Source organism: Phodopus roborovskii, unplaced genomic scaffold, assembly GCF_943737965.1.
Source record: "Phodopus roborovskii unplaced genomic scaffold, PHOROB, whole genome shotgun sequence".
Taxonomy (NCBI): Eukaryota; Metazoa; Chordata; class Mammalia; order Rodentia; family Cricetidae; genus Phodopus; species Phodopus roborovskii.
The window spans coordinates 20849155-21137512 of record NW_026126485.1 but is presented as its reverse complement, the minus strand read 5'-3'; the positions used below and the strand labels follow the sequence as shown (position 1 = coordinate 21137512).

General features: G+C 43.8%; 3 protein-coding genes across 4 annotated transcripts; 2 read left to right on the top strand and 1 right to left on the bottom strand.

Annotated features, from left to right (window-relative positions):
- The first annotated feature begins 69160 nt into the window (after window positions 1–69160).
- On the top strand, window positions 69161–91932 carry Siah1 (siah E3 ubiquitin protein ligase 1). 2 transcript variants are annotated; one of them, XM_051195049.1, is made up of 2 exons: window positions 69161–69255; window positions 90104–91932. In XM_051195049.1, the coding sequence occupies exon 2, from the start codon at window positions 90106–90108 to the stop codon at window positions 90952–90954; it is 849 nt and encodes a 282-aa protein (XP_051051006.1). In that variant the 5' UTR covers window positions 69161–69255; window positions 90104–90105; the 3' UTR covers window positions 90955–91932. The 2 variants fall into 2 exon arrangements, with proteins under 2 accessions (XP_051051006.1, XP_051051007.1); XM_051195050.1 differs by lacking the exon at window positions 69161–69255 and adding an exon at window positions 87160–87409.
- A 6755-nt stretch (window positions 91933–98687) lies between these two features.
- On the bottom strand, window positions 98688–181956 carry Lonp2 (lon peptidase 2, peroxisomal). The gene is made up of 15 exons (XM_051195048.1): window positions 181616–181956; window positions 165250–165484; window positions 163181–163312; window positions 161061–161183; window positions 159396–159559; window positions 157896–157990; window positions 154230–154488; window positions 145193–145334; window positions 135709–135859; window positions 134030–134156; window positions 129548–129681; window positions 107539–107681; window positions 102357–102564; window positions 101660–101850; window positions 98688–99099 (listed from the first exon to the last, which is right to left on the bottom strand). Exons 1-15 carry the CDS (start codon window positions 181846–181848, stop codon window positions 98878–98880), a joined length of 2559 nt encoding a protein of 852 aa, XP_051051005.1. The 5' UTR covers window positions 181849–181956; the 3' UTR covers window positions 98688–98877.
- Window positions 181957–223806: 41850 nt separating this feature from the next.
- Window positions 223807–287083, top strand: Abcc12 (ATP binding cassette subfamily C member 12). The gene is made up of 30 exons (XM_051195051.1): window positions 223807–223914; window positions 224873–225041; window positions 228574–228729; window positions 231677–231824; window positions 232110–232346; window positions 234079–234252; window positions 234690–234837; window positions 239300–239448; window positions 241795–241902; window positions 243737–244015; window positions 247669–247740; window positions 250029–250153; window positions 252419–252491; window positions 253966–254169; window positions 257253–257387; window positions 257496–257571; window positions 257668–257736; window positions 260885–260974; window positions 261986–262089; window positions 264242–264439; window positions 265132–265358; window positions 267338–267475; window positions 275310–275496; window positions 279963–280052; window positions 281967–282156; window positions 282603–282762; window positions 283901–283979; window positions 284843–284956; window positions 286660–286824; window positions 286936–287083. Exons 2-30 carry the CDS (start codon window positions 224923–224925, stop codon window positions 287020–287022), a joined length of 4101 nt encoding a protein of 1366 aa, XP_051051008.1. The 5' UTR covers window positions 223807–223914; window positions 224873–224922; the 3' UTR covers window positions 287023–287083.
- Window positions 287084–288358: the final 1275 nt, after the last annotated feature.

The following is a 288358-nucleotide window of genomic DNA, read 5'->3' as shown; positions in this document are numbered from 1 at the left end:
TTAGTATATGTATATATGAGTTTCGTGTGTGTGTGTGTGTGTGTTTGTGTTTATGTGTGTGTGTGCTCAGAGGGAGGGGAAGGAGAGAGGGAGGAGAGACATGCATACTAGAGAACATGTGTAGAGGTCAGAAGACAGCTGTCAGTATTGACCCTTGTCTTCCATCTGTTGGAGACTGCATCTCTTGGTTTTTCCCCCTGATTAAGCCAGGTTAGCTGGCAGTGAGCTTTGGGGCTTGTATTACCTTCACCTCCTGTTTTTGCTGTGGGAGTGATGTGGGATTTATGTGGGCTCTGAACTCAGGTACTCACACTTGGGTGGCAAGCGATTTACCCACTGAGCCATCACCTCAGCCCCTGGGTACATTTAAAAAAAAAAAAAAACTTTTAAGATGTATTTACTTAGCATGGATGCTCTTTTTTAGTGGGGGTAGGGACTGTTTTTGAAATGTTCAGGCTTCCTGGGGCTGAGAAGTAAGCCCTTGAACACATGAACACATGGACATAGCGAGATGGGAACACACCATGATCTCTGTCACTGATATTCTGTGGCAGTTTAAGTGACTGTGATGTGCTTCTCAGAGCTGACAGAGCACAGCAGACTGAGGACCTGGCCCCACCAACCAGTCCTGCTGGCAAAAAAGATCACATTTCCACAGATTCAGAGCTTTTCCTTTGTTCTCTGTCTCTCTTGATCAGCTGCTGTTTTCCTTTCTGTTTTAGAATGTGGAACTTCTCATGTCACCTCTGCCCAGGGGCCACACTGATCAAACTGTTCAGGCTTTAGGGACTGTGCTGCCAACTCAAGCACTGATTGGCCAGTTTTTAACTGAGGTAAAATGTTGTGAAATGATATGGATCTTAAGTACAACCCAAAGAGTCCTCACAAACAATGCACTTGTACAATTGACATTGTAGTTGCTTCATTTTCTCTACGGGAAGGAGGCGTAAATATTAATTTGGGATAATTCCCATACATTCCTGACTCTTTTCCCTTTTGATCTCTAGGAAAACGTGTGTAAAATATATATCACAGAGAATATGCCATTGCTGGCATCTAGCTCTTGCTCATGCAGTCACTGCCAAGCTCTAGAATATTCTCACCAGCTAGAAAGCAAGCCACACACATAAGCAGCCAGTTCCCCATCCCTCAACTTTTTGTTTAGCTTTTCCTGTTGATGGCATTTCACGTGAATAAGTAGAGGATGCAATACTGTCCCTTTGCGGTTAGCCTTCATTTTCCACCCAGCACAATGATCTAGGTAGCATGTATTAGAACATCACTTCTTTATGTAACACCTCCATGGATGGATGGAGATGCCTCATTTTATTTATCCACTCACTGATAGGTATTTGAACTGTTTCTACCTCTTAGCTATTGGGAAAGTTCACGTGTGAATTCCATTTGGCCATTTATTTTCAATTCTGAAAAGGGTATTATTTCATTTGAGTGGCTCCAGTGGGACGTGTCATCAAGGTAACTGGTGTTGGGGCCCACTGGTCGGTCCATTCCTGTCATTCGTGAAACAGTCAAGGAAAACACACAGTGCTGATGCTGTGCTGGATCAGCCAGACAGCTTGGCTGGGTGCCCAGGAAGGGGAAATACATACGAACGGAGAACAGGAAGGGGGGCCGTGCCGTTCTAGTTATCAGAATCACAGACTTCGCTAGCATTGTGTGTAAGAGGCTTTAGTTCTGTGCTTATGTCCAAAGCTCTGGCCATTTGAAGCACAGCAGCTTCTTAATTGCTGGTTACATTTTAGGCTGGAATGCGCAACAGTTATAAAGTGACAGCTGCCCACTGAGCAGCCTGGTGACAGCTGATACCACACTGACTACAGTGAGAAAACTGTAGGAGGGGATAGAAGGAGCTAGAGGGGAAGTCTGGCCTCACCAGGGGAAGTTCTGCCTAGAGTGTGTGTGTCTGGTGGCTGGGAGTCCCACTACCTCTCTGTCTTTAGACTTTCAAAATAGTCCCTTCCCCAAGCCTCAGGAGTCAGCAATTCAAGAGCTCCAAGAAGGGGCGATCTGGCTTCCCACTCACTCTGAGAAATCCTATTTGCTCAGAACACAGCTAGGGGTAGGACCTGGGATATGTGCATGGGGAGCTAGCAGCCTCCTAGCTCAGCAGGTATGTTTCAAGTCTCTCTCTGTCCTGCCAGCCAGCTCCAAAATCATGACATGGAGATTCATTTTTAATTGTGGAAGCTTGGCTGATAGCTTGGGTTTGTTTCTAACTATCCCTTATAACTTAAATTAACCCATTTCTTTTCATCTACTTCTTTTACATGGCTCAGGAACTTTTACTCTGCAATGCCCATGCTGCTTGCTCTGTATCTCCTCCCTTCTTCCCAGCATCCTCTGTGCCTGGAAATACTGCCTCACTATTGGCTGTTCAGTTTTTGTTTTTAAAACCAATCCAAGTGCCACATCTTCACAGCGTACAAAAAAGATTATTCCACATCAGGTGTGTTGGTCAGCAGGGGCTGACTGTGAAAACAACCTCCTCCATTCCTGTGACTTTAGGTCTCCACAAACAGCTTCTTTGCCCATTGGCCACCTCAGGACAGAGTCACTGGAAAGTCACTTTGTTTCCCCAACTTAAAAACAGACAAAGATAAAATGAAAAAAAAATAGACAAAGAAACATTATTAAAGGCAAGGCTCCACTGTTTAGGCTAAAGAGACAATTAGTCTGTCTCAAGTACTTAGGAGATAACCTTCCATCAATAAAAAGAAAGGAAAGTATTCTTCTGCTGATAGAATGGGGACAGACACAGCCCTACTACAGATATAGTAACTTCCTAGGCAGGGCTAGATGGAACCCAGTGGTAAAGTCCTTGCCTAACATGTCTAAGACCCTGGGTTTCATCTCAGCACAGTGCATTAAAAAAAAAAATAATTAGCTAGGCATTGGTGGCCTTTAGTCCCAGCACTTGAGAGGTAGAGGCAGGTGGATCTCTGTGAGTTCAAGGGCAGCCTGGTTACAGAGAGAGTTCAGGACAGACTCCAAAGCAATACAGAGAAACTCTTTCTTGAAAAACCAATAATAATAATAATAACAATAACAACAACAACAACTTCCTGGACATCCTCAGGTTCCTCTGGAGGCTCATAAATGGGAGAGATGTAAGAAGGAACAATGTCCCCAGATGCTCATGGGCCACCTTGGATAGAAGCTTGCCTCTATATCCTAGTGACTTTGAGTACACATGGCCTGTGGCTCACCTGGGGACATCCCAACACTGAGTCCCTAGGCTGAAATCATTGCATAAGCGAGAGATCATGCAATCATTCATTCATGCACTGATCAGGAATAATTTATGGGTCATCTCTGTGTTTTTTAACCTCTTTATACCTCAGCTTACCAGGTGTGAAATGGTAGTAATGATGGCAGTGATGATAGGATCATCACGAGTTTTTAATGAATTGCTGTCATCTCGTATTTAGAAGAGTACACAATAGGCCTGAGGAGATAGTTGAAGGTGCCAGTCATGCAAGCCTGGAGACCTGAGTTCAAACCCTGGAACCCACGTATAGATGGAAGGAGTAAGTTGTCCTTTTGACTTCCATATGTACATCTTGGCATGTGGGCACAGCACACACATGCACACAACTAATAATATGTGAGTATTGGGGTCTCTTTCTCTTTTAAGTGGAGGGAGGAAAAAGAGGAGGAGGCACAGTACTGCATCAGCACTGACTCTTCTGGGTTGGAAAAGGCTGACTGGGAAGAGAAACTGTGTTGAGGAAAGAGATCAAGGACTTCCCTCTGGAGTAGAAGGTTTCCATTTCAAGTGTCTATTAAACATCAAAGTCGAGATTGTGGGTCAGGAACTCTCATACACATGCCTGGAAGCCAAGGGCTGGTCTATATTGGAGATGGAATCTGTGGGCAAGTAGTATTTAAGGCCAGTTGCTATTTAAAGGGCTGGAGAGATGGCTCAGCAGTTAAGAACATTAACTGCTTTTCCAGAGGACCTGAGTTCGATTCCCAGCATCCACATGGCAGCTCGCAGCTCCAGTTCCAATGCACATGAAATAAAATAAGTACATTTTTTTAAAAGCATGAGACTGATTGTGATTTCCAGTGGAGTGGACATGTAAAGTAGACACATCCCAGAGAGCAAGCTCTGGTATAGTCTGAGGCTTGGGTATTGCACATCTCAAAGGAGTCTGATCAGGGACAGAAGGGAACAAACTCTGTGGAGCCAGTGTCCTGGAAGTTCAGGAAGGAAGGCTACAAGAATTGGGAAAGACGCCTGTCATGGGATGTGGAGACAGCAGACTCAGGAGTTCGAGATCAGCCTCAGCATTATAACAAACTCAGCCTGGGTTCCATGCAATGCTGTCTGAAACAAGACCATAGAAGGAAGGAAGGAAATAAGGAAGAAGCCAATGGTGCATGCTCCCCACAGCCAAGTGAGTGCAGGAAGGCTAAGTAGTGACCACAGTAAGGTCACTGGTTCTCTGGGAATGGTGAAGACCAGTGATGTATTGGAGTGTGTTCAATAGAGAAAGGGAAGTCAGGTGGTGGTGGTGGTGGTGGTGGCACACGCCTTTAATCCCAGCACTCCTGAGGGAGAGGCAGGCAGATCTCTGTGAATTCAAGGCCAGCCTGGTCTACAAAGTGATCCAGGACAGCCAGGATTGTTACACAGAGAAACCCTGTCTCAAAAATCCTAGTTGGAGCCTGACGTTGGTGGTGCATGCCTTTAATCCCAGCATTCGGGAGGCAGGGGCAGGAGGATCTCTTTGAGTTCAAGACCAGCCTGGTCTACAAGAGTTAGTTCCTGGACAGCCTCCAAAGTTACATACAGAAACCCTGTCTCGAAAAACAAAAAACAAAACAAAACAAAAAACCCTCACTGGGAGTGGGGGGGAGGCAGAGGAGAGCAGGGAAGAGAGACAGAGAGTCAGAGAGAGAAAGACAGACAAGGGGGGGGGAGAGAGATAGAGACAGAGAGGGGATCCTTGAATTGAAGATTGCAGTACATATGTCTCTTTTGAAGATATTGCTGTAAAGGAGCTCAAAGAACTGGAAATTCTTCTGCTTGGGTGTCCCGAGTGCTGGGATCACAGGTGTGTGTCACTCCCTCTGGAATCATTTTTGAAGTATTGAGTAAAGCTAATTCAAGCGGCTCAGCATTCAGGCTACTAGTGTTCAATAGTTGATGTTACAGGATCATTGATGAGCCCTGCCCATGGATATATATGCATGCAATTGGTATGTTCTATATCATACTTGACAGAAACAATGTATGAGTTATGGGCTGGACAGATCACTCAGCAGTTAAAAGCACTGGCAGCTCTTCCAGAAGACCTGGATTCAATTCCAGAACCTACATAGTGGCTCACAACTGTTAGAAATTCTAGTTCCAAGGGACTGGGCACCCTCTTCTGACTTTCCTGGGCACCAGGCACACACAGACTTGCAGGCAGAACATCCCACACACAAAAAAATTAAATTAAAAAAATGATTAAAAACACTGACAGTGTTTATCATCATTATTGTCTGAGCAGGTGGTACACGGCGAAAGCTGTACACACACACACACACACACACACACACACACACACACACCAGAAAGCTGGTCACTCAATTTAAAACTCCTACATGAAGAATGATGGGGACAATGTGCTTCACAGAAGCCCCTGACTATCAACTGAGTAGCCTCCCAAGACTCCTGTGCTAAAGACTCCTTAGCCTCTAGCTTGTTTAGTCTCTGGCTGGTGGACCATGTGGATGCTGACCCCCTCCATGATGACCCATTGGTGACATCACAGTGACCGGGCCATTAGGACATCGGTCCTAGTTAGAGGAAGTGGGTGTTTGGACCGTTCCTATGAAGGGTTCATCTTCAGCGTTCCTCTTCCACTCCTTTTGCCAGGTGGTCCTTGCTTTGTTACAGGCCTAACAATGGTGGGACCATTGTAATGAAGGTTCCTCCTATAAGCTGAATTCATGGATGGAAAATAACACCAGATCTCTGTTCACCATTCACCAAAAAGAAACCAAAACTCTGACAGGTGGAGTGGTACTCCTGGGAGGGCAAGCAGAGGGACCTGAGGCAGCCTACAGCCAGGGAGCCAGGGAGCCAGGGAGCCAGGGAGCCAGGGCATTCTTAAACAGGTTCCTCTGAAAATAAGGAGACCCGCCCATGGGAAACTCCTACTGGGAGTTAAAGAAAGTCCTTCTCAGCAAGTTTTTGATTTTTTGTTAGATTTATTCATTTTATTTTATGTGTGAGTGTTTTATCTGCATGTGTGTATGTATGTGCACAACATACATGATTAACGCCCATGGAAGTCAGGAGATGGTATCAGTTCCAGAGAGGGTGGTCTATATGGGGGATTCCTGGTGCAGGGGCTACCTGAGCTCTAGTTCCAGATCCCTTGGAGCTTGAGTTACAGATAGTTATGAGCCACCATGTGGTGCTGGGAATTGAACCTGGGTTCTCTGAAAGAGCAGCCAATGCTTTTAACTTTTGAGCCATCTCTCCAGCCCCATTTCAGTAGTTTTGTAGGACTTGAATCAGAAAAATTCTCAAGTCCTATAGAGAGAATGTTATTCAGCACTATTTATGTCTTAGTCAGGGTTTCTATTGCTACGACTACACGGCATGACCAAAGAGCAGGTTGTGGAGGAAAGGGTTTATTAGGATTATACTTCAGCATTGCTGTTCATCACTGAAGGAACTCAGGACAGGAACTCAAACAGGGCAGGATCCTGGAGGCAGGAGCTGATGCAGAGGCCATGGAGGGTGCTGCTCAATAGTTTGCTCCTCATGGCTTGCTCAGCCTGCTTTCTTTCTTCCTTCCTTCCTTCCTTCCTTTCTTTCTTTCTTCCTTCCTTTCTTTCTTTCTTCTTTTTGTGTGTGTGTGTGTGTGTGTGTGTGTGTGTGTGTGTGTGTGTGTGTATGTGTGTGTGTGTGTTTTGTTTTTCGAGACAAGGTTTCTCTGTATTGCTTTGGAGCCTGACCTGAAACTACCTCTGTAGAGCAGCCTGGCCTCAAACTCACAGAGATCAGCCTGCCTCTGCCTCCTGAGTGCTGGGATTAAAGGCTTGTACTACCAATGTCTGGCTTCAACCTGCTTTCTTATAGAACCAAGGACCATCAGCCCAGGGATGGCATCACCCACAATGATCCTGACCCTCCTCCATTGATCACTAAATGACAAAACGCCTTACAGCTGGATCTCAAGGAGGCCTTGCCTCTCACCTCAGCTAGATCCCAGAGGCCAAGGGCTTGTCCTGCATTCTTCCTGCTGCATGATTCCCACAAACACTGACCTGGCCACCAGTGTTTGTTTACTACACTCAAAGAAATGACTTCTCGTGTTTAGGCTGACTAGCAGGCAGCTGGGATCTTTCTGGAGAAACTAGAAATGACATGAATAAAGATTCATACACTGAAGTTAGGACTCAAGGCACACGGATGGACCTCAGGCCTGCCACGCTGCCTCTTCTGGCAGACTGAGGAATAGCTCTGTGGTAGAGTGCTTGCCTCAAGCATGTGAAGTGAAGCCCTGAATTCAACCCTTTGCCCTTCAATCAGTCTATCAATCAATGAGTGGTCTTCAGCTCAGGTCCTTGGCATGTGACTCCTAAAGCCATTTGGCTCTCTGGCATTGCTGACAGTGCCCCTTACTTACAAGCAGCTGGGACCCAAAATTGAAAAGAAAAAAATTGAATGGAGAAGTGGAAAAATTGCATGGATAAGGACATATTAAGTTACAGGATGTGATGGTGCAAGCCTGTGATCACATCACACAGAAGACAAAGACAGTAAGGTCACAAGTTCAAGGCTAGCCTGGGCTACATAGCAAGATACTCAATAAATGAATAAAGAAATATATAATAGACATTGACAGTTGCTGTTTCTTATTTCCTACAAACTTGTATGAGGAAAAGCAAACTCCCACATCCCAAAGGGAAAAGTGAGAGCAAATACAAGCCAGAGCTGGTCACTAGCAGCCAGGACACAGCCTGGTCTAAGGAAACAAAGACCTCACATACTTCTGAGGCCACATGTCTGCAGCACATGTCTGTGACACAAGCTTTGTGACCAAGCATCACAGGCTCAGGCTTATTGACCATGTTCAATGTTCAGTTAACATTCAGTTTTCCTTTCATCTTGCAGCCTGAAGACAGGCATAGAAAGAAGCCTGAAGCCCAGGGACCTACAAAGATGGGAGATGCAGCAGGTCCATGAGGGGCTACTAAGATGAGAAACTGCATAATCTAATCTAACCCACACCTTAATATGAGAACACATTACATTCTGCCATGGTTGCTGCTGTCTCTGTTGACTTGCAGGTTCTAATACATCTCAGCCATACACAGTTAGTCTCTGTGATGGACACAAAGCAAGTGCCCAGTGAGTTAACAGCAAACATGCTCCAGCGTTGTTCATGCTTCTTCGAAACAAGATGTCTTGTGTTGATGTGGGTGCAGCAGCAGTTATCCCTGAATTTGCTGAGTTCAAGTGTGTCAGCATTCTCAGACAACTCTGCCTGCTCCCCTCCAGGTACAGGGTAACCCCAGACCCTCAGGGGACCAGGCCTGATCTCTGAATAAGAGAGACAGCACTGGGACTGAAGAGTGTAGTCTGGTTTGTTTATTTGAGAAGAAGGAGAAGAAGGAGGAGAACAAGATCAACAAGGACAAGATGAGAAGGAGAAGAAGCTGATGATACAGAAGGGGGGTGGTAAGAAAACAGCTCTTCAGGGCCAGGACTTGTTCTTGCTTCTGTTGCTGGAGTTACTTGTCTCACCAGGTCCCGCCGCTTCAGCCCCAAATGAACACACAGAGATACTATATTAATTATTAAATTGTTGCCCAATGGCTAGGGCTTCTTATTGACTATCTGTGTCTTAATTTTTAACCCATTTCTATAAATCTATATTTCCATGTGCTCTTGGCTTACAAGAGAATGCCTGGACCTATTACTCCTTTGCCCACTACATGGTATCCCTTCGAGGTCTTTTTCTGCCCACCTTTCCCAGAATTCTCTTTGTCTCCTAGTCCTGACTATCTTCCTGCCTCTATTGGCCAAACAGTGTTTTATTCATCAACTAATAAGAGAAACATATATATAGAAGGACATCTCTCATCATGCTTCTGTTATTTTACTTACATACTTAGAAATACTTAGGCAAGGACTGGAGAGATGACTCTGTGTTAAGAGCACTGGCTGCTCTTACAGAGGACCCGGGTTCAATCCCCAGCACCCTATGATGGCTCACAATAATCTAATTGCAGTTCCAAAGGATCTGACACCCTCTTCTGGTTTCCATGGATACCAGGTACACATGTGGTACACAGACATACATGCAAGCAAAATATCCACACACATAATAAAAAAATGATTTTAAAAAATGCTTAGTCATAGAAAGGCAAACTATTTCTTAGCAACCAAATTTATTGACAAACTTAGATCTGAAAGATCAATGACAGCACGGGGGGGGGGCTCTGGGGGAGACACGAGGAAGGAAATGACAAAGTTCATGCTGGCTCTTCTCAACCAATTCAACCCCTCCTAGAAATCGAGTCACTATAAACTGAACCCTGTGTGAGAGAGTCTGTGCCATATATAAAACACCCATTATCTCATTTACTCTCAGTACTGTCCCTCAGAGCGAACATGACAATTACCCAGACTTTCTAAGAAGAAAACCAACACTAAAGAGGTGCAGCCGTCCGCTGTTTTCAGTGTGAAGGACACCCTCACGCTTGGTTTCTCGTTGTATAGTTAGACTTTATGTCATACTGAGAAAAGCAGGATCAAGGTTGTAATGGTTAATATTGCCAACCTGACAGGACCTAGAGCAGTGGTTCTCAGCCTTCCTAATGCTGTGACCCTTTAATACAGTTCCTCATGTTGTGGTGACCCCCAGCCATAAAATTATTTTTGTTGTTACTTCATAACTATTGTTATTGTAATTAATATAAACATCTGCTTTCACAGGTGACCCCTGTGAAAGGGTTATTTGACCCCTGCCTGTAAGGAGTAAGGTTTCCCCCCACCCCCCTACCCCCCCACCCCCCCCACTCCCCCACCCCCCCCACTCCCCCCACCCCCCCGCCGCTGGTCTGGTCCCGCCCATCCCACTGCTACGCCAGCCCCAATTAACACACAGAGACTCTATATTAAATATAACGCTGTTGGCCAGTTACTAGTTTCTTATCGGCTAGCTCTGTCTTACTTATTAACCCATTTCTATTAATCTAAGTATTTCCACGTGGTCTCATCTTACCAGGGAATGGGGCCGCATCTGCTCTCCCCAGTCTCTCCATGTTGACCCTCTTACTACTTCCTCCAATCCTCCTTATCTCCTAGTTCCGCCTATCTTGCTTTCCTATTGGCCAACAGTGCTTTATTCATTAACCAGTATGAGAAAATTATTTACAGAATGACATCTCCCATCACCTGCCCCCAAAGGGGTCACTACCTACAGGTTGAGAATCACTGATCTAGAGTCACGTGGAGGCAAGCCTACAGTCCTGTCTGTGAGGGAGTTTCTAGATAGAGCTAATTAAGGATAAGACTCACCCTAAATATGGACGGGGGTCCTGACTAAAAAGAAAGTGTGCTGCTCCCTAGTGCTCATCTGTGTCTGCTTCCTGACTACGGATGCAATATGACCAGCTGCCGCAGTTCCCACTGGCATGACTCATGACTCCCTGGCACGATTTATGTGTACTCTCAAATTGTGAACCAAAATAAACTCTCTTCCTTAAGTTTTTTTTCATCAGTTATTTTGTCATGGCAGTGAAAATAGTCCCTAATACAGGGAGAATTTATTTTGGTTCACGGTTTCAGGAGGTTGAGTCAATCTTTGTTTGGTCCTGTGTGCTCAGGCAGACTATTGTGGTGGCAGGAAAATGTGATGGAGGAAGCTGTCCCCCTGTGACGAGAAGCAGAGCACAGGGAGAGACTCAGGACAAGATACAGGCTCAAGGCTAGGGAGATGGCTCAGTGGGTAAGAGCACTTGTGCAATGCAAGCAATGAGGACCTCAGTTTGAATGCCCAGCATCCACTTAAAAAGCTGAGCGAGACGTGAACGCTTCATACAGGATCGCTTTCCCTGTGTGCTATCAGCCCCTAGGAGAAAGAGAGCATCTTTTCCAGGCCCCGATTCGAGAACAGGATTTTTTTTTTTTTTTTTTTTCCTTCTTCTAGCCTACTGTCCACAAGGAGGGAAGTCAGGGCAGAAACAGAAACTCAAGGCAGAAACCTGGAGGCAGGAGCTGATAAAAAGGCCGACAAGAAATGCTGCTTACTGGCTTTTTTCCCATGGCTTGCTCAACCTGCTTTCTTATGAACCCCAGAACCACCAGTCCAGAGAGAGGTCGCACAGCTCACAATAGGCTAGGTCTTCCCAAATCAGTTATTAATCAAGGAAATGCCCAATAGGCTTGCCTTCAGGCCAATCTTACAGAGGCATTTTCTCAATTAAGTTTTCTTTTCACATGACTCTAACTTGTGTCAAGTTGACAAACAATAACATTTACTGGACCCTAAGAAGTCTGTTTGCTTTCCCATAAGTCTCAGCCCCTTTCTGGAAGGTCTGACGCAAGGAAAGATGGACAGCTTCCATCTTGGGTGACAGGTGCCTGTAATGGGACCTTTAAGTCTGGATGATGGATGGCTTTACAGACACATCCAAGCTCTGAGTTCAGCCCCCCCCCCCCCCCCGATAGTAGAGACTTGTTACATGCCATCATACATGGTGGATCAGAATGCAGGAGCTCCAACCCTGCTTTTGGAGAACTGTGAGGATGATTGTGGGAGCACACTGTCTGTGTGTTCAGAGCTCAGGCCTAGGGATAGGACAGGGTCCACTAAGCAGGGAAGTGGGGAGCGGTGGCAAAGTCCAGTACCTGCCTGTGCTCCACACAGCCCACCCTGGGCTCAAGGGCATCTCCTGGCAAGAGAAAAGGCTAATCTCTTATGAAGACTGTACGAGCTCTGAAATGCTATCCACCCTTGCTCTCAAAACCCCTTTATTGTTGATGCCACCAACAGTTGCTAAGAGACCAAGCAGGCTCACCGGCGCCACGGAAGGGGATCCCCAGGGTGCTGTGCAGAAACAGCCCTGGCAGCTGCCTGGGGCTCTGCCCACATCCTTGCCTGTCTTCTGGAGCCAGAGGTCTCAGCCAGCAGCCAGTGGCTGTTCTGAGAAACCACTTGCTTAGAGTGTTCCAACAGTGCCCCACAGTCCCCAGGGAGCAGAGGAAGGCTAGGGGAGAACCTCTGTGAATCTCACCTTCTTCTCAATAAAATGAGGATAACTGAACATCAACTGGCCTCCCAGTGTGATGGTTAGGAATTAAAGTGACAATGGGCCTGGGAGATAGCTCAGCATGTAATGGTGTTTGCCATTCAAACCTGGAGACCTAGGTTTGATCCTGGAAGCCAACATAAAGGTGGAAGAGAGAACCAATACCACAACATCGTCAGCTCACTACCACACATGTGCCATGACACATTCACAACCCCCTACAATATATATATACATATATTAATAACAAGCCAGGCATTGGTGACGCACACTTTTAATCCCAGTGCTCAGGAGGCAGAGGCAAGTGACCTCTGTAAATTCAAGACCATCCTGGCTGACAAAGCAAGTTTCAGGACAGCTAGGGCTACACAAAGAAACCATGTCTTGAAAAAAACAACAACAACAAAACTTTTTTTAAAAGTAGGAATGGCTGAAGAGACCTTATTAGTGGGCCATTTGGGACTTCCCCATGCCACTGCCATAATCAGTAAAACAACTAGAGAGTCAGACATGACTGCACATCTGCAATCCCAGCTTTTGGATCAAAAGTTCCAGGCCTGCCCGGGATACACTGTCAAGCCCCATTTCAAAAGGCAAAATAAATACATGGAATGAAGTTATAGCACCTAAGATAGGGGAAGACACACCCACCTGGCCAAACAAGACTTACAAATTATGTCTAGTATGTATCCTTATGACATTCTTGCATATAAGTGTATATACTAGCAAATTGTAACCCAACAGAGAATATGTTATTTTCATAATATACATTCTATTAAATACAGTCAGCACAAACATAAACCGTGTGAGTAAATTTGTTTCTAATACAATTTGCTGCTATTCATAATTTGTTAATTCATCAGTAGAAGATTATGGGTAGGTAGTTTTTTAAACAGAAATTAACTTTATTAACATACACTGATTATAGAAAACAATTGGCTTCATCATATTTGATGCATGTATGTAATGATACATATAATATACTTTTATTGAAAATAGATTTATTTACACAATATATTTGATGGTTCCCCTCCCTCAGCTACTCCAAGCTCCTTCCCACCTCCAAATCCACACCCTTTCTTGCTTTCTTTCATTAAAAAATAGGCATCTAAAAAATGAATTACTATCCAGGTGTAGTGGTGTATGCCGTTAATCCCAGCACTTGAGAGAAAGAGCCAGGTGGATCTCCATAAATTCAAGGTCAGTCTGGTCTACAGAGTTCTAGGACAGCCAAAGCTACACAGTGAGATTCTGTCTCAAAAAATTAGTTAATAAGTTAAACTAAACAAACAAACAAACCAAAGTAGGGCAAACAAAAATAGCCAAAGAAAAACCACAAGAAACGCATACAAATACAGAGACACGCAATCATACACACAGAAATCTGATTTAAAAATGAACTCAGAAACAATAATACATAAGCAAAAAAACCTGTAAGGTACAATAACAACAAAAAGCCCAGACAAAGCCCAGACAGAGAACATCCTCCAAAAACATGGAGCCTGCCCTTAAGAGTGGACTCTATACCCCATGAGACTCCTTGGGAGAAAACTGATTTTTCCTTCCCAGGCAGCTATCAGTTGGAGAGAGCTTCTGGGTTAGGGATGGGGCTTGTGTCCACTTTCCCTCTCTGCACTAGGACCCCATGTGTCTTAGACACACGCAGGCCCTGTGTGTGCTGCCATTTGTCAGTCTCTCGTGTCTTCCATCCCCACTGGCTCCAACATTCTTTCCACCTCCTCTTCCACAGTGGTCCCCAAGCCCTGAGGGGGAGATTTGATGGAGACATCCCATTGAGGACTGTGAGATGCTTAGACTCTGAGGTGTACTCCCAGGGAGAGGATCATGCGGCAGTTCAGAAATTTTTAGTTTTTTGAGAAGCCTCCATATGGTTCCCTATAGTGGCTACAGCAGGTTTTTGTTGTTGTTGTTGTTGTGTTTGTTTGTTTGTTTGTTTGTTTTTGCTTATCAGCATTTTCCCTCTTTCTTGAAATTGTTGATTGCTTGGGTCTTTTTTGTGGATCATTCTGGCAGGCTGCCCTGTGGAGGTTACTCAACTCTAGTCTTAGCCAAACTCTGCTGGCCAATGACTCAGGCCCTGCTGAGGTGGCCTCCCTCAGGCTGTGGCTTCCCAGCAAAATCCCTTTTCAAAGAAATCGCCCAAGGAAAGTGCACTGTGGTGTGAACAGGTGGAGGCAGCTGGGCCTCCGGTTCAGAAGGAGAAGCCTGCGGCCTCCAGCTTCAGAAGATGGCTTTCAGTCTTCACTTTATCTGTGGGATGGGATACTGGTTGTTGGTCATGGGAGTCTGGTGTGCTCTCTACAGAGAGGCACCACACAAGCACACGAGCGGTGCCTTGTGCATAGTAAATGCCCCCCACATGCTTATTACTCAATGTTTTTTAAACAAAATAATAGCAGAACTGCTATGGCTAGAACTGTAGAGAGCTCCCTTGATATTTGACAGAGGCCTTGAGGGACAGGGGTACCACTGAGCCCCACAGAATAGAGCTGGCCAAGGTGGGCACTGAGCTGGGGTTCAGGTGTTGGACAGTTGCCTTCGGGAGGCAGGGTGCTTTCTCTGCCCCAGCTTCTGCACAAGCTATCCATCTGCAGGCATGTTGAAATGCTGTCGAGAAGCAGGGACAGATTTTGGCTTTGTCACAGTGATACAGTTTTGTCTGCATTCTGCCGTGTCATGGCTGTTAGGCAAGCACCCTTTCAGCTGCACTCCAGCCCTACAGGTTTATTGAAAGATTTCTTCCTGTCAGACTTCCCACTGCTTTTAACAGCCTCAGATCATGCACTTCTTACTAGTTACTTTTGATGATACAATTTGTATAATTCTGTGTTACATATAAACACCAAATTTTTCTTTAAAACAGGGTATATTCCAGCCTCACCCTGAACAAGCCTGCACCACCACACTCTGCTCGTTTCGAATGAAGAACTATGGACACAGAGGGCCACTATATTTCACTGTCAAATTTTAGAAGATTAAAGCAAAGGAAGCAACGTAGCTTGTGGTGATTTTTGTTGTTGTGTTGTTGTTGTGGGTTTTTGTTTTTGTTTTTGTTTAGTTTTTGACACAGGGACTCATATAGCCCAAGCTGGTTTGGAACTTGCTGTTAAGCCAAGGTTGCCCTTAAATTCTTGATCTTCCTGCCTCTGCCTTTTAGGTGTTGGGATGACGGGTATACACCACCACACTGGGCTTGAAAGACCCGCAGAATGTGGACCTTCATGCTCACACTCAGGGAAGGCAACACACCCCAATCATTCACGAGAAGCGGTCTTGATGTAAAAGCATGAGGTTTTTTTTTTATATTCCAAGTGCACTGGGGCCCACAGTCATACGCCAGGCAGGGGTAGAGGACTGAGGACCCTGAGTACAGAACTGAGACAGCTTTTATAGGGTTACAACAAAGCCCACGATTGTAAACCAATCATCTCATAGCACCCAGAGCCCATGTGGTGCGGGCCAATCAATTTAAACCATCCAAGCCCGCTCTTTATAGACCAATCAGTTTTCTATAGCTCTGGAGGTCTGCATTTGTACGGGCTCCTAGGTGGGGTGACAAATGGCAGTTAGGTTAGGTCACTGGGGCGGGGGGGTTCACAAGCAGTTTACAAAGTCAGGTAAGCGGCAAGGAGTGTGACCTTTCAGCCTATTTACTGGCTGAGGGCAGAGTCTGGAATTTAAGGTATTGAGTATTTTTAAACTTCTAGCTTCCTAGGGTCATTGGAGAGTTAGGCTGTATTTTTCCATCCTTACAGGCTCAGCTCATTATATTTGACTTATCATCAGGTCACAGGCTGAGATAAATAGATAGATAGATAGATAGATAGATAGATAGATAGATAGAAGATAGATAGATAGATAGATAGAAGGATTCCCAAGAGTTCAAAGCTAACTTAAGCTATGTATCAAGACCCTGCTTCAAATAAGAAAGAAAAGAATCCTGTTACAACAAAAAAGAAATGTGAGGTAATATACATGTTAGTTATCTAGATTTATAAGTGCCAAGGTATATATATTGAAATACACTGTACATGACAAACATAAGTAATTTTTATTTTCCAGTTAAAAAAAATAATTTTAAAAGAAGCTAGGCTAGGGTGGGTGCACAGAAATGTAATCCCAGCACTTTGTAGCCTGAAGCAGGAGGACCAGGAACTCAGGGTCCTGAGTGCTAAGCAAGTTCCATGCCAGTCATCTGTACACAACAAGATCTTACCTCAGAAGGGCAAAAAGAATTAACAGAAAAGAAAGAAAAAGAAAATAACAGGGGCTGGAGAGATGGCTCGGCAGTTAAGAGCACTGACTGTTTTTCCAGGAGGACCAGGGTTCAAGTCCCAGGACCCACATGGCAGCTCACAACTGTCTGTAACTCCAGTTCCAGGGGACCTGAAATCCATGGCAAAACAAATGCATGTAAAATTTATTTCTAATCACTTAACAAAAGAACACAGACATTTAGAATAACCCCACCGAGATACAAGCACTGACTCCTTTGATTTCAGTAATATAATACTGTTGGGCCAGGACATTTACATATTTAAAACATGCTACTTTGTGTCATGTTATTATGGCTTTCTTTTATGTCTGCATGAGACTATGAAATTTCGATCAGGTCTTCCAACTCCCTGGTATGCTCCTGGCAAGGGAGAGTGGTAAGCCTCATTTCATTTTAGTTTTTAGTTTTTGAGTTGGCCCTGTGCTGAGAGCCTTTGCATATAGCTTCAGGATAGGAGGGGTCACCTGAAGAGCTAAGTGTGATGGAGTTTAGGACTTTAAACCTTGAGGGACAGGGAGGAGCTGGAGTAGAGCCGTTCACCAGGGCCAACACCATAAGCAGTTAGCTCACACACATGAGCATCCATAAACCCCTAACAGGATGGGACTGATGGCTCATCAATAAAGTGAAATCCAAGTCTGAGTAAAATCCCAGAGACCCACATGGTGGAAGGAGAGAGAAAACTCTTGTAAGTTGTCCTCTGACCTTCACACAACCTACCCATACACATATAGATAAGTGTTATTAATTTTTTTAAAAACCCTGTAACAGAGTAGGTTGGGATTGCCAAGCACATGGAAGCCTTTAAGGATGATTGTTTTTGAAGGCCTGGAAGCGATGTGTCCCTCGCCTGTGCCTTGCACTGGGCATTTCTTCACCCATCTTCTTTATAATAAAACACTAGAAGTGTCTCCCTGGGTCTGAAAGCTGTACAAGCAAAGTGATTAGCTCTGAGGAAGGATGTGGGAATGAATTTTGTAGACTTTTCATCAAAGGGGGCTTGTGGCCTTGGTAGCAGGAGGTGGGGGCATTAAGTACTGAGCTCTGCACTTGTGAGACCTGTCCCCATCTCCAGGTGAATGGTACCAGAACTAACTGGGCTCCAGAAGCTTGGAGTAGGAAGAAATCCTACCTTTGTTGTAGTGTTGGAGATTGAACCCAGGGCCTTGTTCTACCACTGGACTTCATCCCAGGCCACACGGCTTGGGACTTACAGAAGTCTTTGTGTTCATTGTGATTTCAGAGGGAAAATAGGTTTACTTCTTGTCTTGCTTAGGGTTTCTTTTGCTGCGAAGAGACACATGACCACGCCTTTGAAGAAAAACATTTAATTGGGATAGCTTAGAGTTCAGAGGTTTAGTCCACTATAATCACCGTGGGACAAGTCGATGTATAGACACGGTGCTGTAGAAGGAGCTAGAGTTCTGCATCTTGATCCTCAGGCCACAGAAGGAGTCTGTCACACAGTGGGTGTGGCTTGATTTCTGAGACCTCAAAGCCCTCCCCCACTGTGACACATTTCCTACAACAAGGTCACACCCCCTAACAGTGTCATTCCCTACTAGCTAGCATGTGGGGGCCAATTACATTCAAACTACTACACTTCTCCAGTTATGTGGACATTTGACTTTGGAACAATAAAGGAATTTTCAAAATCTTCATTATACAGTGGGGTCTTGTAAACAACTATGTCAAGCTGTGGGAGGAGGTGGTGTGGGGACATGGGTTGAAAGCTTGTACAGATAGGCAGAGAGAGACAGCATTTCAAATGGGAACCCTAATCCTACCTTCCCTGGCCCTTAAATGAGAATCAGAAGCCCTCCCTCCCACAAACTTTGAGCCAAGCCTGCAAAGGCCACATTAGAGCCAAAGACCGCTCCCAGGAGCTTCTCAAAAATGAGGCTTCGAAACCCAGTGGGATTTACCAGCTGAGAAAACCTGGTGTTAAACTGGAGCAAGCACTGCACACAGGGAGTCTCCTGATGATGCTATTAGCTTCAAATGGCTTCCGGGAGGGACTCCGCTCAAACCAGGGAGGGTAAGCATGTGCAGTAAGTCCCTGGGGTTCTGATTGCCACGGCAACTGTGGCTACTGGAGTGTGATCTCAAAGGCCACCAGGCATCCCTGCTGGATCAGATCCTACAGCAAAGAATCTTAAAAGTTGGTTCCCTGGCTGGAGTTAGTGGTGTACACTGTGATCCCTGAAACCCAGAGGTAGTGACAAGAGAATTGTAAGTCAGAAGCCACTGAGGTTATAAAGTAAGATCTCCACGTCCCCAGGAATTCAGACAATCTGTATTTAAAAGTAAAATCTGATAAAAATCCCTTTCTTTGAAGAGCCATCTTCAGCACTGATATCACGACCCGTCCACAAACACTCATCTCATAGCAAAGTGGTTAGCAGTCCTCTCCTGTCCCAAACCTGAAAGTCTTGTGGTGGATGGAAAAGACATGAAAACAGGCAAGTTTCGCAGTGATGCAGGCACAATGGTAACTATCTGAATGTGGCAGTGACAAAACTCTACCTGGAGAACTTCGCAAAAGAGCTGACACTTCAGCTAAGCCTTGACCAGTCAGGCGTACATGTGGGAGGCAGGGGGGAGCTGGAGGATGAAGATGGGTGTGAGGGAAGGGTGTGCCAGCACAGCCATTTTTGAAAAGCTGATGTCAGAGTGCCTCCTGGCAGGCAGTGTTGTGGGAGCACCTGAAGGCCAGATAACGAATGATGACCCATGTGTTCCACACGCCGGAACTGATGTCCTCAGCTGGGATGTGACACTCCAAACCGCACACAGGGAGGCAGGCAAATCATGGGGCTGTAAGTTGGGAGTCATTTCAGGGGAGGCTGCGGAGACTCTGTGAGGAAGCCCGCCTGTACTGGGTGGACATGGGCTGGGATCTTTTCTAGACTGCAGGATTATTCTGAGTCTCCACAGGTTCCTCAAAGCATGTGCCCTAGAGAAACACCACCCATGCTGGGTGACAGTGAGCAAGGAAGGCTCTTTGCCTGCAAACCTGGTGTCTGGAAGAAAGATGCCTGCCTTCCTAGCACACGTTCCTTTCTCTTCTCATCTTTTGATCATGTTGACACAAATACAGCTCTCATTTATTCCTAGCTGAGTATGAGTGACTATGGCCCAGGAACCTAGACTCAGGACCTCTCAAATAGCAAGTTTGATGTAAACACGGTTATGTGAGCTTTTACTAGTTACTAAAGAGAAAGTCCTAAGACTGATGAGTGTGGCAGGTAGGCAGGATATAACAGAGTGGGAAATCTCAGCTTTGGTCTCAGATGCTATCTGATAACATCCTTAGCTTCGGAGTTGGTGGGAGCTAGTGATCCATAGGTTAGTACAGGTCACAGATTTTTAACTGATAATAGAAGGATGTTAACTCAAACACAAAGGTCAGTAATGAACAGCTATGAGTAAGACAAAAAAGATAATTTGGTCCTGGATCTGCAACATTCCAACTTTCCAGCCAGGAAGTTCTTCTAGTCTATAAGTCTGCCTGTGGAATCTTCAGCACAGGTGTGAGGTTTTGTTTTGTTTCTCTGGAAAGGTTATTTTATGCTACATGAAAAGAACATCATGTCAGGCAACTTTGGGTAATCACCTCTTTCTCAGGGTTGCCTACAGATATCTGGGGGGAATGTTAGCTAATGATTGTTATCAAGGACCCAATTGTCCTCACAGCTTGTTGTTGGGGATCTCCCTCCAGGTTCTATAGCCAGAGCTCTCCTAGTTGAGGTGGCCAGAGTGCCCAGCAGCACAGCTCTGCTGGGATTGCTTCTGACCTGAGGCTTGGCTGGGTTAAAGGGGTCAAAGGTCTCCTCTCTGACAGTCCTCTATTCCAGGGGTTCAAAGACCCCATGTTAAACAAGAGAATAATCCTCGATGCTTGCATAAGAGCACAAGCTTAAATGCAAAAGCTGAGAAAAGAGACCTTTCTCTTTCAAGTTCATCACTTCCCCTGAGGAATTCCAGGGCTTAGCAGCTTGAATGAGGTCAAAGGTCAAAAACAGGCAGCTGGGTCTGGATATTCCCTGATGACAAAAACAAAGCCAAATAAGCAAACTCAACTCCCTCTAACAAAAACAAACAAGCAGCTCAAAGCACAAACTCTACAAGGCTGCCCTTGAAGCCAGTGTGGCTGCCCTAGGGATCTCCCCCTGTGGCCTGGCTGCCCTGTGACTGGAGAGGGGCCACTGCAGGGACAGGGCAGGGCTCTCAGGTCAGTCTCTCTTCTCTCACACTCCTTCCTGGTTCCAGGAATTGTGTTTCCTTGGCCACACCCTGGCTTCCGGGGACCAGGGATGATGGGAAATTACGAGCAGGAACAGCTCTCTTGCTTGTGTTTGGAGCCCAAAATGAAGTTGTTCTTCAGGTTCATTGTTGACACTAAAACAACACAAAACCACTTTCTGCAGCCGCTGTCAGCCATTGCATCCCATAGTCAGCCACCACCCACATGCCAATAGCTTCCTCATCTTTCCATCCAGCACTCAGAAACATGAGCTGCATCCTGAGCCCTCTGCCTGCGGCTCAAGGCCGGGCTCTGCTTTTTATGCCCCTATACTGAACAACTTTGGAGAGGAGATTAACATGTGCCATGTTTTAACTTTCTCATCTGCAAAGCTGGGAGGACAAGGCGGGCTTGAGAGGCTTGAGAGGACGTAACAAGACAAGAAAGAATTGGGTGGCAGCACTTGGCCCTGCACCGTCAGCCCCATAGATGTTGCCTTGAATTAGTAGGTGGCTGAGTGAATTGCAAGTATGAAGCCAGCCCAGCTGTTTGGTATGTTCGAGGCTAGCCTGCACTACAGAGTCCAAAATAAAAATTGAATTGTTAGGTGACATGGTTACTACTTCTCAGTGGGCCCTTTGGATTTCTGGGGAACCTGGCACTAAGGAACTCCATACTTCATTGTTAAAACAACAACAGCAGGAATGATGGCATACATCTTTAGTCCTAGCACTTGGGAGCCAGAGAGAAACAGACCAACACCAGCTTGGGTTACATTGTAAGACCCTGTCTCAAAAACAAACAGACAGATTAAAAAAAAAAAAAAAAAAAAACAGAAAAATAACAAACAAATAACAAGGCTGGAGAGGTGACTCAGCAGTTAAGAGCACTTGCTGCTCTCCCAGAGGACTCAGGTTTGATTCCTGGCATTCACGTGGTAGCTCAAAACTTTCTGTAATGTCAGTTCCAGAGGACCTGACACAGGCACCGGGCATGTATATTGTATGAATTCATACATGTAGGCAAATACTCATACGCATAAAATAAAATAAAAATAAATAAAATTTTAAAGCAAAACCCACAAAACCAAACAACATCTGTGCCTGGGAAGGAATGGGGGTGGGTGTCTGGAGACTTAACTAGAAGGGAGCTCTGGGGATTTCAGGCTGTAGGAAGGAAGCAGAGTGACAGCACTTAATCTATAAATAACAGTGTTGCCGTCACGTCACATCCCCCTATCTTGCAAAACAATAAAATCTTCCCCTCTGCCAGAGAAGGATGCTGGAGTCTCATCCTATGTCTCCACCCACCCAGTACAGCCACAGGGAAGTAATCAGAGCCATGTCCACCATCAGAGGGACCAGGAGAGGGTACTGAGGCCCTAGCTTGGTAATAGAGCATCTTCAGTACTCCTATAGTCTTCCTTGGCCACCCAGAAAAAGACCCCATGCACAACTAGGCTTTCAGGATTGGGTCTTTAGATCCCCAGCCTCCAGCTACTCTGACAGGGAAAAGAGGGAAATATCCCCTCAAAAGTTCAGAGCTGGCCCCAGATTTTGTCTTCAGACGGCCCAGCTCTTTAGCCTCAGCAGGAGCAGCGTATACCGCCACCCCGCTGCCACTCTGATGTTTCTACTGAGTAGTTATCTCACCTGGCAGTTTGCTAACTGCTAATACCTTGTTGTGTCAGCACCAAAGTCCCTGAGACTTCCTCCAAAGCCACCCCAAGGCCATGTCTCCAGAAAGCCTCTGTGGTTTTCAGGCTGCTGTTGCGTGCCTATTCTGTGCTGGGCACTGTTCTGAACGGTACATGCTGTCAATGCCACTGAACATTGCAAACTGGTTGGCGGTGAGCAAGAGAAGGTGCAAGCCGACACAGAGAAGACAGCACATTTCAATGCTTAGTTGCTCCTCTTTCTCTTTTGTTTGTCTGTGTTTGTTTTTGTGACAAGGTCTTATTATATAATCCAGACAGGCTTCCAACTTGCGGTGCCCCTGCCTTAGCCTCCCAAGCTCTGGCATTTACAGGCATGTGCCACCATAGCTGGCAGCTGCTCCATTTTCTTGGCCATTTTAGCCCATCAACAGATGGCCCATTGTTACTGGTGGGCAGACAGTTGAATGACTTACTGGGGACAGGGCTGTGGATGGATTCTGGGTGTGTACAGGTTCCAAAGACCTTGAGGACAAGGGTGGGCCACACACCTGCATCCAGAAGTAGACATTCAGACTTGACAAGACTGATTCTGGACACTGCCTGGGTCTTTCTTCAAAAGCAACACTGCAGAGGGTCTAGGCCACTTTCCAACCCCACCCCCAGCCTGTACTCCAATCTCATGGGCTCAGATGGAAATATACTGAGTAAATAGCCAAGAAAGCTATCGTGGTAGTGCAGACAGGGAGGGGATATATGCTCTGTACATGTTTGACAATACATTGAAGAATAACTTACAGGCCCTTGTGCATTCAACCTAGAAAGTCTCCAGAAGCACATTGCCCATTACTTTCATTAGTATTTACTAATGAGAGCAGAACGTAAGTCAGTACTGCAGAACTTCTGAGCACACGCAAGGCTGTGGGCTCAAACCCTAGTACCGGAAAGAAAGGAAATAAGCCTCTCAGGGATGTTTACCAGTGGTAGGCTTTCTACAACCACACCATTGTTCGCTCTCTATTCTTGAACTTAAACAGGCCACAGAGGGAAAAGGTGGGTAGAGCCTCACCCAGACACTTCTCATGTGAGCAGCCAAATAGACTGTAGAGCCTGTTGGTGTCTTCAGCAGAGGCAGGGGCAGCTGGAGTAAGGGGCGGGGACCAGAAAGAAAGCAGCTCAAGAATACAGTGGCCTCAGCCATCTGCTCCCTGGGATTTACTCTTTTCTGTTGCCAACATCATTGTCCAATTTCCTTATTGGTTCACAAGACTCGAAACAAACATGCAGAAGGGCACTTCGTTTTGTGAAGGCTCTTACCCTGATGCACTTGGGTGGGTGGGGTCTGGAGAAGTGACTTCATGGTCACAGGATACAGGAACAAGCTCCTTTGAAGGCTTTGTTTCAGCATCCCATCTGTTCCCAGCCTCACCCTCCACCAAAGGGTCAGAGACAGAAATGTGAGCCAGAGAAACTTGGAGTTGAAAGCCCCAAGCAGAGAAAGACTCTGGGCTGAGTGCTCTTGGGGGGCTTTGCCTTGGCTACCTGTCCCTCTGCTGTCATCTGACCTGCCCCTTCCCCTTAGAAATGCTCAGGAGAAGATATTTATCTGCCACCTACCCTAGTAACTTCTGCCTTTCTACGCTCCCCTTTGCCAGAGATTGTGTGTGTGTGTGTGTGTGTGTGTGTTGTTTTTTGTAAGGCCAGAGTTGGTCAGGTGGCTCAGTAGTTAAGAGTATGTGTTGTGAAATCATAAGGACCAATATTCATATCCCAGTACCCAATTAACAAGCTGATAGTCATGTACCTCTATCTCTGAGGGATCTGATATGACCTGTGGCCTCTGGGCATGCACACATGCACACACACACACTAATAATAATAATAATAAATATCATTATTATTCTTTAAAATTAAATATGTTTTGGGGGTGAAATCTCAGTGATTAAGAATACTGTTCTCAGTCAGGCATTGGTGGCACATGCTTTTAATCCCAGCACTCAGGAGGCAGAGGCAGGCGGATCTCTGTGAGTTCAAGGCTAGCCTAGTCTACAGAACTAGTTCCAGGACAGGCTCCAAAGCAATACAGAGAAACCCTATCTCAAAAAAAAAAAGAAGAAGAAGAAGAAAAAGAAAAAGAAAAGAAGGAGGAGGAGGAGAAGGAAAAGGAGGAGAAGGAGGAAGAAGAAGAAGAAGAAGAAGAAGAAGAAGAAGAAGAAGAAGAAGAAGAAGAAGAAGAAGAAGAAGACTGTTCTCCCAGAGGACTCAGGCTCAATTCCCAGCAACTCCATAGTGGCTCACAACAGACATCTCTTCTGACCCCAGAGAGATGGATCTTGTACTCTACTCAGGTGGTGCACATACATGCACTCAGACACACAAAAACATACAATAAAGCAAATAAAGCTGGGCAGTGGTGGTGCTCGCCTTTAATCCCAGCACCTGAGAAACAGAGGCACGAGGACCTCTGTGAGTTCACGGCTAGCCTGGTTTACAGAGTGAGTTCCAGGACAGCCAGGACTTCACAGAGAAACCTTGTCTCAAAAAAAAAAACAATAACAATAGCAGCAGCAGTAGTAAATAGTAGTAATAGTAAATATTTATTTAAACTAAGTAACCAAACAAATAGGAAGGAAGGGTTTTGTTCTGCCTACAGTTTTGGAGACTGAAAGTCCCAGTGCAGATATTATAGCTGCAATTCTCCTGATAATCAGAGTAGTATGAGCAAGGAAGGCACCTTCTCAAAGCACGGGTCTTCGAGGCTCATGGCCTTTTATAGGTCATTTTCTTAGCACCCTCCTCTTGGGTGCTGTATACTGTGCCCACCCTGGTAGTTACACAGAGTTAGTTTCCCTGAGTGGGAAGATATTTTCATTCTTTTGCCAACAGGTTTCTTACCCTACTCTTCTGGCACCCAGGTGGGCCCTTCACATCTAGTCAGGGTTCCCTTGGTTGTGCACACATGGACGAGCAGAGTGGCTCTGCTGCCTAACAAGCTGCCGACACCAGAACAAGCTTACTGTGCGATGCTAGCCCTTCAAGTCTCAGAGCAATGTCCTTGTCTCCTCATTACTGGTGCTAGCCCTACACCTTGATTTGTCTACCACCCCAGCACAGTTACACCAGGAATTAAGCTTCCAGCAATGGGCCTTTGGGGACAAGCAAGCAATTGTCACTTTCTCCTGAGGCAACAGAGGAGCAGAAAAAATTGCCAAGTGGCTGGCCGGTCACTCGCAGGTGAACCATTACTCAGTGTTCTTTCTGGTCTGTTTGCCACTGTTCTCAATGCCTCTTGGACAGATCAGCCATGTGTTCAGTGCCTTGGGACTTGATGCTGTGGGGTCACCAGGCTATCCACCCAACCCCGCTTATAAAGGAAGGACTCTATTTCCCAGCAATTTCGTCTAGTAGCCTTACTTTGTTGGAGAGGCATGGGATTTAGCTCTCTGTCCTAATGCTCTGTTCTGAACCTCAAAGGCTGCATTTCCAGATTTCCCAAAAGAGATTCTACATACCTTTCCATAACGGAGAACCAGACTGAAGGATGAGGGGGAGAATCGGGGCCTTTCCTCTGCTGCTTCTTCAGGGTGTACCAGCTTCTTTCCCATTGCTGTGATAAAATATCATGGCCAACAGCAGCTTATAGAAGGGAGAGTTTATTTTAGTTTATGCTTGCACAGGACAAGAGTCCATCATGACAGGTAGGCATGGCAGATGTAGCAGGGGTATCACATCTTCAACTACAAACACGTCTCTCTAGCAAGCCTCCACCTCCTAAGGTTCTGTAACCTACTCCCAAACAGCACCACCAGCTGGGGACCAAGTGTTCAAATATTTAAGAGTCTGAGAGGACATTCTCATTCAAATCTCCGCATGGTAGCACATTCTACAATGGTCACTCCTGTGGCCTAACTCTTGAAGACCATTCAGTCAAACTTGCCATCTCGTCCATTGTCTGCATAACCAATTTTCCATGTTCAATTTCCTCTGTTGATAGATCAGAAACCTAGAGTTCTTTCTTCACTACTGACTTGGACAAGAAGCAAGCTACAGCTGAGTGTGGTAGCATGAGCCTGTAACCCCTGCTCTCAGAGGGTCCAAATTCAAGACCAGCCTAGGCCATAAAGTGGGTTGCAGGCTAGCTTGGGCTGCACAGAAAGATCTCTCTCAAACAAGCAACAAACTAACAATGAGGTAGCGCATGTATGGTATACAATGTTACCTCTAAGAAGTCCTGTACACATCTATGAAAAATCCAATGATTTGTCTGCAAAAGTCACCCAAAGCCAAGACCCCATTGTCCCTGCTTAAATCCTAGATATAATCAGGTAGAGTTGGGAAAATCAACTCTTCACAGGCCTCTTGGAAACCCAGGGATGAGTTCACAGTTCCAGTCTTGACCTTGCCCATTCCCTTCTTCTCTCCCTGCTGTTGTTAGTTGGGACCAATGCCTTTCTGATAACATTATCAGTTCATAACCCTCTTGGCACAAGTGAAGATATTCTAAGAGACACATGTGTTCCTGTTTGTCTATCAAACTACAGAAATGCTGGACCCTAAGAAATTGAAATTTCCTCCGGACATTCATGCTGAGAGAAGGAGAGAGATGGGAGCCTGCCATCAGCCATGGCAAGGACTAGATCTTCCAGGAAAAGATTTCACACAGTTCTGACAATCTTGCAGTGGAGACAATGATAGGTCAGTGGGTAGAGCCACATCTTGACCAGGGTTGCTTGGTTATTCTGTGGTGGTTTAAAAAAGGATGGCCCCCAAAGGGGGCCACACTCTTAGGAGGTGTGGCCTTGTTGGAGGAAGTGTGGTCTTATCTGAGAGTGTGTGTCACTACGGGGGCAAGTTTTGAGGTCTCTTTTTCTCAAGCTTCACTCAGTATGACAATCAGTCAGCTTTCTGTTGCCTGCACATTGCCATGCTTCCCTTCATGATCATAATGGACTGAACTGAAACTTTATGTGAGCCACCCAATTAAATGTTTTCTTTATAAGAGTTATTGTGGTCATGGTGCTTCCTCACAGCAATGGTAAACCCTAACCAAGACATACACATACCCTTGCCATCCACTTGCTAAATCCCATGTCTCAACCCTGAAACAGACTTGCAGGTGTCACTGGACACTTTCCAGTGTGGCCACACTGCACAAATCTCCATTCCCTGCTTGTCTTTGTCTGTCTAATTGACCTGTAGGGTGGGTAACCAAGCCAACTTGTCAGGGCTGCTGGGGCCTGGGCTCTGAACCTGAAGTTCCTTCTTTCACTGCTGTAAGAAAGCTCCCAAGAACCTCTTTAAAGAGGAAGGTCTTATTGTAGCTCCTGGGTCCAGAGAACTCAGTCCATGACCCAAGCACTTGGGAGAGCATCATGGGAGTGGGAACATGTCAGGATCAAGGAGCTGGACAAAGTACTGCTGATGTCCCATGTCCTGAACATTCCAGAACCTCTAAAATATCATTACCAGCTGAGGACCATGCCTTCAACATACTGGCCTTTGGGGGCACAATATTCATACCATAGCATCTTGCTATTAAAAAAAACAAACAAACAAAAAAACCAACAATAATTTCTCACTTGCCTCACCTAGCTTCTCATTAACAACCAGGATGCAAACAGAGAAAATACAGTAGGACGTAATCTGAAACCACTTGAGTAGATGGTGTTATAAAGCCCTGTTCCCTCACACTGTTTCTGAGGGTACCAACGAAAAAATTCTAAAGATGTATTTATTTTTATTTTGTGCACATGAGCCTATGAATCATGAGTGTGCAATGCCTATGGAGGCCAGGAAAGGGTATTGGATTCCCTGGAACTTGAGTGACAGATGTTTGTAACATGTTCATGGGGGTGCTAGAAACTGAATCTGTGTCCTCTGCAAGAGCAGCAAGTAATCTTAACCGGTGAGCCATCTCTCCCCTAACCTCTGAGATATCTCTCCAGCCCCATCAGTGAGAATTTCATGGAGAATCTCCCTTTAACTTTATGCGTGCTCTGGGTGGGAGAGTTGGGAGGAGAAAGAGAAGAGAGGTTAACATTGAGGGTGGGATCCTGATGCTGGTATTCAGGCACCTGTACTGTCCTGCCCTTGGGGTTCTGACAGGATATGTCCTCAGCTGCAGCCATTAAGAGCATCTTCTGTGCATATTCACTATGTTCCCACCTTCCCTGCCCGCCTTCCATCTTTCTTTCTCTTTCTGCTTTTCTGCCTGCCTCTCCCTTCCTCCCTCCCTCCCCCTTCCCTTCCACCTTACTCCCCCTCTTCTCTTCTCTTCTCTTCTCTTCTCTTCTCTTCTCTTCTCTTCTCTTCTCTTCTCTTGCCACTCCTGTCCCCAGAGGCCAGTCTCCCCTCTCCCCCTTTTCCATTCACTTTCTCCCAATAAAAACCCTCCCACCCGAGGTCTGCCACATGCTGTATTTCTCTAGAGTCGCTTTTTAAAATTACAACAGCTGTGCCTGCTGGGAAGTAGATGCTGCCTTTTCACTGAAAATGGGCTAAGATTAGAGTGAACCAGAAGGGAGTTCTAAGGAGGCAGGCCTGGGAGCAGAGGAACCTCACACTGGGGCAGCCTAGGTGCCTGATTCAAGTGTCTGTCTCCCTAGACTGACCCCAAGGCAGGCACATATAAGAGTTTCCCAGAGAGTGAGAGCTGCTCCCCTCAGAGTGGCCTCAGTTGTGGCATGTACTTTGTTTGAAAAGTGTTGTGAAATATTACTTTAACTGTGTAAAGGTGCGATTCATTTGTTTATGCTGTATTTGTTTAACTGTATAAAAGGTGTGTATAAAAGGCATTTGTTTTACCTTACCCACCTAAGGCACCTGATTGGTCTAATAAAAAGCAGAATGGCCAATAGCTAGGCAGTAGAGGGACAGACATGGCTGGCAGGCAGAGAGAATAAATGGGAGGAAGAATCTAGACTTGAGAGAAGAAAATGAGAGAAAGACAGGGAGGGTCCCTGGGCCAGCCGGCCAAGCAGCCACTAGCCAAACACGGAGGAATCAGGAAAAGTATGACATACAGAATGAAAAAATGGTAAAAAGTCTCAAAGCAAAATGTAGGTGGAGAGAAATTAGTTAAGTTATAAGAGCTAGTGAGGTGAGCATAAGACAAGACTGAACATTCATAACTAATAATAAATCTCCATGTCATGATTTGGGAGCTAGCTGGTGGCCAAAAGAAAGCCTGCTACAAAAAAAAAAAAAAAAAAAAAAAAAAAAAAAAGAATAAATACTTTGTGGACCTATTACTCTGTGTATTGTACCCACTGTCTGGACAGAGATACTGTGATGACTGTGGGTTTAGGGTCCCGCTGATGCCCAATCCTTTCCAAGTCCTAGTTTTTTCCAGAGACATATTGATGAAGGATGAGGGATACTGAGGCTTCTGCTACCAGGGACATCTGTAAAATTACTCCAAGCAGGACTCATCAAACAGGGAAATGGAGAAAATGGCCTGGCACCAGCCTTGACAGCGTAGAAAGCATTAAATGGACCACTGGGTTTATCCCTTTCTACTTTGTGACACCCACTGTGTGTGTGTGTGTGTGTGTGTGTGTGTGTGTGTGTGTGTGTTAGTCTCTATTTACATTATCCTTTTTTTGTTTTATTCAGCTTATGAGGTTATAAGAGCCTGGATGTCTATCAACAGATGAATAAACTCAGAAAGTCTTTCTCTGTCTCTATTTCTCTCTGTCTCTCTCTCTCTTTCTCTCTCTCTCTCTCTCTCTCTCTCTCTCTCTCTCACACACACACACACACACACAGGGAGGAGGTTTATTCAGGAATGAAATCATGTTACTCTCAGGGGAGTGATGGAACTGGAGATCATATGTTAAGAAAATCAACAGCTTTAGAAAGACAAATATCAGATGTGCAGAATTATGAGGTGTGAGGGTGTGGGTAATGGAGTGAATATGTGTGAAGTACCACATGCATATATGAATGAGTACATCATAATAAGGCTCATGTTTTCACAAACTCATTTTTAAAAAGAAAGTAATGTTTTAAAATAGGCCAAATCAGAGAGTAGAGTTATCTTCTGGGCCAGCAGCCTCCCCCAGATCATGTCAAGGTGACAAGCCTGAGCCACAGACTCCATCATTCTCCCTAATCCTCACTGGAAGCACAGCCGGAGGACACAATTACCAACCTTGTCATACTACCTCAAGAGCCCTCTTTTCAGTCTGTTGTAAAGGAAAGGGATGCTTCATGCCCACTCCTGGTGGCCATAATTTCCACTAAGCTAGGGCCCTCCAGCTCCAGTTTCACAGCGTTCCTGGTTTCAGAGGAACCTAATAAACATTGCTTCAAAAGATTACACTGGTGTGCAGTGATCTGAGGCAAACCTGAAAAGAAGGAACATTTATTGTAAAGAAATGTGGGTCTCAGGCTGGAGAGATGGCTTAGAGGTTAAGAGCAATGGCTGCTCTTCCAGAGGTCCTGAGTTCAATTCCCAGCAACCACATGGTGGCCCAAAACCTTCTATTTGGTGTTCTCTTCTGGCGTGCAGGCACACATGCAGGCAGAACACTGTACATAATAAATAAACCTTTAAAAAAAATGTGCCAGCACTCGGGAGGCAGAGAGAGGCAGGAAGATCTCTGTGAGTTGAGACCAGCCTGGTCTACAAGAGCTAGTTCCAGGACAGCCTCCAAAGCCATAGAGAAACCCTGTCTCTAAAAATCAAAAATTAAATTAAATTAATTAATACAGGGTCTCACGTGGCCCTGTAGGCAGGCAGGGAAGCAGAAGCAACAAGACAGGGCCAACTCTACCCTCAGGCTACTGTAGTAAGTGACAGTAAGTGACACAGCATTTCTAGTCTCAAATACTGATTCTTATGGAAGAAACAATTCACCCAGCTTGGGGCCTGGCTGGGCATGAGGTCATGAGGTACATATATGGCTCCCAGGGGCATGCTCCCACGTGGGAGTAGATGATGTGTGGACAGATCATTTAGAAAGAACAATGTTTTCCGCATTAGGCAAGTGTCTTTCTAACTGCCCACTGTGGTGGGGACCAAATAATTAATGAAATAAGAAATAACCTTGTATGGGAACAATATCTGATGAAATGTTTAAGCCAACAGTGTAAATACGCAGCTTTCCAAATATTTCTACATACAATGATGTTGATTTAACTGTTTATTCTTTTGTGGTCTATCTATGTGCCCCAGATCTCCTGCATAAGAGTTGAAGGTGGCAAAAAGCACTCATATCAACAAAGTCGAAAGCAAACAATAGATGAATGTATTTAACCAAAATGAAGAGCTTTTGTGCTCCAACAAACATTATTAAGAAGGTGAAAAGATAACCTAGAGAATGAAAATAATACATAGAAAATTATGGAAAAAAATATATAGATTTCAAACTCTGAGGTCTGGGATTCAGAATACCTAAAGAACTCAATAAAGAAAAAAAAAAAAAAAAACCAAGCCAATTAAAAGTGGGCTGAGGGGCCCACCCTGGAGGCAGAGGCAGGCGGATCTATGTGAGTTCAGGGCCAGCCTGGTCTACATAGTGAGTGCCAGGACAGAGGATGGGTGAACAGAGACACATGGGTCTTGGGGTCTTGTTGACCTGCCAGTCTTAACCAAGACAGTAAGCTCCAGTTTCTGTAGAGAGGCAAAGAGCAATAGAAGAAGACACCCCAGTTGACCTCTGTCCCCACACATGTATGCATAGGTGTGTGGACCCATTCACACATATAGACATAAGCACACTCGAACATTCCCACACATACACACACACACACACACACACACACACACACACACGGTACAGAGTGTTGAAGTGAGAACAAGGTCTTGAACCGATGTTTGTTCAAAGGTATAGGAATGGCTGGCCACAGGCACGTGAAAGTGCACAGCAAAGTCAGTCTCCAGGAAAAGGCAAAACAACCCACAGTGCACACCATCTCAAGCTCCCTGGAATAAGAGTATTTCAGTTGGGCCTGGTGGTGCACTTTTTTAACCCCAGCACTGAAGAGGCAGAGGCAGGTGGATCTCTGAGTGTGAGGCCAGCCTGGTCTACAGAACCAGTCCCTGAACAGCCAAGGCTTCACAAAGAAAAACCTGTCTAAAAACAAAAACAAAAAACCCAAACAGTTGGGTGATGGTGGCACATACCTTTAATCCCAGCACTTGGGAGGCAAAGGCAGGTGGATCTCTTTAAGTTTGAGGCCAGCCTGGTCTACAAAGCAAGTTCCAAGACAGCCGAAATGGTTACACAGAGAAACCTGTCTGGAAGGGGGGGAAAAAATGAAGGCAAAGTATATATCTTGTTGTTGTATAGATTTTGCCAACAATGTTTGAAGAAAGAGTCGAGTGGTAGGGAACTTGGATACACTGTGGGGCACCCTCTGCAGGCGCCATGCCCTGCTACAGTGATTGTGTCTATGGTTGTGAGAAGCAAGCAAGCATGCGTGTAGAGAGGGAGGAAGGACATGCTCACCTGCACCCCTCTCATCCTGTAATCATTATGAAATGGAATGAAAAGCTAAAAGGAGATCATTTGAGTTGTGCTGATGAGCTGGGTGTGGTGGCAAGGGGATGTAATCCTGGCTACTCAGAGGTTGAGGCCCAGCAGTCACACAATTAAGACCAGCCTAGGCAACTTAGAAAAACCATGAGTCAAACTAAAAATTAAAATCAGAAGGGGTGAGAGCCAGGCATGGTGGCACATACCTATAATAGAGGACCACAGCAGAGAATCTGGAATTCAAGGTCAGCCTTGACCTCAGTTCAAGACCAACCTGAAGCACGTGACACTCTTCTACCATGTAAGTTCTGTAAGTCTCAAATCCTGGACAGATGGATAATTGAGGTGGCTCTTTAACCTATCAAAGTGGGCCTGGCTGCCAGGTTCTTCCTGCATCCCTCAGTCCTTACCTGTTACAGTCTGTAGCTGGTATACCCTGCCCCATAACCTAAACTTCTCCAGCCCAGGAACTGGGCTGCTCTTCCCCCCACTGCCCTTCCCTATATAATCCAGCCATTTGGTTACCTGGTCTGCTTTTGTCTACTCTTTACTCTCCTGGCCTCTTGGTCTGGCTCGTCCTTCTCCCCTCCCTCTCTACTCACATGGCACAGCTCAGGGTCATGTTCACGCTGGACTCCCCCAGATATCCCCGCCTTTGGCTATGTACTCCCTCAGATCTACAATGAACCGTCTCCTCCATCACACCTAGAAGCAGTCATGGCCTTCCTTTATTCTTTTCTCCAATCGGGACCCAGGGATGGAACCCAGATTGTCAGGCAGGCTCTCTCTCCAGCCTCACCCACTGAGTCACCTCTCTGGCCTGAACTAGTTTTTAAAAAGTGATTGTTGGAATAGTATTCCTAAGATAAAAACATATGCATCAAATTAAATGAAATTAACAAGACACAAAAATCCAAATTACAAAATTCTGCATGTATTTTACAACCAAAAGATGACTGGTTTCAGTGATTTATTTAGGGAGATGCCAAGAGAAAATTGCAGAGCTTGAGTTACATTCATGTAATCTTGTTAAACAGCTGTATGAGACCTGAGTCACACATTACACGTTTCACCAACTCAGGATGTACAGTTGACAAAATTCTGAGACCATCACCACATCCAACTCTAAAACTTTTTATTTGCCCCCATAAGAAACTCCAGACACTTTAGCAGTTGCCCCTCAACACTCCTCCAGCAGCCTAGGCAGCCACTAATCTTTCTGTCTGTTGTAGATCTGCTGACTTGGGGCTTTTCACCTAGCAGAGTCATGACTCTGGTATTTTGTGACCAGCTTCTTTCCTTAGCACGGTGTCTCTGGGGTTTATCTGTGCCTCTGAGAGTGACAGCGCTGTATTCTTTCTGGGTGATGGATAATATTCCATTGTGTGGGTAAACCGAATTTTACTTTTCTCTACTTTTGGCCACCATGAACAATGCTTCCACAAGCATCCACAAACATGTGCACATGTGCCCTCCATTCTCTTGGTTCATACTTAAGGAGCGGATTGCTAGATCATGTACCAATCTAGAACGATTTCCAGAGTGGCTGCACCATCACCCACTCCCCACAGCAGTGAAGGGGGCTTCCAATTATCTGTACCCTAGCCAGCACCTGCTACTTATCTTTTTAATAATAACCTATAGGCAAAGTTTTTCTGACTCCAGGCAGTTGCTCCCAAATAACCACAAGAGACTTAATATTTCTTATAAATGCATGGTCCATAGTTCAGGCTTGTTACTAGCTAATTCTTACATTTAAGTTTAACCCACACTTCTTATCTGCCCTCTGCCAAATGGTGGTATATTCCTTCTTTCAACACTGAGCATTCACCTTGCTTCTCCCTCTGCATCTGCTCTCAACTCTCAGAACTCCACCCTTCTTCCCAGGATTCACTCTGCCCTCAAAGTCTTGCCTAGCTATCAGCCGATCAACGTTTTATTAACTGTGGGAGCAACACATTTTCACAGTGTGCAGAAGGACTATTCCACAGCAGTAACCAACCCCAGTGGGTATGATGTGGCAACTCGAGGTCATCTTGACTGACACTTCTCTAGTGGTTGGTAATGCTTAGCTTCTTCCATTTTTTCTCCTTTCTAACTCTCCACCCTCATTGGCTAGGTCCTCACCATTTCTCCACTGCTTGTTGTAACAGGTCTCTCCATCCTCTACTCTGTTCCCTGCAGTGCAGTCTCAGGTGGTCACACAGCCTCAGATAGCTCCCTACTGCCCACAGGGCAGAATCCATGCTTCTGAGAATAAGATATGAGATCCTCAACTCCAGGCCTTTGCCTGTCCAGCTCCCTCTAGCAATGATCCCTTCCTTGAGATGTCTACCCGGTTGACATTTACTCTTTAAATCTTAGTGCAAAAAGAATCTTCTAGCTGGGCGTGGTGGCACATGCCTGTAATCCTAGCAGCCAGAGGCTAAAGCAAGATGATATCAAGTTTGAAGCCAGCCTGGACCACAGAGCTAGACAGAGTCTCAGATAACTAAAGTGAAACCAATCATCTGAAGAAGCCAATCTAATGTCACCCCCAGGCATGGCCTGAGTTATGCATGACCCCAGGAGACCATTTCCATAACACAATGTCAGGGTCACCCAAGGACAGTGCAAGGGCCAAACCCTTGTTTACATATTGTGTGTGGTTGTTTGTGCAATGAGAAAAGATCTGAGTGATTACAATAGAGCCAGGCCTGGCAGCTGAACATAGATTTCTTCCTACCTAGTTCTTGGCAGAAAGTCTGCTGACCTTTGTGTGTTGGTCAGCTGACAGAATTCCCAACATAAACAACTTAAAATGAGGAAGGGTTTATTTGCTATATTGGAAAATTGATGTTTTGGAGCATTCAGTCCATGATCATCTGGTTCCATTGATTCTGGGCCTGGGATGAGGGACAGCATCACAGCAGAAGGGTGTGGCGGAACAGACCTGTGCACCACACAACCAGGAAGCAGAGAAGATGATAAAAACTATCCCTCTAAAACATGCTCCTCCCTCCAACCAGGACACCTCTGAAAGTCTCTCCCTCCTCCCGACAAAGCTATCAAATTAATTCAAAGACTGGGACAAGTCCTTCGTGAGCTCCTGACCTCTGAATGGTTGGCCTCACCATCGAGGGACTAAGCCTTCCATCCCTGAGCCCTTTGGAGGCCACTTCATGTCTGTAACACTTTGGTCTTTGTGAACAGTGCCCTGATGTTGTACAGTGAATGGCCTGTGTCCATGTCCTCCAGTAGCCCTGCCTAACAGGCTCTTCCAGGGTGTTTTTCTAGTATTTGCCATATGGACTTCAGCTTATTGGTTTCAGCTTATCAAGACTTCCCCACAGACGCCATGCTCTGAGTCCTCCTACCATCTTTGTCCTGGGATGGCCTAGGCCTGGCCCAGAGAAGGGCCTCAATGTTTGAATCACTGCACTGAGTTAAAATTTTCCTGGATCCTGATGATAAATCCATGAGGCACCAACTAGTTCAGGATTAATACAACCCCTAGGTAAAAACAACATTGCATCGCTGGCAGACTTCTAGATCCGCTCTTCTGCTGAGAGCATTCCACACTGGTGCTTGACTGGTTTGGCTCCACCCATCCCTCCTCAGGGGGTTTCACTAATTGGGACTTTTCACTGATGCTAATGTAACCCCTGGGGTTACACTGGAAGATGCTGAGGATACCAAAGCACCCCCTAAGGGACAGGACACTGAAGTAAAGCTGACAGCCTGACTCTCAGATGAGGTGGGGTTTATTGAGCATAATCTCAGAGCTCTTGGTGGAGAAGGAGCCTGGCTGAGTTTGGAGGAGGCTGCTGGGAAAGAATGGTGAAGCCACTGAATATGGGGAGAATTGTTGAGTGTAAGAGACAGGCACCAGTAGAAATTGGCCCGTGCTGGGTACCATGAGACCTCTGACCTCCCTCATCTCATTCAAAGCTGCAACAATCTAATTCAGCGATCTACTCAAAGGCTCTTTAGCTGCAGTCTGTTCTAGGTCTCAATGAATGCTCACCAATCAACAGGGATTTCCATGGCCCTTGTGGCTCTGTAGTCTTGGGGATGGAGCTCAGGACCTTGTGAATATGCTAAGCAGGCACTAAGCTAAAGGTCTCTCTCTCTCTCTCTCTCTCTCTCTCTCTCTCTCTCTCTCTCTCTCTCTCTCTGTCAGGTAGGCTGACCTCAAACTCCTCTTGCCTCAGCCTCCTAAGTGCTTGGATAACAGACATATGCCACCACAGCTGGCTCTGTAGTTTCTTAATATACCCTCTACTTTTCCTGACTAATTGGAGTTGCCTCCTCCAGGAAGCCTTTCTGGGTTCCTGGGCCTCTTTGTCATGGCTGTTGTGGCACAGTATCCTCTGAGGACTGTTCTGTAGCACCTCCCACAGCTGATGAACAGAGTGGTTAGTTGCCTAGCCCCCACCAGGCTGCCAGCTCTGGGAAGCCTGGGAACATGTAGGGTAGGTTTGTGTGTGCTGTGTTGCCTTGTTCCCATACTCAGCCTGTCCCAGATGAGAGTCTTATGGTCTGGTTGTCTCCATAAGACCCCTTGGGGTTATCCTGGATGGTGAGAATCCAGTCAGGTTTTTTATGTGCTTGAGGGAGGTAAAGAAAGCTGAGGGCCCTAGATTGTTGGTGCTACCCACAAACTCATTCTTTCCTCTGCTTCTGAAAAACACCCAGAGAACTCACACGCCTTCAGTGAGGAATGTAAATCACACTCCCCACCCCCCTACGTGACCAATAGCTGCCTGGAGTTCCTGTCCAAGCTGCTAAGATCATAACTATGAGAGACCAAATCCTCACTCAGAGTACCACAGAGCAGCAAGTGACTCAGCCTTTGCTGCTTGTGGGGGAGAAGGAGAAGATAGCCTGAAAGGCATGGCACCCTCATGACAGAGTCATGGAGCAGAGTGGGAGGGTCAGAGGTAAGACATACCTGCATTGCTGTGCTTCTGGAGGGAATCAGGCCTTTTCCCAACAGCCCTGGGACACGGGGTGACAGGCATAGAAGAATTCATTTTTCTTGAAGATGTTTTGAATAAGTTTTATTTATTTGTATTTTTTTCATGGGTATGATTGTCTAATCATGACAGAGATGTTGGCTTTTAGAAAGGATTTTTTTTTTACATTTGTGTATTTTTTGTTTGTGAGTGTATGTACACATGTGCCACAATGCATAGGTGGAGGTCAGAGGACAACTTTTCTCCTGTGATGTGGGGTCCAGAGACCAAACACAGATCTCTGGCTTTAACCACTGAACTATCTTGCTGGCCGAGATTTGTTTTTTTTTTTTTTTAATTTATTTTTATTTACCATTTTAATATGGATCTTACCATTGAGGCTCAACTGGCCTATAACTCACTATGGAGCCTAGAATGAATCCTCCACCCTCTTACCTTATACAGCTAGGTATTAGGATTACAGGCACATGCCACGGCATCTGGCTGGTGTGTGTGTGTGCGTGTGCGCGTGCGCATGCACGTGTGTGTGTGTGTGTGTGTGTGTGTGTGTGTGTGTGTGTGAACGCATCTGCACTTTACTAGGCAGCCCAGATTAGCATGGATCTCATAGCAACCCTGCTGCCTAATTTTTCACCTGTGGGGATTACACGTGTGAACCACTAAATCCTGCTGGCTTTCAGAAATCAAAATAAAGATACAGGGTAGCTGCAGTCTCCTTACCCAGCTCTGGCTCTGCCCTGAGCCCTGGAGGCGGCCCTGGCTGATAGCCCAGCACTGTGGGCCTGGCTGATCGGCTGGGGCAAGCTCCTCTCTCCTGAAGTGTGGCTTCTTTACCATCTTGGAATTTCAGATCATCTTAATTTTCTCCTAAGTGACTCATGAGTGTTTCCCAGCTAAGTAGTTTTCTGGCAACCTATAGCCATCATTAGGGAAAGACACATAACTCCAGGATCCCAGATATGGTCAATAATACCACCTTGTTTAGAAGCCTGTCAGTGGAAGGGCCTCTGGCTTCTGTTTTAGTGCTTTCTTTTAGGAAGTTATTGTTATTTTTATATTTCTGATTTTGAACTTTTACTATGTATAAATATTTATTTTTCAAACAAAAATGTAAAGTTATGAATAGCCTAAAAATCTATGTGGGGCCGGTTCACTGGGACTGGCTCTGCACAAATCTTGTAGTAGCCCTGGGCCTTATGTTATAGGCTGTGTAGGAGGCATCCTGGGGTCCAGGAACACAGCTAGTTAAAACCAGCACTATGGGCAACAGGCATTCTTGGGAGGCACTGAGTCAGAATACACAGATCTGCCATGCACTCCCAAGTTCTTGGAGCTTTCCATTAGTGTACGAGTTCCACAAACTTCTTCAAAGCATTTTCCAACTCCATCTAGGTTTTACTCTGTCTCTTACTTTGGATTGCTATGGCAAAGAGCCATGAAGCAGGTGGTCTATGAAGGACAGATTTATTTATCACAATTCTTGAAAGCAAAAGCCCATGGTCAGGGCGCTGGCAGGACTGGAGTTCTGGTTAGGTCCCTCTTCTGGGTAGCAGTTGACTGACAACTTACTGCTGTGTCCTCACATATGAGAAAGAGGGATGATGAGAGCTTTCTGAGCCTCTTCTAAGGGGGACTCCACAATTGTGACCGAGTAGTCACTTCCCAAATAGTCCATCTCTGCCTCTCCTTCTCTCCCTATCCCCACCCCCATCTTCCTGTCTCTCTTTTCTGGGACAGGGTTTCTTAGTGTAACCACACTGAGTGTCCTGGAACTCCCTCTGTAGACTGTGCTGACCTTGAACTCACAGAGATCCTCCTGCCTCTGCCTCCTGAGTACTGGGATTAAAGACATATGTCACCACCACCCAACTGATTCCCCCTCTTAATGTCTCATAAGAATTAGGTTTTAGTGCTATGCAGTGGTGGCATACACATTAATCCCAGCACTCTGGAGGCAAAAGTAGGCAGGTCTCTTAGTTCAAGGCCACCCTGGTTTACACAGCAAGTTCCAGGACAGTCAGGGCTATACAGAGAAACCCTGCCTCAAAAAACAAAACAACAAACAAAAACAAAACATCAAAGAAGAAATAGAATTTCAGCTTATACATTTGCAGAAGGGACATAATTAGTTCATTATACCTTGCCAATGAATGGCATTCAGCTAGTGCTCCAGCAAGACATTTATGTTGCATGTGTGTGTGTGTGTGTGTGTGTAAGGTGGTGTGTGTGTTCACACATGTGTGTGTATCTACATGTGAGGAGTACATACATGTGTATATGTGTAGGAATGCATGCATGTGAGCATGTGTGTGAGTATATATGTGCAAGTATGAGCTTAGCATGTGCAAGTCAGAGGATAGCCTCAGGTACACTCTACCTTTTGTGTGAGACTGGGCTTCTATGGTCTGAAACTCCACCAGGTAGGTCAGGCTAGCTGGGTAGTGAGCTCCAGGATCCTCAAGTCTCAACATTGGAGAGACCACAGCACAAGTTACTGCCTCTCCCTCCCTCCCGCTCTCCTTCCCTCCCTTGTTTCTTCCTTCCTTCCTTCCTTCCTTTCTTTTTCTCTTTTCTCTCCCTCCCTCTCTCTTTTCTCCCACCCCCCTACAAGAGCCTCAGATGTTTACATCTGGCTTCAGCTCTTACCTCCACAGTTTGGCCCATAGATCTCTTTTCTTACTTACCCTTCTTTCCAAGCCCAGATCGTGACCAAAACAAAGACTGTCTTATGTCTGAGTCACTGAAACAGCCCTTCCCTGGTTCCCTGAAGCCTCTTTGGCCTCTCCCCATCCCTCCAGAACTTTGTGACTAGAATGGTCTTGCCCAGACACAGACCCAGCTACTTGTTTGCTTAGACTCTTTTTGGCAAGAGCTATACACTAAAATGGAAACTCTGTAGCATGGTGTAGAGGATTGTCTGGTCATGCTGTCTCCCATGTCATCTCTCACACCTCCCAGTGGTCTCACCAAACACTTCATACTCATATATCTTACCCATCTCACCTGGGCTGGGTTCTCTCTGGACTTCTTCACTGCAATCAGTTTCTTTTCTATTTCCTTACCTGCTCCCCAAATGGCACCACCAACTCTGTCTACAGCTCCCAGCAGAAAGGAAAGCATAGAGTCCATCTTCATCAAAGCCTCCTCTACTTATTATCCAGTCTCTCAAGTAAGTGAATCAGTTTAATTTTTGTCTATACTGGCAATTGAGCCCAGGACCCTGCAAATGCTAAGGAGGTAATCTATCACTGAGCTACATCCTCAGCTACCTACCTATCTATCTATCTATCTATCTATCTATCTATCTATCTATCATCTACCTGCTATCAGCTACCTATCAATCAGCTATCAGCTATGAATCACTTATCTATCAGCCAGCTATTTATAATATCTATTAACTACCTATCAATCAGCTATCTACTATCTATCATCTACCAATCAGCTATATATCAGCTATTTACCTATTATCTATCAGCTATCAATCAACTATCAACTATCATCAGCTATCTATCAATCATCTTTCTATCAGCTATCTATCTGCTGTCTATCATCTATCTATCAGCTATCTGTCTGTCTATCATCTGTCTATCAGCTATCTACCTATGTATCTATCTGTCTATCTATCTACCATCTATTAGCTATCTATCTATCTATCTTTATAGAGACAAAAAAAAATGAAAAAATAGAAAGTAAAAAAACAGAGTAATAAAAAAGCCACGTAAAGATGGAAAGCACAGAAAAACTGTGGATACTATATGCTATTCTGTTGTCTTCAAATTGTTTGACTGCTGAGAAAATAACAACAACTGATAAAAGAAATGCTACTGGACTAATTCAATTTATATATTTTAAAAATGCTTTGACTCCAACATTTAAGTTCAAGGACAAGTTACTGGGGAAAAGGATTCCATCCAGACTAACGTGGTTTGAGCAAGCCAGACCCCCTGAAAGAGACTACCAGGTGATCCTACATTCAAAACAGCTGAACAAAGCAGCCTTACAGACTACAGCCAGGATTTCTGCATCTTCTTAGAATCACCCATGACAGCGCCCTTTACCAGCAGGAAGTAGTTTGGAAAGAACGACACCCAAATTCCCAAATATTGTTTATAAATGTTTGTTTTCATTTAAATGGGGTTGGTTATAAATGGTTAATGATCACAACCAATATCTTTTTAAAGGTAAAAAGGGGATTATAGTATAGATATGAATACTTTGTTTTGGAATGGATTTTCATTTATTGATACAATTTAAGGTCAATTTTGTGATGTGTATATTTCTCCTTTTGTTTAGGTACTGTATTTATATAGCTCATTTAGAAATGTAATGTATAATTTAGTACAGATTATAGATAGTTACCTATAATAGTCAAAACTTTAGTTAGGTGAGTAAGATTTTTCTAGATATTCAGAGATGTATTTGAGAGGAACAGGCATTCTTCATACCTTTCAAAGACCTACAGAATATGGCATTTAAAATGGTTCAGGGTTTTTCTTGACAAGGAGGCACAATTGCTCCTGGCAACACCACCTGCGTCAGAAAGGAAGATGGACATTGAAGAAACTCGTTATAGTGTTTGCTTCCAATATGGCAAGACTAGCCATTTGGACAAGGCACTGCTCTTGTCTGGACTGTTTGACTTTATGCTGTATAAACTGGACATGCAGGACCCACAGAAAAGTGACTGCTCATTCAAGATGGACATTGCCACAGAGTTCCTGCTTCATGGAAGAGTCTGCCAGACAGTCTACAGGACTGACAAACTGCCAATACAAGAAGACAGTTTAAAGTTTCCTGCTCTGCTGAAGAGTCTACCAGACACACTATGGCCTATGGGCTGAAGATGGAAGATTACAAAAGAACTTCAGGTGACTGACCAGGCAGTGACTTATCTCTGTCATTTCTAGAGTTTATATATTATCCTTCTGTGGTCTTTGAAGGAGTTGAAGACAGATAGTTATAGTTTTCCTTAGTTAGGATTGAAGATAAGTTACATATAGGATTTTAGACTCACAAAGATAGAATAGATGATGGAATATTTTCTTAAATCTTACTAAATGTTAATAGACTAAATATTGTTAACTGCGATTCTTATTTGATAATGGTTGTATGATATATTTTGCTATGTTAAAACCCTTCTTTTTATTTAGACAGAAAAGAGGAGATGATGGGAGATGTCATTCTGTAAATATGTTTCTCATACTGGTTAATGAATAAAGCACTGTTGGCCAATAGGAAAGCAAGATAGGCGGGACTAGGAGACAAGGAGGAAAGAAGAAGTAGTAAGGAGGAGTCAACATGGAGAGTCTGGAGAGAGCAAGACACCAACTGGCTCTCCAGTAAGATAAGACCACGTGAAAATACATAGATTAACAGAAATAGGCTAATACTTAAAGACAGAGCTAGCTGATAAGAAACAAGTAACTGGCCAACAGCATTATATCAAATACAGAGTCTCAATGTGTTATTTGGGGCTGGTGCGGTGGCAGGACAAGATCAGCGGAGGAAAAACCTTACTCCCTACAGTTCTCCTGTAACCTACCTGACCTCAAATTAATGTAGTAGAATGACTTTGAGTTTCTGATCTTTTGCCTGGGCAGTAGAACTACAAGCCTGTGCTACCGTGCTTTGTTTTTTGTGGTGCTGAGACCCGAGCTAGGGTTTGTGAATGTTAGGCCAGCACTCTACCAAATGAACTACTCCCTCAACTCCACACTACACTTGTATTATTTTTAATCAGGATCCTTCTAAGTTGTCTAGGCAGGCTTTGAATTCACAATCAGAATCTTCTTCCCACTTCAATCTCCTAAGAATCTGAGAGTACACTACCACACTGGCACCTAGTTAGAAATTAAGTTCAAAACCAAATAGGGGCTTGTCATTCAACAATGCTCAAAGAGATGTGAGAAATGGCTCCAGTCAGGATGGGTACTGTGGGGAAGCCCTGAAGCATTCTCAAAGGCTGCCCAAATAAACTGCTACATCTGTTTGTTTTTGTTTTTTTCTGCTCTGTCCTGGAACTCCCTCTGCAGACCAGGCTTGCCTCAAACTCATAGAGATCCACCTGCCTCTGCTTCCTGAGTGCTGGGATTAAAGGTGTGCACCACCATTGCCTGGCTATCTGCTATCTCTGGAGGACATAGCCATGACCTCAAGGCCAACACTGGGTGGAGGGAGAAGTGTGAATTGTTGCCCCTGAGTTGATCACTTCTCTGATCAAGGGCTTTTTGATTAGCAAATAGGGCTTGGAAATGAGGAATGACGTTTAGCTGGCACTTAGAATGTCTGAGACACCTTTGACAACCAGCTCCTTTCATTAGTCAACAATACACTTTTCATCTGTTTGTTGCCTAATCCCATCTTTACAAAATTGTCAACAAATACATGCAATTCTGAATTCTAATGAACCCACTTTCAAATCCCTTCACAAAAAACTGGTGAGTATGTAGGGTATCCTAGTGTACTATTTAGAGATGGATAAATTTTTGAGCTGGGCCAAATTGCTTTGGTTGCTAAGTAACAATTGGTTTTTAGTGGAAAAATTGGCTGAGGCAAGGATTGTGCAATGATATCCTTGCCCTGGTTACCTCAAGGTATTTCCATTAGCGGAGGCTGCTGCAGAGCTGGCTGAGGAGGTTGGTCACGTGTGGACAAACCTCTGTAATTAGTTGTGGAGAGTTGTCACAGCATTCTTGTGTGAGTTCAAGGTGGGACAGGACTACGATCCAGTCAGGAAAGCTGGTTCACTCTATGATTCCAAGGGCAAAGCCCCCTTCCTGGAAGTCACCCACCCTTGAACTCTAAAAGACCCCAGGGCACCTCACAGGTGCCTGATGAGAACCTGAGTCAGGAATGCTGAGGTCAGAGACCACTACCCTCCCCTCAGGATTGCTCAAGAGTGTGCACCATGACCCTTGGCCTCCTTCTGATGAGTTGTTGCTTGTCAGGGACTTAAGAGGTGGAGCCGATTGTCAAAGGGGACAGAAGCCCCCTTGCAACAAGTATGGACTCAGGACAAGTGTCACCTTTGAGAGAGTGGAATGTGAAGTCTGCTTGGAGTATTGCAGGACATTACAAAGGGCTGTCTGGTAAGGTTGGAAAAAGTTTCACCTAGCAAACAGATTTGTCTATTTGGTTTTTTTTTTTTAATTAAAAGAAGGAAGAGGGCTGGAGAGATGGCTCACTGGTTAAGGGTACTTACTGCTCTTCCAGAGGACCCAGGTTCCATTCCTAGCACCCAAATGGCAGCTCACAACTGTCTGTAACTCCGGTTCCATGGGATCCCATACACTTTACTGGCCTGTGCACATACATACAGGCAAAACACTCATATACATTTTTTAAAAGAAGAAAGAGCCATGTGTGGTAGTGGACACCTGTAATCACAGCCCATGAGGAATGGACGCAGGAAGAGCATGAAGAGCATAGGTTCTAGACCATCCTGGACTGATTACATAGTGAGACGCTGCCTTAAAAAAATAAAATAAAGTAGTATTTTTTAAAGAGAAGGGGAAAGGTAGAGGGAGCTGGAAGATGTGGGCTTTTATTTTTCTCTTATGGGATAGAAAAATTCAAGGTGCCCAATCTGGAAATCCCTCAGATTCTAATAGTCAGCTATTAAAGTGAGATCGCATTAGACCCACGAACACAATGCTTCCTGAATCTAACATTTTAAACTTTCATGACTCAGGTGTGTTCCGAAAGCAGGACGAAGTGTGACTTCAGGTGGAGGCTGTCCCTTGTTGAGCTAGTGTTCTGAAAGAAGATGGCAGAGGTCTCCTGGCACTCCCTCTGCCTGGAAGCACGAGTCTCAGCGTCTCCCCCACCCCCTCTCTCTCTCCAGCCAGGGCAAAGGGGGACTAACTCCATTTCCCCGGTGGGTGGATTCCCTGTGGCCTCTTTCCTTTTCCCTGCACTGTGACTTTCAGCCCTCTAACACTCCCCTGTCCTTCACTGTCACCTTGTGTGACCCGCCTCCTCTAGCTGGTACCTGGAGCCCTCATTCCCATAGTACACACCAGTTACTCACTTAGTCCAAAGTTCTCACACATCCCTATTTTACTCCAGGTCATGGATCCAATTCCAGCTCCACCCTCCCCAGATGCATCCACTTCTCTGTGTCCCCAAAACAAATCCCTCAGACCATTCTGTTCCCCACCTTCTCCAGCCTTCTGTGTCCAGGTCAAAGGCAATGTGGCCCCGCCTTAAATCCCACTCCTCCCATGGACTCACCTCTGCTTTTATTCCATTTTTGTAGCCAGCTGCCTTCTCAGCAAGGTGCCAGAGTTCATATGCTTTCCTACTTCACTGGGTAAGTGCTCTAGCCTAGAACTACTCCTGTACACCATTTATATGTGTGTGTATGTTTATATATAGGTAACATTAAAGATAGGTAGGTAGGTAGATAGACAGGTGGATAGAAGGAGTGAATGAATTTGTTTGCTTTTAATAGTGCTGAGGATGGCACATGTTAAATATAAAATCCTACCACTGAGCTGCACTCCCCTTCCCTGATTGAATTTTTAAAGAACTTCTCTTTTCTCTTTATCTCAGGCCAATTATCGCTTCCCCCCAGAATAAAATGCCCCAGCAATAGCGATCTCTTTATAAAACAGGGGAAAGGGAATATGATAATAGAATTTATTTTTGACATTATAATGAATTGCATTTTATTTTTAGTGTTTGAAATTGCTTTACCATACAACTAAGTACTAACAATTATTACATTTTGTCCCCTGAGAACAGAAATCCCCTCCATGGTGCCAGGCTGCTCTGTGGAAGAGAATTCATGTGTATCAGAGCACCATGGAGTGGGCATCAATGTAGGATACAACAAAGGGCAGGACAAGGCTCCGGACGGTCCTCACTCTTGTAAGGATGAAGGGAAATCGATGAGATCTTTCTACTGCAGAGCTTATGCAACTCAATGCTAATGGGTCTGTCAGCTGTGCCACTGAATAGTCTTGTGACAGTCTCTGAGTCCACTTCCTGGCAATGCACAGCCCACGAGCAGCATGGATATCAGGGTTGCTGGAACTTGTGCTGGCCCTGGATGCTGGCAGGTGAATGCACAAAAGTGGTCACTGGAACTGAGTGTGGGGTGGCTTGTTGGGAAGTGTGGAAGGCTTGGCATATGACCTCACCTGCAGGCTAACTGGCTAGTGTATAAATTCATGGAAGACGTGAGCACCAGATTTTTATAAGGCTAGCAATGGTAGAACATCAGGACTTCCCTATCAGTTCCCTAAGACCAAGGGACAAATGATACCCACATTTGCAGCAGGTTATACTACAGGGGAAGCCCCCCAGAGTGAGGAATCTGAGGCCCTTCCCTTTGCTGGACAGTGAGATGCATTTTCCATCTTCTGATGTTTTGAGCAGCCCTGCTGTTTGAAGGAGGCACCATCTCTGTCTTCTCTTTTTTTTAAATTTTATTTATGTATTTTTGGTTTTTCAAGGCAGGGTTTCTCTGTATTTCTTTGGAGCCTGTCCTGGAACTAGCTCTGTAGACCAGGCTGGCCTCAAACTCACAGAGATCCACCTGTCTCTGCCTCCCAAGTGCTAGGATTAAAGGTGTGCACCACCAATGCCCGGCTACCATCTCTGTCTTCTAAGGCTGCTCACCATACAGACCCTTGAGAAGGATCTGGAACAAGGCAGGCACAGCCTCTCTTTCAGTGGAGAACTGTTCTCAGAGGAGAATTGTGTTTGTGCTGATATTTTCTGCTGAGAACCAGTGGGAGGGGTCAAGGGAACAGGATAATTAAGGCGTGGCTGTGAGCAAAGTGCAGTGCATTATGAAAATGTCATAATAAAACTCATTACATTGAATAGTAAATAAAAATAAAGAGGACACCTAGGAGTGGCAACAACTTCAGAGAGTGCTTTTGGTTGGGGAGGGGTGAAAAGTATTTTAAGAAGACTAGAGGCAGGGATGTCTGAATGCCAGGCTAGAATTCTACCACTAAGCTGCATTCCTAGCTCCAAGAACAAAATTAATAAATAAACATAACAAATAAATCCAAGTTAGAATTATCTGGCTACATAAAAATCTGACAAGAGGCCAGATCACCTAAGGCAAAATCCTGGACTTTATTTAGGTGTGTGGCAATCCACTGGAAGGGTTAAATAGGTCTAGGTCACAAGATATAAACTGAAATACACCTGCCAAAGGGTTACCTACCTCCCTGTCCTCATGTTGTAGGCCTTGGGTCATCATAGGAGTGGTCATATCCAGCCAGTCTTCTTAAAGTGTGATCATAGACTGGACCTGAAAGCAGGTGTGGCCCCAACATTGGCAGGATGGGCATGTAGAAAAGAGTTATGGAAAGGAATAAATTAGACTGACATTGCATTCTTGATTTCTGAAGTGTGAATAATTCATAGCTGATACTGCTTGTGTGATGAAGAATGTGTCAGCCTCTGGGAAGCATGAATCGACCTCTGGAAAGCATGCATCTGCCTCTGGGATCATGCATCAACCTCTGGGAATGATCATTTTCTTTAAAGGGAAGCCGTTTGTCCTAATGTAGGAGACAGTCAGCCTCCTATCCCAACCTGCTTGAACAGTCCCTGCTGAGTTCTGAGGTGAACACTCTGGGTCTGAAGTATGAACCACATGGTGCTCACCTCAAAGACAGGTACTGAGAGTCAAAAAAATCACTAGAAGAGCCCTGCACAGCTCCTTTCCCAAAACAAGGTTTCAGCCTATACTCACCATCACCAAGATGGAGTGGGCAAGACTGTGAGCCCTAAATAAAAGACAGAGGCTCAGAGGGCCCCAGGGAGAGCAATGGGGGTTTTGGATGGTATCTTTCGTCAGAGGTTTGTCAGAGTCTGGGACTTATAACCAAAAGTGATTGGGAAGGAGCACAGAAAGGCTGACACAGACCTCAATGTGAAGGGCAGCCCTATGACTATGTAACCACAATGGTGGAGCATGCCATTTCCTGAAGCACATTTCCTTACTTATGAAATGGGGAGAACAATCCAGAAACTGCATTGTCATGACTATGGTGACACAAGGTGGCTTGCTTTTAATCTTCCTAGACCTCCCACCCCATGAAGAAGGGCAGAAAAGTTCCTTCATTTCGTAGACAAGAGAAACTCAAAAGTGAGGTATTTGCCCTGTCCAGCTCTTTCTGCCAGACCCAGACCCCACTTGGCTCTCATCTCTGTGGGTCCTTGTGACCCACTTGCTGAACATGGAAGAAATGCTTTGTGAGAGTCTCGTCTGGGGAGGATTGAGAAAAACTGTACCCCACTGAGAGTTTGTGAGCACCCCAGCTGGGCCTGTGTCGACTGGTTTAATGGACTCTTGTACTGGTCCAGCCAAGGGATCCAGAGGGCACAGCAGTGATTGTCTTTTCCATCCACCACAGGGTTTTGTCCATGCACATCCTTGCATTGAGTTCAAGGCCCTAGATGTCTTTCTTGCTATTCCAAAGTCCTGAAAGAGTGCCAGGTATCTTATGTCCTGCCTTGTCTCTTAATACCCAGGGGGAAATAGGGACTCTTTAGAACTTTCACTCTCTTTGGAGTGAGGTGGGAGGGCTCTAGGCTGGGCTAGAATTCGGTGGTAGGGTCTCCCATAGCAAGCACAAGGACCTAGTTGAAGCTTTAGCATTGAAAGAAATGGAGCTGAACTGAAGACCTTTCATAACAAGATTTTTACCTACTCTGGGCTTTTAAAACCTTCATGCCCCAGGCCTGAATGCACCTTGTATGGTTTTCAGGCCTTACCACACTGCCCATGCTAGCAAAGGACTTCTATGAATCTTCCAGACCTGCCTAGACAGTCCTCTCTTCCAGCACTAAATGTCAGGGGTTGGTGGCAAGGGTTGTTCTTCACTGTACGCTTTGCTTTTGCTCTTGAGACAGTCTCAAGTAGCCAGGCTAACCTCAAACTCCATCTGTAGTTGAGGTTAGACTTAACTTTTGATCCTCATGCTTCAACTTCCCAGGTCCTGGGATCGCAGGCATGTACCACCACAGCTGGCTTCTGCTTCTGCTTCTTTTTACGTTTATTTTTATTCTTTATTTGTTTACTTATTTGTCTGCATATGTGTGTGTATGTGTACCATGTGCATGCAGAACCTACAGAGAGTCAGAAGAGGATGTCAGACTCCCTGGAACTGAGCTACAGGTGATTGTAAACCAGTTTTATAAGCTCTGGGAACCAAACCTGAGTCCTCTGCAAGGACCCCTCCTCTTTGCCACTGAGCCATCTCTCCAGGCCCTCATAGTTGGCTTCTTTGCTAGGAGTACCTTGTTTCCTTTGGCCAAAAACGTGTTATGTCAGGGTGATGAAAAACAGTTCCATCTGCCCATGTAAGCATCTGCTTTTCTACTAAATTTTATTCTATTGGGTAGAAGTAAACAGGAGGAAGTTACACTACTGATGAAAGATGGGAACATGTAGACCTGGCATGGGGACCCACTAAATTCTCTGTATTTAGAAAAGCATTTTGCTGCCAGGTGGTAGTGGTGCATGCCTTTAATCCCAGCACTCAGGAGGCAGAGGCAGAACTCTGAGTTCCAGGCCAGCTTGGTCTACAGAGCAAGTTTTAGGACATAGGAAGACTTTCTCTTTCCCTCAAAAAAAGAAAAGAAAAGGAAGGAAGGGAGAAAGAAAGGAAGGAAGGAAAGAAGGAAGGAAGGGAGAAAAGGAGAAAGAAAGAAGAGGAGGAGGAAAAGAAAAAAAAAAAGAAGGAGGGACTGGAGAGATGGCTCATTTGGTTAAGAACTGACTGTTCTTCCAGAGGACCTGGGTTCAAGTCCCAGCACCCACAGAGCAGCTCAAGACTGTAATTCCAGTTCCAGGGGATCTGACACTCTCACACAGATATACATGCAGGCAAAAAAAAATATCAATGTACATAAAAATAAAAATACATTTTTAAAAAAGAAGGAAAGACAGGAAAACAATAAAATTCTGGCTTCTTGGGCTAAAGACATAGCTCAGTAGAGTCTGCACAGTGTGAGTGAGGCTATGGATTCAAGCCACAGCACTACAAACACATGAACAAACAAATAAAACCTTGACTCATAGATATCCCCAACACAATGACATCTGGGGTTCCATTTCTAGTCTATCTTTATCCTGCAGCCCTCTTTAAGGATTAGGGGTGGGGAAAAGAGATTTGAAGTGGCAAGAAATGGAAACACATTCCAAAGTAATTGCTCAAGTCAAAATGAAAAGGCAGAATATTGTCTCTGAAGGAACAGGTAACCATCCTTGAGCAGTGTCTGTCCACACAGCTGTGGTCAAATTGGGGGCTTTCTGTGTGTCTTAACCCCAGCCATATCACAAACAAAGCAGGCACATTGTGCATATCCTTAGGCAATTTGAAATCTCTGGAGCCTTGGAGTGAATGAAGTCTGTTCATTCTCCTGGCCCTCCTCCACACCTTACTGCTTTCCTTTTTCTTGGTGAATACACTATGCTGAAATCATAGGCCCCATGCCATTCAGGTATAGAGACAAGATGTGTAGAGAAGCAATCCCTAGATGTAGGGTACATGCCTGTGATCACAATACTTGGAGGCTAAGGGTGGTGGCTGTTCTAAGTCAGCCTGGGGTTATATAAGGAATATGTAAGAAGTTCTTATCTCAAAACTAAAAGCAAATATAATAAGAATAAAAATGAGGGGCTGGAGAGATGGCTCTGAGGTTAAGAGCACTGTCTGCTCTTCCAGAGGTTCTGAGTTCAATTCCCAGCAACCACATGGTGGCTCACAACCATCTATAAGATCTGGTGCCTTCTAGAACACTGTATACATTTAAAAAAAAATAAAATAAAATAAAAAATAAAAGTGAGGTGATGCTGGCCAAATTGTGTTCCTCATATCAATCTAAAAATAAAAAGGACACACACACAAAAAAAAAAAAAAAAATAAGAAGGAGACATTAGTACAAGGTCTACCATTCATGAGCAGGGGAAATTGTTTGAAAATGTTTTTTAGATTGGATCTAAAAAGAGAAAGAGAAAGAGTGGGTGTGAAGAAAGTCAACTTTTCTGACAAATCAATTGTCTTAATATTACTTGACAAAAGCAAGTTGATGGAAGATTTTTGTTGCTTGGTTTGGGTTTTTGTTTGTTTGTTTTCTTGAGACAGAGTCTTGCCATGTAGCCTAAGCCAGCCTGAAATCCCTACCCCTCCCCAGACAGGGTTTCTCTGTGTATGTAGCCCTGGCTGTCCTGGAACTCACTCTGTAGACCAGGCTGTCATTGAAGTCATAGAGACCCACCTCACCTGTCTCTACCTCCTGAGTGCTGGGATCAAAGATGTGTGCCACCACCATCTGGCTGGAATTCTTTTTCTAATACAGGCCAGCCTTGAACTTGTGGCCTTTCTTCCTCAGCCCCCTAAGTGCTGGGATTGCTGATATAGGAATGATAGGGGAAAAGAATAGATTATTGAATCTAGTTTAATCCAAGAAACAACTATTAATCTCAAAGTATTTTACTTTGATATGGATTTTGGTTTATTGATACAAATTAAAAGTTATTTTTTTTAATACTGCCTGTATGTTTCTATGTTTTGAGTATTGTGCTTGTATAGCTCATTTAGAAATATAATGTATAATCAAGAAATACAAGTTAGCAGTTAGTCATCTATAATAATCTTGTAGTCATATTAGGTATATTTTCAAGGTTAAACATATATACTCAGCTAGATAGTCTTCAAACACTTCAAAGACCTATAGAATATGGTATTTAAAATGTCTTAGTGACATAAGACTTTTCCTGATAGTAAGACAGGTCTGCTCCTGACAGTACTGATTTGCTTTAAAAGAGGATGATGGGCATCGAAGAAACTCTGTATGGAGTTTGTTTTCTTTATGGCAAAAGCTAGCTAGTTGGGCAAAGGAACTGCCCTTGCCTCAACTGCTGACAGCATGCCGTCCAAACTGGACCAGCAGGATACAAAAATGGTAACTGCCAAACTTTGTCAAAATTTCCTGGTTCTCAAAATTGTCTGTCAGATATGCTAGTCCTGTTGGCCAAAGTTGCATGCCCCAACATGGCAGAAGAACTTTGTGTGGCAATCCAGGCAGCCAGATGTCCCTATTGCTAGGTAACATTACACCCTTCTGAGGTCTTTGGTGGAGTTAAAGACTAAGTAATTACACTTAAAGTTTTCCTTAGTTATGATAAAAGGTAAATTAGGTATAAAACTTTAGACTCACCAAGTTAAGATAGATGATAGAGTGTTTTCTCTAATTTTGCCAAATACAAGTGGACTGGATATTGTAACTGTTAATTCTTACTTGGTAACTGTTTTTGTTGTGTATAATTTTACTTTGTTAAAGTTAAAACCTTCTTTTTTATTTAGACAAAAAGGGAAAATGCTGTGGAATAATCCTTCTGTACACTGTGACATGTGTTGTACTCATCATTAATAAAAAGTTGATTGGTTGGTAGCTAGGCAGGATTTTAGGGGCAGAGAGAATGCTGGGAAGAAGAAGGTGGAGTTGGAGGAGTAGTGAGCAGACACAGAGAAAGCAAGATGAAAGTGCTGGTGTTGAAAGAAGGTACCACCACATGGCAGAAATATGGGTTAATTTCAAATGTAAGAGTTAGCTAGTAACAAGCCTGAGCTATCAGCCGAGCACTCACAATTAATATTAACTCTCTGTAAAATTATTTTGGAGCCAGTTGTCCCAACAAAAACTCTGCCTGCAGATTGCAGGCTTGTATACTCTACCTGGCTTTTAAGCATGTTCTAAAGCATTCCATGATCAGGAAAGGCCAGCCTTGCAAACGCTTAGTAAGGCCTTGCTGCTCCTTTACCACCTCCTCTGGCTTCTCTTGGGCTTTGGGTTTTCTGTCACTCTCTCCACCCTGCTCCCCCATCCCCTGTGTCCTTAGAAATGCACAGACCCCAGCATCTTAGAAGTTCCCGCTTATGCCTGCTCGCTGTTCCGCTGTTCCTCTCGTTCTGTGATCTGAACCCCACCTCCTCCTGCTCTCCTCACCCCTCGGCTAACTGGCTAACTCCCCTCTTTCCACTCTGTTGCTCTTGTTCCACTCTCTACCTCTTGCCTTGTAATTCCCACTGGCTCTCGGGTAAGCTTTCTGTTCTGATAGCAAATACCTGAGGCTGTGGACCTATAGAAAGGTTCTTTTTGTTCACAGTTTTGGAAGCTTCCATCTGTAGTTGGTTTAGCATTGGGTCTTGTGGTGAGTCAGCACACAACAGCAAAGGTGGCTGAGGTGCTTCTCTTGTGGCAGAAAGGAAAAGAGATCAAGAAGAGGTGCCCTATGCCCTTCAAGGACACACTCAATAACCTGAAGACCCCTCACTAGACTCCTCATGGTAAAGATTTCACGACCTCCTGGCAAGCTATGCTGGACACTAAGCATTTCTAACATGGACTTGGGGACACTCAGCATGAAAAGCTTCTGCTGTGGCTTCAAACACCGCTCTAGGTAGATGATACCCTGAAGCATATTATTCTCTCAGCTTCCATTCTGCAGTTCCCTCCTGTCTGCTGCTGCAGTTCTCCTGAACACCCCACAGAACACTCAGGAGTCACATCTCTGTTGCCTTCCCCAACCTCATCACCATTGTTCTCTTCCTATACATCTGTTCTGTTGTGCTTGAGGTTAAACCCATGTCCTCACTAATTCTACGCAAGCACTTTACCATAAGGTTGAATCCTCAGTGCCTCCCCTATGTGTCTGTTTTATTAAATAAGCACTTTATTTCATGCCACCATGGCTGGGATAATTTACCTGGTCTTCTGCTTATCTATGATGTTCAGCTGGATCAGCTCGCCTTCCTGAGTTATGATTCAGAAGGATGTAACAATTCCCTTTCTTCTTTTTGTTTTTGATGCTGGCCAGAACCTACATACTCTTTAAAACTCCACAACTAGCCCTTTGGAGGCTTTGGTCTGTGATTGGTTGAGTGCTGGGCCAATGTTGAGTCAGTGCTTATGGTGGAGGTGTATCTGTGGGCACCCTTGTGCTGTCTCATGGGCTCCAGTCCTGGCTGTGTGGCTGCCTGAAACCATGTGGCTGCTCTGTGTGCTGGCTTAGCTTCTCCATACTCCCCTGCAGCTGTGAGAGCTTGCCTGCCTTGGGGTTTTCCTCTTAAACTCTCATAAACTGTTCTCAGGCTTCTGTTTGAGTCTATATTCTCTCTCTTTCTCTCTCTCATTAATGAGATGGAAAACCCTGAGAGGGGATCTCATTTCCCCCACTATCATAGACTCTGCTGAGACTCCCCAAGATTTAATTCTTTAATTGGAGGAGAAAACAAACTTGTTCCTGCACCCCTAGATGGCATCATAACTTTTCTGCTTGGCTTGCACAGAGAATCACAATACATCAGGACTCTGTATGTACAACACTCCCTGCCCAGAACCTGCCAATGGATTTTTCTGAGGACAGATTGAGGGATGATGGCCTTTCTAGCTTGGTACCATACTGGCACTATGGTGTGTCAATTTACAGTAGGTCCATGTTTAAGTTGCAGTAGCCTTGAGATACCAAAGCCTGGTAAAAATCCTGAAGGTGTCTTTTTCTGCTGGTGTGACTCTGGGTAAGCTGCTTCACCTCTATGAGCCTTTGCCTTCTTATGTCATTCAAGTGTCTGGAGGACAGAACAGCACTTTAGATGTAAAGTCCTTAACCTTGTTCGCATTAGACCATGAACTACTTTGCTACTGCTCTCACCAGCCCATATAAAAAAGTTTACCTAGCCAAAGTGCTGGTGGGAGGAGCAACATTGTTTCCCAAGGCCTCACTGGAGGATAGATCTCTGGGTTACTTTCCTTTTAAAATTTTCTTTTCTAGTTTACTATAGATTTGTAACAAACGATAAGATTTTCAAAGGCTTGTATCCATGAGTTTACTCTAGCAGAGGTTGGCAGGCTTTCTATAAAGAGCAAGAGAGTAAATATTTAGCTAAGACAAGCTGTGTGGTCCTGGAAGCCAGTATTCAATTCCTCTATTGTAGCCATCTGGAGAGTGAGTGGACAGTATGTAAATGAAAGGGTGTGGCCATGTCATAGTAAACTTTACTAATGAACATTAAAAATTGTACCTTAAGGTAATTTTCATGTGTCATGACTATTTTTTCCTAATCAATTAAAAATGTAAAACCCCTTCTTGGCTAGTGGGTTGTATAGCCATGAGGGGCTCTTGCTAACTTCTGCTTTCAGGAGTTTTCATTTGAACACAAAGCAGCAAAATGACTTAAGAATCAATCTTGTGAAGTTGCTGGGCAGTGATGGCGCATGCCTGTAATCCCAGCACTTGGGAAGCAGAGGCAAGTGGATCTCAGTGAGTTCGAGGCCAGCATGGTCTACATAGTGAGTTTCAGGGCAGCCAGGGCTGTTGTTACACAGAGAAATGGTCTCAAAAGATAACAAACAAGCATACAAACAAAGGATCATGTGAAGTGAGGAACAGTGCAGACAATCCGTGGCTCTGCAGAATTTTCTGACAGTGATGACAGTAATGAAAAAGACCAAAATTGGCTATGGAATGCCCGTCCACAGTAGAGTGCTTGTCTAGCATTGCAAGGCCTTGGGTTTGATCTCTTATATGGAAAACCAAAGCAGAAACACATAGGACTATGGTTCCTTCCTGCTCCTGATGAACAGCACATTCCATTCTTGGCCCCTTTTCCTGTGCGGCTCCTCTCTGTGGTGGCTGGCTGGTGCCTCCACCACTCAGTTTGCAGTGTAGTTATTTTCTGAAAATGAAGGCACTTGAGGCCTGGGCCTTTCCCAGATCTAGGATTCCACAAATGCCTGACATGTAACAAATACTCAGTAAGCATTTCTTAAGCTTAAGATATAGCTCAGAATTTAAGAGCACATGTTATACAAGTTACAGAGGACCTGAATTTGATTCCTAGCATGGCACTGTGGTTTGCAACTACCTGTAACTTCAATTCCAGGGGATCTGACACCCTATTCCAATCTCTAACTGCACCAGGCACACACATACATTTAGTGAGCAAAAAAAACTCCTACATACTAGTGTCTTTTAAACATTTCTGAAGTTGGGTTTGGTGACACAAGCCTTTAAGTATAGAACTCGAGGTTGAGGCAGGAGGATTGCCAAGAGTTCAAGGTCAGTCTGGACTATTCAGGGAGTTTCAAAACCAGCCTGGATTATGTATCAAGATAAATAATAATGATATTTGATGTCATTCCTGCCATTGTGTAAGAGATCAGGTGGTGGGAATTTTAAGAACTGAACCAGGTTTTGATGGGGGTGGGGAGGCTGTGAGAAGGCCGCCACTCCTGAACTGGGTCCCCCAGGCATGGCTGCTCTATTTTCGTTGTACCTTCCGCAGGAAGCAAGTTTGAATAGAGAGAAAAGTGTGGCCTGAAGCTTCCCACGCACAGGAGGCCTGCTGCCGGTGCTCAGGGCCTCAGGAGAGCAGAATTCTGAGAAGAGCTGGGTTACCACCGTGCCCCAGTTCCAAGGAGTCAATTGGACGCTGATGCAATCGGCTCAATCACGCGCCTTTCTTGCAGGTTCCTTACAGATGCGCTTTGTATTCCTGCTCTCCAGGGAATCAGTGCCCTTTCTCTTCCATGCTTTCAGCAGCTCCCCTTGCCCCCCTTCACCCCCCCCGCCCCCGCCAGAGTCCAAGGAGACAGCAATTCGAACCGCTCGGATTACCAGGTTTCATTAGGTAAGGGCAACTGATGCTTAGGTGGCCTAAATAACTCTCGTGGGACAGACAAAGCTTTTCGAAGCCAGCAGAAGGCTCGCCAAATTGAAGAATGTCAGGATGAAGTTCTGTGAATTTGTGTCTTTCTCTTTGGCACCAGAGAGGACTAATTAAGTGCTCGCGAAGTGCTTTGAAGTTTTTAGCTGTTAGGAGTTATTATTCTGGGTAATAGGGGGGAAATAGAATTTTTGGCTCATTGAAACCATAATGATGTAATCCTGAGCAGTATTTTTTTTAACACACCCTTAAAGCCTACATTTTTATTAATAAAAGGGGCAAAGACAAGAAATGCAATAACTACTGAAAAGTCAGGTTAGTTAAGCCCTCCCATTTTATACTGGAAGTTGAACCCAGAGTCACACAGATCAGGCAATTGCTCTACTGCTTTCCTTCACCCTCATATTTATTTTCTTGGACTCTTGCTCTGTTATAGTTCAGGCTGGTCTCAAAAATCCCCACCAGAATGCCTCAGGCTGCTGTTTGTTGGTACTGGGATTAGAACCCATTCAGCTGGGCTGGAGCCCACTCAAGGGGTCTGAAGAGATGGCTCAGTGGTTAAGAGCTGGCTGTTCTTCCTGAGGACAATGTTTAATTCCCAGCACCCACATCAGGCAGGCAGGAAATCTGACACTTTCTTCTGGTCTCTGCAGATACCTGCACCAACATGCACGCATCTACATATGATTAAAAATAAAAATGTCTTTTAAAAATGGCTTCTGTACTTATGTTCTTAGTCAGTAATCACACAGACTTTACTTTGTCCTTATTATCTTTAATTATAAGAACAGCACAATATAAAAGTAGGCATGATAGAGGAGGGTCTGTAATCCCTTCGCCAGCACTGGAAAGACTGAGGATTGCCGTAAATTCTTGGCTAGCCTGTGCTGTTAGTGGATTCCAATCCAGCTTGGACAACAGAGAAAGGACTCCCCCAACCAAACACACACACACACACACACACACACACACACACACACACACACACACACACACACACCAAAAAAGGGGAAAAAACCCCCACCAAACCTGCAGTATTCAGCTGTATCATGGGATACATTCTTAAGACATTCTGCAGGTCCCAGGATGGGAAAGTATTCATGCAGAAAGTCTACTAGCATTTGATCTGTGCACATTCTCCTCTGCATTCATTTAAGTACCATGCTAGGGATGGAGTCAAGGACCTTAGGCTAGCACAGCATCACTGGCCTACAGCCATAGCCCTTTTTAATTTTCAGGCTTTACTCCCTCCATCTTCTTTCTTACCCTCCCTACAGTTGAGATTACTTCCCTAATTTTTGTGGCACTGAGAGCTGACTGAGGGTCTAGGTGTCCTAGGTGCTCTGCCACCCACCAATTTGAAATCATCTCTAATTTTAAATGCTTAATACAATGAAAATGCATGTAAGTAGTGTCATACTTTATGATTTAGCAGATAACAACAAGAAAAGCATCCAAGCTAGGTATGGTAGTGCACACCTTTAGTCCCAGCACTTAAGAGGCAATGTCAGGTGCATCAAAAGAAATTGAGGCTGTCTAAGTGTACAGAGTGAAAGCCTATCTCACACACATTTTTTATAGAATCATAGATATAAACATAGATATAAAGATAGATATAAAGATATAAAGAGAACATAGATATAAAGACTCAATTACATGTGCTTAAAATAATTCAAATGAAAGTAGGAGGCAAGGACATAGCTCAGCTGATAGAGTGTCTGTCTGGATTGCAAAAGCTCTAAACTCCATTTCCTGTCCCACATAATACATGCATGGTGGTGCAAGTCTGTAACACAGAGGTTCTCAATGCAACCTTTTAATTCAGTTCCTCATGTTGTGACCCCCAACCATAAAATTATTCTCATTCCTACTTCATAACTGTAGTTTAGCTACTATTATAAATCATAATATAAAATATCTGTGTTTTCTGATGGTCTTAAGTGACCCTCTAAAAGGGTAGTTGGATAGTGAAAAAAATAGAATTTGGAAGGAAATAGTCCACATGGAAAGACAGTGCTTCCAAAGGCCATAGGTTATTAAACAAAAGTTCCAATGTGGTGTATAGGATACCTCCTTATGAGGCATTAAGGAGGTTCCAGAAACCACACAGGCTATTTCCATTGCTCGTGGTTACCCACCAGAACTAGAAGATAAAACCCCAGTACTAAAGATACCTATCCTAGGGTTTCTATTGCTGTGAAGAGACCATGACCACAGCAACTGTTATAAAGGAAAACATTTAATTGGGGTGTGTTGTGTCTAGCTAAGTTGTTCTGTTAGCAATAAAGACTCAGAAGTCAGATATTGGGGTGAAAACCTGATAGATCAATGGGGGGGGGGCGACGATGACAACCAACTAACCTTCTCTCCATACTTCCTAGACCTCAAAAGGAAGGACAAAAAGCTCTCAAATCTCCAAGTCCTTCCCTATTCCTTCCTGTGCCACTCTATACACATATCTTAGGTCCTCCATATTCTCTGTGACTAAATTTTGTTACCTAGTCACTGGCTCTGTAACCCCACCCCCATTCAAAGTTAACTTTATTAACACAGTCTGGGAGTTTTACAGTGCAATCAAATATCCTGCAACAGGGGTGGCTTACAGTTTCAGAGGTTTAGTCCATTATCATCATGGCTGGACATGGCAGCATGCAGGCAGACATGGTGCTAGAGAAGGAGCTGAGAGTTCTACATCTTGAGCTATAGGGGACAGGACATTAACTGTGTGACTGGGTACAGCTTGAGCATAGGAGACCTCAAAGTCCACCCCCACAGTGGCACACTTCCACTAACACCAGACCATACCTACTCCAACAAAGTCATACCTCTTAATAGTACCACTCCCCATGAGCTTATGGGAGTCAATTACATTCAGACTCTGCAGGACATAGAGAAAATGAGCTGGAGTTCAGCTAGCGGCATCCTCCCTGCTGGCTAGCTTTCATAATGCTATATAGACTGTTAGGGGAGAAGTCAGTAACAATCTGATCTAGCTGTGAACCCTATGAGCTACAGTAGCAACTTGCCAGGCAAGATGCAATAGTAGCATAGCTATTCCATGGGTTTGTTTGAAAAAAAAAAAAAATGACTCCCAAAGGGAGTGGCAATAATGAGAGATGTGGCCTTGTTGGAGTATGTCACTGTGCGGATGGGCTTTGAGGTATCTTGTGCTCAAACTACACCCTGTGAGACAGATCACTTCCTGTTGCCTGCAGGATCAAGATGAAACTCCTCCACTCAGCTCCTCCTCCAGCAGGTCTGCCTGCATGCCACCATGCCCCATCATGATGATAATGGGCTAACCCGCTGAAACTGTAAGCTACTCCAATGAAATGCTTTCCTCCATAAGATTTGCCATGCCATGGTGTCTCCTCACAGCAATAGGATTTTTTTTCTTTCTTCGAGACAGGGTTTCTAACTAGATCTGTAGACCAGGCTGGCCTCAAACTCACAGAGATCTGCCTGCCTCTGCTTCCAGAGTACTGGTATTAAAGGTGTGTACCACCAACACCCAGCTTGCAATAGAAATCTTAAGATAGTAACCAACTGCTTTTTCCCCATTAGATTTGAGGCCTGTTCCATAAAAGCCTGGTACTATAAACCTGGTCAAAATCTCCCTATTTGGAGAGGTCACATTACTGTTATTTGCTATATGGTCATGATGCCAAACTGCCTTCTAAATATTTATGTTTCATTGAGCATACTTGAGAGAAACTTCTGTTTGGAGTGGGCAATGGTTAAGTCATGACCAATGACAGTCCTGAGGATAGGTGACTTTGGGTTTTTTTGCTCTAAATCATCACCTACATCACTCCCTTCAAGGGCAGGAAACATTGTGGGAGGGGGTGGGAAGAATCTCAGAGCTAAAGGATAGAAAGAAATGCTGTTGTATTCATTAACTTGCTACAAAACAAGATTAGGTTCATCAAGATTCTTTAATGGATGGGGAAAAGTTTCACAAGACCTCACCCATTTCTAGAGAGCTATGAGCAGTTCAGGGCTGCTGGTACAGCCTCCTGTAAGTTGCCCTTTCTCCAGCCCCATTTATTGTCATGTGATTGACTCTAATTAAATGGGACACAAACCAACTATGGTAGTTTTAATGAGGATGGCCTCATAGGTTCAAGCATTTGACTTGGCTCTCGGTGGAAGTGCTTGGGAAGGACTAAGAGGTTTGGTCTTGTTGGAATAGGTGTCTCACTGGATGTAACCTTCATGCTCCAAAAGCCTCCCCTATCCCCTGTTCTATTATTACAGATCAAGATACGAGCTCTCCAACTGTTACAGCTGCCTGCTGCCTTGCCTTTTTCAATCCATAATCATTGACTCTAGCCCTATGGAATTGTAAGCCCCAAATAAACCCTTTTATAGTTTGTTTTGGTTGTGGTGTTTTATCACAGTAATATAAAAGTAACTAAGACACTAACCAAGCAACCAACAAATATGAAAGTAGGAGGAAGATTTGATGGGAAGATGAAGGGGCTGGATGGGAGGGGGAGATAATGAGAGGGGAATATATAATCAAGGTACATAATATGTAATCACAAAATTATAAAAGAGTGAAAATTTCAAAACTGAGATGAACTTGTCTCCTCCCCACCCCCAACCAAAAAAAAAAAAGACATTTGGAAAGCAATTGTCAGTGCCATGTGCCTGCCTGGGACAACCAAAATGACAAAATGACAAAATGTAAAGGAGTCACTATTTGAGGTTCTTAAGATTTTTTGTTCTATTTTATATGTATCATTGTTTTACCTACATGTAAGTGTATGCACCATGCGCATGCCTGGTGCCTGCAGAGACCCGAAGAGGGTGTCAGATCCCCTAGAATTGGAGTTCTAGGTGGTTGTAAGCTATCATTTGGGTACTGGGAATTGAACCTGGATCTCCTGTAAGAGCAACAAGTGCTCTAAACCACTGAACCATCTTTCTAGTCCCCAGTAAATGGTTTTCTAACTTCTTGAAAAATGCAGTGGTCAACACATAACCATTTTTCTGAAGACATAGGATGATACGGAAGACTACAGTCACTTATAGTTGTGGGCTCATGCATTTTCTGACCATTCAGGAACTTCTTTTGTAGGTAGTTCCATTCTTGAATACCTCAGTTCTCCCAACTTCCCACGCTCTTTTTTTTTTTTTTTTTCTGCATGCTCTTTAATGAATTCTCCAACTCCAGACAGTGAATGGATGGAGACAGGTGTGTCTGATAAAGAACAATGTTTTTGCTCTGATTTAGGCATGTCTGACATGCCTGGGATCTGCTTTCCTTTGCAGAGCTGATAGGAATCTGGGAGGGAGGAGCACTTCCAAGTTTCAGGCCAAGAAAGGCTCTGTGTCTGGCTAACAGCAGAGCCGAGTGTTGAGAGGAATGTGATTATGTCTCTAGGGCTGTCCATGTGAACCCACAGCCATACATAATAAGAGATAATGTAGCTGGGCCCTTACCTCCATAATTCTAGCACTTACAAGGTGGAGGCAGGAAGGTGGCTGCAAATAGGTCATTCTGGGCTACATGCCAGGACAGCCAGGGCTAGAGAATAAAATCCTGTCTCAAAAGAAAAAATCCAGCCACTGAGGTGGCCCAATAGGAAAAGGCATTTGCCATCAAGCTGAGGATCTGAGCTCAGTCTCTCGAATCTACATGGTGAATGGAGACAGCTGATTTCAGCAGGTTGTCCTCTGACTTGCACACATACAGCTTGCCAAGTACACTCATACACAAACACAAGAAATACATTTAAAAATCAAAACAAAAATAAGGAGAAAAGGAAAATTTCCAGGGTGAAAGATGCTATAATTGCCAGGAAACAGTGCAGGTAGGAGACCAAAGAAGGAAGATGTCCTTGTGAGGTGGTCTGCTGAGGTCACATGGAATTTGGAGAGCAGCAGGAAAGTCTTGATTTAGCCAATCTGGCACCATTAGAGGGCTTGGTTCTTTTGTTTTTCTTACATGCTGAAACATACAGTCTTGCCGTGTAGCCCAGGCTGGCTTCCAGCTTAATAATCTTCAGTCTTAGCCTCTTAAATGTTGGGAGGACAGGTGTGACATAGACTGATTTTTAGTGCATGCAGAGGGCACCATGCATCAACGGTAGAGAGGCCAGTCAGCTAGTGATATATTCATTTCTCATAGAGTGAGTCAGTGAACCTTAATGGCTTGATGGAGGAGAGATTTAATAGGTTTACTAAAAATGGAGGGACCTGAAGAAACCCTGGAAAGCTGTTCAAGAGTGTAGTAGCAAACAGATGAAATCAAGGCCGCATCTGTGCTTTGGATTGGGGTATTGCAGACTGCTAGATGAGGGTCATACTGGCTGAGGCATTTTGAAAGTTACTGTGGCATCACATACCGGAGGGGTGAGTTTTTGAGTATCTGAGCTGTATACATACATGAAGCTTGAATTCACCTTGGTGTATGCTTTCACTGTCTGAGGCAGGGTCTCATGTTTCCCAGGTAGTCCTTGAACTTGCTTTATAGTCCAAGGGGATTAAGAGTTCTTAGCATGCTTATCTAGCCAGGTTTACAGGCATCCAGAGTACTTGAAACCTAAATTTAAGCCAGGTGTCTTAGCATACACCTATAATTCCAGCACTCCGGAGGACTGAAAGTTGGAAACAAGTGTGAGTTATAAAGAAGACATAATCTCAGAGGAAAGGCAAGCAACATAAGACTCATTCTGCTTATCCTACTTCATTTTTTTTTTTTTTTTTTTTTTAAGACAACCACCAGGCATCAAAGACTTCTTGTTGAGACAATGCCAGGAACTGTGTATCTGAACTATATTAACTACCCCAATAAAGATACAGTCATGGATGCCTGCTTTGTTCCTAAAAGGAAAGTGAGTCATTTCTGTCGCTGGAGCCCTTATAAACGGTCATTACAGGACAGGTGCTTTATATCCAGTTGGAGCTGTGATTGCCACTCCAGGCTCCCCAGGCACTCTTATTCTGGTCTTTTCTGCACAGGACCTGAAATCCCCTCATTTACAGCATTATTGTTTACAAAGTGACTTCCTGATCTACAGATGAGGCTTAGTGATGTAGTTGGTTATTTTTGTTTTGTTTTTTCTTTTTTCCTCTTTACTCTTTGTGGGGCCCACCACCCAACTCCCAAATAATTGGAGACTTACTCTTATAAATGCCAGGCCTTATCTTGGCTTAATTCTAGCCAGCTTTTCTTAAATTATCCTATCTATCTTTTGCCTTTGGCCTTTGCCTTTCTCTATTTGTGTATCTTTTCATTCTTTCCTTCTTATTTTGTGTCTGGCTGTGTCAGGCCCTCTCCATCCTCCCTTCCTCTTTTTCTCATTCCTCCTTCTTATTTATTCTCTTTGCCTGGAAGCCCCACCTATTTCTATTTCCTGCCTAGCTATTGGCTGTTCAGCTCTTTATAAAACCAATCATGTTTTAGACAGGCAAAATAACACAGCTTTACAGAGTTAAACAAATGCAACATTAAAGAATGCAACACATTTTTGCATAATTAAACAAGTGTTCCACAGCATAAACCAATGTAACACATCTTCAACTGATATTCCCCAACATAGTGGTACAGTGCTTCTGTAGCAAGCAAGGGGTTCAGAGTTTGATCCCTAACAGGGCAAGTAGTAAAACAGTGCTTTTCTACAGTATCAGGCAAATGCCACCATCCACGTTCTACTATTTGACTTTAAAATGGGCAGTACATTTACTTTATGACAGTGAGGTTCATGTCCTACCGATACCTGTCACCCGGACTTAGCCAATCAGGTTTTTTAATCTCATTAAAACTGAGATGAACTTAATCTGAAGAGATTAGCATAATATAAAAAGGGTTCAGAAAAAGAAGAGACTTTTGGTTTCTGGAAGAGAGGAGGCTTGAAACAATCGAAGGGAAAAGCAACGAGTCAAGAGGAAAAGTTCTAGAGGCCCCATTTGGGTGCTGATGTAAAAATGCCAACACCTCGAGGCCTGCCTTTCTTTGGCATCTCTGGGAACACTCTGTCCTGGGTACCCAGCAACTTCAAAGACTCCAGAGATTTACAAAGTTCTTGGCTGTCTGTCAGCATCAGTCCAGACAGATGCTGTCATTTTCAGATGAACAAATGCTATTGGGACAAAGGAGGGGTAAGGTGTGAGGGGCAGAGATGCCTGTGTTTCTGCCAACAGTGTGTTAACTTTGTCCCAATGGCAGGTTCTCTTGTTCATCTTACTGCTGTGTTCAGAAAGATCAAGAGATTGGGGGTGGGGTGGGCTTGGTCCCACCCCAGAGGGGCTAGCTCTATTTTTCCCAAGCCTGTATCCTTCTAAACCTGTCCAGTGCCTGTGAAAATGCAAAGTTCACTCCTGAACTGTCTCCATTTTTCCTTACACAGGAACTGCAAGTTTCTCCTAAAAAGTGAAAGAAAAATAATAGTTTTAAAATATTTTCCCCTTCCTACTGGGGATCAGACCCCAGGCCTTACCAATTCTAGGCAAGTGCTTTACAACTAAGCCAGAGCTTCAGATATTTCTTTAGTCTTTATATTCAGATTAGGGTCTCATCATGTACCTCAGGCTGACCTTGAACTAGATGAAGATCAGGCTGACCTTGAACTCAAGTGCTCCACCTTCCTATGCCTCCTGAGTGTTAGGATTAAAGGTGTGCACTATATCAGTCTCATTTTTGTAAACAAAGTTTTACTAGGTTAATCTCAAGAAACGGGGCCACAAGAGTAAAACGCCTTGTCAACTTTTCTATTTTATTGTGACATTTTGTTGTTGTTGCTTCTGAGACAATGTTTCATTCTGTGCTGACCTGGAATTTCCAGTATAGTCCAGGCTGGACTTGACTCTTGCCTCAGCCATGAGCCATTATTATTTAAAACTATATTCCATAATTTCATTTTATAGTATCTAGTTACACAGTAATGATATCGGCAAACTTCAAAATGTCCATTCCAAAACAAACCCTTTTTGGTTAATTTAAAATTAGTTTACCTGGGACTCCAGAAATTCTTCATGTAGTCACACGGATTCCCTCGAGGGGCAAGGGACTTGTGACCTCCTTGAATTCTTGCTCCCCATTCTGCTTTCTACAAGTGTGCTCCTACCACTTAAAGAATATGCTTTTAATCCCAGGGAGAGGCAGGTGGATCTCTTGAGTTTAAGGCCAGCCTACAGAACTGAGTTCCAGCGCAGCCAGGCTACACAGAGAAACCCTGTCTGGAAAAACAAAGACTGCATCTTGCTCTCTTCTGGAACCTTGGAATATCGGTTAGGACATTGAAGCTGTGTTTAATTTTTTCTTTTATTTTAGACAATGTCTTTCATGGTGACTCATGTGATTCTCCCCCAAGTACTGTGTCTAACTAAGAGCATGGCCCACTGTATACTACATGGGCTAGATTTGGACCATGATATCTAGCAACTTCTAGGTTTCATGTGCCTTACTTGCTCTTTCTGTGTAGCTCTGGCTGTCTTGAAACACACTTTGTACACCAGGATGGCCTCAAACCCACAGTGATCCACCTGTTTCTGCCTCTGGAGTGCTGGAATTACAGGCATATACCACCACCATCCAGCTTATTTCATGGAGTTCTTGTGGGATTGATGAAGTAACACTGGAGTCTGGCACTGAGGTGCTTAAAAGTAGCATTTGATACTATTTTCACATGCCCATGCAGTCTTATATCCTTCTCGTGGCCACCTCCCCACTATCCCACTCAGGATCACACCATTCTGTCACCAGGCTGAGAAGTTTTGTCCTTTAGGAAACATGAGTACCTTGGCCCTCAAAACACAGCATGGATAAACTCTGCTGGCTTTGCAGAACCCTAGGGCCCTATGCCCTCCCTTCCTCAGCCCACCCCTAATTAAAACACCCAGAGAGAGGTGGGCAGCCACAGGATTATCTACTGACTTTTTTTTTTTTCTTTTCCTGCTTCATTAGTTAGCTGGTTAATTCCTTTTCCTTCAGCTTTGTGCTAGATACCTGTGTACTCACATACCCAAGTTAGGCATCTTCTTTGGTGACTTTTCCCCCCCACAGCTGTAGGGGGTATATTTATGAGACTAATGTGTCTTCTTTTGGACTATAAATACTTCTGACCAGCCAATGGCTTTGTATTCTTGGGACTAGCATGGTGACTATCGTTTGTTCAATGAATGGGAGATTGAAATGAATGTCTTCCTACTTGGTAAGTTCTGAGACTAAGCACAGTATGGTAATTTTAGATGCCCTCTGTAAATAAATATTTGTTGAAATGGAACATGCACACTACTGAAATCTAAAGTCTTCGTGGACCTACATAACACAAACTCTATCTGGCTTTTGGGCTATTGATAGTATATAGTGTTCCTGGCTAGAAACATTAAAAACAAAACAAATTTCTCAACTGTATGAGCTAATAGTCCCAGAGGAAGGCCACAATAAGGAAAATGATTAGATCGAGAACAGAAGTAAATATGCTGAGGGAAGCTGATAATTCTGCCTTTGAGTGCAAATTTGGGTTCTGGCTGGGGTGGTGTTTGTGTTGGGCTGGGAGAATTCCTTGAAATGCCAGTTTTTTTTTTTTTTTTTTTTTAAAGTACTTTGTTTTCACACAGCATTCCATTTCTATAGTTCTTTCCTGGAAATTCATTCAAAAAATCTTAACTGGGACTGGTGAGATGGCTCAGTAGAGGCCCTGCCACCAAGGCTCACCACCGTCCCTCCCTGAGAACCCAAAGTTGTTCCTCTGACCTACAAAGTCAAATTTAAAGGCTTCTACCCCCTCACCGGCAATTGCAAGCATTCCTCACGAATCCATCCCTAGCCCTGACGATGAGGCTTTCATTTAAGTATTTTAGATACAGGGTCTCACCATGAAGCCCTAGAACTCTCTGGCCTGTCCCCCAAACTTGTGAAGCTCCCGTTTCTGCTTCCCGAGTGCTGGGGTCACAGGCGTGTTACACAGTGCCCAGATCCGGGCTTTTGTTGTTTTTTCTTAATTTAAAGCAGCAGGATGGACAGTCCCCAACGAGAAGCTTCCTCGATGAGTGGGGACGTAGAGGGAAAGGCGTGCTTCTAACTAGACTACCCGGAGGCCCTCTCTTCCTCCGCGAGTGTGGTCGTGGCGGCCGATACAGGCCGCGGGCCGGGGAAAGAGGCGAGGCGCAGACCCAGTCAGCCGGAGACCGCACGGCCGCCTCGCGGCGGGGATGCTCGGGGCGCAGCTCCGGCAACCGAAGCGTCCCGACGCCAACCGACACCGCGGGAACCAGTATCACGGAACGCGCGCGGGCCGCAGCCGCCAGCGGCCTCTGCGCTTGCGCGGCCGTGGGAAGCCCCGCCCCAACGGGTTCTCCGCGCGCGCCCGCTCATGGCGGCCGCCGCAGTGTGTGGTGTTTAGCGGGCGCGCGCGGCGGGCTCGAGGACGCGCGGGGCGGCGGCAGCGGCGGCGGCAGGGGAGCCGGGCTGCCGGGCGGGCGCGCTCTCGAGGGCGGCGGCCCAGGGTGTCCCGTCGGTCTCGGCGCTGGGAGAGGTGGAGGCGCGGCCCGCGGCGGCGGTGGCGACGGCGGTGGCGGTGGCGGTGGTGGTGGTGGTGGCGGCGGCGGCGGCGGCGGCGGCAGCTGGCGACCGGGCGCGTTAGACGGGGCCGGGGTCCGCGGCGCGCTCTCCGCCCACAGGTAAGCGGGCGGCCTGGAGGGAGGAGCCGGCCGCGGCCCGGGGAGGGCCGGCGGGTCCCCGGCGGAGTCGCGGCGCCTTTGTCTCGGCCGCCCCGGGCGGGCCCAGCCGAGAGCGGCCGTGTGGGGCGGCAGCGGGCGGGCGGGCGGGCGCGTCGAGGCTTTCGCCCGCGCCCTCGCGCAGCCTTTGTTGTGCGGCCGGGTGGACGGCCAACATGGCGGAGGTCAGCCGCGCCGCGCGGGCCGCGGTCGGGCCTCGCCTCGGCGGCTCCGGGCGGGCGGCCTCCCCGGGACCTGCGCCTTCATTGTGCGGGGAAGAACGCAGCCTCCTCCCTTGTTTATGTCGCCACGAGCGAGCGCGCGGACGCCCGCCCGGGCCGCTCCAGCCCTTAAGCATAAGCCTTGCTCCGCCCAGCTTCCTTTGCGGGATAGTTGGGGTCCTTCCTCCACGCTCCCAGATGCAACTTAGTGTGCACGCCCTGGGCCGCTGCGGAGCGCCGGTTCCTGGAAAGAGAGGGAATTTGTTTACCCTGGCAGGAGTCACATTTGTGCCTTCGGAAAATGAGGCCATGGAGCTTATTTGTCAAAGTCATGGAAACCCTGAATGTGGATGTAGGACAGGGATCTTAACTGCTGTGCCTACCGTTGAACATTTGCCATTTCTTGAGAGGGGACTGTCAAAGGTGAAATGTTAACTCGTTAAAGCGTTAGGAGCACGGGCTCCGAACTCTGCTCTCCAGCTTTGATCCAAATCCTGCCCCACCGGTTTGTGTCCTTGGGCAAAATGCCTAATTTCTTGGGTGCTTCATTTTCCTAATCTGCGAAATGGGTCTAATGGAGAGTATCTTTCTCAAGCCTGTTGAGAACTGGTGAGGTGGGAAATAGCTGAAGTGCAAAGAGCTCTTATACTAAGTGCTCAGCAAATTATTACTGCTAAGGCTTGTCTTAAAATACGCTTAAGTTATCTTGGCATGGATGCATTGGAAGTACATAGACCAAATATTTGTAATTATAAATCGTTAGTGCTTGGGTTTTGTTGTTAAAGGACTTGAGGGCAAAATGACATGCTTTCTGAGATGGTGGAATTTTAGGACTTGAATGAATTGGTAGATATTGTACATTCTGTAATTTGTTAAGTCAACTAGGTTAAAAGTTTCCTTTTAGCAGTTTTAGATTATGGATCAGTTCACTTTCAAGGACTTCAGTTACCTAACTTGGAAAAGTAGGACAGTGAATCCCTTTAATTAGTGTAGTTACCTGTGGTGTCACGGTCTCCTTCAGAAGCTGCTGTGACAAATGGAATGACATAGTAACTGTTCCGGAGAGATTGACTCACGTGGTGGAGAGTGTTTACTTGTGGGATAAGTTTGTGACGTAGATTTTCTGCAAGTGCATTACATAAATTACCCATACTTTTTTTTTTTTTTTTGGAAATTTAAATAACAATACAAACTTCTGTAATCTGGATAGGTTAGTTGCAATTTTGTTCAGAGCTTTTTACTTATCGTGGGCTTTGCCGGATTTGTTATGTATTAGAATTGGTTTAAGAGACCCCTTTTGGCATCTTTGCAGCATAGCTTTGTAACAGTATTTAAAACTGAAATACAGTGTAGCAAATTTGGGGAATTACAATTTGTGGGGATAGTATCTGACACAAAAAGAAAAAAAGAGTTACATTTAGAAACAAATGTAATTAATTTTGCATCAGAATATCTGCTCTCTCAGGCCTTCAGGAAATTTTTAAACCAGAAAGGTGAGCTTGGTGGTAGAAACCTGTACTTATGTTACTTGCCGGGAATTCCAACATTTGGGAGGCAGGCAGGGGAAGAGTTTTAGGCCAACTAGGGCTATCTAAGTGAAACCATGTCTTACACACACACACACACACACACACACACACACACACACACACACACCTTAAAAAACATTGCTGTATTCTTATCTGTAATTCAGAAGAATATTCTATTTGGTTAAAAGTAATAAGTAACAAGGGAAATGCCCAGATGTGCCACTGATTGGAAGAGTTTTGTTTTCAGTGTGTAAAGTATTTTGAAAGCTAGTCTTACATAATTAAGGTAACAGAACAAGTTGAGTGACTTTGCATAGTTGTAGATGACTTACATCTTATTTTATAGTAGTTGATACACTCAATTTTAAGGACTGGAAGTTCTCTTAACTATGTGTGTTTCAGATCTTTATATACAAATATAAATTTATACATGTAATTTGTAAAATATTTAAATGTTTGCTGTATTTCATTTAGTCCTTGCCTTCAACCAGATCTGTATGAAGACTTCAGAGCTCACCCTTCCCTAGAAACAGACACATATAGGGAAGCAACTTTCTTATTTACAATATAGTTGCTGGTAATTGTCTGATGACAGAGACCAGGAGAGGGCAATCAGATCATTTGGAGCTGGAGTTACAAGTAGCTGTGAGTTGCCTGACATGAGTGACTGAACTGGGTTCCTCTGGAAGAGCCACAAATGCTCTTAACAACTGAGCCAGTTCTCCAGCCCTGGTTTTGCCTTATGTCTGCCTGGTGTTATCACTGTAAATGAGCTTTCTTGTTAAAACTGTGAACCTGACTTGAAAGGCCTTCAATATGTAGTCCCCAGGTTCCTTGATGTGTTTAGTAAGTACAGCGTCTTGCCTGAACTGGCCCCTTTTGTTGCTTCCTTGCCTTTTTGATGGGCTGTGTGCTTCCAGGTCCTCTCTTTCTACTAAATTCATAATAACCTAGTCATCATTAGCTGAGCTCTTCCTGAACTCCCCACATTGAATTAATTGGGTCCCATCTCTCCATGTTCCCATAGTACTCTGCTCGTCTTTACTGCAATGTCTCCTGAGCTGCTGTTTTTCTGTTTAGTTCTTTGCTTCTCAAGTAGGCTGTAATGTCTTTGAGATTTAGCTTTGTTTACCTGCTTGTTCAGCACTATGTTGGCATATAGCTGGTATTCAGCAAATCAAGGCTAAATGACTAGTATCTTTGTATTGGCTTAAGTAGACTTCCAGCTTTATCCCAGTGTGTCATCTTTGCCCTACTTATTCAAACTAGATTATTTAGTTCCTTGAACACTACATTTCTATAGTACTTTGTAGTTGTGTGTAATCTTCAGTGCCTACTTTTGCTACTCTGGGAAGATTAGTTTCTCTGAGCCTTATTTTCTAGAACTATGTGAACAGCTGTTAAGATTACTGTACCCACTACCCTGGTCCTACTATTGAAGTACCATTGTAATTGTGTGATTCAAAGGACAGACAATTAAGAGTCAGACCTGTCATCTGCCACTTGTCTAAGATTTTTGAGAGCAGAGATACTGCCTATTTCTACATTAAAAAACACAATGCCAGCCAGGTGGTGGTGGTGCACACCTTTAATCCTGGCACTGGGAGGCAGAGGCAGTTGGATCTCTGTGAGTTCCAGGCCAGCCTGGTCTACAAAGTTGAATTCCAGGACAACCAGTGCTGTTACACAGAGAAACCCTTTCTGGGGAAACCAACTAGCCAACCAAACAAACAAAAACTCCACAATGCCATTACACACAGCTTAAATAATTGCCGTAAGATACTTCTAAATATTAGCCTTGCATTCTTGTGAAGAAATAAAATTACAAGTTATTTTACGTACTATCAAAGGAGTCAAAGGTACTGAAGTAGAGACGGGGTGGGAGGGGCAGTTGCTCTTTTGGGTGGTAACATTTAAAGGAAGATGAAGAACTGGAGCTACCTAGCCCTCTGAAGCAGGGAACAGCCTAGTAAGTGTCCTGGCACTGGAGGATTTGGATTGTTTAAGAAGCCATGAGAGCAGGGGCAGTGGTGGTGCACGTGTTTAATCCCAGCACTTTGGGAGGCAGAGGCAGGTGGATCTCTGTGAATTTGAGATGAGCCTGGTCTACAAAAGTGAGTTGCAGGACAGCCTCCAAAGCCACAGAGAAACCCTGTCTCGAAAAACCAAACCAAAACAGAACAAAACAAAAAACAAGCCAGGAGAATGTCACTGAAATAATGATGGTAGTAGGCAGGTGGGGGTCAGATTTTGTTGAGTTAGCAGGGAATGTGAATTGTAAGAGATTTGAGGAAACTCTTAAAAAGGTTTACTTACAAGGATAACAATCCACTGACTTTTAAAGATTGCTTTAAGCCAGATGGTGGTGGTGGTGCACGCCTTTAGTACCAGCACTTGTGAGGCAGAGGCAAGCTGATCTCTGTGAGTTCTCGAGCCTGGTCCACAGAATGAGTTCAAGGACAGCCAGAGTTACACAAAGAAACTCTTGTCTTAAAAAAAAAAAAAGAGCTTTAGCTCTTTGGAAAAGACTTTATTTCTTATAGTCTGTGATAGCTGATTATGACCTGGATTGAATAACCTGCTGGCAGTGAAATGAACAAAGTGGATGGATTTCAGATATATTTTTGATACATAGTAACCGATCTTGCTGATGGGTTAGGCATGAGAGGTAGGGAAGGGAAGGAATGAAGTCTTCTGGCTAGAGTGACTATGGTTTGTGTTGCCACTTGTCAAGATAAAAAAGGCTGGGGGAGATGATGGGGCAGGACAGCAGTAAAATTCAGAGTTCTAATATGCTTGAGTTGAGACGTCTATGAAATCAGAGGGAGAAAGAAACCAGAGGCATGCAGGGTCATAGAAGCCAGATGGGGGCTAGTAGTGCATGCTTGTGTTGGAAAGACCTGGTCCAAGTGGGAAGTGTAACATAGAGAAGCAAGAAGATAGCAGGCAGGGTTCTTCTTGAATTTTCAAGGGAGAGAAGTTAACCTGTAGGCTTGATGGGGAGACGATAAGGTAGTTTTTCTTTGGTGATTTCTGCTGTCTTTCCTGAAAGTAGGAGAGGTGAAAACCTTAGTGAATGCAGTACTGTATGTGGCAGGCCAGAGGTGTAGAAATGGGTTAGGCATCTGTGCAGGGGGAAAGGAACTGCTACCAAGTGCTTGCTGATGATTTCTGGTTGCTGTTCAAGGAGGTTCTAGGAGAATACTAAAGTGATGCACTTTGGTTCTTAAATGTATGCTTTCTGTTTGACATTTTACATAACTATGTATGAAAAGTGCTCAAATCATGTGTAGGCCTTGAATTTTCACAAAGTGAACCCCTAATGTAACCATTCCCTGGGGTTAAGAAGACCATTACCAGAACAAGAAACCCTCCTTATCTAATTACCACTCCCGACAGGAGGTACCCTTTTCTTTTAATGCCACAGATGGAATTTACTTGCTTTTGAGCTTTCTATGAACAGATTAATGCTGCATGTGCTCCTTCCCATCTGTTTTAGTTCTTGTTGAGTTTGTTCCTGACAAGGTCACCATCAAATGGCATAGCATCCCAGTACTTACACATGGTGTGCATGCTTGCTGTAAGTCAACAGAAATTACAGTTTGAATTATGCTGATAAAGTCTGATCAAGTGGTTCTGACTGGCAAAGACTTTTCATTAAGTTCAACATATTGAACGTGTGTGTGTGTGTGTGTGTGTGTGTGTGTGTGTGTGTGTGTGTGTACATTTTTTTGTTTGTTTGGAACAAAGGTTTGGGCACATGAACCAGAAAGAGGAAAAACTAATTTATATTTATAATTTATATAAATTTATATTTATAAACAGACTGTCAGGGACAAATAGTGTCTTTCCTTCCCTTTCCCTCTTCTCTTTCCTTTTTGGTTTTCTGTGAGATGGAACTCTTGGAATTGGAATTATAGGTGGTTGTAAGCTGCCATATGGGTGCTGAGAACCAGACCTGGGTCCTCTGCAAGAACAGTGCACCAAACCTTTTTGAAGTTCTCAATTTATTGAAGGTTTTCTCTTTTGCAACGTTTATTTAATTTCAAACTATGTGTCTTTGTGTGGGTTTGTACATGAGTATGCTGTGCCTCAGAAGCCAGAGGAGGGTGTTGGATCTCCTGTAGCTAGAGTTGTAAGCAGTTGTGAACTGCCCAGTATGGGTGCTGGGAGCGGATTCAGATTCTCTGCAAGAGCAGACATGCTCCTAACTATGGAGCCATCTCCAGCCCCAGCAGCCATAAATATTTTAAAGTTAATTTCTTTGAAATAGGCATTTCCCCATTAAATGATAGATACCTGTTAGTAACTGTTGAGCTGGCCATATCAAAAGAAGTTTGTGCTTATAAGTCTTGAGATCTTACAACATGATACTTCATTTGTGATTGTAGGTACATTTGTTCCATACCCTGTGCTGATTCTGTTCTCTATTTTTCCTTTTCCTGCTTATTATTGTTATTATTTTTAGGGCACTCATCATAAATCTAGAGCCCCTGGCGTGCTAGGAAAATAAATGCTCTACCATTGAGTTTTGTTTTCGACACCTTACCGATTTTAGCAGTTGATTTTTATGTGTAATATATGATAGTTTTATGGACCACAGTATGTTATCTGAACTACACTTAAACCACTTTTTCTTTTAGACAGGGTTCCTCTGTGTAGCACTGGGTGTATGTAGACCAGGCTGGTCTGGAACTCACAGGGATCCACCTGCCTCTGGCTCCTGAGTACTGGGATTAAAGGCTACCACATCCAGTTTAAGCCACTTGAACTATTTTTAGTGTATTCTTTTTTTTACTTAACCATTGTGTGTTGGTTTCCTGCTGTGAATGGAAGGAACCAAGGTGTACTCCCCACATCCAGGGGGAAAAATAGTGTAGAGGTGTTGAGGAATGGTGGGATTTTTATGTGATATTTTTTTTTTTTTTTTTTAAAGGAGCAACAGTAAGATTGACTGGTTGTTTTAGGTTTATGATGTAAAAGAGGGGTGACTTAAGTCTCTTGGTCTTCCTTCCGCCTGCCTCTTACCTCTTCCTCTCATGTGCTGTGCTGATCTTAGAGACAGCTGTTTTTTTGTTTTGTTTTGTTTTGTTTTAAATTTGGGCTAGAGATACAATTTTTACAAGTTTTTTTTTTTAAATTATAATTAACATTTCCCCCCTTTTCTTTCTTCCCTCAACCCTCTTGTGGCCCTCCCCCCACACTTACTCAAACTCTTGGCCTCTTTTTCTTAGTTTAGTTGTGTGTATTATATAATATATAAATAAAACAAGCTCAATTTGTATAATGCTAACTATGACTATGACCTCAGAGTTGACCACTTGGTATTGGATAACAAATTTGGGGCGAGGGTTCCTTCATGGTGACAACCATTTTTTTCCCCCTTTCCTCTCAGCATGCCCCATTTGTATGAAGTTCTTTTTCTAGGAATGAGGCTCCCTGTGAGTTTTCCCACTCTTACGTTAGCTTGTTCATTGATGGTGTCATTGTTTAGGTCATGTTTAGGTAGCCATGTAGATGAGACTTCATGGGTGTAGCTTCTGGCATTTCTAGGAGAGAGTCTCACAGCAGACTGAGAAACTCCTGTTCTTTTGTCTCTTAATCTTTCCACCCCCTCTTTCCTCTTACACAGTAATCTTTGAGCTTTAGGTACAGAGCTTTTGTTGTATTTGCATCAGTTGGGACAGGGCAATACACAATCTCTTGTTGGTTAGTTTTAGTTTTCTGTAATTGTCTATTGCAAAGAGAATTTTCTTTTGATGAGTGATGAGCCCACTTATCTGTGTGTATAAGGATGAGTATTTAGAATGTAATTAGTAATTATGTTTTAGTAAAGTGGCATTGTAGATTCTTAAAGATTCATGATTTTACTAGCACTAGGTAATTGGCTAGGTTTCCAGTACCAGATATGATTTCCCTCTTGTTGAGTGGGTCTTCAGTCCAATTAGAAAGCTGTTGGTTACTGCCAAGGTAGTTATGCCACCGTGCTTGCTCCGTGGTACTGTGGCTCACGGGAGTCATAGCTGTGTAGGAGTATTGGATGCTTTCATTCTTTGGAAGCTTGCATGGCATTGTCTGGTATCATGAAAACTAGTCCTCAGATGCTTTCTGTCTTCTAGGATTTGTGTCCAAAGTACATGATGTCTTCAAAAATAGGGACTTACTTTCATCTCTGGGAGGCAACCAAGGGCTAACAACTCAAAAGGATTCCCATGCATGGTGTTTTTTTTTTTTTTTTTTTTTTTTTTTTTTTGTTAGATATGCTGTGGCTTTTGGGAACATTGTCAGCCCTGAAGGAAAAATTTGATGTAAGCTATAGATGTATATTTACACACAGATTTATATGTAGTATATGTAATTTTAGTAGATATAAATGATTATGATTCCTTATGACTTTTTCTGACAGACTTGTTATTTTATCTTCTTGTAGTTTATCTCCCTCCTCCTCCATAATTAAAGCCCCCTCCCTGTTCCACCCCCCACCAAATCACTTATAATCTTTCTTCTCTGTTGCTCTTCCTCCTTCTCCATAGTCCCTTCTATTTTCTCAGTTTCTGAGGTTACTCCAGATTTATATTCACGCCTGAAGATTTGAAGCTAGGAGTCTCAGATGAGAGAGGACTTCACCTCACTCTGTATGATATTTTTTAGTTCAATCCATTTACCTGTCTAGATTCTGGTGAAGGATGAATCTAGAGATACAAATTTAAATTCTTGGGGAATTTGAAGACTCATACAAATTACCAGTGTAAGAAAAGGTGGCTGTGGGCAACTCTGAATGAAGTTCAGGAGTTATGAGAGAAAGTGAGTAATCAGAGGATGATAGAAAACCATCATAGTTAGTGATTCAAGTTTATAGGGCAGGATCCTGATCTGTAAACTGTCACATGTTGGTGATAGTTCACAACTTGCAAACAAAATGTACTGAAATACTGGATACTGTGTGCTAAATTTATGTCTTAAGGCAGTTGTGGAATGAGCTGGTCAGCATGCTGGCAGTTTGTTCTGGAGGTCAAAATACCTGCCTGGGGATCCAGTTTTGTTGTTGTTGTTGGTTTTGCCTAGCTCTGAATTCGATTCACAGCACTTCATAAAACTGAGCACAGTGGCAGGATGTTCAAGAGTTTACATGCTGAGTTAGAGACTAGTCTGAACAACATGAAACCCTGTCTCACAAAAACAAAATGAACACAGAGTTTTATTAGAGACCTAAATGTCCAGGCCATTATGTCTCATTGAACCTAGAGAAATCATTCAAATTCTGGGGTTTCTTTAGATTTGGGGATGTTTGCATAGACTTTGAGTTGATCATTTTTAACCTAGAAATCTGAAATGCTTCAAAACTAAAAAGCATTATGTGTATATCATTTTAGAATTCGAGTTTATTGATGCTGTGTGTGTCTAGACATTTCTGTAAAAACAAAGAGTTTTACAAATAGTGTGTTGGGGGTGAAGAATACCTAAAATCAGCATATATTTATCTGTATTTACTGAATAATAGAACACAGCAGAGAGTTCATATAGCCTAAGTAGAAAAGGCAAGACCTTCAGATTTTGAGAGTTAGTCAGTTTAACTTTTTTCAAAACTTTCTTGAGATATTCTGTTTGTAACAGAAAGGGAACCACATTTATTTTTCCTGGTAAATGGGAAAGGAACAAAAATTATTACATTTCCTTATTTCTGTCATTTTAGTTATAAATTTCATTTATCTGTCCCCCATCTAGTATGCCCATGTTGTATGTGCTGCCTACTTAACACCCTTTAGTCAGTCAGGAGCCAATAAGTTGTTATACCATCTACCGACAAGATGAACTGTCATGGCACTACAGCAAGACTGAATAATCCTTGCTTTACTTAAAAAGTGGCTCAAGGGCACTGGAGAGAGCAATTAGCATTCTTCTGTAGGACCCAGGTTTGAGTCCTAGCACTAACATGGTATGGGTCACCCCAGTTCCAGGGTATCTAAAACCCTCTGCTGGCCTCCACATGCACTAGACACACATGGCTCAGAGACATACACACAAGGAAAACATTTATACACATAGAATTTTATGAAAAAAAAATTTAAGCAATGGCTCAGGAATGTAAGTTTTATTACTAGTGATTAAGATCTGGGGCTGGAGAGATGGCTTAGAGGTTAAGAGCACTGGCTACTCTTCCAGAGGACACAGGTTCAATTCCCAGCACCCACATGGCAGCTCACAACTGTCTGTAATTCTGGTTTCAGATGATCTGACACCTTCATAACCAATGCAAATAAAGTTAAGTAAATTATTTTTTTTTTTAAAAAAAGATCTCAAAGAGACGGTAGAAACAACTTTCTTTAAATGAAAAGGTCAAGTTCTTGATTTAATGGGGAAGGAAAGTTCTCAGAGAATACATAGTGTAAATTATTGGTGGTCTCTTAACTGTGCCTAATTTTAGATTAAACTTTGTCACAGGTCTGTATATAATGTGTGATGTGGGTGTATGTATGTACATGTACAGCCCTAAACCACAGTGTATGTAGGGTATAGGACGGTACATAATTTCTGGCATCAACTGTGGGTTTTGGACTTGCTCGTGTCTAGTTCGGGGGATGCTAATGCTTCTTTTTTGACATTACATAGACAGACTGCATGTGCTGTGTAATAGAACTGACTACAGTGGTGAGGCATGGTTGTACTATCCCCACAGTGAAGTCTGAGATTTGCAGGGTTCTCCGTACTGAAAGCACCATTCTTGGTATTAAACTAAAGATGACAGATGACTTTTCCTTTGGCTGAAGAAAGACAGTAGGAGAGGGTGAGAGGATTCACATCGATGTAACATTTAGCAGGTTGACTTCTGCCTGCAGTGCCCTCTTTGGTGGTTGGGTTGTTTTTATTTTTTTATTTTATTTATTTGTTTATCTATCTATTTATTTAATTTTCGAGACAGGTTCTTGTTCTGGCTGGCTGAGAACTCAGAGACTCACTTGCTTCTGCCTGATGGGATTAAAGACCCAAGTTGTTACCAAGCCTGACTTAACATATATCTCTTGCTGTTTCAAAGGGATTCCTTAAAATCTTTCTCTTTTTCTTCTTTATCATCACCCATTCCCCTCTCCCTAAGATGTCATTCTTAGAATGTAATTTACACTTCTGACCAATACATTACGATGGACATAATTCCTCTGAGATTTGATAGTTAGCTAGGGTGGCTCACAGAACTCTGGTACATAGTTTGCTATGTTCATTTGTTATAAATGATATAAATAACATGGGGGGAGCAAGTAGAAGAAATGAATAAGGCAAGTTAGAAGGGGAGGGGTTTGAAACTTGTGTGTCTTCCTCTTTTGTATGCACTTCCACATGCCCCCTGGAAACTAAGCACTTTCTGTCCTGGTAGGATTTTTATGGAGGCTTCATTTTTTTTAAAAACATGGCTGATTAAACTGCTGGCTTTTGCAGTCAGTCCTACCTTTAGCCAAGAAATTCCCCTCATTAAAAGTCAAGTTTTTGAGCAACAGAGCTGTATCCATGGTACTAGCACTGTCCTTTAGCTTACCTGTAACCCCCAGCTATCAGCCATTCATTAGCATATTAAGATTTCAAGGATTTTGACTCTTTCCTCTTCTCCAGAGTGCTGATTAGGGCTGGCATCCCAATCCTGAGCTAAGACTTCAGACTTCCCAAATTAGAATATATATATATATATATATATATATATATATATATATATTTTTTTTTTTTTTTTACAAGATCCCTAGATGGTTAGTAAGCACAGTGAACTTGAGAACTATTAATAAACTCTTCCTTTAATGAACACTTTTCCTGGGAAGTTTCATTTTTTAGATGACTCACTCTTATTTTGTATTTTATTTATTAACCGTATTACAGGATGTCTTACATAGTACCTATGGGTTCTGATTAGGTATTCTTATGAAATGGAAGCCAATATAGGGAATCTTGGAAGAAGCAGATGCTTCACAGATTTAAGTTGCCTTGCAAGTCACTGCCCAGGTTCCTTTTCCTTTCTAATGAGACTCTCTCTCTCTCTCTCTCTCTCTCACTCTCTCTCTCTCTCTTTCTCTCTCTCTCTTTCTCTCTCTCTCTTTCTCTCTCTCTCTCTCTCTCTCTCTTTCTCACTCTCTCACTCCAAGGTTCCTTTCCTTTCTGCACACATGCATGCACACACATCCCCCCCCCCAAGGGCAAGGGTAACCTCTGTCTTTAGGAACACCTTTGAGAATGATTGGCCTGGAATCTGGAATGCACTATTTTTGCTAGACTGGCTAGCCCTGGAGCTCTCAGGAACCCTCCTGTCTTCATTTCGCAGTGCTGGAATAACAAGTACTCCCCCACACTTGGCTTTTTATGATTGTGAGCAGTTGAACTAGGTCTCCATGCTTGCAGAAGTGAGCTATCTCTAGCGTGTTTAAATGTTTTAATTCAAATCCTAATATAAAGTATAAATTCATAACTGGATAGTTATAATTTTAGTAGCATTTTTGTCACTTAGAATTTGAACTCAAGATCTTGCATCTGGTAGATAGGCATGAGATTTTCCATTAGAACGAAACAAAGAAATAAAAAGAAAAAGGTGTGGTGGAGGGGAAGGTTTATTGTAGATAAAAGGGAGAGCATATAGCCAGAGGCAGGGATATCTGGGAGAGCCCAGAATGAATGTAATCCTGAGTGAGGCCATATGAGGAGAGGGGAAAAGGGGAGGAGGAGAGCCAGGAGAGGAAAAGGGTAGATGGTGTTGTGTGTGTGGGGGGGTGGGGTTGTAACCAAAATGGCTGGGAAGGGCAGCTCAGCCTCTGGGCTGGAGAAATTAAGGGTAGGGAGTGGGGTGTGCCAGCCATACTCTGTAACAAGTAGGGGCTGAGGGATGCAGGTAAAACCTGGCAGCCATGTCCACTTTGATATGTTGGATACCTCAGCCATTTGTCCAGAGTTTTGAGACCTAATGTCCCAGTCTTTTTGTTGCTAATCAGCCATAAAGGGGGACAAAATCTTTTCTATGACTGCTTCCTGTTGACATTGGGGACCCAAGACAGCTGGAATGGTGGCCAAAGCCTGGAAGAGCAGGGTGTTTCCCTTGCTGTCCAGGCTCTATGGAACCTTCTGGGGCTAGGGAAGTGCAGGCCACATTGGAGCTGTCTATGAGGCTGGACCTCCTGGGGCTAGCTGCTTTGAAATCATCTAGGTTGGCTGGAAAGCACATCTGAATGAAGTACTTGGGGCTGTTGAGTTTGGAGCAGTTTGCAATAGTCAGTTGATTGCAAATTTGCTGGAACAGATAGAGATTAGGGATAGAAGGTAAAGTTAAAGGAGCTTAGGGGAAATATTTTTTAATAATTTATTTTTACTTTGCGCATTGGTTGGTGTTTTGGTTCTGTGTGTGTGTGTGTGTGTGTGTGTGTGTGTGTGTGTGTGTGTGTGTGTGTCAGATCCTCTGGATCTGGAGTTAATAGACAGTTGTAAGTTGCCATGTGGGTGCTAAATATTGAACTTGTGTTCTCTGGAAGATCAGCCAGTGTTCTTAACCTCTGAGCCATCATCTTCAGCTCTTAGTGGTAATCCCCTCCCCATCCCCAGGGTTTCTCTGTATTGCTTTGGAGTCTGTCTTGGAACTAGCTCAGTAGACCAGGCTGACCTCAAACTCACAGAGAGTCATCTGCCTCTGCCTCTCCAGTGCTGGGATTAAAGGCAGCACCACCAATGCCCCTCCCTAGGGGTACATTTTTATCTAGGGTGTACATTTGAAACTTTCAGACCCATGATCCTGTTAATTGGAGGACTGGATTCCCAAGACCAAGGGGAGAGAAGGTGGGGGAGAGAGAGAGGGAGGGACCCACAGAGGGAGGGAGAGAGAGAAAGATCCCAATCTCAGGAATAGGCAAGTGGGGAAAGTTTAGGAGTACTTGAGTCTGGTCTGCAAGAGGTAGATCCAAGTTGATTCCCTGAAGCCACTACCTAGATGGTTGCCCTAGGCTCTTGTGGTCTCTGTCTTCATTTTGGGCAGTGTTCATATAGGACAGCATTTAATCTTTAGCTGCCACACAGAGCAGCCTTGGCCAGACCCAGGTCTGAGAGGTGTTCCTGTGGAGTAGGACTTGGGGGACTTAACCAGACAGAGTAGGGCAGTCAACTCAAAAGTGTCCCTGGCAGCATCAAAATAAAGCTTTAAGCTATAAATACAGTCCATAGGGAGACTGGGAACTTTTCTGATTCTTTTGTAGTATACCATTTTGGAATATCAGCTTTTTGTGTGACTCAGTTTATCCAGATAACTAAAGCTTAACAAAGTGGACAGAGACAAAGAAGTTAGTTAGATGGATATTACTGTGACCCTGAGTAGACCTTAGGGATTTTTAGACCTTATTATCAAACATACCTTATTTATCAAACATATATTATCTGAGTTTTCTAGAAGCCTGGGGTTGAAGAGTTAGCAAAGATATAAGTAGTTAGTTGTAAGTCACTAAGTCAGCTTTTGTTAATCCAAGTAGACCTTTATAACGTTAAAAATTTTTCATCACAATTCATACCAATCCCCAATATTTTGGAGACCTATTGTTGTTTCATTAGTCTAGAAGGGGAAGCAGAGGGTTCAGTAGGACTAAAAAGAAATAGGTGTTGCCTTAGTTGGTTTATATTATATGGTCATCACAAGTCCCATGGCATATACCTTTAACTTTAGTAAAGATGGCTGAGCTTATTTTAAAAAAAAAAAATTTTTTTTGTAGATCACTTTTTATTTTTTAAACAAGAGTTGAATCCAACTGAGCAGTGATGGTGCACACCTTTAATCCCTGTACTGGGGAGGCAGAAGTCAAGGCTACACAGACAAACCCTGTCTTGAAAAAACAAAACAAAAGGAGTTGACTATAAGTTACATATACAGTATTTCTAAACAAGAATTGAATCATATATATGGTAGCTTGTACCAAATTATTAAGATTGCCTATGTATAGATTTTAATTATAAGTCTTCTGTTATAAGTTTAAAGTCAAGTCTTGTTACAGATTTATATTTTTAAAAACTATACCCAGTGAACTTAGAAATCCTGAGATAGAATTTACAGCATAGTCTGAAGAGACTTTGAGAACAGAGCAAAGAGAAATTGTAGAGCTAAAGATTTTTTTTAAGAGGAGGAAGTAGACATGTGGAGCAGAGCTGGTTTAGGCAAGAGAGATTTGGGGATCTTTTGTTTATACTGTGGCAGTTGTTACCATTTGTGAGGATTTGGAAATCAAGTGTGCCAATGTTTGGCCATTGATCTGTACTGAGGCCAAATTGCTTATAGTCTGGATGTTGAAAAATGAAACTCCTCTGGAGGGCATTTCTGTAAGACCCAAAAGGAGCTGTAAGAGAGAATATGTAGTGGCCAAGGTGGGCCCGGCTTAGAGAAGCTTCGGAATTTCTGGGAGAGGCCTGGGAGGGCTTAAGAGACAGACAGAGCCGGAAGCTCCAGAGGGCACAGACTTTAGGAGGGTGGTGGAGGGGGGCTGAAAGCAGAAACTAGGGACCACAGGGGGAACAGAGAGAGTGTGATGGACTGCAGGCTGGACTGACGTTCCTAGGGGGAGGCAAGAGAATGCTAGCTGAACTGAGGTGGATAAAGAGCCTTTGTGACAAGAATTTCCATCCAGGGCATCCCTCAAGGGGAATGGGAAACTTGTCAGAGAGAAAAGTGTTCCAAATCACAGAGGAAAGGTGTCCCTTCCCATGTGACTGAGGCCTAACTAAGTAGGGCGAGAGGAGCTTCCTGGCACACTGGTGTGGCTTTTGTAGGAATAGACAAAGCAGGCAGCTTGGGGTGACACCCAGTAAAGTGAGATGGAAGAGCAGGGGAAAAGGGAGATAGATGTTAAGTGTTTTTTGTAGAGAGATCCAGACGGATGTAGCAGGTTAGAGCTGAGATGTGAGGCCTGTGGCCCTGTGGCTAGGTGCCTTGGGAGGATGGAGAAGGATCTAGGAGTTGGAGATAAATTTATGCCATAGACCAGGAGAGGCATGGTTAGAGCATGAGGGGGAGAAGTAGTAAGAGAGTGGGGTCTAGAATTTGGGGTCAAATTTGATGGATGACAGGAGTCAGCAGAAACAAGTGATCTGTACAAACCTTAGGCGAGGCAGACCAGTAGCTTGGTTCACAATAGCCCAGTTCCTTGGAAGGGAACCCATATATGTCAATCCCGGCTTTTGGTACCAGATGAATGGGAGGGGGTGAGGAGAAAGAAAGAAAGAAAGGAAGGAAGGAAGGAAGGAAGGAAGGAAGGAAGGAAGGAAGAGAAATAAAAAAAGGAAGGACATGACTGCTCCTATGTGTGGTGGAGGGGAAGGTTTGTTGTAGATTTGAGGGAGAGCATAGCCAAAGGCAGGGATATCTGGGAGAGTTGAGAGTGGACCTGACCCTGAGCCAGGCCATGTGAGGGGAGGGGGGAAGGGAGAAGGAGAGACAGGAGAGTTAAGGGTAGATGGTGATGGTGAGGGATGTGTAACCAAAATGGCTGGATTATATAGGAAAGGAAAGCTCAGACCCTGGGCTGGAGAAATTAAGGGTAGGGGGTGGAATGTGCCAGCCATACCCTGTAACAAGTATGCAGGGAAAACCTGGCAGCCAGGTCACTTTGGTATGTTAAATAAACACCTAAGTTAGCTATGTGTCCCTGGAGTTTGATTTCACATGACTGGTCTATACGCTCAGCATTATAGCTTTATAATAAACATGTAATTTCTAAGAATTTTAGGGAAGTTAAGGGGTGAGTAATCTTTGTATTCTACCTTTTTTATTTTCTTTAAATAAAGAATGCAGGACTTAGATGACTCAACAGTCAACAGTTCCAGGAACTCCAGTTCCAGGATTATCCTATGCCCTCTACTGGCCTCTGCTGGTACCATGCATGCGGGTGATATATATATAGGCAAAACACTGATAGACATTAACAAATGTGTATGAGGTGGAGACAGCTCAGTTGGTGAAGTAAGTGCTTACTTTGTTTTTCCAAAGGCATGGCAGCACAAAACTAGGTGTGGTGGTGAGCTGTGCCAGTACTCACTGGAAGGTGGTGAAAGCTGGATTATCAGAAGTTCAGTCATTTTCAGGCATTTAGAGATCAATGGCAGTCTAGGATGAGCGAGTGAGTCCTTCCTTACTCAACAAACAAAAAACTCCCAAAAGAACAACAACAAAAAACCTAGTGTCTAAATGCCCTAAAACTGTTGTGACAAAATTAAAGGCATTGATACTATTTATTCCCATTTAGATAATAGCTATTTAAGCTTTCTGTCAAAAAACGGGCTTGATGTACAATTTAGAATGTATAGTTTGTATTTCAGTTCTTGAAGATGTTTATTGTAGTCTAGTTTTAAAGTTAGGTGGAAGTGATTGAATAAAGGTGGGCAAGTGGTTGGAGTTGATTGAAGTTGCTGAAAGTGGGTAAAACTCCGTTGTATTGGGTCACTCACTGCCAGTGTTTGGTTGTATTTGAAGATTGTTCCAAGCATGATGTAATACCACCTTAAGCTTTGAAGCTTCAGCTGACACCATTCAGGTCTGAAGTGCATAGGACTTTATGGGCCAAGGGTAATGCTTGTTTAAAAACAAGGCAAGCTACTCTAGTTTAATGAGGCCAGTTAAGAAAACGTTCCCAGAGTGGGATGAGAATATAACCTCAGTTTGGAGGTAGAAGTAGCGTTTACATATCCTGATTGTGTGCAATTATCACTGCACTGGAAGTTAGCATTTGAAATAGGTTGGCACACAAGTGGCAGAGTTAGAATTGAGGAAAATAGTAGTTGAGGCCTGGAAGTATTGAGTTGGGGGAGATTGTTTTTCTTGAGAATTCACAGGACAAAGTTGACTTAGGAGTGCTTTCCTGGTTCCCTTCCTCCCTGTATGTTTCTTAACCTGGAGCCTTAAGAAAGCACTGAAGATCCTGACCTCCGGAAACATGTTAAGTGCTGCCAAGTGCACAGGCTTCATGTTGCAGGTGGCGCCTGCCAGAGCTGCCCAGGTGGTCTGTGAGGCGGGGCTTAGGGCAAAGTCCGCCCCTTCTCCAGGCCCTGCCCCAGGCCTGCCAGGTGCTGGAGCCTATGCAGCAGGACCCATAGCCGCCTTCTGCTGACCAACCACCCAGTTTAGAGTTCATGGGAGGTGTTGTCTCTCCTGGGGACAGGCCACCCTTGAGCTACTTTAAGACTGAATGGAAGTGAGCAGCCTCCTATGCTTAGGAGCCAAGGGCCTCCGAGGGTCCTCTGGTGCAGGCTGGCCTTGTGGGTTGCAGGAACCTGCCGCCTCGATTCTTATGACCTGGAAGCCGCCCGAACCCCTTCTGCATTCCTGGAAGGGAGTCCTGCTTGCATGCTTGCCAACAGTTAGGACCAGGAAGAGGAAAGGTACCGACATAAATGCATCTTTTCCGAGACAGAAACTGGACTGCACGAATCCATAGATTCTGGTTTAGGCCACACTGCGAGTCTGACTGGCTCTGTGGTCAGCAGTGAGGGCTCCATGGAGCTGGAGCAACTCCTGCTTAAATACTGAGCTTCAGGTGTGTCAGGACTTCTGCCTCGTGGCTGCTTGTGGACGATAGGCTTTGTGGCTCAAGATGGCTGCATTCCACCCTTCTAACTCGGGAATGGTGTAGCAGTTTTCTGTGCGGTCATACTTCCAACCACATTTTGTTTATCATGCTGAGTAGAAATCAGTGTGCTTTCTCTAGTGTTTGGAAGGTAATAATACCATGTAACATGAACCGGAACTGCGCATAAGTGTTAGAGGTGTTTTGCCAGTTCAAAGCACTGGACTAGTGTTTTTCTTCTGAACTTGGCTATATTATGTTTAAACTGAGCTCTTTTGATGCGACCAGAGCTGTTTGCTTCGAGAAATCACTTTCCAATTACTGTGTTCCTTTAAGTGAGCCACAGATAACATGGTGGAGTAGATAGGAAACCGATGGCTTTGGTAATGCCAAATCCATTGACCTAAAGTGGATAAACCAGCTGCATAAAGAATCTGCTCAGATGGAAAGCATATTACAGAGGGGCCTTTTTATTGTGACACCTGGATCACAGGGCTTCAGATGATGAGAGTTGATTCATGTTTTATTCGTCCATGAGCCTGAGCAGTTGTGATAGAGTTTTATTATACTGTATGCGTTGGCAGTGAAAAATGAAACCAAGGAATATGGGCAAGCTAAACATATATTAATACTTTTTTGCCTTTTGAACTTTCTAGTATTGCTTTAGTGCTTTAGTAACAAAAGAAAATTAAACTTGGTGCTGTTCTTAGTCCCCTTATTTACAATGTTAAATTCCATTTGTATTGACTTGGTTACATTTATAACCACAGGGTTTTTTTTTTTTTTTTTTTTTTTTTTTTTTTTTTTTGAAACTTAAGGTCTTTGCAACAGAATGATTATAACTGGGAGGAATTGCTATATCAAGTATTTGGTGTAGTCTCAGGGAGTCATTGATCTTTTTTTTGGGGGGGGGTCAACTTCTGAGATAAATTATCTGCCATATCCCTCAGAGGCATAGTCCTGGGAAAGGAGTTTATTGTGCTTGACCCTCCCTTGCTGGTCCTTTCTCAAGATGACTCTGAAGTCATCTTGTATATAGTTGGTGTGTGCTGCAGCCACAAAGGGAACCCGAGGGCGCAGGGGAGTTCCTTGCTTGTTGAGTCTGCCCCTCATCCCATCCAGTGTTTGTGTCTCTGTGGTGCTTTTACCCTTACTTCCTCCTATTGTTTCCTGACATTCCCTTCCCCTTGCATGTTACATGCTGCAGAATGGAAGTAGAATGGACTTTTTTTTATAAATAAAATTTTATTTTAACACAACCATTTCCATTTTAAAAGGGTAGAATGGGGACTTTGTTAAATGCCAGAGCAGTAACTTGCTGAAGGATGGTTCTCCACTTCTTTGTGTTGCTTCAGCCTGGAGGTGGGCACTGATTTGACAGGATACAAAATGATGTAGAATGATGTAAAATGATGTAGAAATGATGAAAGAAGTCCTAGTAGATAACTGCAGATATGGGATGCCAGCTCTTTCTTTCCTTGGGCCCTCTGAGCCCCATTCTTAGAACACAGCTCTCCAGAAAATGCTATTCCTGCTGGGAAGAGTCGGTCTGGCTCTGATCGCCTTTGGCATATGGACTACACAGGACCCAAGCTGTGAGAGTTAACTCAGATTTGGGAAAAGTCCTCAGAGGTGGGGACTCTGGAGAGCAAAAGTCCACCCCAAATAGGTGTTAGGTTGTATTTAAGGTCTTATTTTTTAAACCATTATTTTCATTTTATGTGAATGGGTGTTTTGCCTGTATGTGTGTCTGTGTGCCACATGTGTGCGGTGCCCCAGAAGCCTCTCTTGAATTTGAACCCTGGTCCTCTCAGCCAGTGTTCCTAAGGGACCATCTCTCTAGCCTCCAGCCTTGTATTTATGTTGTTTGTTTGCTTGGTTGTTCTTTCTCTCCCCTCCCCACCCCCCCAAATGGAACTTCTCTGTGTAGCTCTGGCTGTCTTGGAACTTGCTCTATAGATCAGACTGGCTTCAAACTCAGAAATCTGCATGCTTCTGCCTCCTGAGTGTTGGGCTTAAAGGCATGGGCCACACTGCCTGACTATTTTTACATGTTTTGTTTGCTTGGTTTTTGAGACAGGGTTTCTCTGTAGCTTTGGAGTCTGTTCTAGAACTTGAGCTGTAGACCAGGCTGGCCTCGAACTCAGAGATCCACCTGCCTCTGCCTCCCAAGTGCTGTGATTAAAGGTGTGCGATACCACTGCCTGGCTGTACTTCTTATGTAGCCCACCTGGAGATTTTCAGAACCTTTTTAAACAGGGAGGTATTTTAAGCATGCTATAGAACATTTTGGAAATATGGTTTACTCATTATGTAACTAATAAAATTCATCTTTAGCACGTTAATTTTTATTTTATTTGTATATAGTTTTAAAAACATTTAATTTTATTCTCATGATACATTTTGTGGAATGTTTTATAAGTATTTATGACATATATACAGTATTTATAAATGTGTTATAGTTATGACTTTTCCCTGCCTCTCTTTATTTTCTTGTTTTTCATTACAGAAATGAGCCGTCAGACTGCTACAGCCTTACCCACTGGCACCTCAAAGTGTCCACCATCCCAGAGGGTACCTGCCCTGACTGGCACAACTGCATCCAACAATGACTTGGCGAGTCTTTTTGAGTGTCCTGTCTGCTTTGACTATGTGTTGCCACCCATTCTTCAGTGTCAGAGTGGCCATCTTGTTTGTAGCAACTGTCGCCCCAAACTCACATGTTGTCCGACCTGCCGGGGCCCATTGGGATCCATTCGCAACTTGGCTATGGAGAAAGTGGCCAATTCAGTACTTTTCCCTTGCAAATATGCCTCTTCTGGATGTGAAATAACCCTGCCGCACACAGAAAAGGCAGAGCACGAGGAACTCTGTGAGTTCAGGCCTTACTCCTGCCCCTGCCCTGGTGCTTCCTGTAAGTGGCAAGGCTCCTTGGATGCTGTCATGCCCCACCTGATGCATCAGCACAAGTCCATTACAACCCTGCAAGGAGAAGATATAGTTTTCCTTGCTACAGACATTAACCTTCCTGGTGCTGTTGACTGGGTGATGATGCAGTCCTGTTTTGGCTTTCATTTCATGTTAGTCTTGGAGAAACAGGAAAAATACGATGGTCACCAGCAGTTCTTCGCAATTGTACAGCTGATAGGAACACGCAAGCAAGCTGAAAATTTTGCTTATCGACTTGAGCTAAACGGTCATAGGCGGCGATTGACTTGGGAAGCGACGCCTCGATCTATTCATGAGGGAATTGCAACAGCTATTATGAATAGTGACTGTCTAGTGTTTGACACCAGCATTGCACAGCTTTTTGCAGAAAATGGCAATTTAGGCATCAATGTAACTATTTCCATGTGTTGAAACGGCAATCAAATATTTCTGGCCAGTGTTTAAAATTTGCATTTGACTTCACAGAAAATAAGGCACCCATCTGCTTGCCAACCTAAAACTCTCCTGGTAGGTAGAAGCTAGATACATGAAGGTAATTAAAAAGAAAGGCTGTTAATACAGGAAACAGTTGCATGTAGTAACACTAATATATTTAAAAATAATTCAACAGTAAACCACTGAAAAAATATATATATACCTAAGATGGGCATCTTTTGTATTAAGAAAGGAAACATTGTAAAATATTTCTGAACTTTGTGTTTGTTGTAGATTGATTGTATTGTTGACAACAATTTTTTGGGGGTGTGTGTGTCTGTGCACACATGCGTGCACATGTGTGGTTGGTTTTCCTTTAACTGACAAGCCATCTGCGTGGTCATGGACCACTGCTTTCCCCTTGTGAGTCAATACATAGTGCTGCTGTGTTTTTTGTGTTTTTTGTTTTTTTTTTTCCTTTTTTGTGTGTGTATTTGCTAATTTTTATTATAGTTTTTCATTAAATTTGACTTTCTTTTCTGTAATTCAGGTTTTTCTCACTTTTGTACCTTTTAAGTTAGTGTCTTTTTGATATTCATAATTGCTTATGTCAAAAGTTTGTGTTCAGTACATACTTTCTTTTCCTTCAATCAATTTATTAGAAATATTTTTAATTCAGCCCTTTTGTGAAAATAGGAATTCCAGAAAGGAAAGGTAACATGAGAACAGCAGTCAAAGCTGCAGCAGTATAAGATGGTCTTGTCTATGTGAGTCACACCGCCAGGCTTACTCTTTGAAAGGTTAGGTTAGGGAGAAAATCTGATTCATATAAATATTAAAAACAATCAGGCTTTCCTCTCTTCAAATGTCTTGGGCGAATCACATGTTTAAATTGGTTCTTGTATTTATTGGTTTTTCAAAAGAGTGCATCATCATACACAGTATTTGTAATTAAAGTAAATCATTTGTTTTTTTTTTTTTTTAAAAAAGGCAGTTTGCAAAAAATGTTTTTGGTCTTTTATAATTCTCATTAAAAGATTATCTGGCAAATTAAAAAAAATCTTAATGTGTTTACTTTAGCTGTAGGTTTTTTTTTTTTTTTCCTTCTCCCCCCTCTGGAGCTGAGGACTGAACACAGGGCCTAGCACTTGATAAGCAAGTACTCTCCCACTAGGCTACATCCCCAACCCCTGCTCTAATAGCAAGCTCTTTGGTAAAGTCCAAAGGTGTTTTCCTGTTCCAGTCTGTATTTTAGAGCAGAAGAAGGTATGCCACCATTTTGAAATGTGTTAGTTCTATTTTGAAGCACAGGAAAGACTGCCCTATCCTTGATTCTCACAAGGATATTTGGAGTATGGCTAACTAGTGCTGATCTCTCTTTTCCTTTATAAAAAGTGAGTTGTTTCAGAGTCTTGACCCTGCAGCCTGATTGCCAAGTTTCCATGTACTAGTTTAGTTCTACCCAACCTACCCAGCTATGTTACCTCGGGCCCAGTTTCCTAATGTGTTAAGTGGAGTTAAATTATGGTGAGTATGTGAAGGATTAAGTGAGGAACAAGTACTTTAACCTGAACCAGTGCTTCACAAAGCACAAGTATCCAGCCATTGTGTGCCCTTAGTGTCATGTCCCTATTTCTCAGGCACTCAGCAGAAATCTGCCATTGATAATTTTGTGTTTTCCTAGTGGGTACCCCAAGGTTAGAAAGTCACTGAGAATTAATTTGGATTTCTCCTTTATCCTATTTACAATTCTGGATTATGGAGATTGGTTCTGTTAGCCATTTTCAGTACAGGTAAGCCTTCTATTGAATTAGTGGCCATGTGCTATATTTTGTAGCTATAGTTTAGGTGAATAGTTCAGCCACAGATTACAATCAGATTTTTGTTTGCATGAATATTTAGAAAAGCAACTTGTCTCAATAGACAAGGTCTTGTTAGCTGTGGGTGGCCCTGAATCCTATATCTCACCTTAGTCCACCAAATGCTAGGGTTGACAGATAAGTGCCACAAAGCTTGGCCCAAAAGCAACAGAGTATATCTCTGGAGGAATGTCATTTAACATCTCAAATGGCATATCCAGTAGAAATACATACTTTCTTCCATGAAATCAGAGCTGACTAACATTTTTATTTTACTAGTTAAATGTATGTGCATGTTCTTGTACACATTTATTTTGAGAATGTTGGTTATTTCTGTAACCATCACAATGTAACATGATCACCCTAGACATCATGATGGTCATTTTGATGGAAGGCTGGTTGTAATCTTAGAGCTTGGAGGCCAAGGCAGGCTCAAAGCAAAACTTTGTCTTAAAAATAGAAAAAAAAAAAAAAATAACCAAACGAACAAAAAATTTGGACTTTTGTTTTTTTGTTGTTATTGGGCTTGAACCTAGGGCCTCAGCATACCCACAAGTAAGCATTTCACTGAGCTGAGTCCCTAGCAAAAACATTTTAGTAACTTGACCACTCACTGTAATCTTAGCTAATGTGTTGTTTGAGACTTTATTTTTGCTACTTATAAATTAGCCTGTATATTCTTAGTATTACGTATCTCAGTATGTTTTGGACATTAATATTTTAAAAGTCTTGATACTTTTATCAGTACTTTCTGGAAGAGGCTTTATCAATAGGGCCTAGAATCATGAAGAGTTTTGTTTACCTTCTGTTTTTGCTAATTTTAGCAAGTTAAGGCATATTTTATGTATATTTAGCTGCAGGTAAGGTTGACATTAACATTAGCTGTTAAATCTTAATATTCCTATCCTGCAGATGAGAAATGTGGCTACATTTCTTTGTTCCTTTGAGATTTGGCATACACAAATGAACTCTTGTCTTTACATTATTTTGTTAGAGTGAATAATTTCTGTTGATTCCCTGGACCTTTTGGTGTCTCTCAGGAGTTTTGTGGGTAAGGTATACATATCCTCCATGACTTTGTTCTTTTGCTTTTGTTACTCCTGTTTGTTTTGCTCAGGATCAAACTAGGGCCTCTCATGCTATACCCATGGTTCTTAAGCTTGAATTGGGTCAGATTGAATTAAGTTCTGGGCCGGTTTAGTGTGTCAGTGGTTGGGGAAGTTTTCCTTTGCTGTAACTTTTTAAACTGTGTGTGACTTGGAAACTAATTTTTATGTTGTTTGCACTTTGGTGAATTTAATTCAGAAAAAAGTGAAAGCTATTACTCATTTTTTGTCCTCAAAGAATTCTAGAGCTCTTTAAAGTCAAGAACATCTACAATTGATGATAAATAAAATGTGGAGTTTTATTTAGATTCTGGGAAGAAAACCTGGTAATGAATTTGAATTTAAAAACAAAGTAGGCTAGAGAGAAAACTCAGTGGCTGAAAGTACTGGCTGCTCTTCCAAAGGATCCAGGTTCAGTTCCCAGTACCCATGTGGTGGCATACAACTGTCTGTAACTCCACTTCCTGGGGATCTTATGCCTTCTGGACTCCATGGGCACCAGACATGTACATGGTATTCAAATATGCATGCAGGTAAAACACATAAAAAAAGTTACACCTGCCCCCCCTGCAAAAAAAAAAAAAAAAGGCAAACAGAAAGCCCAAAACAAAAAACCTACAACCAACCCAATATTTGATCAAAGCAAGCATAACTGAGGTCAGTTTGTGACCATCTCCTTAGATGGACAAAAATAAGATCAGAATGTAGCAGTGAGTAGAGCATATTACTTACAGGTTTTGTCACTATTTGTATGCATGATCTAAAAATGGTAATCCCAAAGCAGCACTAGTGAGGCTGTGGGAGAAGGGTCATAACATAGTATAGTACACTGCATAGGCAGTTGGGTAGCCTGGGCTACAAGAGACTGAATGTGTTCCATAGTGGGTGCATAAAACACAAGAATTCTCCATGTCTGACTTACCAACAGAAACTTACATTTGTCAAGCTGGTATTATCCAAATAAAGTTTAGCTTTCATACCAAGCACTATATAGTGTATTGCAAGTGAATTTTTATTGAGGACAAATTCTTGATAGAATTAAAATCTTTTTTTGACATTTTTTTTTTTTTTTTTAATGGAGCAGTGCAGCTCTGTAGTGCTGGCTGGCTTGCAACTTGCTCAGTTAGACCTTGGATTCTCAGCAATTGGTGGGCATTAAAACCATACCCAGATCATTTGTTTTTTTAATAAAGAATAATTTTCATTGGAAGGCACACTGCATGTTAATACAAGAAGAGCATTAGTGTTAGACCTTAACCATGAAATTGGAGATGGACTAAGCCTACTTCTCTTGCTCAAGTTGCTGCTAGGACTTTTCCTGGGGAGGGCCTCATACCTAGTAGTTTCTCCTTCTGGCCTGAGTAATGTGACAAACATGTTATTTCATTAAACAAAACTAGTGGATAATCCCAGCTGAATTTTGTATTTGGAAAAATTGTCAAAATTATGTTGGTGTGACTTACTGTCAAGAGTTAATAATATTGTGGTTTACTTCATGTAAGTTTCATAGGGGAAGAAGACACTAAGTGCTTTTACCCTCAGCAGGTGACTATCTGACTTGAGTTGGTTTTGGTTTTGGCATGAAGCATCCTCCAGAATGGCTGGTGTTAAAAGCTTGACCTCATGATGGTATTGAAAAGTGGATCATTGATAACTTCACCAGCGGACATGTTGATGGCTAAATTGTTGGGGGAGGGCTAGCTGGAGGAAGTTGTCACTGGGGAATGTGTTTTCAGTGGGAAATGTTTTTTGTATTTTGGAAGGGTGTTTCTTGTCTTTGAATCTTCCTCTTCTGCTTCCAGCTGCCATGAGGTGAACAACTTTACTCTGGCATGCCTTCCTTTTCCACACCACAGTGTTCTCTTCAATACAAGCCCTCAGCAATGGGGCTCTGTGGATGGAAACCTGAAACCATAAGCCCAAAGAAGTCTTTTTCTCAGGTATTCTATCACCGCAATGAAAAATGACTGTCCCTTCACCTAGTATTAAATAAATGGTAGACATCTGTAACCACTATGCCCCTATGGGCATCAATGTACTGTAGCTCAAGCAGTGACTCTGCATTGGGAGTTGGTGCTGCAAATGAGATCCACTTGTGTTTCCACGATTAGGAGGAGAGTATGTGTTATGGCCACAAGTTGGTTTGTGTTTAGAGATTGAAGCCATGGCCTCTGCAGTGTAAGCAAACATTTTGGAGAATACAAATTTTAATTGCTATCAGGAAAGAGGAAAGAAAATCATGTTTTAGCACATAAACGGACCTGTTGTGTGTGTGTGTGTGTGTGTTTTTTTTTTTTTTTTATAAAGATTCGGGTATATTTTATGTCATTTGTAATCTGGCATCTTATAATCACTAATATACCAATTGGTATTAGATATTTTAAGAACAATTAAAGGCATTTGCTCCTGAATTTGCATATAACTTATTGTGCATCTCAGGATCTCAGTCTTATTTTAGTACATAGGAAAGTGCAGAGGGATGATAAATGAACAGAATCAACTGAAACTATACTATAAAGTTGACAACCAAGGTACTTACAGCTTTATTTGACTTTGATACTTGAAAGCTGTGCATGTGAGAATTCCAAATGATACGGCCAAGGTAGAAAAGAGATGGGCCTGGGGTTGAGGTGTGGTTTGGGTACTTACTCAGTATGTGCAAGGTGTTAGTCCCTAGTGTCATGTACACACACAAGCATGGTCAGAAAGTTAGATAGGCTTATCTCAGTTAACTATTTGTGGCTAGTAAAGGATAAATGTATTTCTCACTGATCTGGAGGCAGAAGTTAGAGGTCAGGGTTGGTGAGTTGAATGGTGGGGGCCAGATGCCCCTACCTCCAAGATGTCGCCCCATTCATTGCTAACTTGGTGGAGAAGTATACCTGCACAAGGTAACTAGCATTCCTAGTGAGGGTGGAACACAAGTATTTTGGGAGGACATAATTGATCAGAGCGCTACCATGGAAGTTCTTCTGGGCACACATCCCAAAATAATTAGGCAGGGATTTGTACATTCCTGTTCATAGCCAACAGTAGAGGAATGGATAAACAAAATGTGCCATATGTATACAGTGGCTTGTCCAGCCATAAAAAGCAAATTTGATACATAATGATAGGGATAAACTTGACAGCCTGGTCAGACAAGAAAACAAAAAACAAAACATTTAAAGCATTTGGAATATGGAAAAATGGAAGAGTGTTGCCAGGTCTGGAATTGGGAGAATGAGTTCAGTTGTTTGTGCTGAAAAAATCGTGGACAGTGGGAACACTGAATGTTACAGATGTCCCTGAATTAAATATTTGTAAGCCGTTACAGTGGTGAATTTTATCCACATTTTCTCTGATCAAAACCTCCTCTCTAGCAAACTAAAAACAGTGTTAGAAAAACAAAAGCCACACTGTTAAATCCCAAATGGCTCCTTTGAAAAGGAAAGATGAGCTGGAGAGGCAGCTCACCAGTTGAGAGTGCTCACTTGAAGATTTTTGCCGAAGGCTCAAATTCAGTTCCCAGCATCCACACCAGGCAGCTCACAACCACCTGTAACTCAGCTCCAGGGGATCTGACTCCTTCTTCTGGCCACTGCAGGTACCAGTGCATGCACGCATGTGCATGCACGCGCATACACACAAAGATGGACACAAATCCTTTTTTAGAAAAGAAATACTTGAGTGTGAAGGTCCCCATATAGGTTAGTGCTGATGTCTAGGACCCAGAGAATCCCAAGTGTTAAAATATGTTCTGTTACCACCTCAGGTGTGAGGTGTGAAGGCTCCCTGGCTAGACAAGGCCAATGAATTGTTCCTTCACTCATTGTGCAAGATTACAGACTTTGATACCTCAACTAGCTAGTCCTGGTTTCCTCCAGAGGTTTTATTAGCAAGCCTGAGCAGGGTTTCAGGGAAGTATCAAAAATATCTTTATATTAGTTCTTCCTACATTTTATAATGGAGGGTTATGACTATTGAATTAAAATTGAGTCGTTTACAATGCATTCTTGTTGAATCAGCAATAATACTGTCATCTCACACTCGAACATATGAAGCAGGATTCAGAAGCCTGGGCCCTTCATCCCGGTGCCCTGGACTGACCAGGAGAAGGCAGGCATGTGAAGTTGACACACTTGGGATTTGGCATAAACAAGTGAGGATTCCAAGTTCAGGGATCATCCCAGAAGAGGCAGCTGCTCCCTTGGGCCTTTTTTTGAGATTACAGGCATCTGAAACCTTTGTGTTCCTGTAATAACTGCCAACACATGTCCCTGTTGCATGTAAATAATGTTCCCATTGCTGCTTCACTCAGCCTAAGACCTGTATTGTCATGTGTGGTTCTTGTTCTAGACTCCTTTAATAAGAACAGTTACCTAGAACTGTGTATTTGCTAGTTTCCTGTCTAAGCAATTGGTTCCAGGGTCCAGTAAAGTCTAAATGGGTCTCCAGAGTTAAGAGTATATGCCAACTTTTTTTTTTTTTTTTTTTTTTTTTTTTTAAGATAGGGTCTCCCTGTGTAGTTCTGGCTGTCCTAGAACATGGTGTGTAGATCAGTCTGACCTTGAATGTCAAGAGATCCACCTGTCTCTGCCTCCCGAGTGCCTGCCACACACTTACTGGCAGTTATTAAGCACAATAGACATCCGAGGAACTCCTGAATCTCTACTCCACATTTGGACCTAGGTCTGTGGTGGGCCTGAGGGTTGACATTTCTAGCAAGTTCTTTGTTCTGGGACCACAGAGAACCTGTGGAACACCCATCCCACTGATGACCACATTTCTAGCTTTAATTCTTTATTAAACCAACATTGCTCTAATAAACGTCAACAGCTACTTGAACAGACTCATTGCAATTTTGATTATGTCCACAAATTAGGGATATTTTGCTTACTCTTACTGATGCCTAAAGCTGGCCTTGCCAGGACCTCTTGGCACCTCACAATTAAAATTCCAATTGACACTGGGGCCTAAAGTTTGCTGTCAATGAGACCTGGTCTGGTCTTGACAGTAAAGCCACCATCAAAAGCTGCATTTAGAACTTCATCCAGGCAGCTTGCTGTGACGAAACTTAGATCCTGTCTGATGTTGCTTGGGATTTCTTCAAGGTCTTTTTCATTCCTCTGTGGAATTATGATCTGCTTCAGCCCTGCTCGGTGTGCTGCGAGTACTTTGTCTTTAATTCCACCCACCTGCCAGGCAAGGAGAAGAGCTGTCAAGGGTTATGGTCCGCCAAGAGGTTCTACTTCTCACTGAACTATCACTGACTTAGATGTTCAGCCCACCTCCCATTTTGTTATAGTATGAGCTGGATGCCACTAAAAGGCTTAATGGTAGCCTACTTAAAAATGTGTTATTTCCATATTAAATATTTTTAATGAGAAAAATCTGAAATTATAATTATGGATACCTTTAAAAATATATGTATGTATGTGTCATTGCAACCTTGTATTTAGGTTGGTTCTATAGCAGCATTACATTAGCTTGGTTATGCTATTCCTAGCTAGAAAAAGGGATTTTGGAAATTTTTACCATAAACAAATGACAAATGAAGGAAATAAATATGTTGATTTAAATGTTACATAATGTGTACATGTATTGAATATCATTTGCTATCTCAATAGATAACAATTTTTTTTATAAAATAAAAATTTAAAAGTTAAATGAACAAAACAGAACTGGTCTTACATTGATTCTCAGTGTGTTACAAGATTATTGTCTCCATTCCCACAAAGCAAAGACCTTTGTGTCATTTTGTGACAAAATCACTATAGCTTACCCTGGCCTTGAACTCATAGAGATCTGCCTGCCTTTGTTCTCTGCTTCCAACTGCTGGGATTAAAGTCATGCGCCACCAGGGCTGGCCTCTCTTTTGATTTAAAAACAAACTAAAAAGCTATGCTCACAATAGTTTCTTCACAAAAGGTGGAGTCTGATTCCCCTTCCCTCTGATGTGGACCTGGCTTTCTAACTTGTCTGTGAGAAGCATATGGAAGTGATGCTATGTGAATTTCAACAGTAAGGCATAAAGAGCAAGCTTCTGCCTGGATTGATATCTTGGATCACTTGCCTTAGAGGTAGCAAGGTTTGAGGTTATCTACAGACTGGGAAAACTCACAAGGTGAGGGCTTGGGCTTTCTATGAATCATACAGAAGCAGGTCCTCCTGCTCAGTCACCCAGGTGACTGGGGCCTGCAGTTGAGACCCTGAACCAGAGCCCTCCCATACAGGCTCCAGCCTAACTGGCTAGCTTTAGGTCTAAGAAGGCCTGTCACCTTGTCACAGCTGTCACCTTGCCCTAGACTGTCCTTTTTGGGAGTGCCTTCTTCAAAGAAAATTCTGAGACAGGCTGAGTCCTTCCAGTATGAAATGTATATTTTACACATACACTTGATTGGTAGCAAGACACTATATATAATACTGTTAACACTGTATATCCAGTATTGCTCAGTGAGCTAAGAACTCCAGGGAACATCTTGGCTGCCTGGTGCAGTCTTTCCACTCTAGGATATGCTCTGTTATGTCTTGGACTATTTGTTCTATTCCGTCTTCCTGTTTGCTGTAATTCCTGTCAGATGTTGAATATGTCAGACTGATACATTATTTTCCTAGTCATTTTTTTAACCACAATCAAGCCACACTCAATCCCTTTTATTTCAGCCTTAGCAAGTATTCTTTTCTTGTTTAATTCTACCATGTTTCTTCATGGTCCTTGCATGGCTGAATGAAAATATTGGGGTGGTTTTCCAATATTAGGAACTGAACTGAGTCTTACATTTTTACTTGGAGGCAGGGTCTCACTAAATTACCCATGTTGCTTTAATCTCTCTGAGTTGCTGGCAATTTTATAATCTACTCTCATTATATGAGGCCTTTTGCAGAGTAAAGAACATCAGCTCTTCCTTTTTTGTTATGGGTCTGTGAATCCTGTACCTAGTCCTGGCACCTAGTCCTGACAGCCCTAACACTTGAGTCCTGTGTGTTAAACCATATCATTTATGTAGGCAGATCAGGATATGCACTGGAGTCCCCACAGACACAGGCAGGCTTTTTGAAATTTTTGTTTGTTTTTTGAGACAGGGTTTCTCTGTGTAGCTCTGGGTGTCCTGGAACTCACTTTGTTAACCAGGCTGACCTCAAACTCAGTTATCTGCCTGCCTCTGCCTCCCAAATGCTGGAATTACAGGTGTGCCCCACCACCGCCACCACCTGTCAAGCCTTTTGAAATGTAACAGACAACTTTAATTCAGGTCCTTTTTGGGAGGTTTTCCAAGAGAGGGTTTCTCTGCAGCTTTGGAGCCTGACCTGGAATTCTCTCCATAGACCAGGCTGGGATTAAAGGTGTGTGCGCACCACTACCACCCCGATTCAGCTCCCATTTCTATGCTGGTAGTTTTACTATAAATCTTGCCAATTATGGTGATCTAAGATTTCTACAAGGTGCTGAAATGTCTCAAATGAACTTCCAGAAGTGTGGCTTGAGCTTAAAAGCACCAATGTGACTGTGTCCAGGCAAGGCAGGTAAACTACTAATCTTCCCATCAACCACACCAGTATTTTTTAGATGACAAAGGAACAGGAGAGAGATAGGTTTTCTTTTACTTGACCCAAAGTTTAAAATAATTAGCTACAGCTATTAAATTTTTAATGTCCCTTTTAAAAGATTTTACTGAAAGAATGCAAACTACTATTGATGTAAATTTAAAAATATCGAGTGAAAATTAAAAGCACATGAATGTTTTCTATACTTACTGGAAGAACAAGCCCTCTCAGAGTAATTTCCCCAGTCATGGCTACATCTGAACGTACTAGCCGCCCACTGAAAAGTGAGGCGAGACAAGTTACTATGGTAACACCAGCAGATGGTCCATCTTTTGTGACAGCTCCAGCTGGGAAGTGCAGATGGATGTCTGTGTTGTCAAGAAGATCAAAACTTCCAAAAGCTTTAAAAAGGAAAAAAGGAATTTTAATGTGGAAAAATTAAACCCATTTTTTTCCTCTGAATAAAATCAAACACAAAAATGGCTGTTTTGTGTAAATGGATCTTTCAAAAATATTAATGGATAGTGTACTTAGAGTGAGGTCTGGATGGAAAGATTCATTCTACTCTAAGTATGATTTAACACAAACCTTTGCTCTTGTTTCTAGTTCAGGCACTAAACGACACAGTTCTAACATGACCACTAGAGTCTCCCTAGGTGTTCAGAAACCAAGCCCTGAACTTTTCCTGGACCATGGTCCCAGGGCCCTCCTTCCCAGCTCTGTCCCCACTGCAGCTGGGCCACACACCATTAGTCAGGTGGTATTTCTTTGCATGGTCCCAGGGCCCTCCTTCCCAGCTCTGTCCCCACTGCAGCTGGGCCACACACCATTAGTCAGGTGGTATTTCTTTGCATGGTCCCAGGGCCCTCCTTCCCAGCTCTGTCCCCACTGCAGCTGGGCCACACACCATTAGTCAGGTGGTATTTCTTTGCATTACTTCGAAGCCAGCTAATGGCAAGATGGGCAGACTCCTTCATGACGTCCCCAAGCTGGCCGGTCAGGGTCAGCTGGCCTTCACCGTCCATTCGACTTGCTTCCACAAACATAATTTTGCCACCTAAGGGAGTCCATGCTAATCCTATTGCCACTCCAGGTTGACTCAAACGCTCAGATACCTTGAAGGGTGAAAAATGATAGGTTATGTCAGCGCGTAGGGGTTATCTCAGTGTTTCATCATCGTGTCCTTTGAGACTGCCCTTGCAGACAGCTTAAGCACTAGCCCCAAGAACTCACTACCTGACTTTATTTTGAGTAACAACTCTCAATTTCTGGCTGGCTGCCACAGAGATAATATGTAACTTCTTATTTAGTATTTACCAGATACAGCTTAACCCTAGAACATGGCGAGTAACTGACTTCCAGGAGCTGAGTCCAATTATTTATATATATATACATACATATATATATATATATGAGTTTTATCAGTGTATCCAGTGGACTGTGCTTGTCTACATACCCAAAGCCTGAGTGGGTTTCAGTATGTGAGCTTGCTCCAGCGAGCAGCAGTCCTCTTATTGCACTCACTGGAGAAGCAGTAGCTCTCACAGGCTTTCTGTCAATACTGCAGAAACCCTGCTACTCAGTGATACCCTAGACTGGGGGGCATGGGACAGCCCTGTGCTGCCTGGCTGCAGTTTAAGTGGAACAAGCTGCTTAGCTGGGATTCTGAGTGTAGGTGATAAGCTATAGGTTAACACATCCCAGGTATGAAGATGAAAAGTGAGTGCTGAAAGACAGCAATGCTACTTGGACTGCACCCCATGTTTCCAGACTGCCCATTCTGTTGTGTTATCTGTGTCAGAGGAAATAAGTACAGTATGTCACCAAGTAACAATCCAATGTGAGGCTTCTCCACTCTCAGGCACCCATGTCACTTTGGAACAGCAGAGACTGGCTGGCTTCTGGAGAGGGCTGGGTGCTCACATCGTCTTTCCCTGGCAGGTGTGTGCAGTGGACACTAAGGCATCAGGGAAGCCCCTGGGAGTCAGCCTACTGTAAGAGCTAACTTTGACCTTTCCCTTCACAGGTAGACACAGATTTAGCTCGCCTTGGGCTCCAGCCCAATTCACACCACAGTTACTTCCCTCTTTCATTGGCACCTGCTCTGTGCTATATTTAATTGAGAAAGATGGAAAAGATAGGTCAGTGCTAACTAAGACCAAAACAAATAGATGATAAAACTGTTAATGTTAGCATAGGGTTAATTTCCTTATTCTTTTTATTGCATGGCTTCTTTCCAGGGCTGGATGAACTAACCCTAAAGAATAATCTTCAGAATACAGTCATGCTTAACACAATAAGCCATTTGTTACAATTTATTAGCTGCCAATCACATTCTTACAGCTGGATCCTCAAAACTATTAACCATGTTGCTTCAAGAAAGCAGGAAGGGGATGGAGAGATGGCAAAGCAGTCACGATCACTTAGTGGTCTTGTAGAGGATCCAGGTTCAGCTACTAGCATTCATATGGCAGCTCATAGCCAATGGCTTATTAACTAAGGTTTCAGGGGACCCCATTCCCTCTTCTGGCCTCATGGCACCAAGGATGAATGTGGTACACAGACATACATTCAAGCAAAACACCCATGCACATAAAATTTAAAAAGAAAGAAACCAAGCTGGAAGGATGATGTAGTAGGTAAACAGCTTGCTCCATAAAAAATCACAGGCTCAAGTAAAAAGCCAAGTGTGGCAGCATGTATTTAACGCCAGCATTCCTACAGGCAATTGGAGGCAGATATGGAGAATCACCTGGAATCTTGCATACGAGTTAGCCTGATATATGCAGTGTTAAAACCAAGGACTCTGCCTCAAAAAACAAGGTAGGAAGGAGTTACCCTCTGACCTCCACATGCATATCATGGTGTGCAAGAGGATGTTCACATGCATGCACTGGAACACACACCCATTCACACTATCCAACGTACATACATACATGCACACACACACTTGAATATGTACACGCGCAAGGAAAGAACCTGCACTTCTAGACTTGGGGTCCTAAGGTTTTGTGTTCTCATACAAAACTCAATAATCAAATACACAGGGAGTCCAAATACCTCTTACATGCAAGCCTAAATCTTGGCCTCTTTAGAGAGCAGGTTGTATTTTACAACATTTCTTAAGTGACTCAACAAAAACAATTTCCAAACCCTGCTTACCCACCAGCACCCACCAGTACCTATTAACTTCCCATTACTACTGATTGCAGTCACCAGTTCTGTCAGCTAAGGCTGTCAGATGCTTGAGGTTTTGACTGTTTTCTAGGCATGGAGAGATGGCTCAGCGGTAAAGATGCTTGCCGCCAAGCCTGAGTACAGAGTGTGATCCATAGAAGGAAGAATCCATATGATGAAAGGAGAGAGCTGACTCCCCACATCTGTCCCATGACCTCCACATGCATACTGTGACATGCTCCTGTGTGTGAACACACACAAATACACCTTTTATGAATGCTTTTCTTGCTGGGGTGTGGTGGTGCACACCTTTGATCCCAGCACCTGGGAGGCAGAGGCAGGCAGATCTCCATGAGGTAGAGGCCAGCTTGGCCTACACATCAAGTTCTAAGACAGTCAAGAACAGTAAGCTACACAGAGAAACCCTGTCTCAAAAAACACACAAACAAAAGCATGTTTTCCTATGTGTCAAAGTAGGGTAAAAGGATCTCAAATTCATCCCCTGTCCCCAAATGCCTTGCGCATGTCAGGTAAGCAGTGTACCACTGAACTCTGACCCCAGTCCTCAAGTTGATTTTTGTTATTTTCCCACTCATACTGCCAATTAGGCTAACATGCAGATTGAGGAAACATGTTTAAAAAATACAAGATACAAGACTGGGTCTCAATACTGAATCCTCCCCCCCCAAAGACAGGGTTTCTCTGTGTATCCCTGGCTGTACTGGAACTCACTTTGTCGACCAGGCTGGCCTGGAACTTAGAGGTCCAAATGCCTCTGGCTCCTGAGTGCTGGGATCAAAAGTGTGTGTCACCACTGCCCTAAACTGGGTCTCTTAGAGGCATTTTTTAAAGAAAAAAAGAAAACATTTGTGTGTGTGTGTGCATGTGTGGAGGTCAGAAGACAGCCGTGTGTGTTCTAGAGACTGAAAGCTGGAGAGCAGACATGGTGCCAATCTCCTGTAACATGCTGAGTTGTTTCTTCAACTGTACTGGGTTTAATACTTCAAAGAACAACACTTACAGAACATTTGCATATCTAATTTTGACCAAGTTTATATTGCTTTTACCTCCCCTAACTAAAATAGTAGTATTTGCAAATGTGCAGATTTCCTTGTTACTCTTTCTGTCTGGAGGAAGGCTTGTGGACCCACCAAGATTTTACCATCACTCCATTCCTTTTACAAGGGGCCATGGTGTCTTAGTAAGGCTCTGGCAAACATTACAGGAATATAAATGTGAATGTGCCCCAGGACTGACACATCACATAAAGATGAAGAGTGTGCTACACAAGTGCCTGTCCATAAAGTGTTTATCTCTGCAGAGCCCTGGAGAAGCAAGGTCTCTGTGTGGGGAGAGGAGGCTCTTTAACAAGAGTGGGGTCTGGAAACCGCCTGTTGGAATCCTCCTTTATCTTCAAGTTAGTAGTCACATGTGACAGCTAAGAAACTGTAAATAAAGTCAGAAGCCATCAGAGCACTGTTAAGACATGTTTATAGTCTTTCCTTTCTGCTCTCTGCTGGTTCTCTGTCAGAGCTCTCAGAATGGCAACAACTCAGCATCAGCTGAGAAGGGTTATTCCACAGAAACAAGTATCAGCCCCTGTTTTAATAGTTTAAATTCTCAGCCTGCTGGGATGAGCTTTTCAGGAAAGTTTAGAGGAAGAGACCATGGAACATGGGATCAGAACCCGTCTTCATTCACGAACCCACTGCCTCTAAGAGCAAGAAAGATGAACTACTTTTCTCAACAAAAATTAAACTCAATTTCCTTAAATACTTTTAAATTCAAATCCGTGCTATCTTAAGAATTCAAACAAGCTGGGCAATGGTGGCGCACACCTTTAGTCCTAGCACTTGGGAGGCAGAGGCAGGTGGATCTCTGTGAGTTTGAGGCCAGCCTGGTCTACAGAGTAAGTTCCAGGACAGGCTCCAAAGCAATGCAGAGAAACCCTGGCTCAAAAAAAAAAAAAAAAAAAAAAAAAAAAAGAAAGAAAGAAAGAAAGAGCTAGTAGCTCTCAAGGCTGAAATGGAGACCTTGTCTTCCCTGTGACTGAAAACTGAGTCAACTGGATCTCACATGAGACCCTTTGCTTCTTCCTTATATACCTTCATAGTGCTGGGATCAAAGGCATGAGCTCTGTTACTTTTAGACTGATTCACTCTCATGCAGCCCTGAGTGGCCTTGAACTCACAGAGATCCATCTGCCTCTGTCTCCTGAGTCCTGGGATTAAAGGTAAGTGCCACCACTACCTGTCGTCTATACCTAATTAGTGTGGCTAGCTTTGTATTCTGATCCCTAGGCAAGCTTTATTAAAGCATAAGTGTATCACTACACACCCCCAGACATGTCATGATGCCTTCAACATCCTCTTCTATAACCTATGCCCATATGCTGCTTCAGCTCCTCCGGGCTCTTAGGCCTTCTGTGAAGTAGGAAAGAGAAAAGCAGAAAAAGATAGCCATAGGGTGAGCCCAGCACTCATTGAACCCTAAAGGGATAACCCACAGCACAACAGGCTCCTGAAAGATGTTATCTGCTGGGCACTAGCACCAGTCTGACACTAAAGCTGGACTCCTGTTTTCAGGCAGCGGGGAACAGGCCTACTCCCCCTCCTTCCCAAGCCCTCAGGCCACAAGACATCCTTGACTATAATGCATACAATAGAAGACAAGATTCTTCTTCAGCAGCAAGTCCACAAGCATGAGCCGGAGGGGATGACCAAGTCAAGTCAGCCTGGCTGCCCAGAAGAGGACATGATTAGGGCCTCTTCCCTTACACAGCCATACTATCACATGTAACAGTACACAGGGAAATTTCCTATTGAAGTCAGAACTTCAGCTTCAGGAACCACAACTCTACTTGCCTGATACTAAGCAAGTACCAGTGTAAGCATAGATACGAGAATTATCACCTCCAGTTCATACAGTGGTGGCCCCAGGATGTCTTTCAGAGCGTGGAAGTCGATCAGAATCGGCATTTCGGGTGGCAGGGCCAAGTCTGCAGTGTCACTGATGGTTTCAGGCTTTGCATCTTCCAGCACGTGTTCTCTGCAACCTAAGAGAAATGCTTATTTAGAAGTTCTGAGAGAGCTGCTGGTTGGAATAGTCATTAGTGGCAAAGTGCAATGGAGGCACAGAATGGCTCTGGCCCAGCCCTTTATGCCTTTATGGGCACAAACCTCCTTTATCTGCACACAGGTAGAGGACTCGGTCTTCGGAAGCCCTTAAGGGAGTATTGCAATTGCCTTGACTTGTTTATTGTCTCTGCGCCATCGCGAGAGGCAAACTTGAGTGTCTTCTTTTAAAACATAAATTCTATCATTGAGAATAATGTTTGGTTGAGGGTGGTGGCTCAAACCTTCCACAATTGGGAAGCTGAAGAAGGAGGGCTGCTGAAAATCTGAGCTTAGTCTAGGCTACAAAGTAAGGCTATGTCTATAAACAACGAACACCTTCCAAAGTAGTACATTTTGAGGCTAGGTAAAATGGACCGTACCTCAGTACTTGGAAGGTTCAGGCAGGAGAACCACAAGTTTAGAGCTTGCCTGGGCTATAGAGGGAATTTAAGAGCACTCTGGGCAACTTAGTGAGACTGCCTCAAAAATAAAAAGTCAGGCACAATGGCACACACCTTTAATCCCAGCACTTAGGAGGTGACAGGCAGACCTCTGTGAATTCTGGGCCAGCCTGGTCTATATAGCCATTTCCAGGACAGTAAAGGCTATATAGTGAGACCCCGAATAGTATAAGTAAATTAAAAAGTAAAGGCAGGTGAGGGATTGTGCTTGCTTAGCATGTATAAGGGCTTAGGCTCAAAACTTGGCACACTGAAAAAAAAAAAAAAAAAAAAAAAAAAAAAAAAGCAATGAACACCAGGCATAGTTCAACCACTGACCTAGAGAGCAGAGGCTGGAGATGCAGACACGACACCGTACTGAGTACAATTCTGCTGGATCTTATAGCCTGGGCCTTAGGGCAAACTCAACTCCCTCTTAGGGGAGTTTGATGTGTGTTCCATTTTCTTTCTTACATGTTCTCAGAGACAGGGTTTTATTACGTAGAACATTCAGTCTCTCTGCCTCTGTCTCCTGAGTGCTACAATTACAGATACGTTTCACCGTTTCTGTCTAGGTGTCCTGTTTCATCACTTTCTAATGGACAATGTGAACCTGACATGACAGACCCTTATGATCTATGTATGGGTTTGCTTGTATTTTGTGTTTTTAAAGACAGGGCCTTGCTATGTAGCCTTGATTGGCTTCCAACTCATGACCCTTTTGCTTCACTCGAGTGCTGGGGTTGAGGGCATGTGTCATGGTACCTAGGCAGCAATGGCTCTTCGGTAAGGATAAAGCTCAACTTTAAGGTTATTACCTGCCCATAAATAATTGGGCATGCTGCAGTGAGAGGTAAAGAACCCTAGTTTGAGGTGCTTCTCCCCAACACAGCTTGCTGCTTGGATGATAAAGTAAACAGTACTTGTTTTCATTTGGGTTTAGCACATGGGGGCTGGACCATGCTGAGCTCAGAGGTTAACTCCCCTATCAGTTTTTGGAATTCCTTAGGCGAAAGATATTACATGACCTTTAATCAGAGCTAAAAAGAGTTGAGGTTTAAATCTGTAGGGGTCAGGGGAGCTGGACAGATGACTTAGCAGTAATTGCTGCTAAGAGTAATTAAGAGTAATTGCTGCTCTTCAGAGGACCTGGGTTTGGTTCCTATCACCCATATGACAGCTTTCAAGGGACCCAGTGCCTCTTCTTGCCTCCTCAAATGCCAGACACATATGGGCAGCATAGACATACATATAGGCAAAAAAGACAAAATATACATACACATAAAAACCTCCCAGAAAACAAATGCTCCAAAGCTGCATGGGCTGGAGAGATAGCTTCAGCTGTAAAGGCCCTGCAGTCAATTCTGACAGGTTTGATTCCCGGGCCCCACAAGGTGGAAGCAGAGGACCCATTACCTAAGTGCATCTGATTTCTGTAAGTGTGCATTCTCGCACATGCTCACACACACTTTTTAAATCAATACAGATATTTTACACAAGCTCTCATTATGTAGCTCTGGCTGGTGTGGAACTCACTATACAGGTGGGCCTCAAACTAAAAAGGAACTGCCTTTCCTGACTGCTGGGAATAATGAATGATATGTGTCACCATGCTAGGCATAAAAATGTTTTAAAAACTGTAGGAAACTGTGTCTTTGTTTTGTCTCATAGCTATTGTGCTGGTAAGTTTTTGTCAACTTGACAGAAACTAGAGTCACCTTTGGAAGAGGAAACCTCAATTGAGGAATTGCCTGCATCTGACTGGCCTGTGGGCATGTCTGTGGGTTTGCTTTTGTTAGGTCTCAAACCAGGGACAAATGGCTGAGGTGCCTATGTAGCATATCATTTAACATAACCTTGCATCCAGGTTCTCCCCACATCCCTCAGCCCCTACCAGTTACAGGGCCCTCCTGGCTGGCACACCCCATCCGTTACCCTAAACTTCTCTGGCTCAACCATCTTGTTTACTTGGTTCCTTTTGTCTACTCCTTGGGCCTCCTGACTGCTGCACCTGGTCCCCCCTCTTCCCCTTGTCCTCACATGGTCTGGCTCAGGGTCATGTCCACTCTGGACTCTCCCGGCTGTCTCTGCCTCTGGCTATGCTTTCCCTCACATCTTATAATACACTTTCTCTGCCACCACACTTAGGAGCAGTCGTGTTCCTTTTTATTTCCTTGATGTGGGAGGGCCAAGCCTACTGTGAGTGATGCCGCCCCTAGGCAAGAAGCCATGGATTGTAAAAAAAAAAAAAAAGCAACCTGAGCAAGCCAAGGAGGAGACCCAGTGAGCAGCACACTCCACAGTCTCTGCTTCGGTTCCTGCCCTGACTTCCCTTGATGATGGGCTGTGAGGCACAAGTATAGGCCAGATAATGCCTTTCCTTCCTCAAGCTGATTTTTGTCACGGTGTTTATTACAGCAAACTAAGACACTAGCCTCGTTTTCCTTTTGGTCTTGCCTTGACTCTTCCTCTGCTATCTTATGATGTACTTAAACTGTTTCGTCTTTCATGACCCCTTTCATTCTCCCAGAGAAATAATTACTGTGCACACTGATAAGAAAGATACAGCGATTACAGTTAGCTAAAATTGCATGTTTATATATTCATTTTAATTTTGTTACAGTTTCCCCATTATCTTTTTCTTCTATTCTTACAGATCATAAAATTAAGAGTTTTTTTTTATTCTTTTCTTCCAAAAGTGATTACCAAACTATGTGTAACAGGTGCAAACTCTAAATTTAGTCTCCAGTGCCTACTGGAGTCATTATGAGGGGACCATGAAATGATAGTAGGACCCGGAGAGTAAAGGCTCTTCTGGTCTTCTCTTCACAAATGAATCATGGGTAACAGAGGAAAGAAAAGACTTGTTGGCAAGTCGATGAGAGAACAAGCTGGGCTATGCAAAGCCTTAGGATTCCACATGTATTAGAAGTATGGTCTTCTTACATACGCCCTCATAACCATGCCTGAAATACACACGATCTTCCAAGGTTTGGCTCAACACACACTACAAAGTCTTTTTATCTTCCTAACTTCCTTCATAGTACTAAGTTCACAAAAAACGAGCACGATTGGCTTCTCTGAGGCTTATGAAATGGCAGACATTCTGCAAGTGGCTGTTTTCAGCTGTGTAGAAGAGAAAGCAGGTGTCACTTGTTAGCTACGGTTAGCATCCAGGAGAAAAGCACTACCTGCTTCAGGTTACTGCACCCAAGAGTGCAAGGAAGTGGCTCAGACAGCTGTCAGCTGCCCCAGAGTGTGCTGTGAGCCGCACTGAGACGGGATTGCTGTTGTTGGGTTTCATTTTACTGTCACAAGAGGGGATAAGGCCACACTGGTGGAAGTCAAGAAACAATTATGAAAGTACTGCCTTGGGACAGCCAACCTTTTCCAAGTGTAGCCTTGGACTCAGTGCTTTGTGCATGGAGGGAGGAGGGAGGAGTGTGAGGGAGGAGGGAGGAGAACTTTCTACAGAAAGGATGACCTTTTACATACCAGCAGCTATTGTAAAAAATCCAGTAGGCTCAGAGCTAACCTATAGTAAAAAAAAAGTTTCATAATTAAAACATAGGGCTTTGATCAGTAGCACTGGTCTCTCTTTTCTGACCACTATCAGATGGAACCTGCTGCCACATGCTCCTGCCACAATGGAGCCACCACCATGCTGTCTCCTCCAACCATAAGCCAAAAACAACCTCTGCCCCTTTAAATTCCTTCTTGTCAGGTATCTAAAATAAAACTGGAATGGCCAAGTGGAGCTAGTGGGATAAACATGATAATATGGTCTGTGGCTTTTTATAACTGGTTTGTAGAAGAAATCTGGAAGTTTGGAGCAGGGGCCAGATGCTGTAGACTGCTATAAGAAGGCACAAGGCTATTCTGATGGAAGCTTAGGAAACTAGGATAGGAATGTGGAGAGAGGAGCTGGCCTCATGGGGCTATGGTAAAGACCAAGTGGTACTGGGAACTGCACTAGAGGCCATTAGTGTTACATTCTGGAAAGCATGTGACGGTTCTGTCTGCATCCTGAAGCTTTGAGTAAGCCTACAGTAACAAGTGATGGTCTAAGATTTTGGTGGCGAAGACTCAGAAATTGCATGACATCGAGGCTGCTGCAGGGTTAATGCTCACTGGTCTTTGCCTGATTTACAACCAGACGGGCAGGAAGGTACTTTTTAAAAACATGCAGCTTGGTGAGGAAAGGAATATGAGTAAGTTTAAACTTGTGAACAGAGTTAAAGTTGTGGACAGGGATGGTGCTGACAGAGTGTGCACAATGGTTAAAGAGATTTGTGCCACCAAAGAGAGCAGAGGGACTTGGCACTTGCACAGGACTGGAAAGTTGAGAGCTCCAGCATGTATCAATGCAAACTCATCTGAATAGAGAATGACTAACAAAGGGAGCTTCTAGGACATGCTACAGGACCTGGGGGACTCAGAAACATGCCCAGGCAGAGGTCACTAAAGCTGTGGTCTATGGGAAATAGGTTAAACTGGCAGTATAACTTGGCATCATCTACACGGCACTGGTCTTGCAGGCATGCAACAATGTAAGAATTACAGGATCGAGGCTTACACCAGTGTTCCAGAAAGCCACCAAAGCTAGGCAACATGTAGTAGCATTGGATTCCCTGCATGGAGCTCCTGAGCAGGCTGTGTGTGAAGCTGTGAAACTGAAACCTAATTGTAATAGAGACCTCAAGATAGCAGTGATGCAGAAATACTAAGCCGAGGGAAGCTGCACTCAGACTAATGCAACTGTGGTCAAGCTGGCAGCACAACTTGGCAGTGGCACACAAATGCTACTCGTTTTGCACATATAAAAATTGCATTACTGAGCAGGTTCTGTGAGTATGCACCAAAGGTTCAGAAAGCTGCACAGCCCAGGCAATGTGTATTAAGGTTGGCTAATGATCTCTAACCTTTTCCTCCCCAAGTTGCTTTTGGTTATGTTGTTTATCATAGCAACAGAAAGGAAACTATCATAGCATCTACAGTCCTAGCACTAAGGGGGCCATGGCATAATGACAGCCAAGAATTCTAAACCAGCCTGGATCACATAGTAGTATACTTCCTTCCCACTCCTAGCCTAATATCTGAGGATACTCCATACTATCCTTGGCTCCTCATCTTCTAGCAGTGATTGAAGTCAGAGAGCTGCTGTTACTGTTTGTTCTAAATATATGGAGTGGGAGTATCAAACAGTTGGGGTTGATCTCACAGTTAATATCTACTTAGAGAACAAGAGAGAGTTCCACCAGGTACCCTGAGCTCTTGGACTAAGGAACTATTTTCTGAATGAAACACTCAACCACATTAAAATCTCACATGACCACTGTGACTGTATCAACTGAAAGAATATAGCTGATAAAAACAAATCATGCAAATAACTCCATATATGTACATCCCTAGGAAATAACATAACATGAAAACCCAAGCCAACTCCAAAAATTACTAATCCAACAGTAATGATGAGAGTGAGTTAGATGAAATACCAGATAAAGAACTCAATGATCATAATAATTGTAAGAATGTAAAAAAAAAAATAAAGAAAATAAGTACCTGATTGATTATCAAACAGCTGAATGAGATAAGGAAAGGGATGCAAGTCATGAAAGAGGAATTATACAAAAAACAAAACAAAACAAAAAAACCTGTAATGAAGACAGACCAATCTGACATGATAGAAACAGAAAGCAACAACAAAAAACCAGTCAAACAAAAATCTCCTTGAAAAATATCTCACCAATAGAATGGATCAAGGAAAGGACAGAATAGTTGAGTTTGATGATAAGGTGAAGAAACTGGAACCATCTACAAAGGACAAAGGCAAAACAGTAAGAAGGTACCAGCAGGAATTCCAAATATACATGGCATGCAGAAAAGACTAAATCTGTGGATAATAGACAAGAAGTTAGAATAGAAGTATACAATCTATTATATTCTTATATATTACAGAAGAAAATATAATTCTAGGGACACAGAAAACCTTTAAAAAATCATAACAGAAGCACTTTGGGAGGCAGAGGCAAATGGCTAAGTCTCCAGCTATTCTGGTCTACATAGCAGGTTCAAAGCCAGCCAACATCACATGAAATTGGGGAAGACACAAAGTGGTTCCTGTAAAATCAAGAACAAAGGAGGCTGTTTACCTTCTCCACTCTTGTGCAATATAGTATTGGAAGTCTTAGCTACAGTGTGACAAGAGGAAGTGTGACAAATGGGCAAGGAAGAAGTCAAAAGTGCTTCTCTATTTGTAGGTGATAACGATTCTGTATATACCTCTCTATACTCTAAAGACTCTACTAGAAGAACCCTTAAAACTGATAAACACTTAGAGCAGAATGGCAGGATACAATATAAACACACAAAAATCATTAGCTTTCTTATACACCGATGACAAACTACCCTGCTCCTAAGTTTAAAAGGTACATTTTGTGGTCTTTGGGCATTCTATTTCAGACCCTATGAAAAGTCTATTTATTCCCAAAGAAAGCAGGACTTTTAATGTCTGTGGGGCAGGTGAAGGCTGAAACAACAGGGGGTACAAGAACACTGAACACAGTTGACTATAACCAGTAACAATCCACAGACAGAGGTCATTTCCCTACAAACATTACTATCTGTGTCACACTAACACGATGTCCTTAGGTGACAGATCTCTGATAACACCTAAATCACCTCCTGAGTTAGGGATTTGAGATGGGCTGGGAACTCAAGAAGCAAACTAGAGAAGCATGATTTTAAAATTTGAAAATCTAGACTAAGCTGGTCTAATTCTCCATTTTCTGCCCAGGGAAAAAGACTCTGGGAGATGAAACATAACACCTGAATCCATAGCAATCATAGAGGTAACGAGCCACGTGGCAGAACACAGATTAATATAAATGGGTATATTTAAGTTTTAAGAACTAGTTGGGAATAAGTGTAAGCTAAAGCCAAGATTTCATAATTAATAGGAAGTCTCCCTTTATAATCTGAGAGATGGCAGTCCCAAGAAAGGCCTACTAAGAAAGTCGACTATGGAGATGCTTTTTAACATCTAAAAACAATGGATGTAGTTTGGATTTTAAAAATTTTTGGGGTTGCTGCCATGGTGGCACACTGATTCCAACACTCAAAAGGCAGAGGCAGGAAGATCTCTGCGAGCTTGAGGTCAGCCTATCTACATGGTGAATTACTCATAGAGTGACCATCTGTAATCCTGCATGCCCCATCGGGGAGATGGGAGGAGAGACAGGAGAACTGTGTAGAGTAGTGAATAGTGAGAGAGACCTCGTCTCAAACAATGTGGAAGGCAAGGACCAACACCCAAGGCTTTGGGGCAAATCCTCCAAATGTCCAGCAGAGGTACAAATGCTTGTTCACTCTGTCTCAAAGATGCCTTGGGGTCAGACAACCTGGTGCAGAAGTCCAGCTCTTTTGTTTGCATACAGACTTTGGGGGAGTTCCTTCTAACCCTTTGTTAGAAGCTGGCTTTATTAGAGTGAAATGTGTAGCACAGTACTTAACATTTTAACCAGCAAATGAACAATCCAGGCACATCAAATATATCCACAGTGATGACAAAACATCACCATTATCTACACCCAAATTTCCCATCATCTTTAGCATAAATGAACCTGCTAAACCAGTGCCTTTTAGTACAGTTACTCATATTGTGGTAAGAAACCATAAAGTATTTTTGTTGCTACTTCATAACTGTAATTTTGTTGCTGTTATGAACTGTAATGTAAATATCTGATATGCAGAATATCTTATATGTGACCCAAAGGGGTCTCAACCCATAGGTTGAGAACCACTGTGTCAAACTACATTTATCCATTTCTCCAGCCCTGGTAACCATTACATTTATACATCACATTGTTTCCCAATTTATTTGATGATAGATACTTGGATTGTTTTTGCCTTTTAACTTATGGAAATAATTTCACTATAAACATGACTATATCTGTGTTCTTCCCTTCAGGTATATACAGTGTCCAGGAACAGAACTGTTGGATTACTGCAGTTCTATTTTAATTTTTTGAAGAACTGCCACATTCTTTTCAAAGTGGCTGTACCATCTGACAGGAATGCACAGTTGTCCTAATTTCTCCACATTCCTGCCAACACTAACATGCCCTATAAAATTATTATAGCCACCCTAGTAAACATGAGGTGAATTTCACTGTAGTTCTGATATGCATTTCCCCAGTGAACTATGATATTATGCATCTTTTCATGTGCTCATGGACCATCTCTAGAGAAATATCCACTCGAATACTTGGCCTGTTTTTAGTTGGGTTGTCTCTATGAAATTACATTGTTCTTTATATGCTTTGGTTACCAATTCTTTAATGACTTCAAGTGTTTTCTTTGACTGTGTAAACTTTGTTCACTTTCATTTTTAATTTTTCTAAATTTACATTCTGTGTGGATTGTATGGATAAATGCTTTCCATGGTACAGGTATGGAGGTCATAGGACAACTAGCAGAAGTGAGTGTTGAACTCAGGTGGTCAGGCTTGGTAGCAACCTCCTTTGCCCACTGAGCAATTCCACCAGCCCTGCTTTCACTTTGTGTCATTTTATATTCACCTTTCTAAAAGTTGCATATTTATTTATTCATTCACTTATGTGTGTGTGCGTGCACATGCATGCATGCTTACCACAGTGCATGTATGAAGAGCAGAGGATAACTTGCAGGAGTCAGTTTTCTCTGCTCACCAGCTGGGGCCCAGGGATGGAACTCAGGCTGTCAGGATTGACAGCAAGTGCCTTTACTCCTCAAGCCACCTTCCCAGTCCAATACACAAAATTTTAACTGTGATGACTGTCAGTTCATTTTTCTTGTTTGTTTCCTGTTTCTGGTGTCATGTCCACAAACTCAGTGTCAACTATAACACCATGAAAAGCTCTACCAAGATTCTTTTATGAATAAATTCATAGCATTAGTTTTTCAGTTGAGAGCATGATCTATTTCTAGTTAATTTCAGAGTTAAATATCAAAGTCAGACTTTATTCTTTGGTGGCATGTGGACATCAAGTTTCCCAGCATCACTTGTTGAAGAGTGTCCTTTCCTAACTGAATGGGCTAAAGTTCCATCATCGTGTTAGCGTTTATCCTTTGTCTCTCCCCCAACACATTCATCTGTACTTCTGTTATTAGGCCAGTATCATACTATTTTACCTACTACTGCTGTGTTGCAAATTTTGAAGTCAGCAAATTCAAAGTCAGAGAAACAGCCAGGCACTTCTCTAAAAACTACAACATGCAGTACAATAAAGCTTGCAATTCATTCCTACACACAGTGCATTGTAGTGGCATATTCACTTTGTTTCCTTCTGTGGCACTGACCACACCCATTGGGGGGGTGGAGCCAGGGGAGGAAGTGACCTGGGTAACTAAGTAGGAGGAGGCTGGAGAGCGCTCTCTTGTAAGCCACACAGGGACAGGAGGACTTCCGGAGGAATTCTTGGAAGCAGGAACCTGTTGGTGTTCACCTGTCTATGTTGTGAGTTATTTATCCTTGAATAAACATCTGTCCGGCCTAATTGCTTATCCTGATCCTTATTAAACCGCGATAGTGCATATCTAAAGAACCGCATGGGGGGGGGAGTTTCATGTGTGTGGCAGCATTATTCTCAGAAGCCCAAAGATGAGAAGTCACTTTTTCCTTCTTCCCCAAGACTTACCTAATCCTTTCAATTCTATGTGATGCGAAGATTGTCTTTTTCATGTCTTTTAAATAGGCTTTGGCATCCGGGCATGCCTAGAACCCCAGCAATTGGGAGGCAGAGGCAGGAGAACTGTGAGTTTGAGGCTAGCCTCAGTTGCATAGTAAGATAGTAAACTCCTGTTTCAAAATCAAAACCCCAAACCAAGGCAACTGGAGTTTGGAAAGAACTGCATTAAATGTGTATCACTGAGAGATCCTAACAATGTTATGCTCCCGAGCACAGGGCTCTTCAAATATCTTCTCAGAATAACTTCACTAAGCCTGCCTTGGCCACACTGGTTTTGTAGTAACCCAGTCAATTGCTGGTGGCTTATCCAGCAGAACAGCAGGGCTGGTTAGTTTCTGTCAATGTGATACAAACGAGAGTTACCTGGGGCGAGGAACCTCAGTTGAGGAACTGCCTTTATCAGACTGGTCTGTGGGGTATTTTCTTGGTTGTGAGTGGTGCCACCCTGGGCAGATGGGCCTGGACTGTATAAGGAAATGTTTGAGCAAGTCACAGAAGGCTGCTCAGTAGGCAGCATCCCTCCAGGGTCTCTGCTTTGCTTCCTGCCTTGGCTTTCCTCAATAATAGACTGTGATGTGGAAATATAAGCCAAATAAACTTTTCCTCCCTCCAATTGCTTTCAGTCATGGTGACCATGTTGGTTTGGGGGAAGGATTGTGGAAGGATTTTGTAACTTTGGGCTGGAAAAGCCATTGCTCAAAGCTTAATGAACTGTTATGGGAGTTTGGGAGACAGAAATGTTGAGAGGTGTACAGATAATGGCTTGTGAAGTTTGAGAGGGAAGTGAAGACTCTGTCATGGCCATTCATGTGATATACTGTAACTGAAAGTTTTGCTTTACCAAGACAAATGATGCTGGATAACTGAGGCTAAAGAATTAGCTGCACTTAATAAGAGACCAAAATAACTGAGGTAAAATCTTCTGGGAAATGTTTCCTCAGAGTCAGCACAGAGAAGGTGTGGTCCAGGGTGGGCCATAGATGCATCCCAAGCTGGCATCTGGACTTGCTCATGTGTAAGAGTCTCCCACGTGGTACTGTTTTTAGAGGCATGAAAGCTGCAGTACTGGAGAGACTGAGGCTTGGCACTCTAAAGATACCAGGAGAGGCCATCGGTGAAGATGCAGCCTCCACTGCAGTGGATACCCCAGCACATTAGAGATGCCAGGAGCATGGAATGACCACCAAGGACAGTGACAGGTATGGAGTAGAGCTCTGTGACAGGCTCGTATGCTGTGATGACTGAGTCTAAGAAGTGAAGCTGCCCCACTGTTTGGAGCTCTGAATACAGTGATTCCAACCTATTAGACACGGTGCTGTTTCCATGGATGGATTGGGTTTGGTTTGACCTGATTAACTACACTCTGGTTCTTCTGTTTAAAATAAGTACGTAACTTATTTTGGATTTCACAGGAATTCATGGTTAAAAGACTGGAGCTTTAAAGAGGACTTAAGACTTGTACATTGGAAAAATTTAAAGACTGTGAGACTTTAAAAAGTTGGACTGTGTTTTATATTATGATATTAACATAAACATGAGATCTTGTTGACAAAGAAAGGAATGTTATGGCTTACAGTGTGTGTCAGTTTGTGTGTCAAGTGGATAAGGAGTCAATTGTGCTGGTCTAGATTATTTCACTTAATATGGTGATCTCATGTTGATCAATTTTCCAATAAACCACACAATTCCATTTTCCTAAAACTCCACTGTGTGTGCCACATCTTTATCCATCTGTTTGTTGACAACACCTAGGCTGATTCCACAACCTGGCCACTGTGAACAGTGCTGCACCAATGGGTGTTTGAGTATCGCTGTGGTGCCAATTCCTTTCATTTCACTAAAAAATAGTGAAGAAAGGTGTTCTTAGTAGATTTATTAATTTTATGTGTATATGAGCATTTTGCTTCCATATGTCTGTCTCCTATGTGTGTGCCTGGTGTCTGCAGAAGTCAGAAGAGGACATTAGATCTTCTAGATTGTAGTTGTACATGGTTGTAAGGCACCATGTGGGTGCTGGGAAGTGAACCTTGGGTCCTCTGCAAGAGCAGCCAGTGCTCTTAACTGCAGAGTCATCTCTTCAGCCCCATGAATGATATCTTTTATGTCTGCAAACATAAGAACAACAAAACCCACACTGAATACTGACAAGCAGTCTCAATTTTTGCTAAAGATTTATTCATTTATGGGTTTTATAGGCTTTTTTTCCTCTTAAGGGCATTCAACAATGTCTAACCCTATTCTTAATGCTTATGTGTCATAGAATTTTCTACTCTCTATTAACACCCAAACACAGGATTTCTTTAGAAGTCTAAACAAACAAATTAATCTCTGGGAAATGGGTACTGATAGAAATGAAATGTATAAAAACCTCAAAACAGCAATAAACTGTGCTCCCTGGCAACAATACACTAAAACTGGATATAGAGATTAGCATGGCCTCTTGTTAAAATTCCTTCTTAGGCTGAGACATAAACAGAGTGTACTATTTCTCCTCTGGTTCCAATGACAACCAAGATATGTTCCACCAAGGTTCACTCTAGGAAGCTAATGAGTCTACTGGGCTTCCTTACATAGCATTAGTTACTTATAGGAGTGTAGGTGCTCCTACCCTGATAAGCCATCACTGGGAAACTGTTAGCCAACAGAGATGAAGGCTTCCCTGTATCTGTATCGATAGACCACCCTTCCTCTGGTCTTTGCCTGTCTGTATACTCTAACCCCTCCTCCAGGCTACATACAATCAAGGCAGAGTTGTACACAAAAAGTACAAGGGAGCAAGGAGGTGTGGCTGAATGTCTCAAGATGGTAGTTGCTTGGCTTGGAAGATGGTTTTTCTCTGTCTCTGTCTCTCTCTGTCTCTCTCTCTCTCTCTCAAGACAGGGTTTCTCTGTAACAGCTCTGACTGTCCTGGAACTCACTCTGTAGACCAGGCTGGCTTGAAACTCACAGAGATCCACCTGCCTCTGCCTCCCGAGTGCTAGAATTCAAGGCATGCACCACCACCACCTGGCTAGGGCAGTCTCTTGAGACACCTCTCAATAGTACATTGCTGGGTGTGGTGACATATGCCTGTAATCCCAGTATCTAGGAGGTTGAGGTAGGAGGACGGCACATTCAAGTCCAAAGTGGGTTGCAAAATGCTCACTTCCCCCTTCCTCAGCACTCTTTGCTTTCTGCTTTTTGATCTATCAAAGATGTGAGGAATCTCAGCTGAAAGTTCCCAACCGTCATGATTGTCCCTTAAATGATGAAAAGTCCACTCTTCCTCCCTCCCTTCTTTCACTTGCTTCTGCCAGGTATATTAGCACAGCAACAGGAAAGTGACTGACACAGTGGCAAGCTGACTAACAGCACTGCCTGCTGGTCTTAAAGAAGATGGGGCCAAGACAGGACTCATCAATGTGCCTTGTCATATAAGACTCTGCAAGGAATATATGTTACCCTCTTTATCCTTCAGTGTTCAAGACTTACTTCCTAGGCTCTGGCAGTCACAGGCACTTATGTGGACAGATACGAACCCTAGCTGTTGGCTGTGGGGGACAGCATTAGATGAGGTTAACCTGTGTGAATTCAGATGCATGAGTTGTTTGCTGTATGATCCTGAACAGGTCCCTGGATAGCCAATTCCTCTTTCATAAAATAAGATGGGCGTATCTATTTAAACCTGGCCTGTGGATACAGTTCAGTGGTAGAGTGCTTGGCTAGCATGTGTGAGCCCCTAAGTTCATTTCCCAGCACCAAATAAACAACCCCCCCCAAAAAAAAATCTAAAAAGGGAGGAAGGCAATAAAATAAACAAGTACATTGGTGGGAGAGGGTCTGTCGGATGGCTCCCAAATAGCCTATCCCCAACAACTAGCTGGCATTCACTTCTTTATTGAGTCAGTCCCCATTCACAGCTTATCATAGGTGGTATGTGTAACCCAAAGAACGTGGTACCAGTACTATGAAAGGTTACCAATTCTGCCTCTGGCTTTTTCTACCTCTCTTATACAACATATCACATCCTCATTGTGAGAAGCCAAATGCCATGTCCTAAGCCCAGAGAGAAGCCCCTGTGGAAAGAAAGAGCTCTAGCCAACACTCAGCAGGGAGCTGGGCTCGGGTAACAACTTTGAGTGAGCAGATAGCTCCAAGGTGAGCTTGCAGCCTCACTACAAAACTTTAGGACAAGCCTTGGGTCACTGCTACTCAACCACCCTCCCTGCTCCTGGGTTCCTGATCCATAGAAACCTTGAAATAAATACTTGATAAATAGTTTTAATTTGCTGAGATGGGGGGGGGTGTACTTTGCTACAAAGTAACTGGTAATTTGAAATTCAAAAGACAAATCTTGCAACAAATAGAAAGTCCATACATGAAGACAAAAAGGATTTATCAAAAAGTTGCACAAAGCACAAACCCTACCACCTCTAAGTATCATATATAGCATTTTTAATGTATTTTATGTTCTAAGAGGTCTCATAATGTTGCTTAGTCTAGCCTCAAATTCCTGACCTCCTCTTAAGTGCTGGGATTAAGGGTGTGAGCCATGGCTCCTGACTACACACACCATTTTCATTAATACATGACACACTTATGGCAATAGACAGGAGAATGGAAATCTTCAAATTTGGAGACTAGCCAGAAAAGAAGTTGAAAAAATAAAAGTCCCCTGCTTTTCCTGCAGGAACAGCTTCCTGTTTTGGTTAAGAAGAAGCTACACTTGGAATACCTAGCACAGCATGTTTTCAATTTGAGAAGCCAATGGCAAGAAGCTACCACAAAGTACTCTGACAGCTAAGGCCCACCAGAGGACCAACTCTTCCTGCAGAACTGGATCCTGAAAGGGGCAAGGAAAGCAGAAGTGTCCTTGAGGACATCTGGCCCCTGCCCTATGTATATGAGCTCAGGGTGTGGGTTACTTTCCTTTCACCCACCCCATTCCTGCTTATAGGCAAGGCTGTAGTTACCTGCAAGAATCAAAGTGAATGAATGAGAAATCATAAGGTAGAATTCCAATCTTTTATTCTATTGCATTTTAAACTGTGATGGTACCTAGAAAGGATGTGGTAAGGCATTAAGATACAGTATTTACCTTAGGCCGAGACACTGTAAGTACACCTTCTGGAAGACAGTAGGACTAATACAAGGGAAATTATACAAATCAAAATGTACTTCAGGTAAAACAGGATCTACAATGAACTACAGACTGTCCTGAACAGAGACAGGTTGTGCTCTTGCCAGCCCAGGATTCTGTGCCAGCATAGGACTCAGAGGTTTATTATGGGGGGACAAGCCTGTCTTCAGGGAAATAAAATCCACCCAGTAGCCTTTTTCTCTTTGAAAGTACAGTTCTTATCCTCCTGTGGACTGGGAGGTAAGGGGCTAACCACATGAAAGTGGTGGGTGGCCCAGCCCCCCCCTTTCTTTTGGCCAAGTGTGCCCTCTCAGTACTGAGCTACAACTCTCTAGACCAGATGTATTTCTTTCTCTTTCCTTACTTGGGGATACAGGCCAGAATTGTGCACTGTGCTTAGAAGATGAGTTGTGTTTTTAATCTTGAAGGGATTTAGTTTAAAGCAGCTATGAGAAGTTGAGTTTGTGGAAACACAGTTGAATTCACTGGCAAAGGGGCTAGAAAACTTGAAATATTTCCCAAATGTGACTAGCTCCTCACTGGTGCATGTTCAGGGTGGGATTCCAGTAATTCAGGAGGAAAACCAACCAGAAAGTAAAGGCCCAACCAGACTTGAAATTGAGAACTCATAAGTAAGGGGTCAGAGTAAGAGCTGCATTCTTAGAGAACCACATTCTAGAAGATCATATTTTAGGAATAAAGCTAAGCCAGAAATAGAATAGTCCTACAAAGTATAAAATGAAGTCTTGATAGTATCAAAAGTGGCCTGCTGGTCCCTAGGGATTTGTGAGGAGAAAATATCACCCTTTTTAGAGGGCAATGATTGTTATAGCCTTTATATTTTCCATTATACAGAAGGAAGAAAACAAACAAAGAAAAAAGGAATCCTAAGATAAGGAACAGAATAAGTTATATAAAGAAGGAGGAGGAGGACGACGATGATGATGATAACAAGGAGGACAACAAGAAGAAATAGAGCTGGGGCAGCACTCAGTGGTAGAAGTGCTTCTCTAGCATGTGAGATCCTAGGTTCAAACTACAGCTCTGTACAAACATCAGGCATGAAATAAAGTAAACAAAACAGAAACAAGACAACAAATACACCCACCCAGCAACAGCAGCAGCCACAAAGGGCAGGTGATACAGACAGACTCACAGCTGGATCAGATGACAGACTGCTCAAAGGTACCCAAATCTATGCTGAGTATCCAAGATGAAAAGCAGCTGGGTGTGGTGGTGCTCACCTATAATCCCAGCACTCAGGAGGCAGAGGCAGGCAGATCTCTGAGTTTCAGACCAGCCTGGTCTATAGAGCAAGTTCCAGGACAGCCAGGTGTAAGGAGTACGGCTTTTCCGCCCTCCGCCTGGTCTTGTCCCGCCGCTGCGCCAGCCCCAATTAACACACTGAGACTCTGTATTAGATATAATTCTGTTGGCCCATTACTAGTTTCTTATTGGCTAGCTCTGTCTTAAGTATTAACCCATTTCTGCTGATCTATGTATTTCTCTTACCGAAGAGCTGGCTGGCATTCTGCTTTCTCCAGACTCTCCATCCTGCCCCTCCTTACTCCTTTCTCTTTCCTCCTTGTCTCCTAGTGCCGCCTATCTTGCTATCCTATTGGCCAACAGTGCTTTATTCATTAAACCAGTATGAGAAACATATATAGCATGACATCTTCCATCAGCCAGGGATACACAGAGAAACCTTGTATTGAGAAACTGAGAGAGAGAGAAAAAAAAAGAGAGAGAGGAAGAGAGTGAGAGAGATGAAAAGACAATTTCAGCAAAGAATATACATACACACACACAATTAAATGGACATTCCACGGGATAAATATATGTATATATACATATACGTACATTTACAATTAAATGGCCACTTAAAAAGCAAAAAGCACATTTTATGAAAAAATAATTCCATAGGTTTAAATAGTAGAAGTCAGCAGTTATAAACTGGAATAGAGGGCAACAAAAAAATATACAAACTGAGTTAGAGAGCTTAATTCATGGGAGAAAAGGGGTTTAAGAGATAGCACAGTTTTTTTTTCTTAGGGTCCCAGTGGAGAAAGAAAAAAAAAATATGTGAAAAAACACTTGTCATCATTTTTCTAAAACTGATTAAGGAAATTAGTTCACACATTCCAAAAGGTTGGAAAATCCTAAGAGTAAATATAGACCATATTTATCAGACATGGTGGTACAAGCTGAAATTCTAGTGCCTCAGGAGGCTGAGGCAGGAGAATCACAGGTTCAAGGACAACCTGGGCAACTTAATAAGACCTTATCTAAAAACAAACAAACAAACAAACAAAAAAAAAACTGAAAAGAAAAAGTAAAATGAGGTAAGACGTAGCTCAGAATACAAAACTTGCCTAGTATGTGCAAGGCTCTATGTCCAACCTCCAGAACCTCAAAAAAATGGACAAATGACACTTAGCCACATGTCTGATATGTGTCTGTTTCCAGAATTGGAGGGCCAAGGCAGGGTTTACTAGAGAATACGAGAAAGAGATTTATGAAACGAATCAGGATCAAAATGAACAATTTCTTGCTAAGGCTAGCTTCTGAGGAAAAGTCTTACTGAGTATTTATGTCATTGAGCACACATGACACATAAGGACTGAATAAACAGACATTTGTGTAACTCCACAGAGAAATACCTAAGTATGTAAAGTTAAACACATGGAATATTTGTCTTAGCAAAAGACAAATAGCAGAATAAAACTTTAGTCACATGTTTTTATTCTTCAGCCCAACTAATGCCCCAGGAAGGAGAAAAACAAAATTGGAATGTCCTAAACCATGCAGAAAAACAGGAGTCAATGTTTTTATGAGAGGCTCTGTTCCACAGCTAATGAAGCATCAATCTTCCTCTTCTGGTACTAATCAACTTATATCCCTCATCTGCCTTCTCAAATCCCCCATTGCTATGTGGCCAATTTTATTGCTCATCTGCCTTCTCAAACCCCCCTATTGCTATGTGGCCAGTTTAATTGTCAAAACAATCCCACAAACACAAAGACACTGTTCACAGACTAGAGATGCTGGGTCTGCTCCAGGAAGCTTGTTAAAAACACTGGCAGTTTCTGCCTGTTTTGGAGCTCGTGGCCCAAAGTCACTTTTCTTTCTGGCAGTAACTCTGAGCCCAGCATTATTTCTAACATTAAAAATAACTCACCCCCTGAATTACTTGAAATTTCTGAAAACAACTGTTTTAAGCAAATAACTCCTACTTTAAATAAATCATTTTCTAATAAAAAAAAATGCTGTTACCGAGCTCCATTTGAAGTTTCTGGCATGAAAACCTCATGCAGATTCTTTTGTAGAAATGTTACTTTTGATTTGTTTGAGGTCATAAACACTATTATCATATATACTACCTATGTTATAATTATAATAGTCCTTACAATTATTCTGTTAAGTCTGGAGAATAGTCATTTATAGAAACTTGGTATTTCATGATATCAGAACCACCTAGGGCTATGTCTGTCTCTGATAAGAACTGCAGTCAAGGATCTGAAACATCAATGCCTTGTTAATTATAAAGACACATAGGTACCTTAGGTGATAGTTTAAATATTCAATTTTCCTTAGTTACCTGATCATGTACAAGATGAACTGTGATTAAAAAAAATAACAAAACCCAAGTAAATGTTCTCATTAAAACTGTATGTTCATAAGCAGTCCATAAGCTTTTTGAACAAGTTCTTAAACATCTGTAAAGATAATGTAAGCATAAATATTGGAAATATCATATATATTTATATACAAACATTAAACTGCATTATAGCTATGGAAAATTCTATTTGACACTTCTAAATGTAATGAAAATTCTAAAAATACCATCTAAATCTTAAACATAATTTTCTGAATGTTAAGTGGGCACATTTCATTTTAGCTCTTACTTTCTATTATATCACAGATATAACAAAAAGACAGAGGCTTAGATGGCTGAGGGCTGAGCACATCAGAGTATGGGAAGTGCACAGCTCCTAATTCTAAAGAGGCAAAAGAAAGAGCCATACCATGCTGCTATATGGCCTTTTCTGTTCATAGGCCTAGGACAGACTTTTAAAACTACAATTTCTACAAAGTATAATCTGAACATGTCTTTATACATCCTCTACCAAATTCTACTAACTTTTTACTATAACAATCAGAAATGAAAAAAATACAAACTCAATAATAATAGGATGAGAACAAAAATAACTGATAAAGAGATGTTGACAAAATTTTGGAAAGTATAATGTAAACAGACAAAAATACAATGAAAATTTAGCAGGTTAAAAAAATCAGAAACCTCAGTGTCTATAAGAAATTGATTTGAGCCATGAAATCCTAAAAAGACTCAGGAATTTGGGATATGTCTTAAAGTATGGGCGAGAACTGACCTAACCTGTTTTGTGCTGCTATAACAGAGTACCACAGACAATCTAGGCAATAGTGGAGAGGCTACCTTAAATGCCCTTCCCCGATAATGAAATTGATGACTACTTTATATACCATCCTAGAGCCTTCATCCAGTAGCTGATGGAAGCAGAAGCAGACACCCACAGGTAAACACTGAGCTGAACTCCTAGAACCCAGTTGCAGAGAGTGAAAAGTGATGAGCAAAGGAGTCAAGACCAGGCTGGAGAAACCCATAGAAACTGCTGACCTGAGCAAGGGGAAGCTCATGGACTCCAGTCGATAGCTGGGAAACCAGCATAGGACTGACCCAGATTCCCTGAATGTGGTGTTAGTTGGGATGACTGAGCAGTCTATGGAGCCTCTACTAATGGATCTGTATTTATCTCTAGTATATGAATGGACTTTGGGAGCCCATTCCACACAGAGGGACACTCAGCCTAGACACATGGGGAAGGGCCTAGGCCCTGTTCCCCTGGGGAGCAGAAAGGGCATGGGATAGGGGTTGGTGGGGGGAACATGGGAGGACGGGAGGGTGCGGGAACTGGGATTGATATGTAAAACAAACTTAATTTCAAATTTAAATTAAAAAATTATAAAAAAGAAAAAGAAAGAAAGAAATGTGTTTCACTCTTAATTTTGGAGACTGGAAAATCTAAGGGCAAAGAACTATGCCAAGGAAGGTCTATGTGCAACATGGCAGAAAGAATCACATGACAGGAGAACTCCTGAGAGACAGAGCTGAAGGAAACCCAAACTCATCCTTTCACCGGGAGCCTACTACTGTGAAATGTAACATATACTTCCTCAAGAGTAATCCTGTCATAAGAGAAGAGCCCTCATGACTTAATCAAGGAACAACTCAAGGCTTGTGGATCCTAGGCAAGCACACCACCACTGAGCTACAGCCCTAGCTCCTCATCATCTCTTAAAAGTTCCCACCTTGGAACACCTGTTGCATTGAAGGTTGAGTTTCCAACATATGAAATTGGGAGACACGAACCACACAAAGGACAACAGAAGTCTTCTGTCCTTGCATACCGTAACTATAGTTCTCCGATTTAGCAAAGGTGGAGGTTTAGTTTATTCTCAAGAAAAAAAAAAAAACCAGTGAGGTTTCAGGCAAAGTGGGAGCAGGTGAGGTCACACAGAACCAAGAAGGTCAAAGGAGCACATCCTCTTCCGTGTACTGAGACAGCATCTGGTTTACTATGACTACCACAAAGTGCAGTTACTCTCTCGTGGTCACCTAACTGCATTCTGGAAAGAGTTTTGGAAATAGTAGAAATCTGTTTCCTGTGGAGCAATTTTCATTTTCTTACTACTTCATGTTACAAAAACAAATTTTGGCAAATTATATAACAACATGCTGTGATGAACTGAAGCATAAGCTCCTTAAAGTTCAGGGGCAAGATGGGCGCACATTTTAACTGGGAAGCAAAGGAAACATATGCATTTGGATAACTAAAGTAGTACAACTCTCCTTACATCATCACCTGCAGGATTACTGGAGCAAAGTTTACATTACATTCAATTGTGTACCTATAAAAGAAGCGGTGTGAGGAAAACGCACGAATCTCTTCTAGTGTACATGTATGTGCTGGCTTATGTTTTAAAAAATGTAATACCATCATCATATCCTCAGCAGCATTTTTAAGACAGGATCATGCTATGTAGACCAGGATGGCTTTGAACATCTGTCAGTCTCAGCAGTGTTGGGATTATAGGTGTGTGTCATCACATGTGGCTTCTAACAACTTTATTATAAAGAATTTAACAATTGCCTGCACCAGTCTGAGAAAGAGAACAGGAAACCATATGTAAAGTGTACACTATAGCAATCTGGAAAAGGTTACCATATCATTAAAGTAGTAACATTGAAAAATATTGAAGAGTTAACTCTTTGCTATTTGCAAACAAAACAAAACAAAACAAAAGAACAAACGACAACAACAAAAAACAAAACATCTTGAGAAACGCATCAAACCTTATGTTATCCCATCCTCACTTGGACACGATTGTTTCTAGGACGATCCTTGCTCCATACTCAACTGATAGTACCATTTACCATTAGCTGACAGACTGAGAATACCAAAAAAAAGGCCACAAACCTTCTCCATCAGCCACGTCAGAACGGTCCAGCTTGGCTTCCTTATGCTGTCCTTCTGCAACTTTCACTGCAACGGCCCGGCAAATGGCTCCAAACTTTCTGTCCAGAGAACGGACTCCTGCCTCTCTGGTATATCTGTTCCAAATAAAAACATTTTACTTTTAGATAAACACCACCTGTAAACAAATAAAAGAGAAACAACCACTTTACTAAATAATGTAGATTTGAAAGTTAATTTAAAAAATACTAACTTCTCTACACATGACACATTTCATTAAAATTAGTGCTTTTTAACTATTAAGGTATCTTTCCAGCCACAGCTATTTCCTTTACATACATTCTCTTAAACTGTTACCTTTTATTTAAAAGCACACCGCTGGCTCTGTAATTTCACACACCTAAAGTGAACCTGGCAGTACATTACACACCACTTATTTCTTGGTGTATATTAAGTAGCTTACTGATTACAACTTGTCAGTGTAACTTGGTTCTGAATGTACTCTTCTGGAACTACAGCTAAAGGGATCAAAGAAACTGGTCAGAGCTTGGTGACACCTGCAATCACAGCACTTGGAATGTAAGAGTAGATGGACTTAAAGAGTCATCCTGATGGGCTGGAGGCCAGCTTGGGCTAATTGGTATACTGTCATAAACAAATAAACAACAACAACAACAAAAAAACAAACAGACCTCTAAAACCTGTGACAGAGATAAAACCATAACAAAAAAACTTCCAAATCATACACCAAGGAAAGGCTAATGAACTGAATAAATAGTTCTCTCTTAATAATAATAAAGACCTTAAAAGTGGGTGGCCTTTCTCTTTCTCTTCCGGTCCCAGGTACTTGCTGCCAGATACCGTTCAGACATGGCCAAGTCCAAGAACCACACCACACACAACCGGTCCCAGAAATGGCACAGAAACCCCGATCACAAAGATACGAATCTCTTAAGGGGCTTGACCCCAAGTTCCTGATGAACATGAGCTTTGCCAAGAAACACAACAAGAAAGGCCTGAAGAAGATGCAGGCAAACAATGTGAAGGCAATGAGTGCACGCGCAGAGGCCATCAAGGCTCTTGTGAAGCCCAAGGTGGTAAAACCCAAGATGCCAAAGGGTCCCGGCTGCAAACTCAGCCGTCTTGCTTTCATCGCTCACCCCAAGCTTGGGAAGAAGATTAGAAAACTACACGGCCAAGGGTCATAGGCTCTGCCAACCAAAGCCCAAGGTTCAAACCAAGGCAGAGGCCTCGGCTCCATCTAAGGCCCAGGCTGCAGCTCGAGCTCAGGTTCCCAAAGGCGCCAAGGCCCCATAAAAAAGGTTTCTGCCACTGTGAAGACAGATGGACTGGTGTGACACATTTACACACTATCTGCTGATGACCTGTGCTCTATGCTGTTTTTACAAATAAACTTGAGGCAAGATCTGTAAAAAAAAAAAAAAAAGACTTAAAAAGTGTTCAACATTCTCAGCCATCAGGAAATGCAAATGAAAACTGCAGACAGACTTTATCTCAGCCAATTAGAATAGCTGTCATTAAGAAACAACAGATGCCAGTGAGGATGTAGGGATGCTGATGAGAAAGTAAACTGTCAGTGTATTCCAGAGGTTCTCGACCTTCCTACTGCTGCAACCCTTTAATACAGTTCCTCATGTTGCCGTGATCCCCAACCATAAAATTATTTCACTGCTACTTCCTAACTGTAATCTTGCTACTGTTATGAAATGTAATGTAAATATCTACTATGCAGAAAGGGTCATTTGATCCCCCTCCCCCAAGGGGTCATGGCCCACATGTTGAGAAGCACTGCTGTAGTGGTCCCTTGTAAAACCCAAACTGGAATTACCAGATGATCCAGCTATACTACTCCTGGGTGGACACTCACAGGTCTGTAAGTCAGCATGCCACAGATATGCTTACACAATCCATATTGACTGCTGAGGTCTGTAAGTCAGCATGCCACAGATATGCTTACACAATCCATATTGACTGCTGTACTGCTAACAGTAGCCAAAACATGAAAACAGCCTAGGTGTCCATCAACAGACAGAATAAGAAAACGTGGTACACAGACACAGCAGAATTCTACTAAGTGGAAAAAAGAATTAAATTATGACACTTGCAGGAAAACTGATGCACCTGGAAATCACTCAAGTTAAATGAAATAAACCATACTCAAAAAGAATAACTTGTTTAACAGTAAAAGGGGACAGGGAAAGGGGTTGAGGGCTATGAGAAGGGGAGGGAAATAAGAGGGGAGTACAGAGATATGCCATAGAGGCAGAAGAGGGAGTATGTAAGAGAGGAAGGGACCAAGAGAGTGAGGGAGGACAAAGGGGCAAGCAAGAACAAAGTATAATGACATACATGTATGACAATATCCCAAGAAACTCATTTCTCTGTATCCTAACCAGAAAATTAATTTGAAAAGAATAACTAATGTGCTCCCTCCCCCAATCAGATTAGTAATGGAGCTGGCAGCAGGGCTGCAGGCTCATTCAAAAGACAACTAACCAGAAAGGTGAAGTCTTAAAAGAGAGTCAACAGAAATGACTGTGGGGAGTGGGAGGTAACACTAGAGACTGACCCTAAGGCGTTGTGCGTGTGATGTAAACACGCTCTGATTGATCTTTGCCCTCCACCCTTGAGAAGTGGTTTGAAGAAGAGGTTTGTTTCGTGTGCAGACCTGAAAGTATTTCTTTTTAATTTCAGAAGGGTTGTTAAGTTTTAGAGGAATTATACTTTGGCTTCAGATGTCTCTATAGACAGGAGTATAAATTCATAGGACTGTGACTATGGAAACATACGGCATTTGGGGTTCTCACAAGGAAGTGATGTTCAGTAAGCACCTGAGAACTACAAGGTTCAAATCAACTTGAAACAGGGAGAGGAGGGGACAAAGACACCAGGGGCCATGACTATAGCACACAGCAACAGATGAAAAGGTCTGGCCATGATGCTGTCTCCTGTGTCTGGCAACTAAGTACCTGGAGCTTAGGTGGAGCAGTGTCCACTGTCCTGTCCACCACTGCGCTCTGTTTTTAAGTATTAAAAGCAGTAAGAGTGCAAAAAAGGTCCCTGATGCCTACAGCTTTTATATCTCACGTTTTGAGCTAACAAGTATGTAAGAGGCAGTAACTGGGAACTATAATGAACTCTTCAGGATCAGTCTTAGAAGTAGGCAAGCCAGGTATCTGCTCACTCTCTCCCCCTTTTCAGATGTAGATACTATCATAAAGTTCAAGTGGCTTTCTAGAAGTTCAGAGTGATGTCACTGCTGGAAGACTTGCGGCAGTCACTCAGTTTATTTCTTCTGGCATTATCCACATAGTTTATGTCAAAACAAATTAAGAAAAAGAAACTCTTGGGTCCGACTTAGACCTACTTGCTGCATAAAAGTAAATAGACCTAGAAGAAAGTTGGCACAGATCATAAGGCAGTTAGAGGGGCCATGCATGGAGAGAAATTGCACATTTCTTGAAAACATCAGTTACTAGGAAAGGGCTGCTGGAGTTCTTGGCAGACCCCAGTTGCTGGATGATGCAATCAATCTGTAACAGTGAGCCAGGAAAACTGTTAAGAGGCTATAGCCAATATAAATTTCCAACAGGGTCTATTTTTCATTCAAACCCATGATGTATAAATGAGATGAAGTAATACTCCTCATTTGGGAGGGGGGTTCAGGGGAGAAAGAGAGAGTCTTTCTACATAGCTCTGGCTGTTCTGGAACTCATTCAGTAGGTCAGGCTGGCCTTGAACACAGAGATCCGCCTGCCTCTGCCTCCCAGTGCTGGGATTAAAGGCGTGCGCCACCATGGCAGGCTCTACTCATAACATTTATGTGTCACTTGTCACAGGTTTAAGCCCTTGGTAGCAGATTTGGGAAAGCATATCCTCTTTTGCTCCAGTACTAAGTTTCAACATAAAAAACTCCAAGGATTAGTACTGTCTTTAGTCTCTCAGAGAAGAAAAGAAAAAGATAAACAACTTAAAATGGGTGTCTGAAAGTAGCAGCTTGACTTATTTTTGTTTGCTTGCTTGCTTTTTTGTTCCCCTCCTCCACCAGACAGAGTTTCTCTGTACAACCCTGGAGACTAGACTACAACTGGGCTAGGACTAAGGGATCCAGCTGCCTCTGCCTCTCTACTGGGTTTAAAGGTGAGCCACCACACCTACTTTTGACTCTAGTTTTTAATGTGTATAAAAAAGCATGTCTATATTCTTCATGACTTTGATTCTTAACCTATTAAAGGGATCCCTTAGTTTGCTATTTGTGGCAAAGTAGAAGTTCTGGTTCAATGAAGACTTTTGCAATGAAGACAATTCAACATGGTTTCATACAGAGCTAGCTATCGCTATAGCAATGCTTTCCATTGCTAGAGGAATCCATGCTCTAGGATGCCAGTCACACATTTCTTCAGTGCACATACCTTCAGCAAATTTCTGTCATGGAAGAAAAACCCCATCTCCAAGATGACTAACCTGGTAATGATGGCCAGAGTGGTAAGCTGAGGAATCTGAATCTGTTGAGGAGTCAGGCCATGTTGCTCCAGCTGCTTAGGGATCAGGTGCCTGTGGGCAATCTCTATCTTCTCCTCCTGTGTATATCCTGGAAAAGAAGAGACCTGCTCTGTAATTACCCTCAGGCTTCCACAATGTCACATCTTTTTTGGTTTTTAAGATTTATTTACTCTATGTGTATGAATGTTTTGGCTGTACCATGTTGATGCACTATGATTTCCATAGAAGTTAGAAGAAGGTGTAGGATCCTTTGGAATTGGAGTTACAGTTGGTTGTAAGACACTTTGTGGGTGTTGGGGACCAAACAGATCATCTGTAAGTGCAAGTGCCCAAACTGGTGAGCGTCTCTGGAGCCCGTCACAATTTTTAATGAATCAAACGCAGATTCAGTAGACCTGAGATTTAGAATGGGCTTAAGCGTTACTTCAACTAATACTGTAACCAGAATAAGGAAATTTAAATCAGTTTTGATTTTTACCTTCACATTTTATAAAAGTACACATTACATATCCAAGAGATTATGTTCTTATTGACTAAGAAGTCCCAATGAGCTTAAATTCTGTAAGAAGAAAAATCCTAACTAAACTAATGCACCCTCTATGTCTAATAAACATGGGTTGATAAAGCACTTTCAGATAGAAAGAAGAGGCTTGAAAACATCACACAGGCAAGAGGACAGGACCGGGGTTGTCACAGGAAAAGGCAGCACCAAAGAGCCCAGGTCTGTAGCCACTGTCTTCATCACCTCACTTCAGGACAGTGCAGTTCAAGAACTGGCTGCCTCATGGGTAGCTTCTGGACAACTGAATCTCCTTTCTTTACCTTAGTCTTAGAAATACACAAAAGCAACATTTTACTCCACTATAGTTTAAAGATAAATAAAAGAATCTACAAGGCTTGCAGGTGATTGAGAAATTCAATTAACATTTACCTAGGAGTAAAACTGTATTTAGAATTAAAAATATATTGCAACATTTAAATTTTGAATATATTTAGAGTCTACCCTATTTCCAATGCAGTGAGTTCTCACTGATGTTGGATCTCTTTAAGACAAAATAATTTTGAGTAATTAAATACAGAGAAAAGGTTAGGCTCTGAGTGTACCTAAAAAGACTATTTTTGTACACTGCAGTGAGGAGAAGACATGGCTGAAAAATGCCGACAACTGTGTGACTATCTGACGTAATCACCCGGAAGGAAGAGTACGGTCTGAGAGCACCAGGGGCTTTCACACAAGAGTGAGGCCGAGCCGTCAAGAAAAACAGGAGAGCCTTCAAAACCTCACTGAGAGGTGGGGCTGTATCTGGGACTTAGACATTGGCTCTGTAGAAATTAATCGTTTTCACCTGTCTTTTTGGAATTCTTCAGAGAATAATGATTGAAATAATCATCCCTAAAGGCAGCATTAGAACTGAGTGTGAAGTCCACAGTGACTCTTATCTGTTGTGGTACAAACAAATGAACTCTTGTTATTTGACTCTGGATCTAGAGAAAAGATGGCTTATACCCCTTGTGCAGACCTTCTGAAGATTAAATAGTAACAAATTAACTTTTGGACAAATGAACTCCATAACATGACCAATTTGAAAGGGTATGCTCCAAAGTGTGTGTGTGTGTCTATGTATTTATGAATGAAGTACCTGGAACCTGAATGATCTCCATCCTGTCCAACAAAGCAGGTGGAATAGTAGCAGTAGTGTTGGCAGTAGCTATGAAAAGAACTTGGGAAAGGTCAAAGGCCACATTTAGATAGTGATCTGTGAAGTTATGGTTTTGTTCAGGATCCAACACCTAGGAAAGAACAATTAATATTTAAACAAACTTAGTTACAACACAAAGTTCCACCAATCTAAAACCTTCCCAGTTTATCAGCAAGGTTAACATTTCTGATCAATAGAGTTAGCGGATAAACACAGGGAAAACAAAAATACCCAATTTCCCTACATTCTAAATCCTTAAAAAAAAAAATGTCACTGACGGGAGATGTCATTCTGTAAACATGTTTCTCTTATTGGTTAATGAATAAAGTTCTGTTGGCAAATAGGAAGGCAAGATAGGTGGGACTAGGAGACAAGGAAGATTCTGGGAGATGTGGAGAGATTCAAGATGTATATAGAGACTTGAGGGAAGAGGTCCGGATCCTCTCTCTGGTAAGATAAGACCACATGGAAACATTTAGATTGATAGAAATGGGTTAATATTTAAGAAACACTAGTAACAGGCCAACAGCTTTATAGGAAAAATGGGTGTGGTGGCAAGTATCTTGTAATCCTAGGCTAAGAGGGAAGATCACTGGAGTCTAGGAAAGGAAAAACAGTATAAGGTATTTAGGTGATAAGAGAAAGTTAGTAGTTCTCAATCTTCTATTCAAGAAAAACACTAAGGGAGGTGTAGGTTTCTCAAAGCTCCAGAAATACTAATCAATAACCTAATATAGAAAAGTTACTACTTCTAGTAACTACTCTTCAGACTAAGCCTCAGGGCAAAGTGATGAACACACAAAAGAACAGCATTGCCACAAAACCTCTGCTTTTTAGCCTACTTTAGGGCCAGGGCTATCCCTCCAGCTCAGCTGCATGCTGGCTTTCCTGGCTGATTAGAGCAATCTCTCCCCTTTCTTCCAACTTCACGTCAACCCTATGAACAGAAGTCCTGTCTAACACGGCATGTCTGGGAAGCATGGAAGCAGCTGAGATGTAACAATTTATTCCTTAGAGGGTGAGGTCAGGGTGCAGGGATGTGACCTGTGTGTGTAGAGAGAGGGAGGTATCCACTAAGCAGTATTCTTCAATGTTTTCTGAAAAGAAGTGAACTACATTTTTACAGGCAAGTCAGAAAACATTACCACCATACTGAGGTATGATGGTATAGTTATCCATCTATTATCATTTATAAAAATCTATTCCTTTTAGAGATAAGAACTGAAACATTTACAAAAAGACAATGCCTGGATTTTTCTTTAAAATCTTGAAAATCCTGAATACACAGAAACTATGTAGCATATATAAGATATGAAGCTTAACAAAGAGAACACTGTAAATCCTTTACACAGGTGGGACCACATTTGTTTTAGATCAGTTGTCAGGGTGGAAAATGACCCTTCTACAAAGTACAAGCAGAGACATTGATACTCATTTATCTGAAGATACTGGTAAGACATTGGCTTTCAAAATAATATACAAATTGAAGTGATGGCCTCAGTCAATGGCACACCAAGGATGTTAGAGTGAGCAGAAAGCCAGTGGGCAAAGCTAGTTATGGTGGGCCCACTCACCTGCTTTTATTGTAACTTATGCATCTGGCACATGTGTGCCAAGTTAAGCAATTCTACAAACTAAAACAGATATGCAGAGTAGTTTTAAAAGACAACTGCAAGATACCATTAAAGAAAATAATAGTGTTGGCATTTTTTTCTGAAGTTTTCATGGTAACATTATGAATTGGATGGTTTTTTTTTTCTAAAAATGCATCATATACAGCATACACTGAACTTTTAAGGTTAAAAGAGGTCCTAATGCAATTTGACTGGTATCTTTTCAAGAACAGGATGTCCCTAGCAATGCATATACACAGGAGAAAGACCTTCAAAAGCCTCAAAAGCCCTAGGAGGAATGAAACCTGCCAACATCCAATTTTTTACTTTTAGTCTTCAAAGTTGTCAAGTTTTAGAAGCCAACTACACTAGTATTTTGTGTGGCAGCCTTAACAGATGACCCATCCTTGTTTTATGTAAATGCTTATATGTCCATATATGTGAGGACATAATTTTAACATGCTTTATGAACAGAACACATAGAAGCTAATGGCACAGCTGACAAAGAGGCTTCAAATATGAAAGGACTCAAAACACAGTCCACAGACAAATCTTTGAAAACGTAGTTTGAAGATAAATGTTATCTAAACAGGAGATAAACCACAATAAAAGTGTCAAAAACAAGCACTGAAATCATTTGCAACCCCAGTGGGATGAAGCAGAGCCAGAACTCCAAAAATCTGCTCCTCCATAAAAGCAATGAGTCAGCCTGCCAGCAAAAAGGGCCAAATCAACCTCCTTAGTTAGATGTTTCATTCCAACCTGGAATAACCCAACGGTGCATATTTCAGGAAAACACTGGATCCGGGCAAGTGGTACAATGCTGCAGTATTTAAACTTGTTTTATCTCCACCTCCTTTTCCAAAATTGATAGAATCCTGGGAAACCACCAACTTTGTAACTATTAAAGTGTGGAAACCTGTAGCCTAGCATCCACCATACCTGGAGAATTGTTGGTATTGACCCACATGGCACGTTCTTGGAAAAGCTCTCCACTCTTGACCTAGGAGAACGATCATGCAACCACTTCTATTCCAGCAATCAATGGCAACTGTTTTTTAACACTACAACTTCTTGATGCAATAATACTAGCTAGGCTTAATGTGGCAACCAAAGAAACAATCTACAGGAAGATGGGGACAATCTACAGCATGTGCAAGGCCCTCAATTCTATCCTTGGCATCACACACACGAAACAAAACATTAAAAAGAAAAAATGGGGGGCTAAGATGCTCATTGGTTGTTTTGTTTTTGTTTTGAAAGTCCCAGAATATATATTACTGGGAATCTAGAAAGCCATGACTGGGCCACATATGACCAGAAAAGGCCCAAGACGACCCTGTCTTGCTGCATCCTTTAAACTGACCATTCAGGTGCTTGGCTATAAAGTGGCCCACAGCTATTCATTCCTTTGCACACTGTCAGTCGCCTGTCTTCTCTTCTTGCTGGCTATTTAAGTGGCCCAGGACAAGACTGCTCTTCTATCTCATGGTGTCCTTCTTGCCCATACTTTGTTACCAAAAGCTGAACTTATTTTCTCCTCTGGCGGTATATGAACTTTATGCCTGTCAGTTGAAGGAGATACTCCCCAGTACAGTTTTTCCCAAAGACATCACTGGGAAGAATACAAGGTCAGTTCCCCAGAGACAGATGGTTGGATGGCCAAGGAGGCATACATTGGTTACAGATCAAACAAGAGCCACAGAGTATCTGGCAGTACCAGGATTCTTGCATGGGACACAGTGGAGGGTCAGTGAACTGGGTAGCAGGCCACCCTCAGTACAGAAGTGCCCTACAGAAGGTGTCACACAAACACTTGTATCCAGCTTACTGGAGCTTTGGCAGGACCTTAAATTAATTTAGCTAGAGGATCTAAAAACACTAGCATTCCTAAAATTTAAATCTTTATAAAAAGGACTCTAATAAACACCAAATTGAAGAAATAGTTTAAGTAACATTCTAGGATACTATATGAAGCACTAGAATTGTAGTAAGTTACTAGTTAAGAACAAGTGCTGAGCACACAGAGTCTAATATCTACTAGAACACACTTGCTTTCCTGTTTCCTTTTTCACCATTTTATATGACTTTCTAATTTCTCTTGTATCTTCTTTGGTTCACTGGTTACCCATGTATTTGTAACTTCCTCCAATTCCCATGATTGATTTCTAGTTGCTGTGATGTTTTAGAAGAACACACCATTATTGTGACTTGCTTCATGGTGCAGCATATATTCTATCCTGGAGCAAGTTTCATGTGAGCTAGATAAGATTGTGGATGGATGCTGCTGTTGGCAGACAGTAGGGTGGCTGGGCTTTCTATTCCTTCCAGTGTCTAATTAGTTTCCAGTACCACTGAAAGTGTGGTGGTGAAGCTATCCACCATTATCAGCTTTGTTCCATGTGTCTTGAGGCTCTGGTGTGTATGAGTGAGTGAGTGAGTGAGTGAGTGAGTGAGTGTGTGTGTGTGTGTGTGTGTGTGTGTGTGTGTGTGTGTATGTTGGGGAAGACTGCTATAACTTCCTGGTAGATTTTCCCTGTTAGGAAATACTGCTCTTTACAATCTATTTTGTTTGATGTTAGTCATAGTTACTCTAGCTTTCTTTGTTGCTATTTGCATGTAGATCTTTTTGTGTAGTCCCTCTTTCTGCTGCCTTGTGTTTCTGATTACTTACTTCTTTAACCCTAGTAAAGAACAGTTTTGTTTCCTCCAATCTCCATTATTATTATTAAACATATGTTCATATGCATACTCAATCACACACACACACACACACACACACACACACACACACACGCTTTTTAAACTAGTGAGGAGAAGAAAGTCTTTCTCCTATCTTCACTAATGTAATCCCTTTATTGATGCTTCTGTTTGTAGTTCTGAGCTGCTCACTTTCAATCTGAAATTCTCCTATTGTGTTTCCTGCAGGGTGAGTTTGCTTAAAGTGAATTCTTACTCTTTATTTGGGAATGCCTTTATTTTACCTTCATGTCTGACATATGGTTATAAAAACACATGAAGTTAGGAGGGTGTACGAGGACAGGGCTGGATTTTAGAAGGAAAGAGGGAAGAGTGGGGAGTGAATATGATCCAGATACATTGAATTCATGTTGGAAATTCTCAAAACAATTAATGAAATCATTTTATTTTTGAAAAGAACCATGGTTTCTTAACAAAATTTTCTTTTTGATGCTTGATTTTTTTTAAAAAAAAATGTACAATGACAAATTACACACGTATACATTATGGGATACAAAGTGATACTATGATTTATTAATACAATGTGGAGTAATTAAATCAAGCTCAGTTTTTAAAAATTCATTTTTGGGAGACTTTAGCCACTATTTCTTTAAACAATTGTTCCTTTTTCTTCTGTCCTATAATACATGTATTGATGTGCTTAATGACATCTGACATTTTGCTGACGCCTCATAAGTCTGTAAAATTTAAAAATCAACAAAATGTACCTAGATGCATTTTGTAAAGATAAAGCTCTCTGGTTTAGTTGGAGGGTGGCAGTTTACATCACTCTTGATCTTCTCTCTCCACTTGTTAATGGAACTGCCCATATAACTTCACCTGGGTATTTCTCTTTTCACATGGAACTACTGAAGCCACTGGTAGGTCCCTCCAGAAACAAAAAGAGGGCAGTGTCAGGATTTGAGATGTATATGGGGCCAGCGATTCTTTGACATAGTATGTCTTAGGATGTCAGGAGAGGAAAGGAAGTGTCAGGGATTATTAGTCAGTCATGGGTTCATACAGTAATTCCCCACCTATTGAGATTTTCATGGAAATTCAGTCACTACTGAACTCTAGTAGTGGGAGTGCTAAGTTGGAAATGAAAAAGAACAAACTGCTAGGAAAACAACTAAGAGCTGTTACACAGCCAGCTGTCACATGCTTGTACACATCCAGGTGGCAGTTGTGCACAGTGTAGATAATAAGAAAAAGAAGACAAAAGCAAGAAAAAGTCAGAGCTGGGCAGTTGTGGCACATAACTCTAATCCCAGCACTTGGGAGGCAGAAATAGGTGGATCTCTTGAGTTTGAGGCCAGCCTGGTCTACAAGGTGAGTTCCAGGACAGCCTGGTCTAACACAGAGAAACCCTGTCTTGAAAAACAAAGCAAAACAAAAAGAGAAAGCAACAGGCTAATGAGAACAGTGGGGTTGCTGGCTTTCCTTTCCTTTCCTTTCCTTTCCTTTCCTTTCCTTTCCTTTCCTTTCCTTTCCTTTCCTTTCCTTTCCTTTCCTTTCTTCTTTGTGTGTGTGTGTGTGTGTGTGTGTGTGTGTGTGTGTGTGTGTGTGTGTGTGTAATTTTCAAGGATGCCTTATGAATTGGAAACAAGGACTGTTGGCACTAAATGAAAATTAAGTATTAACAACAAAGGAGCTTGTTCCTCTAAGGTCCTCTAAGTTAGTTTGGTTTGGTTATTCAACACTGTCTTGGTGAAGAGAAAAAAGTTAGAAAAAGCATGCATGCATTATCTTCTGCAGTTCCCTTGTAAGTCACTTCTAGAATTTATACATGTGTCCCTTTACTTATACACATCCCTCCCAACCCCAGAAGTTTATTTTCTTAAGAAAAGAAAACAGTGTTTGTGACACAGTACAGCTGAGAAGAGCATGTTCTATTCTTGTGAGTCTCGGGCACACACACACATAGCTGCTGAAGGCAGTGATACTCTAGACCGTCTTATTTTCTCCCAGTGTTGGTTCTCATGCTCAAGAGGGCCCAAGAGCCTTTTCTGGGGAAAAGGAAATCTGGGAAGAAAGACCTCACTGGGGGCTGGAGCTTACTGCTTACCAGGCAGTGGTGGTGCATGCCTCCACTCCCAGCACTCAGGAGACAACGGCAGGTGGATCTCTGTGAGCAGGAGTTCAGTCTGGTCTACAGAGTGAGTTCCAGGACAGCCAGGGCTACACAGAGAAACACACCCCATCCCAACAAAGAAGATAAAGCTGAAGAAGTTCTCACAGAAAGTAGAACAAAAACTAAAGGGGATTAATACCAGGAAAGAAAGGATACAACAATTAAAGATCTAACATCTCTGGGTGGAGATATAGCTCGGTAGAAAGGGCACTTGCTGCACATGCAGAGGGTCCAGATTCCCTTCCCAGTACCCACAAGGCAGCTCACAACCATCTGTAACTCCAGTTACAGGCATCCAATAACTTCTTTGTGGGCACCAGACACAAACATGGTGTATGAATGTATGTGCCACAAAAACTCATAAACATAGAACAGAAATAAAAATTTGAGCTCTAACAAAAATGAGGAAAAGTTATTGATAAAAGAATTAAAGGAAATCTTCCAAAATGAAGGACAAGAAAAATGCAAAGATTCTTTAAAGAATCAGCAAAAATATTTGGGAAGAGCCCCACAACAGGCAGCTTATCATATGTAATACATATTATATATGATATTATATAATTATATATTATCATATATATTATATATATTACAAAGTTGTACAAGACTGAAATAAAGAGAAGATTCTGAGTTTCGAGGGGGCAAATGTGCTTGTACACACAGATCAGCATTGGAGAAGTCAGGAAAGCTAAATTCACACTCATTCTTCAAAGGAAAGAGATGTTTAACCTCCTCCTAGAATGCTGGGAATGGATGTACTTTACAATCTAGCCATTCTTTGCTGTTGATGGGACAAGCTCTGCTTGTGTCTCTCAGAATTTATACTTATCCCAGACCCTTTCCCCCTAAAACTGTGAGCATTACTTCTAGACCATAAAACTCATCCTGTGAGAGATATCATTTGTGCCCTATAAGAGCCTAAGTGACCTGTATGTGATCTTATGACCAGGCCAAATCCCCCCTCCCACAAGGATTATGTTTACCTCATTCTTCCTATATAGTAGCTCTCAACCTGGGGGAATGAATGATCCTTCCACAGGGGTCACCTAAGACTATGTAAAACACAGGTATTTGCAATTCATAACAGAAGCAAAATTACAGTTTTGAAATAGCAACAAAATAATTTATGGTTGGGGATCATCAGAACACAAAGAACTGTATTCAAGGGTCACAGCATGAGGAAGGTTGAGAACCACTGCCTTAGATTCTTATCTTGAGCATTATCCCTAAGTCAACAAGAACTCCCCTTACAGATGAAGCCATATGTTCTTTGTAAACAGCCTCAATATAAACATATCTTAGGCCTTGTACTCATGGAGCTGAGTCAATTGTTATCTGAAAAAAACGTTTTTCCAGTATTGTGCTATGCTCAAATATAGCAAAAACAAATGAGCTGAGGTCCAACTCTTGAAGCCTCGCCCAACACCAGTTTTCTAAATTGGGCTGACTGAGTTTCATGCTTCCCTCACCCCAACTGTTTTCCCTACTGGCTGTAGTTCTACAAGTTTCCAGAAAGTAAAGCAGGATAGAAACAAAATGACTTCAGACTTCCCAATGGTAACACTAGAAACCAGAAAGTCACTGGGACCAAAAAACAAAAACAAAAACAAAAACAAAACAAAAAACCCAAAACAAACAAACAAAAAATCCTCAAAGAAGTTATTCCCAATTAGAATTCCATTGTCGTCAAATTATCAAGCAAGTCTGAGAAAAACATCAAGATGCTTTAAAATGTACATTTAAAGATACCATCCAGATGCGTTTTCTCCAAAAGCTACTGCTAAATTAACACAGAACGAGGTAAATCAATACAGGACTAGAGAGGTGGGAAATTCAAACCTAGAACACCGAAGTGCCTGACTGTCCTGAGGGCAGAGCACAGACTGTGAAAGTAAAGGGAAGAGCTTCTCAGAACAGTGTAAGCAAAAGGAGACTAGGGAAGAGAGGCCCTGGGCTAACTGCACGGTCAGCTGTGAAGAGCCACAGGATCTATGAGCTGAATTGTCAATAATGAGCTAACCAAAAAGAACAATCTATAAAGGAAGATGGGAGATCAAGAAAGTAAAGGCATGTGGTGATATCTTGCTTGTACAAATAAAGCCTGTCTAAAGATCAGAGAATGGAGCTTGCTACTAGCTAACCACAGAATAGAGGTCTGGAGGTCTGACAGACAGACGGAAAGTGAGATGGCTGGGCGGAGAGAGGACATATGTGGGAAGAAACAGGAATTAGCTCCCTTATTCACCTAGATGCTAAGGAGGTAAGCATCTTGGCTTATCCTTCTGATCTCTCAGCACTTTCCTCTATATCTGACTCTGTGGGTTTTTATTATTTAGATCATTTAAGAACTCCTTTTTACAAAGGCATAATCTCAATTTGCCACGGCAGTCTGCACAGAGGAACGAGCTGTTCTGCAGTTTGAAGCCTCTCTTTTGCCCCCGCTCCTACTTCTGTGTTCAGGATCTTGCTCTATAACCGAGCCTGATGTTGAATTCAGTCTGTTTTCCTTAGCCTCCTGAAGAGCTAGAATTACAGGCCTGTACCACTGTGCCCGGCTACATCAAGCAATGCAGAAAATGGAGAAAACTAACAAAGCCTTTTAGCGGTCAAAGCACAGGTGTAAGTAGGATGGGTCCAGGGAAAGGGGATTTCAGACCGTCTTTCTGTAATAAACTTACTACTTAAGTCTGTGAACAATAAGCTAATGTCTAAAATTGTGTTTTACTTCATAAAAATGAAAGAGAAAGACATCAAAAGATAAAGGAATTAGTGATTTCTATATAGATGCTAACCAGCTCCAGACTTCAGTCTGTCCTCTACTGTTTTTTTTTTTTTTTAAATAAGCAACTGCACACCAATATGTATGTAACTTGAGTATGGCCTATGCTCATTCATTCATACGCAAGTGTGATTTCATAGGGAATTTTCTAGACCTTACCTCAAGCAGAGCTGCTGCAGGATCACCCTGTAGGCTTTTTCCAAGCTTGTCAACTTCATCCAACAGGAACACTGGATTGTTAACTCCAACAGTCTTTAAGCCATTGATGATGCGACCAGGCATACTGCCCACATAGGTGCGCCTGGAGAGAGCAGCAATGAGGGTCAAGAGGCAAAGGGCAACACCACTGACAAGTGAGACCTTGGGACTGGGAAGTCCTTAGTTCTCATCAGCACACAGAAAGAAAGCTATGTACACAAAAGCATTACGGCATGTCAAAAAGATGCTAAATTCAAGTCTAATTTTCTGATGGATTTTAATTGTGAGTTGCCCATGACATTGGAAGAACTATTAGTTACATACATAGTTCTAGTTAAGAGAAGGAGAGAGAGAGAGGGAGGGAGGGAGGGAGGGAGGGAGGGAGAGAGCATGAGAGAGAGGGGCAAATCTCTAGTTTTAAAAAACAATCCGAGGTAAACAGTACATCTATCTATCAAGACTCCATGACCATGGCCTACTCCTGCCCCACATGCACTAAATGGCATGACTCAGTCCAGTCTGGTATTACTGGGTGAAAATGTCCGGGGCTGTGTTGTCACATCTGAATCAGATTTGTTATGTAACTACAGCAGATATAAGCATGTCCACCCAACGTAAGAGGCGCCTTTCCCCAGAGGGGGCCAGCGTTCTGCAGCACTCTGCCTCCACCAGGCAGAGCAGACCCTGCTTCTGGAAGGGCTTCAAGGGCAGCCTGCCTGGAAGGAAATGAGCAGCAGCAGTTAGGTCATACCCACACAACTACAAAGCCCATTTATGGAGCAGGCCTCAGCTCTGCCACATGACTGCACAAAGCAGGGCAGAACAAAAACAGTGACCTTGGGAAACACAAAGCCTGAAAAACTCATGGGAACAGCTTTTCTCCTGGGCAGGTGAACAGTACTGGAGTGGATACAATAGTGTTCTTTTACGATAAGAAATTAGCACATTCAAGGTTTCAGAATGGATGTCTGGGGATGTAGAGCACTTGACTAGCAATGCACAAGGCCCTGGGTTTGATCCCTAGCACTACCTAAGCTAGGCAGCAGGATCAGAAGTTCAAGGTCATCCTTGTTTCTATAGCAAGTAAAGATGGCCTGAGATACAAGAGACCTTGTCTTAACAATAATAATCATCTTTGTGAGAGCCAGGGGTAATGAATGAGTCTAAGGAAATAGAGTCTTCCAGGCCACAACAGGATTGATGCACATATGAACGCATAGAGACAGTGGTAACACACACACACAGGACTTGAACAGGTTCATGCCAGCTGACGGGGAGGTTAGCATGGGCTACCACACCTAACCAAGAAGCTATCTGCAATTGGTATCCACTGGCAAGGGGAAAATAGTTTTCTCTAAGGCAGTCTCCCTCAGTGTAGTAGCCATACCTCAGGGCAGGCTCCACACCCAGGAATAATTAGTTGGCCAACACAAAATAAACTCGATATTATTTTTGGAGACTTTTTGTCTCATTATACTTGGTTTGGGCTCTTTTTTTTTTTTTTTTTTTTTCTTTTCTTTTTGGGTCTTAGTCTTATTGGTCTTCTGCTTGTTTATGCTGATTTTCATTTCTATGGTTTGGTGGGGGGATTGTTTCTGTTTTGTTTTTGTCTTTGTTTTGAAAGAGAACATTCATTAAGTTGAGTGGGTACAGAGATGAGGAGGATTTGGGAGGAACTGGAGTAAGGGAAAAATACAATCAAAATATATTGTGTGGAAAAAGTTTAACAAAAAGTTTAAACATTAACAGTAACAATAATAAATTTGAGAATCAAATATAGAAAGGACTGTGGTGTTATCTTTCTTGCACAAATAAAGCCTGCCTGGGGGTCAGAGAATGGAGCTTGTCACTAGATAACCAGAGAGGTCTGGAGGTCTGTACAGACAGGTAGGAAATTAAATAGGTGGGCAGAAACAGGATATAAGAAGGAACAAACAAGAAATCATTCTCTCCTCTATGGAGATGCTTAGGAGGTAAGGTGCTGAGGCTTTCTCCTTCTCTCTGATCTCTCAGACAAGCTTCATTTGTGCAAGAAAGATACCATCACAAAGGACAACATGAGAAATCATTAAACTTTTTCAAACTATCTAGTGAACACAGACTCACTACTACTTTGATTGTTTAAATGTGGCAGAAGAGAAAATTGTTTAACTTTCAAATTCTCTATTGGCCATTTCTTGCTTTTCTGGTTTTGATAAGATTTCAAAAACTAGTACTTACAATTTTATGCCTAAAGTCAGGGGAGAAAATGATATCCCCGGGCCCTTTCTAGAGCACAGCAAACAAACAGGTCCTTACTATGGCTCACTTTCCCCCAAAGCCCACAGAAAAGATTCTCTATCTAGAGTTATGGTTCATCACAGTCTACCTGCCAGCAACTTCCTCAACAGCAGCCAGTCTTCTCTTGCTTCATTTATAAACAAGATATCATAATATTAAGCAGAAATGGTAATATTACAGTTTTGTTGCTTTAAAAATGGTATCACTACTACCATCATCATCCCCAATGAGAGGCTGGATGGAAGCTCAGTGGCTAAGGAAGCTTATTGCTTGCTCTTCCAGGGGCCTGAGTTTGGTTTCCAGCACCAACGTCAAGCAGCTCAGAACCACCTCTAACTCCAGCTCTAGATCTGACATCCCTTTCTGGCCTCTGTGGGCACTGTACTCACATGAACAAATATACACACAGACACACTTCAAAAATAAATCTAAAACAAAATATACAATGAAAGTCTAGCAGCAAAAATAAATAAATATGCAGATGAATAAAATTGATAGTGATTGTCTTTGTAAGAAAGAAACAAGCATTTTTTTCCTTAATTTTTTTCCCCTACAATCTCTATTAATGGTGTGGCGTGGCGGTAGTGATATGTGTGGATTTATTTCATTATGCAAAAGCTTTAACTGAGAAAAAGGGAGTTTGAGGGAAAACAGCATTAGTTTTGGAAACTCTGACTACCCATGTGCATTTACATGTAGCTATGCTTCAAATCTGAAAAAAACACTAAGGTTAAAGGAGATTTCAATGGTCTTCACAAGAAAAAATGTGATTTAAATGTATCATGTCTAAGTAAATTTGATTGTTAATCTTCCTGCAGTCATTTCTAAATCTTTATAAAGACAATTTGAACTTACCTAAAGGGCTGAATTCCAAAATGCAATTAGGTTTTAACCTTACATGAATTCACAGAACACTCAGAAACCATGTTAGCACAGTGCTAAATAAATAAATAAATAACATGAGGGGATACAAAGATGTGTAAGACACACAGTAAAACCTCTGGGTCACAGCTTGTTTTAACACACAGGTTGGCTGTTCAGTCAAAAATGTTTGAAAATAGAAGTGTTTTGGATTTAATTTTTTCTGGTTTTAGAATATTTGCATATATGTGTAACACATGTTTTGGGACTAGGATCCATATCAACACAAAGACATTTATGTTTCATGTATTCTTACACATAAAGCATTTGCACAGATAGCATACAGGCAATTTTTGCAATATTTTTAAAGTACCTACATTAAAAAATTATTTTATTGTTTTATATGTATGGACAGTTTGAATGTCTGTATGTATGTGCCACATACATGCAATGTCTTAAGAAGCTAGAAGAAGACATCAGATGCCTAGGCTCTTAAGTTTCAGGAAGTTGTAAGGTTTTAGTAATAAAACTCAAGTCCTCTGGAAACTGTCAATGCTCTTAGCCACTATTCCACCCCTTACCCCTTAAGAGCACATATATTTTGATTAAGATGTGTACTTGAAGCTAGGTATGCAGTTTTCCACTTGGGCATCATGTCAGCACTCAAAACTTTTTGATATTTTGGAGCACTCCAGATTTACAGATTGAGGATGCTCAAGCTGTATTTTTGTTATATATCTTCAGATGTGTTAGAAGTGGCATGAATTAATCACTAAGAGGACATATATATTGTTGTATATATTAATAAGGGAAGCTTAAACTCAGGCCTGCATTACTTCCTTTTCTTGTTGCCTTGACAAGACATAACTTAGAGGGAAGATTTGCTTCAGTTTATAGCCTGAGGGAGGGTTAGTCCATAATTAATGGTAAGGAGCTTGAGTATGAGGCCATTACAAAGCAGAGAGAGATGAATGCTCAATTCACTTTCTCCTTGTTACTTTATTTATGTATTTATTAAGACAGGGTCCCATTATGTAGCCCTAGTTGTCCTGGAACTCATTCTGTAGACCAGGTTGGCTTCAAACTCACAGATATCTGCCTGCCTCGCCTCCCAAGTGCTGGGATTAAAGGCGTGCACAACTATGCTTGGTCCACTTTCTCTTTTTTTATTCATTGCAATTGGTGTTGCCCACATTTAAATTGGGGTTCTTTAACTGAATTAACTGAAAACCTCCCTTGTACATAGACCCTGAGGTTTGTCTCCTAGGTGATCTAGATCTTGTCAAGTTGACAGTCAGTATTAAACATGGGGGTGGGGGGCGGTAATTAAATCTGTTTTAGAAGACTAATGCAAAGGCAGGTGGTGAGGAGGATATGAGTAGGTCTAATGTACTCTGATAAAAAAATAATACTAAGAACTTACTGATACAGCTATTTTTGCTTCGTAGAGGAACAGATAGTTTATTTATAACCATCCTATTTCAGTTGCAGATGAAAATTTATCAACATAGAAGTTACAAGATTTTCTTTTCATCTTGTTTTACATGTGACCCACTGATAGATAATTTGCAATGAAAGAACTTTATTATCTGTACATGTAGGAAACAGAGTTGTTTCAAAGAGTCGATATCAGCAGTGATTTGAGATATATTGTAAGGACAAGTATTTGGTTTTTTAAATCAAAGAACAACACATAAGAAACAGACTAGTTGGGTATTGGTGGCACATGCCTTTAGTCCCAGCACTCGGGAGGCAAAGGCAGGTGGACCTCTGTGAGTTTGAGGCCAGCCTGGTCTACAAAGCTAGTTCCAGGACAGCCTCCAAAACAATACAAAAAAACCCTGTCTCAAAAAACCAAATAAATAAATAAAGAAAGAAAGAAAGAAAGAAAGAAAGAAAGGGAGGGAGGGAGGGAGGGAGGGAGGGAGGGAGGGAGGGAGAGAGGGAGGAAGGAAGGAAGGAAGGAAGAAAGAAACAGATTTATGGCTTTTGAGATGGCTTTGATGTTAAAGTGCTTGCTAGACAAACAAGAGGACCAGAGTTCAGAACCCAAGAACCTATATGTAAGTGCCAGGCGGTATGCAGGTTGTCTGTAATCCCATCCTCAGACAGTAGAGACAGATGGCTAAGGCAAGCTGGCTAATAAAATTAGCTCAACTGGCAATCTCTGCTCAAGGTCTGACTGAGAGATCCTGCCTCAAAGAATAAGGTGGAAGTAATTAAAAAGATTCCTGACATCAACCTGGGGTCTCCACATACACATGAGCTCAAACACACATGCCCATACACATGAGAGCACATATACATACATGCACAACACACACACACACACACACACACACACACGTACACGCATGAAAAGACAAAAAAAAAAAAAAAAAAAAAAACATAAAAAACCATCCCAGACTTACGCAAACACAATTTCATAAACTTCATCCTTTAGGAAATTTTTCATATTGTATTTCTGATAACTCATGTATTTAATCACAAAAAACAACAGTAATGGGAATTTTGTGGCTTATAGACAGAAAAATATGCATAGAGATAAAACTGCATGTGTGAATTAATAGCCACACTTTACTTCATTCTTCCTTTAAGCCACGGAAAATAATATGAAGAAAACAACAAGCTCCTTTCATCAGATCATTATTTAACACATAAATGTAAGTCAAGCCTTTCTTCTTCTCCCCTATCTCTCTCTCACCTCATCATTTTTCAACTATTAAAATAAAGTCTTGAGTTGTTTTTAAACCAATCCCTGACTTACTAGCACCTTCCTTTTCTATAAACAGGTGATACTAGCAAATGACTGGCATTCCATGCATGGGAAAATGGTTATTGATTGAGGGAGACCGTGCAAAGCAACCATGTTCCCTTCTATCTCAGAATGCAGAGCAGTGGCACCTACTCTGAGGCTAAGGAAGAACAAAACTTCCCAGCAATGCCAATACAGGACATGTGACCAATACTGAGATGCCAAAGCCTGAGTGTTCCCTAAAGGCTTCCAATGTCACATGAAATTACATGTCCTCCTGCCTCCTTCTAGCCACCTTTAGTCCATAACTGGGATGTGGCCCCACACTTGGTCCTCACTGCCTCCATTCCTTAGCAAGCACACCACACTGTCCATGAGCCTCCAACAGGTTTTCAAAGAAAAGCTGTGACTGGGTTTTAGTGCTTTATATTTATGCCCAACAGCACAAGGGTAGACTGTTGTACTGTTCAATAAACTACAGAAAATAGATGCCTAGAACATAGTTGAAGTCAGACTGAATTCACAACCAAACCTAAATATGTTTTGCAGAAGGGGATATCAATCACATTCTCTATCTACACCACCCATTTCTAAATGAACTCATAGCTACAAACATTTTAGGCAATGGAGACCATAAATTTTAATTTTCAGTAGACTTAGCTCTCAATACAGTTCTATAATACATAAAGTATATTTACTTGAAAATTAATGACAAATTTTATTTGCAAGCAAAAATTTAGATCAGACATGTGATCAAATTCAACTATGTCAGTAAGAAATGCTGAGACCCTGCATGTCGGTAATACCAGCATTTGGGAGGTGGAGGCAGAAGGGTCTTCAGTTTAAGGCCAGCCTTGGCTGCATAGTAAGTCCAAGGCTGAACTGGTTTATAGGAGCCCCTCATCTCAAAACATACAAGAAATTAGTGACAAGACCCATGATAGTTTATGTTCACTACTAGGCGAAAGACTTTTTTCATAATTCTGCTACATAAATAATAACACCAAGAATAAGACAATTTGTTTGAATACAACTTAAAAATCAAATTACTGTTTATAAAAAGTCATATTGAAGCTTATAAACCTAGACCCATTCTCCTGAGGGTTTACATTTAAAATCATAACAAAGCTAAGGTTTGAAGTAAAAATGCAGAGCAGAGATCTGTGTAAATCCAAGAATGGTAGTAAGAAGCAATGAGACCTTGCATGCCGGTGTGCCAGGCACTGCGCATTACCGAATTACCCTATCAACCACGTACACACAACACAAACTCCCTAACACTGCCTAAACCCCATCAGACACAGTACAGTGAGGAACTAAGAAAGGAAATAATACAAAATGAGAGTGTACAAATCAAATCACTGGGAAGGGGTAAGCCTCATGAGTTTTGTGGTCAAAATCAGATTTCAGCCCCCAAATTCTCTGCCATTGCTCCACAAATAAGGGTGAGATTTCATTATAAAAATGAACTACAGCCTCTAGTGGCACTAGTGTGAACAAGACAGTCTAAGTTAAAAAAAAAAAAATCTTTTGAAATTGTCAGAAGAATGACCCAAATCAATTCTCTGGCCTGATGTATACTCTCATCCCTTATTAGACCCTTTGCAGACTTTTTCTTTTATGTATATTCCTCATTTGTGAAGAGAATAATCTTTTTTTTTCTTTGTTTAAACAGGGTCTTAAGTAGCCCAGGTTGGTCTCAAACTTGGTATACAGCTATGGCTGGCCTTGATCTCTTGGTCTTTCTGCTTCCACCTCCTAAATGGTAGGATTACAGGCATGGACCACCCAGAAAATAACCATTTCTCAGAGAAAAGTTTTTCAAACAGTTTCCCCATCATTACCTAAGGTCAATATGATCCCTGTGAAAAGGCTACTGGGAAAATAGGATGTTAAAAGTGCATCATATACTTACACCAGCAGTTCAGGATTTCTAAGTTTTACATTCTCTTCATGCCAGGCTGTATCGCTGAGGTACACTGCAACCCCCACCCACAACACACACACACACACACACACACTCTAGGTGTGTGTTCTCACAGTTTGCAACTGCCATGAAGCGCTCTGACCACAGAGTATAGACCTGGGCTTCCCTAAAGCCTCTTCTAATCAGGCCAGCAGGGAGAACCACAGAGCCAAATAATGGGAAGGACAGCGCAATCTAATTATAATAATGTATAAGTAATTGTGGGTGCCCATAAAGACAGCTGCACTCCATCTTGGCACAAGGGAAGAGAGTTCAAAGCTGTCAGCAAGTCACAAGACCTAAAGGTCAAAGGTGTGGCTACAGTAAGGATGCTTTGGCTGTCTTAGTCTAAATAACAACAGACCTGAATCTGAGGTGTGGCTACTCCTAATTGCCAAGGCTAAGGAAGGAGAAGTTGAATCTGAGGTATGGCTACTCCTGACCTCAAGGCTAGGGAACAAGAAGTTAGAGCTAAGGTATAGTTACTGAACCCTTAGAATAAGTGAGGAAGAAAAGTTTGTTCCATATACATGATACTGTGTTCCCTTTTTGGTATATTTAAGAGTGGTGAAAAACTGGTGGCATTTCAGCATTGACTGATTTGCCCTCCTGACCTTTATTCTGTCTATCTTTATTGTCTATAGTTAGCCTTTCCCTCATCCACACTCCCCCACTCAGGTACGGACTTGGGGCCACTCGTCTGGCTCCGATTGCAGCCCTGCCAAGACCTCTCCCGACAATTGACAATTAATGTAGCTTAATCAAATATAATACTCTTATAGTCTATTTCTTTAACAGAAAGTGAGTTCAGTGTGTAAGGTAAGCTGCAATGGTTACGCGAACCTTTTCCCTTAGTGCAGCTTGGTTTTCATAAAGAAAGACTGAAGGCAGAACAAATTTGCTCTCAAAGATTGCTCACCTCCTCATATCCACCCATAGCACTGTGATTATTCTTTTAAAGGCTAAAAGGTTATTGTCATTAGTTAGGTAATGCTACTAGTCCAATCATAAAGTAAGTTACAATTCTATTCAAGTATGACTGCAGAAAGCCAAGGCATACACTAGTCAGCCCATGGTACAAATGTCAGTTAAATCATGAAGCAGAATCAGAGGTGAGGCTGAGAGCAGTGTTTTACCTGTGTCCTCGAATGTCAGACTGGTCACACACGCCCCCAAGGGCAATCCTGTGGAACTCTCGACCCAGAGTCTTGGCCACTGATCTCCCCACACTTGTTTTGCCTACTCCAGGAGGGCCAACAAAACAGAGGATTGGGCCCTTCAGGTTGTTTTTCAGCTGTCTGACAGCCAAGTACTCCAGAACCCTCCTCTTCAATTTTTCCATAGCGTAATGGTCATTGTCCAGAAGAATCCGAGCTGCCCGAATGTCCAAGCGGTCTGCCAAACAATCCAATAGAAGTCATTTCAATACTTGGAACTTTTAAGTGAAATAACTCTTTCAAGCTTTGTAAGAGCCTAAATATTAGAGAGAAGACTGATGAAAAATAGATTTGGATCACTTGAAGTCTTCAAACAGGTTATGCTAGCTAGTTTTGTTTTTGTTTGTGTGTTTGTTTGTTTGTTAACTTGGCACAAGCACGAGTCATCTAAGAAGAAGAAACTTTTGTGTTCCATTTTCTTGATTGATGACTGATATGGGATGGTCCAATGCATTGTGGGTGGTGTCACCCCTCAGCTGGTGGTCCTGAGTACTATAAGGAAGTAGGATGAGCAAGCCATGAGGAGCAAGACAGTGAATCTCACCCTTCCATGGCCTCTGCATCATCTCCTGCCTCCAGGCTCCTGCCTGACTTCCCTGGATAATGGACTATCAATTATAAAAAGAAATAAGCCTTTTCCTCTCCAAGTTACTTTTAATTTGGTGTTTATTACAGCAATAGAAAACAAACTAAGATAGCGACCTCCATTGTGTTTGATAATTCTATTTAAGATTTAGTGTCTCCATTAAAACCCTATGGTCAAATCATGTAATTTGTAATGATTTTCTACATATTCATTATTTTTTGTGGGGTATGTTTCCATATAATTTATTGTGCTGCCATTTTTTCCTTTGGGGGAGAAAAGGGGTGGTGGGCAGAAAGATGGCTCAGAGGGTAAAAGCGCTTGCTGCACAAGCCTGACAACCCAGAAACCACATAAATGTAATGGAGAAAACCAAGCCACACAGTTGTCCATTGACATCATCCCCTTCAGGTAATAACACAAATGTAAAGAGTATTTTGGTCATTTCAGTAGTACTATTATATAATCCCTTCCCTAATCTAAAAACTCTATAAAAAAAAAAAAAAAACAAAAAAAAACAAGAAAGCAGTTATGTATAATCTTCTCCTAACAATGTGATATGTTGTTTCAGATGGTGTATGAGCTTACATATGTATTTTTCAAAATAAGATCTTATAAGGGTTTCTATAAAATGCTTTTCAGCAATACTTTTTGGCCTCTTTACAGTGTATTAATTATCCATATTCACTTAACATTTCCTACACTGGACTCAAAACCACATTAAAACACTCATATGCCATAACCATGTGGGATGTTTTACTGAGACAACAGATAGTTTACATATACAAATCAATAAATATCCACATTAGCAGAATGCAAGCCAAATTCATATAATAATCTCAATAAATACAGGAAAGCATTTGACAAAGTTCATTATTTTAAAGTTTTTCAAGACAGGGTTTCTCTGTGTAGCCTTGGAGCCTGTCTGGTCTTGAAGTCACTGAGATCTACTGTCTCTGCCTCCCCAGTGCTTGGATTAAAGGCATGTGCCACCACCACCCAGCAAAGTTCACTTTATTTTTCATGATAAAAATTCAGCAAACTTTGGGGTAGATGCTGCTAACCAAGGAGGAGGCTGGAACTGACCCAGGATAAGGCACTCAGAGGCAGGCAGCCCCACAACACATGGGCCAAGCTGTGGAAGCAGGGAGGAGGCTGGGACTGCCTCAGGTTAAGGTGCCCAGGCTACTAAGAGAAAGAGTATAATTTTTACATAGGGTTGTGGCCACTGGTATGTTGCCAGTGCTTCAGTAGATGGACCCACACCATGTGTACAGGGGAAACATTAGGCAGATTCAGTGGGCTACACAATAATCAAAAAGCATGGTTTTGACATTAAAACATTCATAAGAATGCAATAGAACAGAGCCCAGTAATAACCCATACATATAATGGCCAAATAATTTTCAATAAGGCCTTCAAGACTGCATACTAGGGAAAGGATAGTCTCTTCCAACAAATGCTGTAGGGAAAACCAGATAGTGCATGCAGATGAATGAAAAGTTCTAGAGTTGTTCTATGAAATGATTAATTCAGAAACTGATATCAATGGCAAGTCATCAAATGCAAAATCAAGAGTGGGGCATGTTGTACATACTTACAATCCTAGTATTGGACAGGTGGAAGGCAGGCGGATCCTCCTTAGTTATACAGTGAGTTCAAGTAAAACTGGCCTACATAATACCTTGTCTCAAACAAGCAATAAAACAAATTATACCAAGTAATAGTGAGAATATGGAGAAATGGAAGCCCTCATACACTGTTACAGGAATGTGACGTGGCATGTCAGAATTAAAAGCAGTACAGGGGTTTCTTTTGGAAGGGTGGAAGTGGTGAGCTTGTACTTTTGCACCAGTCTACCATTCAAGGAAGTCAGTGCAGGAACTCAAGGAGGTGACACAGAGGCCATGAGGGATTGCTGCTCGCTGGCTTGTTCCCCACAGCCTGCTCAGCCTGCTTTCTAACACATCCAGAACCACCAGCCCAGGGATGGCAGCACTCACAATGGGCTGGGCCCTCCCCCATCAGTCACTAGTTAAGAAAATGCCTCATAGGCTTGCCAGTCTTATGAAAGTATTTTCTCAACTGTGGTTACTTATTCTAAAATAACTCTAGCTTCTGTCAAGTTGGAAAACAAAAACAAAAACCAGGACAGCCTAAAAACAATAAACACATTTGTTAGATCTGAGAAATAGAAAAAAATAGTCTGAGGGATGTTTTTGTTTCCTTTTTGATAAATTCTAGTCTCACGGAATCTGACAAACCTCTTCTGGTCTTCTTGGACACTGCACACATGTGATACACAGACCACATGGAGCCAAACATCCATACACATAAAATAAAAAAAACTTTTAAAAATGTTGCTAAGAGCAGCTGTTACACATTTTGGTCACTTCTCCCTCTCCAACTGTGGTTCTCTGTCACACACACATACAGATTAGAAGAACACAATGAGGGTTGGAGAGATGGCTCAGTGGTTATAAGCACCAGTTGCTCTTCCAGAGGACCCAGGTTCAATTTCCAGCACCTACATGGAAGCTTGTAACAGCCTGTAACTGCAGTTCCAGAGGATCAGACACTGCCATACAGACAAAACCCCAATGTACACTAAATAAATAAATAAATCTGAAAAATAGAAGAACACAATGAACGGGAATTAACTTTGGGAAGTGATGGATATACTTACAGTGTAGGTGATGGTGACAATTTCATGAGTGGTATTTTGAATTTAATCAAGATGCAATCATAACATGTATGCAACTTTTTCTATGCCACAACATCTCAATAAACTGGCTTCAAAATAATTAAAGTAAAAATCTGTTTCTGTTTGTTTTTGTGATAGTTTCCCAATGTAGCCCAGGCTGGCCTTAAGCTTAGATCCCTCCTGAGTGTAGGAATACAGACATGTACCACCACGTCCTGCTATGCTGTGTAAAATGAAAATCTGCATCAGATTTCTGAGTGACTGTGAGACTAAAAAGCGGATATCATTGTGAGCTCACCAGTTGTACTTTTGTTCCAAGGAAGCTCCACCATAAGTTCCAAATAGTTTCTAGTTAGAGCATATTCAGGCATTGACTGAGGCATTTTTTTGAGTCTGTGGGGAAAAATATGTAGTCAACAAGTTCAAGAACACAATAATTCCACAATAACAGAAAAACCAAGCATGTCTCCTTATAATGCATACTTGAAAAACCTGAACAAATATTAAAGAACTAGTTGACAAGTTTAAAATCTGCATATAAATATATGTGTTTATACACACACACACACATATATATACACATGTCAGAAAATGGATGCTCTATTAAACTCCAAGGTTATCCTGAATGTGCAATCCACTGCATGTGTATGTACACACTAAATATCCATGCAAGTAAAAAATAAATAAAATATACCCTATTTTGTTAAGGTTTTCCTGACTTTTCCTATACAAGGAAAAACTGACAGTCTTCATCCCCTGGAGTTAATTAACTAATTAATTCATTGCAGTAGTGGGGACAGAACCTGGGCCTTGTACATGATAAGCAAGCATGATACTGCTGAGCTACAGCCTAGCCCTCCTCTGGAACTGATAATCTAATGAGAAAACGAAACAACAGAGCTGGGATACCCCTCAGTAGCAGAGCCATGCTTACTGTCCACAACGTCCTGGGTTAAACTCTTAGAACCACGAAACCAAAAGGGCCCTGACCTGTAAACAACACTGTAACTGAACAAAGACATTTGGCCAATTCTTTTAGACACTGAAAAGGCAACTATAGAAGTTAGGTATGACAGCAGAATACAAGCAGAGCAGATAAATTGCCTCTCAGTCTTTGAAGAAAAGATTAATGAAAGTGGTGTTAATTTAGGAGTATTGATAATGTTTTCACAGCTGAGCAAGGTGGTACATGCCTATGGTCTATTCACTTAGGAGGCTGAGGCAGGAAGATTGAGTTCAAAGCCAAGGCCAGTCTGACCTACACAGAGAGATCTTTTCCATAAAGCTGGGAAAAAGAAATGTTTCAAGATATAAGCTATACAAAGCAATGAAGAAAGAGGGAGAACATTCCATCAATCACAGATGCAAGTCAAGAATTAGAAAGGGCAGAGCTGGAGGGATGGTTTAGCAGTTAAAATCATTGGCTGCCCTTACAGAGAACCAGGGTTTGAATTCCAGCACCCACATGATGGCTCACAACCTTCTGTAACTCCAATCCCAGGGGATCCAATGCTCTCTTCTGACCTCCCCCAGACACTTATATGGGTACAGGCTAAGTACCCATATAAGTAAAAATAATAAATAAATAAAAAGAAAGAAAAGAATTATGAAGGTCAAGAAAGACAAAAGTTGGCAATGAAGTAATATGCATAGGTGGTCTAGCATAAGAATACACAAAGATCAGTGAATAAACAATAATACGGCTTTTAGTCTATGACTCAAGGCAGCATAATCAAGTTTTCCACAAGCAATAATTTTAACATTAGCAATCAAAATGAAAATACTAATGAACTTTTACCTTTTTATTTCTTTGACACACACTTTATGAGCCTGCTCTGGCATACTAGATGTTTTTATTTTTTTCTCCAGCATGACAATGTCGTCATTATCTTCTTCCTCATCCTCATCTTCTAAAGTCCCTGGGATATGTGTAATCCTCCTGATGGGGCGAATTGCTATAACCTAAGCAGAAAGTATATGTCAAAACAAATCAGAGCTGAGGCAGGAGGGCAAAGAGTTTACAAAGTCTCCAAAATATTAATAAAACAAAACAAGAAAGGCAAGAAAGGAAAGAAAAAAGAAGTGGTGAGGGAGAGGAAAAGGGAGTGTGAGAAAGGATGAGAGGGAGAGGAGGAGAGGAAAGAAGTACCAGGCTAAGGTAGGCCAGAGTGGGTGCTACATAGACACTTTTACAGCTACAGTTGGTACCTTCAGGAAATAGGTTCAGTACTACTGGGAGGCAGGTGCACACACTCATACCATAGAACTTAAAAAGCAGACCAGCATAAAGTGGGCATGGTTGTCAGTGCACACAACAGATAGGAAGTGTCTACAAGAAACACTAGGCATCAGAGGTGTCCCCTACACTTCACTACACAGCTGTTTGCTCACATGCATTGACACTTATACTCAGTAACTGTCATCCATCTCCTGCATGCAAATGTCTCTTAGCATTCCAACCTTTCCACATTAATTTTAACTTCATCTGTCTCATGACCTGTCCTGGGTGAATGCCACTTAGCTTACTTGACTTCTTGTGATAGTCTGCCTTGCTAGCAAAGGGTTATGAACCCCCCCTCTCACCACCAACCCCCTCCTCAGTTCTAGTGCTCACTAACTTCTGGCCTCTATTCCAGCATGCTCAAACTGTTCTTTTTGAGATCCAAACTCTTTTCTATGCCAGTCCAAAAAGCCTTTCCTTCTTCAAATGCTTTTTATTTATGTTTTTTCTTCCCATGACCACCCCCACCCTGCCCCATGAGACAGGGTTTCTCTGTGTAGCCCTGACTGTCCTGGAACTTGCTCTGTAGACTGGGCTGGCCTCAAACTCAGAGATCTGCCTGCATCTGCCTCCCAAGTGCTGGGGTTAAAGGCATGTGTCACCACCACCTGACTTTTCCCCATGATCTTGCTATCATTTTAAAAATACTGTATGTGTTCTCTGAATTCCCAATTCATTAGTATGAACTCCAACTATTGCTAGACAAAAATGATAGCATTTTGGGAATGTTGTTAAGAACTGAGATGAGGTTTATATGCTAAAAGAAAAGAAAATTCAGGCAATAAAAGAACTACTCTGGATACATCAAGATCTTCTGAGAAACAATGAACTTTTGTCTTCTTTCAAATTCTTCTCAAGGTTTTTGTTTTCTTGTTTATTTGTGAAATAGGTTCTTGCTATATAGTTCATGCTAGCTCCTATCACCTACACTCAAGAGATTACTTATTGCTCTCTAGTACCTAGAAATACAGATACACACTGGCTTCCAAGTTTTTCATTTCTCAAAAGAACTTAATTTTATATTACAGAGAAAAAGAAAATGTAATAAAAGAATGAGCTGGGTATGATGGCACATGTTTATAATCTTGGCAATCTTGAGGCCACCCTGGGTGGCAAAACAAGTCCCTGGAAAGGAAGAAAAGAAAGAAAGGAAGGGAGGGAGGAAGGAAGGAATATATTTACCCGTTTGTCATCATCTTGTTTGGGTTTTCGGGTTTTCTGAAGCAATTTCAGGCCTTCAATCTGTCTGACAAGCAGGGGTATGGTCATCTTGAACCGATCCTCCAGGCTCACAGCATCTAAGATCTAGGAAGAGTGAGTCAAATTAATAGCACCTTTTCCAGAAACACACATTCTAAACACAAGCAGGTAGAACCATGAGTTAAGTCCTTAAATTATAAGAAAGGCAAAACTGTAATCCACATGGCCCTGACCTCACTGGGGCCCTACTAGGGTGGAGTGGCAGTGCCTGGGCAGTTGCCACCGAGCTGACGAGGCAGAGCTGTGTAAGGTGAGGCACTCTGTATTGTGATAGGCCTCATCTCTAGTCCAGCCTGAACCTCTTACCTCCGAGCCACTTCGGGCACCTTGGCCACACTGGGCCTGCGTGGGAACTATGTATGGGATGCAGCCAGTGTACATTTTCAGTGTACATTCCTCTAAACTAAAAGAACCTCAACAATTCCATTAATAATCATGATAGGAATCAAGCTATAGCATGGCTAACACCACCAAATTAACTGTATTATCAACAAGGTGGAAATGAGCACAATTTTAAAAAAGACTCAAACAAAAATACTGGCTTTTATTTTAAAAGGTCAAATAGCCCATGATCAAGAACTAAGTATAAGCTGGGTTTGGTATAGGAAAGAAAAGAGGGAGTGAACCAAACATGATTGATTTCAACTGTTCTGAGAATTAGTCTATGCATAGTTTGGATCTCAGCAAATTCTAGGTTCAAAATATTAATTTGTATATGTGTCTGAGTATGTATGCATAGAGTGTGTGTGTGTGTGTGTGTGTGTGTGTGTGTGTTTATAGTGTACATGCAGACGTACATGGAGGCCAAAGGGGTTTCAATGTCAGATATCTTCTATTATCTCTTTCCAACTCCTCTTTTGAGATAGGATTTCTCAGTGAACCAGCTCTTGCCATTTTGGCTAGATCCTCACTAGCCAGTGAGCTCCCAGGAGCCACTGTCTCCTGAAGTCCTGGAGTTACAAATGCATACTTACTTCCACGCCTGGTTTTGACATGGATGTTAACACTCTGAACTCAGGTCCCCATCCATGCATAGCAAACAAGCACTTCACCCACTGAGCCATCTCCCCAGCTCCAAATATTAATTTTTCTATAGATGATTAACAGATCTTAAGGACAGACTGATTCGGCAGCTGCTCCCCCCATTCCCTTGGGATAATGTGCTCACTAATGTGGCAGCCAGGTGACTCCAAAGCATGCCTGCTCGCTCCTGCTTCTGCCTTTTGAATCTGCACCAACCGGCACATATCGGTTGAAGCCCTGAGTTTGGATTCCCAGGGACCATGTAGAAGTTGAATGTGCTGGCTCATCTCTACAACCTTAGCACTTGGAGGATAGGGGAAGTGCCAGGAAGATGCCCAGACCTCACTGTCAACCATTCTAGCCAACCAGAGAGCTCCAGGTTCAATGAGAGAAGGAAGGTATAAAGTGATAGAGAAAGACACTCAACATCAATCTCTGATCACTCCATAACTCCAAATATGTGACACTTAAATAAAAATTAGGTATTTACTTTTGGCTTTCTCTGTTTTCATAAACTGACCACCACTACTACTGATATACTCCCCCCGCACCCCCCAAAAAAAGCATTGATTGTGCAAACAACAATATAAACTCTGTTTTGTTTGCCTCTGGTCCTGAGACACAGTCTGGGTGTGCAATCTAAGCCAGCCTTGAACTGCTGATCCAGGGTGCTGGGATTACAACTGTGTGCTACCAGGCCTATAAAAATAACCACCTTTGAAAGTCAGCTCATATTCTTTCTTTCCACCTCCCACTTCTTCCTCCTCTTTTCTCAAGAGAGGGCCTCATGTAGCCAAAGTTGGCTTTGATATCCATATGAAACCAAGGATGGCCCTGAACTTCTGACCTCTCCACCCTCACCTCCCAAGTGCTTAGATCACAAGCAAGTGCTATAATGCCTGGCAGAAGTCAATTTTTTAGAGTAACAGCATCTTAACTATGCCCTTGAGCCTCCAGAATGGGTTTATGAAGGTGAAAGTGTAAGTACTATCCAGATCTATTCCAGAAGGACACAGTACCTGGAGCTTCTCTTTGTTGCTTGTTCGAATAATTGAAGTTAGAATGTCTGGTAGAGCTTCCCTTGGAAGACTATCTAAAAGACGTCTTAATTTAGCAACAGCAGGGACCGACATATCCAACATTTCAACCAACTAAAAGAAAAAAAAAGAGTCTAATGAAATCAAGCAGTGGTATTTATGAACCAAAATAATCAGATTTTCATACAGGTTTAATATGTGTGTCTGCATCTTTTGTTTTGAAAGATCACTGATTCATCATAATGGCAAGCATTTCACAGGCCACAGAAGAAACAAGTACTTCACAGAATGTACATCAGAGTGCCTGAGGGGTACCACTCTCAAGGCATGATGATCTGTGATACGCCCCCCTCCAGGATCCACATGGTAGAAGGAGAGAACTGACTCCTGAAAGTTGTCCTTTGATCCCACACATATGTACAAAAACAAAATATTTTTTAAATGTCTATGAATGAAAAGCAAAATACCTAGTATTTAATACTAAAATTGCACAAGGTTTTGCAAATTTGTTCTATGACTTCAAAACTCAAATTTATAGCAAAGTTGCAAGAAGACTATGATGAATCCCTTATATTCCTCATCTAAATTCGCTAATTCTTCCTATCTTGTGATGTTGCTTTCTCTCTGTGCACTTCCCAGACATACTACATGGAAGCTGCAGGCACCATGCCTCTTGTTCCTAATGAAAAAACACTCTCTTACATAACTACAATGTAATAATTCGATTCTGGAAATTGATAACAGCCAATTACCAGTTAAAATCCTGACTTTCAGTGTACTATTTGGGTTAATTAGTTTGTATACTGATAATTTAGTTGGCAAGTACACACTCAGAACCAACAAAACTTCGAGGCTAGAATATCACAACAGATGAGGCTGAAGATGAGCATCCAGCAAGTGCTGTAGATATTAGGACAAATGACAGAGACTCCCTTTCCTTTTGGGCACAGTTGGGCTGCCTCTTTCACCTCCTCTGAATACAGAGGCAATTGCAGTCTTGCGCTCATCTTTGCCTTTCCTGTTTTTTGAGAAAGGGTTTCTAGCTTTGTAGATCAGGCTGGACTTGAATTCTCATATCCACCTGCCTCTGCCTCCAGAGTGCTAGAACTAAAGGTGTGTGCCACCACCACCCACCACCAGACTTGTGCTGATCTTTGAAATGTAAGAGGCATATCAACATTCTTTCTGGGCAGAAATACTGTTAGACTCCCTTTTCTGTCTCAGCATAAGGAAAGTATCTTGAGATTAAATCCAGTCTACATAGGTTCCTAAGTGACATTAAAAGGCAGATCATGCACCTATAATTTTGGGCATGAAGCCATGGCAAAAAATAAACCTTTATTATGTGAGTTCTGTTTTGTGGCTAATATACAAAACTTGGTTCATACTAACTGGTTTATAAATGATATACCAAATACTCATGTAACCAACTCTAGTAAGATTTTATAGTCCTGTAATAATCAAAAAGCTCTGAAAACACTTTTAATCTAGAGTTGACCAAAAAACTGACACATAGAATTAAGGAGTGCAATTCTTCATGCATAGCGGAAGTGCAACCTATGCCGAAAGTGCCTTCTGGCTAGCCGAAAGTGCAACCGTTCTGGAAACTGGTTCACTGTGGCTTCGCCCTTCCACAACACTAATCTGTGCAGCATGGCTGGACCTGAAACAATACAACTTCTATTATCCTGACCGGGTATTTTGGTGGCAACTCTGTATTATTTTCATTTTAACATTACAAATGAATGTCCAAATCACCTCTGCAAATATCAAGCCAATTATCTCCATCATCAAGCTGTCATTTAGATTTATATGCACTTGATCTTGAACTGCTACACAGCTTACACAGCAGGACTCAGGAGAGCCAATATGTCCAGGGTGATTTAAGAACAAGCCTAGGCAAAGGAAAACTGGAACACACTATAAAATACCACACATCATTTCAATGAACGCATATCTACAGCCCCACAGCTTTACCACCTCAGAGTCACCTGATCTCAGGACAGCAAAGAACCAAGGGAAAGGTTTTAAGGAAAAGTGGAAGCACCCACTTGCACTGCATATCTGTAGAACTGCTCCGACAGCTCTCCCAGCTCCTCCTTGGTTTTGCAGGTGTTGGGAAATTCCTCAAGTCGGTCCAGCTGCTCCACTTCAGCCACAGGATATGGTTTCTCTTTTAAGACCTGCACAATCTGGAACCGGCACAGGCCTGTGATCAGCAAAGTGTAGTGTGGCTTGGGCCAGTTACTGCCCACAACCTGAACTGCAAGAGCAGCTGTCCCAATCCTGAAAAACACACAAAATGTTGGCATTACACTTAACATGGCAGAACAGAAATTCCCTTCAAAAAGTGCTGACGTTGTAGTCAGGTGTGGTGGTGTACATGGTGAACTCAGGAAACAGAGGCAGGGGCATCTCTGAATCCACAACAGTTAGGGCTACACAGAAAAATCCCCAACCCCTCAAAGAGTGCTGATTTCCCCAAACTCAGAAAGACAACTATCATGCTTTCTTTCACATACAAAATGCAGATTTAAATTTATAGATACATGTGTACATTTATGTATATAGCACACAAAAGCAGAAAGGGAACATTGCAGGGGAGAAAGGAGACTGAGGAAGGGAGCAAGGGAGAAAGAAGTATAGTTATATACATATATGAAATGAAAATGACACAATGAGCCAGGCGTGATGGCACACACCTTTAATTCCCACATTTGGGAGGTAGAGACAGGCAGATCCCTGAGTTTGAGGCCAGCCTAATCTACAGAGCAAGTTTCAGGACAGCCAGGGCCACACGGAGAAACCTTGGCTCAAAAACACAAAACACAAAGAGTCACAAGACTCAATATTTCATGTTAACTTAAAAATTAACAAAAGATAAAACTCTAAACATGTCTGCGTTCCTGATAAATTCTTTTAGTAACAAAGGATATACAAAGTCTGAGTTTTAGTATTTCTGTACTTAAATTATTATTTGGTATGAGGTCTGTTAGATGACTACCATCTAGTGAGGTACAAAGCACATAATCTTACTATATTTGGCACTTCTTTTAAAAATGAAGTATGAATTCTGATGCAGGATATTTTCTCACACTGTATGAAAATGTGTCTATGTTTGACATCACCTGCCTAAGGCATCTGATTGGTTTACTACAGAGCTGAATGGCCAATAGCTACACAGGGGAGAATATGCAGGGCTTCCATTCAGAGAGAGGAACTCAGGGTTAGAATCTGACACAGCAGGAGATGTCAGTGAGAAATGGAGGGAGTCAGATGTAAAGAGCCACATGGCAGAACATAGATTAATAGAAAAAGGTTCATCTAAGTCATAAGAGCTAATTGGGAACAAGCTTTAGCTAAATGCCAAGCTTTCATAATTAATAAGTGTCCATGTCATTATTTGGGGCTGACAATCCAAAGAAAGCCTGATAAGAAAGACTCACTACAGAATTCCATATATTTGGATTATTTAAATATAAAAATGTAGGAATAAAAGTAGTTGGTAATTGTATAACTTAATATACCAAGTAGGAACACCTGAATACCATTCTGAAAAACAGAAACACAAACAACACAAATGAATATCCAAATCTGTTCCAGTATCACCTCTGCAAATATCAAGCCAATTATCTCCATCATCAACCTGTCATTTAGATTTGTATCCACTCACACTACAGGACCTAGGATCGAGAACTAAAGGCATGTTGCCGAAGAATTCTTAAGCCTAGTTACAAGTGGCAATTGTAAGGTATTTTGTTTGCTTTTTGGGGATTTTGAGACTTCTCTGTTTAGCTTTGTAGATCAGGCTGGCCTTGAACCCACAGAGATCCTCCTTCTTCTGCCTCCCAAGTGCAGGGATTAAAGGCATGCACCACCACACCACCACTTATCTGCCGAAAGTTTGTAAGTTTTAGCTCCTTATCAGACATATTTCTGACCAACTCACATGCACATGTAATTCACAGAAAGGAAGTCTTGTCTACAGGGCCAGAAAAATAACTCAGTGGAGAAAGGATTCTGCCACCAAGCTGAGCTTGACTCCGAGACCCACATGCAGGGAGGAGAGGACTGACTCCTGTGAGCTGTTGTCTGACCTCCAAGAGGACACTGTGGCATGTGTACAAAATCCCCTCCAACACACAAAATAAAAAAAAAAATAAATAAAAAATACCCAAGCTAAAATAAAAGTTTCCAAATCCCAAGTTAGAATATTTTATCCCTTCAACAAAAGTGGTAATCTCAGAACAAAGCTAAAATTAACATGACTATCTTGCTTAGGGCTTCTATAGCTGTGATAAAGCATCATGACCAAAATAAACTTGGGGAAGAAAGGGTTTATTTTATCTCACACTCTGCAGTCCATCATCAGGGAAGCCACTGCAGGAAGACCAAGGCAAGAACAGAGGCAGAAACCATGAAGGAATGCTGCTTCCTATGGCTTGCCGAACCTTTCTTATACAGCCCAGAACACCAGCCCAGGAGTATCACCATGCCCAGTGAACTGTGCCCTTTCACAACCAATCACGAAATTCACTACAGGCTTGCTGCTGGGCCAATCTGATGGGGATAATATCTCAACCAACATTCCCTCTTTCCTAAATGACTCTAGCCTGTGTTAAGTTGACATAAAGCTAGACTTCTGTACCCACTTATCTCAAATGTTCTGAGTCATACACAAAATGTGATTATCTCAGTAAAGTTGCTGACTTGCATATACAGAAAATTCCCAATTATTTCTTATAAACTCTATTGGATTATATACAACATTCAGTCTCCTAGCTTTGCTTCACTCTACAGAACGAAGCAAAACTAAAGAGATAAACCAAGTCAAAACCTCTAGATTGAAAGACAAATTTAATTAGTTTGTCTGTCACCAATAAAATTTTACACTAAAAAGTGAATTTCCTTACAAAGCATTTGTATATATAGTGAAAGAAATGTGTTCCAAACTAAACCAAGTTTGGGCTAGAAAGATGGCTCAGCCAATAAAGACTAGGCTCACAACCAAACTAAACCAAGTTTAAGCTGGACTTATTAGTATACATCTCAGGCTCCTAAAGGTACAAAGGTTTAAATGTGTCAATTGATTATTTTTTGAACTCACAAAGAGCTGACAAGAACATAAGCATTTTGATTACATATATTTACTTATTTAGGGTGTGTATTTGTGTGTGTACATGTATGGAAGTCAGAACTTAACAGTGGTTGGTTCTCTCCTCCCATTATGTGTGTCCGGAACTGAACTCAGATTGTCAGGCTTGGCTGCAAGCAACTTTATCCACTGAGATATAGTAACAGCCCTGAATATATGCATGTCAAAAAAAAAAACCCAAGATTTGTGACATTATAGTATTATTATTAGACATGATACCCAATAAAGACACATTCAGATAAAGACACATTCAGATAAAAAGTATTGCAGAAAAGTTTAACTCTATTTTAGGCAAGCTATATCATCTTTTTGCAGTAGCATAAGATGTCCCACATATTCCTGGGCATTTGCTTACTTAGTCTCCAGTTGATGAGGAGAGTCCTAGGTGTGGCAATGCCAGAAGTCTATCTCTGGGCACAGGCTTTGCTACCTCCAGTGTGCCCTCTCTGTATCCTCCTTGTGGTTTGAAACATGAGCACTCAGTTATTTCTGCCACCATGTCTGGTGCTTGCGGCTACACTTTCCCTCCATTATCCCTCTAGAGCCATAAGCCAAAATAAACTCTTCCTTATATAAGTCACCTTGGCTATGGTGTTTTATCACAATAATAAAGAAGTAACTGAGATAGAAGTTGGTACCAAGGACTGGGCGATTGCTATGACAGACTTGACCACCTAATTTTTTGTTTTTGACAAATGTTAAAGAACCTGGAAATTTAGACTAGGAAACCAATTGAATAATTGTAATTAGAAATCATGTTGCCATCCTACTAGGAGCTTGGAAAAACAGTGCTATGAAGACTGTGTAGGCCAAGCTCAAGACGTTTTAGAGGGAACAATACTAGCAAAAGGGCTAGAGGACTGCTGTTGATAATTGCAAAAAGGTGGCTTTTTTCTACCCATGTTCTAAGAACTTTCCTGAGCCTAAATTAAAAGGTAATGGACTAATTTCTTTGGTGGAAGACAATTCAAGACAGCTGTGTATTGACTCTGTCACACAGTTATTAGTAATCATACTTATGCAGACTACAATAAAGAGTAAGCAGGACAGGAATAATACAAAAATGTACAGTTTGGAGAGAAAAGGCCACTGGAAAGCTTAATGTTACAGCCAAGGCTTGTGCTGGGAGAAAGGTTGAAAACTGCTAAGACTGGTGTCATTAAGGATGAAACAAATCTGCACTGGAATAAAGGGAAGAACATCCTCGGGGTAAAATTCCACTCAGCTAAGCTTCCCACTCGTAAAAGAAGACCTAAGGAATTTCCTGCCCTTAGAAAGGAAAAATAAACAAAAGCTACTGGAAATGTGATTCAAGGGTACACCCCAAGCTGGCAGCTGAATTGAGCAGTATTGTTCACAGGTTTTGGCCTTATACTCATTACATGAGTAAAGAGGTTGTGGAACCTTCCTCTGTAGACTCAATGAAGCACTAAAGCCAGACACATAACAGGGAAGTCCCTGAACGAAGGCCCTAAGAGGTCAAGAACCCTTGAGAGGTCATCTCATCAAGCTGTGAAGTTGAAGCCTGGGTTTAGGTGGAGACTCCAAAATGTTGAAGATGCCAGCACTGTGGGATATCTGCCAAGCAGAACCATATACAGGATACAGAACCAGCCTGGAGAGTTTAGGAGTGTGTTGCCACAACAAAGCTGGAGGACAGAGCCATCCAAGTCCTTTGACACTGGATATGAAGCTAGAGATTTTGGTGTTGGCCCTGCTGGATTTTGGTTCAGTATTTCCTTACTGTGCTCTAATTCTTCCCTATTGGAAGGATACTATGTATCCTCTGCCATTGTATGTTGGAATTATGTAATTAGCTTTTTGATTTTACAAGGCATTACAGTTAAGAGATTTCCTTGAGTCTCAAGAAATTTTCATCTTTGGAATTTGGAACTGTTTTGAGTCTGTTAAAGACCATGGGGACTTTTTAAGTTGGATTGGATGCATAGCCATGCATATAGCCATGAGACACTGGGGGTGAGGGAATAGAATGTGATCTGAATAAAATGTCCTCACATTCTTGCACATTTAAATACTGTAAATGTAGTTCTTAATTGATCTAGATAATAAAAAGCTGGAGTTAGATATAGAAGGAAATGCCGAGAGAGCAGAGGGGAGCAAGCCACAGCACACCTTAGGTCCTTAGCATCTCAGCAGAGAAGAGATCAATTTCCTGTTTCTCCCTGCTTATATCCTGTTTTTTCCTAGCTACCTCACTTCCTATCTATCTATACAGACCTCCAGACCTCTATGGTTAGCTAGTGGCAAGCTCCATTCTCTGACACCCAGACAGGCTTCATTTGTACAAGCAAAACATCACCACATATCCCCCTTTTTGTCTGAAATTTAAAAAGGTTATAACTAATATAAGAAAAACTATATACAATAAGTATGTATAATATATATACATGGCAACAAGCACATTAACAATGTCTAGTCCATAAGCATATGACAAATTCCTAGAAAATACTCCATTATCTATTCTTTCTTGATGAGTCCAAAGTCTCATACCTAATTTACTTTCCAATTGGCATTATCAAATCATCTTTTAATGACTTTTAAACCTATTACACTTAATACATCTATAGTGAATTTCTTTACTGATTCTGGTAAACAGGAAAAACTATAACTATACTATTTAGTCTTCAATTCCCTCACAGACCCATGAAGGAAATAATATTGAGTAAACAGGAGTGCAAGCTAGCAACTTCAAAAATATGTGAGAAATGACAGAAACAGCTGGCTGCCTGGACAGTCACCTAACATTGCTCTGCAACATTGGGGCATCCATCCTCAGCCTATAGGCCTAGCGTATCTGACAGACATTTCTTTGAACCAGGATGATCTGAAGGACTGGACTGCTTTGTCTTGGCAATGTTTGCAGTCACTCTTCTTGGTGTCCTATTTGTCCAATCTGGACAGCACACTGTCAGCAGTTGATACAAGAGCACGTTTTTGCCCTGTTGCCTAACTTTACCACAAAGAACTTAAACTCCATGTGGAGTTTCTTCAATTCCCATAATCTTCTCTGATGTAGATTGGTGCTACCAGGAAAAGACATGTCTCATTGTCATAGAAAAAAGAACCCATGTTATTAAAACATGTTAAATGCCATATTCTGCAGATTATTAAGTGTTTGAAGATGACATCTTTCTAATATATCAGTTTGACTTGTGACTACAACTTCAATTGTTATACTTGACTAATTACTAAACTACATTTTCTTATTGTCCTATATAGTTGAAGTAATAAATTTCCAGGACTAGAAATTTGTATTACATTGTTAAACGAGCTGTATAGATACAATACCTTGAATATTAGAAATGGGTGTACAGTATGTTTTAGCAAAATTAATCTCAAATTAGTATCAATATACAGAAGTCCAATCCAATGTAAAATATTTAAAACTAGTAGTTGCATTTAGGAGTAGATTCAATAATCTACCATTTCATCTCAACATCTCTATAACCTCCCTTTGTTCTTTTCAGAGTAGATTCAGTAATCTACCCTTTTTATCCTATCATATATGGATTCCTCTTAGATCCTGTATCTGCCCAGCTACCTCATTTCCTGTCTGTCTATACAGACCTCCAGACCTCTATGGTTAGCTAGTGGCAAGCTCCATTCTCTGACCCCCAGACAGGCTTTATTTGCACAAGCAAGATATCACCACAAAATATTTGAGCCCCAGTTTGTGATGCTGTTTGGGGAGGCTTAGGGGATATGGTCTTGCTGAATAAAGTGTATCACTGGGGGTGGGCTTGGAAGTTTCAAAACCTCCTGCTATCCTCAATGTGCTCTTGCTGTTTCTTTATAGCATACTTTCTTTGGGGGCTACCCACCAGCTCCTAAATCAGGACACAGAGACTTCATATATATATATATGAAAACAAATATTTATAGACAATATTTGGGAATTTGGGCGTCGTTCTTTCCAAACTAATTCCTGCTGGTAAGGGGCGCTGTCATGGGGATTCTAAGAAGATGCAGAAATCCTGGCTGTAGTCTGCAAGGCTGCTTTGTCCAGCTGTTTTGAATGTAGGATCACCTGGTACTCTGTTTCAGGCAGTCTGGCTTGATCAAACCACATTAGTCTGGAAGGAATCCACAGCTTTTCATTTTCCACAGAGACTTCTTATTAGTCATGAATGTTAGGCTTTACCATATGTTTGTCCCATTAGCTCTTATAACTTAATTTAACCTGTTTCTTTTCATCTACATTTTGCCTTGGGGTTTCCTTCTTCCCTCCCTCCTTCCCTCTTCCTTCCTTCTTTCCTTCCTTCCTTTCTTTCTTTCTTTCTTTCTTTCTTTCTTTCTTTCTTTCTTTCTTTCTTTCTGTGTGTCTGGTGGCTGCTTGGTTGACTGGCTCCAGTGTCTACCTCTCTTTCCTTTCCTTCTCTCTTCTCTTCCTTTCTTTCCTACTTATTCTCTCTGCCCACAAGCCACACCTATCCCTCTGCTGCCTAGCTATTGGTCATACGCTTTTTATTAGACCAATCAGGCACCTTAGGCAGGCAGGGTGAAACAGCAAAACATCTTTACACAGTTAAACAAATGTGGCATAAACATATGTAACACACCTTCACATAGTTAACGTAATATTCCACAACATTTCCTGCTTGTGGCTTGAGATGTGAGCACTTGGCTGTTATTGCCACCATTCCTGGTTCTTGCTGCTATGCTTTACCACCTTAGTGCTGATGAGCCCTTATCCCTTTCAATCAGCAAGCCCAAATAAAACCAATGACCCAAGGTTCCCTTGGTAATGGTGTTTGATCACAGCAACAGAAAATTAGTTAATACATTATTTTTCTCCAGGTTTTATATATGAAATAAGTAAACAAGTGAAATAGTCAATGAATCTAATTTCCTACTATCATATATACATTGTAGTGTTTGTCACTATGATGGCTAATGTCAATTGTCACCTTGATGGGACTCTGGGCATTCCTGTGAGAGATTAACTTGATTCAGTTCATTGTTGATTCAGTTCATTGAGAAGGTAAGACCTGTCCACTGTGAGTGGCACCATTCCCTAGTTCACAATACTGTTCTATATAAATAAGAAAATAAGCGAGCACACTGTCTGCTGCCTGCTTCTTGATTTGGGAAGTGATGTGACTATCTACTTCAAGCTCCTGCAGCCCTGACTTTCTCACCTAAAATGTGAGCCACAATAAACCCTGCCTTCCTGAAGCTGATTTTGTCAGAGTATTTTGTCACAGCAGAAGAAAAGAACACATGACACTCATTCTTCTAGCCCTTCTGTTAGAGTATGTGCCTTATAAGATATGGAATTTGCAACTTCAGGTTCAAATTCATACCTATGGATGAGTGATGCCCTGCAATAAACACATCTTTGCAGTATTCTGCTTTTGTTAAAGATCAAAGAAATTTTAAAGCTTCCTATTGCAATGTACCTTCAGAGCTTGTAAAACATTACAGAATGTTATTCCATATGAAGTCTTAGTAGGAGGGCTATGGTCTGTATAATCTGCAAACTGCCTTGGGCAATTAAGGAGAACTATCTGAAAATCCCCTCTAGAGTGGTAGGAAAAATCTAAACGGAACACTCAAGAAAGGCAGTTTTCTAAAGTGAGAGCAGAATGGAATTATCTAAACCATGCCCTAGCTACCAAACACGTGGTTTTTGTTGTTATTGCTGTTTCCATTTCACTCAAAAGCCCTCTATTCATATTAGAATTCACAATACTCCAACTATTTTCTGTAATGATGCTAGTTCAGTTCTGCCCATGTTGGGGAAATGTAGGGCTCTCTGCTCCTCTCCTCAATCCTCTCCTATGAAATCTATGATTGAAACTACCTATTAAGAGAGCAATACCACCACGGGGGTGTAGGTATAGGTGCTTTGCAGCTATAAAAAGCTTCCTTGAGTATTATTTTTGCTAAATTCCTTTTACTACTAAGGTCTCATTATGACAAATGAGTAATCAAGATTCAAAACTGAAGAGATTAAATGGTTGCCCATAGTTACAAAGATAATTGTTAACAATGGAGTTCCTGGCTTAGGTCTTATGACAATTCTCTATCTCACCACAATGGATAATATGAATTTGCACTATCAGGAATTATAAAAATGAATAATAATGTTTTGGCTAGTTTTATATCAACTTGATACAAGCTAGAGTCATCTGAAAGGAGAGAACTTCAGAAAATGCCTCCATAAGATCGGGCTGTAGGCAAGCATTTTCTTAATTAGTGACTGATGTAGGAGGGCCCAGCCCATTGTGGGTGGTGCTATATCTAGGCTGGCCATCTTGGGTTCTTAAAAACAAAACAAAACAGGCTGAGCAAGCCATGTTGAACAAGCCAATAAGCAGCACTACCCTGCCATGACTTCTGCATTAGCTCCTGCCACCAGGTCCCTGCCCTGCTGAGTTCCTGCCTTGACTTCCTTTGATGGTGAATGGTGATATGGAAGTATAAACCAAATAGACCCTTTCCTCCCCAGGTTGCTTTGGTCATGATGTTTTGGCACAACAATAGAAACCCTAACTAGGATAGATAGTTTCTAACTAGGTGAGATACAGAAAACACAGCTTTAATGAAACAATGGAAACAGTACGCATCTCTAGGCAACATGGTTTTACTTTTGTCTTAGTGGCACACTCTAAGCTTTGTTGTCAGTGATGATTTCTTGAAAATGTATCATTATTAATAAGTATTTAGAAACAAGGCAGGATTCTATTAGAATAGTCCCAAATTGCACAAATTAGAAGAAACATCTGTTGCTACAGGATAGTTAACTGTCACCTTTTCTTAAAACATTATTTCCAAGTGTAAGACATACAAATTGCAAACAGATGTTTAGAGAGTAGATAAAGACTTTGGAAGATCTAAGCAGACTCTTCATTATAAACATATCAACATAAAATATTAAGTCTAAAATTTTTATTATTATCTGATAGTATTTCTTGAATGCCTAAGAATATTGATAGGTACAACTAGTAGGAAAGAAGTATGGGCAAAAATTGATTCTTCCAGCTATGGAACTATGTATCTGCATACTTTGTTAGATAAATGCTAAATAGACTAACTTAGGGTCTCATAGATGAGCAAGAAAATTAACAAATAAACAGGGGTTAAGAGACTAACAGTCTGAAGAAAGGCATCCATGGATCCTGAACAATGTTTAGTGTTCTCTCTCTCTCTCTCTCTCTCTCTCTCTCTCTCTCTCTCTCTCCCTCCTCTCTCTTCCTCTCCCTCCCCCCTCTCTCTAGGCTCTTTGTTCTTTGGGGGGGCACACCCAGCCCCCCAATAATCACATGGAGGCTGATTGTTTCTTAGGAATGCCTTAGCTTGGCTTATTTCTAGCCAACTTTTCTTAACTTATATTATCCCATCTATCTTTTGTCTCTGGGCTTTTACCTTTCTTTATTTCTGTATATCTTTTGTTTCCTTATTCCATATCTGGCTGTGTGGCTAGTCCCTGATGTCCTCTTCCTTCTCATTTTCTTGTTCCTCGAGCCCACTCCCCCTCCCATATTTCACCTCCTATTTATTCCCCCTGCCTGCCAGTCCCACCTCTCCTTTCTACTGCCTTGCTATTGGCCATTCAGCTCTTTGTTAGACCAATCAGGTGTTTTTAGACAGGCAAAGTAGCACAGATTCACTGAGTTAAACAAATGCAACATAAAAGAATGCAACACATCTTTGTACTACTAAACAAATATTCCAGAGCATAAACACATGTAACACATCTTCAACTAATATTCTACACTAGTTAGGTAAGGAGATGGCTTGGGATAAGGGTGCCTGCCTTGTAAATTTGAGTTAAATACCAGGGACCTGCATGGCGGTAGTTGAGAAATGACTCTCCCAAGTTGTCTAACCTCCACAGGTACTACACAGAGTGCATGTGCACCCTCACTACCGCATTCATACAAAAATTAACAAAAGATTTTAAGATGTGAATGAATGACACCATGCAATGGTGTTAAATGGTTGCCCATTTTCACTACTGAGACAGCTGATCACACAGGATCCAGTAATTATACCATTCAGCTAAGCAAAGAAATACAGGCAGTCCTTAGGTGGCATTGGAACCAAGTTCCTATCCATAAAGCCTCCTATCCATAAGGAATAACAAGCCTATACACTAAGCATAAAAGAAGAGGCTGTGCTACATAGAGAAGTCAGCAAACAGGGGTAAGAAACATGGGATAGCTAAGTCCTTGGGTACTGGGGCTGGTCACCGGGAGACTATAAAGGGAATCAGGCAGGAACAGAGCTCTCCAGTCACCTTTGGGAATTACTAGCATCCAGAAAAGGAAGTAACTGGGAAGGACAGATGTGTGTGTAGAAACAGGTGAACACTAGATAGTTCCATGTGCATACTATTAACACACAAAGCGTTTTGAAAGCCATGACAGAGAAAAGACTTCAGAATCTACTCTGAGGAATATACTATAATCTTTCTGTATATGGACTTTTCAAGTAACAAACAATATTTCTAGTACAGGTATGGCCTGGTGAGTTCTTACACTGCTAAAACTCTTTGAAGTCTTTTTACAGACACCTTCTAATTTCAATGATTGGACTGAGGTGTGGCTCGGTGGTATAGTGCTTTGCTTAGCATTCAGAGAGCCGAGATTCAATTCCCCAACAATATAAACAAACCAACAGTACTGCCAGTTAATCTTGAATCATCTAAAACAAAGGAACTATATGAATGTTAAGTTTGCATATCACTTATTACTTAGTTTCAGGCAAAGAGAATTTAGTTATTGTTATTTGCAGTTATTTATATGGAAGCATTGGCAACCTCCAAAAACCTTGCCGAACTAAAATCTCAAGCCTAAAGTATGATTAAGTCTACTTTTTAAAAGATTTTCTTTTAACATACATGTACATGTGTGTATCTGTGTGTGTGTGTGTGTGTGTGTGTGTGTGTGTGTGTGTGTATGTGTGTGGTGGGGTATATGTATATGTCAGGTGATTGCCAGTGCCTTCATAGGCCAAAGAGCATTGGATTCCTAAAAGTTGTAGTTACAGGCAGTTGTGAGTGACCCAACCTGGAGCTGGGTAAGAATTGGTAAGCCACCAATCACTAACTAAAAAAATGCTCTACAGCCTGATCTTATGGAGCCATTTTCTCAATTGAGGTCCCCTCCTTTCTGATGACTCTAGCTTGTGTCAAGTTGACATAAAACTAGCCAGGACACCTGACCTCTTGTCAACTCAACACAAACCTATCACTGTTAAGCCATAGTCTTCCTTTCTTGTTCTTCCCCAAGATTACATATTAACAACAAAATCACAAATAAGACATTTTACAAACTTTAAAAGTCCCAGTCTGTACAAATTCAAACACTTGAAAATTAAGTCTCTTTAAAAATCCAAAGTTTCTTTTAAAACTCCAGATCTCTCTAAAAATTAGCTGTTTAACTGTCGGCTCCTGTAAGATCAAATGCAAGTTAAGTACATTCTTACTTCAAGAGGGAAGAACCAGGGCACAGTCACAATTTAAAACAATGCAAAACTAAAAGCCAAAGGTTAACACCATTTCCCATTATGTGAGGCTCACTCACAATCTTCGGGGCGAGGAGCCTGGGTCACTTCTCCAGCACTGCCCTCTGCAGCACACACAGCTTTTCATTCCCAGCAGCTCCACTCCACTGTTCCTGGGGGGCGATCCCACCGCACTGGCATCTCCAAAATGCTGGGGTCTCTTGTCCAGCTGGGCTCCATTTTCACCAATAGCTTCTCCTGGGCTCTCTTCAGGGATTCTAGCCCTGCCACACAGTGCCAAGCCCCAGCTGTTCTCTGTGACCCCTTCATGCCTTCAAAACTAGTAATACCTAGGTGACACTTAAACTACCCAGTTCAGCTGCCAGACCAAGGTAACACCTTGGTCACCTCTGGACCATAGCTTGTGTGCTGACGCTGAGGAAACACTTCCCAGAAGATTTCACTTCAATGACGCTGGCCTCTTCTTAATCACAGCTGATTCTTCAGCCCCAGCTGGCAGCGCCCATTGTCCCAGCAAAGCAAAGGTTTTAGTACATCTGGTGTCTTGTCGGTCAGAGTCAGTTTTCTTCAGCTCCAGCTGACCAGACACCACAGATTCTTCACACAGAAGGCCCAGTGGTCTTTGCTTTCCTCTGAAAGTTCATAGGCCAGGCCTCCATTATCTGCACTGCTCTCAACATTCTCATCTTCCAAGTTCCCACAGAAAAAAGCTCACCAAGCTTTGAGCATTTAATGGTCTTTCTAGCCCAAAGTTCCAAAGTCCTTACACAGTCCTCCCCCAAACAACATGAAACACCAGGAACTTAAGGAGGGTAGGAACATGAAGGAGGAGCTGACTCAGGGGCCATGGAAGAGAGCTGCTTACTGGCTTGCTCCCCATGACAAGCTCATCCTGCTGTTTTATAGAACACAGGATCACCAGCTCCAGCATGGTACCACCTACAATGGTCTGGACCCTCCCACACCAATTACTAAATAAGAAAATGCTCTATATCGTGCCTACAGTCTGATTTTATAGAGGCATTTTCTCAATTAAGTTCCCTCCTTTCAGATTATGTGGTGGCTTGAAAGAAAATGTCCACCAAAGGGAGTGTCACTACTAAGAGGTGTGGCATTGTGGGAGTAGATGTGACCTTGTTTGAGTAATTGTGTCACTGTGGAGGTGGGCTTTGAGGTCTTGTATATACTCAAGATGCTGCCCAGTGCCTCAGACCATTTCCTGTTGCCTGCGTAATATGTAGCACTCCCAGTACCTTCTCCAGCACCATGTCTGCCTACACAGCACCATGTTCCAACCATGATGATAATGGACTAACCCTCTGAACCATAAGCCACATCATTAAACATTCTCCTTTATAAGAGCTGCTGTGGACATGGTGTCTCTTCACAGCAACAGAAACCCTACCTAAGACAAAAGTCTTTAGTGGTGTCAAGATGACATAAAACTATCCAGCACCCATTAGGAATAAATCAAGCTAGACCTGGTAGCACAGGCATATGATCCTTACTACTTGGAGGACTGAGGTAGGACAATCACTAGTTCAATACTTGATTGAGGTACAGAAGAAGAGTTCAAAGCCTATAGGCACAGGTTTGGGGGGGGGGACATCTGATCAGCTCTGTTCTACCAGCTGCTCCCAAATAACCACACAGAGACTCAATATTAATTATATTAAGTTATATTACATTAATTATATTAAGCTGATAGTTTAGGCTTTTTATTAGCTAGCTCTTACAACATGAATCAACCCATTTCTATTAATCTATGTCCTGCCCTGAGGCTTGTTTACCTCATCTACATACTTCCCGTCCTGTTCACTCTGCATCTCCTCCTGACTCCTGAGAGTCCACCCTTCTTCTTCCCAGAGTTCTCTCTGCTCCAAAAATCCTGCCTAGCCCTCAATCGGCTTTTTATTAACAATGAGAGCAACACATTTTTACAGTGTATAGAAGGATTATTCCACAGCAAAAGCCAGCACGGAGTAAGTACTTAGGGAGACTCAGTATCAAAAAATTAAAAGTTAAAAAAGGGCTGAGGATGTAGCTTAATGGTAGACTACTTACCTAGCAAGCATGACAGCCATAGGTTCAATCTCTAATGATCTCCCCCAAGAAGAAATAAAACAAACAAAAAAAAATCTAATCATGAGAACTTCTGCACAACTAAGCAGTTGGACACAGAATGGGAAATAATATGGGACAAATAAGCAGAGGTTTAAGGAATGAGGCAACAGGTTGGGAAACTAGTATCAAATATACTGTGTTGAAATAAAGTACTGAAACTTTAGTGTCCAGCCCTATTTAGGCAATGGCCAAAATAAATCAAATGGATTTAAAAAATTTTCATGATGATGCAATGTAAATTATCATTATTTAGTTGTGTGGGTTTATTTTATGTTTTACTGTTTGCTTTGTGTTTAAGGAGTTATCAGTTGCCTTTGAAAATATGAAGAAAAGCTACAATTTTTGTCAAAGAAATGTAGTCCCACTTAAGTAATAATAAGGCATTCTAAGCCTTATCAAAATCCATTCAGAGCCAGGAACACTGAATTAATTTGAAAATAAAGAGGGGAAGGAGGCTGTCCAAACTGGAGAAACACCTTCAGTACAATATATGGGTCAAGAATTTGGGAGAAGATCTTGAAGATAACACCCGATAAGACATACTATAAGTAGATCAGTACTGTTCAATAAAAATACCAGCCACATCTGTGATTTTAGTATCCACAAATAAAGTAGTAACAGGTAAAATGGCCAAAACATTAGCATCCCAACATTTACTCTTTGTAATGTTAATCAACATTTTTCATGCTTTCTCAAAATTCAGTGGGCATTGCACATTTATGACACATTTAGGGTGGCCAAACTGCCCTAAGCTGTGTGGAGTTAAGAGCCTTTCTGGGACACAGCCACTCCAGTCCTAAAACTCATACTAGACCAGCTACACTTCAAGTGCTCTATGTGCATAACTACTGCACAGTCCAGAGGAGCACACCATCCACGAAGCATGGTGCAAAGCTGTCTACACAGACGGATCTTCATAACACACCTAAGAGACAGATGCAGTTTCAGAGTTGCAGATGAAGAGTCAGATACAAGTGAAATCTAGTACCCAAGTCACAGAACTAGAGCCAGGACACAGGGCAATCCAGTGACAAGCCCGGGGGTCCAAGATAAAAATGCTAGGATGGAGCCCAGGAGAAAGGGGCTAGGAAGGTTGTGGAGGGAGACCACCAAGGAAAATGCGAATAGGAAAGGCCCTTCAAGGAGGCCACTGGGGGTGGGGAAAATGTGTAGCATAAAGTGTAAAGCAAAACTCCCAAAAGTTAACTGCGCTGTTTAGGCATGGGCAGGAAAAAAAAAAAAAAAAGAAATTTCTAGATGTATACTTTTTCAACTGGAGAACATGACAGGAGGCCCGGGTGGAAATTGGGAAAGAGAACAGGGTGAAAGGTGGATGGGGGGAAGGGACCAACACCCAGGGAGAAAGGAGGGGCCTGGAAAGTAAACAGCACTGGCCTAGGGCTCTGAACGGGACCGGCCTACTCGGACCAGTATTCAAATCAGATTATCAACAGCAACAGCCAGGCAATCAAGCAGCAGCCCAGAGTTTCTACTCGTGTCAAGCATTGCTCCGAGAGTCACCTAGCTCGCTAACGGTCATTGGTTAAAAGCGTCACTCCCACTTTTCACGTGAGGGGCCTGAGACCCAAACATGCAGGGCAGGTCGCCGGGGCGCGGGTGGGTTAAAGTCCGGGTGCCCGGCCTACCTATGCAAAGGTGGCAGGTCCTGCGCGTCGCTGGCCGGGTCGGGCGTGTTGGGGATGATTCCTAGGATGGTGCTCTGCAACGACGTACCCTTGAGCAGGCGGCTCCGCACCAGCTGCAAGTTGCGGGCCGTGTCCACACTTGTGCGCATAGTGGAGCCGGGCAGCAACACACCCTCGTGGGTCAACAGCAGCGGAAGGCGACTGGGGATCTGGATGGGGTTCACGGACGACATGGCGACGGCTGTCGGCACCAGGACTGCCAGGAGGACTCCGGCTGAGAGCTCTGGTCGTTTGATGCCAAGGCCACTGGGGCGCACCACAGACAGCGCACTACGGCCCGCCCCCAGCCCTGAGTGCCGACGCTTCCGGCCCCGCCCCCTTCCTTTCCCCAGGCCCCTAGGCTCAAGCCCCACAGCTTCGGCCCCGCCCCCAGGCCCATGTGCCGCCGCTTCCGGCCCGCCCACAACCCTCCCAGAGGCCTAAGCGGCCCAGCGGTGTGATCGGCCCCCAGGCCAAATAATAGCGGCTGCTGGCCCCGCCCCCAGGCCTGGGAACCTCAGTTTCTGGCAACGCCCCTAGGCTGGTCCCTACACCGGAGCACCTCCACTTCCGCCTAGCCCAGAGATACGGTGGGCCCTCTGGTCCAAACTGCCGCTACGCTCTGCACTTCTCTCTGAACTTGTCAGCCAGAATTAAAGAAAGAAACAAGTATGCAGTCAGGGTGAATTGTGCCTACATTTAGACACAAAAGGAATGTTGAGGAGGAGCATATTTGAACGGTGTACACTAGAAATATCTTTTTAACCTGTTGTTGATTAGCAAGTTTCATACACCTTTCACCCGGTTTTTCCATGTTATGTTACGCAATCAGGGTTCATTATCAAAACCAGGTAGTATTACCATTACCTAACCATTGACCTTCCTTCAACCTTCTGGGTTTTACTACTGTCCTTAAATTTTCTCTTTGCCTATCTCCTAGATCTCATAAGTTTGAGACATTGTGTCCGTTTTGCTTTATCAGTATTTTGAACAGATACTTTGAAAATATTATATAGAGATGGCTCTTTATTTAAAAACCATCTCACATGATACAGATTTTGAAGCTTCACAGAAACCCATTATTATCATTTAAATTCCAAGAGGCCAACTAGTCACTCTTAATAACACAGTTCAGCCAAGGCTAAAGTAGGGTTCTTTTAAGCAGCTTTACAGATTGATCGACATACAGTGAACTGTAGATATTAATAGCATATGCTTTGATAACCTTTGACATGTGTAGATAGACTAAGGGAACAATCACCTTGTAAAGATACAAACATACCCATTGCCAGATATTGGTGGCACACACCTTTAATCCCAGCACTCGGGAGGCAGAGGCAGGTGGATCTCTGTGAATTCGAGGCCATCCTGGTCTACAAGAGCTAGTTCCAGGACAGGCTCCAAAGCCACAGAGAAACCCTGTCTTGAAACAAACAAAACAACAAAACAAACCAACAACAACAAAACATACACATTATCTCCTGAATTCCCTTGTTCTTCCACTTGAGCCCCACCCTGATGTCTTTTGGTTATGGCACTGCAAAACTTATTTGTATCTTTTTATATTCGTATATTCTTTTCAAAAACATAGTTTCTTTATTGGTTCTTTGGGAATTTAACATCAAGCACCCTGATTTTGTTCACCTCCCAATCACCCATATCCTCCCCTCATCCCTGTAGTGCCCCCAAAAGAAAAAAATTAAAAGCCAAGGAAGCAATAAAAAAACATTTTGACTCCTCCATCTTTCCTGCCTCTCCAACACCTTTTCGTTTGTCCCTGATGGCATTAGGAGCTGTAGTGGTCACACAGTATACCCTTTTGTCCAATCAACTTTCCTTGCAAATGTTCATTGCAATGAGTCACTGGTCTGGTTCAATGTCTCTGGTTTCTGGTACACCATCATCACTGGATCTTCACTGAAACTCCTATAGGATATCCTGCAGCCACTTCAAGGCATGGAAACTCTTTGGGTATCCTACAGTCCCTTCAGAAGCTCCACCAGGTCCTTGATAGGGAAGATGTTAGGGTGGGAGAACCCCAGACTAGGCTGTGGGCCTGGGTAGTAGCTAGCTAGGCTAGTCAGTCTGGCCCACTGGAGCGGCCTGCAAGCCAGCTTCTCCACTGCCATGCCATTAGGGTCAGTTTTCCCTCACCTGGGGTAAGGGGTAAGACCATCTATCCCCAGTGAGGGTGGGGCCAGCTCTCTTGCTGCAGTGTCCAGTGAGAGCCAGGGTCAGCTTTCCCAAGGCCAGCAAAGGACAGAGCCAGCTCAGCATGGCCTTCTGCTTCCATCATGCATGATTCCTATGGCCTCTTGAGGTGATACAGGTCACAGACGTCAACACGCATCCTGGCTGCAACTGGACCACGGACCCAGGCATGGCTCTCAGCGCAGCTCCAGCCCAGGGTGGAAGTACTGGCCACTCGGATCAGGATGGTGCCATTGCCTCTGGACCCCAACAAGGCCACAAGTTGCAGCTCCAACCCCAGGCTTCATTGTGACTTATGGTGGCGACATGGGCCTCAAACTTTAACACAGGCCCCAGCCACAGTAGGACTACAGACCCAGACATGATCCTCAGCAGCGGCCAGGTCTGGATGTCATCACTGCCCCAGCTGGCAGTGCTGGCCACTCAGATTGACACAGCCCCAGCAGCAATGTAGCTCTCAGATACTAACATGGCCCCAGACCTTGGGCATCTGCATGGTCTTCGATGGTTACAGGAGCCTCAGACATCAAAACAGACCCTGGCTACAGAAGGGCCAAGGACCCAGATATGGCCCTCAGCAACAGCTCTGACTTGGATGTCACCATAGCATTAAACAGATACTTTTTAAAGGGCATTAAATTATTTTGTATAAGGTGTCAGTTTGTGTGATAGATTCTAGGCTGAGTCACTGAAGAAGTCTAGAGGGAGGATGAACTGGTAGCTAATGATCTTGATTGGCATTGATGGTCACACAAATACTGGGTCATTCCTCTGGGTTCACATTGTGTGATATATCTTGAGATAGACTCTGAGAGTAATATGAAGACAAAATTTGCATGGCCCAGGTCCACAAGAGCTTACCTTTTCATTAAGAGTCTCACCTGGAGGTTAGAGGGACCAAACTCTCTGAGACACATGGTACTGGGAATTAAACTGAGGGCTTTGTACATGCTAGGTGTTTTGATGAGGAATGGCTTATGGCCATCTTAAAAATTCTGGGGTCTATTTTTAAAACAGTTGTTTAATGTGTGTGTTTTGTGTTTTTTGTTTTGTTTTGTTTTACCATGCACACATATCCTAAAAGCAACAAACATGTGTTTGGTTGGGTGAACATATGTTTAGTAAATTAATTTTATTTATTTTAGTATTATTGATTTATTTTGGTTTCGAGTTTCACGTTATAACAATCCTAGCAGTCCTGTAACTTACTCTGTGGGCTAGGATGACCACAAACCCACTCAGGCCTGCCTCTGCCTCCTGAGTGTTGGGATTAAGGGCATGTGCCACCATGATTGGCTTTATGATTTCTGAGACACCTCCCGAAAGAAAACCCCAAACAATAAATCAAAAGGCCCCAGACCAAATTGTCTAAAAGTCAGGATCTTAGTAGACTTAAAGATTCTAAAGAAACAGTGGTTGGGGTTTGTGAGGGAGGAAACATGTAACTGGTCCAGAGCCTTAGCAAATACCCTAAGTGGAAGAAAAATAAATCTAGAAATCCAGACCGGCTGCCCCAGGCCCCAGGCCTGCATGCCATGGAGAACATGGTTAAGGACTTCACAGCTTTACTGTGGGAAAGAGTCGGTGATAATATCTTAAATAAGGGAAAGGGAGATTCTATACTTGAGATGTCACCCCCTCTTTCATTATGAAGAAAAGGGAGAGACTGGTAGTTTGAAGTAAAGAAGAAGGAGGAGGAGGAGAAGAAGAAAAAGAAGAAAAAGATTTTTATTTAATGGGGAAAACATCTAGAAATGGCAGACTGCCCCCAAAGGGCCAAATAGAGTAGCAAGCAGATGGTCTGAGGAGGTCAGCTGGGAGGTGTCAACCTTTGGGGCTGCAACCTTTCTGGTGACTGGAGATTCAGAGACAGAGAATAGGAGGAGGATCAGACAGGGAAAGGGCAGCCCTAGGGAAGCTCCCAGTGCTACGGTCTCCCTGCTGATGGTGGGACTCTGGAATTGAGAAAGGGACCACGACTGTACTGAGGCTAGATGGAAGAAAAATTGGCATACCACTAAAGCAAAGTAAAAAACCAAAGTGAGAACCCCTTCTCTTCTCCCTAATGACTCCCTTTCTAGTTTTATATTACACACACACACACACACACACACACACACACACACACACACACACGATTGCTCACATGAGAGCACACACATTAAACCTGTCCATAAGCCAGCAAGGTGCGGATGCGCGATCCACGTCATGGGGTGACAGTTACAAGCGTTGCAGGCTGCAACTGTCAGTAATGGACACGGCTCCTCTGAGCATATATAAGCAGAGCCCTTTTTCCTCCTCGGGGTCTTCCCTCAACTTGCTGTAATGAGCCGCGCAATAAACATAGCTGCAGAAGAATCCTATTGTTGAACGTCGTTCTTGCAGGCAAGGCGATAGCGCTTGACATTGGAGGACACAATGTGACCCTCTGCCTTGAATTTCTCCTACTACATCTTCCCCACTTTTATGGCTGTAAAAGTAAAATATAGGGCAAAGGAAAGGAAACAATTTTCTTCCCTGTATCTTACTTCCCTTTTTGCTCAACTTATCACAAACACTGTCTTCAATGTTTTTCAACATACCCTATAACATACTTAATGAATAATGTTACAGACTTTTCTGATACCATGATGAATTGATTCCAGAAGCACTGACTCCAGCCCCACATGGATACTAAAATTGCTGGATGCTCAAGTCACTTGATTAAGATAGCATGGTATGAAAAAAAACCCAAAAACCCCTACCATGCTAATACCTTTTTAAAGATTTATTTATTTATTTATTTTACAGTGTTCTGCCTACATGCCAGAAGAGGGTACCAGATCTTATTACAGATGGCTGTGAGCCACCATGTGGTTACTGGGAACTGAGCTCAGGACCCCTGGAAGGGCAATCTTTAAAGGTGACTTTAAGCCATCTCTAAATTACTTATAATACTTAATACAATGGAAATGTTGTGTGTGCAGTCATGCATTGCTTGGGGAGTAAAGGAGCAGGCAAATAATGTATACCTGTTGGCTGTAGAGGCAGTCCCTCTCCCCAACCCTCCACAGTCTCTCAAGCGAAACCTGTGCATGTGCATGGCCAGCCATATTTGTTCTAAAGGAAGTCCTAAAATACTGCTTTTCTTTTTGTGTTAGTTATCAAGAGGGTAGTATAGTGTTTGAGGGTTCTCTTCTTCTGTTACTGATCTGTTTCTGTAGGTTTTACCAGACAGGATGATGTGGTCCCGTATCCTGAGGGTGACTCTCATAAAGGGCCACAGTCCTCAATCCTCATATTCTAGACCTGCCCCAGATTAAGAGCTATGTTCCCACACTGTCGTGTCACCTGAACAACCACTCCACTGCAGCCTATGGCACATCAGAGAGACAGTCATTATATATGCTCGTTCGCTCATTCATTCATTCATAAGTTAATTTATTAACAAGGATTATGGGATACCTACTTGCTTGGCATTGTGTGACATCACAGGAGACTAGCAGTGAACTGAGCAAACACGCATGGAAGAGAAAAATAAAACTCACAAATAACCATGTGCCTAAGCTGTTTACGGAGGGTAGTGTGAGGAAGTATGAAGGAAGAAGGGGAGGAGGAGTGGGAAGTAGAAGAGGTAGTCACTTCCTCCTCTCCACTGAATCAAATTGCGTCATAACTGAATACAGCCTTGCTTCCCCGAATCCTCAGAGAATAACACCCCTTTATCATGCACACATACATGTACTCATTTTTATTGACTACTCTTCTAGTCTGCTTGCTCAGTACTATGTCACTAAGAATCCCTCTTGTGAATTTGAGTCTCCCTTTTCTCCAACATAATTTCTATAAATTTATCTATCAACAAACTCCTTTTGGCTTTCCCATTTTTCAGAAGCTGCATTTCTATGTATGGTACCTTGCCTGTTGCCCAACTGAATTAATATTGATATCCAGAGCAAAGTATAGGTTTCATTCTTAGTTGGTTCTTCAGTTCACTCCTGCATATTTCAGTTGGCCTGTGGAACACTGGTGCTAGCTCATAGATCTTTGTTTTGCCTCTGGCCCACACAGCTGCAGGCACTAATCTTCCTCCATTTCCTCCGTCGTCTAAGACCTTTGGCAAAGTATGACTTCCCTTGTCCAGAATGTACAACTATAGTATGAAGGGTCAGAGAAAGGAATAAAGAGACCACCCCACTCCATATCTAAACTCCTAAATTTGACATCTTTTCTCCCAATCTTTCCTTCCTTCTTTCTTTCTTTATTCCTTCCTTCTTTTCTTCTTTCTATTTATTTTCCTCATGCTGAAACATATAACATCAAAAAGAAAATTTGAAAACAGAATATTTACTCTCTGAAATAGTAATTTCCTGGGTGAGTGAGTGTGTGTGTGTGTGTGTGTGTGTGTGTGTGTGTGTGTGTGTTAGATACATGTATGCAGGTGCTTGAATCTATATATATGAACACATGGAGGGCAGAAGAAGAAATTGAATGACTTCCCCCATTGTGGTCTGCTTTATTCTCTTGAGAAATCAACTCACTGAACCTGGGACTCACTGTATTTTTGTTTTTAGGCTTGTGGTCAGTAAGCCCCAGTGATCTCTCTATCTAGACTCACTGACACAATCTGAGGTTATCAGCATTTTATTTGGGTGCTGGGGATACAATCTCAGGCCCCCATGCTTGCACAGTCATCTTCCTAGCTCTTTGTCTGCATCTTTGAGTCAAAAACATGGTTTATTCTATCTCTGTGTTGAAGGAAAGCAAATAAAGTAATGAAATGACGCAATCAGGAAGCCGAAGTTCTGGATTCATCCTCAGAGAACCTCCCAGCTCCCATCAGCGTTCCCCTAGGCCTGGCCTGCTGGCTAGCATTTGGAAGTCTTGAGAGAAGCCTTGTAGTCAGTGTCTGGGATGCTGCAGGTGGTGTTCTCAATTCTTTGACTACTTCTTTGATTTACAAGATGTCCCCATCAATATCAAAGTGCTTAGAATGCAGGTGTCTAAATTGGCATGTGTTGTCCTGTGGACACCACAGCATCATGTACAATGCCAACTCACCAGTACCTGGCAGCCCAGCTCCAACCTCTCGCTTCTCTTTCCCAATACCATGTTCAGTTTAAAAGCATCACCCCAACTTCCACTCCTGTAAGGCCACTCCTTCTTCCTCTGATGTTTCTACATCAAATTTGTCCAGCACTGGATAAACCTATCTCATATCCCTCTCTTCCCTGTCTTGCTGACACCGGCAGCCTATGATTGATACCTCAGCTCCCTATCCCTGCCGCCCCTCAGTTCCACCTTGCCTGCTGTCTTCTAGGCAATCATCCCAGAACACACCTCCCATTTGCCCACTGCTTTGTGAAGACGCAGAAATTTCATAGAAGAGTTTTAAAGTATATTTTAAAAATAAGAGCGCACCAAGCTTTTGGCTCAGCAAGTCTGCTTTGAGATATTTAATGTGTTGAGATTTCCACCCACAAGTACAAAGATCCATACCCAAGAACAACCATGTTGCACTGCTTATAGGACAAATAGCTCAACACAACCTAGGTGTCCCTTACCAGAGTACTTGTTAAATAACCTGTGATGTCACTATACAGTGGAATTCTAAAATGCTATTAAAGTTATATCAACCAACCATATATTGTACACACCTTTAATCCCAGCTCTCAGGAGGTGGAGATGGGGAGATTACAGTTCAAGACCAGCCTGGGCTTATGTTAAATTACAGACTAATCTAGACTATGTAGCAAGACTCAGTTTCAAAAACAAAACAACAAAAGCAAAAAAGATTTCTAAGTCTAACAATTAAAAACCTTGCCAAGTCAGGGTAAGACAGCCTTTCTACATCCCTGCTTCTGTAGTGGTCAGTTAGATACTCTAGGCCTTAGCCAAAACTGGTTGCACTCACGTTGCTGTGAGACTGTGTGTGACTGTCCAGGTGGCTTGCTGTTTCTGTCCTCGATGCACTGTTTGGAAGCTTCCCATCCACACTTCCTGCCTACCCTAGTGTTGTTATCTTCCTTCTCAGGTCTTTGATGAAGTTGAAGATTAAACTATCACAATTATTATTCTCTCTTCCTAGTTAGATATATTAGGTACTAGACTTAAGTTTTCCAGCTTAGGACAACTCTTGTAAACTCCGTTATGCCTTCACCCTAGGACTAGATATGAAGGTCTTAAGTTTCTATGTTCTCAATTTTCCTTTTCTGAGAGCACACTTGTTATTCACTGTTTTGTATATAGCTTTGTAGCAAGCCTAAATCTTTTCTTTAGACTAAAAGGGGAATTGTAGTGAGATATTCATTCTGTCTGCACTTGTTGCACTGACCACGCCCATTGGGGGATGGGGACAGGTGCAGATGTGACCTGGGAGAACTAGGTCTGAGGTAGGAGATCCTAGAGCACTCTCACTTGCTGGGCAGAGACTGAGAGCATCCAGAGGCATCCTTGGGACAGGAACCTGCTGGCATTCATCTGTCTTTGTTGTAAGTTATTTCTGTTTTGCCCGACCCTTATTATTCCATGATAAACATTCACCTATATATTCTGTAAAATACATATATGGATAAATTGTTTCTAAATAAGTAGATAAGATACTGTGCTAATGGCTGCTTCCTAGAAAAGTACCTAAGAGTCACCAATGAGAAGGAGACTTGTCAGTGTATCTTTGCTTCTGCTCACAGGTTTGCAAATGGTATGCATTGGTTTAAAAGAAATGAAAGGAAGATAGAAATGAAAAAGGCCCTAGTGTTCACTACAGCACAAGATCAAGTCTGAAATATCTTAGCATGGAATTCAATGGCTTTCCTTTTGATATCTGGGATGTCTTCAGTGGCCTGAAGTCCAGGCCACCTGCTCCTTTAAGTGCCTCCAGGTGCTTGCTCCACTGCTGTTCCTAAATCAGGTCTTGGAGGTAAGCACTACAGATCAGATGGGACTCTGTGTTCAGACTGCCTCCCTACAAGGTAGAGAGACACCAGCTCTTCCTTCTCCAAGCAGTCAATCTTTCCCAGAAGCCACTGACTTCAGGGCAAGGACAAGGTTCTCCTCCTGGAAGAGAAGTCAGGGGCTGGTGCTGTAGAGGAAAGAGGCGGCCTTGCTTGCCCCACAAAGCTGAGCAGGCTTTGGAGCAGGAAGGAGGTCATGCTGTGTCCTTCTGGCCAGCACTTCCTCTGCCAGTGGGAGTGTAGCCAGGGCCCAACACAGTCTGGTTTTCAATTGTAATGTTTTTCTGATAATTTGTTTTTTACAGCCTCTTTTAATCTACATAAAATCCCTCTCCCAAGATCAAGTTGTATTACTCTCAACATCTAATAGGATATTCTGGAGAGCCTCACATGACCCTAGGAGGGCCCTCTTATTAGCCTTCTTTAAGAAAAGGGATTATAAATCGCTGGGAACAGAGAGATCATTGTCGAGCACAGAGCTCAATTCTCAACGTAAAGCTTTTCCTTCAGGCTGCCCTTGAGCTCATACCCCTCTGCTTCTGGCTTCTTAGTGCTAGGATTACACATGGGGCCCTTGTCCAGCTTTTGGACTCTTAGCTATGGAGGCCTCAGTAGTGCACGGTAGTCTAAGACTTAAACACTGGCTTTTGCATCATCACTGCCTGTCTGATGGATGGGGCAGCCAGGAACTCCCTGCCATGCCAACACAAAGGGAGACCTTGTATGCTGCCCAGTATCTTAGACTTCTGTCCTGGACTCCTAATTCATCAGGTGCCCTGTGAGTTGACCTTGCCACTGTGGTGTCTGTGAAGCCTCAAACAATTGCAGCCCTATTGGCTGAAGTGTACATAGTACAAATGTCTTAGATAACATCCCAGCCCAAGTCGATGATTCAACAATGGAATGGTGCAGTTAACAGATTGAGTCACAATGAGGTTTAAGGCAGTGCTGGAGAAGCCAGAGGACAACTTTGTGGAGTTGGTTCTCTCCTTCCAACTTTCCATGGTTTCTGAGGATCAAACTCAGGTTATCTGTCTTCTGAGGCAAGTGCCTTTATCTGCTGACCCATCTTAAGAGCTGTCAATTTTTAAATAATTAAGGGTAATTTTCTCCTTTTTTACTAAGCAAACTTGAAAACCCTCTTTTAAGTCTCAGGAAAGTTAGATTATCAGGTGTGAACATATTTTAGTCTGTACTGGGGAAGTTTTGTCTGTCATATCTGCTCACCAGTTCAGTCACAGCTTCTATCTCACTTTTGGGTAGCTGTCTGCAGAATGGGACCTGGTGTTACCAACCTCTTGAGACCCGGTTCACTGCTGGGAGAAGTTAATCTGGATTGGAGGGAAATAATCTGGTTTCTGGAGAAAGACACTGGGCTGGTTTGAATGAGAATGGCTTCTGTAAGTTCCTATGTTTAGATACTTGGTATCCAGTTGTTAGTACTGTTTGGGAAGGATTAGAAGGGGTGGCCTTGTTGGAAGAGGTATGTCACTGGGAGGTGGGTGGGCTTTGAGGCTTCAAAAGCTCACACCATTCATACACACACACACACACACACACACACACACACACACATCTCCCTCCTAATTTTTGAATAAGGATGTAACTAATCACTATGCCTGCCTGTCTGCTGCCATGCTCACCACCATGATGGACATGGACTCCAACCCTCTAGAACTCTGAGCCCCAATAAACTTTTTCTACTGTACGTTGCCTTGGCCATGTTGCATTTTTACAGCAATGGAAAAGTAACTAAGAGACATTAACCCATCATGAAGGCAATGTCCCCAGATCCAATTACCTCCTGTGAGGCCCTCCCTCTTAAGTTCCACCTTTCACTGCGATCATATTTGGGACCAAGCTCCAGCACATGGATGTTTGGCAAGAAAACCACATCTAAACCATAGCATGTCAAGAATGTCATATGATCTTGGATTTCTTTTGCTGTCTACAGGAGAGCATAGACTGGTAAAATATGTTGTGGCTAATTTAAAAACACAAATGTTAAGGTTTTCTTTTTTTTTCTTTCAAAATTTTACAGGTGGATCCTGCTTTTTAAGTTACAAAGAAAGAAAACAATCCCTAGGAAGACAAATCCCCATGCCTCACAGTCTCGGTTAAGAGTCACCTCAGACTATTTGCTTGTGGAGGATTGTACAGTGAAGGGGCTATAGATGTGGGCCTTTGGCAGTCAGTGTCCCATGTCATTAGCCTAAATGACTGCATTTTCTTTCTTTTTCACTTATTTTCTTGCCCATCATTTTTTGCTTTTCAGGGAACAAAATACTAAGATCTTAAAATATTTAGAAGATAATTCATAAAAACCCATATACCTACCAAGAATATCAAATGAAATATTTATTACATCTGAAGTTGGTCCATTCCCCACCTCCCAATCTTTCTGTGGCTTGTTTCTGTAAATGTGTTTATAGTTATACAATATATATACCTCCAGGTGTGATAGCGCTCCTTTTATATATGTTCCAAACTTTACATATTGATTTCTTTGTTTGTCCTTTGGTAATTTGCCTTTTTAACTCAATATTTAAGCTCTTCCAAATTTAATATACTTTATTTTATATATTTATTATTTTTGAGGTTCTTGCTATAAAATCTAGTATGGCTTCAAACTTTCAACCCCCACCTCCATCTAGAGTTCTAGAATTACAAGTATACGCATACATTTTACATCTGCAGATTCTAGAATTCACTTCTTTAGATGAACACGAAGTTGTTCCCATTTCTCTCTTTTGCAAGTGCACTTCAATGTGCTTCCTTCTATACTGGAGAGTTTTTTTTTTTTAAGATTTTACTTTATGTGTATGAGTGCTTTGGTGGGGGATGTCCTTCTGTATATATGTTTCTCTTATTGGTTGATGGATGAAATCCTGATTGGTCAGTAGCCAGGCAGGGTCTATAGACGTGGCTACAAGATGAGAAGAAATCTGGGGAGAGGATGCAGAGAGAGGTTGACAGAGAGAACCACGTAGCTACCGGGAGGATAGGATGCACCAGGTGTTCTCTGGTAAGATAAGGCTGTAGAAACACATAGATTAATAGTTATGGGTTAATAATTAGAGAGAGGTATCCAGTAAGAAGCCCAGGCCACTGGCCAGTTTATAATTAATGTAAGTGTTAGTGTGTTTATTTGTGGGACCAGGTGGGAAAGAAACTCCATCCACAGTGCTTGCCTCCATGTATGTATATGTACCATATACATATCTGATGCCCCAGGAAGTCAGAAGAGGGCTTTAAATCTCCTGGAACTATTGTGACAGATGATTGCAAGCCACCATATTGGTGCTAGGAGCTGAACCCTGGTCCTCTGCCAGAGCAACAAGTGCCCTTAGCTACTGAGCCACCATTTCAGTCTCCTGAGAAGCTTTCTAAGAGGCAGTTTTTAGTTGAATTGTTGGTTCATAATTGCCCAAAAGCCTTCTGTATAAGTAGATGGCACCAAATATTCTCTAAGTAGAGATAGCAATCTTCAGCACCCCCCCCCAACATTTTTCTTTTGATGCTGGGATGGAGCCTAGGGCCTCACACTCTACAGGTGAGTTATAACCCTCAGCCTTAGCACTCCACCCCAGCATTCTGCGAGATGACTCTGCCTTTGATCATCACCAACACTTAAGTTGCCCAATTAATGTTTGCTCACATTTTCCTAAGGAATAATACCTTTGCATGTGGGTTTTTTTTTTTTTTTAAGAAAGATCTTATTTCCTCAAACTGCCTCATGCTTAGGGTTTTGAGACTGGATCATTTTTTAGAAGATGGGGATGTCTGTGAGGTGAGAACACCAAGAGAGACGACAGGGCTGGGGTTATAACAGCTTCAGGAGAAGCCCCACAGGTTTCTCCCCTCCCTTAGGCATGATACTATTCCACCCAGGGTACCTCTTCGTTCTGACTCTCCTTGGAGGTTCTCTACTCAGGTGACTCCCGACCTCACTTTCTATGGTGCTCTTTCTAGATGGGCTGTGGTGATGTCACAGGAACACCAAAGACAGAGGTAGTCACGGACAGCCCCTCGAAGGTAGTACTCACAATGGTGTAGGAAGCAGATGGCAGTCTCCTTTTCCCAGGGTAGATGTAAGGCAGTGGCAGAATGGTGTGGCTTGGGCCCGAGTGGCCACAGATTTCCTGGAAATCCTGACAATCAGATCAGACCTATGTGACTCCCACATCCACCACTGGCCTTCCTGAGAACATTAGAAAGCAGGAAAGAAGGTGTTGCCAGGACTCCTGACTCTGGAGGGGGTGCATTTCCTTCTCTTTACCCACCCTATGCTGGAGCTCCCAATACCAAAGAAGGAGGCCACAGAGGAAAGTTCCAGAATTGGGAATGTCTAAAACCATCCACATGTGGACAACCAGAGGTAGGTTGGGGCTGTGCTGGCCTTCAGGCTTGGGAGTGTGGTTCAGGCCTTCGTAGTGACTGAACCTGGGTCAGTCTGAGTATGTAACATAAGAGGGCTTGACTTGCACAGATCCAACCACACTCAGGTACAATACCTCTCCAACCCAAGATTTTGCTGGTGCTCATTATTCCTGTGCTTTCTAGAGTTTAGGTCTTGACCCTCTGCTGGGCCACGAAAGCCACTGAGCAGATAAGGAATACAAGACCTGAAAGTAACAAGAGAGAAAAGGCACCTAGCACTGGCCACTTCTAGGCTTTGAATTTGGTGGCTTTTTAGATGTGGTTTAAATGTATTCAGCTTCAATTTAGCCATCTTATTTCCAAAAAGTAAATAGTGTTACCACAGTCAGCACAAACACTTAAAGGATGATTTATTTACTTTCATTTTAACTATGGCTATGTTTTTTTCCCACATTTATGTTTTCTGGGTGCCCATGGAAGCCAGAAGAGAACAACAGATCCACTAGAACTGTAGTTACAGATAGATGGTTGCGAGCCACCATGTAGGTGTTGGGAATAGAAACCTGGATCTTTGGAAGAGCAGTCAGTGCTCTTAACCCCTGAGCCATCTCTCCATCCCCTCAGTGTGAACACTTTCCAGGCATTCCTGGAACTGGAGACCCACGAATCCCTTGGCTCTTATTAAACTTACATACTTGATGATTTGCACAATGTTGTCCACAATGTTTAATGCTTTTGTGCATGTATTGTCTTGATGTGCTACACAATGAAATCTCATTAAATGTGAGTTTGGGGGAGCAACTGTATCATTTATTAACCTTTAAGGTCTTTTATCTCCTGTCAGGCATTACCAGTAACTACATTGGAGATGTTGGCAATGAACAAAGAAAATTACTTTAACATGATTTTTACTGCTTCGTGTAAATCTCTTGTTCTAGTGCCTCTTAATGTCACTAAAGAAGCCATTTATTCAGCAATGTCATATTCATCATCAATGCCTCTTATCGGGAGGCAAGTTGAGCCATCCATATTCGTAGCATTGACACTAATATCAGTCATCACAGTGTAACACGAAAACTAAAAGGACCCAGAGACTGATGTCGCACTTCAAACTTCTAGCTGAAGAACAGAAAAGCAAAGTAGCAGGACCCTAGCTCTTACCACTACATCAGGCTGAATGGGCTGACCCTGCTATCTGTCTTCAGTGTGGCTGGAGAACGCATGCCTTCTACTCAATACTGAAGACCCTGATTCTATCTTTTATACCCCTCTGTGCTGGGATTAAAGGTGTGAGAGCTGCTACTACACCCCCCGGGGGCCCCCCCCCCCCCCCCCCCCCCCTTCTTTCTTTTTCCCCCCTGTGCTGGGGGGGCTGTACTCTTTTAGATGAATTCAATCTCGTGTATCCCTGGGTGGCCTTGAACACAGAGAGACTGTCTACTTCGTAACCCTGAGTCCTAGGATTAAAGGTGTATGCCTAGCTTCTGCAGCCTGTGGCTGACTCTTCTTTCTGAATCTTCAGGCAAGCTTTAATAAATTATAAATAATATAGCACCACACCACAGCCCACATTTTAAAATTTTAAATTACCCCAAAGCCTCTTTAATACCTCTTCCTGTTTCCATAGTTTGTCTGGTTACCATCCTGTGAAACAAACTGAGATTTAGAAACAGCTTCCCTTTCTAGGGCATATTGCGTTGGTTTCACTCTCCACATATTGCTTAGTAAATTCACCATTACTCACTAACATATTTTGACTTTTTTTGCCATTAAATACTATTTATACTACCATTATACTAACACATAACTAGCTTTTTGTTTTGTTTTGTTTTGTTTTTTTAAATCATAGAATCTATCTGGGTTGTAACTGAAACTTTTGTTGTTGAAATGACAGACTCTTTTCCTTTTCTGCTATTCTGTCCACGTAACATAATCTTTGAGACACACAGAATTAGGTGGGTCATTGAAAACTTGCTCACATCCATCACAAACTAAGAAGAATGTCCTATGATTGGCCTTGACAATAAAGTTGTCAGCCCCTCACTTTCTGTGGAACAATGTCTTTCACCTGCAATTACTCTAATTTGGGGTTCGGTTTTCCTTTTGAGACATTGCAGGAGCCATGTTGTGGAGTCAGGAGGGGTTAGTTTTCTGTAGGCAGTAGGGACAAAGGGCTGGAGGAACAACTATAAGCTGGTTCTAGCCAATGAGACCAGCTGGTAAAGGTCAGAGGCCGGCACACACACACATAATATAAAATAATAGGCAAAGGTCTATATTTGTATTATGTAAATTGATTGGTAGGAAAATGAAAGGCAGGGCCTGGATCCCTGTACATATTAGCAGCTGCTGCAGTAAGAAGGGGCTGCCTTCCTCCTTCCCCAGGCAATCATACATCACTTCATCTGTCTCAGGTTACACGTCCATCGTGACTTCCCTTCCCATGGTGGGGTCTCTCTCTCTCTCTCTCTCTCTCTCTCTCTCTCTCTCTCTCTGTGTGTGTGTGTCTGTCTCTCCCTCTCTCTCTGGCTAGTGGCTGAGCTGTTAGTTGCTCCAGATGATGGGGTAGACTGTATTGTAAGGAGTAAGGTTTTTCCACCCGCCGCTGGTCTTGTCCCACCGCCGCGCCAGCCCCAAATAACACACCGAGACTCTGTATTTGATATAAAGCTGTTGGCCAGGTACTAGTTTCTTATAGGCTAGCTCTGTCTTAATTATTAACCCATTTCTGTTAATTTAATATTTCCACGTGGTCTCATCTTACTGGGGAGTGGACCCAGACCTCTGTTCTCTCCAGGCTCTCCATCTTGACTCCTCCTCACTACTTCCTCTTTCCTCCTTGTCTCCTAGTCCCTCCTATCTTCCTTTCCTGTTGGCCAACGGTGCTTTAATCATTAACCAGTATGAGAAACATATTTACAGAATGACATCTCCCATCACTGTATCTCTGCGGGCTTTTTGAGGTGGGTTTTCTTGGTTCCTGAGGCCCCATAGGGCAGTGCCAGATCTGAGAGCTATTAGTACCGAGGTTTGTATGCCTGGCTTCCCTCCTGGTCCTGGCCCCCAGATTCGCAGAGCAGACCATCACCCCACAGTCCTCTTGGGATGATTAGGAGGTTTTTGCCCACAGCAGTTCCTGGGAACCTGTGCATATCTCTTGAGAGAAATTTCCCTCTGGCTTGGGCTTTGCCTCTTTAGTGAAGCTTTGTTTAATTTTTTCCTTGGTGTGCTCCACTGTGTTAGGTATTTACATTCCTAATCACACTCCAGGCTAGGTTGACTATTCTCTCCTTGTCTGTGGGGACACTGTCTAGAGAGGCTAAGGGATTGGCTCAGGACCTGAGGAATACAACACTCTGAGCTGAAGCCATGTTTTTCCACTTAGTTAACTTTGGAGCTGAATACTAAATGGACAGGGCAGTGGAAGCCACATTAGGTATATATAACTTCCAAAGACTTAATGTTGCCAGTTAGAGGCCTTCTTTCTCACTGGAAGGGTAGAGGAGATGGAATGTGGTCACCAGTGAAGTGACTCATTGAGAAATAGACACCAGTTGGCAAAAATACATTTCATACGTTCAAATTGGCATGAGAGAGTAAGGGTTTCCCACAGCATTTCAGATTCTTCATGAGCTCCTCTGCTTGCCAGGCCCTAGGGACTTGAATTTCTATGCTGCTTGTGTCACAGAAAAAGGGAAGTCATTGAGGCCCAAGAAATGCACAGTGGAGGCTTAATCCATGGCAGGGCAATGGGGAAGTTAAGTAAGGGAAGATATCAAGTCAGCCTTACTTAACTGTAGGGGGTCTAGCATATGTCTTCATCCTCTACCAGACCTTCCCTTCCACCTTGCATGACCTCATGCAAAAGGATGCTTGCCCACTACATTTCTCTGCATGCATGTGGTCCTGCCCTCCGTTCGTTCATTCGTTCGTTCATTCGTTCCTTCTTTCCTTCCTTCCCTCCTTCCTTCATCAATGGCAATCAAGAGAATGGGGTGACGGCAAACCCAGGTAGCACACTGGGCAATCCTTGGCTGCCCTTTGTCCAGCTGGTATAGAGCCCCAGTCATGTCAATAATCTGCACAGGACCCGCTCCCCAGGCATCTTCATCACGAAAAGGGTGTTTACCACTTTGCACAAGTTTGAGTGTGTGGTACAGGCATGAATGCTGGTCCCAGGCTGACTCCCAACCTTCCCTAACTTCTGTTTTTCAATCAATACATTTTAATTTTGGGGGGGGCAGGTTTTGTTTTATAGATAAACTGATGGAAAGTAAGATAATTCTTGTACACCCTGCCCCACCTTGATCCTTTGATTTCTCCTATTCTGAACATTTCTAAAAAGTAACGAACCAATATCAGTACATTCTTAAGTCCATTATTTATGTTAGGGTTCACACACATGGATGTTTTTAGCCACTGTAAATCATCATGTACCCATTTTGGCATCATAGTGATTCATTCCACTGTCATAAAATTTCTGGTTTGACCTTTTCATTTCTCTCTTGTTTACCTCAGGTCCTTGTCAATCAATGGCAGGGTTTTCTTTCCCTAGTTCAGCCTTTTTCAGAATGTCACAGTTGCTGGTCATCCACAGGGCTACTGGGCAAGTAAGAATGCGGACAGCTTTTCAGAGGTCTGTTGCTGCTGGGAGTGTGAGCCTAAGAGGTCAGTGTTCCTTGACAGGGTCTCCTGACTGAGCACTGTCTTGTACAGTTCCTTATCTGAGTTTCACTCAAATGGGTATGAACACCTGCATTTTACAATGGAGAAGCCTGAAGTCCCAGGTATATCATGGTCAGAATTCATGTCCTTGATGTGGACATAGCATCAAGCTGCCCATGTCAGCACACCTTCTCTTAGAACTACTGTTCATCATCAAATATTACCAGTGCCAGATTTGTTAGTTAGTGGTCGTGTTAGGCTTACGGTTGTGATTGAACAATGCAGGATTGGGGGTGGCCCCAATCAAATAGAGATAGTGCTGAAAACAGGCCACTGTACTATGATGTATGTTTACCACTGGATGGGGCACAGGGCCTATAGAAACATGTGAGGCACTCAGTCTCCATTTGGATGGCAGGAGGAAGTTGGGGGTGGGCCCAGGGATGTTTCTTGAAGGAGATAATGACTCTTTGCAGGATAAATTGGGAACTGACCAGGTCAAGGCTAGGTCAAAAATCAACAAAAGTAGAGTGTTTCCCAAGCAATTGGAGTTCAGGAAGATTAGGACTCAGGATGAGGAATAGGGTCTGATGGTTTGAATGGGAATGTCCTGTGTAGCTTGGGCATTTAAATATGTGGTTCTTATTTGGTAGTGCTGCTTGGGGAGTTCTAGGTGGTGTGGTCTTGCTGGAGGAAGAATGTCACTGGGGGAGGGTTAAGCTTCAAAGCCTCGTGCTGTACCTAGTTCTCTCTCTTTGTCTCCTGCTTTTGGTTCATGACATAAACTTCTAGTCCAACTCCCATGCCACAGCTCTGTCATGGACTGTTACCGTCTGGAACTCTATGCCCAAATAAATCTGGTCTTCTATAACTTTCCCTAATTATGGTGTTTATAACAGTAATAGAAAAGTAACTAACACATGGAAGCTCTGATAAGGGTGCCCAGCAAAAAAAGAAGGGGCCCATTGTTGCTCACAGTCTGAATGTGAATTATGTTGATGTGAAGTTCAGGCTTGGGAAGCAAAGATTTTCATCACATCTAAGCCAAGCCAGAAACAGTAAGGGAGATGCTTCCCAAAGCCTGGGATTGGTACCTGTGCCTGGTGGCAGAGGTTGACTTCATGGTCTCCAAGTATGAGGGTTAATCTTGGTTGCCAGCATCACTGGATCTGGAGCCAGGTAAAAGGCTGGTCTCTAGGCATACATGCTCTGTGAAGCATTGTTTTGGTTAGGTCATTTAAAGTGAAAGGACCCCCACTTCCAGTGGTGGCTCAGATGTAAGGTCGGAGAGAAAAGCTTTTTGCCTTTTTATTGCTTGCCTTCAAGTCTTCTTGGTGAATTTGCTCGCCCTGTTTATGAACACATCTATCTTGCTGCTGCTGCTGCTACCCCAGTTGATGCTGTCCTCTGCTGACAGACAACAGGACCTAGCTCTTCCAGCCCTCCAATGTGGACCAAAACCCAGTGGTTCTCCAGGGACCGTGGAGGCCTTTACTGCTGAATTGTGAGGTAGACACACAGGTCAGACAGCTACTGGGCTCTCAGCCTGCCCATGAATTCCCCCTTAATACACATCCATTCTGTTGGTTCTGTCCCTCTAGAAAACCCTGATCACCACACCAAGGTTCTAAAATAACCAGGACGCAAATCTATGACACTTGTATCTTAATTTTGGAAAATGATCAAGTTTCTTCCTACTAGAAAATGCTTTGTATTTGAAATACTTTCCTCTCTAGTCTTTGTATGGCTTTATTGATGTTTAATTTGCCTGTGTAGCTTTAAATAGTCAAAAGTAAAGACTAAATCACTGAGAAATCAGTTCAACTCCAAGAATGAGAGCCGGGAAGGGGAAAGGGAAGGGTGACAAAATTAACTAACAACTTAGCTTGCCAATTCGGTGCTTAGAGGCAGCCAGTATTTCTCTGCCTGCTCCTCACTGCCCGGGACAATCCTCAGCCTGCCAGGTCTCCATACACAGAACTGGCAATAGCCTTGTGCTTCTATTGCCCCAAGTCCCAGGATTGCTGGGAATTCCTGGGATTGGCCTTCTTGCCTTTTAATTTCTTCTAGTGGTTGTGAAAATTACGAAGGTTATGGCTCAAGTATTTAACAAAAGATCTTAGAATGAAAAACTAAGATTCTAATTAAACTAAATTCATTCAGAGGCATCAGAAGCGAGGTACCTTTTAATCTGTTTCTGACCCTCATGTGTCCCCATCCTTCCTGAGAAAGCAAACCTGAGGGAGAGCTCCACTTGGTCATCAGGGCCTGGACATTCTCACGGAGAGCTACTTGAAGGCACTCAGTGAATACAGTAGTGTATCTGTGTTGAGTCAATGTTCTCTCTCTGCTCTCCATTACTATTGGCTACAATAGATACTGTTCGCTAATATTTGATCCCATTTTCTGATGGCCAGACTTTTTACCACTGGGACAGAGCATTTGACCCTAGCAGCTTTAGGGAGGAATTATTTGTTTTGGGTCACAGTTCTGAGGTTTTGGTCTGTTGTAGCAGGAATGACAATGGAGCAGAGCAGCCCACATCACAACAGCCAGGAAGCTTTGAGTATTTTCCATTGAGTGTGTGGCTTATCTAGCTTGCATTCATATACTGTGAAATACCTGAAACATTTAAATTTTTTACAACCCCTCCCATATCTATATGATTGGTCAGTGTCAATCAAGTGAGAATCAAGGGAGTCAGAGCCTTCAAGGACTCAGCCTCAGGAACACCCTTCCTTTCCCACCCCTCAATGGTCTAATCAGAGTTTGACTTCACCAATGTAACAATCTATCTTTTAGATCAAAGAACTCAAGATCCAACCACTTCCCAAGAGCCCATCATCTTGCAACCAGGCCTCCCATGTGAGCCTGGGAAGGGGGTTTATGTATTCAAGCCATAGCACTTACATAATGGATTGAGAAATACTTGCAGGAATGAAGATGGCCAGTCAGTTGGTGCCATGGCCTTTAAGAAAATCCCTCTGTGAAAACAGGGAATGTGCTAGGGGTAGCGGAGCCTACAGAGGCGATCTTGAGTAAATGATGAAGCCAATTCCCCTCCTCTAATTCAGTGGAACAAGGACATCAAACTAGATATTTACGTTAGAGCCCTTCTAGGGTTAAATTTTCACTGATCTGATAGCCTTCTGCCTGTTGGCTGTTAGAGGTCACAATGAGATGTGCCCTAAGAAGAGGCAGTTATAGGTAAATTCTGCTAGACTCCAGGGACATGTGATTGCAGTGACATTGGAGATGCTAGGCTGAATTGTCCTGTCTGTATGAAATACTGAGAGCTGATATTGATAGAATGCTTGCCAGGGGATGAACTGTTCTGAGTCCTTTCCATGTTATAACATAAAGCATGCACACCATGATACCGACCTTTTAAACCTGTACAGCTCCTAGAGCTTTAGTATATTTTCAGAGCTGTTCAGTCCTCCCATTTCTAGGAACTATTATCACTCCCATTTTATCAAGGGGGACCTGGGGACTCTGAGAGAATACGTAATCAGTCAAAGATGAGGCCAGCAGTGATTCAGGCAGCAGGTGAGGGGCTAGGAAAGACCCTGGAGCCTCTCCATGGTTTCTATAGCCTGTGGACTTCATCTTGCACCTCTTCAGAGCCTGAGTGAGCAAGGAGTCTTTGTCCAGCCTCAAGCCAAGTTTGTTGCCAAGCTCATAGTCCTACTGAGCTTTGTCCCTACAGGTTTCCAACATTGTCCCATGAGCAACTTGGACACAGTTCAGCATATCAGCCTTGTACTGCGTGGTGGGGACCTGGCTGAGCTGAGCCAGCATCTGTTGGTGGATGCTACTAGATGGTATTGTTTCCTCTGTTCTTATTTTCATTTTTAAATCATATTCTTGTTCTCAAGACTTCTTTTCTCTGCCCAAATCCAATAAAGTTGCACTTTGAAAAGGATAATGTGTTTTTACGTTAAAGCACCTAATTACACTGCATTGGGTTGTCTATTGAGAAAAATTTGACTTAAACTAAATATTTTTATATGAGAACTTAAACACAACAGCAACAACAACAACAATATATATCAAAATATTTGATATTGCTTCTCTTGCATGGAAAATTGCCTGTTCTATTAAGAAAATCCCTAATGTCTCTAGAATTTTCTTTGGGTCTCCAACCAGCTCCCAAATAAAGACATGGAGGCTTATTATTAATTATTGTTTCTCAGCTAGCTTTTTTTTTTTTTGAGACAGGGTTTCTCTGTATTGCTTTGGAGCCTGTCCTGGAACTTGTTCTGTAGTCCAGGCTGGCCTTGAACTCATAGAGATCAGGCTGCCTCTTCCTCCTGAGTATTGGGATTAAATGCATGTGCCACCAATGTCCGGCTTTCTTAGGTAGCTTTTTAAAACTTAAATTATCCCATTCCTATTCATCTATGTGTATGCAGAGGCCCTTACCTCATCTACATACTGTCCATTCTGCTTTCCTGCTTCCTCCATGTCTGTCTGGCTGACTTCTGGCTGGCCACCCTTTTCTCTCAGCTCACCAGTCCCTCCTATCCCTCCTCTACCTAGCTTCTGGCTTGTTTGCTTTTTTAGACCAGTCAGGTCCCTTAGGAGGTCAAGGTGAAACAGCAACACTACTTTATAGTGTAAACAAATGCAACACATCTTTACATAGTAAAGCAATTATTCTATTCCACAACATCCAATGACCTTATTTTCTGTTGTGACTTTTACAAGTACAGATAAAGTGGAAATGGCCTAAGTGAACTGTGTTGTACAAATGCACCCAACACAAACTATTTTTTTTAAAATTAGTAAGACATTCATTTTAAGTTGCATTTTGACTATTTTTTAAACTAGCTATATGTTATATATTTAACTAATGTTAAAGACTGCAGTGTAGTGTGACATTGAGCTACATTCTCTGCCCTCAGTGTTTTGAGACAGGGTTTCTTCATGTATGTCAGGCTGGCCTCTAACTCAGAATCCTTCTCCCTCCTCCTGTTCCTCCTGAATGCTGAAATCTTAGGGACAGACTGCTGTGAGCTGGCTATGCCATCTCTGGGAGGCATGGCTGTTGGATATGGCAGCACTTAGAACCTAGTCTGAATGGAAGGACCTGCATCCTGGGGCCCTTGTGTGCCCACCCACCTATGGTTGCAACTGTGAATACAAAGTGTGCAAAGAGCACCATGGGTCTGTCCCTATGGCACCTGGCTGCCAAAGAGGTGTTCCCTGTGTAGAGCCTAGCTCCCTGTCTGTGGTGGTCATATGATGGATCACAATCGTATAGCCTAGGACTTCGACTAGCGCCATCTGTGCCCACCACTCTTATGCTTGTTGACATTTGTCTTTTTCTAGAAAAGCAAGCGTAGGTGTCATGTGAATTTGGTGACTAGTGTCTTAACAAAGACAATCATTTGTCATTCATCTTAAAATAATGCACGTTTTCATGGTGATCCCTGACATGCCCCCTTAAAGCACCAGGGGCTCCTACCTCTGCCTGCACTACACATCCCTGGTAGTCAAAGCTGTAGAGCCTGTGTGTGCTAAGTGCTCTAACACTGAGTCGCATGCCCAGACTAAAAGCAACTTTACTTTAAAAATGTGCTATCTACCATGTGTCCACAATTGTGGTTTTTGATAAATATTACTTATTTTTTTAACTCTTATGTTTTAAAACTAGTACTTTTAAACAGTTCTAAAGATTATTAAATTATAATGTGCAACTGGGAGTAACCTTGAAGAAGATTTTAAAAAATCAGTTAAGGCTTTATCTTCAAAAAAAGCAAAGAGTGGGTAATTATGGCAGGAAATTTGACTAATGCTTATGTGGGTGGGTGCCAATAGTTAAAAAGCTCAGTCATTCAGCCAAGCACAGTGGTACACGCTAGTAATCGCACCACTCCAGAGGCTGTAGCAGGCTAGCAAGAGTTCATGCCAACAGGGGCTGCACTGAGTACCAGGCCAGCAAATGCTAAATGGAAGGACCCTCCAAAAAGCGAAGTAAATCTCTTCTGCAAAATTGTTAAAGGTTGTCTCCAAGCTATACAACTGCATTCACTGTTGTAAAAGAAAGAACATTTTTATAGTATTGGTAGTGATTGGTAGGATTATGACAATGTATATTATAAAGTCTGTTTTTATAATTCTGTTTTATGAGTCAGCACAGTAAAAAATGGGAACTCTGGTGATAAAATATTGTGGTGTATGCACAGAATGGTATATATGCATATTCAAGAATGGCACTTGATAAAATGAAATCAGATTTCTTTCTTCTTTTTTTTTCTGTTTGTTCTGTTTTTGTTTTCCAAGACAGGGTTTCTCTGTATTGCTTTTGGAGTCTGTCTTGGAACTAGCTCTGTAGATGAGGCTCGAACTCAGAGATCCGCCTGCCTCTGCCGGGTGCTGGATTTTTTTTTCTTAACAAAGTAATATTTGAGCCTGTGAGCCTGTGAGTCTCAGCTAACTGGAATCCAGGCTCCTGCTCTGTTGGCATAGGAGAAAACCCAGGGTGGGGCAGACAGAGGACACTTATTCATTCTGTCTACAGAGGCCCTGCCATATGCTCAGCCCTAACAATAGGGCAGGGAATTAGGCAGACTTAGTCAGGCCAGGCATTGGCCTTTGATCCAGACTCAGGAAGCAGAGACAAAGTTTGAAGGTAGTCCAGCCAGGGCTACACAGTGAGTTCCTGCCTCAAAAGCAATCAATCCAACAAACAAGCAAATAAGCACACTCCTCGGCTTGAGGCACAAAGCAGGATGAGTGGCAGAGGGAAGCTGGAGGTGGGGACTGCAGTTGCTATGTGGGACAGGACATTTGGTAGAGATCCTGGTCCAGTGAGTGCGAGCTGCAGAAAGATGTCTGTCCAGCTGAGGGAACTGGAGACGCAAAGACTCATGTGGGGACATAGACTCTTAAGGTCAGCCAAGTGGCTTGACACAGAAACCACACTGTGGTCAAGTGTGTTGTTTTAAACATGAGAAGGCCTCAAGATGAGGGTGATTCATCAACCATGGAAAGTTCTGATGGACAGAATATGGAAGGGTTTGTGGTGTTCAGGGGTGGGGCAGTGTGCTGTTTAAGCACCATGTCTGTGGTCAGGGCCCACTCCAGTGATAAATGTGGCTTGCTTGGGTTGCAGACCAACACTTTCTGTTTCAGTAAACAAAAGTTTATTTGAATATTCTTTAGGAAAATATATATAACTGACTTATCAGACTCATTTTTATAATTTTGGGGAAAGGTACAGGGTTCTTTTTTATGTTAATTATAGTATATATTAATCCAAACACAGAAAACACATTATTAATTAATGTATAGTATCCAGGCATGGTGGCTGCATGCCCATCGTGCCAGAACTTAGGCAAAGGCAGAGGCAGAGGCAGAGGCAGAGGCAAAGGCAGAGGGATAATGAGTTCAAGGTTAGATTGGGCTACACAGTGAGCTCCTGGCATATGTGTTTTGATGGTGAGGTGTAGAGTGTGAAAACTGGACGTTGGTAGGTCTCTTGCAGGTAAAAAGGTCAGGAGAAGACTAATTCATATGTGCTTAGAAGAGACTTCAAAATCGGCAAACACATTAGCAGCAAAAACAGCAAGCATATTGGCAGTTGCTAAATTAGACAGAGGACCTATGAATGTTCATTAGATTGGCATTTTAACTCCTCTGAGTTTAACAGTTGAGTATAACAAAAGGCTGGGGAGGAAGGGGTAGGATGCTTTTGTTGGGAGAGTTGGTGAAACTTAAGGGAAGGGGCACACACAGTGAGGACTGACCTTGGGCTCAGCCAGTGTCCCCAGATGTGCTGGTGGACAGCTCTCTTCTTGACCCCATCAGGTTGCTGTGTCTTCTCAGCCTTGGAGACTCCCAGGCAGGCTCAGGGTTCCCTTGTGGGAGCAAAACAGCAATTTCAGACTTATGCTCCCACTTCGAGGGACCCCTACTCTCCAGGCCATTCACACACAAATCCTGGCATTTACTTACAGCACACTTGGGGAGAATAGTCAGAGATTTCTGGGCTAGGTTGGGAGTGAAGTTTTAATGATATTTCTTTAGGAGATGGGGAGTTAGTGACCTCTGTGCCTCAGGATCTGAGTCTCTCCATGCTCTAGCACTAGGTAGATGAGAGGTAGCATGGATTAGAGTGGCCAGTCAATGGTCATTGTCCACTGAATCCCACAGCAGGGCTGTAGGCAAAGCACTGTGGGGTCCCCAGGGCACCCTCCCCCCAGGTTTACTCATTAACTTCTAGTTTGTGGCCTTCCCTCTACTTGGCTTCTCCTCAGCATGGAGAAATTATTGGGGTGTGCCAAAGCTCTTCCTTGGAGTGTCCTTGCTTTTCAGGAGCAGTGAACTATGTCTGCACCAGTCACGTCTTGTAACACATGTCTGTACATGCAGAATTTAGCTACATAGATTCCTGGGCTGTGCTCACACTCAGATCTGAGTGTGGCAACATTTATGATTACTGGGAGCACTTAGCTCAATGTCTGAGCTTTGATTTCATAAATGCTGCCTGGGTCCTGGTGGGACACTGCCCAGGAGGTCAAAGTTCAGGGGCTGGACAAGTGACATGGAGTCCTTTGTGTACACTCATTCACTGTGGAGACATGTGACCCAAGCTAACTAGATCAAAGGTCACATATCCATAGAAGAGCAGTTAGTGAGTCCCCATGAAGGTGCCCAGGGACAGTACAGCCAGGGTTTGGCCTGGTGCAGTTAATGCTAACCATTCTGCATGACATTCGGCAAAGTGGAGAGGAATACATTGTCTGTAATGTACATATTAAACCAGGCTCCATCCGTTGCCACGAATGTGACCAGAGTAAGTCTGCAACCACTCTGTGCTGGGGATCTTCCCTGAACAAGGTTGGTAATTCAAGTACTGAAACCAATGAGGAATACATGCAGAAATCAGGATTGGTACATAGAGAACATCTGGAGGTGTTGCATGGGTAGCAGCCTGTAGCATGCACTTCCTCCAAACTGAAAGCATTCTGCCCAAGTTTTCACAAGTTCACACTTACCATTTCTATCTTTCATATACACCGACTCTCACACATTTGCACACATCAGCAGCATACACATAAACCACCAGGATGGAACTGTCTGAAGTCTTTTAGAATTCTGGAGAGATGTGCCAGGACCTGGAAACCTTCCTGGGGCTGGGTGAGACAGGGGCCCATAGGGCAGAGATCACAGAACACTGTACAGCACTGGGGTGTAGGCACAACCCTGCAGAGAGGGACAAAGCTCCAGTCCCTTCTTTTGCTGAGGCTCCTGCTCAGAGATGTTCCTTCCTTGTGGGAGGCCTGAATTGGTCTCTATTATAACATGGCATAAACCAAGCTGTGCTTTCCCTAGTCCCCATCATCAGTAGAACACAGAAGACGTCATCTCATGTCCTGGTATATGGGGTCTCCCCATGTGTTGGCGAGTTGTATATCAATTTGACATAAGTTAGAGTCATTTGAGAAGAAGGGACTTTTGTTGACAAAATGCTCTTTCCAGACTGGTCTGCGAGCAAGGCTGAGATGCATTTTTCTTGATTGATGATTGATGTGGGTGGGTCCAGCTCATCATGGGTGGTGCCATGTAGAGGGCAAAATGTCCTTGTGCACTGGAGAAACCAGGAAAAGTTAAACATGCAAACTTATCGATTCAAAGGAAGAAGATGTTACCTGTTTTCCCAGAATGCAAGAAAAAAATGTAGTTTTCAACCTGGTGATCCTTTATTATCCGTAGGGCCAGACTTCACCCGTATCCCCCAGAATTTATGCTTTATTTATCCCAGACCCTTTCCCCCTAAATACTGAGCATCATTTCTAGGCCATACAACTCATTTTTATGAGTGATGTTACTTGTGCTTTACAACAGCCTAAATGACTTCTATGTCATCTTAGGGCCAGGGCAATCCTGACTCCCACAGACCTTATGTTTACCTTATTCTCCCTTGATCCTAGATCTTGGGCACAATCTCTGAGTTAACAGTACCCATCTTTGTGAAAGTAGCCAGATGTACTTTGTAAAGGATTTCAATGTAAATGTCTCAAGCTCTGCTATACACACAGGACTTGTCGGTGCCCATAAAGATGGCTGCACTCCATCTTGGCACAAGGACAGAGTTCACAGCTGTCCTCAGCAAGTCATAAGACCTAAAGGCCAAAGGTGTGGCTACAGAAGGATGTTTGGCTGTTTTATTCTAAATAACAACAGACCTGAACCTGAGATGTGGCTACTCCTGACCCTCAAGGCTAGGCAACAAGAAGTTGAAGCTAAGGTGTGGTTACTGAACCCGTAGAATAAGTGAGGAAGAAAAGTCTGTTTGTTCTGTATATATGATACTGTGTTTCCCTTTTTGGTTAAGGTATATAAGAGTGGTGAAAAATAAACTCATGGCATTTCAGTATTGACTGATCTGCCCTCCTTACTTTTATTCTGTCTCTATCTAGCCTTTCCGTCATCCACACACCCCACTCAGGTACGAACTTGGGGCCGCTTGGCTGGTTCCAATTGTAGCCCCACAAAGACAGTTTCTGACAAGGACTAAGTTAATTTTTTTTTATCAGACCCCCCCCCCCCAATTGTGCTGTGTTTAAATATGGCCAAAATTAACAACCTGGTGTCAGACTTTCAAAGTTTGGGTCAGTGATGGCTAACCTGAACTGAGTTTTATTCTTTCCTTATCCTGATTGTTTACAGCCAGCAGAGACCCTCCACAGTGGCCTGGATGCTATAAAAAAGCAGGCTGAGCAAGCCATGGGTGCAAGCCAGTAAGCAGCATCCCTCTATGGCCTCTGCATCAGCTCCTGCTTGTCTTGAGTTCTTGCCTTGACTTCCTTTGATGATGAACTATGATGTAGAAGCATAAAGAATAGCAAAATAAACTCTTTCCTCTCTAAGTTGCTTTTGGTCATGGTATTTTGTCACAGCAATAGAAACCCTAACTAAGGTCCCTTACCAGGAGCCAGATGAACTGCAAGCACTTCAGAAGACATCAGCAAACACTTCTCTCACCCAGTTCAGTTCTGAGGTCATCTGCCTGGAGATAGTGTCAAGTTGTGCAAGGGGAGCACCCAGGCTCAACCGGGATCCCAACCCAGATGTCAATCACAAGAGTCACCTGTGACCTGTATTCTGAACAACCCATTGTAAACTGAGGTTACTTTAAAATCCTCACCGGTTTTCACTAATTTCCCTCAGGGAACTTAGGGAGGCACCTGTGTCTACCACTATGTAATGAACAATGCACAGGGCAGGGGAGTGGGATGCCAGGCAGGGCTCCCATGCCTTCTCTGAGATGTACCATGCTCTAGAAGTTGCCCCAGATCCATCTTTCCCTGGGAGTCCCAGCCTTTTGGGTTTCTATAGAAGCTTTACTTTGTAGCATAGTCGATTCTGTCCTTGGCTCCTGGTGATCAGCTCAGCCTCCAGTTCCTCCCCTCTCCCAGGAGGCTGCAGGGCACAGCTGGAAGCCTCAACCCTCTAATGGCGCCTTGGTTTTCCAGTGAGCTCTCCTGTCTTGAAGCCTCCTAGGGCCCTAGACCCTAAAGCCATTCTTAGCACACTGAACATTCTAAAGGGGTCAGGAGATTTTTTTTTTTTTTTTTTTTTTTTTTTTTGCTGTTCTGTTGGGTAACTCTAAATCCAGTGAAGATGACAATGAAGGTTAACTATCACACCTGTGAAGTGCATATTAAAAGTCCCACCTACAAGGAGGAGGATGGAAGAGGGAGAAGGGAAGGGGGAGGCTGCTCACCGGGCTCTAAGTTACAAACGTGGGGGTCCATTCTTTTTGCTACTGATGTCATCTGTGTTCTGGATTCTATTTCTTTATTTTTAAACAACTTTTAATATTTAGTTATTTTTATTTTATGTATATGGCTGTTTAGCTTGCTTGTAGCCTGTGAACTATGTGTATGCATGGTGTCTACTAAGGTCAGAAGAGGGTATTGGATCCCCTGGAACTGGAGTTAAAGATGGTTGTGGGCTGCCATGTGGGTGCTGGGACTCAAACTCAGAACCTCTGCAAGAGCAGTCAGTGCTCTTAACCACCAGGCCATCTCTCCAGCCCCAAGGATTCAAATTCTTTAGAGCCCCACAATAAATGAGCAAAGTGTTCTGTGTCATTAACACAGGTTCCTACAATGTATATCTTAAATGAATATGGGGTGACAGGTTACTCATTGTGTGATGTCCCTCTGAGCAGCTTGGTCATGTGTTGGTTACACAGCCAGTGGCTGGAAGCTGGCAGATCCAAACGGCCTGGGCAGAAGTTTATATGACTATTGATTTCCTTTTCTTTCTTTAAAAACATTATGTGTGTCTTCGTGGCTCCTTTATGTATGGAACGAACAAGTTGTTCACTCAGGTGGTCACAGCAGGAGGCTATCATCATATTCTAGGAATATCAGCCGATACCCAGAGGTGAGATAACTCTAATCCTCCAGAGGCAGGAGGATAGCAAATTCAAGGTCAGTCTTGGCAACTTAGACCCTGTCTCAAAATGAAGATGAAGTCTGGGGCTTTGCCTGGCATGCCTGGTCCCCAGGTTCAATCCTCTACCATGGGAACCAGGGAGGAAGGACATTTCCTCTGCCCCCTTGGGGCAGTCTAGAAGGCGGTTCTGTACAGACAGAAGATCTGACGAATCACAATGTAAGACAGCAGCTGTTGTATTATCTCTATGAGACTTTGCTTAGGGAGCCAGGGTGGGAGTGTGGCTCTGCCTGTGTTTTCATGGATGGGGGCTATTTACATAATGTCTGGAAGAATAAGTGGGACCTGGCATGCCAGTAGTGGGGAGAAAAATCTTTGTAGCAGAATGAACAGTATGTGTACAGACTGGGGATTAGTTAGATCAAAGTAGAGCTTGGCCAAATCTATTGTGATTTGGTATAAACGGTGATAAAATGAACCATTAGCGAGCAATTATTTGTGCCATATACATGCTTTAATATACTTTTTTACTGCCACAGGAGGCTATTTATTTTGCTCACATTACCATTGAAGAAAGCAATTCTGGAAGGTGACACAGTAAGATGAGATCGTAGCACATTGAATTGGTGGTGGTGCGCCCCCTTGTGGCAGGAAGATGTGGAGCCAAATCCAGCATCCAAGAGAGTTAGGTATCTGCTCTTAACCGACTTAGTCTTAGATTCTAGCCTGGCTTACACATAGATTATGCTTCCACGACATTGAGCAAGCCATTTATCATGTATAAGCCATTGTTTCCTCTTCAACAAGATGAAAGGGTCATCTTCATATTGAGGGAGTGTGCCCATGAAAAAAACATCAGAGAATATAAATAAAACATCACACAAATAAGGCATTGTGCTTGTTTCACTTTTCAGGTCACAGAGTTTGACAGGCCTAAGGTCCCGCAGATACACTAGAATCACTGCTTGTAACTTCCTGATAACAGCCAGCTCTTTGCTTACCTGGGAGACAAGGGAACTTCACAGAGGCTGGCGTCTCTTGTCTAGAGATGGAAGACAGTAGAGCTGGAATGCAGTGAGGGGAGCTGTAATGAAAAAGGAGAGGCAGGCAGACAGACATGAACAGACCACTCTGGAGTTTCTACGCCTTGGGAGCCCAGCCTTTTTGTTTGTTTGTTTGTTGTTTGTTTGTTTGTTTGTTTGTTTTGATACAGGGCAGGGTTCTTCACAATAACGGAAGCGCTCACAGTGTCCTGGCTGCATCGGAAGGGTTGCGGATGATGTGTTCGGTTTATAAGCAGTAGACAGAGAAGGGAAAGCCTCATGCTCTGCTTTGCATGTCACTTAAGCTTTCCTCGGTTTCAGGAACCAGGGACTCTTTCAGGCTGACTCCCAGAAAGATATTTTGCTGGCTCATGTAACAGGAAAGAAAAAAGTTCTGGTCTGGGGCTAGTGTAGCAAGGATCTTGAACAATACTGTCTTTCTTTTGGCTTTACTTCTGGCCACCTTCCACTTCCTGGTGGCATCATAGTGACCAGAAGCTCCAGGCTCATGGTAAAACCAGTTTAGCAATTCCTAATCAAGATTTCAAATGAGAGGATACATCTTATTGGGCCAGCTCAGTCATGTGCTCATCTTTGAACCAATGGTGTTAATCGATTAGAAGTTGGATTTACCAGGCCTATATCAAATCTTAATTCCTTCACAGGAGGTTAGGTTCAGCTTCTCCAAGTCACATGGACCGGATGGAGGGGTTGTCTCTTTAAATTGAGAGGCTTTTGTTATAAGAAGGCTAAATGGATATGGATGCCAGCAGGCCCCTCAAGTGTGTTTATAGATACTAAAATAGAAAAATAAACGATTTTCAGCTTCTAGACAGAGCTCTAGGGAAACACATTTCAAAGCATATTTTAATTTTTTTTCAAATTATCTTCACCAAGTTCCTCAAAATTCCAGAAGAAAAAACAAAACAGGAGGCTAACAGTTCCCACAGTTTTCCACAATGGAATAGAGCTGAAGATGAATGATATCCTACCACGTGGTGGTTTTGGACTCTTGGGACACTAAATAAAAAGTAAACAAGTCAGCAGGCTATTCCAGAGCTGCGTCAGGAGGTGTCGACAATGAGCTGAGATGAGGGTCTGTAGCGCTTGCTTCCCCGGGGAACATGCTGCAGAGATTTCCCTCGACCTGCAGCAAACAAACGTTTACTCAGATAAGAAGGACGGGTCTGGAAGGATGTTTAAGGCAGAAGGAGTAGCTATGCAGGAGGGAGATGTGATCTTGGGACCAAACAACAGCATCTACATAGAAGATGGGGAAAGGCTCTCATCCCCTTCTGCTAGCTCGAGGCATCTCCTGTGGCACCTGCTTCTCTTTCTAGAGTGTCCCCTGACAGGGAATGCCTCCTTTCTCCCTGTCCCCGTCCCTCCCTCCCTCCTTACCACCTCCTTTGTTTTTTCAAGACAGGGTTTCTCTGTGTAACAGCCCTGGATGTCCTGGAACTGGCTTTGTATACCAGACTGGCCTCTAACTCACAGTAATCCCCCTGCCTCTGCCTCCTGAGTGCTGAGATTAGAGACCTGCGTCACCATGGCCCGGCACCTCTTCTCTCTTAACAGCCCTTTGCCCTGTTATTTCTTTCTCCACTCCCCTTTCCCCTTTCTTTGTTTTCTGGCTCCCAAAGAGTAACTGAAGCACTAACGTAGCTGGTGCCGTAGCTTCTGCCAGGCCAGAGTTGCCAGCTGAAAATTCATCCACTCGCTGGGCCCTGCCCCTCCCACAACTGCTGTGTGCCAATAGCCTGCTGTACCAACAGGATGCTCTCCCCAAACAGCAGTCCCCCATCAATCTTCTTTCTAGGCACCTTCCGGGCCTACCATAGCCATCATGTTTTCCTCAAATTGGCCAGCAGATGGCAGCTTCTTCCCAATAATTGGCGGAAGTCTCCTCTGACTCAGAACTGCAGTGATCTACAGAGAATCTAGCACAGAAAACCCAGATCCCCTGAGACAGAGGACAGAAGACAGGCCACTGCCATCAATCCACAGGGCCCCACTCACCTCCCTGTCCCTGACTCCTCCATCAGCCTCTCTTCCTGGGTCCAGTATCAAAGTCAACTGCAGCTAAATCACTACAAATAAATTTATTTGAATTAATTAAAGCAGGGTCTCACTCTGTAGCCCAGGCTGGCCTTGAATTCACTCTTTTGTGCCAGGCTGGTTTCAAGCTCACTATGTGAGCCACCAATGTGTATCCTCAAACCTCATTTAATTGTCTAATTTTCACAAACCTCACATGTATCGATGCTTTGGATTTTTAGTCAGGAGACCTCTTTCTAGATGGTGTTACTTACTGTATCATCACAGCAGGCTATGTTTCATAATATCCCAGCCTTGTTTTTAAAATCATAACCTGTTTTAATTGGCTATTGCAATTCTGTGTATCTTGTATTGGAAATTTGAAAAACTATCCTGAAAACACATTGGAGTATCAAAGAGGCCCATGGCATGAAAAGAGATTAATAATAACAGCATTCACCTAATTCATTCCTGGGATGGGATAGAGAAACCCTGACTCTGGCAGGAGAGGTGGCTCCCTCTGAAGCTCCTCTCTGGCTTTGAACAGGCTTGCTTGCTCTCTGAATCTCAGCAGAGCAGAAAAGACAGGAGGGATAGGCAAACAGCAAGACGCAGGGGCATGGTGATTAATGACCCATGTCCTGCTTCCAAGCTTCCCATTCTGTGTTGTCTGCCCCTCCTGTCTACAGCTGGGGGTGGGGTGGGTGTCCCACAGGCTTCCCTCCCCAGGACGAAAACCCAAGCTCTCAACTCTGCTCCATGGAGGACATTTTCCAGGGGATACTTAGCTTGCTGCTGGGAACTTGCAGACACTTGGGCCAGGACCTGGTCCCTTTTCTGGATGGTGTGTCTAGCAGTTGACAAGCCCTTTTATTTTAGATATCCTTAGGCTTGAGATCTTCAGTTTAACAGCATACCTTTAGAATGTTTCAAAGGATGAGAAAATATAGCAAGGTTTCCTTCTTCCTCCCCTCCCTCTCTCCCCCCTCTTTCATTCTAGCATCTTGCTTTGTATCCCAGGCTGACCTCAAACTAAGGACCCTTCTAGTCCAGTCCCTCTTGCTGCCAAGTACTGAGATGGGTGTGTCACTATACCAGGCTATAGAGAGGATGCTTGACTTATCTTCTCATCCTGTCATACATTCTTGTGCTCCATCTACCTTCCCAGGCATGTTCAAGCGGCTGTGTTTCTGCTCCCTGATATAGAATGAGCCCCGGTGCTGTGAGATGGAGCTCATCTCTTCTGGAAGACTCCTTCATGCAGAGACCTATGGCCCCAGAATCTGGCCTCAAGATTCCATCTTTGGTACCATTTGATGTAGCACCAAAATACTGTCTTAGTGGAAATCCATCTCTGCTCTGCCTCGCATGAAGAGAGTGGTAAATTGAGCATCCTCCTTTAGAAGCAAGTCTGGGTCTGTTTGAAAGACTTCGAAAGGGAGACTGGCTGGGCTTAGGAGGTATCCTGAGGCTGTTGTGAAGATCAAGCAAAGGGCTTCATAAATGTCAAGTGATATTATTAGCAGCAATTTGCATCCACAGAAGAGGGAGGGGCACATGAAGAAGGCACTCCAGGCATGAGTAAAGAGAATCTGCCTTCAGTCCATCCCGAGCCCCTTGAAGCATCCATTTCACTACCCAATTGTCCAGTAACCACATTTCTACCTCCCTTCAGGGCAGGGAGAAAAACACCAGGCTTATTGCAGGCAGAGAAATGCAACCATATTTCTGCAGGGAATGGAGACACCAGAAACAGCCAGCAGGGGGAGGAATCCAGAGAGAAGCAAAGCTGAGACCTGACAGGTCTGAAATATTGGTCTGTGGGAAATATGTTCCAAGACACCCCCCCCAATGGAAACCTGAGACAATACCTGGCCCTGAGCCTTCCTTTATATGATGCTTTACCTTCTACCTACACATGATAAAACTAAATGTAGGAGTTAGGTACAGTAAGAGAATAACCACAATAAATAATAATAAAATGCAACAATTCATACACTGTAATAAAATTGCCAGAATCACAGCCCTTGCATTTTGGGTTATGATTAGGCAAATTAAGGGTCACTTGAACATGAACACTGTGATTCTGTTGAAATTGATCTGATAACTTAGCTAAGTGTTGTCACACTCCTCACAATGGGCTTCAATTAAATAAAACCTTCCGAAGGGTTTGCTTCTAGAGTCTTCCATCTAATATTTTCAGCTGACTGCAGGTGACTAAAACTCAGGAAAGCAAAGCCCTAACTGGGCCACAGCAAAAGGCCAGGTCGCTTGGCAGAGGTCTTCTGGGGGTTCAACAGCACTTTGAAGCCAATCATAGTTTGCTATTTTTGATATCTGAGACTCTGCTCCTTCTGCACCCATTCATGGCCATAGTGGTACCCTTCTACAATTACTTTGTAATTGGTTGCCTACCTTCTCTGGGCAAGGTACATAAGCCACTAAGGAATCAGCCAAGCCCTCTGCCCCCCAGGTATGTGGTGCTCACTGTAGAGTCCTGTGCACAAGAGTAATTTCTAATCTCAGGATGAGCATCTGTTCAATGCAAAGTGGGGCAGGGGAGAATTCAACTTGCCCCACTGGTTTCTGTTAAATGAATGAATGAATAAATGAATGAATGAGTGAGATTTTCTATTTTGAAGGTTGGTTTCTTACTGCCTTTCAGCACCTACATTTGGCATTTTTTCAGGTGGAACACAGGGCCAGAAATGGGCAGGGCCTGGAGTAGCAGTCAGCTGATGTGGACACTGACCTCAGCTCTGCTGGCCTGTGCTAGAGCCCCCTGTGGGAGGCCTCTGCTCCTTGGCTTCCTCACCGGATGGGATGGGGGATGGAGGAAGATTCACCTCCTCATAGACAAAGGTGTGCTGTGGCAGGCTGGAAGAAAGGCTATGTCAGCATGCCCTGTGAGCTCTAACTCCCACAGCTGCAGCCTGGTGCCCTACAGATCAATTCCAGGATGGCGCAGTGCCCTTTAATGTGATCCTGAGGGAATGTTGGCTCCCTCAGAGTTCCCTCCTCGGGCGTGGTGGGAGCGGCAGTTGAATGGGGCAGTTGGAGAGTAGGGCTCCCAGCAGGCAGGACAAGGGAACTAAGCCTCAGGTCTGTAGAGGAGGCAACTAGGTAAGAAGGGCCAAGGCCATGGCTTCTGGCCACTCTCCCTCTTCATTTCATCCCAGGACTTGCTCCTCCCCTGTCCAGGCAAAGCTCACCTCTGTTGCAATCAGTGAGTGGTCCCCAGTTAGTTCTGAGGGGTCTCTGTCACCCATCCTTAGGTCAGGCTGCACGGGGTGGCATGTATGACCTTGTGTGTCCTTGTAGGAGGAAGCCCTGGTTTAGGGTTCCCAGTGATGAAAGAGGCCTGGGGCAATTCTAGTTTTGGAGCCTTGTGGTATATGAAAGGAAGAAATAGAAACGAGACTGGATTTGGACATCTGTGATGTATAGAAGTCTACACTGAATAAGTTAGGTCCTTCCAGTCCCGTGCACATAGACACACATGCACACATGCACGCTCGCAGAATACTGCTTACAATTTAACTGAGAGATTAATTTTTTTGAAAAAGATCTTGAATTTACATTTCATTCCTCTGTGGTTCTCATAGGTTTACAATGGGGGACCATTTCTGTACTAAGTGGGTGACCTCATCTGGAGACAAGGCCACAAGCTACCATTTTAGACTCTTTAGTCATAAGAGGACTTGAGAAGGCCTCCCTGGCCTTTATGCTGCTTATCTGTGGCCTTTCCTTCTCCGCTCCCCAACTCCGACATTAGCTCTTCATCACTTAAGATTAATGTTTTAGGCTGGCTGATAGTAGGGTACTGGGGACAGCCAATATGGCTGAGCGGTAGAAGTGAGGGGCCAGGCCTGAGGGAAAGCCACCTAAAGCTTCTCCTCTGAAGTATAAGCAGTTCAGGTCTTGAAGGAAGTGGGGAGGGAGGATAGGAGGCATCAAATACTTTATGTAAATAATGGATTCACTGGGCTGGGGTGTGGTTCAATAGCATGCTTGGAGACTTAGATTCAATTCCTAGTACCAGAAAATGAGAGGGAGGGAGAGGCCTAGAGGGAGGGAGAAAGGGGAAGAGAAAAGGGGAGGGAGGGAGGGGGAGAGAGGGAGAATGAAGGGGAGGGAGGGAGGGAGCAGGGACAGAGAGGATTTATGGGGAGGTGGGAACCCTAGCTTCTTATCTGGAAGGGTTTTCTGGTGAAGGACTCAGCTGCAGAGGATCAGCGGAGTCCTGAGGAAGGACGACCATTGCAGAAGCGACACCCAGAATTCTGATCTGCAGTGTGCCCTTGTAAGTGTAAGAGAGCACTGTATAGGAATAGAAGAGGTTTCTTCCAAAGCTGCCCTCTAGACATCTTTTCTCCTCTCACTTTGAACAGAGTCAAGGACAGGGGAAAACAAACAGTATTTATGCAGCCCAGAGGCCCAGAACCAGGGACCAGCAGCCGTTCTGCAGCCTGTGGCTCAAAGCAGCATGGGTGCCTGCTTTCTGCAGTGTCTGACTGTAGCCATGAGAGATGTTGAGTTTTTTTTTTTTTTTCTTTTTGACCAAGCAAGAAATCTTTTAAAGAAAAATGTGCTGCCCTTAATACATGCTTTCTACAAGCTGGGAAAAAATTGAACTATGCAGACCACATAGAGTGGACTTCTAAAATTGCTTGTTTGTGTTCTTTGTTCTAAGTAGAGGCCTCTCTGCTTCTGCCAGCCCTGTAGATTGAAGTTAGGTTAGAAACCCCCACCTGAAAACAGCAAGGGGCTCCAGGGACCGTTCCCAATCTCCTGCCAGTTCTGAGGTGCTCCATTATGAATGATGGCTGCAGAGTCCCTGGCCTAGCAAGCCGCCTGCCATCATGCCCGCCCACCCACCCCCAACTGCCACCCACATCAGGGGCTCCTGCTTCTCTGTGACTGCTGGCAAGCAGATTCCTTCTCACTCTAGGCTGCTTCCTGCTCCTGGCAAAGGATGGCACGCCAGACGGGAGAGAGATGTAACCCAAAGCACACTTCCTGATTTAAAGAGTGTCACTCCCCCCACCCTGGGCTGGCAATTTTAGTAAGATACCGTTCCAGCTGCAATGCTTCTGCACCATCATAGGGCGTCTTAGTCGGCAGTCCCTGTGGCTTGTTCGAGGAAATGACCTCCCAGTACCAGTTTCCTATGTAGGGCCTTCTGGGTTGGACATTAGGGAGGCTGGCTTCTTGTGCTGGACATCTTGAGATGTTCATTACCTCAGACAAGCTGATAGGATCCTTCCCCAGTAAAGAGGTGAGCAAGAAACCAGAAGTCATATGTAAGGCAGGCTGACCCTTGTCAGGATAGAGGAGCCAGAAGTTGAGACCCGACAAGGAAGGAACAGAGGCTGGGTGCAAGCTAAAGCAAAACACGGTGATTGCCTTCAAATGGCAGCTGCATGCATGTGGTCTTCCTGGTCCCTGAGACTCAAGCAGGGTTCATGGGGAAATGTCAATCAGTTTCACAGAAGGAAAACAATGCATTCCCTGGAGGGTTCTTTGTTCTTAAAATGTTTAATTTTTCATTTTCAAATTATTTCAAATTCACAGAAAGGTGGTAAGAATAATGATAAGAAATTTCAGCAATACGCAGACAAAATAACAAGCTGCTAGGATGACTTAATATTCTCTGCATGCATTATTTATTAGCACTGTCTGTGACCTCCGGACCCCTGTGCCCGTGCTCTATGCTAGAACTGCAGGTGTGCATCCCCACGCCTGGCTTCTATTATTATTATTGACACATTTGAAAGTCTCAGGCAATTTGCTGCATTTCCTCTGAATATTTATTTCTCAGGAATATAGATTCTTATATAGCCAGAATCACCAAAATGATAACTATCTTCAATCATTTAACAGTCGAAAGCAGGACATTAGACCTTAACTTAACATTGCTGCACAACCCACAGCCCACACAGCCCACATGCAAACCTCTTCGGGTGTCTCATTCATGTCCTTTAACTATTTTCCTTGTTCAGCATGCCACACAGGACTGTGTGTTGCCTTTAGCTGTCGTGCCTTTGGTTTTCTCTAGCAGGAACATTTCCTTACTTCCTTTGTCTTCTGTAATGATAAAATGTCCTCTCTGTCTCTGTCTCCCCCTCTCTCTTAGCTTATCACATGTGCTACTCGCATAGGTTGATATGTGGGCCTAGTTCATTTGCCTTTAATTTTAAGTGGAAATGCACCGTGTTCATAGTGTACAGTTTGTCAAGCCATTTTCTTATCTGTGCATGCTGGAGATACGGTAAACAGCAAGAATTCCTGGAGAAGTCGATATAGTATGTTTTCATGAGATTCCATTGTCTGTGGGTTGTTTGCTGGTGTGTGTGTTTTATATTGCATTTCTGTCTTGACACCAATAAGCACGAGAGAAGAAGGTAAGAGAGGCAGGAGAGGATTTGAGAAGGGAGGGAAAAGGAGCTTGCAAATTTTAAGCTACTTCATGGAAAATTGCGTAAGCAGGGAGACTGTGTCATCTGCCAAGTGCATGCCTGGTTGCTGGCTATGTTGACGATGCTAAAATTGATTTATAAATTATTGGCACAACTTACTTTCTCACCAGCAGGGTTTAAGAGTGTAAGTACTCTTTACTTATGCCAAGACCTACAACTTTCAGGCTTTATAATATTGCCTATTTGAAGAATCAGAGGTAGCTGTTATTGTGGTTTTAACACCACTGCGGCTTAGAGACTGAGCGTGTTTTCCTGTGTGTTTTAAAAAGAATTTGTTGCTGTTTTGTTGTTTTGAGACAGGCTCTTCCTATGGAACACAGATTGACCTCAAACTCGTTCCTGACTTGTCCTCTCTGTGCTGGGACTGCAGCTGTGTGCCATCATACCGGCTTTGTGTGTTCAGTGAGCTCGTCTGTCAATTACTTAGCCACATCTTTTGTTTACCTTCCTAATTGAGTATTTATTCATTATCGGTCTATAGAAATCTTTTAAAAATTGTAAGTACTAATTCTGTACAGTTAAAGGGTTATATTCACATCACATCAGCACATTGCTTTTCCTAGCATTTAATCAATGATGCCTTCTGACAAGTTTGAGATTTCAGTGTGGTGGCCTTAGTCATGACTTTAATTATGCTTTCAATTTGCCGTAAGAAACCCTCCCCTCTCAAAAGCCCATTCATGTCTTCCTTTATATTTATGTCTTATCATTGGGGTTTTCCTTTCCTAGCCACTTTGCCTATGTATTTATTTTTCTCAGTGGTAGTTTGGGTTGACCCTGGGGAGCTCTAGGCACCTCTGACACTGAGCTGTATCTCCAGTCCTTTGCTGGTTGTTACTTTTACTTTGAGGTATGGTGGTGCTAAGTTAACCAGGCAGGGCTTGAATCTATACTCCTTCCACCCCAACCGACTGAATAGCTGAGCTTACAGACATTGACCACTGAGACTAGCTGTACCTTCAGGTTTAAAATGTGTCTCTTGTAGGCAGCATGTCATGGGATCTTGCTTTTCTATTCTTTGACATCACAATCTTCATTTTCAAAAATTGAAATGCTTAGTTCATGTATATCTAATATAGTTATTGGTATGACTTAGTTTAAAACTATTAGCTTGCTTTTTGTCTTCCATTTATCTCTTATGGTTGTTGTTTTGTTTTTTAAATTTCCCATTCCTTATTGGTGTTTGTGGGATAGTCTACTAATTAGTGCCCTCTCTCTCCCTCTCTCTCTCTCTCTCTCTCTCTCTCTCTCTCTCTCTCTCTCTCTCTCTCCCTCTCCCCCCCACTCTGGTTTCTTAGCTTACTTACACCTTACTTTGGTGTCCTGTGATTTATAGTATAATGGTGCTATTGTCTTCTCATTTCCTTTTTTCTTCGATGGGAACATTTCTGTTTTAGACTTCTCAGATACTAGCCATTATTAATCCCAGCAGACACATATGCACCAAATAGGTAGTGTGTACAGCGACGGGGCTAAGCGTTAAAGTGCGGCTGCTAGTGAGAGACCCACCGTCATTTGGGTAACAAGGAAAATTTCTCAGCAAAAGAAAGGTGTGCTCTGAGAACTGGACAGTGAAGGAGGGGCCAAATTGCTTTAGGTGTGTGCGCAAAGACCCAGGAGCAGCAGGAAGGGACTGGTACTTTGTTCAGGAGGCACTAATACATTTAGCCTGGCTGGAGTACAGTGTGAGTAGTGTACTTATGGAGCAGGCAGGGCCCACATTAGCAGAAGGTTTAGCAACTTTAGAAAATTCTATTTCCTGATTGAATTAGGATTCTGGAGCCCTGTCTGTGGTATCCTGGTCATTAATATTCATTAACCGAATGAAGAGATTTTGAGCAGATCTACCGCACATAAAACATGTGCCTCTCCCATCCGATTTCACGTCTCAGTGTCTACTGAGATTTTTCCCGTTTCAATAAAGCTTTTGTTTTCATATTTTGTTGTGTGTGGGGGGGGGGAAGGCATATTGTTCCTGAGGCATGCCTCTTGTAATACAGGACACGTAAGGAATTTTTCAAGGTTACCCGAGGAAGAGGAGCAAGCTTCGGTTTCTCCAAGTCTGGACTGCCAGGGACAAGACTATCATTTTCAGAGTAAGGAAGTCCTTCCCTTTTCCTAGCCTGTTTCCTCTTCATGACAGTGAGGGATTTGTAAAGGAGTCCACCTGAGGGCCGCTTCCATTCCATGGTTTACCAGTCACGAGAATTGATTTTGTCACTCTTTCTAACCAGGAGAACTTCCAGGGGGAACACACAGGAAATTGAGCCCTGTGTCTATGTAACAATATGGATCTGGCCTCTACTTAAGAGGGACAGAAATCATTTCAATACAGCATTAGCAATAAAGGGACATTTATTCCCTGTACTTGGGGATAGGGCTGTTGTGGGAACTCAGGGCAAGCACAGAGGTAGGCCTCAGAAAAGGACAGGACCTTAAAATAAGAGCCTGCTGTGGGAACTCCAGATATGGGGGAGTTGATCTGTAGGCCAGGCAGACAGAATGATTTCTCTCCACCTGGGTTATGGGGTTTTACTGGGGGCATTGGCCACAGAACTAAAGGAGGCACTGACTTGTCAAGATGTGGCTGGTCCTGAAGAGTGGCTTTGTTGGAGTTCTTTTTGCCCACTGGGTATCCAGTTGGAGGGGACATAGATGCATAAGCTCCTGGAAGGATCCCAACAGACAAAGGTGTACATGTATGGTAGAGTTCATCCACACTGAGAAAGCAGAACCATTTTTCCTGAGGCTGCCTTGCTGGGCTGAGAAGCAGCCTTGCCCATGGGTTGACCCTCACTGAAATCTCACAGGAGGACCTGTGGCTCCCAGCCAACTCAAGATTGGAACAGAATGGGGCTACGATAAGCTTACTAAACATGTAGGTTCAGGGGTGTTGGTGGTATCTGGCCACAGTCCTTCCTAGATATTGAGACTGATGGGTAAAACCATGTTGGGGGGCTCAAAGCAAGCAAAGAGGTCTGGGTGAAGCAGTGGCTTTGACTCTACTCCCTATGTCCTCATTTCTCAGTGAGCCTTCTCCATCTTTGTCTGCAGAGTGAAACTGTCCCAAGGCCAAGAGTCTAGGGCTCCTGAACACCATCAGGATGGTGGGTGAAGGCCCCTACCTCATCTCAGACCTGGATCGGCGAGGCCAGCGGAGATCATTTTCCGAGAGATATGATCCCAGCCTGAAAACCATGATCCCAGTGCGACCCTGTGCAAGGTGAGCCAGGAGGAGGACCAAGGTGGGTGGGGCCTCTAGGGATTGCAGCCTCTGCCTTCTATGTGCCCCTCCATATGTCTGTCCTTTAATTCATCCAGCCAGCCACACATCCACTTACTCGTGGGCTGCTAACTTCTTCCTCTTTCTGTGGTCGGAGAGAGGAGGGCAGCTCATGTTATAGCAGCTTTTTCTGTGCTGGGACTGCTGGCTCTTCCTGCCTCAGCCACTCAGGTGCTAGGATTGCAGATGTGAGTCATCAGATCCAGCTTCTTTATTCACTGTAGAGGCTCTGTCACCATCTTTAGCCGAAGGGAAGACAATTGGAAGAGGCTAAATCACCTGCCTGCAGTTCAGCAGGCAGCCTTCACTCTCCCCCCAAATTTATTTATTTACTTAAATGTATTTATACTCATTTTCATTATTATTATTTTATTATTACATCCTGACTGGTTCCCCCTCCTTCCTCTCTTCCCAGTTCCCCTCCGCTGTCCTTCTGCCCCCTCTATCCACTCCTCCATTTCTCTTCAGAAAAGGGCAGGCCTCCCATGGAAATCAACCAAGCATGGCATATCAAGACTAGGCACATCCCCTTGTATTGAGTCTGGACAAGGCAACCCAGTATGAGGAATAGGGTTCCAAAAGCCATCAGAGGAGTCATAAATAGCTCCTGATCCCACTGTCAGGAGTTCCACAAGAAGACCAAATTGTACAACTGAGATACACACACACACACACACACACACACACACACACACACACACACAACACCCAGTCCCATTCAGGCTCCCTGGTTGTCGGTCAGTCTCTGTGAGCCCCTATGAGCTGGTGTTAGTTGATTCTGTGTTTTTTTTTTGTTTGTTTGTTTGTTTGTTTTTTTGTAGTGACCTTGACCTCTCTGGCTCCTTTAATCCTTCCTCTCCCTCTTCCACAGAATTCCCAAAGTTCCACCTAATATTTGGCTGTAGGTCTCTGTATCTATTCCCATCTGTTGCTAGATGAAGCCTCTCTGATGACAGTTGGGCTAGGCATCAACCTATGAGTATAGCAGAATATCATTAGGAATCATTTCATTGACTTTTTTTTTTTTTTTTGCCAGTAATGGTTGGTTTTATGGTTTTATCCTAGATCTCTGGGCCATCCAGCCTCTGGATCCTGGCCCTGCTGGCAGTGTGAGGGGTGGGCTCCCTCTCATGATATGATTCTCAAGCTGAACCAGTCGTTGGTTGGCCACTCCCACAATTTCTGTGCCACCTTTATCCTAGCACATCTTGTAGGCAGGACAAATTGTGGGTTGAAGGTTATGTGACTGGGTTGTCCCAAGAGTAATACAGCAGATGGATTCCTATTTTCCCGAGAAAGTACAATATTGATTTCCAAAGTGGCTGTACAAGTTTACCTTCTCACTAGCAATGGAGGAGTGTTCCCCTTGCTCCACATCCTCTCCAGCATGAGCTGTCACTTATGTTTCTGACCTTAGCCATTCTTACAGGTATAAGAGTGAACCTCGGAGTCATTTTGACTTGCATTTCCCTGATGACTAAGGATGCTGAACATTTCTTCAAGTGCTTCTTGGCCATTTGAGATTCTTCTGTTGAAAATCCTTTGTGATACTTCCAGAAGTTCTTTTATTGTATAGGACTACTTTAGCTATTCTGGGTTTTTTGTTTTTCTACTTGAAGTTGAGTGTTATTCTTGCAAGATTTGTGAAGAATTGTGTTGAAATTGTGATGGTTTTTGGGTTGTTTGCATTGCCTCTGGGGTTCTGGAGTTATGGGAACCTTTGGGGTCCTGGATAGTGGTGTGGCCTCTGGGGTTCTGAGAACCTGGGGTTCCTGGGTTTTCTAGTACCCATGTAGCCTCTGGTAGGGTGGGAAACTTCTGCTGGAGTTGTGGACTGGGATGGAGCCTAGGGAAGGGGGTGCTGCTGGAAACTAGGTTTCCTGGTACTGGTGTGGCCTCAGGTAGAGTGGAAGTCTTCTGCTGGAGTTGTGGGCTAGGATATTACAGATTTTTTTAAAAAAATTATTTATTTAATATAATTTCTTTATTGATTTCTTGGGAATTTTCCATCATGAACCCTAATTCTGCTCACCCCCTGTTCCCCCATATCTTCTCTTCACCCCTGAAGAACCCCTCCCCCCGAAAGAAAATAAAAGAAAATAAATCAAAAAACCAAAACAAACAAACCAAAACAAGAATAAACCAAAACAAAAAACAAAACCAACCAAACCAAAACCAAAAAATCCTCTCTGTTTCTAATTCTTTTCTGCCTCTCCAACACCTGTTCATTCATCCTGGTGGCATTGGGAGCAGTGTGTCACACAGTATACTCATCCGTTCAACCAGCTTTATTTAGCAAATGTTCATTGCAATGAGTCACTGGTTTAGTTCAAGTTCTCTGGTTTCTGGTACACCGTCGTCACTGGATCCTCACTGGAACTCCTCTCATGTGTGTTTCTGAGGGTTGACCAACAGTTGACTGGGACAATAGAGACACTTGGGCATGTGGTCACAAAACCTCCAGGGGACTTCTAAGACTCATACTCATGCCAGCACATCACCTTTGCTGTGTTCTGTCCACCAAAGTGAGGTGCAGGACATCTCAGATTCAGAGTGAGGGAAATAGACTCCACCTTTTGCTGACATGAGCTGCAAGACCACACTAAGGGCCTGGAACACAGAGCCAGAGAGTGGGTCATTTTAAACTCTATGATAAGGATAGTGTCTCAGGCAGCCTGACTTCCAAGCACATATGCTCAATAGTTCAGTATGTTATTTCATATATCGTTAACCACAACACTGTCTTTTCCGAGTAACAGAGGTCCAAGTGGCACCTCTTGGACTTATAGCATGTCTCAGATTTTATTTAGTCTTGACAATCTCTTTCTCCCTGCTCTCTCACACTTACTCCATTTTGACCATATTCACCCCATATATTTTCCAATTATTGTGATGTAAGTACCATACCCTGGCTACCAAGATGACATCACTGAACGTGGAGTTGGAGAGACCTACAGTGGCTCCCCACTCCTGGATATTCCCACCACAAAGATGGTAAATGAATGTGTGGAACTTAAGAGGACGCTCACTTCAACAGCATGTTTGTGAAAATTGGAACAGTCAGTCTGGGCCCCATGCAGCATGACCCCCAAATTTATGCAATGTTCTGAAGTTTTTTTTTTACTTACAATCTAATAAATGTATTAAAAATTATAATCAAAAATAGTAAAATAATTAGGTAGTGCTAAGTTTGGGTCTGGTTTCCTTTAATTACAGGGTAATATAGTTAAATGTATGTTACTCAGTTTTGAATATTGGCTGTATTTAACAGCTGACCTGTGTGTTTCCTGAACATTCACCATCTGTTCTCCTGAGCTGTGGTAAGCTAGACCAACAACTCTCCAAAGGGCTGATGAATGCAGGTTCCAGGGTTCACATATGACTGTGATTCCTACTGTGGTTAGAAATTCAAGCCAGGGTATTAGGGCAGTGAGCCCAGCACCCAAGAACATGCGAATACGATTTGCTCTAGGTTGGCACCCAATCCTGTGGATGATGCTGGCCTGCTGTCTTTTGCCACATTTTCCTGGCTCACGCCTGTGATGATTCAAAGTTACAAGCACACGCTGACTGTGGACACCCTGCCCCCGCTATCACCATATGACTCATCAGACATCAATGCCAGGAGGTATCAGGGTCACCAAGGGGGTGGCATTGTAAGCAAGGAGTCTCAAGAGTTCTTTCTCTTGTTTCTGTATTCCCTGTGGAAACTGATACATTTGGGAGCTATTGACCTTTCTCCGTAGCTATTCATTGAGATGTGGGGTGAACTGCCTGCACTTCTTGGCCTGATCTCTGGGGAAATTATTGCTGGATAGAAAGGACATGGGGGGGTGGCTAGTGTGAGGCTAGGGACTGTAAGAGCAGCACTGTGGACAGTCGGGGACTTGCTTTACTCTGTGCTGTTTGGGACCCATCTGGGCCGCTGCATGAAGCCCTAAGCATCACTTCTGGTTTTATTTATTTTTTTTAAAAAATGTCATCCGTGTATGTCTGTATTGCAAACTGGCCATATTAGTCAATTATGACTTATGAATATACCACCGTTCCCAACTAACTGATGCTAGTTGTAGTTTAGTACTGTGTAAGCAGTAAGACGATTCTCCATCATGCTTCTGCTCCCCTATCAGAGGCAGACACCATTAGCATGTTGATGACCCTGTTCAGAGACTTCCTACTCTTTGCAACTGTAACCTGTGCTGCTATTGTTTGCAGAAGATGCCTTATCCGCTTTCCCTCTTACAGGCCACCTGTTAGTGTGTGTGAGTCAGGCTCTTACTTTGTAGTCTTGGCTGCCCTGGGACTCACTATGTAGACCAGGCTGGCCTAGAACTCAAAGAGATTCACTTACCTCTGCCTCCCAAGCAGTAAGATTAAAGGTGCGCACCACCATACTAATTCCAGGCCATGCTTTATATGTTGAGGTTAAAACATAGAACATGGAGCTGGAGAGATGGCTCAGTGGTTAAGAACACTGAAGCCCAGGCTTCAATTCCCAGTACCCACAACTATTTATAACTATATGGGATCCAATGCCCTCTTCAAGTATGCAGCTATATGTGCAAACAAAACATATACACGAAGTAAATAAATCTTTAGGGAAACTGGCTGTACTGTGTGGCTGCCACCTTGTTCTTTTCAGCTGAGAATTATAAAGACTTACTCACCTCTGCACAAACACACCGATCGCATTTGTTCTTTGCCTTTACTGTGCATGAGTCTGCATGTGTGTGTGTGAGCACCATGTGTGTGTGCTTGCTGCCAGAGGAGTCAGAGGAGAGAGTGCCAGATCCCCAGGAAGTGGAGTTACACATCGTTGTGAGCTGCCACTTGGATGCTGAGAATCAAACCCAAGTCCTCTGCAAGAGCCACAAGTGTTCTTAACTGCAACCGTCTCTCCAGTTCCAAACTTCATTCTTTCTGATATTTGCACTGAAGTTGGTTCCTAGAACCTACAATGCCTTGAGCAAGCAAGATCCTCAAAACTGCTGCCTTTCTTTGTCCTGGAGATTGCCCTAACTTGGACCACATGGTCCAAAGTATGACATGTCCTGGAGTTTACACTAAACTGAGTGTCAGTTGTCATCTCAAAGTTGCTTCTAGGGGAAGAATTGCCCAGGCCCCTATCCCTGCCCTGAAGAAATCTGAGCTACTGCTAATTTCTCTACAGTCTTGAAAAGGTTTCCAGGGAGTTCTGAGGGGCTGTACCAGTGTCTGTGTGGTGCTGGATTTTCCTTCCAGCTTTCTAGCCAGTGTTTCCCATTAGAGAATTTTTGTTGTTGTTGTTTTCTGTCCAACATCAACTGCCCCCTTTTTCTCAGGCCAGGAGAGTAAGCACCAGATAAATGTTGTTACTCCAGGACTGTCTTCTAGAATCTGAATTCCAGAGGTCCAGCATCAGCAGCACTTGGATGCCTTCCACGGTTTAATATCTAAAGTGCAGGGAGTTTCATTTGGGTTTGTATCAATGTAGGATTTTCTTTTCCTTCCTTCCTTCCTTCCTTCCTTCCTTCTTTCCTTTCTTCCTTTTCTTCTTTCTTCCTTTCTTTTTTCCTTCCTTCCTCCCTCTCCCTCTCTTTCTTTCTTTCTTTTTTTTTTTTTTGCCTGTGTGTAAATATGTAGCTTCACACATGCTAGGCAAGAGTTTAAAGTTGCATTATTGGCCCTCAGCCCCAACCTTATGATACTATCTCTCTTCCTCTCCCCTCTCCATTCTCACAGTTGCTGAGACTGGGAAACTGGGCTCCACTCTTGGTCTCCATTGTCCTTTCCTCCCAAATCTAATCCACCAAGTCTTGTTGCCATCCCCTAGCTGCCCGACTTTGAACCCTTCTTAACTTTCCAGCACTCTGGCCTGATGCCCCTCATGTCCCGTGTGACCTTTTACTTTTGCAGTGAGTACCCACAATTAATCACACTGCCAGCCACTAAGTAATCTTTCAGATATGCAAATTGTTTCATCACATTGGCCTAAAGCCCTGCAGTTTTCCTTGCACTTAGAGCCTGGCATAACCTAAGTGTCCTCCTGAGGCCCTTGAAGTCCCCTGAGAGTCTGCTCAGCCTTGCTTCCTAGCATCCTTAGCTTCATGTGCCATAGACCTGTTGTACGGGACTCCTTTCAAATCTTGGAAATGGACGAGCTTTTTTGTTTCCTTGAGATGAGGTCTGAATTAAAACTTTGAATTCTCCTGCCTCTAGAGTACTTGGACTATAGGCACATGCCACTATACTTTGCTGAAATAACAGACACTTTTGCCCACAAGGAGGCCTTTTAACCCTCTATTGCTCCCATCTTCTTATGGTTACATTAACGCTGTTGTAGCCAGAAGCTGAGGAAGGGAAGACTTGGGTGGTGCCTAGTGCAGAAATTGTCAGCAACTCTGTCTGGGGGTCACCTCCTTCCCCTCCACCCACTACGTACAGAAGAAGAACGAATGAATGCTGCTAGCCCAAAGGCACCAGTTACTGGGAAGGGCAGTGCCATCCACCTTTGCGAGAGTTTCTCCACCAAAGCACTTCCAGATGATAGGTACCTGGACTTCTGTCCTTTCCCCCTTCCCTTTCGTTCACTGCAGATTTCAAATCCTTTGGGATGAAGAAATAGAAAGGGTAGGGCCTGAGCAGGCATCTCTGGGCCGTGTGGTCTGGAAATTCCAGAGGACCCGTGTGCTGATGGATGTTGTAGCCAATATCCTGTGCATCATCATGGCAGCCTTAGGACCGGTGAGTGGGGCTGGCTCTTCCGAATTGTCTCCCAGGTCCCCAGCTGGGCAAAACATGTCCTTAGTCACTTTCTCTAGGACCTAATGGCTTCAATGCATTGTCTTTACCTCTGTGTCCCTTGGGGGTGGATTTTCATAAAGCCAGTCCTTGTCAGGTGCAGCCACCACCGCTGGAAAGTAGTGAAAAAGTCTGCCTGTAAACCCAGCTTGCTGTCCTTAGAGGCCACCTGTGTGGAGGGAGCCTCATCCAGCCACCCTCCCTTCTTGCCACCGTGCTATTTTACAGACAGTTCTCATTCACCAAATCCTTCAGCATATTACCAGCATTTCCTCTGGACACATCGGGATTGGCATCTGCCTGTGTCTGGCCCTTTTCGCCACCGAGTTTACCAAAGTCCTCTTTTGGGCGCTTGCCTGGGCCATAAATTACCGCACAGCAATCCGACTGAAGGTGGCCCTCTCCACACTGGTTTTCGAAAACCTGCTGTCCTTTAAGACACTGACTCACATCTCTGCAGGTGAGGTAAGCAGAGCTGGAAGGAGTGTACTCCTGAAGACTGGTCCTGTTCTGTGAGTGTGTGGGCTGTGCTTCCCGGATGGAGTACCCGCATCCTATCCTGTCCACCACATCCCCCCCACCCCACCCCCCACGCCCTGCCAAGTGAGGTAGTGGAAGCGCAAGAGAAGTCAGACAGAGAGGGCTCACACCTGAGCTGCAGAACTTGAAAAGCTGGCACAGAGGTCGAGGGTGACACCATTCAGCTCCTTTGATTACAGTGGGGACAATAAAACAGTCAGTATAGGGCACACTATTGGTATTTGGTAAAACTGATGGGCAAGCTAAGATTAGTGCATGCCTGTAATCCTAGTCCTCAGGAGATGGAGGAAGAAGCAATGGAAAATGGGCAATGTAGAGAGGACTTACTCCCTTCTGATAAAAAAATATTCCAGTTGTCTAAGATCTTTGGTGCTGAAGGTATAGAACAGTGTGCACTGTCCTTAAGAGTTAACATTTTCTTAATCTTTAGTAATAAAATCCTTGCTGCTTATTCAAGAAACACCCCCCCAAGTCAAGGAAACCCTGCTTGATGGTGAAAGGACTTGCTCCTTCAGCATTTTCAAATCATCTTATGTCAATTATGAGTAGATCCTGCATGGAATGAAACAAGGGCTGAAGGCGGGGCTCAATTAGCAGAGTTCTTCCCTACAGAGAGAGCCCTGGGCTGGAGGCAGAGCTCAGTTAGCAGAGTGCTTGCCTATAGAGAGAGCCTTGGATTTAGTCACCAGCACCAACCACATAGACCAGGTATGTTGATTCCTGCCTGAAATTCCAGCACTTAGAAGGTAGAGGCTGGAGGATCAGAAATTCAAGGTCATCCTTAGCTATGCTGCAAACCTGAGGTCAGCCTAGTATATACAAGACTCCATATTCTTAATAAAGAAAAAAGAAAAAATCAAATAAAAGGACTGTATCCCACTTTATCTAAAAGGAATTTGGAAGAAAGCAGTTCAGGGCTTGGGGGAGGATGGCTTTGAGAGCCTTCCTTTCCTTCATCATTTTCTTATCACATGTCTGTCCTAATGACTCAGGATGATTGTAAAAGATCCAACCACCAACCTTTTCAGAAAGTCAGTAGGAGGGAGAGAAAGACACAAATAATGTGTCCTTCTGGGGCTGAGCTTGGTTTTCTTTAAAAAAAAATTCCCCAGATCTGGCTCTATACTTCGGCTTACCCATCACTTTCAACCCCACAGTCACATGGCCACACACTTTGCACAACGGAGGCAGAAAAGTCTCTTCCCCCTTCTTCTCTTCTTCCCCTTCTTCCCCCCACCTCTCCCTTCATCTCTCCCCCTTTCCTTCTTTGGTGGTTTGGAGGCACAGTCACACTGTGGAGCCCACGCAGGCCCAGACTCAAGATCCTCCTGCTGCAGCCTCTCAGGTGCTGGGATCACATGCTTGGCCACCGTGCCCACAGAGGAGTCATCTTTTAGTTGGGCATGCTGCTGCCCTGAGTAAAGCAGAACTGTGCCTCTAAAGACATAAAAAGGACCTCAGCATGCTACCAAACCTGACCACATCTTTTTGCAGCCCTCTTCTTTGGGATCTTCAGTTCTAAGAAACTAGCCCTCCAAAGTCATGCCAGAGTGAGACCACACAACTCATCTCATTGGTCCGTTGGTGTGTCCCACTTCTCGATAATCAGAAAGCTTCCAGAAGGGTCCCAGCCTGAACCCGTGTGTTTTCTTTCTAGGTTCTCAATATACTATCAAGTGATAGTTATTCCTTGTTTGAGGCTGCCTTGTTTTGTCCGTTGCCAGCCACCATCCCCATCCTCATGGTCGTTTGTGCGGTGTATGCCTTTTTCATTTTGGGGTCCACAGCTCTTGTCGGGATATGCATATATATCATATTCATCCCCATCCAGGTAAGTCAGGGATGTACAATGCAAAATGCTTGACATTTGTGATCAGCATGCACAGTTTTGCTGAAGTGAGTGGAGGGCTTCATTTCTGCAGTATACACCCAAAGCCTGTACCTCCATGAACAGTGGTGTCCTGTCTTGAGTCATTCACTAAGAACTTGAATTTAAGTACCCTGGGGGAGGAAGGCTACTTGTGCAGTTTGCCAAAGTTCATATTGTCCTGACTTCCATCCTGGCACTTCATTCTATCACCTGACAGATTCCCAGTGTTTTCCTCCTGTTCAAGTCAGCTGTTACAGTGTAGAGGAAGGACTGTACTGACCCTCCCAGCCAAGTCCCCTTAGAACGTTGTTTGGCACTATCTCCTGATGCCTGAATTTTTAGGCCAACTGCAATTCAGCAATTCTCCCTGAACATAGCTGCTTGTACCTCGATTTCAGATGTTTATGGCCAGACTCAATTCAGCTTTCCGAAGATCAGCAATTTCAGTGACAGACAAGAGGGTTCAGACAATGAATGAGTTTCTGACCTGCATCAAGCTGATTAAAATGTATGCCTGGGAGAAATCATTTATAAACACCATTCATGGTAAGACGAGCAGCTGCTTTGCAAGGTAGAATGTGCTTTTTCAAGGGCTTCCTAAAGTTCTGCAGGGCCAGGCATTGCTGCAGGGGTAGGGCAGGGCGCTGAGGGGACCTCCTAAGATACTCTTGTAGGTCAGAGCTTTTCTAAGGATTGTAGCCATTTTTTAATAGACCTAGGCATCTGTTCTAATGAACCCAAGGGTGAGTAGCATATGGTTTCGTGTTTTCTGGGGCACAGAGAAAATCTAGTGCTGGCCAGTTACCCTCTACAAAAATAATTCACAAACATATTGGAGCAGTAAAGGAGCTGTGTCAGGCTATTTCCTTGAGTTAGAATATGTTTACACACACACACACACACACACACACACACACACACACACACACAAAACACTCATACATACCACACACACATCACACAGCCACACACACCACACACATACATACCACACACACATCACACAGCCTCCCCGCCCGCCCCCCCACCTATCTCTCCTTGCTCTTAGTGGTTTTATTGTACTTAAATGGCCCACTGACACAATGGGCCATTAGCAGATATGAGGATGCATTTGTAATATTTTTTGTTTGTTTGTTTGCTTTTTGTTTGTTTGTTTTTCAGGTGATATTGATTCTATTTCAGTCAAATCTAAATATAACTTTTTTCCCCCTTACCAACACTGTTGTTTTATTTAGGGAAGGGCTTGGGAAAATCTATGCCCTTCTGCCCCCTTCCTCCCATCACTCAGTCCTGCCCGGAGTCAGGCACTAGAACTCCCTGGAAAGGCTCACGAGAGGATAAAGGAGTTCTGCAGGGCTTGTGGCCTTTACCTCAAAGCAGCTTCCCTTCCTGGACTCCAAAGACCTGGGGATCCCAAGAACTCTTCTAATGGAAGCAAAGTTCTTCTGGTCCTCAGATGGAAGGCTGAGAGGGGGCACCCAGGTTTTCCCCTTCCCTGAAGACCCAGGAGGTCTATGGAAGAGACAGGCTCCACTCAGGTGGGGATGGGGTGGCCCCTCAGGAATTAGGAGAGAAATACTAAGTTCAGGGGATAGAGGGTCTCTAGAGTGAAGTCCAGGATGTTCCCTCACACAGGGCAGGGGTTGTCCAGGACTGCCACTAATGCTGCCACACCTCCATCTGCATGTTCAATGGCTTTGGTTTGAAGCAGATACCCCACAGGCTTGTTCATCACAAGTGTCTTTCCCTATCTGACATAGACTCCAAAAATACTCAATTCCGAGATGCACTGGACCACTCAAGAAGGGCTGCCCGTCTGTAGCAGGCAACTCCCCAAAAGCTCAGCTTCGGCCTTCTCCGTGAGGATGTAGGAGGCCTTCTCCTCGCTGTCCTTCAGCACCTGCAGAGCTTGTACCACTAAATGAAAACCTTAAGTGCAGGGGCAGCTACAGAACTGCTGATGTGGCTTCAGGGGGCGGTCACTCCAGGACCAGAGTCACTGCTACGGTCAGCTCTCAGGGTCTGCCCTCATACTTAGGCACCAGCGTAAACTTGGGGTGAAGCTGTGCTTGTGTTTCAGGGACTGGAGCACCTGCTTCGGCCCTGTGGTGCAGGCCTATACTTCCAGGTCTCAGGAAGAGAGTTGCAAGGGCGGTGGCAGCTTGGGCTCAAACAACAAACAAACAAACAAAAAACCCCCAACAGCAACAACAACAATCCAAAACCAACCAAACAAAACCCCAAAGATAACATCAAACAAATAACAAACAAACAAACCTTGCCCCTAAAACAGGAGAAAACCTGTCACTCACCGATGCCAGGTCCCCTGGCTGGGACATCAGCAGCTCAACAGGCTTTTGAGGATACAGAAACTTTTCCTTCACACTCTGAACTTAATTCAATTTCATTTCATATCATTTAATTCCGATTCCATTGGACTTAATGCCATGCAACCCAATTCAGTGTAGCTCAGGTTAGTTAGGCTCAGTGATTGCAGATCAAATTCCTACTATTTGCAGACCGCAGGAGCTGCCCAAATGGCTAGGAAAAGGACTTCCACTGCAAAGGTTCAAAAACAGCACTGTTTGCTGGCTCCAGACATACCCAGAACCCATCCCATCACCACCCTGGTCCAAGCCTGCCTCACCTCAGAGGCCATGCAGGAGCAGAAGCAGGGGCAGCTCACCTCTCACCCCCCAGCCACCCACTTTGCCCACCTCTCACTTGCCAGCAGCCACCCATCTTGCTCCACAGTAACCTTTCAAAGTAGCAGTCACTGCCTCTCGCCTGCTGGACGTTGCTCAGTAGTTCCTGGTCAAACTTATATCAAACTTAGATGTTTCTAGCAAAATCCAAACTCCTCCGTTGGCTCAGTAGACCTGGAGTCTGGTGTCCTCATTTTGCTGTAACCTTTGGTGACTTTACTAGAGCCATGAGGACCTCTGTTTGCTTCAGGGGCATCATGCCATACTCCTTCAGGCTTCAGGCTCCTTGTCCTGTCGCTTCCTGATAGATGTGCCTTTTGGCTTTGTGTTGACCTTGAGTCTCTTCCCATCGCTGACTTCCACAGGCCACCTGGACCAGTAACTCCGACTGTGTTCACACCATACCAGGATCCCCTTATCATTTAGCTCTGGCTGTTTCTTTCTGATCACCCAACAAAATTTAAAATTACCATACTCAAATTTTATTATCATTGTTGTTTTCCTTTTGCAACAGTGTTTTAGGCTAGCCTGGAACTAGCTTCAAAGCCCGTGGTGGCCTCCAAGCCAAGGCCTTTTCGCCTCAGCCTCCCAAGTGGTGGGAGTATTGCCTATCTTCTTTACTGCAACCCTGCTTACTCTGTATCTCCGGGCCCAGGCCCAGCACCTGAATGGTTGAACATATGATTGACAATTCTGTAAGCTAGCGTAGGGAGAGTAACACAAAGGCCCTGAGAGAAGCTTGGCAGTGAGGGCTTAAGGGGAAGTCCCTTGGTAGGAGCAAAGTTGTGGACATTGTGGGTTCTTGAGGTGAAAGGCATGTGGACAGTAGAGACCCGGATCCAATACTAAAATGGAAACAAGCTGCCCTGCTGAGCAGGTCCTGTTCTGTCCACAGGACACTGTACTAGCTTCCCCTTGCCCTAGTCATTAGAAGAATGTGGGACCTAGTGAGGTAAGAATGACACGTGGCAGCTACAGTGCTTGTGTGAAAGCACTTTTGCACAAGAGGCTAGAATTAGGTTGATTCCTATAAAACCCAAGGGAGCAATGCGGAGTCCTGGGCGCCTTGCAGGCTGAGGAGGAGGAGACATGGGGCAGGGGCCCCGCTTTGCATGTCTCTAGGCTACCATATGTGCTCGTGGCTCTGCAGCATTTACAAAGGTCCTTTTTGACTCCTTCCCTGCATCTAAACTTAGGGAGCTAGCATATAGAAATTCTGCCTCAGAGTCTGGGCAGTTGAAGGTCCAGCCACATGAGGCTCCCTGGGCCCATTTGAGCCTTTCCATTCTGTCATGCTCTGGTCTCACCTGTTCTTACTGCTGTCATGTTTAGTCCTTGTCTGACCCCTGTAGGCATCCGGCTTATGACTCAATATAGGGAGTATTGGGGCTGGGAGGAACCTTGGAAGCCATCAACTTGCAGGAGTGCTGAGAGCCTAGTGCTGCTGGGTTTGTGTCCTGGGGTTTTGATACTTTTCATTTCTCCCTCATTTGGAGGAGAACCAGGCAGGCAGAAATAATTCATACCTTTTCATTGTATTATTAACTATTCTATTGTCACGAAGACAAATCTTAGAAGAGATAATTTAATTGGGAACTTGCTTACAGTTTCAAAGGGTTAGTCCATGATCATCATGGCTGGGAGCATGGCGGTAGGCTGGCAGGTATGGTGCTGGAGCCGTAGCTGAGAGTTTACATGCTGATCTGCAGGCAGCAGGGAGGGAATGGGTAAGACTGGGCCTGGCATGCGTTTATGAAACCTCAAAGCCCGCCCACAGTGACACACCTTCTCCAATAAGGCCGCATCTGCTCTGACAAGGCCACACCTCCTAATCCTTCTCAAACAGTTCTACTAACTGGGGTCCAAGCATTCAAAGATAAAAGCCTATAGGACCTTTCTTCTTTGTGTGTGTGTGTGTGTGTGTGTGTGTGTGTGTACATGACGGGTGCATGTGTATGGAGGCCTGAAGCTGACATTTGATGGTGTCTTCCTTGATTTCTCTTCACCACATCCATTGAGGCATGGTCTCTCACTAAACCTGGAACTTGCTATTCTGGCTAGTCTAGATAACCAGCTTGCTCCAGGGATTTGCTGCTCTGTCTTTTGAATGCTGGGATGTCAGTTAGAGACCCTTCCTGTGTAGATTTTATGTGGGTTCTGGGAAGCCAAATTTTGGTCTTTATATTTGTGTGGCATACATTTTACCTTCTGAGCCTTTTCCCCAGCCTGAGAAGAATATATTTCTTAATGTTAGGATTTGGCATGCAAAATAAGATCACCTCCAATTGCCTTCTCTTTTGCAGATATAAGGAAGAGAGAGAAAAATTTACTGAAAAAGGCTGGATATGTCCAAAGTGGAAACTCAGCCCTGGCTCCCATTGTGTCTACCATAGCCATCGTGTCAACTTTCACTTGCCACATCTTCCTGAAACGCAAGCTCACTGCCCCTGTGGTAAGAGCTATCTCTAGGTCAGGCCACTTTTGCACCCTATCCTTGGCAAGCCCCAGGTGAGAAGCTGCTTTTTAACTTAGTCATGCATGGCATTAGAACACCCAGTTGTCATATACCAAATGATGTCAGGACATTTCACTGAACTGAGTAATTAGGATTTGAGCCCAGGGCTTTGTGCATTATAGGTACCGCTGTTATGCCTCAGTTGACTCTGATCTAGTTTGTATATCAGTGCTTGGGCTAGCAGTACACTTAGGAGAGCCTGTCCATTATTCTTACTCTGTCCTTGCAGAGCAGGGGTGACTGTTAACAGTGGAACACAGTTTAGGGGGAAAACAACCCAGGAAACCCAGTGAGCACTTGGTTGTTTTTCCTCCTGTGGTGTGTGCTACAAACAGGGAATATTAGATGACTCTCTGGTAGGGAGATCTCAAAGCAATCAGGCTGATGTTGGAGTTAGGACTCCTCCAGGCTTGAGAGCTAGATCTAGTCTGTTTAAATCTTGACTCTCCTACTTCCCAGCTATGACTTGTGACAGACCATTGGTCATACCTGGTCTTGGTTTCATTATCATCAAGTAGCCTGGTATTAGTTCCCATCAGTGTAGCTGGGAGGAGGGGTGAGTAGTTTTGCATAAAGTGCAGGGAATCATGGGGTGGGGAGGGGCCTTATGTGCTCTCCATTGCCTGCTCTCACCCAGGCCAGATGGGTATGGACTGAAGCCTCTGTGGGCAAGTGAGATGAATGTAAGGCATTCGTGCTTTTGACAAGGGAACAGCACAGTCAAAGATAAAGAAATGTTGAGCTGGAGAGAAAATGCCTCTTGGATTTAAATGAAGAAAAGCCCAGCTAAGATAGTAAGCCAGGTGTTTGTTTGCATAACAAACAGCTGGAGGAAAGTCAGCAAAAGTTAGGGAGGTGTGTGTGTGTGTGTGTGTGTGTGTGTGTGTGTGTGTGTAGAGGTAAGGATCAAGTATAGCTAAGTTCATGGAGGAAACACAGCACACAAAGCAGGGACTTCAGGCAGAGGTCATGATGAGAAGCAGATGCTTTTGCTGGGCCGTCCTCTGATAATTCCATTAACACACACATTATTTTTGTATGTGAGAGGGGTGGTTTCATTTTCAGGCTCTTCAGACTGTAAGGCTTCTGACCTAGTCATGAACCCAAAGTCAGAATGAGTGGCAATAGTGTCCAAATTGAGTGGAACACTGCTCAATTATTGTGATTGCTTTCGATGGTCCCAAACAATTGTGCCCGCGCGTGTGCGCGGACACACACACACACACACACACACACACACACACACACACACTTCCCACTAGCTCTATTACAACAAACAAAGGAAGTTGAAAACAAATGATGTTAATTTTTCTGACATGACAGTTTAGAAGAAAGCAAGATCCAAAACAGATCTCTGGATTGGGAATCCTTTTTGTTCTCTACCTCTGCTATAGTCATGGCACCCGAGGTTGGCTTCTGGGTCCACCAGGCAGCCTGTACACTATGTCTGTTGAGATGGGTGTCTTTTTGTTCTTCTCTCTGTCTCTCTGTCTCTCTCTGTCTCTGTCTCTCTCTCTCTGTATGTGAAGATGGTACTTCTTGATTTGGTGAGTTAGGACAAGATGTGATGAGAGTATCCATTGTTATCCTCTTAGCAATGTACAATTAGCTCAAACCTGGGGCCTGTCCACAGAGCTTGTTCAGCAGCAGACATCACTTGGGATTTGCTGAAGGAAGATGTGTAATTAATGAAGTAGAAAGAGGCTGTGATGGTTGAAGTCAATCATGAAAAGATGGTGTTTGAGAGATGAAATCATGCACTCTGGGGTACCAGCAGAAAGGAGAAAGCTTCAGTGAGGCTCTCCAGTATCCAGATACTGGACAGGGCTCAGAGGGAAAACCCCTACAGTCTGTGACTTTGGAGAAAGATGCTGTAGCCCCAGAGGGTCAGATGCCACAAACTGACCTTGAGTAGAACATGAGTTTGTAAAATCTGCACAGGGCTCTGAATGAGCAGTCTTGGTCTAAATAAAGACATGGTATGGATGAATATGTATGAAATTGTTCAGTTAGGGGATAGTCTCCCTTCTGAATCAACAGACAAGAATATAACATTTCCCACTGTTTTTGTGAAAATTCCCAAAACAAGATCGATTACAAAGCCACTGCTCCCACATTGCCAACCCATGGTTTCTGAGCCATGAAATGAAAAAGCCTTCCTCTGTGAATCCCAATTGTGCCACTGTTTCTTATGTTAGTAAGTATAACCCCCCATGGATAGAGCAGCTTGGAGCCAAAGTTACTTGCAGTCCTAAACCCTCGATCCTCTCTTTCCTCCTTCAGGCATTTAGTGTGATTGCCATGTTTAATGTAATGAAGTTTTCAATTGCAATCTTGCCTTTCTCGGTCAAAGCAGTGGCCGAAGCCAGTGTCTCTCTAAGGAGAATGAAGGTATAACTAACACTGGGTGAGTAGGGAAGAGAGCTCACTTCTGGGGGGGCTGGGGATGCTTGCAAGGGGGATGCTGTTGAGGTCTATTGGAGGGCTGGGTTAGGCCTGTGGTTGCGTGACCATGAAGCAGGAATGAATAGTTAGTGCGCAGAGGGGAGAATGAACGGGGAAGGTTTTGAAGGAGGTCTGACCTGGAGGGAAAATAAGATAGTCTATTCACAGCGGGAGCATTCCTAACCTCCATGTCTCATCCAAGGCATGATGCTCTAGCAGTGAGAATGGCCTTGGCACTGAGTCAGGCCCTGGCTTGTCCTGTGATGAGTGTGGTGTCATGCACCACCTCAGGGTCATCATCTAGTCACTGTTTACCCACCAAAGACGATCTGAAGCATGTAAGAAGTAAAAAGAGAAAAGAGAGAGGTAGTCTTTATCCTTTGGTGCTCTTGTTCTGGCACAGGACCAAGTGCTCCAGGAAGATGTGTACCTGGGCAAATGTAAGTGGGATGCAAGAATGGCATTTGATGGGTTTGAGGCAAAGACAGAAAAAGGAGGCCATTCTTGCCTACAGAAAGGCAGTTCAGTTGTCTGTGAAATCTGGAGTCAGCTCAAGCATCCTGGGTTCTTGGACCCAATTTTTGCTTCCAAATAGTCCAGAGCCCTGTAGAGACCAGTTACTATCCTCTCAATGAGGAGAGGCACTCTTGTAAGACTGGGCTGGCAGACACACTGTTGGCCACTTACAGGTACAAGAATCAACAGTGCTTCATTCACTCTGTATATCACCTTGCTCTACACAAGGAAAGGTATAGATTCAAGGAAGAGTGTTATTTCTTGAATCCTTAGCCTCCACACTCTCCCGTCACCTTCATTAAGGTCTCAGTCATATGTCATCTGAACTCACAGTGATTTATAGACCAGCTCCCCATTTCCAAAGCTGCCTTCAAATCATTACTACACTCAGTTCTCAAAGAGCTGTTAAATTACTGGCATGCCAGCCAGCACTCACCTGCTGGGATCTGTGAACTCCTGTCTCTTCCCGGATAGCACTTGAGCCCTTAGCATTGGCTCCTCAGCTTCACCACCTTTGCTTTGCATCCTGTTTCCGCCTTGAGCTCTGTGATTCAGCAATCCCAGATGGCTTCTTTCATGCCTTGCCCACCTACCGGAACCCACTCCCCCCCAACCTACCAGAACACGCTTTGCTTGCTGTCTTGTCTGCCGTGTGGCAGTGTCCCATGTTTCCTGCTCTCTCCTCTCCCTCTTCTTCATCTGTGTGGCACCTGCACACTCAGCTCAGGCACCAGACACATGGACCTCCAGGAAGGGGAATCATGTGTCCCTCCTCTGGCCATTACAGGGTTGTGTCCTTGTCACACTGCACTGCATTGTTCTGCTCATGACCCCTTCTCCTCACAAATAATTTTTTCAAAGTGTGCATTTCTGCTCTGTACCATTTAGTAACATGCAAGTGTTTTGTTGAGCTGAGTGTGGAAGAGACCGAACAAGTGGACCTTGGTTTCATATGTACCAGTGTCATACAGAGAAACCCTTCCCCCCATGGCTGCAGATGAGGAGGAAGTGTAGCTGGCTCAGCATTCTCCAATATGGGTGACCCACATAGGCCTCAGGGTTAAAAGACACCTGTCCCAGATAGTTTGAGTCAGTGGACTATTTCTGCTTCAGCATTCCTGAGGGAATAACTTCTGGCCAGTCCTATATATCCTGGGTAGAAATGCCACGATTATAATTTAGGGTGATTAGAAGATAGATGTATTAGGAGGATTGGTGCAAATGGACGACATCTGCCCATTTACTGTTGTCTCTTTAATCTTAGAAAATTCTCGTAGCTAAAAGTCCCCCATCCTACGTCACCCAACCAGAAGACCCAGACACTATCTTGCTTTTAGCAAATGCCACCCTGACATGGGAACAAGAAGTCAACAGGAGAAGAGACCCACCGAAGGCACAGGATCAGAAAAGGCGTATTTTCAAGAAACAGAGGCCAGAGCTATACAGTGAGCAAAGTCCATCAGCACAGGGAGTTGCTAGCCCGGAGTGGCAAAGTGGCAGCCCCAAATCAGTTCTACACAACATCAGCTTTGTGGTGCGAAAGGTGGGTGTGTCAGTCAGCTTTGCATTGCAGTAATGAAATACCTTTGGGAGTCTGGGGAATGGCCAGACAAACCTAAGAACTCAAGTTGACACACCCAGTACTCACATAAAAAGCCACACAGTACAGCCATGGATGCCTGTAACGCCAGCACTGGGGAGTCAGGGACGTGGGGTTTGTTGGGACTTGCTGGTAGCTACAGCCAAACCAGGTTCAGTGGGATACTCCATATCAAAAAGTAAGGTGAAAGGTGGCTTATACTGGGGGGGGGGTAGGGTGAGAGGGAGGGAGGGGGAGAGGAGGGGGAAGTGCAGGGGAGGGAAGAGAGAGAGAGAGGGAGAGAGAAAGGGGGGGAGAGAATGAATTTTGACTCAGTTTTGGCAGTTACAGTTCAAGATCAGACTGTGGGCTTCTAGTGAAGGCAGTTCAACCACTACTCCATTTTATGACAGAAAACCGAGGCACAAGACAGCTAAACAAGAAGGACCTGCCGGGAAGCGTGGGGGCAGGGGAAGACTGTACATCCAACTCAATCTGTATTCTTGGTTTGTTTGTTTGTTAGCTTTAAGATAGGTTCAGGACCTTCTTCCTGCCGCAGCCTGTGGTCTGTACTCTGCTTCCCCTCCCCCTCCCCCAGTCTGTACTCTAACCCACAACAAAATTTTGCTTTTGTACAAAACATGGTACCATGCTTTTTGTTTGTTTGTTTGTTTATCTAGTTTAAACCAGGTGACACTGAGCTCACCAAGCCAGCCAGGCACCATGGTCCTTCCTTCCCTCAAGAGTGAGAACTGTAGAACCTTGGATGAAGCTGTGGATTTGGGGATCACTTGGCCTCCTCTTGCTCCTTCTGTCTGGATCTTGCCGCACTGGGAACCTGGTGATGGCACTCCCCGGAGGAGCTGTTGATTTTGCTGCAGCAGGCTCACCATTAATCTTGTGCCCAGTGATGTAATCTCCCACCTCACTACCACCTTCCCCTATGCAAATACGCAGAAAGGGAAGCTTGATGGCCTCTCTTGCAGCTAACAAAACCATCTGCCACATACTCCCTGCAAGTGGTATCTAATGTTTGGTGGGCCCAGTGCCACTGAGCTCAAGTCTCAGTTATGTTTTGCTTCAGTGGTTTCTTGTAGCTCTGCCCTGACACTGGGGCAGCATCCTAACTTCTTTAGACAGCTCAGAAAACTAGTATCATCTAAGGAAACTGTTTTTTAGTTCTCTAATTGCTTTGCTCCATACTATCTTAGGTATATGGTAATGTCTGGATTTGGGCATATGTAGTTTTCTTCGGGCCACCAGCTTCTAAAAAAAAAATGACATGGAAACTTATTACTAATTATGAAAGCTTGTCTTTAGCTTAGGCTTGTCCTGCTAGTTCTTACATCTTAAGTTGATCCATTTATTTTAATCTATGTTCTGCCGTGCGGCTCATTACCTCATCTCTCCATAACTGCCATGCTGCTTCCTCCACGTCTGGCCTTCTTCTTTCCAGAAGTCTCTCTCTGCCCAGAAGTCCTGCCTATCTCTCCTGACTAGCTATTAGCCATTCATCTTTTTATTACACCAACCACAGCAATACATTTTCAGAGCATCCATCAAAAGGCACAGGTAGCTTTTTTCTAGGCCCCAGCCATATAGCTACTTTACCTTAGGCACATTGCCTCAGCTCCTGAAGAGTCTGTCTCTTTGCCTGGTCACTTTACAAGGTGGTTGTGAGAACAGAGAAACTACATACAAAACGCTTGGCTCATGGTGAGTTTCAGCTGCCATTAGCAACCGATGCCCTCTTTTCCCTTTAACAAGCACGGCTGGCTTAAGTGTTGGCCTTAAAAGTTCTAAATTCAGGCCATCTGAGTTTCTCCAAATTTAGCTCCATGATTCCATTAGACGCTGTCCTCTGGGATGAGATCAGGACTTGCTATTCTGAGTTATGCCCTTAGCCCTGAGCCCACACCTGGTTCAAGATTCTTAATAATGTTTGGTGAATGAGAAATAAATAATGAAACACAGAGAAGATGCAGACCTCGTGAGATTCCTTCTGAAGAAGAGAATGGGCTTAGAAGGCTCTTACCTGGGTCCAAGAAACAGCCAGGACTCATTGGAGGCTTATGGGGAGCCTCTATGAAGCTGGCCCACATCAAGTCTCCATAACTAGCCTCACCATCCTGAAGTGCTACTGTGACTTAGAGAGGGGTCAGCCTCACATACTTGCAGCTTTGACACTGCAGGGTCCATGGGGACAGTGACTGCATCTGTCCTGATCGTGGTTTATTCCCAGCGCCTCCTATGGTGTGTGGCATTCCACAGAGATGAGTCACAGAAGTTATGGATGACAGACAGCAAGCCTCATGCTAGGTGGCACAAGGTGATGAGCATGTCTAATCTAGCTTGGGGTGGGAAAGATGTTACATTTGGCTCCATGCTGAATACATCTCTGTTCTACAGGGTTGCAGCAGGTCTATTTGCAAATATTCTAGAATGTTCCACATACAACCTCTGTTTAAACATAGAAGCAGACAGGCTATCTGCCTCTCTCCCTCTGGGGTTACCCAAGAAGCCTATGTGACCCCTGCCTTACCTCTTTCAGGTCTTATTCAATGTCACTTATGACAAGTGCCTGGGACCTTTCAGTGTACTTGTCCATCTTCCACCCACAGACTTTGACATGTAGTGAAGGGGTCCTGGGGTGCTGGGGTACCATACAAATCTGGGCTCCCTTTCCCAGAGTTGCTGGGGCTTCCCTGTAGCCTGGAGCTTCATTTGCAGGCTAATCTTCAGAGCGTGGTTTCTGGGCGTCACTCTTTCCCCTCCCAGCGCTGCCTGCACCTCCCAAACACGCTGCTTTCACTCAGACTCTCACTCAGCTCATGCTTCTGGGCCAGCAGGAGCGAATGCTCCTTACGCTTTCCACGAGACATATTTGAGAAACTCAGCATTTCAGGTGCTCCCCTTCTGTCCGTCTCCAACTAAAACACAAGCCCTGTGGGGGCCAACAAGGGATTCACCTGTCAGGTTGATCTTCTGGGTGGCTGAGATTTCACTGGGATCGGGAATGTGCCCCCATGATGACCCTGGAGTCAGGGTGACCCTGGTGCTCAGAACAATGCCTGCTGTGTCACAGGTACTTGTTGACAATTTGATGGCTGAGTTGACACACCTACAGCTACAAAGTCATTCTGTGGAAATAGTGAAAAAAACTTGGAGCTCTAAATTGAGTTGTTATGATAAAAGATTTCTTTAAAAAAAAAAAAGATTTCTGAAATCACTCAGACATCCCATGTCCCTCTGGGTCACATCCCCCTTACCTATCATTAGACTCATTTTCCCCCAGTCTCTGGGCACAGGACAACCCTCATATCTGGGGCCTGTGTCTCCCAAACTGGCACAAGGCTGTTTTACATCAGTGTGTGAACAGGATTTCTACATTTCCAAAAAGCCCTCTGGGCACTCTGCTTGCTGCACAAGGGAGGGCTCTTAATTAAAACTCAAATCTCTGCAACCTTCCAAGCTGTGCATAGACTTGGGGGCCCAGGCTGCAGCTGCCACCTTATAGAGGTAACAGTAGCCTCTTGCCCTTGCTGGCCTGTTCAGCATAGAGCCCAAGCCCCCTGACAGTGTCTGGGAGTAACAGTCTTATCTCTCTTCTGTGACAGGGGAAGGTCTTGGGAATATGCGGGAATGTTGGAAGTGGGAAGAGTTCCCTCATCTCAGCTCTCCTAGGACAGGTAAGGGTGGTGAGAGTTGGAAAGACTTCACTGGTTGAAGAGGGGAAGGATTTACTTGCTTTAGACTTTAGGGACTTGAGCAGCCTGTAGTGCAGTGGTCAGGTTTGGCACATCTTAAAATGAATGTTGTTGATGACTCCCTTGAATTGATGCATTTGGTTGCTCCATGCCTGACTGGACATGGGCCAAGATTTTCACACATCTTTGGGTTTACCTCCCAAAGACAGGAATTAAACAGTGATGGCTTCCTTGCCTTCAGCTCCATGTTGGTCCAAATAAGTGATGGGTCGTTAACATCTGTGGTTTCTCCCATGGCTGTCCTGGTTTATAAAATCCAGGAAAGTCGCTTGGTACAGAATGAAGGAACTGGGGCTCATGGCAACTTTCGATGAATTTTTGATTGTTTGTTTCCAAAACCCTGCCTGAGAGCCTTGAGGAAGGGACTGAATGAATGCATAGAGGCAACAGCGTGACCCAGTTGCCCTGAACGCTTTGTATAGGAAGAGGATGCTTCCTAGATCTTGACCTGTTTCTGCCACCTAGCTGTGAGACCTTAAGCAGGTGATAAAGTGATATACTTTAGCTACAGATGGCCTTCGTGTTGCTGTGTTTTATGAGCTTCAATAAGACATGGTTTGAGGAGGTCGGGGAAGTAACTCTTCCTTCTGTCTCCTGTTGTTCCTAAAGGGAAGATTGGTTGAGCCAGCCGGGGCTGCCTCCCATTGTTTAAAGAATTTGGGGAACCCCTGAAGGGATAAAAAAAAATGAGGCTCAGCAGGGTCCCACCAGAATGGGGGTGTGAGTCTTGTGAGTGCCAATGTGATTTCTTTGGCTGCCCTTGACTTCAGGGAGACTGACTATGATTACCCTTCCTGGAGGTGAGGCAGGGCCTGGGTTGGGTAGGCTCTGGCACCTAAGTGTGTGTGCTACTGTGAGGACCCTAGTGTCTGTGACGCCCTGGAAACCAGCCTCCTTCTCCACCTATCAACACAGGTCTTCCAGCAGTGTAGGAGATGATCCAGGCTGTGCTCAGATTTCCTGCACTGGGCAGCTCATTCGTTCACTGCCAGTCCCTTTTGGTGGTGTGCTCATTTCCACTGGGAGAAAACTGGCCTCCTTTTAGTCTACCCCTATGGTTTATTCCTTGGGAGCATCTCAGAGAAAACAGAGCCTATCTTCCATGACTGGGGAGAGGTAGAGTGGCATGGGAGGCTAAGCTAGTGGGTTCTAGGCTGTGGGGGTACACCACTTGGCCTCAGCCATGTGTTCACCATTTGCCTTTGGATAAAGAAACAGACCTCTCTGGACTGTGCCATCTTCAAAATGGCCAAGGAGAGCTGTGGTGAGGGTTAGCAAAGGGAGTGTACACACCATCCCGAGCTGAGTCCTCCAGACTCAGTGTCAGCTGGCTCAGCACAGCGCCTGGAAGGCACCTGCTATTTCTAGAACTGCTATTGCTAATATTATCATCTCTTTTCCAAGTCTAACTCCAGGCCCCTTCAACCATCTCCAAGGGTTTCAAAATAGCACTGCACCATGTGACACTTTTCCTGATCAGCCATACCATCACCACCCCATGGTCTTCAGCCCCAAGGGTCATGCTTTCTGCAACATATCCCCTCTAATGATTGGGTTGGTCATTTATCACCACTACTGTCTACCATTATCTATCAGAAGCATACATTGTGGGGTCAGTTTAAGTGCCTACGTATACCCAGTATCACAAACTGGGACTCACATGTTTTCTAATTGGATTGCTCAGTGTTATCAAGGTCCCAAAGTTCCACATGAAACTGTGTTTCCCACTCTTTTTGAAAAAAAGAAAGAATTCTGGCCCCATAAGGCCTGAATTCTTGCGTGGTTATAACTGCGTAACTGAGTCAGAGCTACTTTTTTGTAGTGGGGCATGCCAGAGGCTCCACCCCCAAGGGGGGAGGCTGTACTTTTCTCTAGGGAGAGTTGGATTCATTTCAGCACACCTGGTGGAAGGGGTGGGGTCTTGTTACGAATCATTAAGGCATCTTGCAGTAGTGGGCCCAGAGGTGAGATCGGTTTAGGCTGTGCCCTCCAGCTGGCAGCAGGACTCATTACTACCTGTTCTCTAAATGACCTGTCTAGTCCTCGCAAGTGTCCCATCTAGAGCTCTCAACTGCACAATTGGACTTACAGGGTGTGGATCTGTCAACCCCTTTATATCCGTGTGACTAATGCTCATGCAATAAGAGGGTGGCGTCTGGGAGAGACCTGGGATGTGTCTTCTAAGGTTTTCTCCCTTACTTTTGCTCTAGATGCAGTTACAAAAAGGGGTCGTGGCTGTCAATGGACCTTTGGCTTATGTTTCTCAGCAAGCATGGATTTTCCATGGGAATGTGAGGGAGAACATACTGTTTGGAGAGAAGTACAATCACCAAAGGTATTAACTTGGGATGTTTCCAGTGCTGTGGTAGTTGGTGTACCTTGCTTAAGATGCTGATGCCTCTAGGGATGGTTACTGAGTGGATTTTTTTTTAAAGGAGCATTGATCCTCCCGGGAGATGGATTTTCTTTTTCTGACCCAGGAGTTCAGAGGAAGCACGTTGTTCTGCAGACCTGTGACCACATGGCATGCCAAGAAGAGGACTCAGTTGTCACTTCATTCCCAGGGCAGAGTCCCATATGCTCTGAGGTTCTCTGTAACAGGGCATATGTTCTCTAGCTGGAGGAAAATGAGTCTTGCAATTTTGATTTAGGCTAAGTTGCTAAAACTTTGCATGGGATCATGAACAGAAGGCATGCAATTAGTCAGTCCTGACATGATTAATTCACATGGCCACTACCAAGGTATATTGTTGTTAGTGTCCTCAAATGGTCCAATAACATAAAATCAAATTTCCTGTTATAGATCTTTAATATTGCTGGCTCATTTTATTTAAGCTCTGGGAAGTGATGTCCTCCTAGGTCTGCTTACCTAAGATGAGTCCCATACAACTTGTATAAGGAGATCCAGGCATTCTATCCCATTTCACTGATGGGGGAGCTGAAGTTCAGAGCAGTGAGTTGACTGCTAACAAAGCTTGAGTCTTGGACTTTGGGCCCCAGGATCCAGCATCATTTGTTTCCATTGAGGTTGCCTGACAGCAGGGTCACTCAAAAGCATCCTCAGACACCACAGGACTGAATTAGGAAGAGTCAGACTTAGGAATCCAGTTGCAGTTTGGGCTTCTTTTATTATCTGAGCTCACAGACTCCATACTCTATGGGCTGGCATTGGTCAGCAAGTTTATTCCCAGCAGGAAGTCTGTGGCTCTCCTCTTTCCCTGGCTGTGATGTCCCAACAGAAGGTTCACATATGACAGGAAGTTCTGATCAGTGATGGGAGTCCTTGGCATGAGCCAAACTTCTCTGCTCCATGTCTCATGGCCACACCCCTTTTGCCCATCCCTATACCATCCCTCTCTGGAATGCCTTTGCTTTCCATGGTTACTTAATTTATCAATAAGGAGGTGAAGATAGCAAGTATTCACCAAATGCCTGCCATGTGCAGGGCAACACAAGGAATGCAGATATTGCTCCTCATGTATGAGTCACATTAGTGTTGTGTGACAGATGTCAGGGCAGGAGCAACTTAGTGGAGGAAGACTTGTTTTGGTCCACCAAGGCAAGAGAGGCATGGTGGAACAGCTCTGTTTGTGGTAAAAGCTGCTATCAGCTAATAATGTAGTTTCCAATCATCCTTAGTAGAGGCATGCAGCTTGACAAGTGGGGCAAAAGTCTCTGGCTCAATGTGGGGTCCAGTAGCTGCTTGGATGGTGCACAAATGCAAATGTCACTTGGTATGCCAGCCATTCAAGACAGTGGAGGGATTCTGAGGCTATGGGTCACTGGGGTGACTTGGGGGCAGTTCACCATGGGGGAGATTCAGAGAAAGTAGAAGCAGTGGGGTGTCACCTTCTCCCCTACTGTGGGACCTCAGACCTCACTAGACTATGTGGCCAGGAGCCCTAAGAGGTAGCACCTACCTAGGCTGAGTGGGAGTGTGCCCAGTAAGATGAGCTATTTGCCCAGCAACTAGACTGTGCAGAACTAGCAATTCCTCATAAGTCTGAACTCCAATCTGAGAATGGGTGATACTAAGGAGCACAACAGTCTTGGAAGCCCCAGCGCTAGGGTCCACTTCCCACTCTTCCTTTTTCCCCCGTGAAGTGACATCGTCTCTCCAACGTGATGATGTGTGGACAGAGCAGTTTTACGGAGCAGAAGGAGTTAATCAAGAATGTCAGGGTTGGCTTTGTGATCCCATAACCCCATGCTGCTCCACCACATATATGCCCTCTTCCATTCATGGCTTTGATTCGTCCCTGGGTCCTTCTAGACATCATCTTCAGCAACCACATCATGATTCCCTTCTCTGACTCAAAGAGCAATGATATCAGATGGCAACCCCAGGATTTCATAGTCAGTGGTGTCATTTTCCCTGCATGACAGGAACCCTGTAAGAGGAGGGACCAACCCCGAGTCAAGGGAAGACGCCAGGGGCCAAGGAGACACTGCCCTTGGGACAAGGCAACTTGCCTGAGAGACTTGAGCAAAGCAGCAGCACGATCTTCCTCCTGTCCTCTCAACAGCAGTGGTTCCTCCAGGAGCAGCGAGGCAGCAGTGCTGCATGCTAGCCTTACCATTCTGACCTCTATGCCCACAGGTATCAGCACACGGTTCATGTCTGTGGTCTCCAGAAGGACTTGAACAGCCTCCCTTATGGAGACCTGACTGAGGTGAGCAGAGCTGAGTCCCTTCTGCCCAGCTGACTCTGGATTTATAGCTACATGTTTCAGAGGCAGAAAGTCCCAAGGAAATGCTGCCAAAGTCCAGTCTCTGCCTATCAAGAATTCTTCTTTGGGGTCCACCAAGTGGAGGGGGACCCAAGCCTACTTTGTTTGACTCATCATGGTTGCTTCCACAGCCAACTTCCAAATTTTCCATCATCTCAGGAAGGGTTCCTGGACAACTGCTGCCTAAACTCAAGGTCCAGCTCTTTCTTCAAATCAGTGGTCCAGAGTGTGCCTCATACTTGGGAGTCTCAGAGCTCCTTTTTGTTCCCTGTCTCCATGCAGCCCAGGAATGCTGAGTCACCTTCAGACCTTGCCCCTAGGCTGACTGTCCTGTATTCGGCTGACTCGGGTGATCCAGAGCCCTTGTGTCCCCCTCCTCTCTCTCCCGATCATACCAGGTCTCTAAGGCAAGCTTTCCCACAGTGCCTTCTCAGAGAACTGGCTCTTCTAGTCTCTCACTCTGCCCGTCAGGAGTGGCTGGCCTTTCTGAATGTACATGTGGCCCTGACTTCTTCCACGTTGTGTCTCTGCACCTCTGTCAGCCAGCCAAAGTGTCTGTCCACCTCCTAGTCTTTCAGGATCTAGCCCAGCTTCACTGAGGAAGACCCTGGAGTCCACAGTCAGCAGCAGTTTGTCAGCAAGTGCTGTAATTAATGTCTCTTGTCTTGGTGAATATGTCGGCTGCTGTTTTTGTGTGGCTAGTGCTCCCTGCTAAAATGTGAGCTCCTGGTTCATAGGTCTCTTCTCTTCTAGCATCGGACTTGGTACCTGGGCACCTGAGGACAGTGGGATTCACTCCGGGCTCAGGAGGATGGGATTCCTAGAAAAACATGACCTAGGCTTTTCACCTTGCAGCAAATGTTTACTGAGCTTCTAATCCATGCTTCAGATCAGGTGCTGGGTCTTAGAGATTGATGGTGAGCAAGATAGCATGTGTCTTGTCTTCATAGTGCATACAGTTACATACAAGGAAGTGAACATAGGGGTCCCTGGTCCATCTCCCAGACACTTTGCCTGCTTTTCATTATCCATTCCTCTAGAGTTCTTTGCTTTAAAAAAACAAACAACAACAACAACAAAAACAAAACAAAACAAAACAAAAAAAAACCTCCTTTGTGTTATCAGTCAATAAACAGTGGACTATGCACTGGGAAGCAGGAGCCCTTTATCCAGTAGTCTCCCCTCGCTCAGATGCGTCCCATCACAGTGGGCACTGTGCTTCAATGGGGTGAGGGAGATGGAGTTCTTGCAGTCACCACTGTCCAGTGTGAGGGGTGGAGGAGCTTGTGTGCAGAGGCAATCAGCCAGTGTGCCTTCTCCCTGAGACCCAGGGAACGTTAGGAAGCTCTTGGTGTACAAGAACTAGAGGGTGGCAGATGAACTTAATGATGGGCTGTGCCATTATTCCTGTCTACAGATTGGTGAGCGGGGTGTCAACCTCTCTGGGGGACAGAGGCAGAGGATCAGCCTGGCCCGTGCTGTGTACGCCAACCGTCAACTGTACCTGCTGGACGACCCACTCTCAGCTGTGGATGCCCACGTGGGGAAGCTTGTCTTTGAGGAGTGCATCAAGAAGACACTCAAGGGAAAGACCGTTGTCCTGGTTACCCACCAGTTGCAGGTGACAGGGACATGGAGGGTCCATGAGGTCTGGGGATGAGTGCAGGCCATGCTCATAGAGACTCCTCTTCTGCCTACAAATGCCTTCCCCACCTGAAACTGACCTTACCTGGACAGGGGATGAGAGGGCAGGGAATGGAGGAGGCACTGGTGCGTCCTGCAGCCACACTCGCTTCCAGGCACCGCTGCCTGCTTGTCTCTGTGTTTGACATCCACTGGCCTAGGCCTTGGGGTCACTGGGGACAGGATCGATTGTTCATCCACCACAAAGTAGATTCTCCAGGATCGGTTGGCTCAGAGAGCTGGGCCATTGGTGTCAAGAGGAGCCAGGCAGGGACAATTCAGGCCCCACCCTTTCTCCTCTAGGGACTGGATGGACCTGAGGTCAGGGGTTCTTTGTCTGGGGATGGTAGAAACTCTGCTTTCTTTCCTCATCCAGAAAGTCATGGGGTCCTGTGATGAGGGTCCCAGGCACCTTAATCTTCCCCCCACCCAGGAAAGGCTCTGGAGGCCAGGGCTAGGGTCCAAATGATGGGGCTTATGTTGGGAGAAAATGGAGAATTAGGTTGTATGATCATAGACCTTGTTGCATCTCTCCCACATACAGGTTCAGAACACTTGGATGTGTATCTAGGGCCTCCTTCTTTACCCAAGATAATCCAGGGCTCCCCTCTCATGCTGTCTCTCCCTACTTTTCTATAGTAAGTCCCAGAGATACATTGTGTGAGTGTGTAAGTGCATGCATGAGTGTGTGCATGTGCCTGTGTGTGTGCCCCAGTGTAGGACTCACCCCACCGGCATTGGGAGATGGCCCATGGGGGCAAGGGTGCAGAAGCCCTGTCTTCTTGTCCAGCAGACCTATCTGGGGGCAGGAGGCAGGTCTCATTGTTTTTCAGTGAAGGGGAAGCTGAGCTGGTGGGAGAGTTAAGCAGCAAATGAAGTTTATAGGACCCCGCAGTCAGTATGCTAGGACCTTCTGGCCGGGGCCAGGAGGACCACCCCAAAGACAGTGGTGCTTCTCAAGGACCCAGGAAACCCAGCTGTTCTGGAGCCTCCCCACAATAAGCTTTAAGCATTCAAATTTTGCACATGTGGGTGTCTGGTTCCTACAGCGGGTATGCCACCACTGTAGTTAACCCCGAGTCGGGCTAGTTGGACAAGAACGCTTAGGTCCTTTGCAAGCCAGGGCCAAGGTAGAGGAGAAGGCTGCCTAGTTCCATCTAGAAATGGTCTCTGGCCTAGCCAGAGTCCTGAGTTTGGTTACCAGGCTTTGGCTTGTGAACATTGTGCTTGTCAATAGCCTGCCTTGGGAAGGCTGTCTTCCTGAGGAGTCCTCTGTCATGGATTTTGATGCCTTTGTCTGGATGGGTGTGAGATGGAGCTGTCCCTCCAGGAGCCATCACGGAGGGTAAAACATAGCCATCTTGGACACTAACTAGCTAGGGGTATGCTCTTAGGCAAGCTAGTGTTTTCCCAGGTTCTCCAGCAGCATACCTCGCCAAGGTCATTTTAGCTCACTTTTTTTACTTGTTGGAAAAGGGAGGCCACCAGGTGGCACTATAATCTTGGTGTGATCATCATCCCATTCTTTGTGGGGGAGGGGAGGAAGCCTCTAACTGTAGCCCTGGGGCTTTCCAGAACATTTCTTAGCTGCTTTGACCTCAGATGCACTGGAGTAGCTGGTCAGGACAGTCACTCATCCGTGTACTTGGGGAAACAAAGTGAGGCTGGTAGTCAGATGGTATCTGTTCAGGGCTCACATTCCTAAGCGTTTGCAGAGCATGGCCGAGCAAAGCTACCCATGCCACTGGAGTGAACTGAGGGCTTGCTGGCAGGAGGAACCTTTGCTGGGCCTTTCCAGGTTTGGGCGGTGGACCCCATACAGGTAGAAAAGCCTGCGGATTGTAACAGGCCCTAAGTGCTTCCTTTCCTTATCTGGAAAATCGGTGGCTCAGCCAAGCTGCAAGCTTTCTTGCCCTGGAGGTGCAAGAGAGGTAAGATGTGAGATCAGGCTGTGAAACTTTAGAAGGTGATGTGTGAAGTACAAGTTTGTCTTCTGTCAGAAGGTGTCTCTGCTGGGCACTAACAGTCACATTTCTGCTTGTGCTGCCTGGGGAGGGGGATGAGTCTCAGATAGGGACACTTAGAGGCTAGAAGTACCCAAGCTGTTAGAACCACTCTGGCTGAATCATTTGGGCACCACATACCCCATCAGTAGTACAACCGTCCTGCTTCCAGGATCTGAATCAAATGCAGCCAAGTGGGCTTTGGAATAGTGTGCAAGGGCAAAGCAGGAACTTTGGCCCTGGCTTCTTCAGGTGGAACTGTTCCCAGGCTTGCAGCATCTTGCCTGCCTCTAGGATGGGGCTTTCTGCCCTTTGATGGGTGGGTCCAATTGGGAAGTGCTCTTTCTTCTTCAAAAATAAAAGAGGGTCCCTCTTAGCAGAAATCTTTAATCACAGGACTGACATGGGTCCCAGAATCAGAAAAGCAGAAATGTTTTGGGTAAAATGGAAAGCAGAATATTGTACATACAGTTATTGTAATGTGAAAGCTGGTGGGAGTGCATGTGGCCTGTGGTGTGGTTTCTATCCCCTGGGCTCAGTGGGGTGGGGCTTCTGGCAAAGCTGAGATCACATTTTCTATCTTTACCAAACCATGGCCTCTAAATGGTCAATCAGATTTCTTAGTAGGGTAACTCATTCAGAGAGAAGAAGGAAAGGAAGGTTCAATTGCTTCATTGTGGCAGCCAGAGTCCAGCTTCTGTACTCAAGAGATTGGGCTAGCTCAGTGGTTCTTAACTGGGATCCCCTGGGGGCATTTGGAAATGCTCAAAGACATTTGCTTGTCACACTAGGGGAAGGCCTTCTCCTGGTGGGTAAAGACCAAAGAGACTGAAAAAGCCTACAATGCACAGGACAGCCCCCACAGACAAGGAATTATTTGCCCTCTAATGCCAATAATGCTGGGATTGAAAACTCCATTAACTCAATGTACCTGGGAGAGCTGGACGTATGTTTGGCATGCGGTCTTTCTGCTCTTACCGAGGCAGTGCCATTGTGGATCACTGTACTGTTTCTGCAGTTCCTGGAGTCTTGTGATGAGGTCATTTTGTTAGAAGATGGAGAGATTTGTGAAAAGGGCACCCACAAGGAGTTGATGGAAGAGAGGGGGCGCTATGCAAAGCTGATTCACAACCTCCGAGGATTGCAATTCAAGGTAACTGCGTGCCCACCCATGAGTGGGACTAAGAGCCTTTCCTCATGACTTCCCGCCTGGGAGAAGTCTGCCATTGCACTTTCAGAGGTAATTCTGTTTTATCTCCAGGATCCAGAGCACATTTACAATGCAGCCATGGTGGAGGCCTTGAAGGAGAGTCCAGCTCAGAGAGATGAAGATGATGGTATAGTCAGACTGACCGTGCCCCTCCCTCACTGTCCCTGGGTCCCTAGTGGACGAGAACCTTTTCATGGACTTATTATACAATTTCTCATCCTAGTCTTGGCTCCAGGCGATGAGAAAGATGAAGGAAAAGAACCTGAAATGGAAGAATTTGTAGATATAAAAGGTATTTAGCATCCTCTCCCTTGGTTGTGTACCCTGGTTTGCATGCTGGGCATCCAGTACCAGGAGAGAAGAGCAGAAACACACTGGCTATTACTCTGGAAAGCTAGGGTTGTGGTATGTTGGAGTGTGAGACTGTTCTTGGTAATGTTGACTGTCATTTTAATTGGGCTGTGAAGCTTCTTGAAGATTAGTAAAGACCATTACTGGGTTCTTTCTGAAGACATTCTGGGAGACAGTAGCCTATGAGGAAAACCTACCCTAAATGAGGGCAGCAGCATCACCTAGATTGGGAACCCAGATGGAATAAAGGGGAACAGAGGACATGCCCATTGGTGCTTCCTTCCTTCCTTGCTTGCTTGCTTCCTTCCTTCCCTCCCCTTCCTTCCCTCCCTCCCCCTTCTTTCCTTTCTTCCCTCCCTTCCTCCCTCCTCCACTCTTTTTTTTTTTCTTTGTTTCCTGGCCGCCATGAACAAGAAATTTGACACTTTTAATTAATTATTTTTTTTAGAGATTATAACACAGTTACATCGCTTCCCACTTACCTTTCCTCCCCTAAACCTCTCACGTGCCCCACCTCCTTGTTCTCTTTCAAGTTTGTGGCTTCTTTTTCTTTACTTGTGCGTATCCCTAAATGTAAAAATCCAATCTGTTCAATCCATGTGCTGTTACTTGTATGTACATGTTTTCAGGTCTGGCCCTCTGGTTAACCAGTTGCTGTGCTCTTGCCTGGGGAAGACAATTTCTCCTGCACTCGACACTCCTAGTTGCCTATTCTTTGTGTAGGGTTGAGCTTCCCCTTCCTTGATAGCCTATCCCTTGGTGTCATCCTTGTTCAGGTCATGAAACTGGACACTCCCAGCCTTAGCTTCTTAATCTACAAAGCAGGGAAATAATAGAATCAACTTTGAAGAGTCTTGTAAAGTTTAAATGAGAAACTGTGATTAGCAAATTGCCTGAACCGTAATGACCTTCAGAAGTTGAGTCTGGATGGATTTCCATGGGGATGGAGGCTGGATCAGGTTACACATCCATTCAACAAATAGGTTCTAGACATTGCACTGAGTGCCGAGTCCTGAAACAGGGAAGAAGGTGGTGTTCACAGTTGATTCTACAGCCTGGTACAGGTCACAGGCAAATGGCGGCTGTGGCAAACTGGGGTAAAGGTAATGGGGAGCTGGCATGGGGGAACAGCTAGGCTATGAGAGGCCCCCAGAGGGGTCAGTCTGCACTGGTCCTTCAGGAACATGTAGGATTTTTCTTCCTAGGGGTAATGGGGAGAGACGATGGGAGTATGGGGGTGGGGCTTGAGAGCAAGGGTATGAGAAAATTCCAGGGAAGAGGAAGTAGAGATGAGACTGGCCAAGGCCAGCTGTTGAGGCTACCTCTTTTCCTTAGACTGTTGCTACCTATCCCTTATCCCCAGGGCACAGAGTCTGTGCCTCAGATTGTTTAGAGACAGGGGTCACAAGTCTTCAAAGTGCCCACAGTGGGGTAGCTTTCTGCTAGAGCCATGATCCTCGCTGATCACATCACACCACACACACATGATGACACAGGCCTCTAATTCTAGAATGAGGGAGGCCAAGTCAAGAAGATCCTGAGTTTGAGGTTTGCCTGGGTGACTATAGCATATACTGTTTCTGAAGCAAAATAAGTAAACAATCAGCAGCCAAGACTACAGGGCAACGCACTGCAGATGCCATTCATCTTTGTAGCACACCATCCTTTTATAATCCACGTAGAAGGGAACAACACAAAACAAAACACTGCCAGTGGAATGGTAGCATCTATCAAAAATGGAGGCACATCTGGATTTCAGAATGTTAAAATGTAGGGGAAAAAAAAGCCTTTAGTTGCTGGAATATGGCACTGTTAATGCTGCTTGTGACATATGCACACATATGTGGGAAGACAGCTCATTTTTATGGACTGTAAGTCTTCCTGGACCAAAGGGAAACACCAAAGATACCTCTCCCATGCTTTGGGGGGAAACTCCAGGCTGCTCCCGTGATATCTTGTGGGGGATGGAGACCCCTCTTCCTTATGTGCTCACTACCCACCCTTCTCTGGACAAGAAAGTAGAATGTGAAACATCATTGGAGACGAGACCCCGTCTCCCAAGGTTAGCCACTGAGATTCAGAGTACATGGTGCTAGAAGGGCAGGGCACACACTGAAGGCTGAAGTATTTTCTAAAGCTCAGGGAAGGCCCTGGATGGGCCGTCAGGCTGAAGGGACATTTGTGCCTTGGGTTGCCCTCATACACTGCCTTTCCCTCATTTTGCAGCCTAAGAATGGAGTGGAACATTCTAAAGAAGTTTGCAGGCTCTCAGACAGAGAATGGTGTGTGTGTGGGGGGGGGGGCTTTGTCCATTGGGCACCACGGACAAAGAGACCATGTATAAATTCCACCACCACATCCACCTGTCCTGTCACAGCAATACACACAGCCAACTGAGCTTGGGAGTTCTCAATGGATACAGACTAATTGTACACTCATTTGCGTCTTCTGCTTGAGGTTCAGTTCTGGGAGCCAGCACAGCCCTGTTCTCCCAGGTTAAGCACGTAATGAACACTATAGAGTCCTCAAAAGATTCCAAGTCACTTACCTCACAGGGCTGTGAAGAGGATCAAGTAATCTAAAATGAGCAAATGTGTATTAGGAATTTGAAAGCACGTGGAAAACAAGACAAGTGCCCTTAGCAGTGGAGGGGGGGTGGTGGAAGGGGGCCGCTGGCCTCACTGTGTGCCCACTCTGGCCATGAGGCTCATGGCCTTGTGTTGTGGATTTTTCTTTCCCGCCAGCTTCCATGGCTGCCTTGCTCCAAATGAATACACAGAGATGCTACATTAATTATAAACCGTTGGCCGATAACTAGGGCTTCTTATTGGCTAACTCTGTCTTAATTATTAACACATTTCTATTAATCTAAGTATTTCCACATGGTCCAGACCTGTTACTCCCTTAGTGGCCTACATGGAGACTCTTTCTGGTGGGTTTTCTCTGCCTCCCCTTTCCCAGAATTCTCCTTGTCCTAGTCCCACCTATCTTCCCGCCTCATTGGCCAGACAGTGTTTTATTCATCAGCCAATAAGAGAAACATATCTATAGAAGGACATCCTCCATCAGCATTGTGTTTGTCGCCATAGCTCCTGAGCACCAGCTTGTCCAGATGGAGTCTCCTCGAGAAGGAATCGTGACCTGCAAAACATACCACAGCTATATTAAGGCTTCTGGAGGTTTGGTATAAAACATCAGGTTTCTTGACTTAATTTGCATTTTAAAAATCTGTTTTTAAACTGTTGGGTTCATGTTTTTATGATTCCTTCAGCAATTACTCTTTTTATGCTTATGCTAGCTCTGCTTATCAGTGCTTTTATTTTCCCCACCTAAAACCTAAAGCCTGATAATACAACCCTTTAAATGGAGTCATTTTTTATTTCCATTAAAGCTGCCAGGTTCTGTTTTATTGGAGCTGAGTGGGCAGCAGCCAGAAGCTGTCGGTGGTTCTTACACACACAGACACACCCACAGATACAGACACACGCGCGCGCGCACACACACACACACACACACACACACACACACACACACACACATGCTGGATTGCTGAACACAGCCACAATCACACAAGAGACTATCTGCATGTGTAAGTCTCTTCCAAAAGACTGGGGATTTGGATATTAGAGACAGAGTGCATGTGTAGCCCAGACTGGCCTCACACTTCCGATCTACCCAACCAAGCATTCCTGGGCCTAGAACATCAGACAGACTCTCCCCCACCCCCAACTGGACTCTTGACTTGCTTTTAATGAGTACTGACTTGCCTGTGTTAAATGGAACATTAAATAGACATGGTCACACATACCTGTAATCTCAGTCTTGGGGGAAACTGAGGCAGGAGGATCACAATTGTAAAGGCAGCCTTAGCTGTATTGTTTGAAGTTATCCTGGGCTGTATAACAAGGGCCTATCTCAAACGAACAAACTGGACACTGAAGGTTTTCCTAACATGTTGACAGTTTGGTTCTGTTTCCAACCAAATGGAACAAATGTCCTTATTGAGGCACAGGGGCCCAACATGAAGACATCTTGAGTCAGCCTAGCACATGGACCCTCCAGATGGGGGAATCTTTTTTTTTTTTTTTTTTTTTTTTTTCAGCCCTGGCCTCCCCAAATCCCAGGGGGTGAGGCTCGGGGTAGGGGATCTGGCCCTGGCCTCACATCTTCTCCCCTTGCTCCCCTGGCAGGGTACCTGGTCTCCTTCCTGGTGCTGTGTCTCTTCTTCCTCATGATGGGCAGCTCTGCTTTCAGCACTTGGTGGCTGGGCCTCTGGTTAGACAGGGGATCCCAGGTGAGTTTCCCTTGACAATGGAAGGAAACGCTTGCCAATAGTGACACCTGGTGTGTTCCCTTTGTGCCCTTGCCCCTTTTGGGCCTTGCAATTCAAATTCTTGAGATCCTTTTCTGCTTTTAAAACAAGCAAGGCACCTACCTGGAAGTTTCCGTGTACAACGTCAGATTTAAAAGGGTTTGCTGAAAAAATGATGGTTTCAATGCGCAGAGTTGCACTTGCTCCGGTAGGGTAGTACCACTGAGACCACTGAGGTCTCCTCTAAGGAGGGACGGGAGGGGCCCGGGAAGATGAGCAAAGACTGATGCATCCCTGACTCTGAAGGAGAAGTGCATCTTGTCATAGACATCGCTTAGTGCTCTGCAAAGGTGCCTTAGCAGGAAGAGGACCTAAAACGGATGCAGCCTTTGTAAGTGCTCCAAGACCACCAGGGCCTTCCATTTTTCCCAACGTTTCCATCATGGCCAGGGCCCTTCCTTGGCAGCTCCACCAATACATGCCTCTTCCTCCAGCTTGCTGGAATAGTTCCCCAGTTGTTGGCCATTGGTCTCAAAGCTTTACCTGGAGCTCCAGGGAATATGGTGGGGGTACCTGCTCATTTTCCAAGATTGCACTGTGGTACCAACTTGTTGCTATGGCATCAAATAAGGATGCATGGGTATGGGGGAGGGGAGAGGCTGTTTGACACAGCTTCCTGGGGCTGTTTGTTCCTACAAGCATAAGACAGGGAGAAGCCTGCTCTGTGCAAATAAAGCAAGAGCCATCTTGAAATACATGTGTTCTTCCAAGTCCCCACTCATGAAGATTCTGTCCACTCCTCAGATGTAGGGTCAGGTGGAGCTGTCCCCTAGGCTCAGGGCTTCTTCGTTAGGCCTCTGAGCATGCAGCAACAGTGGCAGGCATGCCCCTGTGTTTATTCCTGATCCCCAATGCTGTGGGTACAACCTACAGCATGGCAAAGCCTCCTCTGCAAGCTGAGCCTTTCATCAACTAACCCCCAGGGATGCTTTTTCCTCAGCAGATGCTCATCCATCAGCCACCTCTGGTTTACATTTCCCCCATTACTGTAATCAGCAGAATGGCATTTAGAAGAGACATGTTTGTTTGCTCCCCAAAGGCATCCTTGACTTTTAGCACACAGCCTAGAGAAAAATGAAACTGTCAATTTCTCAACAACAGGCAATGGCCTCTCTTCAGAAATGTTGGGGAAGTTATGTTCCCTGGCTGGGAAGGGTGGAGCTACTGTATGTTGGGACCCTCTGAGAGCCCCCTTGGGTTTGCTAGGCTCCATCTTTCTTGCCAGGGCCTCCAGATCAGGGCAGCAGCACCCTCACTGTTGACCCTTGGAGACAAGCCGGGGAGAGGATTAAGGAACGGGACCACCCTCCACCGAGTCCCCTGATTCTCATTAGACAGTAGCTGCTGCTGGGCAGCTGGGGCTATGGGAGGATGGTCCCTGGCTGTCTATAATGTCTGGGTTGCCTAAGGGGAGCTAGGGCAGCTGATCAGAATCCAGAGATCCTGTTTGCTTCTGGATCTTCTTGGCCTACCATCACTGGAGGTCTCCTGAGGCACAGGTGGCTTCTGTGACAGCTGTCCTACACCTGTTTATCTGCTGTTTTCCCCACCGTCAGGTGCCCCTTGTGGAAGAGGCCTGAAAATCTCAGATGGCCCCTGAGGGACCTGGCTTGATGTTACCTATATGACTCATTCTGGATTTGAATTTAAATTTTATTCTTCTAAAATGTGTTTGTTTGTATGTGCCTAAGCAGCCACTCATCCATATGTGAGTGTGTGGAGGCTGGAGATTGACCTTGAGTATCTTCCCTTATCACTTTCTACCTTAATTTTTGAGGCCGGGTTTCTCACTGAATCTGGAGCTCACTGTTTTGCTGAGGGTGGCTAGCCAGTGAGCCTCAGTGATCTCCTCATCTTCCCCCAAATCCTGGTACATGTTAGGGATCTGAACACAGGTCTTCATGCTTGTATATCAATACTTTACTCACTGAGCTATCTCTCCCATCCCACCTGGCTCATTTTTAACAGCCATGTACTTCTTTTTAGTTTCTTCTCTCTAGAAAGATTATCTGAAATAGCTCCCTTCTTCCAGTAGCATACCCAGTCTTGATATTTCTTTTCTGTTGTGCTACAGGTCATCTGTGCACCCCAGAGCAATAAGACAGTCTGCGATGTTGATCAGACCCTGCAGGACACAGAACACCATATGTACCAGATGGTGTACATAGCAAGCATGGTGTCCGTGCTGGCATTTGGCATTATCAAAGGCTTCACCTTCACCAACACTACACTGATGGCATCCTCTTCACTCCACAACAGAGTGTTTAACAAGGTAGTGCCACAGTGGGCTGCAGGCCCACCTGATTGCTCAGTTCACAGGGTGAAGCAGACCTTTCAATGTGCCAAACATCTTGTTAGGCTCTGGGGATGGGACAGCTCTCCTGGAGTCTGCCATCTAGTTTTCAAGGTGTCTGCCACTTGTTTGAGTACCATATAGGAAGGCCAGTTTCAGAGAGCAATAGGGATATATACACCATGGACTCTAGAGGCTGGAAAGACAGTGGGGGAAGATGTATATCTCGTTTCTCAGAGTTCCAGCTAGAGAGGACCTGGAGATGGGCTCTGCTTCCCATTGCTGTAGCAGGCAGCAACGACAGTTGGTTGTGAGGGCCCTTTCCAGAACACACAGGTATGCTCCACACTTGGCAGCGTAGACAGACAAGTAGACTTGACCTTTGATTCACCTGGAGTTCAAAATCCCTCCCTTCTCAGAGAGTACCCACCTCCCTGACCCATGAAGCACTTGATGTTTGGAGAGGAAGCCCCAAACACAGGCAGGCTCTCTCCCAGGTTCACTCCTGGCGGTGGCCTAAGAATGGGAGCACCACCCTCATTTTCCAAAGATTACCGGAGCTCCTGGCCTGTGCTTTGGGGAAAGGCCTGCCCAGCCCCCCACGCTTACCTTCACCCTGACAGATGTCCACTGCGCACCCCGGACTCAGGTCGCTCTGCTTTTCTCCTCAGATCGTCAGGAGCCCAATGAGCTTTTTTGACACAACCCCCACAGGCCGACTGATGAACCGCTTTTCTAAAGACATGGACGAGCTGGACGTGAGGCTGCCATTTCATGCCGAGAACTTTCTACAGCAGTTCTTCATGGTTGTGTTCATTCTGGTGATTATGGCCGCTGTGTTTCCTGTTGTCCTTCTTGTTCTGGCTGGCCTGGCGGTAATCTTCCTCATTCTTTTACGGTAGGACTATACACAATGTAAAAGGTGTGTGTGTGTGGGGGGGGGGCACTCTGTCCCACACACGTGGAGTGGGGTGAGGAGAGAATGTGGATGAATGTGTGCAACAGCTGGGAGGCAGGCTGTGCTGAGAGCCTGTTTTTTTTTTTTTTCTGATGGGAGAATCCTAGATTTTTGACACTTGTTAAACTCCAGGTACTGTGAGAGTTCCTTAGGTACATTTGGCTTTTTGGCCCCAGAGCAATGCTGGGAAATGGGTAAGTTATTTGGAGGTTAAGTCTCTGGCCCCAGGCCAGGAAACAAGTGAGCATGGTTGCCATTTGTCTGCTGATTCATTCTGAAAACCACTGGGCTCTGCAGGATGCCATCTGCAGTCACTCTGACTTTTGAGAAACAGCTTCCATTGCAGCTAAAGACTGCTATGTACAGAGAGGTGTGGGGAGGAATGGAGACAGCTCCCAAGGGTGTACACACCGGTCTGGAGGGGAACTGGAAGCAGCAACTTCCAGCTTCCAGGGAACAGAGTTCCCTTGTCCTGCAGTTGGGGTGGTTAGGGAGTAATGAGTGGGAACAGAGAGAGCTCTAAGTCAGAAAGGTCTGTACCAGGAATCTGGCTTTGCTGTGAAGCTAGCTGGAGAACTTTGAAATACTGCAAAAAAACCTGTTCCATCTTGAGCGAAGTTCTTAGGCGTTAAAATGTGTGCCTTGTCTGTGTCAGAAGAGCAAGTGAGATGAGGTGATAAAGTCCACGCCCATTGAAAACAGAATAGAATGGTAAGCAAACTTGAGAGACTTATTTGGGTAAGGACTGGTGAGGACCAGACATGAGTGGCATTAGCGAGGACAAGAAAAGGATGGGTTTGAGGGACATTCACAAGGCAGTGTCATCAGGGTTTTACAAGTGGGAGACTTTGGGGTGTCCGAGAGATTGGGACAGCCAAAGGTGGGGGACTGAGGTGCGAGAAGAAACAGTTGCAATCGCAAGTGCAATTTGCTTTTGGGTTCAGACTCATGCATCAAGTCAGAGCAGTGGCAATGGCAAATGTGTGAGGGATGTACTGTGGCTGGAGACTGGCATGGACACCCGCTGGGAGCAGGTGTGATCCTGGGAACTGAGACTAGTGCCCCGGGATTCAGCAGGGCCAGGCTCTCACTGCAGTACCCTTGGTATCACCGAGAAAAGGACACAGTTCCAAATTCAGGAGTTTATTGTGATAACAAGTAAAAACTGTTTTCTGAAAGTCCATCACAAAGGTGATGCTCATCATTAGTGAGTGGGTCTCTTGAGCTTCTACTCATTTCTGTTGACTTTGTTGGCCATTTGTTGCTGTCTACTCTATCGCTGTTGATCGGCTAAGTAAAAGCCTGAAAGAAATCTTCCCGGCCTACCCTCGTCTTTGCTATAAGCACAGGAGAGACCAAAGGGGGCCCTGACCTAATTATACGTATGTTTACAATGAATTCGCTGAGCTCTGAGCTTCCCTTACTTCGTGAGTTCATTTTAGCTGAGAGTCTGGAGGTTGGCTTGATTGCTTCAGAGCCAGCAAACTTTCATGCTCAGGGACATAGCTCTCCCATCATCAGAGCTCTTGGGACTTCCACTGTAAGTGCAGGACTCAGTACTCTGAACTTAGGTCCTGAGGCTATCACCATATTTGCACAAAATCCTTTGGAAGGACACTCACCGGCAACCAGCTCAGATCCTCCTTTCTCTGATTGGACATCAAAAATAGGTTGACTTGTGTTCAGGGGCTGCACAGTGTGAAACCCTTGGGCCTTCGAAGGATAGAACTGCATGCTGTACTGCATGTCATTCTTGCTACAGGAAGCACTTGGGTCTGAAGGCAAATGAAGCAATGGTGTGCTCAAACTTCTCAGCAGCACATGCTTCATGCAACCAGACTTAGCTGTCACATGGAAGGCATGGTTGGATTGCCTGTGCTGAGGGGGTGTTCTCTGAGACCCTCTCATTCCCCCTGCAGCATTTTCCACCGGGGAGTCCAGGAGCTTAAGCAGGTGGAGAACATCAGCCGCTCGCCTTGGTTCTCTCATATCACCTCGTCCATGCAGGGTCTGGGTGTCATCCATGCCTATGACAAAAAGGACGATTGCATCAGCAAGTGAGTAGATGGGTCCCTGCTCCAGGGTCTCCCCACCTCATGCCTCAGCCCAAATTGGGGGCCCCAGGCTTCTTTGGCAATGAGAGGGGAAATATTGGGGACAGGTAAAGGGTTGGCCAAACAGGAGTTCTATTTCAGTATTTGGGGCCCTAAAAGATACATGACTATGAGTGTGTGTGTGTGTGTGTGTGTGTTTGTATGTGTGTGTGTAAAGAGAGAGGGACAGACAGAGAGAGAGGAGGAGGGGAGAGTAGAGGAGGAGAGAGAGGACATGTATGTGTCATGCTGGGGATGAACATGAATATATATGTGTGTGTGTATAATTTTTTGCTTAAGTGTGTTCAATTTAGGAAAATACAGAAAACAGAAAGTATGTCCCATATTCCGGTCTTGCTCATATTTTCATTTACATACTGTTGAAGACAGATGTTTCTGTGGGTCACGTCACCCTTCATTCCCAAATAAATACGCAGAGGCTTATATTAATTATAAGCTGTTTGGCTGATGGCCTAGGCTTCTTACTGGCTAGCTCTCTCTTAATTACTAACCCATTTCTATTAATCTAAGCATTTCCACCTGGTCTTGGTTTACCGGAGATTGCCTGGCATCATATCATCCCGGTAGCTACACAGCCTCTCCCTCAAGACTCTCTCTCTGTCATCTCTTCCAGCATTCTCCTAGTCTGATAGCCCCGCCTATACTTCCTGCCTGGCTACTGGTCAATCAGCATTTATGCATCAACCAATAAGAGAAACATATACTCACAGCATACAGCCAGACATCTTCCATCACACTGTATGCATAAATTGAAAATCCAAAATCTGAAAAGCTCTGAAATCCTAAACCTTTTGAATACTGTTGTGATGCTGCAAAGGGGAAATCTCACACTCGATCTCAAGTGACAGGCTGTAGCCAAGACAAAGGCACAGTCAAAACATGTATGAAAATTACCTGCAGACCGCCTGTCCTGGTGGAACAAATCTGTGGTCCCAGCTACCAACGAGGCTGAGCCAGGAGGATTCAGCCTTGGCTACAGAGCCAGTTCAGACAGCCTGTACATCTTAGTGAGACCGCAGTGAGACTTAGTGTCTCAAAAAGTTAAGAAAAAGACCTAGGGGTATAGCTCAGTGGTTGAGTGTTGCTTAACCTGTGCAAGGCCCTGCTTGAAGTCCCCAGCACTGCAAGATAAAATAAAGCAAACAAGCAAATAGCCTGCTGCTCTGTAGATAAACTTGTTATTCATTCTCAAGCTTTCTCGTTGTGCATACACAAATAGTCCAGGATTGATAAAAGAAATTCTCATTATGGCTGGAGAGATGGCTGAAGAGCACTGGCTGCTCTTTCAGAGGACCTGGTTTTGATTCTGATTCCCAGCTCATGGTAACTCACAATCATCAGGGACTATGGTTCTAGAGGACACAATTCCCTCTTCTGGCCTCCACAGACACCATGCATGCACGTCATGCCAGACATACAAGCAGGCAAAAAACCTATACATATAAAATAATTAACTTAATTAATTAATTGATTTTATTTAAAAGGTTCCAAATTGGAAACATTTCTGGTCCTAAGCACTTCAGACAAAGAGATATTAAACTTTTATATCTCTTCCTATTCTTTTATTTTTCAACTCACAAGGTTTTCCTTTTAAAGGTTACTTTGGATATGACTTTCATAATATTGAGTGTTCTTTTACAATAAACACATATTTTATTAACTCTTTAAGAATTTCATACAATATATTTTTATCATATTCACCCTCCCAAACCCAACTCTTCCCATATCCATCCTCCCCTCCCTCCCCACCCAGCTTTGAGTTTCCTTCCTTTTTTCTTTTATAATCCTATCAAGTTCAATTCATATTTTTCAACTAGTCTTTGGAGCAAGACCTGTCTCTGAGTGTAGTTACCCTGCCAGAAGTCACCTCATTTCCAAAACTGACTCTCTCTCTTTCCCAGTAGCTACCAAATGCCAATGGCCTCTCAACTAGTGGTAGGATTTCATCCCTCCCCCCCCCCTTTCTCTCTCTCACGCTGGGGTTTTGTCTAACATGAGCTTGTTCATGCTGTCACAACCACAGGGAGTTCACATATGCACCTGCTCTGTTGTGTCTGGAAGAGGCTTTGTTTGCTGCTTTCCACCACCTGTGGCTCTTTTAATCTTTCTACACTCTTTTCCAAGAAGGTTCTGTGTAGAAGGGTGTGATAAGTATGTCCTATGTAGGGCTGAGCACTCCACAATCTTTTATTCTCTGTATGTTGTGGACCAGTTGAGGGTCTTTGTGCTAATTCTCATCTACAGCAATGAGAAGCTTCCCTAATGAGAGTTGAGAGATATGCTGGTCTATGCATATATCAAACTACTCCTGTATGTATAGCTGACTAGTTGAGACATGGTCTTGATAAGCAGCCTAGGTCAGCCTGTAATTTGCAGTCATGCATCTGCTCCCAATGGGGTTAGGGTTATAGGTACAAGCCACTATGCCCAAGTTCATAAAACTAATTGTTTAAGTCTACATTTATTTATTTGTGGATAGGCCAGTTTCCTGCTTTTCAAAACTTGAAGACTAGATTGGTTGAGTCATGTAGCTTCAGATTTCTAACATACTAGAGTAAGTCACGACTTCCCAGTGAGATGGTGGACTAGAAGCTGCGGCAGTGTGACACCATGAAGAAGAAGGATCAGAACAAAATGAGAGGAGGAACTCCAAAAATCCAGGAAGGTGGTGACAGGAGATCTAAAAAGTACAAAGAAAGGGATGGGTGACAAAGGATGGGTGTCCCATGAGATAGAAACCACTACTGTTCAGCTTGCAGGGCTTTCCTAGTGGAAAACAGAAGACTTCCTAAAAGTGTCATGGGCATCCTAGCCCTTGAAAGTTGGCTGCTGAATTAGGGAGGGAGGGCACAGATTAGGCCAGTGAGGGGAGGGAATGAGTTATAATGACATGTATCATCTTCACAGATGCCAAGGTAACCTAAAAAAAAAAAAAATCAATTGTTCCATATGAAGATCCCCAAATAAAATTAGAAGAGATATCAAAACAATAGATATGCAAATGTTGCCACAGAAAGAGAAGAAATAAGATAAAGCCTGGCACAATGACTCCACAAGTTGTAATTCTTCTGCTGGTGACTCAGAAGACAGAGAAATAGGTAAAAGGCCTGGCTAGACTTTCAAAAGTGTCCTAGCAAATAATGCACTACCTGAAGGAGTACAGAAACAAGCAGATGGAGTCTTTGGAAAGGACAAGTAGAGGAGAAAAAAAAACCCAAGAAGTTGGCCAAGAAAATCAGCAAAATGGATGAAGAGAAATTAATCAAGCAAACAAAGTTAGAAACCAATCAATCAGTGATTCAAATAAAAATACCATAGAAAGGATTGCCAACAGATGTGATGAGGCAGTAAAAGAGCATTGGAAATGGAGGACAAGGGTTGGAAAAATCCTATACTTAAGATCAATAAGGAAAGAAAAAGTGAATGAGCATGACCACCACCACAGCAGCCAAGAACTCTGGGATGCTATCAAAAGGCCAGAATTAAGAGGAAGGTGCTGAGATAAAAACTAAGGGAATAATCCACTCAGTGAAATCATAGTGGAAAATCCACCCCCAAGATCTACAAAGAAATAGATATCTGAAGTAAAGATAGGTTCAAAAATCCAAATAGACACGACCACAGAAGAACTTCTGCCTGACATTGTAGGATGTCAGAAATACAAGGCCAAGAAATAGCAATTACAACTTCTAAGAGGAAAATACCAACTCACCTACAAAGGCCTAAACGTAAACACTAGATCTCTTGTCAGCAACTCTAGCTGGAAAAGCATGGGATGATGTATTTCAAGCCCTAAAGGCAAGCAACCTCTAACCGACATTGCTATGTCCAGGAAAGTTTTTAAAACTGATGCTGAAATCAGTGTCGGGAAAGCACAAACTGTGGTGGTTCAGGACAGACAGGCCAGTACTACAGATGATACTTATAAGCATGTCATATGCAAAGAAAGAGGAAAACCTGTCTTAGCCACAAGAGCACAAGAGAAAAAGAATCAGGGATCGACGGAGGCTCAGGCCTCTAATCCTAGCACTTGGGTGCTAGGTCAAGAAAGAGCCCATCACTGGTTCACAAGGATGGAAGTATACTCAGCAATTAAAACCTGTTAAGCAACAGCCTACAATTAGAATATTTGGAAATTATATAGGCAGTGGTGGAACATGCTACTTTAATCCTTGGATTTGGGAGGTAGAGGTGGGCAGATCTCCGAGGCCAGCCTGGTCTACAGAGTGACTTCTAGGCCAACCAGAGCTGATACATAAAGAAATCCTATCTCAGGCCCCCCCCCCCCGCCAAATCTTGAGAGCACAGATAAAACAAATATCAATACTAGTTTGTAGAGGAGAAAGAATACAACACTTCATTCAACTAGAAAACAGCCATAGAAAAATTTACAGGAATTGGTAAACATCTCTTCATAATACAATTGGTAAACATCTCTTCATAATACATAATGTAAATGACCTCAGTTCATCAATTAAAATGTTCAGACCAACTGAGAAGATTTAAGAAATTAGATTCAAACAGGCACAGTGCTGTAGGCTGTTATCCTAGTATATGGGAAGCAGAGGAAGGAGGACCAAGGTTCAAGGTTGCCCTGGGGTAACCTTGGCTTCCTGAGATTCGGTCTGAAAATAACAAAAAGAAGCAAAATCACCCCCTCCCAAATACACACCAGGAAAATTAGATTTGATTATCTGTTGTCACCAAGAAACATACCTCACAGGTAAGGACACCCAGAGGCTGAAGGTCTAGAGCTGGAAGGCGATTTATTAATGGTACAGAAACAGAAAAGAAGCTGGCATCATTATCCTCATACCTGATAAAGAAGGCTTCATGTGAAAATTAGAAAAGACAAAGCGGGAGCCACATACTAATAAAGTGAGTGGTCTGTCAAGAGGCCACGTTGATTGTAAATAAGGGCTGTGATGGTCAATAGTGACATTCCGATGCAGTTCATGTTGGCAATCTAATGGAGGCATTTTCTCAATTGACGATTTTTCTTCCTGGATGACTCAAGCGTATGTCAAAGTTGACAAAGACAAAAACAAACAAACAAAAACCCAAGCAGGACAGGGGCCATTGTTATAATAATCTTGAGTGTGCAGTTCTTAGGTTTTTGGAACTATTTTATGGCTAGAATGCGGAAGAGTTTGATCTTAACACAGCGAATGTGTATTCTTCCTCAGGTCATAATTTAATGAGGGCCTACAGCACAGGCAGCAGTTTCTCCACAGAGTCTCAGTCACTTTGCTTTTCCTTCTCAAAGGTCTTAGAAAGAGAAAGGGGGACAGGGAAGTGGTAGGCCCCATGGAAATGTTTTTATTTCTGAACTCCTGTGAGTAGACCCAGTCTTTTTGCAAGTTCAATGGCAGGATTTCAGTCACACAGATTTACCTACTCATAGGATTCTGGGTAAGTGACAGAGGAGTCTGATAAACTTTTAGTTGCCTCTACCAATAAGACCCCTTTCCCTATTCTTAAAATAGCTAATATATGCCGGGCAAGGTGGCTCAGTCCTGTAATCACAGTGCTTAGAGGGCTGAGGCAGGAGGATTGCAAGTTTGAGGCTAGCCTGAGCTACATAACAATACTATGTCTCCAAAGAAAAGAGGAGCGGGAAAGGGAGGAATAGGAGTGGAGGGGCGGTGCAGGGAGGAGGGAGGAGCTAACAATGTACACATGTTTTCATCCAGTCTGATCTCTTTCTCCCACTGTGTTCTCAGTTTCCCCAAGGATCTCGGTGGAGCCTTGTCTTTGGTCTTCATTTGTCTTTGGTCTAGTCAGCAGTTAGTCCTTGTCACCAGTTAGTTTGTGTTTTGTTGTTTTTGTTATTATTTCATTATTATTTTTGATGCAGGGTTTCTCTGTGTAGCCCTGGCTGCCTTGGAACTCGTTGTGTAGACAAGACTGGCCTCAAGCTCAGAGATCTGACTGTCTCCGTCTCCCAAGTGCTGGTATTAAAGGCATGTGCCACCACTGCCCAGCTATTAGTTTGCTTCTTGGTGCTATTTGTCTAGAGTCCTGCATCACACAGGTCCCTCTGATGTCCAGATCACGAAGAACCAGAGAACCATCCAGCTCTTTGACCTGAGCAAACAAAACAGATTGACACTGTTTTCCCATAGCTTTTTCTTCAAGTTCCTGGCATAGTGAACTTAGCCTCACATGACTTACAGGGTCTCCCCTCTTGCTTCTGGGAGAGCTCTGACTTCTGACATATATTGTACTTGCCACCAGACAAGTAGAAAGATTGTGGTGTTTGGGAAAGTGTTTTCACCAAGCCCTCGTCAAAACAGAAACATGCAAACCAACAATGACTAACTAGAGTGGAGACAGACTAGGAGATATGATGGTGAGTGGAAGAGTTGTGTCTTTTAGGAGTTCAGCCTTGAAGGATTTTCCTTTTCTTCCCACAGTTCCCACCAATTGTTCAAAAGAAAGGCAAAACAATACAAAACAAAGCCCTTCCCACTGGGTCAAGGTCCCTTTAGTGTGCTAAGGAATGGGATGTCTGTCTCACCTAGCTAGCCTAAAATTTCAGTCTCTGATACAGATTTTTCTGCCTAGAGGCTTGGTACAGCAGGCTGTGCTCTGTGTGCACATGTGTGCACATGTGTGTGCCTGCCTGTGTGTGTGTATGAGTGTGTGTGTGTGTGTGTGTGTGTGTGTAAACTAGTGAGTGTTAAGGATAAGAGACAGGTGAGGTAGCTCTCTGAGCTGGGTTCTCTGAAGCTCCCATAGGGGGAGCTAGGGAAAGGACCAGGAGGGAGCATCCCTGCATGACTACTCACACCCCATCTAGTCTCTCCTTCCTACTGACCCAGTTTCCTATGCAGATGCAGTATGGCAGAGTGAAGGCTCCAATACAACCCAACCACACACAGCTCTGCCTGACATAGCTGTTTGCACTGTGCCTGGCAGCACCCCACTGCATTCCTTAGATGTGGCCTCCTCTGCCTGCTGTTACAGAGGCAGCTTGAATGTCACTTTTGCTCTGTACCTTCAGCTCTAAACTTCAGGGACTGTCAAGATGCCCTGTGCTCATGTCAGGGGGATGAGTGGGAACGACTGCGTCCAGGGGTGGGCCTTGTCTTGGGTCTCCTGGCTATGCCATCTTTCTGTCATTCTGCTCCGTCCAAAGCCTTGGGACCCAATGGGCATGCAACATGGGCACAGGACATCAGTTCCTGTCCTTGAAGGGACACCTCCTGTCCTGTCAGTCTTTTAAGCAGTGATTTGGTTGGTTGACTGACTTTGAGATGGGATCTTGCCTTGTAGCCCAGGCTGGCCTCAGACTTCTGACCCTTCTACCTTATCCTATCAAGTGCTGGGGTCACAGGTGTGTGCCATTATACCAGGCTCTTGGTGAGGGCCGGGATAGCGTAGCAGGCAAATGCCCTCCCTTCCTACTCTATCACTACCACCATTGGCTACCCCTGTCTTTAAGACCTAAGGAGCCATTTATGGATTTCTGGAGGCCTGTGGGTATTGTGAAGCTACAGCATGAGGTTTTCAACAGTTTTGGTTTGGGCTGTGGGCTCTAATTTGCTAGCTCTGGGAGAGGCAGAAAGAGCCCACTAAGCACCCTTGTCGACTGCGACACGAAATTTCTCAGAATGTGTTCAAATGAAAGATGCCTATGGTGCAGCAGGAACATGGATATATCTCATTTTTTGTAACAGTCACCTTGCAAGAAGGCGTTCACAATGCCCGGTCTTGGCTCCCATCAGTGCCAGCAGGACCTGAGCGCCTATTTCCTCTGATTTTTCAACTTTAGGTTTAAGACACTAAACGATGAGAACTCCAGCCACCTCCTGTACTTCAACTGTGCTCTCAGGTGGTTTGCTCTCAGAATGGATATCCTCATGAACATCGTCACCTTCGTTGTGGCCTTGTTGGTGACCCTGAGCTTTTCTTCAATCAGTGCTTCATCCAAGGGCTTGTCATTGTCTTACATCATCCAGGTAACAGCTGGTGCACGGTGGAACTTGGCCTATGGCGTATTAGAAGGGGATACTTTTAGATGGATGCAGCAGAAAACTCAAAAAAAAAAAAAAGGTTCAAAAATGGAGCTTAGCCATGTTCATCATTGATATTTGGGGCAGTTTTGTGGGCTTCAGGCACAGTTGGATCTTGGCTCCTGGTTTTGTCCCTTTCTGTGATGCCTCCCTCATAGTTGTACAGGGGGTGACAAATGGTCTCTGAGATCTATAGGAAGAGGAAACAGTGGGGACCATTTCCCACCATTGCTAGTCAACAAAAGTCCAGACTTTATTCTTACTGGATGGATTTAGGCATCTAACTACTAATTAGTGTTTGGTAGGAGCAGAGTGATTGATTTGGGCCAAGGTGGGGAGTCACATTCCATCTCAAATCACACAGCTGCTTCACAGTGGGTCTAGAAGCAAGTACAGTTTCTGGCAAATGATTAGGAACAGGCTCTTGGCTGCTTGAGGGCCGTTTTCCTTTAATAATAATGCAAGAGGAGAGCACACAGCACTCCCTGTCCTGCATGGGCCACTGTAAATGACTTCCTCCACTGCTGTTAGTAACCCTGGGATGTTCCTGTAAGTCTCACTTTCAGATAAATGAGACCCAGAGAGGCTGATATCTGTGCTGCATGATTTAATCTAAGGTTGGTTGGTCCTTGAACCTTGTGCCTGGGAGTGTGCTTTCCAGGTCTTGTCTGGAACCTTCTCCATTGAGTCCATGCATATCAGGACAGATTTTCTGGATGTTGGAGTTTTAAAACAGACTCTGTTCACTAGTGTGTTTATTTATTTGTTTGTTTTAGTTTTGAGGCAAGTTTGAGAGCTTCCTGCCTCAGGCTCCCGGTGCTGGGATTACAAGCGTGCTCTGCCACATTCCTCCCTGTTCCACCATGCTCTGGGTCCATTCAGATGAAAATCAAATCTCTTCTCCACTCAGAAAACGTTCCCCCTTCCTTGTTTAGGAGAGGGCATTGGATCCCCAGAATTAGAGTTACAGATGGTTGTGAGCCAACATGTGAATACTGGGAATTAAACCCAGGTCCTCTGGAAGAGCAGCCAGTGCTTTTAACCTCTGAGCCATCTCTGGCCCCAGTCTTCTGCCTTTGCCTCCTCATCTGGACAATTTCCTCCTGTTTCGTTTCCTGGGAATTTCCCTCAGCTTTGTGATCCAGCCATGCTTTTGAATTTTCATTGTGGCAACCATGTATCCATGCATCAAATGTCCATGTGCTGTCATTCTCTCAGTCTTTAAATGACTGGAATATGTCTTTTACTTCTTCTAGGGATACTAATACTAACTCCCCACCCACCCACCCACCCACCCACACACACACACAACTTTCCCGTCTTCTTTAATTATACCTGTTTTCTCCAGGGTCAGTTTTTCTACTTGTTTATGCAGTTCTTGCTCTTGGCTGCCCTTGGTTTGTTTATCTCTCTCTGCAGTCATTTGTTTTTAAGGATGGGAGAACAATTTGGCTTTTCAGCATGGCTCTGTGGTTCCCCTCCTGGGATAGTTTCTAACTCTACAGGGGCTGGAGTGGGAGTGTTCATTTTTTAAAAATATTTTTTATACATTTGCTTCCCTTTCCCAAAGTAGCCAAGGAGCGGGCCTGTAGGCACTAAACACTATAACTGAAGTGTTTTGTTTTGTTTCTCCCTAGAGTAATATTTGTAGAGCCCCATGCCCCATATACTCCCAGGTCGTCAACTCATTGTCTCTAGGAAAGGTTGCAAGTGTGCATAGATGGGTTCGCCAGGGCAGCTGCCCCTAGAGAGACCACCAATCAGCCTGCCTCTTTGTGGCCCCCTTCTCACACCTTGAGTCCCTGGGGCTCTGCTTTAAACTCCAGAAACACCTTTGCCTTTCATTTTAGCAGAGGTGCTCATCCGATGTCCTCTGCCAGCAATGTGTGACTCTCATGCATTGGGATGCCTCCCATCCTCTGGATGTGGAAGGTGTTCTTTCTGAAGACATCTCTGGTGTCGTTTTACTAGTATGTTGGGATGGAAGCTAGAGAGAGTGTATGCACTGATGACCTGACCCCTCCATTGTATGGTTAAGAGGAAGGCGTCTGTATTGTAGATATGTGAGATGACAGGAGCTGGGGGAAGTTAAGGAGAGAGGGTGACAAGGACTAGAATGCAGGACAGACTTTGAACTGTAGGCATCAGGCACAAGCTGTACTGAGAGGGCCTGGGTGGCAGCGTGGGCTTTGATATGCGAATGGACACCACAGGTAGCCATGTGTCCCTTCTGCCAGAGGTAAGGGAAAGGACTCCTTCTGGTAGGTGGGAGCCAGCTTCTTCACAAGTTCCTGAGGAATTCTGGCTTTTATGTAACTGCCAGAAATCCTCCTATAATCCAGGTTGAGCTCATTTCTGCATATTTTGGACTGGCTTTTGGAGCTTGGGGAACTGGAGTTTCTTTGGGGCCTAACAGAGACAACTTCAGTGCTCTGAGGTGGGAAAATGAATCTTGCCTGGGTAACGCAGAATTCGTGTGTACTGAGGCGTGCTAGTGCCTGCTCTCCAGCGGGCCTTCCTGACACCGGTCCTGTCTGGAGAACACGGAATCCAAGTGTTGAGAATGGAAGGAACTCCCTAGAGAGACACAAACCCAGTGCAGCAGAGCATAGGGCAGGTGGTGAGTGCTAAGTGAGTGCACTATGTGTAGTGCAATGGAGGACTTGTGCTTACTTGGGTCTGCACTGTGCCTATATGGGGATTCTAGACCTGGGTGGGCTGCCAGGCATATAGGAGCTGGTACTGTCGTATGTAGCAGAACATATCTGTGCCCTTCTCAGGAGCAATGTGCACTCTCTCTCTGAGAAGCTGGCATGAGGCAGGGCTATATGCTGGTTGCTGTAGTTTTGCAGTTGGCCATCTGGGCACATGCAGCCCACCAGGCCTTGGGTTCAGGCATACAGCTCAAATGAGGTTTTGCCCCAAGGGAGGGGATGGGGACAAAATCACTCAGGTTAAAGCCCAAGAGAAATGGGAAGCCCTGGGTCTGTGTTAAGCTGGGAAGGTGGCAAGGGCCTGCAGAGAAAAGCTCTCTGAGGTCATGGAGGGGCCTCCTCACCTGTTAACCTCTTAGCCCACCTCTCCCTGCCCCCCTTCTCCCATCCCCTGTGGGTTCTGACTGCACTGCCCCCTTCCTGTGAAAGCCAGGTTGCTTACCAGTGCTTTCTTAGACTCCCTGCAAACACAACATCATACTCAAGTCTTGAGCTTCTGTAGATTTGGGTGTCAGCAAGGGGTGGTGCCGAGTACCAAAGATCCCACTCCCTAAGACGCCACACGGCCAAGGGACAAGTGTGAAGATCCCAGTGTCCTTGGCTTGTCATGGTGCACTTGAGCAGTCTCTCAGAAGTCCCAGGCAGGATGGGTCTCACAGGCTTCCAGTGCTAAAGTCTCAGGAGCATGCTACGATAGCCCCTTCCAGTTTCTCCTGTGTGTTCTCTTACCTTTTGGACTAACAGTCTGTAGTCATTTGCTTAGCTACTGGAACAAATCCCCAAGAGCTTGGCGGCTTAAACAAGAGGAATTTATTTTCTCACCGTGTCGGAGGTCCAGAGTCTACAGCGTCCACCATCAAGGCCGCTTTTCTCTTTAGGCTCCGGGGAGCTATTACATTTTTGTTGTGCTCCCAGAGGTTGGTGGCATTTCCTGGCTTGGAATAGCACTCCTTTAATTTAACTTCTGCGTCTTTTCTGTCTTCCTTTCCCCTCCTCTTCTGGATCTTTCCCATTTTTTAAAATTTAAATTAGGATCCAACCAGGCACTCAGGGTGTTTAGTCATAGCTGCAGAGGTCCTTTTCCAAACAGGATAACATTCTTGGCTTCTAGAGTCTTGGACTTGGAAGGATGCAGTGGGGGAGAAGGCATAGCCCAACCTGCTCAAGTTACTGCTTGGACTCAGATCTTGGAGTTAGATTCTGGGGGATCCTGGCCTAAAGCGGGTCCCCTTGGCAAACTATCTCTCCCAGTCTGGATCCTGGAGCGGGTGTGTAAGGGTGGCTTTTCTGTCCCCGATGTGGGGGGTTAAGGAGTGGGAGCGGGATGCAGGGCCCCACCAGGTGGCAGCAAGGAGCCAACCCCTAGCAGTTTGGCTCTGGGGCTGAGTCCTCCTCCCCAGGCGGTGGGGACTGGCTCACAGGAGGGATCAAGGTGGTGGGATGATTCTCACCATCTGGAATGAGGGAGAAAATGTAAATACCATTTGTTTTTAAATACAAAGGAAGTGTTTAAATGCAAAACATCCCAACAGAAAATGTGGCCTTCTGTGTTCCTGGCTGGGACAACTGCAAGCCTCTTATACGTGTTGCTAGAGCCAAAGTAGTAATTTGAAGAGGCAGACTTAAAAAAAAAAAAAAAAAGGGTAAAACAGCTGGTTTACTGGGGACCTTCAGTAGCCACCTGGTTCTTCCCAACAGCTCAGTGGACTGCTTCAAGTATGTGTGCGAACAGGAACTGAGACCCAAGCCAAGTTCACATCTGTGGAGCTGCTGAGGGAGTACATTTCGGTAAGGAACGCGTGAATAGCGGGAAGCAGCAGGCTCTTCCCATCGGGCGTGTTTTGATTTTTCTTTAATGATTTATATAAATTTTAAGTGTGTGTGTGTGTGTGTGTGTGTGTGTGTGTGTGTGTGTGTGACAGAGAGAGAGAGAGAGAGAGAGAGGAGAGAGAGGAGAGAGAGAGAGTCCGTCCATGGAAGCCAGATGTGTTGGGAGCTATAGTTTTAGATGGTTGTAAGCCACCCAGTGTGGGTGCTGGGAATCAAACTCTGGTCCTCTGGAAGAGCAATCGCATTTTAACCTCAGAGCCATCTCTCCCCAGTTCTGCTCTTTCCTCTTTTTTAGTATGTGAATGGGATCCATTTAATAACTGGAATCTGGCTTGTCCTGTTAAAGCCTGTATTCACAATCCATTCCAAAATTCAGTGCCTCGCTAAGGTTTCTGAAAATTAATATTTGATTAAAGTTATAAATAGCAAAAGAAGATGAGTTCACCTCTTCTTTGAAAGCTTTTCTGTGCAATGTAGGAAAGCAGCTGCTCTGGGAAAGGACGTCTACACAAACCCAGCAGTCACGTTTGTGGGCTTTTGGATAGTGTTTGGCCCCATTTAGAAGCTTTACTCAACACTCATAAACATTTTAAAATTCAGCATATTCACTTTCCTGTTTAAAATGCCCCCATGAACTGCCTTAACACACAATCCTTCGTGGGTGTGTGCGTGTCTAATTGAGCTTGTGAATGTAGTGGGCTTGGTATTCTTGAGACAGTTCCATACGTAAGCAGAAAGCTTTAGACTTAAAATCACATTTAAACTAACCACCAAATTCTGTAAATACTGCAAATATTTTGAGCATAAAATAAACAGATTCCTTAAACTAAAAACATTGCTAGTGCAGTATTGGTTCTCTTTAAATACCTTTTTAATCCCAAATCTTCTAAGGGTTTAAAATACCCTCAAAGAAGGCAAATGTTTTCTCAGCTAATTGGGGTCATTTATTGGGCTGGCCAGTCACCCTGATGGAACACAGGGGGACTCCTCAGCAGTGGGAGGGATGTCCTAATGTGAGATGGAACCAGCTTTGTGTTCATGCAGTTGTGAGGTTTGGGGTGCATATGAAGAAAAGTTCAGGTGTTTTTCTGCTGAGCTCTGCAGACCCTTGAGCTTGACCCTCCTCACTCTGCCTTCTTCCTATTCCTAGCACCGTGATGACTTTTGTAGACCCTGAAATTAGATTGATTCTGCAAGTCTCAAGGTTCGCCCTGGATTTGTCCCACAGCTTCAAGGTCATCATGCTGACACTAACCCAGGCCGCATGGCTCAGTGTGAGCTGTCTCCTGCCTATCCTCCTAAGCCACCCATCGTTCCTGCACTAAGCTCCAGCCCTATGGGACTTTTCTTTTCATTCCTGGAGTTACTCAAGGTTCTTCTGGCTGCCAGACATTTGCATACCTCTCCTCCTTGTCTGGAAGGTCCTGGACAGAAACCCATTCTAGTGTCACATCCTCAGAGATGCCCTCTTCAGCCTTCACATAATTTTATTCTGCTTGCTGCTATCTGCTGAATAAGTCACTTTCTGTATTTGCTTGCGATACTTTTTTCTTTTCTTTTTCTTTTTTTAACCTAATGTACCCCACTGAAACATTGCCTGCTTTTTTTTTTTTTTTTTTTTTTTTTTTTTTTTATGGAGTATCAACAGCCCATGCTGTTGAGGAACTCTCAATCCTCCTGCATCAGCTTCCCAAATGCTATAATTACAGGCATGCAGCTCCACACTGGGCAGAATGTAAGTTCCTTGAGTACAGGGTTATGGATCTCATTCACCACCACAGGCACCCCAGCATTGACAGCTGTGGGATGGGTGAGCTAAGTCAGTGGAAACCAGTGGCGGTCAAGTTGGTCAATGGCTGTTCTACTTTTCAGACCTGTGTTCCTGAACACACTCACCTCTTCAAAGTGGGGACCTGTCCCAAAGACTGGCCAAGCCGTGGGGAGATAACTTTCAAGGACTATCACATGAGATACAGAGACAACACCCCTCTCGTTCTCGATGGGCTGAACTTGAACATCCAAAGTGGGCAGACAGTTGGGATTGTGGGAAGAACAGGTTCTGGTGAGAACAAACTCTGCATTTATTTTTGGGGGATGTTTGTTTGAATTTGCACTGGATGAGCTGGTTAAGCCACATCAGAGAGATACACATGAGTTCTGGATTCATCGTTATTTCTCCCTCAAATCTCTTTACTATAAATTAGGGTTTCAGGTTGATTGGGTGTGGAGAGTTGGGAGCAAATACATAGTTTTTGAATTAATTAAATGCGAATAATTCTGGAGAAATGAGTCCCAGAAGATGAGTTATGTGCTGAAGGCCTCTGCAGGGATTGGCAGGTTAATGGTGTTAGGGCAGCCTGGTCCCCCAGAGTGAGGGATGTCTGCCTGCAAAGTCATCCACATGGAGCCAGTCTCATTACATTGGAAATTCCCTTAATTAAATGCTTGGACATGATGGAAATGAAAACTGCTGTTGGATTTGTTGTCCCTGCTCTTAATTGTCCCCAGGAAAATCGTCACTGGGCATGGCCCTGTTTCGTCTGGTGGAGCCAGCCTCTGGTACCATTTTCATCGATGAGGTGGACATCTGCACTGTGGGTTTGGAGGACCTCCGAACCAAGCTGACCATGATCCCCCAAGATCCTGTCCTGTTTGTAGGTACAGTAAGGTAGCTGTTTTCGATCATCGTGCATTCCTGTTTGGAGATGGTGAACTGAGCCAACCAGTAGCTGAGAAATTGCCAGGCCATGCTGTTCTTGGCAGTCTTAGCTCAAGGAACTGGCCTGCACAGGCGCTCAGAAGCCCTGCCGGTATCTGGTTTGTAGTAAAGCTTTAGAAGGAGCCAAGGAACAGTGTCCTGAGTCTTGTTAAAATTTCAGAAACTCTATTATTACAATATTATATCATCATGTTATTAACATCAACATATTATTATTAGTGATATTAATAGTTGTAATAACATTAGCAATACTACTATTAGTGATTCTATCATGCATAGATTGAGCAGATACCACAGTTGGCCCAAACAGCCCTATGTTATGCCTGTGTTCTGGCATTACACCAGGGTTAGCAATGGCCACTCTCAAAAGTGCCCCCGAGTACACTCCCTGGCCTGTGTGTGTGGCAGGCTTTTGGCAAGTACATTAGTTATTACTGCTACAGAATAAAAAAAAAACTGACCAAGTACAAGGTGAAGATGTGACTTACACAGACAAGATCTTATGTCAAAGCTCAAGGGGACCTAGTATCTCAGCTGGTCCAGGGAAAGGGAAAAGTTCTCCCACTAGGAACTTGATGAAATAGGGAGATTCTATCTACTTAAAGCTGATCATATTAGTGATACAATATGCACCTCAAAACACTCGATTTGCATTCATGGGTGGGCCCCGAATCTTCAGGGATGCTGAGGCAAGCTTCCCCACCCCCCCCCTTCTTGGCCCAGAACTTGTGTAAGGTCTAACATGCTTTGTTGTATGTTGATCTGTGGACCTTGGTGTGGTTGAGCGTGGTCTGCCTCCTGGTGGTGTTTCCCATTCCTGCCCATCTCTAAGGTCTCTCTCTGCTCCATCACAGAGAGTTGTGGGTCCTTGGTCTTGTGGCCTGGGCTAAGCAGGCTGCTACCTTCATACATATTGTTGTCCCTCAAGACGCTATGGGGAAGAGAATGCATCCTTATCTTTTATAGCTCTAGAGGCTACCCGAGGGCCTTCCTGACATCACATTTCCTCCCCATCTTCTCATCTTCACCGTGCTCACCATTGTCTCATCCTTGAGAGTCCAGCTTGCTTCTCTTTGCTTCATCACAGGTACAACTTGGACCCCTTGGGGAGTCATACTGATGAGATGCTCTGGCATGTTTTGGAGAGAACATTCATGAGAGACACAGTAGGTATCCAGTGCTGTCCAGCATGAGTTCCTTCCAAACACCTCTGCCCCAGATACCTGTCCCCATGGCCAGGTTTATTTGCAGGAGTGACATAGGTCAGTGAAATTCAATGCTTACCTGCTCCTGATTATTAAAACAACCACAGTACAATTTGTTAGCTCTCTAGTTGATCTAGGCACCAGCTCTATGTGCATCATCTCTCTTGGTCCTCTGCATAGCCCTCAGAGGCTGGTGCTATCTATTAAAGTAACTTGCCCATGCCAATGAGGAACATGATGGAGACTTGAACCCAGGTCCATCTGGGTCCAGAGCGAAGGAGGGCCGTATTATTTGGTCTGCGGCCTCATTTGCTTTATCAGAACTGAATGATGAATGAGTGTAGCTTGTTCTAGGATTGCAAGTGTGGCTGATTTGAGTCCTGTTAGGAGCTGCAGCCCCAGCTGAGGTTAGTAGCCCCAGGATGCCAAGGCAAGCATCCCCCCCAAAGCCACTTCAGCTAGTTGTGTGATGGATACACAGACTTTGTCTCAACCTTCTGGAAAACTCTCTGGTCCCATCTCTCTTTTATCCATGAAAATCACAACCTGAAGCCCACTTACATTTACTTAAATGTTCTCTAGAAGTATATGTGTGATTTTTCCTTTTTGGTGAGTCACACTGTCTTTTCATTATTAACATCTCCCTCGCCCTGGCCCTCCCTGGTGCCTGTTTGCAGTATTGAAATGATTGCTGTTTTGCACTTTCTTTCCCATTGTAAAATAAAGCAAGCTGATGAATGCAAGAGGAGGGGGCAATCAATAAGACGACACGGGACAATTTTATAGATCATCAGCATAAATGTGTCATTTTCTGTGTTTTATAGATAATGAAACTCCCAGAGAAATTACAGGCAGAAGTCACAGAAAATGGGGAAAATTTCTCAGTAGGGGAACGCCAGCTGCTTTGTATGGCCCGAGCACTTCTCCGTAATTCAAAAGTAAGGGAGCAGCGAGGAAAATGGATTGGTCAAATTTTGGATATTCCCTACGGTGCCACTCAATCGAGGAGGCAGAGGCACAAGCTTGTCTTTCAGCAAAGACAGAGCAATGCAGTAATTTAAAAACGGATCACTTTCTCTTAAGACAAAGTTGTGAGGGGTAAAAATTGAAAATTACAGCCATTTCTAGGAGCAGCACCTTCCTTACCCGGGCTTCACCTTGGGAGGTCTGGCTTATGTATTCTCTCCACTCTCCTAGGGGGCTTGAGTTTGAAAAGTGGGCTCTCAACTTTCCTGCTTTGTCCCTGAATAATTCTGAGTCCTCCGGCATAGTACCCAGGACACCTGAGCCTTCAGAGTGCTAGTTTATAAGATTTGGAAAAGTTATGTGTACTTTTCCAAATGATTTAACCAGCGTTACTGACAGTTTCATTACTACTGTTATTATTATTATTATTATTTAACAAATCCTGTTTTCTGGGAGCTGGAGAGATGGCTGAGTGGTTAAGAATGTTTGCTGCTCTTCCAGAGGACCTGGGTCCCATTCCCAGTACTCACATCACACGGCTCACAACAGCCTGTAACTCCATTCCAGGAGATCTGATACCCTCTCCAGGACTCTGCCTACACGTGAATGTACATGTGTGTATATACGCCAACACAGACACATACATATACACGTAACTATTAAGGGGGGAAAAAAGAAATCCTACTAGCAGAGTGTTTACCAATGTGAATCACTCCATGTGTCCTTTAGACGTGTTCACATGTCTAAAGTGGGTGGCACTATTCACTGTGAAGTTGCTATGGGGCTTCAGCTTTGTGTGAATAATAAGATAGATCCCTTCACATGGGAGGGAATTAGGTAACTTTGCAAGGTCAAGGGCATTTAGAGGTTGAGGTTAAACCTTCAAATTATAAATTCTGAACAGTGCTTTGGCAGGCAAAATGATGCTCCTCTGAACTCCAATGTTGTTCTTGTCATGTACCCCAGACTTGTATGCTACCCCCTGTTTCCCCCCTCCCCCCATGGCAGAGGGACCTTGCTGTTATGAGGACATTAAAGATCTTGAGATGGGAGGATTATCTTGGATCCGGTGGGTCTAGTGTCTAGTGTATTCCCATGTCTCTATAAGAATCAAGCAGGAACATCAAAGGGAGCAGACATGATGGCAGGAGAGGGCCTGGGCGGAGGAATGCAGGCGGCCTGCAGATGCTGGAAAAAGCAGAGGGGATGTAGCCCCCATTCTTGATTGGAAGGATTCCCAGGTTCTGGAAATGTAATATATAAATTTTGTTGCTCCAAGTCTCCAAGTTCCTGGTAATTTCCAGCAGCAATAGCAAAGCTGTATGAGTGCTGTTACCATGCCCACGCTGGCTCATATTGTGTTCACACTGTGTACTTACTACAGGAGGCCCTCATTGTGTGTCTTCCTTCCTAGTTGCAATGTGTGGTGTTCCTTCCTACTGGCAGTGTTTGAATAAACTAAGAGAGAGAAAACATAATCTTGCTCCTCTAGCACATTCCTCCGAGGAAGATGAGGGGTTGTGGTTGGACTTTAATTTTGGCCTTTTCTGTAGCTTTTCAAGATGGGTGCTTAGTTTATTGTATTTACATTTTCCTAGTCTTTTAGGATAGAACTGAGGCTATGCCTTTTCCTCTTTGTACAGCTTTGGCTTTTATAGCGCTTCTTCCTTAACAGATCATTCTGCTCGATGAAGCTACTGCCTCCATGGACTCCAAGACAGACACTCTTGTCCAGAGCACTGTAAAAGATGCCTTCAAAAGCTGCACAGTGTTGACCATCGCCCATCGCCTAAACACAGTTCTCAACTGTGACCTTGTCCTGGTCATGGAAAATGGGAAGGTGCAGGAAGTTCTGGCTGGCATAACCTCCTCAAAGGCTTCCCTGGTTAGGGCTGTGTGGTGTGGACTTTTTTTTTTTCTCTGAAAATTTCAGTTCTTCTCTGATTTTCAGGTGATTGAGTTTGACAAGCCTGAAGTCCTTGCTGAGAAGCCTGACTCTGCATTTGCGATGTTACTAGCCGCAGAAGTTGGATTGTAAAGGTCCAGTGGTTGATTTGAGAGGAGACAATGGATGTGTGAGCTTAGAAGCCTGAAGGCGGAATCACGGAATCACGCAGCCCCTGCCACAGCCCCTCCCACCCACCGAGCACAGGGTGAGCTGGGGCTGAGATGTGTTTCTGGCTCTGCTCAGCCCTTTTGATCACCTCCCATGGTGACCAGGGTTGGTTCTGGGTGGTGAAGAGTGCAGACAAAGCTGGTATGTTGGAAGCTGCCTCTCACCTCTGAAAAACCCCAAGGGTCCCTCATGAGTCCTCACCAATACTGCATAATGCCTGAGAATGGGAACAGTCTACCTTTCTGGGAAAAAAACAGTTAAAGCAAACAATGGGAAAATGCCCAAGGCTGGAGTTTGCAGAGGAGTCCTTACTTCTGTTGCTAGACAAGGCGAGAGAAAAGTTTTCTGTTTAACTTCATTTCACTTTTATCTTGACTATGTGACAAGCAGTAACTGCACAGATCCACAGCATGGAAGACTGACGATAGTGTTTGGCGTGAGATTTTTCAAAGAAATCATATTGTATGTTGCAGTTGATCTGTTAGAACAACCAGAAAGAAAGACACTGGGGTTTCTGAATAAATGACATTTTTATATCTTCTTTATCAGTCATTAAAATGCCATAAGAAACTAAATGACCCTGAAATGTGGCCTTGCAATTATTTTACTGAAGATGTCTCTATTTGAACTATTCCTTCTCATAGACCCTCACTGGCACCTCCTTTGGCTCAGTAACAAATCTGTACAGTTGTTTACCAACCTCAAGGTTTTCTGTGAGGACTATAGAAAAAACAAAACCCAGTGGCCCCAGCGTGAGAGCTGCTAACGTAGAGTGGACTTTGTTGTTCTTTGGGATTGAAGGCCCTCTTTGTATTTCTGATGAGGGTAAAAGGTTCCTGTGATGTTTGAATGAGGTCTCCTATAATTCCTTTCCAGTCCTAGGCAACACCTTAGGTATAGCATACAGCAGTGTGGCCAGCAAAGCTCCTCCTAAGTCTTGATCACACACCACCCTGTTCCTTGACAACACGGGGAAAGGCAGTATCTGGCACTTCGGAACATTCAGGAAACACTCAGGACAGGCACGTTATGTCTGCCTTCCGAGTTCACTGACACGCTAGAAGATCAATCTGGGAATTTCTATCAGACAAACTGTGATGGTTCCTATTGGCTGCCAACTTGACGGGACCTAGAGTTATCTAGGAGCTAGTCTGCGAGGGACTTTCTAGATTAGGTTAGCCAAGGTGGGAAGACCTACCCTAAGTGTGGATGTTAGCCTGGGCTGGAAGCCTGGAGTGAAGGGAAAGGAGAGTGGTGG

Coding starts and splice junctions, on each gene's coding strand:
- Lonp2 (XM_051195048.1), bottom strand. CDS start 181,848: ATGTCGTCCGTGAACCCCATCCAGATCCCCAGTCGCCTTCCGCTGCTG. Junction 145,335..154,229: donor TCTGACATTCGAGGACACAG/GTAAAACACTGC, acceptor TGCTCTCTCCAG/GCGCACCTATGTGGGCAGTA. Junction 102,565..107,538: donor CACCACTGTATGAACTGGAG/GTGATAATTCTC, acceptor TCACCCTTCAAG/GTATCTGAGCGTTTGAGTCA.
- Abcc12 (XM_051195051.1), top strand. CDS start 224,923: ATGGTGGGTGAAGGCCCCTACCTCATCTCAGACCTGGATCGGCGAGGC. Junction 239,449..241,794: donor GCAAGCTCACTGCCCCTGTG/GTAAGAGCTATC, acceptor TTCCTCCTTCAG/GCATTTAGTGTGATTGCCAT. Junction 250,154..252,418: donor GAGAAGTACAATCACCAAAG/GTATTAACTTGG, acceptor CTATGCCCACAG/GTATCAGCACACGGTTCATG.
- Siah1 (XM_051195050.1), top strand. CDS start 87,217: ATGGAAGTGAGCAGCCTCCTATGCTTAGGAGCCAAGGGCCTCCGAGGG. Junction 87,410..90,103: donor TAGGACCAGGAAGAGGAAAG/GTACCGACATAA, acceptor TTTTCATTACAG/AAATGAGCCGTCAGACTGCT.